A 223954-nucleotide genomic window follows, 5' to 3' on the forward strand; every position below is an offset into this window, starting at 1 on the left:
AGTATTTAGCAATGCTTGTGTCACTGATACCCAGGCCTCTGCCCAAAAACAACTTGCAAGCATTAACAACAATACTCAAGTACTGCATTAAATCTGACAGGGCACCATAACCCAGAACACATCTTTCAAAGCCATACTGTGCATATGACATCACAAATGGCCGTGCAAAATATATTTATTAAACATAAACACAACAACCTGAAGCAGGTGGAAGAGCCAGTCTGCTCATCAACATGACAGTTGTCAAAAGAATCACCAATTTGACTACAAACCCTCAGTCGTTCGTAGGTTAAAATATTTAACTATCAAGACACAAAAATGTGCTGCTAAAACCAGGATAAATAGCTGTTTTTGTATTATATAAGAGTCATAAAGTAATAAGGCTGGCAAGCGCAACAAGGGGCTAAGCTAGTTAGCACTGCAACAGCAGCCTGAAACAAGCTCAAATATTACCGACACATATCCTCTAAACGCGCTGTTTTCACTCTTACAAAGCTAATCAAGAGGTAAAACAGAAATATATGACATCCCCTGGTGTGTTGTGGTATGTTTGGGTTTATAAACTTACCTTTTTGTGAAGGTAAGCTGTTTTGCCGTATCGGATATTTTTCTATGGAGCGGCTTCACGTCCGGGTTAAATGAATGACGGAGGACGGGAGTGCGCGCGTACTCGGGTGCGCGCACTGTGCTATGGTTGCAAAATCAGTGTAAATTTCAGTTTACATGCGACATGCGAGTATGATTATTATTTTAAAGCACAGAATCATATAATTCGAATCTAATCTCATGGTATTGTCCCTGTCATCTATCATCTGTCGATTTCGGTTAAATTTATGAGAGCAAGGCTTTGTCTATGAAATGTCATTTCATATATTTTCATAGACTCAAATAAGTCTATTTTATCTAACTTTTATTTGTTATACAAGCCTAATATCACCATATTTGTATTGTATTCTTACTATTCATCTGCAACTAAACTAACCCTACATGTTATTGCATGTAAAACAATTAGGCTATGACAATAATAATATATTTGTAAAGTTGAATTTAGGCTAATTGAAATGTGGTCCCCTCTATCATGGCAATAACTGCATGATTTCTTAAAAAAAAAAAAACAACACTCTTTTCCCTATTGTTTATATTAATAATAATAATCTGTTTATTGTTGATGTTTGGATGAACATCTGAATTTCTTTAAATTAACAGATTTCTCTTGTTACAGTTGGCAGTGTGTTTATGAGGGGAAAGATTTATTGCTGCTTGATTGAATGCGATAATTATCGCAAATGAATAAACAAGCAATCTCTCTCTCTCTCTCTCTCTCTCTCTCTCTCTTTCTCTCTCTCTCTCTCTCTCTCTCTTCTCTCTCTTCTCACTCTCTCTTACTCTTCTCTTCTCTCTCTACTCTCTCTCTCATCTCTCTCTCTCTCTCTCTCTCTCTCTCTCTCCTCTCTCTCCTCTTCTCTCTCTCTCTCTCTCTCTCTCTCTCTCTCTCTCTCTCTCTCTCTCTCTCTCTCACCATAGTTTATCATTCTTTCTATCACACCTATTCTGTCATTATTTGAAGGTCATTGGTGTGTTTGGCTACAGGTTATGTTTTTCCCCTAATCCAGTGAAGTTTATTGTGGTGTTTGGGTGTTTCATGTGTTCTTCTTCCAATCTAGGCTCTGAAGGGAGACATGAATCAGCACCAGCAGATGTTCATGAAAAAATTACTCTGTAAAAAAATAAAAATATGAAAAAAAGAGTTGGAAGGAAGAAAAACCGGAATAATATTTAAAAACACAAGGGAAATTGAATAAAAAAATATGCACAGCTTCACAAACCATGAACATCACTGTTTGTTAAACCTAAACGGCCAGCTAAAAGTCACTATAACTTTTTCCTTTTTACTATTATTTTTTTATTCCTAAAAACTGTGTATAAAATGTGCTATATAAATAAACATTCCTTGCCTGTGGAAATATTGCAATAATATTTATATATTGCAATACTCAAACTATCCATTTTTGATGTTGAAAAAATCTAGACATTCTGTGTGTGAAATTGTATTAAATTATATGATTGTATAAAAGAAATATCACAAGAGCAAAAAAATAAAAAAAAATAAAAAATATGGCTGGGTTTCGGCCTTGGCCTCGAGGTATAGGTAATCACAGCCATGCTGATATTTGTAATTAAATTTTTCTGAACGGCAACTCAACTCTTTGTCTGTCTTACCGGATGGCAACAAGTCGGCCTACCCTTATGATCCCATTAACCATGGTAATTGTGTTGAACTAGAGTTCTTGATATCTGAATCCTGTTTAGAGTTCTCTGTTGTTAATATGTGACACCAATTAAAGCGTGCAGGGCCAGTGTATCCCATCCACAAATGACACAGTGTTGACAGTACTTGACACTCTCGCAGGATTACCTGAGGGGGTTTGAAGAGAGTGAAAATCACATGTGAATGCAGAGATCAAACATAAAGTACACAGCTGAAATGTTCATGCTATTAAAATGAATGTGATAATGTTTTGATATTCATAATATTTCATCATCAAGCATCTCTTTGAATCAACGTGAATCAAACTGATCTCTGTTTACTTTCTTAATATAAATTCCTGCCCCCTGGTCTTATTGTGAGCAAATCATCGGTGCATATTATTCCAAAGAAAACAATATCTGTCTTCTTAACATTTCATCAAAATATAATAACTTGCTTTGTTTTTCAAATGACTTTACTTTTCGGCTGACATCACCAAGGAGGTCTATAATACTTAGAGAAAGCTATCCGTTGGCATTCCCATTCATCTCAATGGCAGTTCCTTGGCTGTCTGCCATATTTGCTCATAGGCACTCAATTCTGGCGACTTTTTTTTTTGCCTATCACCTGACTTATAAATGTCACACGACTAATCACATTTTTACTTCACTTTTTTACATTTAAATGACTTCCTGTCATGCTACTCTGATTGGCTGATGGCATCACAAGAATGAGCACGGTCCCAAAATCATCAATATGACTTTCTTGAGCTGTGACATCAAGGGCAGCAAGGACAGTAAACATATAAACCCATTTCAAGGGTTGGTTCACCCAAAAATGAAAATTTTCAAAAGACAAATTGAAGATCTTTTTAATGAAATCTGAGAGCTTTCTGTCCCTCCATTGACAGTCTACGCAACTACCGCTTTCAAGCCCTTTCATGTGACTCCAGTGGTTTAACCTCTTTTTTGAAGCGACGTGAGTGATTTATTTGCGCAAAAAATAAAAAAAAGTACCACTTTATTTACAAAATATTTATCTCCAACGTGCATTCACAAGAGTACCACGACGCATGCGTGTTATTGACGTAAGAGCAGACAATGTTGAGTGAACGCAGAGGTAATTTTTTTTTTTTTTTTTTTGCAAACAAACCACTTGCGTCGCTTCAAAAAATGAGGTTAAACCACTGGTCACATGGATTACTTTAATGATGTCTTTACTTTCAGGGGCTTAAAAGTGGTAATTGTGTAGCTCTCTGATTTCATTAAAAAGATCTTCATTTGTGCTCTGAAGATGAACGTCTTCAGGTTTAGGTTTTGACATTCGGGAATGTCTTATGGGTTTGGAACAACATGAGGGTGAGTAATTAATGACAGAATTTTCATTTTTGAGTGGACTAACCCTAAGTTAAACCCTACGTTTTTTCAGAGCCTTTTGTTTTGCTGACAAAAATAAAATAAAATCGGAATACAAAGCCAATTCTGAATGAACGTCAATGCAAAAAGATGTTATTTGCCCCAATATAGTGCAGTCATGGCATTATGCAAAAACAGACCACTTTTTCCATTATGGCATGTACTATTCATGATCCAATAATAAAAAGGGGGGAAAAAATGGGATTCGATCAATTCCCAGTGGACAAAATCAAGTCCCGCCCTACATTTTTTCTCATTGAATATTCTGTTTCACTCAGAAATATAATCACATTATGGAATGATTGGTTGCAAATCCAGTTTCATGCTGACTGCAAACAACAAGGTTCTTTCTTATTCTCAGTTGGTCACCAGTCCCAGCCACACCATTAAAAGTGACCTTTTGGAACAATGTTATCCATTACTATGTGTGTGTGTGTGCGTGTGCGTGTGTGTGTGCGTGTGCGTGTGCATTGTTATCAGTGTGTCAACAATTCAGTGTTGTAATGTAATCAGACATAAATAAGCATGAGGAAGTCACAGCTCAACGGGGGATGGAGGAGAGAAAATAAAGGCAGTGTAATTAAAGCAGCAGTACCCTCACTCATATTAACCAGGGAATATGTGACTGAGTGTATGATTTACAAACACCCACCATTTCCAACCCACGTGTCTGTGTATCACTTACCATTCCATTGCCCCATGCAAAATAATTAAGCATCTTCAGAGAGGAATTGGGTTACCTCCACATTACATTGAGAGATGTAAGGCTAGCTCACACTGGGGACCTGGAGCAATGAACACTGGGCGAGAGATGAAGAAATTATGGGAAGAGAGGGAGGTAGAGATGAGAAAGATGGCTCATCTCTGATGCACGGTCCCACCTGTGCATATTAGCACCATCTAGCACCATCACCTATTTATTTTGATGTAAATGACAACAAGGCTGTTATTGTCACAGTTTAAAGAGTCCAAAGACGAAGATGAGTCAAAAGTTCCAATCCAAAGGCATATAATAAAAGAATAAAGTTGGATAATACAACATAGTGCAACAGTGTGTTTACACACAAGCAATAGCCGACACTGAACAGAGGAAACCAAGGAACTTAAGTATACATTGATAATAGAATAAACTTGGATAAACAGCATATAGAGGGTCTAACAAAAAAACTAAGAGTAAAGTTGGGTTTCTATTATAGAAACAAAGGCTGTTTCTCTTTTAGTACGAGAAAAACACTTATACAAACAACATTTATGTCAATGCTGGATTATGGTGATATTTTATATATGCATGCAAACAAATCTTCTTTGAAAATGCTGGATTCAGTATATCATGCAGCACTAAGATTTGTGACTAATTCCAATTTTCGTACTCATCATTGCAACTTGTATGAGAGTGTTGGTTGGCCATCTCTGCACAATCGCAGGCTGGAACACTGGTATATTTTTCTTTTTAAGGCCATACTTTGTAAACTGCCTCCTTACTTATATTCTCTGCTGTCTCTTAAAGTCTACCAGGAAATGTAATCTTAGATCATATGGGCAAATCATGTATGATATCCTACGAACGCGAACTGTCTTCGGTGAAAGTGCTTTTAAAGTTTTTGCACCTTTTTCCTGGTATAAATTGTAAAAGTATATGTATTTTTAAAATGGAACTATTATTCTGCCGTCTTGGCCAGGACTCCCTTGAAAAAGAGATTCTGAATCTCAATGGGATTATTTCCTGGTAAAATAAAGGTAAATAAATAATAAATAAATAAAAGACTAACAGGTGTGATGATCAAATGAAATGCCATGGTAACTGATAAGATTGGGAAACTTGAACAAAGGAAACAGGTGACTGATGATCATTTAACTTAAAGGCTTCATCCGAAATCGCATTCAGTACTTCCCTACAAGTAGGCGTAAAACAGTAGGCCTATGTGACAAAAGTAGTATGTCCAAATTCACAGTACTCATAAAAGAGTAGCCAAAAAATACCCGGATGACCTCCTTCTTCCTGCGAGATTCTGAAGTGTGCATATGATGGACACTTGACTATCCCGAGAGGCCACCGGAGAAGATTTGTGAATCAGTGAATCGACGCAACTGACGCTGGTCACGTGATAATGACAACATGGCGAATGTAGTACGTCCAGAATACATTTATAATAAACACATTCATACTATATAGAATACTTTTAGCGGTCATAAAATAAGTACCTATTTAAGAGAGTATGTGATTTCGGATGCAGCCTATGTCCATGAAAATGAAACTAAACCAATATACTGTATATGTGACAGGCTGTTACATCGCACTTGCATGGTTGTTTTGCCATATACAATTAAAATTTGAGTTTTGTGGCTTCTAGTCCATCACTGCATCTGAAAACGCATACTGTATCTGTACTACATTTGGTTTGAAAGTATTTTCTATATTGTATGAATGAAAATGAAATTCAGATGTACTACATTCGCCATGTTGTCACTGTCATATGACTTACGGCATCAGTTGCGTCGCTTCACAGACATTCATAAAAATCCTCTCCCGTGGCCTCATGGGATAGTAAAGTGTCCATCGAATGCGCACCTCAGAATCTCGATAGGTCACCCAGGTACTTTTCACGTACCATTTTTCGAATACTGTATTCGGACATAGGCTACTACTCTGTTTAAGATGTCTTATATGACCCTGAAGAGGTTATTTTGTGAAAATGACCAAATGACTGTACATTTTGGCTACATATTAAAGAATTAAATAAATAGACATGAAATACTGATTTGAGTTGATATTATTTAGTAAATTTACCTGTATATGACCGTAAAGTTTCCACTATGAAAACAATATGACAATGTACAAATGGGCCTAGCATCAAGACAAACATTGCAACAATATTACAGTGATATTACTCACCATGAAATCAAAATGGGCAATTCTTATTTTGCTATGCAATACTGCAATGTCTATTGTAATATGATTTATCCGTGCACAATTCTTTTTTTTTTTTTTTTTCTTTTTTTTTACAATTGGTGTGTATTCGTATCAAAATAGCTTCCCCTCCCTTTTGCAGCAACATTTCTTCTCTTCTCTTATGACGTGTTTACTGGCGTGAGAGCAGGGCAACCTGTCACTCACATGACATCACAGTAATAAACTACAACCATCCAATCAATTCCTGATCTTCTCCTGAATTCAAAATCATGTCTCACTCTACAATTTTTCTTGTTTGAGAAGTCGTTCACTCGGATATACATCATCATAGGGAATAAAAAACTATCACAACTTCTGTTTTATGCTGACTTTAATACTGAAGTCTATTTTCAGTACCACTAACTAAGACACAATATAATGCTATAGTTGTGTTTGTATGAAACGAGAGAGCGAGTCTGCGATGTTATACGAGAAACATGGAAGTAGTCTTGTGTCGTGAGAAATCGGGTCTCCATCAACTGTCAGTTAACATTACAAAAAAAAAATTTGCTTACTTTATAGCATTGCTATGGACGACAGCAAATATTACAAAATATCTGACCACTGAATTCTGCAGTCGACCAATCAGAATAGAGTATACAAGAGAGCCATGTAATAAGCAATCGACCCGATTTGATAATATGAGACGACCCGCTCCATGTAGAATAAAACCGATTTTTCTATTGTGAGTCTACATGACTTAAAAATACTATAAAAATACTATTCATTTATTTATGTATAAAACTTTTTAATGAGGAAAACTTACAGAGTGCATCTTTAACAACAGCAAAGGAGAGCGGAACAACCAATTATATCCAAATAAATGGAATATGTTTCTTGGAGGGTTAGCTGATTTATAATGGTTTGTCTGCTTTGGTCACAAGATGACCATGATGTCTTCTCCACCTGCTAGTAAAAGTCTGCAGGACAAGACAAAGCAATCAAACCATGAAGAGGACATCATCCTTGAGAAAATGTTCTCAAAATTTGTCTCACTGGAACCAAACCTTCTCAAGAAGAAATTTACAGTTGTTTATAATGAATCATGTTGGATATAAAGGGGACGAACTCAATGTCAGGTGTTTGTTTTATCTCTTCTGCCCCTTTGTGAGTGATTTTATAGCAACAATTACTCTTAGAGAAAGGATGAGAGATAAATAAAGGAAGTGACATGGTAAATACAATGGATTATGAACACACTTTTAGAGAGGATTTGCCTGTGAGCGTGTGATAACTGCCGCTTGTTTTTTGTTTTTTTCCATTTAGCCACTCCGTATTAAAAGAAGGGCCGTCGAAGGGCAAGCTTTTTTTAAAAACAGTAAATCAGATGATGTGGCGGAAGGGGGAAGGAGAATAAATAAAAGCGCGAAAGAAAAAACTAATTTGATTACTTGGCTGCACTTTAAAACACAATGGCAGATAATATGAATAATTAATTGTAACAGGTTCTTCTGACGAGGCGCTTGCAGTTTAATTACCAAATGTGTTGTTTGCACAAGGGCGCCGTAGATTAGTGCATTTCAAAGAGAAGAGCTGAAGAGAAAGAGAAAGAGAGAGAGAACAGAGTGAAACAGTGGAAAAGAGGGCTGAAAAACTCTTTGAAAACTAAACTCAATTGGTTCCACTGTCAGGGTTCTAAGGATGTTGAAAGGAATCTGTTGCGGCTCTTGTTGACGCGTCTTTATCAACCCTGCTCCAAATGTCAACATGAGTCCAAATGTCAAAGATGGCAAGTTCAGTTGAGGTGGAAACTCAAATGTCTTTGTGCATGCAGGATCAACAGCAGCATGTACGTGTGTGCAGTGCTGTTATAATGTGCAAATATGCCTTGTGGTCCACAGAGAGCTGGATGTTCACAGAAAATCTGCATAATAATTAGTTAGGGAATAGACAGCAGCCCCTTATCAGTTCTAAGTAAGAGGAACTCAGAAATAAACACACACATACAGCGACACCAATACATGCAAACACACAATAACACATATAAAAACATTCACACAGTGCTAGAGAAGTATTTTCTTAAGTGTCTTTCACCCACACAATGTATATTAAGTGAAGAATGTGGGCATACCAGCAGAGAGTGAGATGTTTCTTCATATGTATGCTGACACTTGTGCACTCTCTTCCCCTCTCACTTGACTCTGCTTCTCCGCCCTCCTACCAGATACATGACTGGGCTCTAAATCTTTTAAAGGGGTCATTTAATATTTAATAAAGGTGTTTTTTGTTTTGTTTTTGTTTTTGTTTAGTTTTTTGCTGTGCCTTTAAGACTTATTTGCAAACTCCTTCTTGGTTGCACATAAACTCAGTCAAATCCCACATATTGTGAGAAAAAGAAAATCAGTAGAAAAAAACAGATAATGTCCAGGCAGAAAATTACCTATTAAGTTTGTGACAATTCCTTCAAGCCTAAAACAACAAAATGCAATGCATAATTTAAAATATAAGTAAAACAACTGTGAAAACTCAATCCAGATAATTCCTATTATAGCACACCTATTATGCTATTTTCAAAGGTTCCTAATTTTTTTTGGGAGGTTTCCTACAATAGGTTTACATGCATCCAAAGTAAAAAAATGCTTTTTCAATGCAGTATCACCTCTTCTCTCACAGTCTCTGAAACAATAGGATCAAATGATTTTATTCCTTGGTCCATTTATGTACATAAATAAAGAGTGTAAATTAAAATCACATCTTAGTAAGATGTGTCAACATTTGAACTGCTTTAAAGTTTTTTACATTTTTATTGTTTGCTATTCAAGTAAGTTAAAACCCAATACTTACATTTAAAAATGTAATTCTGCATTTTCTCTATAAAAAAATAAAAGTGCAATAAATCTTGGGATTGGCTAGGCTGCAAAGGATCCACTCGTTCCATTCTTCGTAGCCCGGGAAACAAAGGCCACATTTGTTGGCCACGTTCGAAGGAGCTTTCAAAATGGGACAGCCTTCGTCACACCGCTGTTACGCATTCGGACTTTGAAGGATGCAGCCTCTGGATTGGGGCACAGCTACAGTAAACAGTAACAATGGTGTCTGTTTTCCCGTATCAATTCGAGCCAGAGTCCTCATCTTTTGGAAGTGCGTGCAAATTGGATTCGCTTTCACAGCGCAGAAAATGGCATCTTCTCGACATGTCGACAACACAAACCAAACTCTTCCAGGCATCAGCTACAACTACAGTGTTTGAGGGCAGGTCAAAGTAGACATTGTTCGTGGGCAGCCAATGAAGACCATAGGCAGGCATAATGCAAATTTGATACAAACCTTAGGTTCATGCAGGAAGTAAAACTGGAATTACTAACGACTCGTTTCAGGAAGTTTAGAATCTTTTCTTTCTTTTGAAAGACAATAACTCCATTTGTTGTGCACTTTGATCTTTGAAACTTTGCAGACCTGTTATATTCACAAAAAGTTATATTATACACTATATGAAAAATAATATCCCAAAAAAAGTATAATATAGGGGTACTTTAACATGGTACATTGAGCCCTATCTTTACCGAAATTTCTTAGAGTGCATTTTACTTTTATTTACTTTTATTTAGGAGTAACAGGATCTATACTGCTCCCTCTGATTAGATGGGTCAATCTACTGACTACCAAATAGGCATCTTTGATGTGTTAATGAGAGTGGTCATGTGTTTATCTGATGGCAGAAAGAATCCAATGTTCAGAATAAGCCATTTTTGCAGCTAGGTTTTTGTTTCACTGATGTTCGGAGTTCTGAAAGTTCTAGTATTTTTCCATACAATGAACTAGTTCAAAAAGATCAAGGAAAAGTAGATTCCTTGTAATGTGTCCCCTTTAATTTGTTTCTCTCTTCATCTATTGTTAACATTTATGATTGTGGTTAGCTGAATAGTCCATGGCCATCCCTGAAGCCCTGATGAAATTGCAATTACACAAACAGGCACATACACACAAACACACACAATAATCACAGCAGATTATTTAGCTTGAGCTGACATCTCCTCTGGGAGCAGCCAGAAGACCTCAGTGAACAAATCAAACTGCTAAACAAATGAACAGGAAAAACAGAGAATGAGGGAAAACAAATGAATGGGAAAGAAAGAGTATCATTCAAGGTGGAACAAACAAAAACTTTTGGTTATGTTTAAACGCATCATCAGGCCATATGGTGCCAGGACTGCATCTCTGTGGTATTCTAAAAAGATAAGAGCAGTGACATAGAAATACAATTTGTGTGTGCTAGAGATGACCAGTTAAATGCTCTTCTGCGGGGGCAAATTAGTAAAATATTTACTCTTTTCTGCTTCTACTATTGCCTCACTCTTAATCTACTGCCTTAAAAGGCCTCCTCTAACTATTCTCTTCACAAGACAGTTCTGACCCACACCGAGATGAATTCAAACAAATGAATATGAATATACACACAGTTTCCTACCAATTAGAGGCAACCATTGGAAAACAGTCTTATGATCTTCAAATGTTGTTTATATAGCTCGTTCTCCATTTTACCCCATGGAGAGAAAATGCAAGTGCCATGTGTGCACGACGTCCCTTTCTAATGACAGGCTTAAAAGAGCTTGAAATGTTCTCGCATATGCACTTCACTCGCATATGCAATCACAAATGAGATCTCTGTCATATCTCAATGGTTTCTCCACAGCAGCAATGAGTATTTAAGGAGAGCATATGTGACCCTGGATCATATGTTGCACGGGTATATTTGTGGCAATAGCCAATAAAACATTGTATGGGTCAAAATTATAGATTTTTCTTTTATGCCAAAAATCATTAGGATATTAAGTAAAGATCATGTTCCATGAAGATATTTTGTAAATTTCCCACCTTAAATATATAAAACATTTATTTTTGTGAATGGATGCAGCACTATCGCCAATATAAATGGACAACTTTAAAGGCGATTTTCTCAGTATTTAGATTTTTATGTACCCTCAGATTCCAGATTTTCAAATAGTTGTATCACGGCCAAATATTGTCCTATCCTAACAAACCATACATCAATGGAAAGATTATGTATTCAGCTTTCAGATGATGTATAAATCTCAATTTAAAAAAAAATGACCAATAAGACTGGTTTTGTGGTCCAGGGTCACATATGGAAAAAAATACATTTAAGGAGAAACATCTGAGATCAATTTAAAATGTTAAATTTAAATGAAATATTACAGAGCCCCTAACCTGAAGGGACATCGTGGTGGAAAAAAATATGAGATGGGAGGAAAAAAATAATAAGTCAATGCTTTTGCGTTCTCTCACATATTGTTTGAGTTCCCCCAATAAACTTTGTGTTCGCTCACGAAAAAAAAATGTGTGTTCTCTGTGAATGCTCGCAAAGCTTCTTAGGGAACGTAAAATATTTTCATTGCCAAATAATTTTTTAGGGGCTCCGTAGAAATTTAACTGAGAACTCCATTAAAAGGATATTACATCTAAAATGAAATATATATATATATATACTAGGGATGTGCAAAGCAGCCGGTATTTGTATCTGTATTTGTATTTGTTGAGGGGGGAAAAGTATTTGTATTTGTATTCGAGTAAAATTCTAAATAGGTGTAAAAATCCAGTTTTTTTGTGTTACACTTCTAATTTATGTTATAGTGTAAGTATTCTTTAATTATATCCATTATAATAATTATGGATATGCAATATTGGTTGATGTTTTTCCTTAAATCCAGCAATGAACATGTAACAACAAATGTCATTGAAAAAAAAAAACATAACTGCTTTTCTGAAGGACTGATATTAATAACATAATGACGGCTTTTTATTTCACTTCTCATCTCCATAAATATAAAGCTAATGCAAGGGCTAGAAATCAATAAATTCTTTGCTGATACTTCCTCGTCATCATGGAGAGCGCAGTTCGCACCGCTTTCTCCTTTCCACAAGCGCTTGCTCTCTCGTGGCGTCTGTCGTTGCTATGCAACCGCGCCGCTCATTTGAAATCTGCACGCGCAAAAAACGCGCTATGTGAACAACGTATGACAACGTGACATTAGCCTAATCCAAAATATTTCCATATGTGGCTCTTTCCTCCTTTCTTATCAACAAGTGGATTTACAGCCACCACATCAGCAGCACCGCTGGTCAGGAAACGCAGCTTTTTGAAATAAAGTTTTTCTTGTTCCCGAATACAATTTTGAAGTATTTGTTCGAAATAAGTATTCGTAAAAAACTAATTATTTGTGTCTTTCCGAATACCGTATTCGGGTTCGGCTCCACCCCTAATATATACACATACAGTGGGTACGGAAAGTATTCAGACCCCCTTAAATTTTTCAGTCTTTGTTAAATTGCAGCCATTTGCAGTTCATTTTTTTTCCTCATTATTGTACACACAGCACCCCATATTGACAGAAAAACACAGAATTGTTGACATTTTTGCACATTTATTAAAAAAGAAAAACTGTAATATCACATGGTCCTAAGTATTCAGACCCTTTGCTCAGTATTTAGTAGAAGCACCCTTTTTGATCTAATACAGCCATGAGTCTTTTGGGGAAGTTTTTCACACCTGGATTTGGGTATCCTCTGCCATTCCTCCTTGCAGATCCTCTCCAGTTCTGTCAGGTTGGATGGTAAACGTTGGTGGACAGCCATTTTCAGGTCTCTCCAGAGATGCTCAATTGGGTTTAAGTCAGGGCTCTGGCTGGGCCATTCAAGAACAGTCACGGAATTGTTGTGAAGCCACTCCTTCGTTATTTTAGCTGTGTGCTTAGGGTCATTGTCTTGTTGGAAGGTGAACCTTCGGCCCAGTCCGAGGTCCAGAGCACTCTGGAGAAGGTTTTCGTCCAGGATATCCCTGTACTTGGCCGCATTCATCTTTCCCTCGATTGCAACCAGTCGTCCTGTCCCTGCAGCTGAAAAACACCCCCACAGCATGATGCTGCCACCACCATGCTTCACTGTTGAGACTGTATTGGACAGGTGATGAGCAGTGCCTGGTTTTCTCCACACATACCGCTTAGAATTAAGGCCAAAAAGTTCTATCTTGGTCTCATCAGACCAAGATCCTTCAGGTGTTTTTTAGCAAACTCCATGCGGGCTTTCATGTGTCTTGCACTGAGGAGAGGCTTCCGTTGGGCCACTCTGCCATAAAGCCCCAACTGGTGGATGGCTGCAGTGATGGTTGACTTACTACAACTTTCTCCCATCTCCCGACTGCATCTCTGGAGCTCAGCCACAGTGATCTTTGGGTTCTTCTTTACCTCTCTCACCAAGGCTCTTCTCCCCCGATAGCTCAGTTTGGCCGGACGGCCAGCTCTAGGAAGGGTTCTGGTCGTCCCAAACGTCTTCCATTTAAGGATTATGGAGGCCACTGTGCTCTTAGGAACCTTAAGTGCAGCAGAATTTTTTTGTAACCTTGGCCAGATCTGTGCCTTGCCACAATTCTGTCTCTGAACTCTTCAGGCAGTTCCTTTGACCTCATGATTCTCATTTGCTCTGACATGCACTGTGAGCTGTAAGGTCTTATATAGACAGGTGTGTGGCTTTCCTAATCAAGTCCAATCAGTATAATCAAACACAGCTGGACTCAAATGAAGGTGTAGAACCATCTCAAGGATGATCAGAAGAAATGGACAGCACCTGAGTTAAATATATGAGTGTCACAGCAAAGGGTCTGAATACTTTGGACCATGTGATACTTCAGTTTTTCTTTTTTAATAAATGTGCAAAAATGTCAACAATTCTGTGTTTTTCTGTCAATATGGGGTGCTGTGTGTACAATAATGAGGAAAAAAATGAACTTAAATGATTTTAGCAAATGGCTGCAATATAACAAAGAGTGAAAAATTTAAGGGGGTCTGAATACTTTCCGTACCCACTGTGTATATATATATATATATATATATATATATATATATATATAGAACTCCTGACATTCTGCGATATATCGGGAGTAGAACAACATAGGGTTTTAGGAGAACTGTTCAAGTTGTACTATCCCAATATTGCTTAACTACACAAGAGAAACACTTGCCACTCAGAAGTATTGGCATTCTGAACAGTCTGAGATAAATATGTTACAACAGCCTCCAGTACTTACCAGATGAATGCCCTGTTTGCTATTTCAGAGTTTCCAGCCTGTGTCGAGTCTCAGAAGTGTCAATTATTAATATCTTAATTAGCCAGTGAAACATGAAACGTGTGTTTGAGGTATTTGATCTGAAAGCTGCTTGGAAGGATGCAGGCTGTTTCCAGAGTCTCACTCGTGGAATTCTAATCGCTGTGCTGATGGAATACTGATTTTCAGGGCAGAAGAGCACAACAGACAGGGGATGGGTTCCTCTATTCAGCAGAACATTACAGAATTTACAGAATTTACAGCTCACATGAACACATGTATTGATGGTATTTTTTGTCATTTTTGGAGATTGACAGCCACTATGAATGAACACTCTTTTAAGCCAAGAGTAGCGAATTAACTTTTAAATATACGGTTGCGTTCTACTCAAAAATAAAAAGCAGCATTCAAATGACATGGATGCAAAAAAACAGCTCTCAACTCTTCCTTTAACATACTTAAACCAGCCAAATAACCTTCTCAAGTTCTTTGGCATTCTTGTCCATACTATGGAAGTCCATAACATTTCCAACTCTAAGTAAAAAAAAAAAAAAATAATATTTTCCCACAATTTCAACTTTATTTATCATAACTATTTCTCAGTATTTCATTGTTGTTTTGTCAAGAAACCCCAAATTTTTTATTTGATGTTGTGTATTTTACTGTGTTCACTGTTCTCAACAATGAGTGTAAAAGGAAAATTTTCCATAAGCTGAAGCATCTGAGACAAAGTTAGAATCTTAAACTTAAATGAAAGTTTTCTGGCCTGTGCAAACACATAAGTTCTACCTATTAGTAGAGATGAGTAAACTACCACACAAACAGCTCAACACTGGACTCATTAAAGATACCATCGAATTTTTAATTAAACCTCATTAGAGCCCAATGTGCATGCGGTGCTACCATAGCACTTGTGTGTGGGTGATTGAGAGATCGAAATATTATCAGTATGCAAACTCTAACACAACACTGCTTTCTATCTCTATTTCTATTTCTATGCAGACTGCCTTTCTATTTATCTCTCTCTTTCTACCATCAGCTCACTCTGTCTATAGCGTCTTTGGTCTGTTCATAAGACACTCAACATTTCACACAAAGCTGTGTCCTACACTTTATCAGCAAAAAAGAAAAGCCCACAGCCTGTTTCAGAACAATATATTAATCCATTACATTCAAATCTGACAAAAACAAAAAAAACATGCTGTGATGAAAATGGGGATGGAACAGTTTTGAGATGAAAAAGGGACGTATCAAAAAGCTGAGCAGGAAAGAGAGAGATGGAAAGAGGAAGAGAGAGAGAGAGAGGTTAGCAATGCATGGCCTGGATTTGATGGTCTTAGATCGGAGCCGTTTCTGCCTTCAAACACAAATGGGGTTTCAATCCCTCTCATTCCATCTGTAGAGGAGGTCCACTGAGTGTGCACACACACACACACACACACACACACACACACACACACACACACACACACACACACACACACACAGCGTCGAGCAGGTTGTGGTGACCTCCAAGCTCAAATACAAACCCTAAATCTTTTGAAGCTCACATTAATTTCTGCACACAGACAGGGCAAGCAGTACATTTCACCAATTGTGATACACACACACAAAACACACATCTACACGAAAACACATAAATATTAGAAATATTTAAAAAATAACTAAATAAAAATGTCCAATATAACAGATCACATTGCATTTGTCATGTTTAGCATTTGTGTTTTAAAAATAATGTCAGCACTGGAAGGCAAAAACAAAGACACCATCCATAAAAGCACAGCCATCGTATTTTTATAGTTGGTGTCTTTGGTTTTGCCTTCCAGCACTGACATTTATATAGATGTGACTCTAGCAAATATTAATTTATTTACCTCAGGAAGTTAAGCTATGAGCTTTCTTTTCAGATGAATTTATAAAATTATAATTTTTGTACAGCTTCATAAATGCTAGGGAGAATACATAACTCTTGATTATAGGTCATTTTTTTTTCATTTATTATTTGAATTACACCTTCCACAGTTTTTTTAAACTATTATGTTGCTGTCCCGATCGCAGTGAATAAAGTCCACAGAAGAAGATCAGATGAAGATGAATTCAAAAATAAAACTATTTAATCAAACAAACTCAGATAATCCCCAGGTTACGTAACAGCATGTGATACACAAACAATAACCGACAATCAAGGCAGAGAAACGAGGAACTTAAATACACACTGATAACAAACTAAAAGACTAACAGGTGTGATGATCAGATGAATTGCCATAATAATAGTGGGAAACCTGAACATAGACAACTGTGAATAATGAGAAGCAAACTAAAAGTCCATGATAATGAAACTAAACAAGCAAATAACTGAATATCCCTGACAGTAGCCATGTATGTATCTGGATAATTAATTTTTATTTTTAATTATTTATTTAATAATTAATTATTATCAGTAGTTATTACAGACATAACACAAATAAGAAGATCCCCACAAAACATAAATAAAAAAGACTTCAATTAATATTCATTTTAGCATTAATGTTAATTTAATTCATTTTGGAATTAATATTAATTTAACTATTTTATATTTATCCTTCTGGGGAGAAATTCTTGTGATTACATATAAGAAGAAATCTATAAATTAAAATAGAAAACGTATCTGAAATGTTTACAATTAAGATCCAATCCTTTTTTTTCAGCCGTAAATGCCCTCCAAGACACATTGGACTAGTGAAAGTGTTTCTATTATGTTTACACTGAATGCTTTTATTTAAAAAATTGTATGATATGTCCCTTTAAATGCAAATTAACTGCAGTTAATAAAACGTCTTCACCCTTTCAGGTCCTGGCATCAATCTCACCACCAGACTTGTGAATTAAAATCAAAGGTCAAGCATTCGGACTGACTTATCACAGTGTTTGATCTTCATGGACAGACAATAATCTCCAGTCACACGGCAGAAAGTAGCATTAGCCGGCTGGAGAAATGCAGGCTGATGAGCTTGGCCACTTGCGCATGTTGCTGTGGTAACTCTATTATAGGGAAGGTAATAGAGAGCGACGTTTGTTTGTAAGCTTGGAATTTGTTTAATTACGGAACTGCGAGCAGAGCTGGCTCTCATTTGCATATGTAAATCCAAAGCAGGATTGGATGGAATTCTTTTGGCACAGATAGGGATATCTCAAATAAACATTTTATATATTTATTGTAGGAAATTTACAAAATATCTTCGTGGAACATGATCTGTACTTAATATCCTAATGATTTTTGGCATAAAAGAAAAATTGATCATTTTGACCCATACAATGTATTGTTGGCTACTGCCACAAATACCCGTGCGACTTGTGACTGATTTTGTGATTCCGGGTCACATTATCTATATACATATATACACTCTCTGTGTGAACTGGCCTGAAAGCCTGTTTGAAAACAACTGTTATCATTCTATTTGATGTCACTAGTAGGCAGATGGGTCAACACTTTTTCTTTCATGAGTTCACTTGCCCATTCAGTCTTAAAGGGTAACTCTCGCCAAAATGCAGCCTAGGGTCTTTTTGTTAATCTACCTGAGGCAAACTTTCGTTTAAAAGCATAATTAGAATGGAAACGTCACTTTTAAGTTTAAACATTTTCGGTCAAATTGCCTTTTGAATGGGAGTGCTTGGGGCACTTCTATTGGCGCTTTTCCACTGCATGGTACGGTACGGCTCGGTTCGGTACGGCACGCTTTGGCGCTTTTCCACTGCATGGTACGGTACGGCTCGGTTCAGTACTGCTCACTTATGACGCATTTCCACTGCATGGTACGGTACGGTACGGCTCGCTTCGGCTCGCTTTAAATGGTACCACCTCTGTTGAGGTTCCAAGCGTACCGTACCGATACTAAAATGTGACGTGAAGACACTGCAGATCACTGATTGGTCAGACAGAATCATCACTACCAGCGTCATTGTATTTACAACACGAGACACTAAACCCGCTAGATTTAAATAGCCAGTAGACAACAGCCAACACCGTAGTGCCTGTTTTAAAAGTATTTGCTTAAAAAAAAGAGTATAAACTTAAAAAAAAGAAATGGCTGAATCGTGGTCAGTGGACGAGGTGCAGACGTCCACTCGTTGGTTGCCGAGGAGCGGATGGGGAAACACGGAATGAAAAATTCGCATTTAATATGATGATGTCATGGCAGTAGAGACGGCAACTATAACGATCAGTCCCACCCACTTTGAAGCGGTACTAACTGCAGTGGAAAAGCAACCGAGCTAAAACGAACCGAACCGTGCCGTACCGAGCCGAGTGGTACCACGCAGTGGAAAAGCGAAGCGAGCCGAACCGTTCCGCGCCGAGTCGAACCGTACCGAGCCGAACCGATCCGTACCATGCAGTGGAAAAGCGCCATATGATAGCATCAAAAATCGCTATTTTTAAAACACTAAGAAGGCTCGACACAACATGAAACTTTGCTCGAAGTATCACCAGGGGCTCTCCACATGAACTCGAGCATTGACAACATTGTTTGTGTACACACAGAGTTTACTTAAAAGAAAGATTTTGAACAACTCACTGTAGCTGTGTCCGCCGGCATTTTGACAGTCAAAAATAGTCGATCTCCGAATGCAAAAGAACTGACTCTGAATTTAAGTATTGTTTCTTATAATGAGGATCCTTTTTCAAATACAAGGTCAATATTGATTTTCACTGACGACAAAACAACAAATTATCCATGAATTTATATGGAACTAAAGCTTTAGGAGCTTTCCATCTTTACTCTCCTCCCTGTTACGTTGCATTCGGAGATCGACTGTTTTTGACTGTCAAAATGCTGGCGGACACAGCTACAGTGAGTTGTTCAAAATCTTTCTTTTAAGTAAACTCTGTGTACACAAACAATGTTCTAAAATGTTCGAGTTCATGTGGAGAGCCCCTGGTGATACTTCGAGCAAAGTTTCATGTTGTGTCGAGCATTAGTGTTTTAAAACAGCGATTTTTGACGCTCTCATAGAAATGCCCCTAGCAGTCCCATCCAAAAGGCAATTTGACCGAAAACGAAAATACAGTCAAACTTTAAAGCGCCGTTTCCATTCTAATTATGGTTTAAAACAAAAGTTTGCCTCGGGTAGATTAACAAAAAGACCCTAGGTTGCATTTTGGCGAGAGTTACCCTTTAATAGTTAATAGTAAACAAACTTGGCTTGATGTCCTCGAAGGAGGCTCGAACCCCAGCTAAACCCCCCTATAACAGTACTTTGCAGAGGAATAATAAGGGAAATCAAGTAGGAGATGGGGAGGAGGAGGGATGCCGGAAGAATTGTTGCTGGGATGGTGCAGTGTCTGCTGCTTATATAAGCTCGTAATGATGATTGAAAGGACTGAATGTTTACGCTCCTCCCGGACCTACTTTTGAATCTTAATTTAAGTTGGCATGAAACCGAAGTTGCGATCGTCACTTCTTCCTTATAGTGACGTATAGCCGAATGAAACAGCATCTTGATTTTGTCCATGGGGAATCGACTGGATGGTTGTGGTTTGCCATTGCTGTGATCTCATGTGAGTGACAGGTTGTCCCACCCTCATGCCAATAAACACGTCATCAGAGAGGAGAAGTAATGCTGGTGAATGTGGGAGAGGAAGTATTTGGATTAAAGAATACTAGAGCACATGAATTTAAAAGCACCAAAAAATCATTTAAAGACTGCAATATTCCATATAAAATACGAATCGCCAATTTTGATTTCAAAATGACTTTAAATGCACCTCAAATTTTTTTTCATGATTTACAAACAACATATCCACAATCCTGCTGACAGTGGAGAAAACCTCAACCCTTTAATTGCATCTTGCACTTTGACTTCTTCACTCTTTCTCCATCTGTCTCTCTCTGTATGTGGTTTATATGGAGGATTCATCAACAGTAATTAGCCATCTTGAGAGGTTGACACTCAGCACTGTTCCTCAGGGAGGTTTTTCCGCACTAGGTTGAAGGGCCTAAATGTGTCAGCACGCAGGTGTGCACAGGCTTTACCCACGTGTGTGTTTGTGTGTGTATGTGTGTGTTTCTGATTAGTCACATTAGCAGCGCTGCATGTTACTAATTCACAAGGACAGACGAGATGCGACAGCAGCTCCCTGAGGGCAGTGAGCAGGGTTCAGAACTCAGGTTGTGTTTGCGACATTTTAGGTCGTGAGGCAAAGCTCCACTCCTACTTAAGCGTTAACCACACCATTGACAGACGTGATCCATCTCTGCAAATATGCCCAGCGGCAGAACTAAACAAACACGCACAGAAGCACAAGCATGAAAATGGTTAAGAATCTATTCTGAAAATAATGTTTACACGGTCTATAGATATTGAAATATTCCTTTATACCTGTTCTGGGGGGGAAATCAATACAATACAATAGCACTCGAAAGTGTAACAAACTGCAAAATAGGATTCTTACAAATAGACCTTTAAATAACATGAGAGTAAAAGAATCAAGTCACTGACAAAACATGTCCCATAACTTTACCTGCCATTAGTTTTAAAAGACATATCCACTTTGAAATTCATCAGAGATAAAGATCCCATAGAATTTGACTTGCACTTTATTTTATCATATAGATTAAATTATATATTAAATATGTAAGACTGTCTGGACCAAGAGCTCCATAGAAACATAGAAACACTTTCACTAGTCCAATGTGTCTTGGAGGGCATTTCTGGTTGAAAAAAAAGGATTGGATCTTAATTGTAAACATTTCAGATACGTTCTCTATTTTAATTTATAGATTTCTTCTTATATGTAAACACAAGAATTTATTCCCAAAAGGATAAAACACTTAAATTAATATTAATTCAAAAATGAATAAAATTAACATTAATGCTGAAATTTATATTTTTTATTTATTCTTTGTGGGGAACTTCTTATTTGTGTTATGTCTGTAATAACTATACTGATAAGGGCTACTCTCTCTAAAAAAAAAAAAAGAAAAGAAAAAGAAATTAACATTTGAACTCTCTCTTGCAAAATTAGCATCCCCATCCGAGACGCAATCACCTCAGTTGATCACAGCTCAGTATAATCTTAATTTACATTTCTTTCACTTCACCCCCTCTTCCCCATCACTTCTCACCAAATGCGGAGATCACCTGAAATTAACCCAAAAATCTATATGGTTTATTATGAACAATTATCATACAACGCTATACTTGTTTGGTATCATTTGAAATGTCTCAGTGCGACTAATACAATCGTCTCATCCCCACAGGGGATTTTCTTTGAATTGATTATGTAATTGGCAGATACATTTACCTGACTGATAATAAATTGGGTAACGCTTTAGATTACAGCCCGCAAAGTACTGCGTAAATTAATTTTTTTTTTTTTTTTTTTTTAACACAAGTGCACTGATTAAGTTTGTTCTTCTGTGTTTAAAGGCTAGTAAAACTAAAACAATTGCAACTTTTGTTTAAATACTGGGGAAATATACTCTTGTTGCATGTAGTTACGGGGTAAGTATGACATTGCGGGCTGTAAATTAAAGTGGTGCTTGTTACCCTCTTGTTCCATGTAGTTACAGGGTAAGTGTGACATCTGTGGGCTGTAAATAGTTCTGCATTTTCTTTTAATACATAACACAGAATAGCAAGAGACAAGGATTCCTTCTTAAGATTCATCAGTGGGAAGAATGAAAAGGGAGAAGAGGAACAAGAGGACGAAGAAGCCAAGCAAGAAAAACAAAAACGGGACAAAATGTGCTACTTTCTGTCAAGACTTAAGTATCTGAAATAAAAATAAATGTTTTAGATGAATAAAAAGTGTTGTAAATCTGTTTTGAAATAAGTTGTTTTTCAAATATATTTTTTAGTGTCAGTGATATAAAATTTTGTGTATGTATTTTTTACTGTACTTACCCTGTAACTACATGGAACAAGTAACAAGCACCACTTTAATTTGCTGGCCACAGATGTCACACTTAGCTTGTAACTACATGAAACAAGAGGCTAACAAGCTTAACGAGTATATTTCCCCAGTATTAAAAAAAACAAAACAAAATTGCAATAGTTTTAGTTTTGGGCCTTGAAACACGTAACTCAGAACTAAGACAGCAGCACTTTTGCTATAAAAAAAAACTAAAAAAAAACACCTGTATGAAAGGACAGTATATACCCCGTAATAAAAAAAAAAAGCCTAGGCCTATGTATTGGTACACTATTATTACAAAAAGGTAATACCCTTTTACGTATGTTCTCGCTATTTGGGTAACACTTTATTTTACAGTGTCCTTGATACACGTTACATGTAGTTACTGTAGTAATAACTATAAATTACACGCAACTAACCCTAAACCAAACCCTAATCCTAACCCTAAGTACATGTAGTTAATTATTAATACTCAGTACTTAAATACATAATTACACTGTAACACAGACACCTTAAAATAAAGTGTGACCATAATTTATTAATTTTCCTTTTTTCCCAAACATATTGTTCCCTTATACTTACATACATACTTTATAGGTAGACTATAATTGTATCCCCGCAATGCTTTGTATCCTGACTTCTAGCGTTTTCCATATGAATGTGAATCACACACGAATACACTCTAACCAAAATAGACACGCAACAGACTGGCCGCTTGTTTGATGTGAGCAGTAAAATCTCACTTGGTCAAGACCACACAAATACACTTACACACACAATCCATTAACAAGCATCCATTTGTGGCCCCAGGTCTTTTCCTCGTGCTTGTGTTCCTATCGTTCCTATCTCCCCAACAGATGTACTGATTCGTAGCATCACCAGAAGTACCCCCCACCTCTCCCATGTCTTTCCCTCCACACTGAACACCAGCACTGGGCTGAGACTACAGCTACACATCATCAATTAATCTCCACAGAGGACGTGTCCAAGACCAGATGGTCCTGTCTTGCTTATATGAGAGTGTGTGCGGGTGTACGTGTACATGTTTTATTGCATTATTAACAGCTTTCCTATGACCTTGCTGCACTTTGCTATTTTTTCCCCCACCCCGTCTTCTCTATCTGATAGACTCGTGTATGTCTGTAAATCCTCTTGTGGGTGAGCTGCGTGTTCGCTTCTTGATGCTTGTGTTGAGTGACCTGAAATCACCAGGGTCAAAAAGCATCCTCCTTCGATTTCTCTCCATTTCTTGCTCTTGCTCATTCACTCTCTTGATTTCTAAACCACGCAATGTTTGGAACGGAATAATGTAGAGCTAAAGTTTAAAAAATAGGAGGATGTAAATCACTCCGATTTGGGCACTGTGCTACAGCAAGAAAAAGAAAAAGAAGAAGAATATATCTAGGGATAGATCACTCAAAAATAACATTTCTTTTCATCATTTATTCACCCTCATTTTGTTCCAAACTTGTATGACTTTCTTTCGCTTTGTGTGTAATACAAAATAAGATATTTTGTAAAGTGTCTCCGTGTTTTTTTGTGCATACAGTTAAAGTCAGTGGGGTCCAATGTTGTTTGACTTTCATTAAATGGACAAAAACAGATGAAACATACTTCAAAATATCTTATTTTGTGTTCTGCATAAGAAAAAAGTCACTTGGGTTTGGAACGACATGGGGGTGAGTAAATTATGACAGAATTTTCATTTTTGGGTGAACTAATCTTTTAAGCTATAAAGACATGAACACAACAGCAGAACGAGACTTGGTGCTCTGGTGTAAAGGATGACAGGTTACAGGAGAAGGTGATTTCAGAAAGCCCACTCTTTCTCTCTCCTCGTTTCATTTTCTGACACATGGCACGGAGTGCCACAATTCCTAAAATCAATGACCCAATATGTTCAGGCACAGATAACAGATGATCAGAAGATAGGCATAATGGTCCCCACGCAATCGGTGAATGTCCATCACCAGCGTGAATATTAGATGTGAATCAGATGGGGAAGGTGAGCAGGCTGAGAAGGAATCTCATGGGAATGTCAATTGCCGTTAAAGTAACGACAATGTGGAAGACAAATGAAGGCAATATCTGGAAATGGAATTAAACTTGTATAAAACGTGGATATGGGAGAATTTGAACATTTGTCACGACTATTGCGCCAGATGCGCCAAAGTTCTTATTTGAGAACATGAGGATAAAACTCCTAAAAATGGCACGCCTTGGATTCATTTTAGGGATAACTTCCTGATAGGAGGGGCAAACCCATTCAATACCTTTTTTATTATAAGGTGCAATATTCCTTGAAATCTATGGGGCTACAAAAGACTTAAATAATAATAAAAAATGAATTAATATATAGTACACAAGCTAGAGCAAAAAAGAAGAGAAAGACACATACCCAGATACACACACACATATATACACATATAAAAAAAGATCCGCATTTCACCCCTGTTATAGGTTGTGTACTATTCGCTTTAAACCTGGCTATGTTTACTATGAATATTTTTGGCTCATATGGCAAATTACCTGTGATGTACATAATTTTTAGGCTGCTTTTGATAAAATTGTCTGCTAAATGTAAATGTAAACTTGCAGGTTAACCATCATTGTTGAAACAAATCAGCACTAACCAGCATGGGAAAAACTGAAAATTCACAATGGACAGGGCTGGTCTTTTTCATCAGTCATCAAAGAGCTCAGGGAACTGTATGATTTTAAAATAAGATCCTAAATCTTGTTTTCCGCTGATGTTTAAATGAAATCTCGCCTTATTCGCCCCTGCGCTTGAGATGAATGATGAGGGATTCCTTCTAGCCACTAGAAAAGCTTGAAATAGCTTAGAACGGCTATTGATATTCAGACCACAACGTTTCACTACAAATCCTGAGTGGAAAGTCAGAGGTTCTGTGGTAATCGCCTCGGTTACTGGGCCAGGGCCATTTCCAGGCTCTGATTGTGAGTTTAGTTCCTGTTCTCACAGGTATCTCCTATCCCATTACAAGCTGTCGAGGTGGAAAATGAACATTTTTCCCTCAACGATACTTTTTCCCACCTGCAACACTTTCTTAACGTATCTTTCAACACAAAAACCCTTTACCTCAAATAATACAACAGCCTAAACCATTTACGTCTTCATTCCATTTCTGTGTTTTACGCATTCGGGAAGAAATCCATCTACCTGACCACATTTTCAAATGGCTACGAAACATGACTGGTATCATTAAACAATGTGGTCAGTGTAATGTTCACTTCTATTGAAAGTTTGATCTTGTATCTAATCTTTTTAAAGATTAAGACCACATTAATGTGTCTGGTCCGTCACTATCTTTCCAAGTGATTTGTAGCAAGGGATCTCTCATACAACCATCATTAACATTATTTTATCGCTTTAACATAAGTAACACATGCTTTTTTGCATATCGGAGACAAGTAAGCAAAAGGCAAACGCTCAAACTCTGTATTCCCCTGGCGCCCACCCAGCATGCACCTGGACTCAGATGTCTTGGAAAATGTTATGTATAAACACAGCGAGCCTGTAATTCCAATACGAAAGCGTGGGTAATTGCCAAGACTATCTAATATTTATCTTAACACGGATCCTCACCTCGGTGACAGAAAAACAGGAAAGAGAGAATTGGTAAGTTTTAATATGACACGATCGGGGGAGCTTTTAAAATGCTTGTTATTACTGCCTCAAAACTTGGGCTTAATGACTTGTCTGCTCCAATGCTAAGGTTTCACGTAATTGTCTCTTATACACAAATATGAACAGTGTCGTCTCATTATATCCGGCTGGTGTTCTTAAGTTTCAGGCCTGAATGAATTATTCCTCGCCTCTCATGACCGTCTTTCTGCACACCCCACACTGATAAGAAATTAGTACCAGCAATATTTCTTGTTTTTTGTTTTTTTTTAATGGAACAATATTTCCATTTGTTAAACACACTGAAGACCTGTAAGTAAAAAATGTACAATGAAAATGTACAACAATAAATGAGTTACTAAATTAAAATAGACAATTTCAGAATAGCTTTACAAATAGAATATTACCCTCTTAAATTAACAATACACTATACAACCAATTTGTTGTCATAAAATATGCCTTTATATATAAACAATGTACTTAAATACGTACAGTATATAATAAAAGTTGCTGCCTTAAATTTTAGTACAATCAACTTGGATGTTTAAGTCATTTAAACTTAAATTATAAATAAACTGACAAAAATTTATTTAATCTTGTATAACATAAAAAAAATGAAATTTGCTTAACTTATTTTGATGAGTTAAAGTAATGTAAAAACATATGTTGTCATAACTTATTGATCATAATTCTTTTACAGTGCACAATGTGCTGCTATAATTTGCGGGTAATATACTGTCTTTTGTTTGAACTAGTCTGCATTGTCAAGTTCTTGCAATCATCCTTTCAATGCACAGTAAACCCTGTTTAAAATGAGGAGGGACAATTGAAGATTATCTCCAATACCCTTATCTAGAAACATGGTGCCTTGACCGCCATACAGACCATATTTCTACATGGGAATGAAGCAGTCAAGCCTCTGATGACTGTTTGCAACACAGAAGCAAGATTGTAATGGATAATTGGCAACACAAAGACTAATCAAGCACGGGTGATTGCCTGTTTTTTTAAATTCTCGTCCAGTCCTTGTATCAATTTACAACTAAATGGAAAAGGCCTGTTCATTGGAATCAGTAATGTGGGCTTTCTCTCCTTCTGCCTCTCTCTATCCCTCTCTCTCTCTCTTTCTGTCTTTCTCTATGGGTCAGTGGCAATCTCAGGTCCAGGGCTGGTTCCAGCGTGGAGACTGAGGGGGTGGTAGTGTATAAAAATATAAAAGGCCTTTTGCTTTGATTCCTGCGAGGACCAGTCAAGAATAACAATGCATTACACCCCACAACCTCGCAAAAGACGCTGGAAGTAGCCTCAATGTCCCATTGGAGGCCTTGAAGACTCCCTGCTCAGTGTAATAGCGCCCTCTATGGGTTTTAATATTAAATGCAATCAAATCCCAAACAATCCCATGAACTCTGACACCAGAAAAACAGTGGAACAAGTGATGATGGCGATATCCACACTCATTAAACAGACCTGAAGGACTGATGGAGTTGCAGAAAGAGATAAAGAAAGTTTGTCCACAGCATCAGCACAGGTGTTTGGTGTCACGGCAGCTGGTGGGGTGGGTCCACCTGTCTTCCACCCATCCCGCAAACCCCCACCCTCTCTGCTGTCTCCATGGTGACAGATGGAGTCCCGAGGTTCTGATGTATTCTCACCGCTCCTCCCCGCGGTCTGTCCCTGCGGGCCATTCTGGCCTGCTCATTTGGACCCTTCACAGTAGCACAGGTTAACTGCTTACAGAGAGGGTCAAGACCGAATGAATGACAACAGAGATCCTCCCGTGAGCAATTAAGAAGCGTAAAATTGATTTGTAGTCACAAATAGCACAAGGAAGTGAAATCCTAAAAATCTAACGGCCTTAAAATGGAAAAGACGAACCCCAGAGGCAGCCAATAAAAATCATGGATAAACGGATTATTTAAAGGAATAGTTCACACAAAAATGAAAGCTATGTTCGTCCAAACATGACTTTCTTTCTGGTGTGGAACACAAAAGGAGACGAGAAAGTAAATGATGTCTGAGGCTTTTATCTCCTTTTGTGTTACATGGAAGAATAGTAAGTTGTTCAGGTATGAAAAACATGAGGGTGAGTAAATGATAGCAAAAGTTTCAACTATCCCTTTAATATTTAAATGGCTTTTTAGATATTAAATGGGGAGTAAATGCTTCTCTTGAGGAAAATACACATATGTCTCTTTGACTGTTTAATGTCTTAAACTGGGCTCAGATTTCCCAAGATATCAAAGTCAATCATAAGTCAGATTTTAATATAAACTCAAATAGGTCTCATCAAATTTTAGATCAACCAAATTGTCAACTGAGAACTTTTTTTGATTTTTTTCATTGTTTTTTATACATTCAAAAGTTTGTTTAGCAATATTTTTTTTACATGTTTTGCAATTGAAAGCCTCTAATGCTCATCAAGGCTGTAATTATTTGAATGATAATATAATAAAAACAGTAATAATTGTGAAAAAGTATCACAATTTAAAAGAACTGTTTTCTATTTGAATGTATTTTCAAATGTAATTTATTCCTGTGATGTCAAAGCTGTATTTTCAGCATCATTACTCCAGTCTTCATGATCCTTCTGAAATCATTCTAATATGATGATTTGATGCTCAAGAAACATTTCTGATTATCAATGTTGAAAACAGTTGTGCTGCTTAAAATATTTGTGGAAACCATGATACATTTTTTTCAGGATTTTTTGATGAATAGAAAATTCTAAATAACAAACAAGAGATCATTTGTAACATTTCAAATGTCTTTACTGACACTTTTGATCAATTGAATGCATCCTTTCTGATAAAAAGTATTAATGACCCCAAACTTTATATAAAAGATTTTACATTCACATTCATTACCTTTGTTCACAACTATTGTCTGTATTGTCAATATCCTGGAATGTGAAACTCTAGCTGGGGTTTTGATCTAAACGTGAAGCAAATCATTTTCGCAAAAAAAGGAAAATAGGTGCTTTTCTATCAAGTTGTTCAAGTGGATTACGGTGGTATTGGTAACCTTGAAACCAACAGTAAATAAAACACCATCAGCGGAAACAGCCGATTAGTCACACGGGTTTAATGTTCGCTATACGCAAATTCCATCTCCCGTTATTCGCATTGGGCTAACTCTTTTTCGTAATCACCTCAAGTGAGCGTCATATTTTTATTTATATTTTATTAAGGGACTCTATTTTTTATTTGGCCTTTTTCCATCACTTGTTTCGGATGCGATACTTCAAAGTGCGCATAAAAACAGGGTGATGGAAACATAGCTAATGAGTAAGAGAATTAAAAAAGAGCAACCAATGAGCAATATTCCAACTGGACAAGCAACAAAACAAATGTAAATTTCTCTGTGTTAGTATATATTAAAAAAAGCAGCCCAGACAGCAACATAGTGTCGGACCAGATCCGGCCCACATCTGGTACGCGTGGAACACTGTTGCTGTCTGGGAGCCATCATGTAATGCTCAATGTATCTAAGCTCGGTGCTCTGTGTGTGTTTTGCACTGCAGTAATTTCTACAACAATTTCTACAACAACCACTACACTAGAGTTGATTAGATAGTGCCTGTATTGCTCATCATGTGGGTGACTGGTCCAATTCCAGTAAATGACTCTAATCCATAAGAATGGATCTGTCCTAGAGGACCTAATGATGTTAATTTGTTGAACTTACTGCAAACCAAACCGCATGTTGATTTTCACCGGTCGTGTTCATGTCGACTATACCGCACATGTGAGGAAAGGCGTTCAACAGCAGCCAAATGAACATCAATGACTGCTGCCTCTATGGGGACAAAACAAGCACCCACACAGGAGGCAATATAAAGCCCTTAATAAACACGAAAATAAATAAATAACTAACTATGCAGCTCTAAAGGGTCCATGAGACCTACATCTGTCTCATTTCCTGTCAGGGAGTATCTCAGTTCAGAACTGTTCCAGTTTTATTTTATCACACGTGTTCGTAAGCACGCGCTCGTTACCAGTATGTCTGAGTTATTTCCGACTAAAGGTTGATCTTCTGCAACAGCCACAGAACTGCATTGATTCGCCTCGCGTCCGTCAACATGGCTCCCACCGGATCCACAATGGCACATTAAGCAATCCTCACCCGTCCCATAAAATAGACAGACTGCAGTTCTGGCTGCAACAGTAGACACTTTATTCATAAGCGCTGTGGGTTTGCAGCCAAGAGCAGAAAACCCTCAACCCCTTTATGACGATAAAACCAGATAGTCAGCCATTTTGGATAAAATGGACTCACGATTCTCGAGCATGGACTGATTCAGCCAGCTCGAAGTCTCCCGCTGTGTGGAATGACAGACTGCAAGACTCAGATTGACCACTGGCTTCGGCAGTAGGGCCATATCACCATGACAACAGTCAAAGGAATTGCAAGGCATGATGGGAGGTCAGCACCAGACTTCTTCCCAGGGGTCCAGAGAAACAGTTGGAGACCAGGCTTTCACGTACCACAGTGCAAAATTAATCCTGTAAAATCTAGATTTAAAAATGTATTTTCAGGGGGTTCTTTTGTTTTAAATTCACTACATATTGATTTGAAAACTGCAATTAACACTTACACCATAAGGCAAAAAGTATAGACACATGAACATCCATTTGTGCTCGCTGAACATTTCATATGTCAAAATCTTTATTTTATTGTATTATATTATTATTATGTTAGCATTGTTATTGTTATTATAATGAATAATTTAATGCATATTTTAGTCATTTTTTTGCCGTTAAGGATTAATGTGGAGGAGAAATGTATCAGGCTTTTTGTCATGCTTTGGAAAAAAGCGTTTTCATTTATTTTTTAAAAATCAAAATCATGACGTTTCTCACCAACCCTTAAATTCCATTCTCCTCATTTACCTTCAAATGTCAAACAGATCAGTCATCCTATTGACAAACCGTTCTCACAAACAATATCACACCAACCTATCTGATATAGAAAGAAAAAATGATGCCATAATTACAAAGCCTGCAAAGACATCTCTCTTTTTTCCTTCTTTCCTCTCTGTGGAATGAGTCGGGGGACTCTCCATCATCAGTGAGTGTGTAATGAATCCATAGAGACACGTTTGGGCAAATAATTGAACCGTTATCATTCACGACTTAATTACACGCTCAGGGAGTAACTATGAAGTCGGCGTGAACGCCAGCCAGCACAGAGAGAGTAGAGGGACGCAGAAAGAACAGGAAAAGCAATATAGCGTCTTCAAGTTAAGGGATAAGTTCAGCCAATAAATAAAAATTCAGTCATCATTTACTCACACGCACATCATTCTAAACCTGTAAGACTTTATTTTCTTCTGTGGAACACAAAAAGTGGAGAATATTCTGGTCGCTGTTTTCAAAGTGAATGAGGGGTGAATGTGCTCCAAAAGAGCACCATAAGAGGCCATTCATGCTTCATAGAAAAACACTGGAAAAGCCCTTTGTATGCTATATTCCAGGACTATAGCTTTGTGTCAATTTATGCTCTGTTTAGCTTTAGTTTCATTTTCATTGACTTTTAGTTTGTTTGTCTTCAGTTACCTGTTTCCTTTGTTCTAGTTTCCTGCCACTAATCAGTTGTCATGGACATTCATTTAACGAGCACACCAGTCTATATTCAGTTCATTATCTTCAGTGTATTTAAGATCCTCTTTAGTTCATATTCATAGGCTGCATCCGAAAACTAAAAAATGCTGCGTTCGGATTTGGAGGACACATTCCAAGGTAGGAAGGCATCAAGGTACGTCCAAATCCAATGTTAGCTTCACTTCCTGTCTCCTGAGATACCTTCATCTGATCGAATTTTGAAGGCAGCATAGATGTATCCTTCGCTGCCTTGGATATCCTACAATTCTTTGCGATCCATTCGGTGACAGTTAAGCTAGAAAAGAAAGTTGCGGTTTCTGGTCCGTTTGTGTGTAAATGTACGTTTTGAACCAACATTTTCCACTTCTGATGTCATTTCTAACGAGAAATACGATTAAATATTTGTTTCTCACCAAAGCTCGTTCTATTTTGCTGTAGATCATTAAACTGTTACGCTGCCTCAGAAGTCTGACTGAAATCAGTTTTTTTGAGGTTCCTTCATTCGCAAACGCTGCCTGCAGAGTCATTGCCTGTAAGGCAGAGAGGAAACAAGTCAGCTGCCTATAGTTTCCGGATGCAGCCATTGTCCGGTATTGTTCGTGTGTTTGTGCTTGCACTAAGTGAAAATACAATTACAGATATCAAGGATGATAGTTTTTACTATTTGAAATTCAATTGTTGATATCAATAATTAGCATTTTAACTAGTGAAAATAGTATTACAGATATCAAGAATTTTTTTTCAGGTTTAATTTTTACAGGTAAGAATAGCTATGGTAATGAGTTTATGAATATTAATGAGAACTGGATTTCCCATACTCCTCTTTTAGCGCCAGTATAGGCCAAAAATGGAGGAAGAACATCCAGTCAGAGAAACGCCCCCTTGTTTATTTATTTATTAGTTTGTTTATTTTTGTGTTGTCAGTTTCCACAAATCCCTTCACTCGATTGGGATGTTGTTTTTTATTCTGGACGGCAAGGGCAGTGACTGTAACATCAAGCGTATTTTGCAGTATTAAACACGTATTTATACAGATTTCATCAGGCTCCGAAAATTCTTCAAAAAGAACACAAAGAATGGCCTTCTCAGCCATAGTTGCAACTCTTGCGTCATCAGAACAGGGTGTTCAACGCACCATCGTTTCCGTTTAAAATACGTTTTGAAACTTTTTGTCGGGGCTAAACACAGCTCAGGTCAGATAATTTGTGTTCTCGTTTTTGTCTTCAAAACAAACATTTTTGTTTTCTTCACACTTTGTTCTAATGCATCAAATGAAAACAAATTACAACCAAAACGAAAAATAAAACATTTTTGTAAACATTATCTACCATATGTACAGCTTTTAACATCCTTCTGTGTACCCCCTCTCTGCAGTCACACCTTTTTCAGTAAGGGGCAATATTTGCCCCCTTAAATCGATTTTTCCAGTGCATTTTTTAACCTTTACAAAATCCTTTATAATATAAAAAAATTTCAATAGAGAAATATGCAATGATGGTAATAAACGATCGCTTTTAAATATTAAATAAAAACCGCCATTAGGTGGTGGCAAGTCACTTTCTTTATGAGTGAGTCATTGAGTCATTCATTCATTCAGTAACAAAGCAACAGGCTGTAATTATGAATGAATCATTGAAGCATTGACTCTCACGATTTGTGGAGCTATTATTTTACGGACACCAACGTCTCCGGCACAGACACCGGCACGGACACCACCGTCTCCGGCATGGACACCCACGTCTCCGGCACGGACACCACCCACCATCTCCAGCACGGACACCAACGTCTCCGGAATGGACACCACCATCTCCGGCACGGACACCACCCACTGTCTCTGGCACGGACACCACCGTCTCCCGCACGGCCACCACCGTCTCCGGCACGAACACCAAAGTCTCCGGAGGGGACACCAACGTCTCCGGCATGGACACCACCGTCTCCAGCACGGACACCAGCATCTCCGGCACAGACACCACCCACCGTCTCCGGCACGAACACCAAAGTCTCCGGAACGGACACCAACGTCTCCGGCACGGACACCACCCACCATCTCCAGCACGGACACCAACGTCTCCGGCACGGACACCACCCACCATCTCCAGCACGGACACCATCGTCTCTGGCACGGACACCATCGTCTCCGGCACGGACACCAGCATCTCCGGCACGGACACCAGCATATCCGGCACAGACACCACCCACCGTCTCCGGAACGGACACCAACATCTCCGGAATGGACACCACCGTCTCCAGCACGGACAAAACCATCTCCGGCACGGACACCAACCTCTCCGGCAAGGACACCAATGACTCCGGCATGGATGTATTATTTAAAATTACTTTTAACATTTAAAAACACAAGTTTTCAAATTCCAAAGCTTGTAGAAGGTTCCTATTGGCAATGCTGACTTGTAGCCTTGAGTAAATTAACTTATCTAAGAAAATGATTCATAAAGCACATAAATATCAGTTGAGCCTATGTTTACTTTCATCACTGACACAGAGGAAAATAAAAAGACTTTCAGTCAAAGTTCAACTTTAGGAGGGGAAGAAATAGGGCAGGATAAGGAGACTGAGAGAGAAAGAAAGACGAAGATGAGGAGAGAACAGGTATTGACAAATAATCGAATGCCCACTGACATGGTTTTAAAGCCATTTCTTATCCATTTTTTGGCCTTCAAAAGTCTTAAATTGCACATGTAGGTCAGAGAAATCCAAATTTTCCATTAATCCTCTTCATCTTTGGACTGTAAACGTGACACTTTGAACAAAGACGAGCAGAAAATTAAGTATTTATGTAGTAGTACATCTTGATATCTGTAAGGAAAGACAGAGACGAATGATTCGTTCAAGAATCAAATTGATTCATTTCCCAAGTCAATGACTCAATGATAGTAAGCTAGAGTGAAACAGAGACTATCATGGTCAATAAATATAGCGTATGACACATGTTCAGGCCACCTTAACATCACAAATACTCTGCAATATCTATCTGAGATGAGCAGTGAGTTTGTTAGCATGCACCGTGTTCAGGTGAGCGCTAATCAGCTGCTGGCAGCACTGGCCAAACGGGTGGTCTGGGTCTGGCACGGCGGTACCACTGCTCGGTTTGAAGTTTAATGATGCCAGCTGCCGGCTCTGCCAGCCTGGAGGCACTAACGATCTGGCGCTGCCAGCACAGAGGCACCTGGACGCTCGGCACGCCGCAGCACGGACAGGGAGGTGGGGCTGCCACGAGCCCATGGTGGGGCCGTGTGCCGCGGAGGGGCTCGAGCTCTCTTTGAAGAGTAACCCCCCCATTTCCATATTTCATTACACACAGCTGAGCGACAGAGCCCCAGCCAGATGTTCTATTTTGAGCTATTTAAATTTTGACCTGCTTTTTCCTGCTTCTGTCTGTGAAGAAGAAGAAAAAGATGGAGGGGTTTCAATCAACAAAAACAGCACAGATGCCAACTTAGTTGGAAGGATGCTGGTGTGGATTATTGTACCTTTTGTCCACACAGTCAGTTGATTTTAATCTGGGAACAGACTGACAAAATGCAGAGAAATTTAACCCTGTTTAACTTGTCAGTCGGTCCAGATGTCTGTGGAGAGGTGTTTCCACACGCATACAAGCATCTTATTCCACAGAGCTATTCACAGAAATTGTTTGATAAATGTGTTTGTTCACTCATGCCCTATTATTTTAATTAGTTTATTGCGTTTTGTTTATTCATATTCAATTTTAAACCTGTTTAGTTTGTTGCTTGCCCACACCTTCATGGATCATTGAACAGCATATTTCTTCAGTAATTAACATTATTTGCCCAGTAGTATTGCTCAGAGTTTGCTCTTTCATAGCTCCAGAGACTTAATGGAGCTCTAAATTAGGCATCAATTGTGTCTCAGATATTTCTACTAAAATCCCGTAGGAGAAATAAGAATAAACACAAGTTGTTGACAAAAAAAAAAAGTAAGAGGTAGGAGTTATAAAATGAATGAGGATAGGGTAGCTCTGATAATTTGGAGAGTTTGATGAAAAAAGTGAGTTCATATTGAAATCTAATATTTGCAGAATCATGACGAATCTGAGCAAAGTGAGACATCTCTTCTGAATCTCTAGACAAAGACACATGAGAGATCACTGGGCTCTGATGCCACATTCTGTCAAGGAGAAACAATTGTAATATAATAAATGTATGTAATTTGTGACCTTCAGTGGGACACAAGGATTAATTCTCCAATTAACATAAATATCAGTGTTAAATATTAAAAGATATTACTGTTCATTGGTTTGACCAATATTTTTGTCATGCATCTACACTGAATGGGGTTCCGCACCATTCAGAGTTGACTGAGAATGCTTTGAATCAAGGTCGCAAACAGGAAATAGAATTTAAATTTGAATATAAGGAAGTAAAATAAAAATAAAAATAACCCCAATAAATGTCATTTTCAATTTTAAAAAAAATCATGCCAAAACTTGTTGACTTGTTTGAACTGCAAATAAATAATTCCTCTTCCTGTCATTCCAATTTGCACTCCAACTCAACTTCCTGTGGAGTGTAATCAATTCATAAATCAAGTTCATATTTCAGCCAATTTGTCAATTCTGAATTTTGCACAATGACATGATTTCTAATTTCTGGAGCCCCTAAGAGGAAATTAAATTTCAACGCTTTTTCACTCGTTCATAAAATGATAATTTATTAACAATGTTTGGGAGGAACACATTTATGTTCCTTGACAGTTTTAACCGATAAACTGCATGCCTCCACAGAACCGTCTCCTCACTCTCGACTGGTTCCTATCCCAGCCAGGGATACAGGGGAAAAACTCTGGGTGCGGGCCAATTCCCCTCGGACAGTATGCCAAATACGCATACACTTTTACTCTATAAGATTATTTGTAAGTGTAAACTCATGAAACTTTTGTGTTTGCAGAGAAACTTTGCATTCATCCCACCGACTGGTGATGGGAAAAATATGAGGTTGGAGAGAAAACTATATTTCATTGCTTTTGGGGCTGAAAGCAAAGCCGAAAAAAATATAAAAGTTTGGGAGCGAAGGCAAAATCATCTAAAATAGAATTTTTCCTTCCATTTCCCTTCGTTTTCGGGAAACAGTCGTGACTAGCTAGTTAGTTTCTCCACTGATGCATTGGTGGTTAAGCAGCGAGTTATAGGAAATGTACCCCAGGTTTATATAACACGCCACCATTAGCATTAAACCACTGTGTGTTCAACAGGAAACAATTGTGTTCACTAGTTCATTGATTAGGGTTTCAAGCGTGTAGCGCTGAAACCCTATTGTAATTGTTAATTTCCAAGGCTCAGCATTGTCCCCTAAAAGTGATTGGTCAGACCAAACCGTAATTCGTAGAGACTTGAAACTTTGAGGGCTGGTAGTACTCACACCATCTACAACGTCACCAAGGCTCGCCCCGGTCGGCCTGACGGGGGCGCTACAGAGGTGAAAAGTATGAAATTGCTCATAACTAAGAAAATCAAAGAAATCAGCCACTAGGTGGTGTTAACGAGTTTTACGCCTCTGTAATCATGTGGTGTTCCACATATCCACACAATATTAATATAATTTGATAGATCTCCTCATACTGAACAACTTTGCCTCAAGAACCACTGTTGTCAATCAAATCGTTCATTAAATATTTGCAGTTATCTAAAAACCTACTTTTGCAAGCTAGTCCTAGGTTATTTCGCTCAACCTCGATAAAACCACAGTTGAACAAAAGTTTAACTTTACCCTTTGGGTAGCTATAACAGGGTCATTTAGAAAATGGGCGTTGCCAAATGCATACAAAAGCCTATAACTCCTAAACGAAAACTCGGAACTTCACGAAAATAGGTGAGCACATGCGACATATGATTCTAAACAAGCATGCAAACTTTTATGGAGATCGGACCATAGGTGGCACTATAACTTTCCTTAAGTTGCCAGTATTGGCTATAAATAGTATTTTCCATCTATAATCTAAGTGGTTACATGCTTGCTAAATAACACATAATACCTTTTTATGCACTGGCTTAAAGGCCTTAAAGCTCTTGAACCCTGATAATTGCTGCTTGCGGCTATACTTTAATATGTTGTTTCCCTATTTTTCATAACATTTATTAATGCTTACGTGAGATGTTACAGAAATGCTTGACTTATGGCGCTATATAAACAATAATGATTATTATTAAAATATTCTAAATGATTTTCATTATAGTTGAATCATTTTTTAGTTATCATTGAGTCAGTAAAAAAAATGGTCCTGCAAATCACTTATTAGACTCTTAAAACATTCAATCTGATAACAAAAACAATATTGTTCAATCTCTAGTTACAAAAACTCAGAATCTCTGTTTTGCGGTGCCCTGTTTTTTCTCGCTCACAGTGCCTTCACACACACACTGAACTCTGATATCATTCTCAGGCTAATGTCTGCAGGCTAATGTACTGCACCACCTCACAGCTATTAATATGGATTTGATCCTGAGATCACGCAGCACCCAATACAGCTCTAAACTGCAGGGACACAGATGACCTTTGTAGGAGTGTATGTGAAAGATGGAGGGAGGGGGACAAAGAGAATCTCATTTCCATGAAATACTGTTGTCCACGTTCAGCAAAGAAGTACTGTCCCTCAAAATATCACATCAGACATGCCATCTCCTCATTTTCTAATATGTCTGACATCTGACGTTCTTTTCTACATGTGATCTAGACATACACATAGGCAGAATACTTTGTGCCTGAAACAGAGATAGGTGCTGTCAACATTTTGAGGCCATCCATCACTGTAACCCAATCAACTTTAAGTGCTCGCTTTAATCCAATCAGTCACAAGCACACTCGGCTCATAATCCAATCAGAACAGGGCCATTCCCAGATGACAATCTACTCCACCTGTCAGCACCACTGAGCATGTGTCAGGCAGGCAATGTATCTGATTGGCCTTAGTAGTATAAGGCTGCTGGACAGCAGGTTTGGTCCTGAAAGGGCATGTCAAAAGCAATGACATAAAATTAAATTCAGACTCACAGTGACAAACTACAACAAGGAGAAAAGCATACACATCTTTTAACCAGCATGTGGCTAACTGTTATGTAAAAATACTGGCAATATTCTTTGGTATCTATACAAATCCTGTATTTGAATTTATGTCTGAGAAATAGATCTTTAAAGAAATATTTCAGGATTCCCACACCTATTTTACCAACGAATTTCCATGACTTGTCATTTGTGATTACTGAAAATATATATATTTTTAATATCGCACTCACAAACAGGAAGTTCTAACTTAGTCATATTTTAAATATTTTAAACCTTATTAAATATTTTAAATTTAAATTACTTATTTTTTTTCCAAAACTATTCTTACTTTTATTGATTTACATAAAGGCCTTGAAATCAAATTTTTTTTTACATCCCCTGATATTTCCAAGTCTTCCATGATGAAAGGCTGATATTTTGCAAATGGTTCATGCAATCGTTTTTCTCTTGAAACACTGATGTGATGAGTGTATAAATAAATCAATTTGTTCTTGTTAATTATAAATATACTGCCAATCATCAGAACGTTGGAGAGGAACTTGTCCCAAGACTCTTTTGTGTTAAAATGACAAAACCCAATAAAATGTCTCTTTCAGGAACAGATGTTTTTACATCCTTTAACTAAAGGGAAATTGTGTTGATTATATAACTTTATATATTATTGTGGATTATCCCGCATAAGTATGCCTTAATTAAATGCACATCGAGAATGGATAAAAGATAATATCATCATTTCACAACTAATTATGGGTAGTAAACATAGTTGATGCTGATGTTTGTTTAATGAACTGCGCCTCACAAGCTTGAGGGCATTTGGTGGATACAAAGACTATTAAACCTGTCATTTGATCAATCAGATTTAAAAAATATATATTAATAACAACTTTAGCTACACTTATAGCTGACATTTGTTCTAAGATAACATTCCAGGCAATATAATAAAAGTTATTTTGTGAGTTGAGAAAGCGAAAGCAATTACACACACATTCTCTGAGATACAATATTTACCCATCAATCCTCCCTTATCTCATCAAGACAATCAGAATCAACTCACCCTAAGCTCAATAAATATACAAGTACAGACTAAAATAAAAAGTTAAGGAAGACAATGGCATAAAACTTCCAGGGAAAATGGTAAGCAAACAGAGACATGAGACTGATGTGTTCCTTCTAAAAATGACAGTGTGCAGTTGATCACTGAATGTAATAGCTGTAGGCTTATTCTGAGAGTACAATTCAAAATGACTCAATATGAAAGGCACCAATTTCTTAAATGCATGCTAATGTTGACATTTATAGATTATTAAAATATGATTTAAAGTCTCAAGGTAAAGTCTTCAATTTTCACATAGGTAAATAATCATACCATATTCATCAATGACTAACATTTTATGATATCACTGGTCAAAAACTGTCTGTCTAAGCAGTAAATAATATTTCGATTTTTACACTCTCTGAAGAATATGTGAAGAATGCTTACCTGTGCAAAATGTGACGCATTTATACTGAAGGGTGGTTGCCAGTGTGATGGTAAGCCGTTGCTAGGGTATTCTGAAAGGGTGCTAGGTAGCCAGGTCAAAAGAGCTATATTATATGTGATATGTAATATTCTGGATTGTAGATATGGCTTAGGTTCCTTCCTCAGAGCAAGTCTATATTTTTTTCCCCATCTGATTCATCATCTGCAAAGCAAAAATGCGGAAAAAAAGTTTCGCTAACTAAATGGCTTGTCTCCCATTTAAGTTAAAGTATGGAAGTATACCGTATGAACACACCTTGGTTCCTCTAAATGCCTTCCATTTCTTCCATTTTCAGATATTGCAAATTGCAGACAGCACTTCTGTTGATAGAGGCTAGTGTGTGTGGCACCATGAAAGTCATTTAAGAGAAGTTTTGACAGAGAGCTAATATTTCTCTCTCATTGTGTGTGACTGTTTCTGTTGCAGACCACGCTGATCCCTCGTCTGACCTGCAGTAGATCTTCTTCAGCACTCGGACACTTTCTCCCCTCACACACTCATTATATTCTACCTGCAGTTCGATCTGACACAAAGGCCCACATCCACGGGGAGGTCAGAGGTCAGGAAGATGGATGACTGATTTGTGAGACTGACCCCTGGGGTGACGGACAGCCTGATCCACCAAACATCAGTCTGTTTTATAGTCATCGCTCCTGAATACAGCACTGCTGTCACTCAAACATGACCAATCATGTCTCTGCAGGAAATAGGCACTGGAATAGCATGGAGAGAAGCTTCAATGATTTAAAATACTTTTGCAGACTGACTTCTTTTTCTCAAAATACAGTTTAAATCTCTGTTAATTCTGTTACATTCAGGAGGGGTCACAATAAAATAAAATAAAGATTGACAAAGTTAGGCTACTCCTAATGAACGTCTGAGTTTGAAGAAACTTTTAATGTTGTATCTCAACTAATCATCTCAAAAAGTCACAATACAGCACATAATGTGTCAAACCTTTTGCGCGATTGGGTCGGTGGAAGTTAGAAAAACTGGACTGGCTTGGTGAATGTCATTTTACCAAGTATCACCAAGATCATCATCTTTGTTGCTCTTGGAACAACATTCCAATCAGATCTGAGGTACAAGTTTACAGTTTATGTCAAGTTTAGGCTTACAACAAGGGTTAGGTGCTTCTACATCAATGTTATTAACCTATTAACATTCCTTCTGATTTTAGGGATAAGTTATGGGTAGGGTTAGGTTTAGAGATAGGGTTAAGACTACTTTTTCAGACAAGCCTATGTTGTTCCAGGATCAGCAAAATATGTTGATCCAGGAACGTATCTTGGCAAAATCAAGGTGACCGAAATGGCTTACGCCTACAGCTCTTTTAACTTTTCTGATTTTCAGCTCGTCTTTAAAATCACTAGGTGGGAACATTCTCATATCTCAACAGCCATCGTAACAATTCTTTCATTATCAGCGAAAATGTGAAATAACCTTTGCAAAGGCGGGTGAAGTTTTAAAGCCGCTGGCACGCGAAGGTCTCCTTGACATTTTGCCGCTCATCTTCTTCAACGCTTCCTCCTGTCTGAGGGAAGAGATGTACGCGCGCCCCAGTGACATTTACCAAAGTCATCAAGCACTGAAAAAATCATATTAGCAAGAAAGAAGCAGCTAAAAGCAGCTTGTTCCGTTCCGTTCAGGGTACCGGATTTATAAGAACAAACTGTATGCAACTGAACAGCAAAGCTTGCATTTGAAACTAAAGATAGGCTACACCGGATGAGGTAGGCTATGCAGTGGTGTAGTCTAGTTTTTTGTAGTGAGTATACTCTAATATAACACCCCCAGCTCCTCCCCCCCCCCCCCCCCGCCGCATACTCACCCAGCCCAGAGCGTCACCCCATAAGCACCACCACACTCACTAATGCATACAGTATGCATCGACATGTAATTGAGAGCATTATGAAATACTAAGTGTTATCAACTTATTTATTTGTTATATGAATATGGTCCCTGAAGCACAGGTTTTATCAGTTGACAATTATCAACAATTTAAAAAAAAATAACCATTATAGGCACAAATACAAATTTACTTTTAGAAATGGTGTTTTTGAAAAAATTTTTATTTTAAAATACATTTTACTGTGCAATTCCTTTCTAATTAATTTGAGTTAGACCGAACTTTTATTTTGGTGGGTTGTAGACATTTGAGTTTCTGTGTGTTTTAATAAACTATTATTATTATTATTATTATTAGGCCTGAAGTATACTCTGTGCAATAGTAATATATTTCTGTTATAATTTCTTCAAGTTATACAGAACTTTTATTTTGACAGGTTGTCGTAAAGACATTACAGTTTCTGTGTGTATATGAAACGAATGAATGACGATAGTTTTATCAAATGAAATGGTGAAATTCTCGTGAAGTGACTCTCATAGCAGCTCTGCGATGAAATGCACATGTGTAGCCTACATCATGTCTCAATACAGTGAAACGCTGAAAACACCACGAGCGTGAGTCACGCGTGCTTCTGTCTGTGTGTGTGTGTGTGTGTGTGTGTGTGTGTGTGTGTAGTGGAGCATACACTGAGCGCTCATTCCCAGAGACGCGTATAACAATTGCAGTCTCTTTTAGCTTTAATATTCATAGACACTAGTCCATATCGAGATTTGATTCATTGTACAGCAGCTACTTTTGATTTATTAATTCAAAAATAGCCTAATTCCGTGACGTTCTGCTTTATATAGCAAGTTCCATTTGTGACTGGATTCCGCGATTCGATCCGTCGCTTCGCGAACACAGACGGGGTGAATTTATGAATGGAAGTGTGAAAGTTCTGACACAAAACGAAGTTGATACGTATCCTCACGCTTTTTTTAAGTGGGTATACGCAAATCCTTGGCCTTTTCTAGTGGGTATACGGCGTATACCTGCGTATCACGTAGACTACACCACTGAGGCTATGTGATGGAAATAATAGGCTACTCTCGCTCTCTAGATAGGCTATATAAGTTAGTCTATATAGTGTGGAATTAAAATATATCCCAAAAGGACATAACTCTCAACTGGTTCCTTTATAAAACGAAAGAGTTTGTAAATCTAAACTAAGACACATTTCCTGGAGCAAATAACGAATAGGCCTATCTCAAAACTATAAACAAATACAGTAAACATATGTTAAATTAACAATGTTGAAAGAAATAATTTAAAATGTAGGCTATCTATTGTTAAACATGTTTCCCAAATATTCAGCAAATTAATGCAAGAGGGAAATAAATGTGTTCTTTCGCTTGTCGGGTCAGTCCATAAACATAGGATATGAGTAGGTTGAAGGTAGTAGCCCTGTAGGCTATGCAGCTGTATACTATTGCACAATCCACCTATATTGAGGTTTTCCCACTCGCATAACTTACTGCTCGCATGAAGGAAAACATGGATAGCAAAATCATAGATCTCATCAGAGACTTTCTCTTACATGTGTGGAACTCTGACTGGAACATCCTTTTCAATCCAAAGCCATTCCAAAAATACCCAATACTAGTTAGCAGTTGTCGTCTTCCTTTCATCTGCTAGAGGGCACTACCGTGCCGAGGCGATGTTTTGCCATCAGTCAGGATGGAAAACCGAGGAGTGTTGATTACTCACCATCGTTCAAGCGTAGTGAGGAGAGGAGTAAGTCTTGATTTTCACTATTAGCTGTTGTAGAATCACACAGGACCTCCGAGATTAATTCTGGAGGAGTTTAATGGCATTCTGTTCTGGAAATTTGATTGTGGAATCACTTTTATCTATATGTGGAAGAGTCTCAGTAACAGTGATACAAACACCAACATAATCATGACATGAAGCAGCAACCAAGTTCATTCAAGCAGGAAAACAGTAGTGAGACTATTTCTTTTTAAAAACATCACGAAATCAAAATAGACTATTCTTATTGTTTTATGGAATATAGCATTGCAATGTTTATTAGGCTATACATGATTTATGATATACCCTCATTATCTTTAATCGAAATAAGTCACCAATATGCACCATATAGAATACAACTGAAATTATTAGGTGAAGCACAATGTAATGACACTGTTCAAACATGCAAAAAGAATTCAAAAAAAATATTTCTGGCTCAAATCAGTTTTATCATCTTTGCGCTGATGTATGCGCCTCACGAGGTTAGTAAAAGGATCTGATAACATGATGGACAAGGACAAAGGCAACATTTCTTCATGTTAACATCTCACTACTCTCAGCTGTGGAAGAAAACATCTTGTGCGCTACTAGAGCAAACATATAGTAGTGGCTCCCTGCCTTAGAGGGCCCCGGACCCCTGGATGAGAATCACTGTGCTACATGGTTGCTCTAAGAAGTGTTGATTTTATTTAAATAATTATTATATTTAAATAATCCAACTTGAGTAAAATGCTTTTAAAAAAAAATTGTTCTTCCTTTTTCCCCTCAATAACTATTACATATATTGAAGAGCACAGTCCTTAAACCTTCTGGAATCACAAAATCAATCATGGTTAAAGTTGGCATGAAATGAAAATGTACCTAATTTCTTGCATTTATCTGCCACTAATTTTAAGTGCAACGGCCCATTTCAAAATCCAATCACCATCTGATGTATAGAACAAAGTCCTCACCCTACATTTGTTCTTTTTCAGTAATCCGTTACACTCAGATGTACGTCACAAGAAGGAAGAAAAGCTGTTGCTACTCTAATCACTGATATAGTGGATATTGACTACAGTGACTGAACAAACAGACCGGATTGAATCTCTTGCAAAATAGAAATATGGACAGCGAATCAAAGATCAGATGTCAAAGTTAAATCAGTTTTGTGTGCAGTGTGAACAACCTTCAGGTGCGGTCAAATTAGTGAAATTTCATGTGCAAAAAAAAAGTCCATTACCCATTATCAACAGCATAGAAATGTATGGACAGCTCGGACAGAAGCTGGCTTTCTGTTGGTCAGCACGGAGAAGCTTGTTCTAAATTTCATACAAGCACCAACATAATCATGACTCATCAACTGTTTTTTCAATGTATGTGGGAGAAAACCCTTTATTAATCGTTTCGGACTACAAAGAATGGGAAGAAAATACAAGAGACATCATAGACGTTAAAAAGGGATCCAGATAAGCAAAAACAACAAATGTGCAATTTTGTCTTTTTGCATAAATTAATATAGGAACAAGGGCCGTTGAGGAAAAGTGCGGACTTGTTCTTTAATTTGATTTGATTTGATTTGATTTGAAGCCTTTGGTCCAGCACTGGGCATGTTTAGTAGTCAGGACGGTCCTTCTTCAGCTTGCTGTAGTCCATGTTCACTGCGTAGAACTTGAAATGGGAAAACAGAAAAGTGAGGATACAAAATAAGCAGGTTAACATTATGCACTCAGCAAAATCCATTAACTCAGCTGCCTGTGTATGTATTGAACTTGAACTCTACTCCACATCAAATACACATTAAGACACAAGCTTGATTAGATTTGTACTAACTAACAGCACACATAAAATGAGCTTATGAAGCGCTTAATGAATTAAACTCATTAAGATCTTAGATTAGGTCCTGATACGGTCCTTCAGTCACATCTTTTAATAGGATTCCCTTAGGCGCTCCAACAACAATGGCGTGTTTAAGTGTTTTACTAACACCACATATGCTGGTCAGTTAGATTTCAAACTCAAAATTACTGTTGCTTACTGGATGCTAAACATCTCAAAAAGTGCTTTATCATCAGATTAAATAGAATGTTCTGAGTCAAAACAACAGATACAACATTACCACAGATTACAACTTAGACTTGTCCCCTCAGCTCATTAAAACTAAGCCAAAATTGTGCTCAGGGTAATGCGGTTATAAAGCAAGTCTATTCCAGAAGCTCTAAATGTAGAAATGCACAGTTCAATGTTGTTAAAGCAAATATAATAATTCTTCAGTACAAAAAAGTGCTGTTTGAGCTGTAAAGCTCCAAAACATATTTAGCAGGTTCACCCTTGTAAAAAGTTATCGTGATGCTAGTGTCATGTTAAAATGGTTGAGTTTCTAATGTTTATCCTAATGTAATGCAGGGCTCTACAGTGGGACTGTGAAAATATTTAGATGCAACGATGTGACCTGATCGAATAGTTGTATACAGGTTCCAAAATTAATACTCTGTAAGAACCAAATCCAAGTAAAAATAGCAAAGGCTGCTATTTGATGTAATGCACTAATCCAAGTAAAAATAGCAAAGGCTGCTATTTGATGTAATGCACTATATAATGTATATTTAATTATTATACTATTATAGCATAGTAATATTGAATGGATTTTCATAAAAACAACAGTCATGGCTCACACTATGTTACTGAATTGTCTTTATTGATAAGCTCAGTTTTCTCATGCCTACTTGTGAATGTTATATTGTGGCACATAAATATTACGGTCACTGTAAAAATATATATATAAGTTGAGCCCTGCAGTGGCTCATTTCATAGGCTTCCATTCAAAGCGCTTTACTGTGAATGCAACCGTTTCAAACTGAAGTACAAATCATCATTTGTTATCATACCTTGTACTGATCAGTGGGCTCCATTTTATTCCAGGGCTCTGGGTTGTTCTTTCTGTCCCAGCTGTGGATATGAAGCATATGAGTGCACAAATAAACAAGGCATGCATGATAAAACTAAACAAAAGAGTTGACATGAACATCTGATCAGCACTGTTGTTCTCTCACAATTGATTGTGTCAAGGTACGAAGAATCACAAGTTATTGTTGCATTGCGCAGCATCAGCTTAAGGCGGTCTACACTCGACAAAGCAACTGTTGCAAATCCATTTGTTCTTAGTGTCAGAAGTAGCGCGAGTGCTTGAAGTACGTCAGAAATAGATGGGGGCATCTGTTTATTGTTGAGAATCTGTCGTGACGCATCAAGTGTAGACAGAATCACTTATTATAATGGGTTCTATTTGCTTTTGTTGTGTTGCGCCACTCACGTCTGGTGTAGACACGGTGTTCAATCTTAACAGCAATTGCTCTTCAATTAAAAAAAGGAATGAGGCCTTTCAGTTATGTTTTTGTATCCATTGTGAGAGACAGGTGATTAATGGACTTGTATCTTCTGTAGAACAGACGCTTACCAGACATCTGGGTTACGCAAGGCCAGGCGAGCCAGATATGTCAGAGACATGGTGCATCCACCGCCAATGAAAATGAAAAGTGGGATCAACTATGGTGAGAGATGAACAAAAAACAAAACAAAAAATATATAAAGCAACTGTGACTTGAAGCCAAATGACTTGAAGGTGATGCATTAAACTTTGAAATTATGAATGATGACCATCTAGTGTCTGGTGTCTCAACTGGGTTTGGCTTCAGGGTGCCAATTTTACATTATATATCAGTAACCAACCCAATAATTCACTTATTGTAAAATGTACAAAGCCATATTATAGACCTCCAGGTGAGAACCACAGATCTAGATTAGGCTATACAGTAATGACTGACATTAATGTTAAATAAAAATTCACAAATGTTGCTTCATGGCAATACATAAGCCTTAAATAAATAACACAAATAATACATTAGAGTTTCTCTGCTTCAAAACTTTACAAGCAAATGCCTTCTCAGTCTTCAGAAACTGTAAGTGGTTAGGAGATCCTTCCCAGCCAAGATTTAAAAACATCAGTCATTAAATTATAATATAGGGTTGACTAACAAAAAAATAACAATACAAACAATACTAAGTAAATGGCTCTAATAGTTTAAAAGAGAAAGTGTTTTTAGGCCACACTTGTCAGTCTGTCCTCAGTTTAACACGCTCGTCCTTGAGCGGTCATGTGACACGCAGGCCTCCTGTGACACATAAAACTAAACTCGCTTCAATGGCATTTCATTTCAAGCTAATTTAAGGTTCATCTAATTACTCACATAAAGACTCGCAATAAACATGCGGCTACTCCATTACAATGGGAAAGTGTGTTTACTTGTGACGGTCGTGACTGTTTGACACGTTTGTGTAGTTGTTGCAACTCAACATGAACATTTTGTGAGCTTTACAATATATTTATTTTAGTGTATATTTTATAACCGATTGAAAACTTATTCTGACCTTAATGTTATTAATTGAAAAATGTTCAATATCTGTAATTGTACTAAAGTGCATGTACAATATTAATTCAAATAATAATAATAATAATAATAATTAAAAAAAAACTCATTGACCTTTTGGATTTCCATAGTTACTGGCAGTCGTTTTTATTTATTTAAATGATTGAGATTGCACCAAAAAACTAAACATTTAAGTTATATCCGATCAAATATTTTAGAACTGACATTTCCATGAACTTTTATTGTTTTAATAATTTCCATTACTTTTCCAGACCTGGGAACCACACTTTATAAATTCCTGATATTTCCAGGATTTGCCGTGTAATATAAAAACATATTTAAGGGTTAATTTGTGTTTCTTCTGCGGTGTAAATATCTAAACTGGTGGCACGTCCCTAGCATTCCGCAGCAGGGACGCTAACAGGCTAGCGACAACGTTTGCACAACTCGCTCTTACCATCGTCTTTAACAGAATAACTTGTCCTGAAATCATAATTCACTTACGGCAGGGTGGCTTCTGAGTTGCCGGCTGACCGTGCTCAGCATTATGACTGATGAGATGATTTAAATTCTCCCAAAAATGTACAGAAATAAAGGAAATGAACGTGGCCCGTTCGAGAGCTCTATTAGGACCCTATGATCAGGACAGCTTCAACACTGAGAGAATAGGACACACACGGGGGTCTTATTGAGTGTGCCTGATTTGTTATTTTATAGTTAGACAAACGTTGTCATCTCGTTTCAGTTAATAAATACGTATTACAGTGAAATAATTTAAAATGTTAACCAAATAATGATAATAAAATGATAAATAAATGATAATATGATTATATGCGAAGGTATTTTGTAAAGGCGATGCTGTGGATACCCATTCGAAGGCGCGGTACTGGGTTCTTACTGGTCGCTGAATCTGATCTGATCTAGGGTCAGTTTGCGAGTTCGCACGAACACTGTTGATTTTAGATATCTGATCCCACATCAGAAAGAACATTTAAGGACTTAGACTAGAAGGTCGTTCTAGGTCGTAATTGTGTTTAACATTGTTACTAATGAGAAATATAATTTTAAATGGGCAAATATAAATCGCGCATACATTTTTCTCTTTGTCATACAGATAGGATATTATCTGTAGTTTATAGTTTTATTATCTATAGTTTTTCACCTGGTTTTCTGAGCACTTTTAAATGATCTTTCACCCGAGTTGCTCTTTTAAGACAATAAATGAGTTGTGTTGTTGTGTCATATTTCACCTCAAAGATTAAAGATAATAAATCAATAAAAATTAAGGTTATTGATTAAACGAGTTTAAATAAATAAAATAAATAAAGCTTAGCCTATTTTGCGTTGTGGCATTATTATTTTCATGACAATTAAGCACATTCGTCCCTATTTTGCCTATTAATACTACTATTTTGCCTGTAAATATAATACACAGACAACATAGCCTACTCTACTGACTGCAAATTATAGGCACTTACTAAATTGATTTTAACAAATATAGATTTGTAAACGTAAATCCTCTATCAATATAAAAATAAAAAAAATATGCTACTATGTTTGTTTTTTTAATGTAAAGTTTATTTATTGCATAAACCGAAATAGGTTTGTGTATTGCATTAACACAATATAATTATCTTACATTGCACAAATCTATTTTAATTGCAATTCTAAACAAGTCAACTATAGATGCTGACCTTCCAAAATACTCTGTTAGTTTACATGATGGATACGTTTATGATAGCACACATCTATGGACTGGTACTAGAGACTTTTCCTGAAAAGGCAGCACTGTCACAGATTTCTGTGCCTTCCTCTGAACTAGCACAACTTCCAGAAGCATATCATCCTGCTTTCGCTTCTTTATATTCACGGCGTTAACAAAACTACCTTTAAAATTCCCATTTAACATAGCCTAAAAGTGCTCATCTTAAAAACGAGCATGAGAGTAAAATAACAGAGAGAAAGAGAAAAGGGAGAAAAGCTCTTCATCATCGTTTTAGCCAGGACAGCCTCAGGGCAGCTTGTTCAAACGGTGAGTGTGGAAATGTAGTTTAGCTGCGCTGCCAGTTCTCCTCTGCGGGCTCTTTTAATCAGATTGCCTTCTTGACATCCGGCCGTGTTTGTTTCCCTCCAATTTCATTTTCTGCTTTGAATTGCACATTAACCTTTCCTCAGAGTTCCTGCTAAGCAAACGGCGACTGTTCTCCATTGCGATCACGATTATGAGAGGTGGATGGCTGACTCTCGTCAGGTACATTTCATCCAGTTTAACTGCATCTTCAGCTCCAGTCCATTCAAGTCAATGCGTTCTCGACGCCACTGATGTGTTTTGTACCATCAACCGCAACAAGACGTGCACTTTAAAAGGTGCGATTGAAAACACAAACCCGTTCACGTCCAGGGTGTGTGTTTAATGTCATTTGGATGTTTTTCTCTCCCCAAACAGAGCGAGAACATGATGCTGGCAGACACGAGCAGCGTTTTTGGCAGACGTTCCCCTATGACAGCTGGTCAACAGCATCTTCTTTGCAACCTGATTGAGTTTCCCTTTTATTTAAACACCGTTATGATTACAAACAGCTCCCTTCGTACTAGAGATGCAGAGTAGAATGAATCTATAAAATTCCATTTTTATTCTGACACAAGGATGCATTATAATGCAGATGATTGTTTTGTAAAAAATGTCAACTTTCTAAACATTTCCTTTGCTGACTTCAAAACAAGACATGAGACACATGAATATAAATATGACATCTGGTATGAAAAAGCCATGTTTTGACAAATAATTCATCTTTACATGTGTTTGTGCATTACATACACAAAGTAAAACACCACACATACACACACACACACACACACTTCCTGGGGAATGCAATGACAATAATCAGACGTTTAACAGAATTCACCACCTAAATTAAGGCAGAACCCAGCTGTCTGAATCCACATTTCTCAAACGACTTGGAGATGTATATATAAATGTGTCAAAAGTACGAATCGGGGTAGCTAAAAAATTCTGTGGTTGCCCCGCTGGAGGAAGTCTTCCAGGAAGTACAATCAGCATGTGCATTTTTTTAGACTACAGTTTTAAACACCTTTAACCTTTCTCTTTTTGATTTCGCCCTATGAGCATGACAGATTATGATTAGGCACAGACACATATTTGCACTGTACCTCTGTTACCATGGATTCCATTTTGAGAGATGATGGGTTAAATATATCCCATTATTAAATGTTCAGAACATCAACAATATTGTGAGTGCTAAAAACATCATCTCTGAAGTACACCAATCATGGAATTAGTGTTGTAAAGTGTTTAGAGAATAAATGTCTATGTCTCAAGGGTTCAGATGCAGGCATACATGTACGCATGTCCGCGCACACACTCACTCACACACACACACACACGCACAGGGTTCCAGTCTTTAGTGTGTCGTCTTCTTAGGAGACTTTCCAAATTTGGCATCCAGTCCAAGGCCTGAAAGACAGAGCAGAGTCATGGTTGAGCTTATTATATATCTGCTCATTATGGCCATCCAGCTCTGGACCGATTATTAGTACTGTTAAACACAGAACTCAACTTTAACAAGCTTAGATGTACCCGACCAGTCAAAAAGTCTAGGCAACTGTGTTTGATCAAAAACGTTATGCTTAAATTCTTCAAATTAATTCTGTAAACAAATATAAAAATGTACCTATGTTTGAACTTACTTTTTTTTTAATTTTTTTTTATGAACTAAAATACATATTTTGAATTATATACACTACTGTTCAAAAGTTTGGGGTCAGTAAGATTGAAAAAAAATTTATACTTTTATTCAGCAAGGACGCATTAAACTGATCAAAAGTGACAGACTTTTGATCAAAGACTGTTACGTTGTTACAAACGATTTCTATTTCAAACAAACGCTGTTCTTCTCAACTTTATATTCATCAAAAAATCCTGAAAAAATGTATCTGTTTCCACAAAAATATTAAGCAGCCCAATTGTTTCCAACATTGATAATAAGAAATGTTTCTTAAGCATCAAATCATATTAGAATGATTTCTGAAGGATCATGTGACACTGAAGACTGGAGTAATGATGCTGGAGTAAAAATGCAGCTTTACAATCACATGAATAAATAGCATTTTAAAATATAAAAATGTTCACAATATGACTGTTTTTACTTTATTTTTAATTAGTGCTGGGCAACGATTAATCGTGATTAATCGCATCCAAGATAAAAGTTTGTGTTTACATCAAATATGTGTGTGTACTGTGCATAATTATTTTGTGTGTATATATATATACATATATACACACACAAAATAATATGTTTTCTTAAATATATACATGCATGTGTGTGTATTTATATATACAAAATAATTATACACAGTACACACACAAATATTAAGTAAACACAAACTTTTATTTTGGATGCGATTAATTGTTGCCCAGCACTATTTTTAATAAAATAAATGCAGTTAGATCCGCACAATTCTGAATAAATTGAGAATCACCATTTTTTTGTTTTCAAATAGAGATTGTGATTCTGAACAGATAACAAAATAACATGTAGGATAATTTACTAGAGGTTGACAAAATGTTCATTGCTGCAGTCTATTTAAAAATGTTTAAATAATTTGAATCCAAATTATTTATTTATTTTTAATATTTTTTTACTGTTTAAAGCCACACTAAGTAGAAATTGTGTTTTTGTCAAACAGCGACCCCTAGAGTCGCTGTGGAATACTTGCACTGTCGTAAATTATATTATAAAACTTTTACATGTTTGCAGCTAAATCACAAGTAAATAGTCTATAATCTAGGCCTACTGTATCATTTAATTTGTGTTGTTTTTATTGGAATGTAAACATTACAAAATGCCAGATAACATCAATTAAGTTAAATGTACGTCGCATTATTTCATAACATTGGCCGTTATGATGTCATTAGACATGATTATTGCAATTTATCATAATAGTTTGCAAATTGTGCTCGTTTACACTATTTACAACCTCTACGTTAGGCTTATTTATGATAATTATGTGAGATATTGAAAGCTGTTCTCATGATAATCGCAGGAATCAACGTGATAAATACACCTCACAACACCTGAGTTCAGCTGGCAAACTAATTCGTGAGGCATAGCTATCTGATTTATCAAAACGATTCCATTTACACCTGGTCACATAAATGTATTTTTGCGAAACGGATTTAAATTCGATCTTCAATTCTCGCGCTATATGCAGATTTAATGGAGTGCACGTCACCGAGATATGAGCTGCATTTTATAGATCATCAGCTAAAATTTCAAAATCAAAGACCGCAATAAGAGAGAGCAGTAACAGCCCTGGTAAGATCATTTCGTTTCTTTACTTTTAATGATGAAGATTGTGTGTTAAGCGTCTGCGACTTACTTTCACTTTGATTTGCGATAGTTTGCACGTTGGCTTGATGCAGTTGCTCATCTGCGGTGATGCGTGATCCAGCGCGTCGTCATATCTGGATATAACATAATAGCCTATACAACGCTCTCACACGTTTTTTTTTTTTTTTTTTAGCATTTTTGGGAGGAGTACAATTTACATATGTGGTTTCAACAACCATATGCATTTACACTTGTCCAGTTTCGTCTGGAATGCGTATCAGATCTCCTCCTTAAGTGGTTTGAGGGATCGGATTCAAATACGTCTCAAATGCGTTTCGGAGGGCATTTAAACCTGGACTTTTCACGATCGGATAGCTATCCGATCTGAGAAAATGCATGAAGTGGCCAGGTGTAAACAACCCCCATGACAAAAACATACGCACGAAAGCCGAAAACAAACGCTGGTTGGCCTATCACGTCCAAATTTGACGAAGTGGTGGGGGAAGTGACGTATGCCGTAAAGCAGTCGAATTTTGTAGTTCTTTTTGTGCTCTTGTTACTACCCGAACACCGAAGTTACATAGTGCCAGTAAAAGCGATACAGACCCTGTCAGGCTATGGCAGACGTGTCATTCAACCTATTGTAAGTCGATGTACCATCACAAGGATCTTGGAAATATATTATGAAGGTTGAAAAGTTACATAGTGTCGCTTTAAATGAATGATTCAATGACTCACTCAAATAATTCACTTGTTTGATTACTGTATGAATCCGCATTTTTGAAAGAGTCTTGAATGAATGATTCAATGACAAATAAATTTAACAGTCACTTGTCGCCACATGGTGGCGTAACGATGTAATCAATACAATCGTTATTTGACATGTCAAATTCCATTAAAAAGGTGATTTACTCTTTTGATCACTACCATAGACATCAGTGTTTATATCCAAACTATAAACTCTTATCCCAGTCCTTCTGTAATAATTTGAGTATTTGTAACAGAAATAATGATACTGTGTGGTTGAAAAGAGCACTTTTTGAAGCGGTTTCATACCTATTCCTGACAACTGCTCTCTGTCATTAAAGAATAAGATCGCGTGGGTGTTTGAATCGAGATCGTGATCTTTTAACAATTAATCGTGCAGCTTTAAAATGCAGCCAGTGAGCATTAGAGACTTCTTTCAAAAACATACTTTTAAACGGTAGTTATTGATAAAAGAGTTTCACTCACCAAGGAAGACAAGGATGGTGCCAAACCACTGCAGAGTGCTGATGACGTTCCCAAAGAGCAGCACTGATCCCAGGATGGTGAAGAACTTCCGTGTCGTAGTGATGATGGAACATGTGAGCGGTCCAAAATACACCACAGTCATGAAGATGAATGTCTAGGTGAAGAAAGAGGAGAATACATGTTTAAACCCTGGATTATCAACTATTATTTACTATTACTATTTTTGTGTGTGAATGAATGAATAAATGATGGTGCTGTTCTTTTGTATGTAAACCCACCTGTCCAAGAGCGCTAGTGATACCAAACAGGAGGATATTATAGATGATGGCAGGATGGCGGTCAGTAAATGTCAAAAACTCCCACACCTCCCCGCTCCACAGCACAGCTATGCAGAAAGAAAGAGTGAGCAAGAGATGTTGTTTATTTAGTAGATTTTATGTATATATATGTGTGTGTGTGTGTGTGTGTGTGTGTGTGTGTGTGTGTGTGTGTGTGTGTGTGTGTGTGTGTGTGTGTGTGTGTGTGTGTGTGTGTGTGTGTGTGTGTGTGTGTGTGTATATATTAGGGCTGTCAACGAATATTCTAAATTCGAATATATATTCGAATAGTTTTAAAAAACAGAAATTCGAACGTGAAAATTAATATTCGAATGTGAATTTCGAATATGGAAAAACACGCCCGCGGAAGCAGAGGCGCGGCTGTCTGCTTTGCGAGTGGGCGCGCGCGCTGCCTGAAGCCTTGTTTATACTTTCGCCTGTCTCCACAGCGCGAGTCTCCGCAGACTGCGCGCGCACCTCCCCAAACGGACGAGGCGTTTATACTCGACGCGCTCGCCGTTGTACTATTCTTTGAAACGATAGGGTGCGATTCGCGCTCGTGCGGACGCGTCGAGTATAATTTATAAACAAGACTTGAGGGACAGGTCACGAGTCGCACTGTCTAGCACAGCGTCACTGCTGAAAGTTGACAGTGCACTAAAAGACAATGGAATAAATTGCAGTCAGTTTTTCCTTTTTTTAATACAAGCACCAATAATGTAAGTAGCCTTTTTCTTTTTTAATAGCACTTTATTTTTTATGAACCTCAGGGTAAAAGTTCTTTGTTGTCACATTTCTCGGAATTGTGTGCCTCATTTTATTTAAAGTTAAACAGAAAAGTTCCATGTTTACCACAGCACAGCTCGCTCGGAGCTTTCAATGTCGGTTCTATACTGTAAAACTTCAATTAATGTTAATAAATTTGTTTCAATCACTGAATGAAGCCTGCTATATTTGGGACAAGAGTCGCGACCTTAAATTGCTTGCACAAAACTCTTGATCAGCACTCAACATGTGCTTATTGTTGTTCATTTAAACCGTTATGAGCAGAGAGAGCGTGAGCGCGAGGGCGCGAGAGAGAGAGAGAGAGAGAGTGCCTGCGAGTGAGCGAGACTGAGGTCTGCGGTCTTGGCCATTAGTTTATTTACTTGGTTTTGTGTTGGTAATACATTGTCAAATATGTTTAAACTTAAATTAACTACCTATACAAGTTATGTATGTCTCTTTGTATTAATTTGTCCTGTTATTGACGTAATGCGCGTCATTGAAAAAATGCGCAACCAGATGTTCGAATAGTTCGAATATTCGTGTGTTTTTTAGAGGGAATATTCGAACGTCATTTTTGAGCAATTTTGACAGCCCTAATATATATATATATATATATAAAATATAGCCATAATGAGGTTGGCAAATAACTTTACTCTCCAAAGCCCATTTTTACTTGCATTTGGGCTTGATGGGTGTTAATTCTGGACTCTGTATCATTTTGCATTTGCCTAGTTAAAAGAGAAACTTGACAATAACTTCAGAGAGCACCACAGGACAGCTCTGGATTCATAATGAGTGGTTTGGAAGGAAGGAAGTTTGCTGCATGTGTGATGAGATTAAAGATTAAAAGTGAGGAACAGATGCCTTTCAGAGCTGAGGCAGACCGACTGAACAGCTGCTGGAGATCAGCAGGGTTGCTTCTGTCAACCCTGAAATAATAACACCACCAAGACTAATAGAGCCAGAGCTCCCCCTGCTGGAGGAAGATGTACTGACAATGAGCTCTGGTCTGATGGAAATACTAGTATACGATTTATAAACCATGAAGACATCCACTTACTACAAAAAACTAGGAGGGAAAAAAGGAAGGGTACTAAAATCATTTGCTCTGAAAGGGTGATTGAGGCAACAAAATTTCAACTAAACAATCAATGTTGCCAACTTAAGTCGATTCTAAATGTTTAAGCCAAGACGTAAAATACAGTCAGAAAAACATACCGAATACCATAATGATATTTCATCTTTCTCATTTATAAGAACCAACATGACAAAATGGTAATAAACAGCAATATTTACTTACACAATCATTCAAAACTGGGGGGGGTCAGTTAGTTTTTTAATCTCTTATGCTCACCAAAGCTGCATTTATTTGATCAGAAATGCAGTAAAAGATTACCCTGGTAAACCAGAGTTCTTACGAGAGCACAAGTTGAATTTGCTCAGCGAGTTACTCTGGTGTCGAGTAACAATGCTCATTAAATATGCCCCTCGATCTGAGCTGCACCAATCACATCAGGTTATCTGATATAGTTTAGCCAGAGGTGAGCTAAACAGATGACGACAGCGCTGTGACGTCGAAGTCATTAGTAAACATTGCAAGATGCCTATGGATGAACACCAGTCGTTTGAAACGGCTTTGGCCGCTACAATGAACGAGTTAGACTTGGCTTTTTATCTAAAAAAGGAACAGAAGACGCCGCTCGAATCGTTCCTTTGCAAGAAGGACGTTTTTGCTGTTTTGCCGACCAGATACGGTAAGAGTATAATCTACCAGTTGCTAAGCGTATGGGGTTTATTGTTGTGATTGGTCGTAGTGTTATCCTATTGCGTGCAGTGAGATTTTCAAATGCATGATTGGTGCCGCCCCTCGAGCTGGCCGATTTTCATTAGTCGATGCCAGACCATTAATCTTTTAGATTTAGGTCTGGATTTCCAGGCTAGTAAAAGATAAATATTGTTATTACAATTTAAAGTAAATATTTTCGATTAATATATTTTAAAATGTAATTTATTCCTGTGATGTCCAATCATTACTCCAGTCTTCAGTGTCACATGATCCTCCAGAATCATTCTAATATGTTGATTTGCTGCTCAAGAAACTTTTATTTTTTATGTTGAAAACGGTTGTGCTGCTTAATATTTTTCCCAAGATTATTTGATAACAAACAGTTCAAAAGAACATAATTTATTAGAAATCAAAATCTTTTGTACCATTTCAAATGCCTTTACTGTCATTTTGATCAATTGAATTCAATTAATACAAATATTAGTTTCATAAGAAATTCTTACTGACCCCAAACTTCCATAAACAATTTTGAGTGATGACACAAATTAATAAATAAATAAATTTTAAATTGATTTACTGAATCATGACTCAAATTTAGATGTTCAAACCTCATTAGCAAAAATGGATTGTCTTAATCTGATACAAACAAATTATGTGACAAGGATAAATTCATCTGACACACTAAACCTAATGGCCAAAAATGACGTGCATTAAAATCCGCGTAATATTCACATTTTATTGCCAGCAAAACAATCACAATATATTGTGAACGTTCAAATATATCTCCCAGACCGAGGGGTCAGTATTATTAACATGTTCCTATAAATCCAAGTGACAAATATTTATTCTATTGTCTTTTATCTTTAATAAGTAGTACCTTCACTAACAAAGTACCGATGTTCCTATAATTTATCAGGACCCTCTTTTTAACAACTCACCTACTCCCAGGACCAGTGTGGACCACATGTTAACATTCAGCATCATGTGATTGGCTCCCGTCTGGAAGCGCGCCCTCATGTGGTCCTGAGATACACCTGTCAGCCCGTCCAGAGTCAGAGAGAGCAGCTACGACCAAAGAAACACGCATCAGATCATCTTCACACAGAGCACTAGAAATACTATACAGAACAGATTAAAACAGAGCCCAACCAGCAGCATCTCTCCAAAGCCAAATGTGTGATCATCTGATTCGCTGGAGCCTTTGTTGGGTTTGTAGAGGAAGAGGGCGACCCCGGCGACGATTAGAAACACACACAGATACTTCGCCATGGGATATTTCTTCCTAAGGATTGTGACACCCAGTATCATCACTGTGGAACCAGAGGGACACGAGCACAATGAGTAGACGTGACCAATGCCATCAATCTGCAGAGGTGTCTATTGTGTGGTTAAGAAAAATGTGCATGAAACAAAGAGAATCATTTGCCATATGGCCAACAAACATAAGCCAAAAAAATATGGCCATATAGGAATATATAAGCTTTCTTTGAGCATGTGAGGCAAGCATAAATTGTGCACTCTAAACAAAAATACATCCAGATGAGATGAAAAATGACAGCTATCTTAGCCCAAAAAGTATTTGGACACTGAAGTCTCTTACCTGGAATTGGTTTACAGGATTTTCCCAACACCTAGAAGAAAGAAAGACTCATGAGCATGATGTTGTGAGGGAGAGAGAGAGCGATACGAGAGTAAAGAGCTGCTGACCTGTGTGGGGTAGTTGACATACTGCAGGGCAGAGTTACTGGACACCATAGCGCTCAGGTAAGACAGAGAACACACGCCATAGAGCCAGCTTCTCGTGTGGTCCTGCTTTGAGCTCTCAAAAACCTGAATTACTACAACCATAACATAGAGAGAATACAGAATTACTTGCAAGTGGAATTCAAACACATGCTGCAACACATACAGGCAAAAAAGTGGTGCCATAATGTGACATAACCCATTTATTCCGTAAAGCAATGTCACACATGATCTCCAAAACACTATCAGAACATGCAAGGGTTTGACTCACAGAGTCTGGCGAAAGCAGCGTTGATGATGCACTGGATGAAGACTAGAGTGGTGGCGTAACGAAACTTCTCCTTCTTCCCCGCGTGAGTGTAGTCCCCTCGCGTGCTGGACGGAAAAAAAGAAGGGAACAGCTGTTTGGAACAAGGATACTTAATGATCACTGGCGGTATAAATAACCAACAGTGGCTGGGGAAGAAACTGTTGTTTACCGCATGCGACTAATTTTAGCGCTTGATAGAAAAAGTTCTTACCCCCGGTTTCACAGACAAGGTTTAAATCTAGTCCCAGACTAAAATGCATCTTTGAGCTGTTTTAACTGAAAGTAACTTGCACTGACAGATCTTAATATGTCAGTGTCATTGCTGTGTCTCAAGATTCACACCAGAAATGTTTTTATTTCTAAGGCATGTTTCTAAAAACTACTTGCCTCATCCTTCCCTTGGGTCATTTTGACCCGAAACTTTTTTTTTTCTTCACAAGAGATCGGCAAAGACACCCAATGTAAGGTATTTTGAGCTGAATTAAAAGGGTTATGTATGAAATTGTGAATTGAATTTAAGTTGAAAGAATGTGAGGAATGTGCTTAAATTTAGGGATGCACTGATACCGATACCAGTATCCATATCGGCCCGATACTGAGCTCAAGTACTCGTACTCATAAAAATACTCCGATACCGAGCAGCGTGTAGTGATTGTGTCCAGACAAAGAAACACTCACAACAGAGAGTATAATGGGGATAAAAAAGAAGGCTGTCTATGAAGTAAATGTATCTTATTAGAGGAATATTAAATGTATTCCTGTGTATATAGCTGTGGTGAGCGAGCTGATAAGAGGAAAAACACACAGTGGATTGCGAGATGGTCGAGCGCATCCTATTCACAGATGTCAGTGGAAAGTTTGTAGTTCAGTCGGATGTCAATGGCAAAGAGAGTAAAATGAGGCATGTAGTTTATTATTAATGTTAACTGACGAGAGAGAGAGCGCACTTCTGTTGAATGCTCTTGATTGCTGATCGTTCACTCAGCACGTGTTATTTGGATTAAAACTAAATCGTAAGTAAAACACGAACTGTTTCCTGATTTATGTATAACGAATGGTTACATTATTACAGGACGTGTGCAGTTCAAGTTCCATGAACGCAAACATCCGAAGCATGCGCCCCGCAAACCAGCGTCTCAGCGCGCGAATACTGAATTAAATTGTCTTTCACGTCTTGCGCTTGTACGGGCAAATTCACACACAATTATGTAAAATGCCTGTCTTGGCAAATGCCTGTCCTGTTCAAATGGGGTCCGTGCGTTCGGTCTTAAAGGGGCAGCAGGTTAAACCTGCTGCCCTTTAAGACCGAACGCATGGACCCCATTTGAATATACTGTCTACGTTCACTTGGTTTATAGGTTTTTATAAACCTGCTGCTGTGTTTTAATGTAAATCAAACAAAGGACAAATAAATTACTCACTGCTCTTGACAAAATAGGCAACCCTTTTCAACTTTACAAAAATATCCATCTATATTTAATTTATACGTTAATGAATATGCAGTGTTTTTTCACATTTGATTACTTTATTCAAATTTCTGTACCTGTTAGATCTACCCGAAAAATTCTAAAAACACAGTTTATTTAATTTGTAGCCTTTCTTTGTGCTATTTGTAATTCTATTATTTGTTCCTATTTTATTACTGACTGCTTACTTGTCTTTAATAATGTTTTAAATTCACATTATATATAATATATCTATGTTATTATATATATATATATTCCTATCAAAATTGGATTAAATAATTGGTATTTCACTGGTGTCTAAACATTTGTACCACTGACCCAATCCTCAGCACTGAGCCCTGCTGGAGCTGCTCTAGTCTAAATATGTGCTGTACTGTTAAATGAAAGATAAAATATGATAGAGCAATAGAATGAACAGTGAAAGTAACAGAAGCTCATGCAATGCATTTTAGCAGGCTTAATTAAGCATGAAAATAACTGAAGGAAATATTTATTTGATGAACAAATTAAGCCAACTAATATGATTTATATTCTTTTGGTTTCTCTACCCATACATTTAAAAATTACAAATGCAGTGAAAATATAGGTATTGGTATTGGCGAGTACCCAAAATGAAAGTATCGGTATCAGACTTGTTCTGAAAAAAGTGGTATCGGTGCATCCCTACTTAAATTACTATTTATTTATTATTATTGATCAAATCTAGTAATTTAAAGGTATAAAATAAAAAATAACCATCTCCAAAAAATTGCAGTAAAAAATATTATTAAAATGAAATAAAATAAGCTTTCTGGACCTAAAAAAAAAGAAGCATAATTTTAGGGCTATACGTTATATGTAAATATGTGTTACAAAGTGCGAGGGAAGGATGAAGGCTAAATGTCCTAATTTAACTAAGGCCTAATCCTGTTGTTATAGGTTCATAAGGACAGTTGTCATTAGAAACACTCAATTATTTTGCTGACAATGGAGGATCAATACTAAATAGACCAAGAATTTCAAATAAACCACTATTAAAAATTTACAATTGACTAAACTAAGATCTAATTTCTCAAATCACATGTAATTAGACTCTTAAATGAATGAGGACTTTAGAATTTTTAGTTTTGTTATATATATCAGATCTTAATTATCTATATCTCGCAGTTTGACATCTTAGATGGTCAATTTATAGAATGGAGGCGGCCTGCACCCATTTAGCCAATCAGAAACCCTATCGATCTGTCAATCAATTTGCACATTTGAGTTTGCTGACATTTTTTGGGCTGCGATATCTGTGGTTCAAACTAGTATATATTCCAATTGTCCCTGATACGCATTTCAGTTTTACTAACCATTATGTACTTGTACTTATCCTTAGTTACTTGTAACTTTTCAAATAGATATTACTATAAGTACATGTAAGATAATTATGTAAGCATTACCGATTTGCCTATGCCTAGTGAGTGTAACTATATTAGTACTTAAACTGGAATTAATATGAGTATGAATAAGCACTAGCAGCTAATGAATAATTACTAGCAACAACAGGAAAAAAACACTAGTCAAAAGTTCCTGATAGAATTCAACCAGTGTCTTAGATTACATACTAGTAATTATTGCATTAATACTATATTAAATAATACTAATAGGCCTAGATACTACTGAGTTTAAAGCAGTGGTTCTCAAGCGGAGGCCAACTCTGAGGCCTCAGCAAACTCCCAGGGGGGACAAAATAAGCCCTGAAAGTAAATGAATTAACGTTACTTATAAATTAAAATGCTAAAAAGATGTACAACATTAAACATCATACTTTTGAGTTTATATGCTTTTATTAGATGCACCAGAAGCACATCAGCTTAGATTAGAAAAGCCTTCAAATATTGTCTTGGACAAAGGTGAGCTTTGTAGTCAAAAAGGTTGAGAGCCAAAGTTAGAAGAGTTTGCCATCGAGAACAGTAAAACAACTGTCTGCCATAAATCAGAGCTCTTTCTCTGAAAGAGGCTGACAAGAGAGCTGTCATCAGGCTTTACCATAGTATACTAGTATTCAGTCATATACTGTAAGAATGCAGAGAGTGTCAACAAGCAAGGTGAAATAGCTAAAGGGTCATTTCCCTACTTTCCCACTCTCTACTTGCTCTTGCAACCACATGGTGCAGTGCAATAATAGCAACTGATGATTAAACGGTGTTATATCCTATGTGATAGTAGGCTCTTCAAATGCAATGCTGTTTCATACTCACATTGTCTCCTGCAGTATTCCATAGTAGAAGTAGCACACGAACACCCCGCAGAAGCAGACGATGAACCGGAGCCGTTCGTTCTGCCAGAGAGACGGTTTGCTCGTCGCCTTCCCGGCGGCCATGCTATCGTCCAGCAGTCTCGGTATGGACACGGACACCGCTCCGCTCCCCGTACCCCGTGCTCCTGCGTCCCGATCCACTCTACCGGCGATCGGTAACGTTAGCCCGACTCTAGATCCCCCTAGTGATCCTCCTCTGTACTGATGATGAGGCTCTCCTTCCTCTGATATTACATCTAACGTTACAGTCTTAAAGCCTCTTACAATAACAACGATATTACACTACCAGTCGTGTTGCTCAGTTTATTTAGGTTTCAGTTTATTAACAGATCAGTAATGTAACTGTCGCGCGCTAGCTGTGTCCAAACAACCGCATCCTGAAAATGACAAGTGAGTGAATGCGGTTAAAAATGCGGCTTTTGTTTCTAGATATTGCCCCAAAAGCTGAATTAATGTTGTACTCGAGGTGTTGAGTTAATGGTCTGTTTTTGACAAGAAGTGATAATTACAGCTAGGGCAGTCTCTAATAAATGTTTTCATTTGACGCGTCAAATGACTCTGCAGGAGAAGGACCCGAGGAAATTCGTGGAATCTGCTGATATTCCTGTAATTACAAATAATTAAAATAGCGTTTTAAGTCAAGTGCATGTCGTTATTTGCTCAACCGCGGTGACTTCCCTCCCATCATGGGGCTTTCCGCTCAATCTCTGTTTTTGTTCATGATTGTACAAAAAGTTGTCTGCTACTTTAATTTAGGCATTATAGACAACTCCCTATAAAAAATCTGTGGGGCCTTTCTTGAAAATAAGCAGTTAGGATTTTACGTAGTGGTATGTGTATTACTTCAATTGGTCCAAATAAGCAAAAGCTGACAACATGCAGCGAATCACAGTACTGGAATCTTTAAGAGGGCGGGGCATAGAGAGTCTACAAGCATTTCGTGTACGTATCATTCATGCAAATATTATATTATTAACTACAATTTTTACTCTAGGTTCAACTGGTATTACATTTTAATGCAAACATAAATGTATATTAAAATGTAATAATTGTAAAAAATTATGCTCAAGAATGCATCAAGTTTTTTATACAAAACAGTAAACACACTTTTTTCTTTGAGTTTGTTTTTCATTTATGGCAGCCAAAACTGAGTAACATAAATGTACAATATATGCAACAAAAAGATTTGTTGTACTGTACTCAACAAAATAACAAGAACAGTAACAATCTGAGAATAATATTATTAAAACAGCACCCTTAAAGAACAAGGTAACGAGCGAGAACTTAGAAAACTGAATGGATGAAGCCAAGACTGAGACACAATCCATGTAAAAAATAAAAATATGGGATAATAACAGTGCAGTGTCAGCAAACAATAACTTGCTGGAAGTTTCGTTCCTTATGATGTGCACAATCACATATTGAACCTGAATGCGGCAAATTTGCTTGTGTCCTGTGTAAAGTGTTTGTATAACCAGCTTGGTGCTCAATGAACTGAACAATGTGACCACTGTGGTAAGAATAGTAGTCAAGTCTGAAGTGAAATTCACTAAAACATACAGCACACTAATCAAGTGTGTAGCAAAATAAACCCTTAATTGGGTCTAGTCGGTATTCTTGTCTGAATTTAAGTGTGAACGGCCCACTATTCATGAAGACCTCTGAATAAACAACAGAATAATGGCCTCTGCCTTCTTTCTCTTATTAAATTAAAACTGTAAACACAGTTACACAGGTTCTGTGAATCTCAAAGAATCCATAAAGAGAATATCCCCATCATATTTCAATCCAAACAAAATAGAAAAATAATGAAGTATATTTTAGGACCTATTTTTATATATATATATATATATATATCTTTTTTTCTTTTTCTTTTTCTATTTTTTTTTTTTTTTACTTTAATACGGTCACAAAAAATAAATTTTCCTTAAAAAATATGACAATGCAACAAAATTAATACAAATAATTTATTTTGATTGGAGGTAGTAACATATGACTGGGACATTTTCTTGAGAAGCTTTGTAAGATTCACCCTTTTACTCTCTCTGAACATTTGACGACATTCATTGAACGCCTACAGTTCAGAGCTCATCTTGATGATGTCTAAATGCATTCATTCTTAACTACTAAATAGACACGCTAGAGCATATTTAAAACAAACCCAGCCTTCAAAAACACCTGAAACATCAGTTGTCAAGATAAAATGCCACTACAATAAACAGCTGATGAGAGACTCTCTTAGTGTCTCTTTCATGTTATCTGTAAATGCTGAATTAAGAAACTCATCCACAGCTCTGTAAAATCATCATGGAGTGGGTCAGGCTTGAAACACATATGTTTGATAGTCTGTCCGATAGACAAAATATTATAATGAATGTTCAAAATGACCATTTTCTGTTTTGACAGAGCTGAAAATATATTCTTATACATATGATGAATAGTCATCAATATAGTTTTATAGAAATTAGAGGAAACATACCAATAGGTAATTGCTATAACGTGAAACAAAATGATCACAAGTGCCAAATGGAGTGTCCTCAGGTCAAAAGGTCGCTGGCAAATCACATTGGAGAGAGTCCACTATAGTGGACAAAAAGTTGTCCATTTCATTCTTCCATCATGATTTTTTTTAATCTCTGTGCCGATCAAAACAAATCATTTACCGGGTGGATGGCATGAGCTGTTTCTAGAAAAGCTACTTCTCTTTGAGACGCTTTAATGTCCAAGTCTCTGATGATAGGAACAAAGGCACAGCATTCTTTTATTTTTCTTTCTTTTTGCCATGTATGTCCCCCATTCATAGAGAGGTGGCGGTAGGGTCTGGGAGGGCGCCGCTCAAATAACCACCTACACCATGTCCCGGTGTCTGGCAGGGGGCAGCACTTTGAGCCGAACAGCCAGTGACGGGTGAAACAGACAGGCCACGGAATAACAGGTCCATTGAAGGGAGGAGGGGCTTGAGGAGACTGACAGGGCAGAAGGCGGAGCCACCGTGAGGCGTGAAATTCACCTTGTTGGGGTCAGGGCAGGAAGGCTGAAGAGGGGCATTTCCATGACAGGCCAGGCTGAAAAGAATTGACGTTTTGAAAATGGTTAATATTAGGATCAATTGATCAAATGATTGGTTTAATGAAATTAACTGCATGATATGCAGATTGATTAACAGTGTCTTCAGGGTTTTTAAAATCCAATTTAAGGCTTTTTAAAGGGATACTCCACTTTTTTCGGAAATATGCTCATTTTACAACTCCCCCAGAGTTAAACAGTTGAGTTTTACCGTTTTAGAATCCATTCAGCCGAACTCCGGGTCTAAGCTATGCTAAAAGTGGTACCGTCAGACCCGGAGTTCGGCTGAATGGATTCTAAAACGGTAAAACTCAACTGTTTAACTCTGGGGGAGTTGTAAAAAAAAGTGGAGTATCCCTTTAAGACCTTTTTTTTAAACTATGCACAAATAAACTTAATACCGTATGAACTGGGTAGAGCTAGATCTATAGTAACATCAAAACCATAACATGATTTAAACAACTACAGTTACAGGTAATAATACAGGTTTTGATGAAAACAAAAAAGTTTTATAAAATGGTAGACCTCACATTTCAGCCTTTAAACTATTTTTTAAAATTATAAGTCAAATTCTAAATCATTATATTTTAAATGATTAAAATATAACTCTTATCGTAATTGTTTTGATTTTTGGAATCAGCACATTAGCTTCTTTTCGATCCACAGGCTGAATAACATTGCAATTTCACTCTCTGACAGTAGGTGGAGCTTATGGAACAGCAGAAATATAGCGGTAACCCCTGTATATGCAGCTGCTTCATAAATGTGACGAATTTGCAGGTATGATATAAAACCAGAAGGTAAACAATGTAAATTCATCAACAGTAGATCAACAAGCAATCGCTTGTCATAAATGAGCGATATTCACTGATTGTGAATTGCTCTGAAAGCACAAGCCAGTAGAACGCACGACAGTGCCGCATTTAAAAGATTAACACAGTAAGCCATATCGCGATTCATGTTTTCTGTCACCAAATTTAAGACCTTAAAAGTAAATGATTACTTTTCTTTTACAGTTTAAGGTATTTATGACTTCTTATGGCATTAAATTTGAAACAACTGAATTTAAGACTTTAAGCACCCGCGAGGACCCTGATTAAATAAATGTTAATTTAATATTCTACCCAGATTAGGGGTTGAAAAGACCAGTCGAGTAGTCGCTGCCACGTGCAATTCACACGCAATCGCTCCCTCTCACACTAATGCATTTCAAAAAAAATTATGTTACTGTGTTACTTTATCTATACCTGATTTAGAATGAGCAGAAATCTGTGAGAAATATAATGACCCAAAGACAAAAGAACTGACAAAAATAAGCTGTTATGTAGGAGCGCTGTGTCATATGCCATAGCTGTGCACAAGGCAACCCGCGTTCGAGTCTCAGCTCGTGGTTCAGGTTTATTTGTTCATCAATGACGTCATCACCAACTATTCAACGTCGACTCGACTATCATCACATAAATGTTGACTTAAAAAAAATTCTGAAGTCGTTCAACCCCTAACCCAGATTATACACTTTTGCTGAGAAGAGCCCCTAAATCAAGATAATGTCATTTAAATGATTGTGGCAGACAGGAATATTGATTATCACTAACCCTATTAATAACACTATATTAATGTGTTCAATTGACATGCCTAGTTCATGTTTTTGAACACATACAGTAGTTTGTGTTTGTGCTGAACTTACATGGCCTCTTCAGACACACGTACTCTCTCGCAGCCCTCTGGAGGTTCTCTCTGGAACACGTATGTCTTGTTGGGACGAGGAGATGAGGATGGCGGCTCAGACATGCATGGAGGAGAGGAAGGCGGACAGAGCGGCCCGCACACAACCATATCTAAATACAACACACATAGACAGAGAAACAGAATCATCAGCCAAACACATATTACACAATTAACAATTTTACACAGACTTACTGTCATGTGTTGATAAAATATGAATGGCATCACTAAGAGCAAGTTTAGTTTGTGCTTTTTTTTTTATTGTTAGTCTATGAACGCATAGATCCTTGCTGTCTTTTCAATTTCAAATGGAACATTAAAATGGCAAAAACAGACCTATTTATATTGGATATAACATGTACTATATTACTACTGGACACGTCGCTTGTTGAATCAACCATTAAGAGTGACTGACCCGCATCTGTGATGGTGCAGGGAGAGTGTGATGGGGACAGCTGGGCGGGAGAAGGGTCACTCTGTGAAGCGCTGCTGTACCTCTGAGCCGGGACGGGGGCTCTGTGACCATCTGGTACGTCGAGGATCTAAAAACACAGTGGTTACAGATGATTTTGAGATAAAATTGTAGGTCAGAAATACAAGTACATACAAACACACACTGACTTTGTGCTGTTCCTTTGCTGTTTCAGACACAAAGACTCCTTCCAGCTCCAGGTTCAGTCCTTCCACACTGCGTCTCAGTCTGGGGGCCAATCGGCTCAGTGGAATGAGAGGCATCGTCTGCGCACACACACACACGACAATCAGAGAGACCAATGAACCAAAATGTCTACAAGTGACAAAGTTTACAGAAACTCTACAAATTTTAATATGTGTTGGGGTTCTGATGTGAAAGAAAAATGTCTGGTTTTATTTCAACCCAAAATTAATTGTGCGATTCATTTGTTCATTTTTTTAATCTCTTTTGGTTTTGTGGTTAAGCGTAACTTGAACACATGAGATTAACCTGCATGTACGTGTAATGCAAACAGATTTGTGCATATTCTCACCTCTATTTAAATATTCTACTGTACAAAGAGAGCCACTGCTACATAACATAACCAGCTGTGTGTGTGTGTGTGTGTGTGTGTGTGTGTGTGTGTGTGTGTGTGTGTGTGTGTGTGTGTGTGTGTGTTTTCACCATATCAATGGCTGTAGCTCACTGACACCATCTAAGTAAAGCTGCTCTGTTTTTAAATCTCTGTTGCTAGTGAGATGTGGGCCCATTTGAGAGGCTTAGCTCATAATCACAGCTCATAAACAAGCACAACCTTTATAAATGCCCTTAACTCTTTCATTGATGTCACTATTGTGAACGAGCTGTACTAGATACAGTACTGTGCAAAAGTCTTAGGCATGTTAATATATCAGATAAACAGAAAAAAATGAGACAGACTAAATCCAGAAGAACTGCGGGAACGTCTCCAAGATGCTTGAAGAAACCTTCCTGCAAAGCTACCTGAAAAACTATGCGCAAGTGTACCTGGACAAAAGCCGTTTTAAACGCAAAGGGTTGTTACACCATATATTGATTTGAATTAGTTAATATAAGTTAAATCATAAATAAATTCAATTTATGATTTTATTTTTGAAAGCATTCTCACTTTACAGCATTTTAACACAAGTGCCAGTACTTTTCACAGTACTGTAGCTTTGCCAGAAGGTTTCTTCAAGCATTTTGGAGACGTTCCCACAGTTCTTCTGGATTTAGTTTGTCTCCGTTTTTTCTGTTCCTTCATGTAATCACAGACGGACTCGATGATGGTGAGATCAGATCATCCTGGCTGTTGTCAGACTCCTTGTGCATACAGAAATCTCACTGGATTATTACAATTAATGGCAAAAAGAATGTTTGGAAATGTAAACTGATATTTCCTACTGACACACTACAGCAAAAGATAACTGACTTAAAACCATTTTTTATGGCGGGGGGGGGTATTATCATGCCTAAGACTTTTGCACAGTACTGTACATTGTGAAATGTTCAGGTTTATGTGTACATTCATGTTTACCTGTGTACTTCCAGGTGTGTGTGTTTGGCTGTTGTGTATGTGTTGGTGAGTGTGGTCACAGTCCATGGCAGGAGGTGCATGTCTGGAGCGTTTTTGTAAGGACTGTCGAAGTTTAGCAACCTGTGAGGAGAGAAACATGATGTATCAGATGTAAACGTATAACGTGCAGAAGAGAGGTGAAAGCTAACTGCTATGACTACTGCTGAAAATAAATAAATGCAGCCTTGGTGAGGATAAGAGACTTTTTACCAAAAACATTTCACAAAAATCTTACTTACCAAGTGTGTATTTAACTTTTTCACTAGTTCATTTTAAACGGTTTGTATATTATTTAATCATATCATAATGACAGTCTTTGGATAAATGGTACTTCATCTCTTTTAATTATTTTCCTTTTGTTTAATTTTTTTTACTGTATAAGGTTTTATTCAAATAATTTTATAGAGACTGGAAGGGCAAATTTAACAGTATATCCCAGCTACCAATCCTTGGAATTAATGGATTTCAACAATTATACTGGCTCCAATAAGAAAAAATAAAACAATGAAATTTGCATGCAGGCCAATGGACAGTTCTTCTTTCTTTTTGTCTCAAATACCAAACAACATTTTCCACCCATCATCAAGTACTTACCTCTCGAAGGTGTTCAGCGCTACCCCATGATGCCGAGCGCTTGTGACCACCGCCCCCTCTCCGCCCCCGTGTCTCCTCTATCCAGGAACTGGGAGTCTAAGAAAAGAAAGCACTCATTTGACTTTCAAAGTGTTTTAATTTTAAAGTTACTGATTTTCAAATAATCACGCCCACAATGGTTTCTCAGCGAGACATCAAAAAAAGCTTCAGCTCATTCAGGATAATCAAAACTGAACCTCCCTTCACTGAATACCCACTATCCTAAACACCCTGAGACTTTGCATAAAGTATTCCAGACCTTTCCACTGAACACAAGACAGCTTATAATAACACATCCTCTTTTAACAGAGACAAACACAATGCAAAGCGATTCTGTTCTTTCATGCACCAGTTCGAGCGAAAGCATCCGTTCCTGAGAGTGGAGGCGCACCATTCGCCAAGTGTTGACATGTTTTTCTGTTTGTCACAAATGGAACTGAAAGCTGCTTCCGCGCCTCACTAAGTGTATTTGAATACGGGACAGAATGTGTGACACACCTGGAACATACACATACGCCCAACACACAGCTGTGCGGAGACGTGCATGATAGAAACCACTGACTCTGCTGCACCACATTTCATAGATGTGGAAGAAAAAAACAAACGTGTTTGTACTCAAGTGCACTCATACAGACAGACACGTGCATACCGTCATGATATCCTGATGAAGTAAGAGCCAGCCAAGTGCACACTAGCACACTATATCGCCGAACACTGAACGATTTTTCTCCAAGTGACCCAATCACTTAGCTCCATCTCAGAGCCTAACGTAAACCAAAAAAGTGTCCTCCTCCCATGTCAGGTCCCTCTCTTCCTGTGTCTGTCAGAGGTCACGAATATATTGTGCGGTTGGGATGCGAATGTAACAACACGCAGTTGGAGTAACCCATACATATTAAAACATGTCATCACCTCCAGCCCCCAGGGTCCGAGATCAGAACTAAGCACGTCCGCTCAGTGGCTGGAGGTTTCACATGGCTGAGCGGGGGCAGGGATACGAGTCGATTTAAATTTAAATTCAGCCCTGATTCCTTTCTGCCTGGACACCCGCTTGTCTGCCCGCCCACACCAAGCTGCCGTGGGATTACGCCTATAAACGGACATTAAGTTCAAGGGTCTGTATGCACAGCACGCTAGATGCTGGCTAAAGTTTCAGAAGTCCCCGTCTGCACTCAAGTGGGCGTTCGGATCGGGGGTTGGGCAGAGTTGAGTGTCTTAAGACTGTACAATTGTTAACTGTTGCAAGTCCACTAAAAAGTGAGCTGCATTTGTTCGTTAATTAAACATAAAGTGAATATATAAAAGTAGGGTGTGCATGGGGTGTGCATCTGCTTGTGCATTGTGTGTGTGTGGCAGGGGTTGAGGGGGACGGTCACTATGAAGGTCATGTTAAACAAAACCTTTTTTTGGGTGACCGGTTATCAGTGCAAGCATAGCAGATCACCTGCTGAGAGACACAGCCAGACTGGATGCAGCATCTATGAAGGAAGCGACGACCATCCAAACAGACACTGTTCTCAAAAATCAGCAAAGCAATGAGGTGGTCTGATGCAAAGTGTTAGAAATAGCTCTAGTCTTAGAAAAACAAGTACATTTCTAAATCTTTGTAGGATGGTTGCCAGGGTGTTGCTATGCAGTTTCAAAAACAAATGACTCCTATGAGACCGTTTTTTTATTTGAAACAGTCCAAAAAGATGAGTTATCTGTCCTAATGATGAGTCTTCACTGTAGGGCTGCATGATAAATCGTATTTTAATCGTGATCGCGATTAATGCTTCTCACGATTAATTAATCATAATCGTCAAGATATTTGCACACTGGTTGTTCATCCTGAAAGTGTTTTTATCTTGCATTGGTAACAAGCCTCCACAAGCTTTCATGCTTGGGGTTGCCAGGTGTCAAGAGTTTAAATAACCCAATCTGAGCTTTTCTCTTAAATAGATCAATTTTCTGCCCATTGTTTTACTTAATCTTCCCAAACTGGCAACCATGTGTACGTGCTCTCTCTCCATTGAGAAAACACGTTGATGATCTGGAAACACCACCAAACATATACTGTATGTTGGTGTTTGATCTCTGTTGCAATATTCTGCTCAAACGAAAGTGTCAAACAGCCAGTTTGTGTTTGTTCACAAGGACGCTTTGCTGCGACTAAATCTGCGATCAAACATTCTCAGTGAGGAACTGTATTTGAAGTAATATACATTTTTTTAGTAGCTTCTTGTTTTATAATGTAGAGATTGTGTGAATTTTATTTGATTTATATAATTTGACTAAATATAATAAATCAGGAAATTAGAAGAGGTCAAATAAACCATGCATATGAATCTCTTGATTTGTGCTTACATGAAAGAGCAATAATTCTGATGAAATGTAAAAACAAATAACGATTATGCATATAAACTGAGAAAAATAATCCGTATGATCAGTTTAACCATTATCATGCAGCCCTATTTCACTGTATAATTTGCAGAATTTACAAATATATAATTTCTTTCATATGTAAGAAAAATAGATATTAAAATACACTAACATTAAAAGAGGTCTCATATGCTCACCAAGGCTGCATTTATTTGAACAAAACAGTAACCTGTAAAAACAGTAATATTGTGAAATATTATTTCAATTTAAAATAACTGTTTTCTATATAAATATATTTTAAAATGTAATCTATTCCTGTGATGGAATTTCAGCATCATTACTGTCACACAATCCTTCAGAAATCATTCTAATATCCTGATTTGATGCTCAAGAAACATTTTTTATTTAGTTGTGCTGCTTTCAAGATTCAATGATGAATGGGAAGTTAAAATAAACAGCTCTTAAAGTAACATAATAAAAGTTGTTATTGACACGAATAAAAGTATTCATTTCTTTAAAAAAATGTTACTGACCCCAAACTTTTGATCATTAGAGTATGTCCATATGAATCAAAATCTAAACAACTGAAATTGAATCGAATTAGAATCAAACCATAACCAAATAAAATCAAAATGAACAGCCCCAGCAGAGAGACTTTCAGCTTTTGTGTCTGACTGAATATGGCCGACCCCAGCAGGCATGTTGGAGCAGTGCTCCAGGAACCCATATGGAAACCATTTGGAAAAAAACAATATGGCTGCCGTTCCCAGTTGGGTTTTCCTAAACTCCTTCCATTACCAGCCAAACTCTTTCTCCCCAAAGCCAAGATCATTCACTAGCAACCGTGTGACTTCAACTTTCTTATACAAACAGGCCATGCCACGGCCATTTAAGAAATATAATTTGCAAACAACAAAAGTGTTACACATACAGAATTATGTAGTTGTTTTATCACATAGCGCAGATCTAACCAACGGTTTGTTTTACTCCCCACTGAGTAGTAAAGACTTCACTGCACATGGTCAGACAGGACCTCCTTTGTTTGCTATTAATATCACTGACTGGGTTAAAGGAATAGTCCTCCCAAACCAGAGGTTCTCACCTGTGTGGCCTTGTCATTGACACAGGTAACGGGCAGACACTCTGGTTCCCTAGGCCAACTGCCCTGTAGGTACGGTCCCACCAAAGTGTCCAGAGACAATGTGCGTCGCAAGGTTGGCTTCGGCGGACGTCCCTTCGTCTTGCACTCGGCTACACAGACAGGACAGGGGACACAGAATGAGAGAATGAAAACAGTGAGATGCGTTTCTTTTTTTAAATAAACAGAATTCAACAATATTTTTTTTTTTTAAAGCACATTGCATGAAATATTGTCTCCCACAATGCAGCTTGCTGAGACTGACTCTCCATTTGTAGTGTTAACAATAAGCTAGAAGTAAACTCCTTTTTGATTAATTTAATTGCACTGACAAAAGGTAAAGCATTTCAACAAAACAGAATAATTGTATTTTAAATGTATAAAAACTCCAAATATCTTATTTGCATTTCAGTACTATTTTTGCAATAAGGTAATGAAAATCAGGTCAGAAATGCGCTTAATTTGCATGAAAGCAAAAAGTCTGAAAATGTCACAAAAACAGTATGAATGAGATGGTCTACTCATTTCAAAATCAGTTGATTGGACTGACAAAAGGTATAACATTTTAACCGGAAAACTGAATCACTAAAAAAAGCCTGAATTTCCACAGATAGCCAGAAAGGAGGAGAATGAGATCAGCTAGCAGCTGTGCCACAGCTCTGACATTAAAAGTGTTTCTGATGATGCTTGTTTGCGTTTAATAATAATCCTTTCACATTTTCCCCATGAGTTGGCATTTGAGGCACTTGTAAATCACACTGAGACACATTCCCAGCATGAAAGACTCATTATAAATAGACGCTGTTGTTGTAACGGATGCTGAACATCCTGGTGCTTGCTTCATCATCACACTGTAGACAAGGTTGTTATTAGGCTCCGGCCCAAAATACTCCAGAGGATCATTTTCACATGTACACGGGATCGTTTTCTTCTGTGCATTGATCATGTCATAGAAACTAATAATGGTACACCTGATCTCCGACCTTGTCAGGTCCTTCCTTAATCCATTCACCTCTCCCAGCCCCTGGGGTCTTTGCAGTGGCTTCGGGAGACTTTTGATGGTGGAAGTTTACTCATGGGTGTTAAACAAGGCATACTTGTCTTGTACCGAGTGTATTTTGTCAGTTTGAGGGTGTGGAATAAAGCAGGTTGGGTGACTATGTGCAGATGATTGTGACATTGTAAGGTTTGAGATATATGTATGGTTAGTCTAATATTGAGCAAGAATATAAGTATAAGTGAATATCACGAGAATATACATTTGCATAAATAAAACGAAACCTCTTTTTTTGGCAAATTAAGACTTTTTGCATATTAAGCACATTTCCACTTGTTTCTTTATTACCGTAATGCAATAAATAGTAATGTCATACCTATATATACACATGTTTGATACATATACACACGTGTGTGTGTGTGTGTGTGTGTGTGTGTGTGTGTGTGTGTGTGTGTGTGTGTGTGTGTGTGTGTGTGTGTGTGTGTGTGTGTGTGTGTGTGTGTGTGTGTGTGTGTGTGTGTGTGTGTGTGTAGGTAACACTTGACAATAAGGTCTCATTTGTGAACATTAGTTAATATATTAACTAACATGAACTAACAATGAGCAATACATTTGTTACAGTACTTTTTAATCTTTGAAGTATTGTTCATTCTTAGTTCACTAAGATTAAGTCATGAAACCTTATTGTAAAGTGTCACACACACATACATACATATAAATAATAATAATAATATTCATATATTCATATATATATATATATATATATATATATATATATATATATAGTGACTTGTTTTCATTACAAAAAATAATTATAATTACCATAATCCACCTGGATTTAATGCATACAATTTTAAAATCAACAAATTAAAGGCAGTCCAGAAAAATTATACCGTAATGTATAAATATTTGGGGGGGATTTGGGTTTAAACATGACTTGGACATGTTCTTGTCTTGTTTCTTGCGTTTGTGGTTTCTCAATGAGGCTGCACACGGATGAACACGGCCAATGAGCTGCATAGTTTAAAATCATACCCTTCAAGCACAGTGGGCAGGATACAAAAATACACATACTGGCATATGGACTAAATTTACGCCGAACATCATAACACTATGAACACAACCTCTGGCATGCCATGATATTGTGCTAAATTCAATGATGGTTAAAGAAGCTTAATAACATATTTACTTTAATAAACAGATTACACATGAACAGACCAAGAAGAAAACAATCTGACTTTATTCCCCCCACATATTCAGCACTGATTTTTTGGGAAAAACACCTGGATTTTGCACAAAGGAACTTATACTCATATCGGTAGCTAAAAAAAAAAGCTAAACATTTAATGAACACGCAAGCTATGAGGAGGGAGTGTGTAGAACTTCTTGAATGACTGGTGTTCCAGTTCTGTGGAAATCAGTGGAGCTTTTTGCCTCGTACTGTGTGGGCTAGCGCACATGACTCAATAAACAAGAGCACAAATGCTAAGGGACCAGGGGGATTTGTTGTTTACCGCCTTGGTAACAATAAAACAAACGTTATTTTGGTCATTCTATCTCTGTCTGTAGATTGTTTTGTGGAAGACCTACTGCTCTCCACAATGCTTGTGCATTGTGAAGATCTGGTTGCACTCAGAATCAAAGACCCTTTGTGATTCACACATTGTCCTAAAACTAAAGACAAGACTTTCAAAGTATTCTCACCTAGTTGATGTAAAATACCTGAGACAGCCTGACACCTACGGAAAATGTCGCACTAAGACCAAAGTTTACTAAAAACATAGACCTTTTGTTCAATATAGCAGTTATGTCAATCATATAAGACCCATATCTTCAACACTGGTCTAACAATTGTTTCTAAACTACTTAACTAAAACTAATTTTGGTGATAAAAAAAAAACAAGTTAACTTCAACCAATCCTAAGGTTAAATGGCTATTTATCACATTAAAATCTAAACTCTATTTTAAATTTTTTAAAAACAATGTACAAGTATACACCTCTGTAAATTAAAGGTGGCTGGAGGCTATATTGTAAAACACGCATGTTATTATAGGCCAGGTTTAACATGCAACACTCAATTTTACACAAAATGTAACAGGGAGTCCTTGCTCCGTCTCTCTATCCACCAAGAGGGCCTGAAAAAGTTTGAAGACACTGATATATGATACTAAAGCTACAGTTAAACTGCATTAAGTCAAATGCTTGAGCAACACAAAACAATGCAAGAATCGTTTCCAAATTTGACATCCAGGTGTGTAACAGCAGATCACAGGAATGTGACAGTTGTAATTTGTTTTTCCTGATGCTGACTGCAGATATTTAAGGTGAAGAAAAACAGACCGGACACACACGGTTTATGCGCTGAACATGTCCAAAACAGTGATCAGAGTTTATAAAATATTGCAGGCAAACAATAACATCCAAGACAGACCTGCTTTGTTTATTCAAGCCCATGCCATGCTTTGTGACCATCTTGGCCACAAAACATGTAGGGAATAAGGTGGGGGGTCGTTCAGTGCACTGAGAAACTTCTTGAACATTGTTGCACTGAAGCCAAGAAAGAGCAACTAAACCACAAGACCTCTGCAGATTATCCATTCACATTATTATTGTTATCGTTATTTTTTATTATTATAGGCTACCTACCAAAGGAGCAGAGTTAGAGTGGATAGGACAGTTGGGAGTATTACTAAATAAACAGGGTAGATTTATAAAGCGCCTTTGAGTGTTTTTTTTTTTTTTTTACCTGTTTTGGTGTCTTTGCAGCAGCGGTTCGGTGCTGTCCGGTTCTGCAGCTGAAACGGGACCGTGGCTCGGAGGGGCTGCAGTCCTTGATTACCCACCCGGGCCACTCCACTCCGACACGACATTCCCACAGGCGCTTTAGTGCTTTAAAGTCTTTCAAAAGTTCACGAATCTCGCAAACCCCAGCGTTTACCTAAAGCTGATACTCCAGCAAAGGTTTTCGTCCAACTTAGCCGTCAAAATTTTTTGTTTTTATGGAAATATTTTAATTTAGCACACTCGCTAGCTAGTCAGCTAACGTTACTTTCTTTTGTGATGATAGTGAAGTTTTTCTAAACTAATTAACGTTACTTCAACAAAAGCCGTTATTTTTCAGTGTGAAAAAACACATAAACTTTTATGCACCGTCCTAAACGGTTTATTCCACTTGGCCTAATAAACTTATAGTTGAGGAGCAGAACTACATTGTATGGGCTGCTGCCAATTCTTCTTCAGTGCAAAATCTGACAACAGCCAACCTACACGCTCGTGTCGGGTTCAGAGCGCTGCACAGCGTCTAAACACATGTTTACACTCTGATTGGCTGCTGAAAAATACTACTCACACCTTATTGGTCGTTGGCAGCATCGATCTATTAGGGGTGGGTCTCAAAGTCGATTCTCCCCGCCCACTTCATTAAGATTCATATTTTTCAGAGTTCTACCTCCAGCAGTGAGAGGAGAGGCTGCTCACTGCAGAGCCAATGGGTGGAGCTTGACGTCAAGCTCCCCTCGCTGGGGGTAGTGGGTGGAGCTAGACGGTTAAACCACACCCCAATCCTACCATAATCCTATCGCTAAACATAACTCCACCCATTAGGTCCACGGAGGTGGAGATGGGCTAGGTCTAGCTCCACCCTTTAAGTCCAGAGAGGGGGATCTGGACGTAATTTGGGCTCTGCACAATGAGTGGCAATTCAGAAATTCAATGTGTAAATAAATTACTTATAGTGTTGGTAAAATAAATAAACAAACAAAAACAACGAGTAGTAGGTTAACACATCTCCTTGCTAACTGAAAGAAAATGGGTTTATTGAAGCAAAAAGGATTTTTTGATGAGACATAAGCCCCCGGTTTCACAGACGAGTTTTAAATCTAGTCTAGTCCCAGACTAAAATGCATGTTTGAGCTATTTTAACTGAAAGCAACTTGCACTGACAGATCTTAAAATATGTCAGTGCCATTGTTTTTTCTCAAGATGCACACCAGTAATGTTTTTTTTATTTCTAAGGCATGTTTAGAAAAGCTACTTAAATGTCCTAAATGAACTATCGCCTAATCCTGGCTTAATCTAAGCCCTGTCTGTGAAACCAGCTGGGGCCCGTTGCATAAACTGCTTAGACTAGTCTTAAAGGTTAGGCACAATTTTTTTTTTTTTTTTAAGACTGTTCATAACTGTTTTTAGTCAATTACATAACAATGAAGACTGGTGTAATTTGATACTAAAAAGTAAGACTGCCCCTGGCCTTGACTAACTGCTAGTTTGCCATACTGGTAAGACACAGTCTTAACATAATGGCTATGTTTATATGCAACTGGCCCCTGGCCTTAGGGTGTCGAAGTGTTGTTAATGGGAATGTATAGTATAAGAGTGATCGACCAATATAGTTTTTTTTTAAATGCTAGATAGATTATAGATGCTTCTGACTGATTTAGAGGTAAAAGCTGCCCATAACTGCTGGTCTTTATTTCCATAATAATATAATATGGATTTTTACAACTTGTTTAGAAGCGTTGAGCAATGTAGCCAATCACAAACATATCTGTTGATTTCTTGAACGCAATGGCCAATCAGAGGTGTTCAAGTTAGCACTGGACAATAGTGGATCGATAAACTAAGATGAGTGACAACTTTTTAGCAATTATGAAGGAAGCGCTCTCTGCATGCTTTCTGCCGTGCCAAATGTGTAGGTTGTACGGTGACACGTAACCTGAAATCGATTTAAATGTTTTTTAATGGGGAAATGCATCTACTTACTAAGTAGATGTACCATGTGTTTGTCTCCTGCTTTGCAAAGCCATTACAAGCAATTTCCACTAAATGTAGAGTTCTCCCGGGAAGTGCTGATATTGTTGTGCTATTTGCCCTGAAGCATTCTGGGATAAGAATTTGAGATTGATGTGCTTTTTGCAATATTCAGAGAAACAAGTCTGAGTTAAGATAACATAAGAATCATTTATTACAATTCAAAACTGCAGAGCACTGCCACCACCACATAACAAAATAGGCAATTATATATACAGAAACTGGAAAAGAAAAAACACACCAATAAGATAAATATGACAAAATATTTGAATTTAGCTGACAACACTTGAAATGCTTGCTGTCACATTGTATAACTGTCAAAGGCACAAATACAATGAGTAAGCCAAGGCATTTACAGCCTCAATAAAGCGCATTTCACATGCAGATGCAGGAAGCAGATTCTGCCTTCTCCCTCCCTTGGTCTCTCTCTTTTATTTCCTCATATCTTTTGTTTTTAGTTGATAAGCATAGGAAGGACGTAATATGTCTAAATAAGAGATTGACTGTGGTTAACATATGACCAGATGTGTTCATGTTAATTTTAAATGCATTTATGTATAATGAATAAGTCTTGAGTTTTGTGTATCACTTTGATTTGTTTATGCCTTTGGTGCTGAGACGCTGCTGTGCCCTTGGGCTCCTAATATCTGGCTCAGAAAATGTTACAGACATTCGAACATTCTGATGAAGACTTTACTGAAGGGTGGAAGATAAGAGTGAATAATAAATTGGAAAGTAAAGGTAGGAAAGTAAGAGGGTGCAGGAGGGTTCGTCATTCATGGATTCAATTCATGTCATTCACTTCACAAATACCAAATTCAGATTAAACACCTTCTTCACCCATAAAACAATCAATTCACTCTGTTTTGTTTCAGATCCTTGGGAACGTTGGAGGATGTTTGTTGCACAATTGTGATGTCTCTTAGGGAAAGTAAATTGAGACAGAGAGTGTCTTGTTGTGGACTTTGGCGCCCCCTAGCTGGGAGACAGGGCAGGACTTGGCTCTCTGCTGATGTTGACCAAATACTCACTGGACTTGAGACTTGCCAGAGACTTGCAGCTGGGTAGAGAAGCCAAAGAACCACAAAGACCGAGCATAGAGGGAGTGTTGTCTTTAGCTGAAGAGAAGAGAAGAGAAGAGAAGAGAAGAGAAGAGAAGAGAAGAGAAGAGAAGAGAAGAGAAGAGAAGAGAAGAGAAGAGAAGAGAAGAGAAGAGAAGAGAAACAAGATTAATTATTAATCAGTACTCAGACAGACTTGTAATATATGTTAATCTGTGTGGGGTTTTTACCTGCTGACCAGGCGTTGTCTCCATTCTGATTGCCGTCTTCCTTCTGAGAGTCAGAGTTCAAACTCACATCAGCTGAGAGGTCCAAACTGTGAAAACTTCTCCTAAACCCAAACACATGAATGCATGACTAGATTGACTAGACTGAGTGGTGCTCTCCTGTGCAAAACTTGATGCTACAGGTGACTTCCAGGATATTGCTATGCAGTTGTTGAGGTGTTCTGAGTGGTGATGGTCTTGACATTTTGACTCAGTGCTTACCGACGGAACAGCTTTACGTTTCCTTGGTTGTTGGCGGCTTGTGCAGTTGTCCATTGGTTAATGAGTGGTATAGATAAGCCTTTTACTAAATGAGAGGACTCACAAGGAATGATGCCAGTGCTGCAAAACATACCAGAATAAAGCTAAAAAGACTTCTTGTTGGCACAAATGCAGAATGTGTAATAGTGTGTGTGTGTGTGTGTGTGTGTGTGTGTGTGTGTGTGTGTGTGTGTGTGTGTGTGTGTGTGTGTGTGTGTGTGTGTGTGTGTGTGTGCATACAGTTGTGCTTGTAGTTCCAGGATAATGGCCTCCAGTTCTTTCTTCTCTTGTTGACTCTGGACCTGTAGATCCTCTAATTTAGCATCTAGCCTCTTGTTCTCCGTTTCAAAATTTTTCAGCTGGGACTCCCTCAAGCGCACCAATTCCTCTAAATAACCCTAAAATTACACATATTCATGGATTAGGATATGAATGCACTATTTCTATTTGAATGCACTATTTCTGTTAACACAAATGAAACCTTATTGTAAAGAGTTAGCATTTCATTTTAATCCACTGCTGACAGCTGTGTTTTGGAACATGGCAGCTGTTTTTATTTTAATTGATTAATTTCTACAGCTAAAAACTTAATTTGAACAAGGTCAACCAAATCACCCAGTGGCTGAAACAAAAAAAATTCCAGTACCTTTTGGGCATAGACAATCTTGAATCTTTGCTCCATCTTTCTGCACTTGTTGCTCCAGGTCTCTTCGTCCGTGACCAGAGGAATATAAGGATGCTCAGCTACACTCTCATCGCTGGCACTGCTGTCCACACTGCGGCGGTCTTCTTCATCACTCAAATAGTCGTAGCTGCAGGGCCACAGCAATAGCAGTAATGACATATTAAGGGGTACTATAAGGTTTAGGCTTTGTGTTTGGTCCGCAAATTTAATGTATTAAAACCTCCTACCTCTGGGTGAACTTAAGGTAAGGTGTGTAGTCAATCACTGCAGGTGTCTTTCCATCCAAAACCTCTCCTTTCAGGCAGAAACTAATGGTAGCAAAAAAAGAAACACAGTCAGTATTATCATATCACTCGTTGGTGCCGCTGGTGGCAAAGAAATTTCACATTGTCATTTATGCAAGTTGTTTTTACCTAAAGTCAATGGCACTGAGTCCAATTAGCATACCCGTCAGAACAGTAGCCTCTTCCCTTAGCATAATGGCGCCATCATCATAAAATCTCCTGCAGTGCAAATATACATTTACAAATGCTTTAAATTACTTCGAAATGATGAAGACAGCTGTAAAACACATTGTATAGACAAGTGCAGAATTGTGACCTGGTAGTCCGAGTGTCTCTTAATGCAGTGGCTACATATTCAGACAAACGCTTCTCCATCAAAGCTACACGTATCCAGGCTCGCCCCTGTATGACAACAAGAAAATTAACAGTTAAAGAAAAAGCTTTGCAACCTAGCTAGCCTATGTTCACACTGTCAGTTTTTGGGATTGACAATTGCATTTACTTATAGGTGTGAGTCTCGAAATGTCCCGTTCAAACAGCAACTTACAGTAGCATCTATTGAGCGTGCAATGGGAGTCAAGCCCATATTCTCTTATCAGTAATCACAGCAACAGTCCATCCATTTTCCTAGCGTTATTCCCGCTCATTTGCAGGGTCCGCTTCACACACACATTTGATTTGGCACAGGTTTTACGCCGGATGCCCTTCCTGACACAACTGAGAGTGCTGGGACACATTCACACTCACAATTTGGAATGTCCAATCCACTTTTGACTGTGGGGGAAACCGGAGCACCTGGAGGAAACCCACGCTGACAGGTGGAGAGCATGCAAACTCCACACAGAAAGGACTCCAGGCTCATCACTCAAGTAGTCAATCGAGCCGCGAGTTAATGCGTCAAACCTTCATTAACCGACAGCAGCTTTTATAATGAGAGGAGCATTTGAGTGTTGAACACAAAACTGTGGGCTCGAATTGGGGACCTTCTTGCTGTGAGGCGACAGTGCTATCCACAGAGCCACTGTGCCACCATGCCACCCTAACCACTTCAACACCCTAACCAGTGATATCATAGAAATATCATAGATGGCAAAGTCAATTCGAGCCACGAAAGAATGCATCAAACCTTCATTAAAGGAACACTCCACCGTTTTTTCATATTAAACGATGTTATTCCCTTAACTAAGACGAGTTGATACATACCTCTCTCGTCTCAGTGAGTGCAATCAATCGCTCTGCCGCGCGGTGACACTTTGATAGCACTTAGCTTAGCCCAGTTCATTCATTAGGATCCAAACAGAGATGAAGTTAGAAGCGACCAAACACCTCCACGTTTTCCCTATTTAAATACAGTTACACGAGTAGTTACACAACCAAGTAAGGAATAGCACTTGGGAGCACTTCGACTCGGCGCAGTAAAAAGTTACCTTTGGTTCTAATGACAGAAGTGAGAGGGAGAGGGGAAGAGGATTTTTCAGGAGTGATGATATTACTGCGCAGAGTCGAAGTGCTCCCAAGTGCTATTCCGCCATACATTATAGTAATCCTTTTTACCCGCTTAGAAAAGCGCCACGTTTTATTTTGTGTCACCATACTTGGTCGTGTAACTACTCGTGTAACTGTATTTAAATAGGGAAAATGTGGAGGTATTTGGTCGCTTCCAGCTTCATCTCTGTTTGGATCCTAATGAATGAACTGGGCTAAGCTAAGTGCTATCAAAGTGTCGCCGTGCGCCAGAGCGATTGAGTGCACGCACTGAGACGAGAGAGGTATGTATCAACTCGACTTAGTTAAGGGAATAACATAGTTTAATATGAAAAAACGGTGGAGTGTTCCTTTAACTGACAGCAGCTTTTATATCTGGGTGGAGAGAGGAGTATTTGAGTCACGTGTTGAACACAAAACTGTCTCCAGTGGAGAACAGTGACTGGATCTAAAACCTTCAGATGACACGCTGCACATTTCTCCGTCACTGTAAGTTACCGAAAGCAAAACAACATAGGAAAACCTGCAACACACGGTAGATATGCATTTGTGCAACGCTGCTCTCTCGTACTGTATGATGTGACAGTTAGATTAGTTGTCCAGTCCGATTCCGTTCACACAGTGAGGTTTTCCGAGAATGCGGTTGTGAGTCCTGAAAATTTACAGTTGTGAGTTCGGTTATAGAATATTGTTGTGTACAGGACTCACAGGGTGAAGATAGAGTGCTTGAAGCTGAAAGGTTGAAAGTGTCTTGCCTTTGCTCGTGACGTGCTAATGTTCTCAATGCTCTCAATGCTACTGATGCAGTTGTTGTGGACTTTACTGCAGGCCAGACGGATATAGTCCCAAAAACTCCTCTGGCCATCTGAACTGAACCAACCACCTGGACCTGATAAAAAAAGATTATTCATGAGTACTGACACACATTGGGCATTGACAGAAAAAGTTGTGTAAATGTATACCTTTGAAACGGTGACTGAGGATGTGCTCCAAAATTGCTGCAAAGTTGATGAACTCCTCCGATGAGTCATCAATAGGCTCAGCAGTGTACTTTTCCAACAACGTCTTCACAGAAAACCTGAGAGAGAGAAAGAGTAACAGAGAGAAATGCAGTAAAATTGAGTTACACTAGATATGCTACGTAACAGATCCGATTTGGAAACTCCAAATTCATCAAAAACACAGAGCCACACAGTGATGAAACACCACGCTTCGCTAACAGTATGATCAGCATCTCACAGATACAAAAACTAGCATTGGTGCAGGCCCCACTCAATGCAGCCATTCTGACTGATGTAAAGACGGGCGGTTTCGGGAGCGGTGCCATAGTGGACAGCTGAGGTCAATCCCAATTGTCCTGTGTGCTAGACAATGCCCTTTTGATGCCATGTTCACGTTATCACTCCTGCCATCACAATTGGAGTCCTTGTGCCCTGGCCAACAGCGTTATGCTACTTGTCGGCGTGGCGACTTTTGTCCTTTCGCCTGGGTTCCATTCAAACCTCTGCGGCTTTTGTTTTTTTAAAGGAACACTATAGTGAGCGAATCTCCCTCGTATACTAACACACTTATTTTCTCCACCCACCCACTTGCTGAAATGGTGGTGTGATCTATTTAGGGCTGTCCCGATACTGTGTACAGTTTTCTTCTAGCACAGTCAAACCTGCAAGGCGCTGGTATGCTAAGACTCTAGCCCACTCAAAGGGAAGAGGAAACAGAGAGAGAACTGAGAGTTCGAAGACCTGATGACCTACATGCCTTCATGGGGAACACCAGTATTACAGAAGGGAAGACTGCCCTGTCTGTAGGCGGCTCTTCAATAGCCCGGGGCAAGACTTCCATCACCATGGGCAAGTCCAACATCACCCGTGGGGTCACCACAACCTCTATGGGAGACTCTACCATAACCAGAGGCAAGACCACCATATCCCTGGGCACAGCCAGCTTCAGCCGAGGCAAAACTACAACCTCCTTCCGCAAGGCCCTCATGCCCAAGCGCCGGACCAAGTAGATGGAAAGGAGATCCGCAAACGCTGAAACAAAGACCAAGACTTCAACAGCAAGAAAGAGCACTGAGAAGGACAAGACAACAGATATACAGGAAGAGGACGACTCAAAAGCTTCAAAAGGAAAGGCTTTTCTTTTATTGAGAAAGACTTGCTTTACAAAAGGGAAAATCAAACTGATGAAAAGCAAGAAGGCCATGTCATGGGGGAAGACAGTTCTTTCGAGGAGCAAGACCAAACTGAGGAAGGGAGAGACTGCGTTTGTGGTGGGTACAACTACAATCACTCATGGAGAGACTACTAGTTCTTTGAGCAAGGCCACTTTAAGTCAAGGGGAGAAGTCTGTCACTGTAGTTAAGACTTCCCTCAAAAGAGGCAAGGAAACGCAATGGAATCTCTACTGGGATTTTCATCTGTGACATAAAGACACAAATATAACTGCAAACAGATTATGTACAGTATATGTGTATGTTACCATAAAGACTGACTTTGAAGTAGAGCGTTCAAGCAGGTTGGATGTCTTGTGAGATGCAAGTGTTTGCCAGCTTGCTCTAGAATTGCACAAATGCATTCTAGAGGCAAAATGAAGTGCAAGTGTACCTTAAATTAGCTTGGAACTGAGCATGACGTCTTTGTCCCTGAAAGAGAATAGAGATGATTTTAAGATAAAGATTTGTTTGAGAGAACATGTTCAGAGATCAGGCGCAAATCTGGTTTCCATGAAGAGAACATGCATGCATGCATGTGTGAGGGTGTGCACTTCCACAACCGGAATGGCTTTTATTGTTGTTCACATGCAGAAGGGTCTAAGTTGGATAATGATCAGGAATCCAGATCTGACATTGTTTTACAAGTGGAATTGTATCAGTTAATTAATACTAACCAAGTCATAGTAAAAAGTTTTAACTTCAATCATAGCCTTACAAATAAAATGTGCATTGTTAGTTCTTCGACTTCTTAATCTTACATTAATGTAGCATAAATCAACATTATTATAATGGATTAAATCAGAATTGTCAATAAATAGACCTTTAAAATGGTTAAAACATTGTTTTAATGTGTCTGTCTTTAAAATATTTCAGAGGGTTTATTTTAATTTACCTTAAGTTAGGCACACACTGTTGCTTGCCAGACTATACAATGTGATCACAATCATATCTTAGGTAAAATCCACCTTTCTTTTGTCAGACTGTACAGTTGTATTCAAGACTTTTGTCCCACTCGTCCCATTGACAGCTAGTAGTAAATGTTTTACAGTGCCATAACTTTGTTAGTGGCTTGGATTTATTTTAAAAAAGAGGCCAAAAATACAATGTGAACCTGGCTTTACCTTTTAGCAAGCATCTCAAAAACTGGCTATATGAAACAATGCTTCGGTAATAACTCATTTGAATGCACATTTAGGGGTTTGATATAACAAAATCATTAAAGTAGACCACACCGTTGAGTCTCAAAGTCTTGGGCTCAGTCAACACGACACCTTTTTCAGAAACCATGTACAGTATATGTCAAGACATTTCTAGCAGTTCTAGGGAGGCACAATGCCACGGAACTGAGTGATGTCACCCCCGATTGTGTTGCCCAACAATGTGTTCTTCAGTGCCTCGCTTTAGCGACGATACAATGTGGTCTACTGTCCACTCTGCCCCCATATAGAACTAAGGCCTCCTACGGCAGCCTCTGTCCATTCACGGCACACAGGGGAGGTATGTGGCCTTGCGAAGCCCACGTTATGCTGCTCAACAAGTGCTTTATGCTGTTGCATGGGGGTTGCTCTCACCACGCTTAGCATTCTTGTCCCATCCCGACACTAGCTGTTTGGACTGTCACACCCAGCCAGGCACTGTCTGTGTGCGTTGGGATGCGTTGCTGCCAGGACACGAGATGAGCCATCTTAACCTCATCCTGTAGAACCAGGAGAGCATTCCCAAGGGAAAGTAGAGAAAATTTAAACGTGAACGTGCTCCAGGTAAGATCGTCTAGGCTGGCTGCTGGAGGAGACTTCCTGGAGCTTCTCCACCACCACCTTTGGTTCCACCATGGGTAATACCAGTATCACAGAGGGCAAGACGGCCCTCAACCTGGGGAGCACATCAATCAAGAGAGACAAGACCAAGATCTTGATGGGAAACTCTTCTATCTCCCGCGGGAAGAGCACAACATCCCTGGGCTCCTCCACCATCACCAGTGGCAAGACAAAGATCTCCATGGGTGGCGCCTCTTTCAGCAGAGGCACCAAGTCTACGTCCTTCCGAAAAGCTTTAATGCCCAAGAGGAAAACTCTTTAATGGCGAGTAAGTCAAAATCTATGGGGAGGGTGCAGGGTGCTGGTAGTGGTATGGGGGGACAGTTTCACCAAGCTGGAAACAAAGAAAACATAAGCAAATATCACCAACAGCTGAGGAAACATCATCATCACAGCGTACCTTCTGTGGAGATAATTTATTGCATCTTGCAAAAAAAATTGCCATTCAAAAAAAAAATCCCTTTTGGACCAAGTCTCTTTTTTGTTTTCATTTCTCTGGAATACATCCCAGATACAGGTTAGTAACTAATGATCCAGCTCCAAAGGATGATGGTTATGCCATGGACTATTATTTGCAGGAATAATAGATTTACTTATTCAACACAGTAATTTCTTAAATGATTATAATTAATAACCTCACATTATGTAATATTGATATTTCAAGGTTCTACAAGGATCACTGATCTTACCAGCATGGATTTCAGTTTAGTCACCTGTAGTTGTTTGATCGTCGCTGTTTCATTGCTTCATTATTTGACCTGAGCAAAATTTGTCACTCTGTAATGACAGCTCAGTTATATTTGAATGCCCTAAACATCATAAACATTCTTGAGTCTAGATTTTCTTCTTGGCTCTATGGCTCACCCAAGAGGTGTTCCACAGAGGTGGTCCACAAGGGCAGGTAAATCCCACACTCCGAGAACAATGCTAATCATTGCAGTAGGACAACTCCCAACACCAGCCAACCAAATAATTGGATTGCACACTATGCCTGGTCACATTTGAAGATGTGCAGGTCTCTGAAGGTTCTCAGGGTGAGGGCTGAAGGGTGAGGGATGAAATGCTAATAGAGAAATGTGGCAGCAAGACTGTCTTGGTACGATTTGACACTGAAAAACAAACGTGCAGCCACTTAACAAATGGCTTTTGTGTTCTTGGTCTCACCCACTTTGGTAACAGGCCAAAAACCAGACCCTTCTAAGAAATATTACTTCATAGCACTCGCTCTTAAGATTGTTGTTAGTTTTTTCAAGGTACATTTGACTACACGCGGAATTACCTCTGAATTACCTCTAATTCTATCAGGGTTCTGGATTGTTCTCAGTTTTTAAAGCTTACAGGCTATGATTATAAGTCTAGATTTTCTTTGTACCTCCTACTTTCTTGTTATGCTTTGGTCCCTCTCTCCCATACCCTTTCTATCAATCATCCCTATTTCCATGTTCTGGCCCTCCTCTCCCAAGCTTGACCAGTCATTCTTTTGCTACGTCTCCCTCCCACTCTCAGTTTTGAACTTTTTAATATACTTCTTCACCCCCCTTCCCTCACCCTTATTGTAGGCAGTACCAGCACTGTCTGCTAATTCTCGATATGCAACCCCCCCCCCCCCCCCCCCCCCCCATATTTAAATGTGGCACATCTTACAGATAACAAAAAAAATTATAATTGCTTCTTAGAACTGGAGGATAGGATAGTTAAATGGTTTAGGTATGTGTAGACTGAGAAGATAAGTAAGTGAAACCGATTAATTGTGTAATTGTGCATTCAGCCTGATTGCTATAGTTATAAGTTTAAGTTTACCATGAAAGACCAGTCAGAGGTCGCTGAGCTGGTGCCAAGACATGTTTGGTAACAAATGTGATTTTGACATGTTCCTATGAAATCAGATAGTCAGGGAACTGCATTTCAAGGATGAAGATTGAACTAAAAATATGCCAATTGATACCCAATTCCCTCCCTTTTAAAAACATATCTGCATAATATTGATCTCCAAAACCTTTAAGGGAAATTTAAAAAAACATTTAAGTAGAAAATTAACACCATCAACAACATCCAAAACATTATCAAGAGAACTATGTTCCATTCGATACGTTCTAAATCCCATAAGCCATCATCCAGTGACTTCTTGTATATCATTCAGATGACAAGTCACACACAAAACTAAAGCTGTTGATTGTACTGATACAAAGACTGACACTGAATTCAAATGCTCATCCTTGCAGAGTTCTTGAATCATCGGAGTCCACAGCTTTACATTACTAGCTTCAACTGTCTGGAAAACTTTTTCAAGGAGAAAAGCAAAACGGGCCATTCCCTTTTATTGGAAATTCAAGACATGGGGACATCAACAAGAGCCATTCTTTGACCGCTGGAACTCTTACCTTTCGACTTTGACCTGGGAGGCAGTCATCATGCCTTATTTTACACTTCATAAACTTCATAAAATCCTCACAATGGTGATGTTACTGCCATACACTGTTACAAATCTTATGGTCTGAAGTAATGAGCAATTGCCATGTATATGATAACAATGTTTGGAAGGAACTTTTATCCAAAACAACTTACAGTGCATTCAATGTATTTCATTAGTAAAAACCAACCAACAAACATGTAAACGTATCATGAGTGCCCTTATAATGAAACCTTTATGTAGCCCCTCTGAAACTGACATTTGTTTAGTGTGAGTGTAAAAACTGAAAAAGTAGAAAACTGAAACTGTGTTACTGTCTATAGTTATGTCAGTGATCCAGACTGTATATGTGTAACCATTGTAAAATAGGCAGCAAAAATGCAACATCACTAATGCTTTTGATCTTAGCACAGAAGGAGCTCAGCTTTGAGATAAGTGGGTGGGTTATGGGGAGTGAAACTAATCATGTGTCTGTTGGTCAAAACTCTTCTCCACTATGTCAACAGCTCTCAGTTTCAGCAAAGATGCTTCAGATTAATTATTCATTTACCATGAAGACTAGTGATTTAGGGGCCAAAAGCAAACATTTCCAACCTGGATTTCAACCTGGTATAAAGTTAGCTAAAGTCTAAGCAACAAATTTCATAAATGGGCATTGCATTGTTCGACTGAGAGACACGACACTGGAGGTAAGGGTTTGATGATTGAGAGTGAAGGAAATGAAATGTCTCCTGATCTCAATGTACCAGAGAAATACAACACTCATGATAGAGACACGGTAGGTTTTAGCTACTCTGAGCTACGTGTCTCTAAGAGAATCAAGTAATCTGAGCTAATCACGATTCAATTTAATTAAGCACTGTTTGAGATTTTTTTGCTAGCAGCCATTAATTAAGATTCAAAAATCTTTTTTTCTTTTCTTGTCAAGTTCTTCGTCCTGTGTGTCTTGTTGTTCAATGTTACAAACAACTCTGGAGTGGCCATACGAGGGATGTGGGTAGCAGAGAAAGGCCTCTGCCCTTTTCAACAAAAGCGTCTTTGTGTTTATAATAATCTGTGAGGTCTGAAGTCCATTTTTGTAATTCTTTCTTGTTCGTTTTTTCACCATGCATTAGCATAGCATGTGTTTCATGTGTTTAACAGTTCCTACATTATGCCATTCAGATGGTAGAACCTTGGGAAGTTTGGTTCTAACCACAGTGCTGTATGCTTAATAAATATGAGCTGACATTAATGAAGATTGTTTTTCTTATAGATCTAGGTTTAGATTTAGGTTTAGGACTAGAACCTATATTCCTATTTCCTGCAGCCAAACAGATGGGGATGATGATGTCACAACAGCTTGCCACATCACAATCATCTCTTTGACTGCATTTACATTATGACAACACAATGGTGCTGCTGTCCCAACAGGAGTGACAGTGTTCTGTGTCTATTCAGCAACTGTACATGGCCTATGCCTGGGGCACCCCCAAACATGAATTATTCAACATCCACTTAATGTGTTGTACCAAGCGACCGGTGAAGTGCAGCTCTGGTGCAGTCCCACACAGCCCTGCAGAACAGAATGCAGTGGTGGAATTCTATGTGCCTTATAAGCTTCGGTCATGACTCACCAATGCATGTTGCACAGTGTGATGGGACAAAATGTGCACATACAGGGCTGAGACTCTCCAATCTATGGATGCAATGACTTATGTGCCATTAAGTCAAGACCTTTATGATGTGAATCTCCCGATCTCCCGGTTAAAACAGAATAACTTTTAATACCTGATTTGATAAAACATCTGTAAATGACTACTAATAACTAAGGTTCAAACAGCAATATTAATTTAGTAAACTGACTTATTCACTGGCATGATGAAGGAATTAGGCAATCAAAACAAAGTTGACATTGCATTAATTCTAATGAGATTTGGTGATCAATCAGATAATAGAGAAACATGTATATACTATTTGAAAAGTGTAACTCAATGTGAGATGCATTTGACATATTCATAAACAGTAAATGTAAGGGGATCAATTTAATATCTTTTTGGCTAACAGTAACACCATCATGACCTAAGTTACATCAGCAGAAAGTTGTTTCAGATAAAGAGATAAAGTTATTCGATTTTGATTATAGACTATGAATAACATTCTATGCACCAATTGTTCACAAAAACACCAGGAACATGCATTAAGAAATTAAATGAGATCAATTTTGATTTCATGTTGACTCTGATAGAAATATAAATAGTATAATGTACTGCTAATTTAAATTTATGATTTTATTTATTTTTGTAGCCCTTATTTAAGAAACCCTATCAACAACACGACCAAATTCATCTCTTTTACCAAACTCATTCTTGAATAAATATCACAGAATCATTTGAAACATCTTTGTGAAAGGCTCTGTGAGGGTGAAAGTCATAGTGTGGTTTAAGCATGTCGCGTCCACGGCAGGAAAATCGTCGGATGGATGTAATGACGTCATGGATGCTGGAATGAAATAAGGGACCAACGTCCTTAAGGGCCTCATCTAAAATATTAAGCGTTTACGCAAGAATGTAAATCAGAAAAGATGCAATGTTATATGACGTATGTCCTAGTTAATACAATATATAATAATAATAAAGGCTAATAGGTAGGCTAACGAGAGATTATCTAAATGAAAACACGATTGGTGTCGTGAAGAACAGTTCGATGTGTCATGCAATAAACTCGCTACCTGCAGACGGTGATGAGATTCTTGCGCTCCACGCCGACGTTTCTAGAAGACGATTTTTTCGACGTTAAACCCATAGCCATTGCGGTCTGGAGACAGCCTGACTTCATGAATCAGCGGAGGCTGCACCGAGCCTCAGTTTCCCGGCTGCGCGGCTCAAACCCCTCCCTAGCTTCTTCCGCCGAGCTGCTGCTGGATGGAGGTAGCCTATGCCCACTCCAGGGCTGGGGGACGACAAAAATACAACATCTTGCTCTTATAAACTTCCAGTTTTTCCTAAAAATGAGCGAAACAGATTAGAAATATTGAAAATAGGATGTGACTCATCTCATCTGGAATCTTCCCACTTTGAAAGGGTGGGATGGTTGAAAGTTGAGGATCGAGTGTCTCAGATGCAGCTGGGTATGGTACATAAAATTGTTTATGGAGATGTTCCCAAATATTTTAGAAATTATTTTAATAGAGTAAACGAAGTTCACAGGTACTCCAGTAGGGGTAGCTCAACCGATTTTGTACCTGCCAGATTTAACACTAATCTGGGCAAACAGTCTTTTCTTTATGCTGGAACTACTTTGGAATCGGTTACCTGGTAACTAAAGATAGTAAGAAGCATAGGCAGTTTTAAACAGGGTTTGAAAGTATGGCTTAGGTGCCAATCCTAGTCATTATTATATTATAGTATGTTTTTATTGTAAATTTTTCTGTATAATATGGAAGAATTTTTTTAAAGGGACCCTATTATGGATTTTTGAAAATGACCTTTCATGTAGTGTGTAACATAGCTCTAAGTGGATGAAAACATCCACTTAGTTTTAAAGTTTTTAAAGTTTTTAATCTGAAAGTGTACGTATATAAAGTTATTGTCTTTCAAAAGTAAGAGTTGACTCTGAGTCAATTAAATGAATTGTTTTGACGTCAAGACGAAACATTAGCATATTGCCCGCCCACTTATTGCACATAGACACCAGGGAAAACTTGAACCTCAAACCAGCAGCTGATTCCTGTGGATACTGCAGCATCATGTCGAGAAGACGGCGCTGTGCTCTACAATGTGAAGGTAAAGCCAGTTTTTTTTGTTTTTTTTCACTGCCCAAGGACGAGCATGTGAAGAATCAGTGGTTAAAATTAATCTTTACCACGATATCACAGCAGTATAATCCTAAACTTTTGCTGTGTTCCCTTTATTTTACTGACGACTGCTAAATGCAGCTTAATGCAGATTGTCTGTCATTCTCAATACTTTGAGGAAATATTTGTTTTGCCAACGTTTATGTTACATCAGATCATTCACTCTAGAGCTCAGCTAATGTACATTGCATACCTGCACTGTTATTGATACAGTTTCCACGTATTCACCGCAATATATTAGAAAAATACTCTGTAAATAAATTAGTAAGTAAAATAATTGTTTTGTTGATGGACATGCACTTGTTAATGCTGATGGTGAGGAATTACAGTTGCAACATCTCATAATGTACCTCGTACTGAGTAGTATATCACTGAGAAACACTGAGTCCTGCTCGAGTCGTCCTTGCGATGGAGGTTCGGGTTTAATGAATAGTTCTTCCAAATTTTTCATCATCGGACTCTTGCTCGCATTGATATGGTCCAATTTACGTCATTGTTCGTTACTGTGTTTAGTTTACAGCGTAGGGAAGCCTCAGGACAGCTGATGTTATGGCAATGGGCGTTTTTGTTTTCGACGTGTAGGCCAATCACAACAGACTGAGCTGTCTGGCCAATCAGAGCAGAGTAGCTTGCGGAAAGGAGGAATTTAGAGAGATTGATTCATCTCACGAGTCGTTTGAGAATCATTGAAAATGTGATGATGTGCAATGTATATTATGGGGAAATTAAACAATTTTTTTTTTACCTTTGATGCATGTAAACATGTTGTAGGAGACTCCACTCCACAACAACATTAGGAAACTTTAAAATAGCATAATAGGGGCCCTTTAATGTATGACAAATGATTGATGTGTGATTTGCTGCCACTTGTCCTCTCCCCCTGCCCTTAGGGACCACAATGGAAATAAGTCTTTGGGCTTTATTGTGTTATCCCTGACTATTTATGTATTTTTAATGTATGACACAGAGTTTCATATTTTTATATTTAAGTGGTCAAATAAAATCAATCAATATATAAATGTTAGCTAATAGAGATTGTGTAAATATTTATAAGATTGTGCCTGGCTCACATCATGAATGAAAGAGGGTCAGTGGGTCAATTAGGAATTCAATTCATAGAATAGCTGAAAGTATTATATAATTTTCAATGGCTGCATGATAATTTGCTAAAAAATAACTTCGGTCCCCAACGGTCATGAATGTGGAGAACAAAAGACATCAGACAACTTCCTACAATAGAATATTGTGCAACTGTTCAAATTAATCATATAAACAAATCATACCTATTAATAATACAAAGTACAACCCCATTTCCAGAAAAGTTGGGACATTTTGCAAAATGTTATAAAATCATGAATTTCTGTTTAACCTTTATTTAACTGACAAAAGTACAAAGAAAAGATTTTTAGTGGTTGTACTGACCAAATTAGGCTAATTGTATTTTAATTGTAAATATAAACTATTTTGATGGCTGCAACACACTCCAAAAAGTTGGGACAGAGGCACGTTTACCACTGTCACATCACTTTTCCTTTTAATTATGCTTTTTAATAATTTGGGAATTACTAATTGTAATTACTAGCCTAATTGGGGAAACTAATTATTATTATTATTATTATTTAATATTTTTATTTGTGAAAAAGTTTTGCGAGTGGATTTTTCGCCCAATCTCGCCTGATAGAAGACAGATGCTCAACAGTCCATGTCGTCGTCATTGGATTCTCCTTGATGGGCCATACATTTTCAATAAGAGACAGATCTGGGATCTCATTTATAAAACTTTACAGGATCCTTACTAAAAGTTTACCAGCTCCCGAAAGCCAAAAATGGTGTAGGCCTACGGCAAAAAATATTCAGACTTATAAAACCGTGCGTATGCCAGAACCTGCGCAGATTTCATAAAAAAATATTTTAATTTGTGTTCCGAAGATGAACGAAGGTCTTACGGGTTTGGAATTAATGACAATTTTATTTTTTGGGTTCTTTCTAATGTTAAATTTAAAAAAAAATTGTGTTGCTCTTTAACTTGCACCAAAACATGTTATTTATACCATCCAAGCAGCCTATGTAATATTAATAAAACAGCTCGTCTTCTTTAGTGATACAAGCTCAAAAACATTTAGAATCTGTTGATGTTTTTCATGTAGACTATATTGACTTGGTGCCATTATGGATATTTAAACTTTGTTTTTATTTTTTTAATTTTAAACAATATAGATGATTACTTTGTGGTAATGCAATATTTGTGAACACAACTGTGTATGTCATGCCATAAATCTCCAAAAACTATGCATGGGTGCTTGCTTTGGTGTTGCCACCCCTCATAGAACTCATGCCCCCCCTTTGCCACCCTATAAATAATTTTCTAGATCCGCCCCTGGAAGTGACATACTTTGTAAAACAATCACTTGCACAATCACTTGTTGTTTGTACATTCCATAACCTCTCATGACATAATCTTGGAATCTTTTCCAAGAAACGTTCATGTTTGTCCTAAAACCGGTAAAACTAAATAACCGACAAATGAGCAAGCAGTCACCATCCATTTATTTTAGTAAATTATATGAAAATGTAACTCGGATAAAAGTAATAACAAGTAATAAAAAAATAACAATAAAAGTACTTACACAACATTGATGGAGTAAGTCATACTAATATATATATATATATATATATATATATATATATATATAATGTAAAAATATAACATTTTCTTTATATATATATATATATATATATATATATAAAGAAAATGTTATATTTTTACATTTTATATATATATATATATATATATAATTATATAATTTTCTTTATATATTTTTTGTTTTATATTTTAGGATCTCTCCACCCACCTGAAGTGGGCAAGCCACCCTTTTCCGACTGAGAACCATGGCCTCGGATTTGGAGGTGCTGATTCTCATCCCAGCCGCTTCACATTCGGCTGCAAACCGTCCCAGCGCATGCTGAAGGTCCTGGTCTGATGGGGCCAGCACGACAACATCATCCACAAAAAGCAGAGACGAAATTGTGTGATCCCCAAACCTGACACTCTCCGGCCCCTGGCTGCACCTAGAAATTCTGTCCATAAAAATTATGAACAGATCCAGTGACAAACGGCAGCCCTGCCGGAGTCCAACATGCACCAGGAACAAGTCTGACTTACTGCCGGCAATGCGAACCAAGCTCCTGTTCCGGTCGTACAGGGACCGGACAGCCCTTAGCAAAGGGCCCCGGACCCCATACTCCCAGAGCACCCTCCACAGGACGCCGCGAGGGACACAGTTGAATGCCTTCTCCAAATCCACAAAGCACATGTGGATTGGTTGGTAAACTCCCATGAACCCTCCAGCACCCTGGAGAGGGTATAGAGCTGGTCCAGTGTTTCACAACCAGGAAGAAAACCACACTGTTCCTCCTGAATCTGGGGTTCTACTATCGGCCGTATTCTCCTCTCCAGTACCCTGGCATAGACTTTCCTGGGGAGGCTGAGAAGTGTGATCCCCCTGTAGTTAGAACACACCCTCCGGTCCCTCTTCTTATAAAGAGGGACCAACACCCCGGTCTGCCAGCCCAAAGGTACTGTCCCCAACCGCCATGCGATGCTGCAGAGGCTTGTCAGCCAAGACAGCCCCACAACATCCAGAAACTTGAGGTACTCAGGGCGGATCTCATCCACCCACGGTGCCTTGCCACCGAGGAGCTTCTTGACTACCTCTGTGACTTCAGCTTGGGTGATGGACGAGTCCACCTCCGAGCCCTCAGCCTCTGCTTCCTCAGTGGAAGACGTGTCGGTGGGATTGAGGAGGTCCTCGAAGTATTCCTTCCAACGTCAGACGACATCCCTAGTTGAGGTCAATAGCTGCCCACCTCCACTGCTTCCCCCTCCTGAGGCGCCGGACAGTTTGCCAGAATCTCTTCGAGGCCAACCGTAGTCTTTCTCCATGGCCTCACTGAACTCCTCCCAGGCCATTTTTTTTTGCCTCCACAACCACCTAGGCTGCAGTCCGCTTGGCCTGCCGGTACCCGTTAGCTGCCTCAGGAGTCCCACAGGCCAGTCAGGTTTGCATCTCTTCTCTTTATTCCAGAGCATTTGATGTTATTGTATTGATTATACTTGAACTGATTATGAAATTGGCATGATACATTTTCCTGACATAATAAATTGTTACATTTGATTATTCTAACTGACTTTGACATTATTTTCATTAAAGAGTTAAAAAGAATAGTCAAACATTCGCTCACATTTAATGATGCACAGATATCATTAAAACCTTTTCATTTATGGAGTCAGATGAAATAACGAGAAAATACATATGAGAAAATGTATTGCATTTAACCAAAAATACTTTGCCACGAGAAAAGACAGTAACACGTAAAGACCTTCGGCACTGGTCGGATGCCGGACTTTGGGCCGATTGAGTGCGAGTTTACACCTCTCAACCTCACGCACAATCTCAGGCTCCTTCCCCGCCAGCGAGGTGACGTTCCACGTCCCTAGAGCTAGTTTCTGTGTCCAGGGATCGGGTTGTCGAGGAACCCGCCTTCGACTGCCGCCCGATCCACTTTGCAGCGGCCCCTTACGGTCCCTCCTGCCGGTGGTGAGCCCACGGGAGGGCGGCCCCACGTCGCTCTTTCGGGCTGAGCCCGGCCGGGCCCCATGGGGGGAGGCCCGGCCACCAGGCGCTCGCATACGACGGCTGCGCCATGCGGGGCGACGTCACGGTCCTCGTTTTTATTTTCTTCATAAGGGGGTTTATAAATCAGTATATATATATGAAAAAAATAACAATAATTTTCTTTACATGTTTTTGTACTGTTTGTGACTCTTCTTTCATACATCCTCTTTTCCCCTAATAAACTCACTAGAAAAACTTTCATCTTTGAAACACAATATAAGTATGTTCTTTATGGTTAAATATACACTACTGTTCAAATGTGAATTAATACAATTGTTAGAATACTAAATTGATCAGAGGTGAAAGTAAAGACATTTATAATGCTGAAAATTCAGCTTTACCATCACAGAATTTTTTATTTTTTTTTAAGATATTAAACAGTTATTTTAAATAGTAATTATATTTCACAGTATTACTGTATATTTTTGATAAAATAAATTCTGCCTTGGTGAAGAAACCTTTTGAATGATAGTGTTAATAAATATGTATGTCTTTATGATTGATACCAGCACGGAGTTTGTAAAAAAAACATGCATGCAGTTGATTGTACATTTCATTACCTCTCACATACATACTTTTAATGCAATGACATCATCATCATCATCATCTCCAATGGCTTAAGGGAATGCTTTCCAGGAAACTTTCATGTTTGTCCTAAAACCGGTAAAACTAGATAACCGACATTTTGCACAACATTGATGGGGTAAGTCAGTATATATATATATGATTTTTTATATATATAATTTTCTTTATATGTTTTTGTACTGTTTGTGACTCTTCTTTCATACATTCTCTTTTCCCCTAATAAACTCACTAGAAAAACTTTCATCTTTGAAACACAATATAAGTATGTTCTTTATGGTTAAATATACACTACTGTTAAAATGTGAACTAATCAAATTGTTCAAATATTAAATTGATCAGAGGTGAAAGTAGAGACATTTATAATGCTGAAAATTCAGCTTTGCCATCACAGAATCAAATTGCATTTTAAAAGATATTAAACATTTATTTTAAATAATAATTGACAATATTACTGAATATTTTTGATCAAATAAATTCTGCCTGCATGGGTGAAAACTTTTTGAATGGTACTGTAAACTAGATGTACCGCATCGCGGTACAAAATATGACCGCCGCTCAGGCCTGCACTGGCTTTCCACAAAAATAAATGACGTAGAGTAATTTGGCTGTATTGCGTGTATGTATATACCTAAAAAAAGTAATAGTATGTGCATGTCTGTCTGTGTGTGTGTGTGTGTGTGTGTGTGTGTGTGTGTGTGTGTGTGTGTGTGTGTGTGTGTGTGTGTGTGTATGTGTGTGTGTTTGTGTATGTGTGTGTCTGTGTGTGTGTCTGTGCGTGTATGTATGTGTGCGTACATGTGTGCGCGTGTGTGTTTGTGTGTGTGTGTCTGTGCATGTGGATTTGTATGTGTGTGTATGGGTGTGTGTCTGTGCGTGTGGATGTCAGTGTGTGTGCATGCTTGCGTTTGTTTGTATTCCTGCATGTGTGTGTGTGACAGTATCATCCTAAACCAGCAACCCTTCGCTCAACAGCACCATCTACAGGCCGATGAGTGTACAGTCACTAAATGTGCACATAAATGAATTTATTTTATACCCCCCCATGGATGAAATTCTACAAAACTTAGCAGAGGATACCCCCAGAGGTTGTCAAGTTAATCATACACATGAAATATGGTGCAGTTCTGAACATCTCCACTGAAGATAGGGGCGATTAAAGCAGAATAATATTGCATTTTCATTTTTTATGGGAGGGGCGCAAATCACAAATGAGTGATTATGGGCTAGGTTGATGTGGGCCCTTAAGAGCAACATACCATAAAAATTTCTTCATCCTCGGTGCCACGGTTCAGGTAGTTATTTAGGAAAAACTGCATTTTTTTGGGTTTGGGGGGGCCCAGCGCGGGGGGGGAGTGGCCCCCGGGGACCAAACGAAATTTTTCCGTAGAAGTGAAGTGGGGCTACATGCCCACCAAATTTCATGTTCCCCGGTGCTTCGGTGTCCCTGGTATCGTTGACGAAAAATTTACGGGGGCCCCAGCGCGGGGGGGGAAGTGGCCCCCGGGGACCAAACGAAATTTTTCCGTAAAAGTCTAGTAGACCACCATACCATAAAAATTTCTTCATCCTCGGTGCCACGGTTCAGGTAGTTATTTAGGAAAAACTGCATTTTTTTGGTTTTGGGGGGGCCCAGCGTGGGGGGGGGAGTGGCCCCCGGGGACCAAACGAAATTTTTCCGTAGAAGTCTAGTGGGGCTACATGCCCACCAAATTTCATGTTCCCCGGTGCTTCGGTGTCCCTGGTATCGTTGACGAAAAATTTATGGGGGCCCCAGCGCGGGGGGGGGGGGGGGGGGGGGGGGGGGTGGCCCCCTGGGACCAAAGAAATTTTTCCGTAAAAGTCTAGTAGACGAACATACCATAAAAATTTCTTCATCCTCGGTGCCACGGTTCAGGTAGTTATTTAGGAAAAACTGCATTTTTTGGGGTTAAGGGGGGCCCAGCGCGGGGGGGGGGGAGTGGCCCCCGGGGACCAAACGAAATTTTTCCGTAGAAGTCTAGTGGGGCTACATGCCCACCAAATTTCATGTTCCCCGGTGTTTCGGTGTCCTTGGTATCGTTGACGAAAAATTCAGTAAGGTGACAAAAAAAAAAAAAAAAAAAAACTTTGACAATCCCTATATGACCGCTTTCGCTAGCTACGCTAGCGGCGGCCATAATAAATATGCATGTCTTTATGATTGATACCAGCACAAATTAATTTTAAAATGATGAATAAAATAATAAAAGGGGAGGAGATGAAGATTCTAGCAACATGCCAGCACATGATTTACATCTCATTAGAGAGCTGACAGTTGAGCAGAGCAGACAGCAGTCAGAACAAAGCAAGTATGAAGTTTAACACTGCTGTTGTCGGAACAGCTGTTATACTACCGCTGTTATACTTCTCAACATAGCAGGTAAGATCTTACTAAGTCCATAAGTGTAAGCTTAATAATGTTTAAATAGTTTAATAATGACAAGCCAATTGAATTCCTCTTGCTAAGGACCTTTGTAACTCTCCCACCCTGATACCTGAAATGGCTGTAGGCCTACTACAAACACACTTTTGTAACATTATACGCTACCGTTCAAAAGTTTGTGGTCAGTAATACATTTTTTTTTTGGAAAGAAATGAAAGAAATTAACACTTATATTTAGCAAGGATGCATTTAATTGAAGTGACAGTAAAGACATTTACGTAACAAAAGCTTTCTATGCGGTTCTTTTGAACTTTCTGTTCATTAAAGAATCCTGAAAAATGGCCACAACTGTTTTCAACATTGATAATAATGATATTTATTTGGGCAACAAATAAGCATATTAGACTGATGTCTGAAAGATCATGTGATACTGAAGACTGGAGTAATGATGATGAAAATTCAGCTTAGACATCACTGGAATAAATTGCTGGAATATATTCAAATAGAAAAGTTATTTTAAATTGTAAAAATTTGGATCAAATGAATGCAGCCTTGGTGAGCAGAAGAGACTTCTTTTAAAAACATTAAAAATCTTACTAATCTAAAACATTGGGGTTTTCAGGGGCATAGCCATTATTTCTGAAGTGAGGGAGACAGAAATGTCAAATGTAATGCCTACCAGTTTTTTCTGATCTTTGTCTAATTGACAGGTTTTATTTTTTCTTATCTGGCTAAGAAATCAAACACACTGCTGAACAATAACTAATTTGCACTTTTTTTTCCTGTATTGTCTTAATGAAATTTTTTTTAATCACAGAATCAGACTTTTTTATTTATAGTTTCTTGTATACTGTAAAAAAGACTCTGTAAATTAGCATTGAATTGTTTATATATACTTTATTGTTATGAAAATACCCCGAGATAGCTTGAAAAATATATTGTCGCAATCGTGTGTTTATTGTCTTCACGTTTCATCAGTCAAAACATTTCTGCTTTTTATTCAGCTACAGCGATAGCTGGATTGTCCATATAAGACAGGAAATTTCTTATATGTAAACTTTTTTTGTTGTTTTTTTTTTAAGTAGCCTAATGCAATAGTTACTTTCCCTGGTAATTAGTTACTTTTGTAATGATGTAATTCAGTTACTAACGCAGTTACTTTTTGTGAGAAGTAACTAGTAACTATAACTAATTACTTTTTTTAAGTAACTTGCCCAACATTGATTATGTAGAATATTTTTGTACTTCACTTTTATTTGTTCCCATGTTCTAGTGTGGTGACTCTGACATTACTATGAACAAAGTAATTATGCAATTATTAAAATACAAATATATAGGCTATTAAGTGATAAAAGACATCTAACATGGCCACATCTAACGGATTTAAATTGTCTGCTACTTTTTACCAGCCCTCTCTCCTGGCTTTTGCAGACTTTGAGGTGTTCCCTAGCGTTTTAATTAAACATTAAAATTCAGAATAAACTTCGACTATTAGTTCCTGCTCTGCTGAGGAGAAAAACTGAGCCCGCCCATTATGGAGAGAGAATTGTGTCTTTATTACATGCGAGAAAATAAATGATCTGAGAGAAAAAAAAAAGTTTGAGAGAAAAAGTTATCACACTGATAGCAAAAAAGCATTTCATGAGAGGAAAAAAGATAGTTTTACCAATAGCAAAAAATAATAATATTTGAGACTAAAAAAAGTTTTGAGAGAAAGTATTTTTTCATAGAACCTAAAAAATAATTTCTGAGAAAAAAAAAATCTCTCTCAAAATACTTTGAAAAAAACTCTCAAATATATATATTTTGCTATCAGTGTGAAAACATTTTCTCAAAAAAAAAAAAAGTGTTTCTCTCAAAACGCTTTTCTTTGCTCTCGATGCAATTTCTTGCTCTCGTGTCAGATTTTGCTTTCACTGTGAAAATTGTGTCATGGGCGGGGCCACGTTCCTATTGGCCAGTCGGGTGAGCATCGTCTTGTCTTGGGAGTCGAACTGAATCACTACACCATTGTTCGGTTCACCGGCATAGATGCCGCCTCTGCCTTAGTTGAGCACGGACACTCCAATGTTGTGACATCACGGACACACCTTGTGACATCATCGCATCATCGTGTCTGTCAATAGCTTAGTTTCACACGTGCCTCAGACACCGGGTTCAGCTCAGGGAACCGGGTCACATACGTAACAGACATTTTGTATTTATGTTGAAGTGTCAGATTTGGCAGAAGTTCTGCACTTTAAACGCATTGCAAATCAAACCACTTCATATCTGTCTGTGGTCTGCAATGTAACTGTTTGATTTTTATTTGAAATATGTGATCGCTCTGATGAACACTTCTTTTTTTTTTTTTTTTTACCCCTGAAGAGGATGAGGGCACATTAATAAAAAAAAAAAAATGAAGTGCACCAATAAATAATTTATAATAAATACTGACTTATTATATATATAAAAAAAATAAGTGTAAATTTTGATTTCATAGTGACTATATAACTGCATATTTTCAGATGTATAAATGTTGTGTTTATCAATGCAGGGAGACTCTGGAGGTCCATTAGTCAGTAAGAACGGCTCCCAGTGGATTCAGTGTGGCATTGTGAGTTTTGGTCAAGGATGTGCACAACCCAACTCTCCCGGTGTGTACACCAGAGTGTCTCAATACCAGGATTGGATCAACTCTTACATGGACAGCAACCAGACTGGATTTATTAAATTAAATTCCAGTGGATTCAGAAGCTCACCTGACCTGCTTTTATTTTCCATTTCTCTCACATTCTCCATTATTCCTTTCATATTCTCCCTATATCTCTCTTCAGAGATATTGTTTGAATGATTATTCTCAGGGTTTTTTTTTATTAAAAGGGCAATTGTGCTGTACAAGTTCTCAGAAACTCTCAGAAAGAGATATTGTCATTTATTCTTTACCTTTAAAAAATGTATTATTGTTGGAAAGCTACACTTATTGTGTTGTTACATAAAAAGATTGTGCACTAATGAAGTTCGGCAAACATGTGCCCTCAGAGTGTTTGAATAATGAGGGTGCGGTTTATGACATTTGGCCTAAATATGAAACATAATTCCTGAAATTATAATGCATATCTAATTATTTTCCTCACTTTGGGTCAGAACTGATATTTATTAGGGGCTATATGTAAGAACTGTCATGTATTAATTGTTTTTTTATTGTGTGAACAACTTGTAACGAAACGTAAACATTTTGTAAAAAAAAATTTCCCAGACTTCCTAAATTGTCTATGAAAGCCTAGACTGATTTTTATGTGACGGACTCGTGCCGGAATTCGCCAGAAAAATCTAAAGTGATACCTATAAGTGTAAATTATATTCCATTAAGTGTCAAATAAATACAACATTCAGGATAATTCTGAAAGAGCTGTTTTGTACTGTATTGTCAATGTCTCATGATGCAAAGGGATTAATTCAAACTATAGTCTCACATAGCCAATCTATAGTCTCAAATATACTTTATAATCAAACTATCATAAGTGTAATTTTAATTACCTCGTCTGTCGACATGATGCTGCTGAATTGCAGAGCTTGTGCAAACATATCAACATCTCTATGATCAGAAGCTTTAAAACTTTTTTTTCACCGCTGTCATTTTTGTTGTGTTTGTTTTGTTGTTGAGAGCAGGGCCGAATTTACCTAATATTGTGTGACATAGGAAAAATAAATTTTTGGGCCCCCCAAACCCTGCCCCCCTGCCTGCTGTCGGTCAGAAACCTTATATGACCAAAACTGCTCCTTTTTTTTGAGGAAATGGAAAAAACTTTTTATTTTTTTTTATTTTTATTTTTTATAGTTAAACACTGTGTCGGCAAAGATTACATAGGCTACTTGCATCATGTGTCAGACTCATTATTATTAAAATTTTACCAAAATGAAGCTCAATGGTTACCAGGATTTTGACCAGAAAATTTCAGGGAATAACGGACGTACGTGTTATGTCCGTCATTAGAACGGCTGCATCTGAGGCAGTAAATGGATCACAGTTATGTCCGTTTTTACCATAAACAAGCTGAAACATGGACTCATCTGACCACAGCACACATTTACACTAAGTTTTGGATCATCTGTTGCATTTCTTGATGCAGCGTCAGACTGTGTTAAGTGACAACGGTTTTCCAAAGTTCTCCCGAGCCCATGATGGTTTCTCATGCAGTTCCATCTGAGGGCTTGAAGGTGACACACATTCAACAGAGGTGTCCTGCCTTATACTGAGATTTCACTGGATTCCCTGAAATATTTCACAATATTATGTATGGTAGATTCTGAAAGACCTACAATTTTGTGAAATGTGAATTATGTGATTTTGAATTGTTTGTCAATTCTCTCATGAAATTTGGCACAGGGTTGTCTCACAGTTGTGATAATTGGATGTTATAAAAAAAAAAAAAAACTTTATTTTGTCTTTGTTGCTCTATTCTTAAAACTAAAGCTTATAAGCATTGTACCAACTAGTTCCACAAGAGATAGATTTTTTACTTATTTTTTAATCGGGCAACCAAGCCTGGTCTCCTATATAACAGATACAAACATGAATAATCTATAAAGCAAAGAATGTGTTATTAATTACTGATGAGATAAACAGCGTTGTATAGATTTTACATGAACATTAGATGATTCAGCTACTAAAATCAATCAGCTGCTTTTATTACTCTAGTCTAGTCTAGACTACTAGATTATAAAATGGCCACCAGGAGGCGCCATTTACTGTACTTCTCAGACCTCCACAGACGCTCCTGTACCAATCCCTCCTTCACAACATGAGAAGAGGAACGCCTGCTGAACTAGATTGATGTGGTACCCATGGAAAATGAGTAAACAATATGGTTGTATGAATATATCTATATATATATATATATATATATATATATATATATATATATATATATTTCCCTTCTATACCCTTTCATATGGACATTAATGAAGGAACTTTTTTAAAAAAAAATTTACATTTTGCACGGACACTTAGAACAGAGACTTTTATTTTGACACGGGATCGCGCTTACGGGCTATCTCTGCAGCCTCCGCTCATATCATACAGAGGAGCTGGCAGAGAACAGACGTGATTCCCGACTCTCTTCTTCCTTTCCTGTATTTTCAGGTAAATAGTACAAATTTTCGGGGTAAACTTGATCAAATAGGGTAACATCCATTTAATTGCAATGTACGGTGAGGGCTGGTTGTGAGAATTTGATAACTTAGTTACATGTGATTTCTAAACGTGTTGTGTGGGACATACTGTGGTAAAAACTGCTGTAAATACTTCTGTGAATGCAATATTTGAGTCTAACATGTTTATTCAGTGTCTCAGATCAAAATGTTCCATTGGGTTATGTGTAAAAGTTAATTGGTTTTGTTATATGTTGTGTGCAAAGCTCACTCTGAACTCGCGCTTGGCGCGCTTGATGGTCACGTGACCAGCTCATGCAGAAGTGTGTAATGGCCTGAATAGCTGTTAATACTTTGAAATGTTGATTTTTGACAAACTAACGGTGAAACAAATGTCACAAATGCTTTAAGAGTTGAAACAGACTTAAAATATGCACTTAGGTGAATAATCAAAGTAATAACTTGATAGATTTGACTGTTGACCCATGAGAAAGTATGAAAAAAGGGTTGTTGTATGTTCAAACAGGTTAAATGAGAAAAAGACAAACAATGAAAAGAGATTATAGGAGTTTATTTTGTGGTTTAAGAAACTGCTGAATGTTGGAGATTGATTTGTTGTCAATAAATATCATACAGAGGAGCTGGCAGAGAACAGACGCGATTCCCGACTCTCTTCTTCCTTTCCTGTATTTTCAGTAATTTGTCTGCTGGGTCTCCGGAGGCGGGGCCTGCAACAGATTCTTGGGGGCTCGTCCGGGATCCACTCCATGTGACGCTAGGAGGCGGATCCAAAGATTTCCAGGACCGTGGGACCAGGCGGCGTTGGGGCTAGAGGCCGGCGGCTTCTACATCCACGGACAACGAGGCGACAAGGCGTGTGCCAGGCGATCTGCTGGTGGCTGTCTTCATCCTGAGGTTGAGTCTACAACGGGAGTGCCGACAAAGCGACATAATGGCGGGTTGTGCAAGGAAACAGCCGGTGTGGGACGTAAAGAGAGATTTAATCACTTTACCTGCTGACGAACTGTTCCGCATTGCTAAGGGTATCGGGCCAGTACCTGGACACCACACAAGTGAACTGGATCTGGAGGATAATGAGGTTTGTTTCAAGTATATTGACGATTACATGTCCAGTGAACCTTTGCTTGAGGCTGAGGACCAAGGGATGAGCGAACTGTTGACATTGCAAGATACTGTAAAATCAGCAAAACAGATTGGCGCTGCTGTATCTACATCTGGTGTTGATTTAAACACTCACTTTGCACATGTGTTACATCCATCCACCACTGATGACACTTACATGACTCCACCCCATGTGGCATCCGACTCAGGGGGTGTTAAGGAGGCGGAATCTGAAACAACCACAAACATACATAAAATGCTTGCAGAATATGAAGATATAAGTAGAAAAATCCGCCAGTACATGACACTTACCCTGAACAGTGACTCGACTCACACTGTAGCGCAGGGGAACACCACTACAGCACATGTAAATCGTACTGAGCGACCCAAACATGTAGCTCATGATTTTACTTTTCCTACGGGGTTACAGTATATTCAGCCCCGTGAGTTTAAAATACACGGAGGTCAGATTGGGGACCACTCGTCAGACATAACGTACAACAACGTGTGCAGGCAAATAGACTGCCGTCTGAAAGAGAACTTCAGCAATGCCGACATTGTCAGAGGGGTGCTGCGAATTATCAAGCCAGGCATTTTTAAAGATATGCTGATGAACAAGGACGATATGACTGTAGCTGAGTTGAAAGGTTTCCTACAATCACACTTGGGGGACCGAAATAGCACAGAGCTGTTCCAAGAACTAATGTGCACCAAACAGAGTGAGCATGAAACCCCTCAGCAATTCCTGTACAGAGTAATGGGGCTGAAACAGAAGATACTTTTCGCAGCAAGACAAGCTGATTCAGAGAGAAAGTATAATGCAGCCACCGTGCAGGACGTGTTTTTACATACGGTGTACCAGGGCCTGAGTCACCGATGTAAAGACATTCGCAGCGAACTGAAGCCGCTGCTTGCTGACAGTAACGTGACTGATGATGCCATCCTCCGACATGTAATGAAAGTCACAAGCGACGAAAATGAGAGGCTGCGATGGTTGGGGCCACCAACCAGAACAAAACAGTCCACAGCGAGTAGTGCCCAAGTCCATAGTGAACCTGGCAGTGATGTGGGAGGAAGGACAGAGGCTGCTGTAAAGAAAAGCCAGAACGACCCAATCAAACAACTGACTGCGAGGATCGACGCTCTAACCAACATGGTCGATACACTACAACACTCCATGGCAGCACAGGTCGAGAGGGGCTGCCACTGCTACACCAGTCATCCAGTCTCCCACAGAGTGAGCCGGTCACGTTGCTGTCCACAGTGTACAAGAGAAGGGCGACAGGACTGTCCACATTGCTTCATTTGTGGTGAGGAAGGGCACCGGGCAGCTGGGTGTTTGAGACGACCTCAGCGGCAGGGAAACGAGAACCGGCCACTGTAGAGGGGCAACCAGTGACCGTGGAGCGAATGTCCCACACTTATGCAACCTGCTCAGAGCTGGGCTGGCCCGGACACAACAATCAAAGACAAAAAGACAAATCAACAGACACAAAAGTGGTGCATAGGAGCCCAGGAGCCAATGTTCTGGATCCCTGCCAGAAAAAGAATGACACAATAATTAAGCTAATTGGGAGCAAAGCATTAACCCAGTGCAACTTAAATGGACTCACTGTGAGGGCACTACTTGATACAGGTGCACAGGTCAGCATAGTGGATCGCATGTGGAAGGATAAATACCTACCCAATATTGAGGTGAGGCCACTGCGAGACTTACTGGGGTGTGAAAATGACCTGGAGGTCTATGCTGTGAATGGGAATCCAATTCCATTCGACGGATGGACAATCATTACAGTTAACTTGCTAGGAAATGAGGACCCCAACCTGTCCATCAATGTCCCATTCTTAGTGAGCAGGATGCCGATTGAGAGACCACTTCTGGGCTTCAATGTAGTAGAGGAACTGATTCAGGGACAGCCTGAACGACTCATGCCAACACTTACCATGCTAGCTGGAGCCATTAATGTTCCTAGCGAGAAGGCACAGACCCTAGTCGAGGTGATACGGACAGCAGATGAAGATGAGGAAGGGGGCCGTTTAAAGGTCGGCCATAGAGGAGTCATCATTCCGGCAGGACAGGTCGCCTGGGTTCAATGTCGAGTTTCACCAAAGTAAGCGCAGATGGACTCTGTAGTCTTGTTTGAACCACAAGAGGATAGTGCCCGCTTAAGACATTTGGATATTGGGGAGGGACTCTTGGAGGTACCAAAACAATGTAATTCATGCGTCTCCATACCCATAGGGAATAACACAGGATGTGACGTAACTCTAGAGCAGGGTACACTCCTCGGAACACTGCAGCGGGTAGAGGAAATAGTTGATTCTGGACGAACAAGTGGAGCAAGGCAGATGGCGAGTGTCCAGACTGCAGCGACACAGAGGGAGGGATGAACACAGCTGTGTGGTATCCTCCTGTTGACTTAGGACATCTGAGTGAGAGCCAACGTGAAGTCGTACAGAAGATGTTATATGAGGAGTCCGGCGCCTTCAGTAAGGGCGACGACGACATTGGACGTATCCCCAGTCTGCAGATATCAATAATCCTTCAGGATGACATCCCTGTTCAGAGGGCGTATTCGGCAGTACCAAAACCCCTGTTCAGTGAAGTAAAAAGCTATATACAAGATCTCCTGGCTAAAGGATGGATTGTCAAGTCCAAGTCGCCATACGCAGCTCCAGTGGTTTGTGTTAGGAAAAAGGACGGCAAACTCCGGCTTTGCGCGGACTACCGTCTCCTGAATAAGAAGACTATACCTGACCGACACCCGTTACCCAGGATACAGGAGTTAATTGACACACTGGGGGGATATTCCTGATTCAGCATCTTAGACCAGGGTAAGGCATACCACCAGGGCTTTATCGCTGAAGGTTGCAGACATATGACAGCATTCACTACACCTTGGGGGCTGTATGAGTGGGTCCGTATCCCTTTCGGCCTGTCAAACGCACCTGCTGCTTTTCAATGTAGTATGGAGGAGATGCTTGACTCATTAAGGGATGAGTGCTGCATACCATACCCAGATGATGTCTTATGTTATGCAAAGTCCTTTGAGGAACATGTCGAGAGCCTAAGGAGAGTATTAAAAGCCCTTCAGCGCCACGGGGTCAAGTTAAAACCTGAAAAATGTGAGCTGTTCCGTAAAGAGGTCAGGTACGTGGGGCGTCTGGTGTCGGCTGAAGGGGTGCGGGTAGATCCAAAGGACCTGGAAGCTGTCCGGTCTCTCACACGCAGGATTCCTCAGACGGTGGGGGATATACGAAGGTTATTGGGGTTTCTCAGCTACTATCGGACATTCATCCAACCCATAACCCCTGTATGAATTGCTGCAGAGGAAGCCAGGGACTGAGCAGGATGTACACAGCCGAAGAAAAACTAAAGGGCCGCAAGTTCCCTCAAAGACTCCAGTGGAATGGAATCGAGACCATCAGCAGACTCTAGAGAGACTAATTAATATGCTTGAGGAACCACCAGTTCTGGCATATCCAGACTTCAATCAACCATTTACACTCCATACCGACGCATCGGAAGAGGGTTTGGGGGCTATCCTGTACCAGAGACAGGAGGGAAAGTTGAGGGTCATCGGGTATGGGTCCAGGACACTGACGATAACTGAGAAGAACTATCGATTACACAGCGGAAAACTCGAGTTCCTGGCGTTGAAGTGGGCGGTATGTGAGAAATTCCGGGACTACCTATTCTACGCCTCACACTTCACAGTGTATACTGACAACAACCCACTGACGTACGTGATGGGCACAGCGAAGCTATCCGACTTCCGGTTTGACATCAAATACCGGCCAGGCAGGGTTAACATCGATGCAGACACTCTGTCTCGTCTCCCCCTAGACATTGAAGCATTTGAGTCAGAGTGTACAAAACAGTTGCCTACCAGTGTAGTACGAGCAGCCTGGGAGGGTAGTCGCGTATCAGTAGATAAGGATGTGGCCTGGATCGCTGCATTGTACCTGTCTACGGGGGGAGAGGAACTACAGCCATTTACCACTTGGTTGCCGACAATTGGACTGGAAGAGCTGGTTACCGCCCAAAAAGAGGACCCAGTGATTTCACAAGTAAGACAGTGGAAAGTCGATGGGGTCATACCAACTGAGGAAATGAGACGAAGCATGACAGGGACCAGCAGAAAGCTCATGTACGAGTGGAAAAATCTGTATCTGGAACGGGGACTTCTCTACCGAAGGGCAAGGGAAAGAACGCAACTAGTTCTACCAAACATGTATAATAAGTTGGCCCTCGAGCACCTCCACGACCGGATGGGACATGTGGGTACGGAGAGAGTACTCAGCTTGGCAAGGGATCGATTCTACTGGCCGTACATGAAGAATGAGATAGAGGGGTACGTGACCAGGAGGTGCCCATGCATAAAACAGAAGAAACCCACCGCACACGTCCGAGCGCCTATGGGCAGTATCACAACGCACTCACCTATGGAGCTGGTGTGTATAGACTACCTCCACTTGGAGCCGAGCCGAGGAGGATATGAGTATATCCTAGTGGTCATGGACCATTTCACCAGGTTAGCCCAAGCCTACCCAACAAAAAACAAGTCAGGGCGGACTGCAGCAGAACGCTTGTTCCAGGACTACATCCCACGTTTTGGATACCCGGCCAAATTGCATCACGATCAAGGCGTGTATAGTAGTCGCCTACAATACAAGTCCATTAAGCCTCTTTGGAGTATTACTTACTGGAAAAATAGACCATTTCAACATTTTCGTCGGTTTAAGGAAATTATGTCTTTCCTTGGACTTTTCCGGTTAGTTGTCGAGCGCATTCAAAACAATGGCGGGATAAGCTTGATGATATGAGGTGATGACAGATAATGTCTAGTGATGATCTCAATTCAAGGGACAGTGTTAAAGTGTTATTACAAAATATTCAAAAACTTCACTGTAATTCTCTGTAGGCTATTGTTGCCAAGTTCAGATCACACATCACTGCTGCCCTGCTGGATATATAACAACACTTTGTTTTGGATAAATGTAATACAATTTTATAATTGTACTGTACAGTTGTTAAAGTGGGATTTGGCAGGTGGGGCCGTGGGGGAACCCTCAAATTCTGTGTAGGTGCAACAGGGAAAAATGACTCACGTGGGACAACATATTAAGTATTGTGTAGCAATACTTTTTGGGACAAGAGTGTCACTGTGGCACCAAGTATCACAATACGTATTCACTTGATATTTTAATGGTTTTATTTTTGTCCATCTACTACATCTACACTGATATGATGACGATACTATGTTCAAATTGCTGAGCACCTCAATATGGAACACAACCTTGTTTTTCACAATATAAATTCAAACATAAAAATGGCTGAAGACAACTATTACTGAAATAAATCACAACCACAATTATGTAAATTTGACATTAGCCTAGCCTACTTCCCCTTTGACTTTTAACTCCACTGCAACATCCACTTGCTCTGGCTAGAACAGCAACTGTCAGGGGCGGACTGGGACAAAAATTCAGCCCTGGCACTGTAGCCACACCAGCCCACATTACCAACAAACACAGAACGTTGGCACAACGTACCCAACCTTCTACGATTTGGCCAAAAGGTTGCTATAACGTTGAGTGGTGAAGGTTGTTACACTGTTGTCACAATGTTGACATTAAACCGCCGTTCAGGGCCATTGCTTTAGGTTGTGCCTAGGGTGTCTGGACAACCACTGGACAACATATGTACTCGTCACTGCCCCGAAGCGCGAAAATCAGCCTTTTAAATTTCAACTGATCGTTGAGCTGTCTCATTCTTCATCAAGCAAGGATATGTGAGAATTGCATTTAATTTACCTCAGCTAAATAAGATACATAATTATTCAAACACAACCTTCAACTTCCTTGTCTAATGCGACATTTATTTGAACATCTTCTGGTCATATGACAAATATTTAACTTTATGCCAAAAGTATGTATGGAGCCAAAATGACTTTAATGATGAGTAGCCTAATTGATTTCATCACTCAATGAATAGGCAGTGACGCGTTGCCTACTTGTTGCAAGTTAATGTTTTTTTTTAAACTTTTTTTTGGAAACGCACAGAGAGAAATTTTTTTTCGTAACTGCTCGCACACCTGTTTATTTTTTCCTTTGATTTGTCGTCTCATTCGTTTCTTTGCCAGATTTAGTCCACGTACTGTTTAACGTTAGTCCACTCCCTGTAGGCTCTAATATGTTTTTTCACAAATGTATGACTTTTGGAAGTGCAATTTGATTGCCATGCAGTTTTAATAAAGTTGAATTAGCTAAACTTCTTTGTCATTTTTACTCTTCAAAGTGTACACTTGCAGGTGTTGATTATAATAAATTTACTGTTAGGCCCATAAATAATAATAATAAACAATATTTAAAAAATATATATAGAGAAGTAGATGGAGAACCGTGACTGAGAACATAACGTCGGGAAGCGTGTTTGTGAAGGCGTTTGTGATATTAGGCTACGTTTTGATTTGATGTGGAAGGACTCCTTCAGAAGGAGCACCAGGCTGGCTGCAGTTTGACGGTGCACGCGACTTTTTTTTTTTTTAACAAGCCTACCATCGCGCTATCATTGATATTAATTAATCTATTTTTCTTAATTTATCTGCGTTCCGGTCCGTTCCGGCCCACATAACCCCTGTGGGTTATCTTTATTTTCGATATCAAGAATTAAATTGTCACTAGTTGAAATGTCTATTCTTGATATAAAAAATGTAATTGCTAGTAACAATGTTATTTTTTCATATCAATAATTCGATGTTCATAATTCGAGACGTTGGTGTCCATGCCGAAGATGATAGTGTCCGTGCCGGTGTCTGTTCCGAAGAAGTTGGTGTCCATTCCGGAGACGTTGGTGTCCGTGCCTGAGACTTGGAGACCAAAGATTTGAATTTTGGTGCAATTGTTTCTCTTTAGTGTTGATATGGCATAGTACATACACTAAGTTTCGTCATGCTAGCACGTGTGGAAGTATTTAAAACAAGGGTGTTACAACTAGCCCCGCGTTAGGTTGTGCCCCACTCTCCCCTATCCCTGGGGGTACACGAGGTGACAGAAAGGAGTACGTGAAAAATGAGTTCATTGCGTTCATTTATTTCTACCCCACCTTAAAATAACATTAAAACTGAGCATGTATTATCTAGCAGGTAAAATGCTGTAAATACATGACATTCAATCAAATGACATCTTTTGCAGTCAAAACTGACTGCATTCACTCAACAATGCTGCCTTGGCTAATCGCGCTATAGCCTACTGCCGTTCTCGACCATGTAGCCTACCTTTGTAAAATTGGGGATTTAGCACTTACTAGCATGACGAACAAATATAGACACAGACCGTGCATAGAGATCGATTTAAGATTCAAACTCTCTTCGATACAAAAACATACCCTGTGTGAGTTCCTGGCTTTAATGTTGATAACATTAATCGAATATCCACACGATTGCAAATGTGAAATTGATTTTATACAACAGTTCATGTTAATTTGAAACACAGTATTGTGAGTATTTTTTTCCTCAAAATAATAGCTCCATGAAAGCCACAGCAGAACAGCAGTACACAGCAGTGTTTGTGAATGAATCTGCGGCTTTGAACAAATCTTGAGAGTCAATGCTTCAATGATTCATTCATAATTAAAGCCACTTGCTTCGTTACTAAATTAATGAATGACTCGATGACTCACTCATAAAGACCCCTTGCCATCTAGTGGTAGTTTTAATTTAATATTTAAAAGCATCACTTCATTCCCTTTCCAGGGAAACTCGCAATGCATCGAGTCATTAATGAATGACTCGATGACTCACTCATAAAGACCCCTTGCCATCTAGTGGTAGTTTTAATTTAATATTTAAAAGCATCACTTCATTCCCTTTCCAGGGAAACTCGCAATGCGTCAATGAAACTTTGGGAACGTCTCTGTGTGATTACGTCTGAAGCACGTATGTCAACTAGTCCAATGGAAAGAATGAGCGTCACGGGCGGGTGACGTCATGACCATATTCACGATTCACTTACAAATGATCAGAGAATAAATAGTTATACGTATTTGGTGTGCTGTCCGGGGGGAGGGCTCCGAGCTCGGAAATTGGGCCCGAACCCAGAGTACTCCCCCCGTATCTCTTGGTTAGGAAGATAACCAGCCAAGTGTGAGGAGATGGGGTGGTGGAGGGATGCTGAAAACTGTCGAGGAATATGGGTGAGTCGACTGTGTGTATTTATAGGCCTTTAATCATGCTGATTGAGTGGACCTGTTGATTACTGATTGCTGACAGCTGGTTGGAATGACTTGATTGTTTGATCATTAGAACGTGTTCCTCCCGAACCTTAATAAAATATAATTTCACGAGTTCACACTTAACAAATGATCAGAGAACAGTTATACGTATTTGGCGTGCTGTCCGGGGGAGGGCTCCGACCTCGGAAATTGGGCCCGAACCAAGAATACTCCCCCAAAAAGCTAAGTGAGCAAAGGACAGCCGCCAGCTTAAAGGGGAAATGAAACGTCCATGTTTTGGCACTGGTAGTAGCTACATATATTAGAAAAATCACCTTGGCAAAACATTTATTTTAAAAAGTTGTTAAAACCACAGATATGACAAAATTATTTTCGTAATTTCTAGCTAGCGAGTCGCCATTTTGGAGTGACGTCACAGCCTACGTAACGGGGTTGGTTGGTTCCGCTGGTGAGTGAAGAGAGTGAAGCGTTACTGGACCGGACTGAATACGCAATTGATTTGAAATGGAGGAAGACGAACTTGAAAGACCTGTTGAGCCCGTGTGTCCCATTGCTTATGCATTTGAGTCGATACGGCGTGGGAACCGAGCAGTGGTACGTCGCTATGTCGAACAGCCGGTGATACATGGCCGTAGCCAGCTATGAGGTCACCGAGGTCCGGACCATTCAAAAATAAAATTTCAAGCTCTCTGAATGATTAATTAGCCGTTTAAACCACCTCATATGAGTGTTTGCAATTCATTTTGCTGCGAGAATCTAGCGCAGTGAACGGGGTTTGAGAGTGCGTTGTGAGGGCGCGGGTGCGATCCAGTGTTGCCAGATCCATATAATGGAAAGGTGGCAGTAGTCTTCTGGACTTGTTTTTCTGATTTAATGTCACACTTTAGGAAGTTATTAAAGTGGAAAGTTGCATGTTAGGGTTCGTGATATATTAATCTTATTTCCAAAACACAAGCTTTGAACTTATTTCGGATTATTATAAAAAATAAAATAAAATAAAAAATGTTGCTTGTTTTTCGTAGCAATATCTGGCAACATTTTACTGTCGGCATTAATAAAAAAAAAGCTTATAGAAAAACTAATTGCTGACAGGAAGATACCACATTCGGTAAGACAAACGCAATGATCATCGTTATTATCTGTAAGAAATGTATAACACTATCAAAAACAATAGCATAATACAGATCTGTATGTTACAGAATCAAAAACAATAGCATAATACAGATCTGTATGTTACAGAATCAAAAACAATAGCATAATACAGATATCTGTATGTTACAGAATGAAGCAGGAAGACGGCTTCTTTATTTTGTCATTTCAGTGAGCCAAGGATTGTCCACACACACACACACACACACACACACACAAGCTATAACGTTAGCAAATAGCCTGTAAATAGTTTGCAACATGTCTGTAAAATGTAAAACATTATATTGAATAAAACAATTTTTCACAAACATGTACAGTGTGCATGTGCAGTTTGTTAACATAACGTTAGACGTCGTCTTTTTGTCTGGTACTAATAAACTTCACTAGCTAAACACTAAGTTAGCGTTATTTAGCTAGTTCATCCTTACAGCTGTAAGCTAACAATGACTGTACCTAACGTTAGTTGTTCGCTGGTTCGACCAGCACATGCAACTTGTTAACGAGCCAGTGTGATGCAAACATGTATGAGAGGTTTGACATGATAATATGATAGCAGATGAATGCTTTTTATGCGTAGTTTAATGTTAAGTTTTATGTCTTTCACTGCGTTTTACTGAACTCAGCCCAGAGCCTTTAAAGCCAACCAACCCTGTGACGTCACATGTTAGAATACTGCACAATGGTGGCGCCCTGGCCGCGAAAGATATAACGGTTTTTCTTTTTTCTTTTATATGTTTACATTTGTCATGTTTCTTATATAATTGTTGATTATAGTGGAAATCCATTTTGTAAATCATGTAAACTTGATTGACTGCTTAATTTCCCCTTTAAACACGGGGCATACAGGACGGGCATGAGCACAGCCGCAGAAGCTGCATATGTGCAAGTACCGACAACGCCACCTGGTGCACTTGCTGATGTTAAAGTTGTTGCAAGGCTATTTGTTGTCAGTAGATGCTCTGGAGCTGAAATTAGCATTGTGGGGATTGACAGTTGCCGGTCTTGGCACGTAGCTGGTGGATTTAACTGGTGCTGTGTCCGGGCAGGGTGGAATGGAGGGGTTAATTTGTGGGCACGATAAAGTAGAATGTGCCACTGACCTGCAGACTGCGCAAGAAATGTTCCTGCAGCCAAGGAATACTCTGCTGTGTAGGTCGGTGTCGAGTGCTCCCCAGTAAGGGCACTGGTTCCACTGGGAAACCCTAACAGCGCACTTTGCTGAGAAGAGTTTGTGATAAGTGTAAAAGAGCCCTCCCCGTAGGACAACGCAAGCTCGGCTATGAGCGCTAAATAGTCGTTCAGTTTGCGCCGCCTATGAGGGAAGGCTGAACAAATGACTTCTGTGACGTGGCTGAAGGCGATAGAAAATTCGGAAAAAGAAAGTAAACGTGACTAATGTGTGTTTTGGTTTTTCAACGTGACTGAAAAATCCCCGCAGTCTAACTGACGGTTAGAATCAGAAGCGGGAAGCAGAGAAAGTAAAAGTGAAAGGTCTATGTCCGCACCTGCCAGGATCTGTGCTCGGATGTTGTGAGCCACAGGGGGCGGTTCCAAGGCGACAGCGTTTGATGGGACGGGCAATGGTGTAGCTGTAAAAAGAGAATAATGTGATTTTATATTTAAGAGAGAGCTGTAGGGGAGATAAGCCGGGGCTGTGACTATTGGCGGAGGCAGCCTCACGCTTAAGTCTGCCTGTGGGGCTTGAGGAGGGAAATTGAGAGAAGCATAAGGGGGAAGAGAAGGGCAGAAATGAGAAGCGTGAGCCTGTGTTGCAAACGGAGGCAGACTCGTGCTTGCTTGTGCTGCAGGCCACTGAAAAGGGGAGGGGTTAACGGTAGTTGCAGGAAGATGATGTAATATCTGGGCTTGCGCCGCTAACGGAGGCAGCTTCACGCTAGCGTCTGCTACGGGAGCTGGAGGCCACTGCAGAGGAAAGAGGTTAGAAACTTCAGGAAGAAGGTGCTGGGAGGTTAAGCTGGGGCCGGTGGGCCCATCTGTGTATGGCGCTACGGCAGGACGAGCCGCGCTGAGCTGAGCTGAAACTGGAGGCGAATGAAGTCTCGCAGCTGTGGAATCCGGGGCGCGGCCTAGGCTTGCCGAAGGCCTGGTGCTGTGGCCCGCTGCACGCCGAAAACCAGATCTTGTACGAGAGGTTGGTGGCGGAGTCGGGCGAGGCGAATCCGGGGCCTCCTGAGTTTTGCCTTGCCTGCTTGCCTTGGAAGCTGGGGTGGACTTAGGAGAGAGGTTTACTGATTGCAAGGTAACATACAGTTTGTATAGTTGTGCCTTGTTCATCCTGCGTGAGGGCTGAACATCAGAATTTATCAGCGCTTGCCTCAAACTTAATACTGTCCACTTTCCAATAGGCGGAATCGTAGGCACGGCTGAACAATAGGAGGATGCCGGGGATGAAGCTGGAGTCCTCGCCGGTGGAGGTGAGGGTAGGCCTCAGCGTCTTGCCGTGCGGTTGCTTGGGCGGACCGGCGTCCACGAGATGAAGCCTGGGGCTCAGTGGCAATATCAGGCGGAGAAGGAGTGGTCCTGGGGCCGGCTGATGGCGATGGAGGAACCGGAGTACAGTCGAACTCGTCGTCGGACGGAGGTAGTTGGACTTGGGACATCGTAGCAGTATGGTAAACCAAATGCTGAAAACTGTCTAGGAATATGGGTGAGTTGACTGTGTGTATTTATAGGCCTTTAATCATGCTGATTGAGTGGACCTGTTGATTACTGATTGCTGACAGCTGGTTGGAATGACTTGATTGTTTGATCATTAGAACGTGTTCCTCCCGAACCTTGTTAATAAAACATCATAAAGGATAAAAGCACATTCGGTGCAACCAGTGCTAGCTTTTGTGCCTCAGCGAAGTGCTCTGTGTCAAACTGTCTGTATATTTATTGTTTGTCTGTCACTGATATCTATATTATGGCAAAACAACTATTCAAGTCGTGTGCTTCTCCCTGCCCTCGTTTCCTTACGGGTGGGCATAGACACGATCTTTGTGTAGTTTGTTTGGGAGTGGAGCATGCTATGTCAGCGTTCGAGGGGGCTGACTGTCAGCATTGTGAGCGTCTCCCGCTCCGCATGCTCTGCTCTCGCCTGTCCATGTTCAATGAGAGTGGTCAGGCTCGCGAACCTCTGGGTGCAGGACCTGCTGTTGCCGAGGCAGCACGGAGAATGCATTCCTGGGGTTCGCAAATAGATCTCTCGGCGGGGTTGGAGATGGGCTCTACATTACATGTAGAGACAGTACATCCCAAGTACTCTACATTACTCTACAGTACATCCCGAGCAGGCTCTGGTAATGGAGCAAGAAGTAGAGTCTCTATTAGCAAAGGGAGCTATAGAGCAGGTGTTCTTGCCTGACAGAGAATCAGGGTTTTACAGCCGCTACTTTATTGTTCCAAAAAAGGATGGGGGGTTGCGTCCCATTTTAGATCTTCGTCTGTTGAATCGTGCAGTCATGAAACTCAAGTTCAAGATGCTCACACTCAAACAGATCGTGACCCAATCAGATCCGAGGACTGGTTTGTCACGATAGATTTAAAAGACGCTTACCGTATTTTCCGGACTATAAGTCGCACTTTTTTTCATAGTTTGGCTGGTCCTGCGACTTATATTCAGGTGCGACTTATATATCAAAATTAATTCAGACTGAGATGAACCAAGAGAAAACATTACCGTCTACAGCCGCGAGAGGGCGCTCTAGTTGGCGGAGTTGTTCAAAAGCGACACCAAGGATGAAGAAAATGATGTGGAATGAGATCGCGGGAGCTTGGTGAACTTGTTTACTGGTAACTTGCTTGTTGGACTCGCTGGCTTATGTTAATTTAGCCTATTCAGCCTCCCAGGTATGTTCTTTATGCTATTGTGTAGCTGAATAACTGTTAATGTGTTGCGTTAACATACCGGACACCTATTCAGCCTGTTGTTCTGTGTAGTTGAATAACTTTCCTTTCAAGATTAAATGTCTGTTCTTGGTCTTGAATTTTGTGAAATAAATGTCTAAATATATGCCACTTATAGTCCAGTGCGACTTATATATGTTTTTTTCCTCTTCATGACGCATTTTTTGACTGATGCGACTTATACTCCGAAGCGACTTATAGTCCGGAAAATACGGTACTTCCATGTCTCCATCCTCCCTCAACACAGGAAGTTCCTGAGGTTTTCTTTCGTATGTAGTGTAGTTGTCCTTCATGGTCAATATTTTCACATATTTTAAGAGTCACATGTGCTGATATAGCCACCTGACATGGCAACACAGTATGTCTCCACCACTTACAAACTTTGTCCTTACATGACATTCACTTTTATGGTGTTCTCCCCCCTCCAAATTCAACATTGAATTCAACCAAAAGTAATGTAGAAAGTCATTGTTGATGTGAACACTTTTATTTGTATTATCTTTCTGATGGTTCATAGAATACCACTGGGATTATACATAAAAGTTGTAATTAATTCCTTGTGGATAGAGTAATATTTCAATATCACCTCTTTATTATTTTGTTGTTGTTGATCCTCTCTGAGGAAAGTTGTTCTTAGATTATCATAAACCCTTTAACTGACTGTTTTGTCAAGTACTTTTTACTTTACTATTATTTAATTTTATTGAAGTGACGATAAAATAAAAATTTAAGTAAAACAAATTTGTGTGTTTCAATGAAAATATTTTTTTCAGTTCAGTTTTTTCAGGTGTTTTCAGTCAGGACTACTTTGGGTAAACAAACATATTTAAGCAATTTAAAGCTTCAATAATTTTTTGAGCAAGTACATAACCAGCCAGTGTTCAAAACAATCTGCTTGACTTAGCTCGATTCAAAATGGTAAGCTTGTAATAATGTTTTTAATTCCAGTGGTACTGGTGGATTTCCACGGGAAATTCGAGCATGTCTTTGCGTCATTACGTCACATCTGTACACATAAAGAAGGTGTCTCGGCTAGTAGGCTATTGCGTGTGAGGATGTTGGTGGTGGAGTGACAACTGGAGATTCGCGTTGTATAACGCAAAAGACTTCGGACTTGGGAGCAAAAAAGAGACTGCAACCGGGCCCATGTGAAAACAAGGACAAATATCAGAAGGGCATTAAATGTAGTCATGCAATGCTGATGTTGCTAACATTAACAATTTGAGAATAAAGTATAATTTGCACGGTTTGACGTGATATGATAAGCGATCGTTAGATTTAATCGGCGCGATTTACTGCAATGCTTTTTTCCCCTTAGTTGGGCAGAACAAAAGTGGATGTTACTTACTTGTTCAGACGACATTTTCCGGTGAAAATTCTTGTGTTGGTCATACTTACAAAAAGTAGAATCTGTGATTCCGAATGACAGTATCCACAGCTCCAGCGCGGTGATTGATAGCCGTACATTCTCCTCAAAACATTGGATTCATCCGCGCTGTGCCATGCCGAGGCGCAACGCATGTAAAGTTGATAATTCCGCAAATAACTGCAATTGCAGATTTCGAACAGAGATGGCGACAAGAGGAAAAACTGCGGACTGTAGCTACAATTACAATTATTTAATTATTGTATTATTTTATACAATTATTTACTATTACAATTATTTAATATTTATTCATTGCATAATGTAATTGGTTAACACGCATAACTGTTAGTGGTTTATTAAATATTAGTCCTTGTCATTTTTACCGATGTAAATAGTGCAAAAGATTGTACCATGCTTGCTGCATTGGACTATCACCAGACAAGCTACCTGGAAAAGATGCCCAATGGTTGTGCTCACTGTAGTTGGAGCCAAACGCCACTTTTAAGGCACTCATTGAAATATTTGGAAATTCAAAATTTTAACCTCAGAAAGCTAATGGACATTTAAACAAAAAAAAATGTTCTCAATTTTTTTCATCTTTGCATTGCAAATCAAGGTCAATGAAGTTACCATATATGAGCACTTGCCTGTCTAGGGTAAAATAAATTACCGATTTATTTAATTTATTTAAAATTAATTAATTTAAAAAAAATATGACACAAACACACACAAACTGCAAGGAACATTTATTTATTATAGGCACAAACTGCAAGGAATATTTATTTAGAGACATCTTTGTCTTGAGGTACTGATACTGGCATCTTGTGGAGGGTGCTCTGGGAGTATGGGTCCGGTCCCTGTAGGAGCAGGAGCTTGGTTCGCATTGCCGGCAGTAAGTCAGAATTGTTCCCGGTGCATGTTGGACTCCGGCAGGGTTGCCCTTTGTCGCTGGTTCTGTTCCTAATTTTCCTAAGGGTTTCAGAAAAGTTAGTTCATGCATTCATGACCTCGAGACTGGATTACTGTAATGCCTTATTAGCTGGTTGTCCTGCATCCTCAATAAACAAGCTACAGTTAGTCCAAAATGCCGCCGCTAGAGTTCTTACGAGATCAAGAAAATATGATCATATAACACCGATTTTATCATCACTGCATTGGTTACCTATAAAGTTCCGTATTAATTACAAGGTATTGCTACTGACTTATAAAGCCCTAAACGGCTTAGCTCCAGTCTATTTAACGGATCTTCTATCGCCCTATAATCCATCGCGCTCTTTAAGATCACTAAATTCAAGGCTTTTGGTCATACCTAGGATATTCAGAACCACCAAAGGAGGGAGAGCATTTTCACATTTGGCTCCAAAACTCTGGAATAGTCTTCCTGATACTGGTACTAATAAACTTCACTAGCTAAACACTAAGTTAGCGTTATTTAGCTAGTTCATCCTTACAGCTGTAAGCTAACAATGACTGTACCTAACGTTAGTTGTTCGCTGGTTCGACCAGCACATGCAACTTGTTAACGAGCCAGTGTGATGCAAACATGTATGAGAGGTTTGACATGATAATATGATAGCAGATGAATGCTTTTTATGCGTAGTTTAATGTTAAGTTTTATGTCTTTCACTGCGTTTTACTGAACTCAGCCCAGAGCCTTTAAAGCCAACCAACCCTGTGACGTCACATGTTAGAATACTGCACAATGGTGGCGCCCTGGCCGCGAAAGATATAACGGTTTTTCTTTTTTCTTTTATATGTTTACATTTGTCATGTTTCTTATATAATTGTTGATTATAGTGGAAATCCATTTTGTAAATCATGTAAACTTGATTGACTGCTTAATTTCCCCTTTAAACACGGGGCATACAGGACGGGCATGAGCACAGCCGCAGAAGCTGCATATGTGCAAGTACCGACAACGCCACCTGGTGCACTTGCTGATGTTAAAGTTGTTGCAAGGCTATTTGTTGTCAGTAGATGCTCTGGAGCTGAAATTAGCATTGTGGGGATTGACAGTTGCCGGTCTTGGCACGTAGCTGGTGGATTTAACTGGTGCTGTGTCCGGGCAGGGTGGAATGGAGGGGTTAATTTGTGGGCACGATAAAGTAGAATGTGCCACTGACCTGCAGACTGCGCAAGAAATGTTCCTGCAGCCAAGGAATACTCTGCTGTGTAGGTCGGTGTCGAGTGCTCCCCAGTAAGGGCACTGGTTCCACTGGGAAACCCTAACAGCGCACTTTGCTGAGAAGAGTTTGTGATAAGTGTAAAAGAGCCCTCCCCGTAGGACAACGCAAGCTCGGCTATGAGCGCTAAATAGTCGTTCAGTTTGCGCCGCCTATGAGGGAAGGCTGAACAAATGACTTCTGTGACGTGGCTGAAGGCGATAGAAAATTCGGAAAAAGAAAGTAAACGTGACTAATGTGTGTTTTGGTTTTTCAACGTGACTGAAAAATCCCCGCAGTCTAACTGACGGTTAGAATCAGAAGCGGGAAGCAGAGAAAGTAAAAGTGAAAGGTCTATGTCCGCACCTGCCAGGATCTGTGCTCGGATGTTGTGAGCCACAGGGGGCGGTTCCAAGGCGACAGCGTTTGATGGGACGGGCAATGGTGTAGCTGTAAAAAGAGAATAATGTGATTTTATATTTAAGAGAGAGCTGTAGGGGAGATAAGCCGGGGCTGTGACTATTGGCGGAGGCAGCCTCACGCTTAAGTCTGCCTGTGGGGCTTGAGGAGGGAAATTGAGAGAAGCATAAGGGGGAAGAGAAGGGCAGAAATGAGAAGCGTGAGCCTGTGTTGCAAACGGAGGCAGACTCGTGCTTGCTTGTGCTGCAGGCCACTGAAAAGGGGAGGGGTTAACGGTAGTTGCAGGAAGATGATGTAATATCTGGGCTTGCGCCGCTAACGGAGGCAGCTTCACGCTAGCGTCTGCTACGGGAGCTGGAGGCCACTGCAGAGGAAAGAGGTTAGAAACTTCAGGAAGAAGGTGCTGGGAGGTTAAGCTGGGGCCGGTGGGCCCATCTGTGTATGGCGCTACGGCAGGACGAGCCGCGCTGAGCTGAGCTGAAACTGGAGGCGAATGAATTCTCGCAGCTGTGGAATCCGGGGCGCGGCCTAGGCTTGCCGAAGGCCTGGTGCTGTGGCCCGCTGCACGCCGAAAACCAGATCTTGTACGAGAGGTTGGTGGCGGAGTCGGGCGAGGCGAATCCGGGGCCTCCTGAGTTTTGCCTTGCCTGCTTGCCTTGGAAGCTGGGGTGGACTTAGGAGAGAGGTTTACTGATTGCAAGGTAACATACAGTTTGTATAGTTGTGCCTTGTTCATCCTGCGTGAGGGCTGAACATCAGAATTTATCAGCGCTTGCCTCAAACTTAATACTGTCCACTTTCCAATAGGCGGAATCGTAGGCACGGCTGAACAATAGGAGGATGCCGGGGATGAAGCTGGAGTCCTCGCCGGTGGAGGTGAGGGTAGGCCTCAGCGTCTTGCCGTGCGGTTGCTTGGGCGGACCGGCGTCCACGAGATGAAGCCTGGGGCTCAGTGGCAATATCAGGCGGAGAAGGAGTGGTCCTGGGGCCGGCTGATGGCGATGGAGGAACCGGAGTACAGTCGAACTCGTCGTCGGACGGAGGTAGTTGGACTTGGGACATCGTAGCAGTATGGTAAACCAAATGCTGAAAACTGTCTAGGAATATGGGTGAGTTGACTGTGTGTATTTATAGGCCTTTAATCATGCTGATTGAGTGGACCTGTTGATTACTGATTGCTGACAGCTGGTTGGAATGACTTGATTGTTTGATCATTAGAACGTGTTCCTCCCGAACCTTGTTAATAAAACATCATAAAGGATAAAAGCACATTCGGTGCAACCAGTGCTAGCTTTTGTGCCTCAGCGAAGTGCTCTGTGTCAAACTGTCTGTATATTTATTGTTTGTCTGTCACTGATATCTATATTATGGCAAAACAACTATTCAAGTCGTGTGCTTCTCCCTGCCCTCGTTTCCTTACGGGTGGGCATAGACACGATCTTTGTGTAGTTTGTTTGGGAGTGGAGCATGCTATGTCAGCGTTCGAGGGGGCTGACTGTCAGCATTGTGAGCGTCTCCCGCTCCGCATGCTCTGCTCTCGCCTGTCCATGTTCAATGAGAGTGGTCAGGCTCGCGAACCTCTGGGTGCAGGACCTGCTGTTGCCGAGGCAGCACGGAGAATGCATTCCTGGGGTTCGCAAATAGATCTCTCGGCGGGGTTGGAGATGGGCTCTACATTACATGTAGAGACAGTACATCCCAAGTACTCTACATTACTCTACAGTACATCCCGAGCAGGCTCTGGTAATGGAGCAAGAAGTAGAGTCTCTATTAGCAAAGGGAGCTATAGAGCAGGTGTTCTTGCCTGACAGAGAATCAGGGTTTTACAGCCGCTACTTTATTGTTCCAAAAAAGGATGGGGGGTTGCGTCCCATTTTAGATCTTCGTCTGTTGAATCGTGCAGTCATGAAACTCAAGTTCAAGATGCTCACACTCAAACAGATCGTGACCCAATCAGATCCGAGGACTGGTTTGTCACGATAGATTTAAAAGACGCTTACCGTATTTTCCGGACTATAAGTCGCACTTTTTTTCATAGTTTGGCTGGTCCTGCGACTTATATTCAGGTGCGACTTATATATCAAAATTAATTCAGACTGAGATGAACCAAGAGAAAACATTACCGTCTACAGCCGCGAGAGGGCGCTCTAGTTGGCGGAGTTGTTCAAAAGCGACACCAAGGATGAAGAAAATGATGTGGAATGAGATCGCGGGAGCTTGGTGAACTTGTTTACTGGTAACTTGCTTGTTGGACTCGCTGGCTTATGTTAATTTAGCCTATTCAGCCTCCCAGGTATGTTCTTTATGCTATTGTGTAGCTGAATAACTGTTAATGTGTTGCGTTAACATACCGGACACCTATTCAGCCTGTTGTTCTGTGTAGTTGAATAACTTTCCTTTCAAGATTAAATGTCTGTTCTTGGTCTTGAATTTTGTGAAATAAATGTCTAAATATATGCCACTTATAGTCCAGTGCGACTTATATATGTTTTTTTCCTCTTCATGACGCATTTTTTGACTGATGCGACTTATACTCCGAAGCGACTTATAGTCCGGAAAATACGGTACTTCCATGTCTCCATCCTCCCTCAACACAGGAAGTTCCTGAGGTTTTCTTTCGTATGTAGTGTAGTTGTCCTTCATGGTCAATATTTTCACATATTTTAAGAGTCACATGTGCTGATATAGCCACCTGACATGGCAACACAGTATGTCTCCACCACTTACAAACTTTGTCCTTACATGACATTCACTTTTATGGTGTTCTCCCCCCTCCAAATTCAACATTGAATTCAACCAAAAGTAATGTAGAAAGTCATTGTTGATGTGAACACTTTTATTTGTATTATCTTTCTGATGGTTCATAGAATACCACTGGGATTATACATAAAAGTTGTAATTAATTCCTTGTGGATAGAGTAATATTTCAATATCACCTCTTTATTATTTTGTTGTTGTTGATCCTCTCTGAGGAAAGTTGTTCTTAGATTATCATAAACCCTTTAACTGACTGTTTTGTCAAGTACTTTTTACTTTACTATTATTTAATTTTATTGAAGTGACGATAAAATAAAAATTTAAGTAAAACAAATTTGTGTGTTTCAATGAAAATATTTTTTTCAGTTCAGTTTTTTCAGGTGTTTTCAGTCAGGACTACTTTGGGTAAACAAACATATTTAAGCAATTTAAAGCTTCAATAATTTTTTGAGCAAGTACATAACCAGCCAGTGTTCAAAACAATCTGCTTGACTTAGCTCGATTCAAAATGGTAAGCTTGTAATAATGTTTTTAATTCCAGTGGTACTGGTGGATTTCCACGGGAAATTCGAGCATGTCTTTGCGTCATTACGTCACATCTGTACACATAAAGAAGGTGTCTCGGCTAGTAGGCTATTGCGTGTGAGGATGTTGGTGGTGGAGTGACAACTGGAGATTCGCGTTGTATAACGCAAAAGACTTCGGACTTGGGAGCAAAAAAGAGACTGCAACCGGGCCCATGTGAAAACAAGGACAAATATCAGAAGGGCATTAAATGTAGTCATGCAATGCTGATGTTGCTAACATTAACAATTTGAGAATAAAGTATAATTTGCACGGTTTGACGTGATATGATAAGCGATCGTTAGATTTAATCGGCGCGATTTACTGCAATGCTTTTTTCCCCTTAGTTGGGCAGAACAAAAGTGGATGTTACTTACTTGTTCAGACGACATTTTCCGGTGAAAATTCTTGTGTTGGTCATACTTACAAAAAGTAGAATCTGTGATTCCGAATGACAGTATCCACAGCTCCAGCGCGGTGATTGATAGCCGTACATTCTCCTCAAAACATTGGATTCATCCGCGCTGTGCCATGCCGAGGCGCAACGCATGTAAAGTTGATAATTCCGCAAATAACTGCAATTGCAGATTTCGAACAGAGATGGCGACAAGAGGAAAAACTGCGGACTGTAGCTACAATTACAATTATTTAATTATTGTATTATTTTATACAATTATTTACTATTACAATTATTTAATATTTATTCATTGCATAATGTAATTGGTTAACACGCATAACTGTTAGTGGTTTATTAAATATTAGTCCTTGTCATTTTTACCGATGTAAATAGTGCAAAAGATTGTACCATGCTTGCTGCATTGGACTATCACCAGACAAGCTACCTGGAAAAGATGCCCAATGGTTGTGCTCACTGTAGTTGGAGCCAAACGCCACTTTTAAGGCACTCATTGAAATATTTGGAAATTCAAAATTTTAACCTCAGAAAGCTAATGGACATTTAAACAAAAAAAAATGTTCTCAATTTTTTTCATCTTTGCATTGCAAATCAAGGTCAATGAAGTTACCATATATGAGCACTTGCCTGTCTAGGGTAAAATAAATTACCGATTTATTTAATTTATTTAAAATTAATTAATTTAAAAAAAATATGACACAAACACACACAAACTGCAAGGAACATTTATTTATTATAGGCACAAACTGCAAGGAATATTTATTTAGAGACATCTTTGTCTTGAGGTACTGATACTGGCATCTTGTGGAGGGTGCTCTGGGAGTATGGGTCCGGTCCCTGTAGGAGCAGGAGCTTGGTTCGCATTGCCGGCAGTAAGTCAGAATTGTTCCCGGTGCATGTTGGACTCCGGCAGGGTTGCCCTTTGTCGCTGGTTCTGTTCCTAATTTTCCTAAGGGTTTCAGAAAAGTTAGTTCATGCATTCATGACCTCGAGACTGGATTACTGTAATGCCTTATTAGCTGGTTGTCCTGCATCCTCAATAAACAAGCTACAGTTAGTCCAAAATGCCGCCGCTAGAGTTCTTACGAGATCAAGAAAATATGATCATATAACACCGATTTTATCATCACTGCATTGGTTACCTATAAAGTTCCGTATTAATTACAAGGTATTGCTACTGACTTATAAAGCCCTAAACGGCTTAGCTCCAGTCTATTTAACGGATCTTCTATCGCCCTATAATCCATCGCGCTCTTTAAGATCACTAAATTCAAGGCTTTTGGTCATACCTAGGATATCCAGAACCACCAAAGGAGGGAGAGCATTTTCACATTTGGCTCCAAAACTCTGGAATAGTCTTCCTGATACTGTTCGTTGCTCAGACTCGCTCTCCCAGTTTAAAACTAGATTAAAGTCGCATCTCTTCAGCCAGGCATTCATATAATCCCACAGTTCAAACTACAATCCGGCCTCTAGCTCATAAATGCCAGAGGAGAACTGGCCCCCGACTGAGCCTGGGTTCTCCCAAGGTTTTTTTTTTTCTCCATTAGGTCACCTGATGGAGTTTTAGGACACCATTAGGTCACTTGATGGAGTTTTTCGGTTCCATGCCACTGTTGCCTTTGGCTTGCTCAGTTGGGGATATTTTGGGGATATTTAATTAAATTTTATCAATCAATAAATTCCTCTTGAAACAAACTTTGTTGTATTATTTAAATTTAATACTGTGAAGCTGCTTTGATACAATCTGTATTGTGAAAAGCGCTATACAAATAAACTTGACTTGACTTGACTTGACTTTCAGGTTTGGGGACCACACGATTTCATCTCTGCTCTTTGCGGATGATGTTGTCGTGCTGGCCCCATCAGACCAGGACCTTCAGCATGCACTGGGACGGTTTTCAGCCGAGTGTGAAGCGGCTGGGATGGGAATCAGCACCTCCAAATCCGAGGCCATGGTTCTCAGTCGGAAAAGGGTGGCTTGCTCACTTCAGGTTGGTGGAGAGTTCCTGCCTCAAGTGGAGGAGTTCAAGTATCTTGGGGTCTTGTTCACGAGTGAGGGAAGGCTAGAACGGGAGATTGAAGACGGATTGGTGCAGCTTCTGCAGTAATGCGGTTGATGTACCGGTCTGTCGTGGTGAAGAAGGAGCTGCCAGGTGAAGCTCTCGATTTTACGGTCGATTTTACGTTCCTACTCTCACCTATGGTCATGAGCTTATATTTGCTCATAATTGTGTTTTATCACAAAACAATATTCAGTAAATAAAATCAATTCACACAGTACTAGGCCTCACACGAACAATAAGCACCTGTGTATGCCATTTAACTATAATAAAAAAAAAAAACATACATTCATAAGGTATATGTCTAAAAATGGACACTTGCTAGTCTTAGGTAAAAGGGGCATATGATCAAATATGGTGCATTTAGTTTTCAGCCAATCATTAAGCTAATTTTTACAAATGCTATGCAAATAACAACAATCTTAATCTTTAACACAACTATTCAACTAAATAATTTGTGAGTTACATCAACTTGCCATGTTTAGTTATGATGTTATTATTATAGCTGTGGGAGAAGCCAGGTTCAAAAAAGCAATATTTTTGATTTCTGCAAGATGGCTGTGTTTGAGGTGCTCCAGGCCACTGCTGATTGGTCAGATACCCTAATGTCTATAGGTGTGTTCGACATCGGCTGCGGCTGGATGTAACCGATCGGCGAGAGTAGCCGCGTGCAGGCGGGGAGGAGCTGCAAACGGAGACGTGAAGTCGGACACTTTCTGGTTCCCGTAGTGACCGCTCACGTGGTGTTTGCATACTTTACCACAGCTGAAGTGAAATAAATGCAATATTTGCCAAATAATACACAGATGTTTCAGAGACATTTTCATTCAATACTTTATGTACTGCTTCATACAGCGTCTGTTTGAACAAGAATAAAGTTCAACATAAGCTACTATCAATGAAGTGGAGTCTACGTTTTTTAAGCAGTTTTAATTTGATAAACATGACACAATATAACATGACAACGACATGAAAAGAGTGTTCACTGTTATAATAAACTGATTTGAGAGCTTAGAGGAACTAAAGGTGTTCGGATAAACGCGAAACACACGTGATCGTTGTCATGCGGTGAATCCGGCCAATCGTGGAACAGCTGTGTCGTCATCAGCCCTCCTGCAGCCCAGTGCAGCCGCTCTTGAGAAGCTGCGCTGGCTGAGTTCTCCGGCTACTCTCGAATTGCTCTCGCGGTACTTTGATGGCATACGTCACAGTCACGTGGCGTCGGCGCTGTATCAAGTCGGACAAAATTTCTAACCGGCATGCACTGCTTTAAGTCAGCCACCGATCGGTCTGCACAGAGCTGCATGAAGTCGAACAAGCCTAATATCTGTCAGATAGCTTGATCTCCCCTGATTGGCTGAGAGCAAACCACATGACTCTAGAACTCCAAATGGAATGTGAATGTGTGCGGAAGTGACTAAATATGGTTACTTGCCCCATAAAGTTAAGAATACTTGATAAGTTGGCTAAACTTTGCTGCAAATCTGCAGAAACTTCTGCTTTATTGTCCTTGTTGCAATATAGATTACTAGCCTGACTACATCAGACTTCGTACTTCCGCTCAATTTCAGTTCGCTTCTGTACTCAGTCTGAGATGGCGACCTATCTCTCAGTTTTCCTCCGGCCTCAAAACAGCCGGCCAATCAACGAAAAGAGGGCGGGCTGAGAGCCGTGACGTAGACGCTGATTGTACCGTGGATGCGTAGATTTACTTCACATAATCTGCAAAAGTCGTTCACAGCCATGTTCACTCCGATATTTCGCTCGATGGTTTTGTTTTCGCATCATACATGTGTTTACAGTGGAAGTTAGATGCGGCTGAGCCAGCGCATAACACACGTCATAACCAAACGTTATGTGATTGGCTTACGGATAACCAATGATTTTAAACTTCAGACAAGCGCCCAGGCTAATAGACTACCACTGTATATCTGTATTTTGGGACTTTGGGACAGTTAAAGTCCCAAGGACCAGATATGATTAATTAAGACCATCATTGATTGAATTGCAATCAATTTAAGACAAGAGTCAGAATTATAATAAATTAAAGAAAATTTTCCTGAAGATAGTGTAAGGCCCGATATATTGGTCCAACGCCGGTTCGCCAATACACGGGGAAGATTATCACGTGTTCTGTCCTCACTCATGCAAAGTATTGGTTGGTTAAATTTGTAATACATTAATCATATGTATTTACTCGTTACTTCATCTGACTCCATAAATTAAAGGTTTTAATAACATCTGTGCCTCACTAAAGGTGAGCGAATGTATGACTATTCCTTTTAACCATTAAATGAACAATGTCAAAATCAGTTAGAATAATCACATGTAACAATTTAATATTTCAGATATCAGAGATCAATTCCACAATCAATTCAAATATCTAGAGCATGGTTATACATTGGTTACACCAAATAATCTTACCCAGCTTGCACCAGAGAGAGAGAGAGAGAGAGAGAGAGAGAGCGAGCGAGCGAGCACCTATTCCATTCGTGTCCAGCAAAGAAGAGACCAGAGAGAGGGCGAACACCTTCCTTTATCCTGTTTGACCAGGTGACATGGGGGATGGGGGAGACCACACTCAAATGGCTTCTATCCAACAGAAGGGGGTTTGCCTTATCTGGCCGTATCTCTGAACCAGTTTTCTCTAAACTTCTATAAACCTTATTTCCTTTTATTTCATCTATCTGGATATGAGATATCTGTACCACTCACTTTGAGACATTTCAAATGACACCAAAAACATAACAGTCAATGATAAACATTCACATTAAACCATGTTCTTGTGTGAGTTCTTGGTTGTTTCTGAGAGGAAGTGAGGTTGTATGGGGGAGGTCAAATGTTAATTAGCCAGCAGGGCCCTTTTGTCTCATAAATCAGGCCTCAACCCGTATTTTCAGTCTTACAATAGTTTACAGTTTCATCGGGCAGAAGTCAGCTTCAAGACTCACAAAGAGTTTTTAGGCCGCCCTGCTTACAGTTACAAAGACCATCGCAATTATACCCTTCACCAAGGTCTAAGCTAGGTCCTTGCTTCAGGTTGAATGATTCTGACTGGCTAATAAATAGATAAACAAATATTTTCCACACATAAACACATAGACTGAAGCATATCTCCATCGATTATACAGCTGACACTCAGACCCTGAATTTTGGGTTCTTTATGGTTAACACTAGAACTCCCAAGGGTGGTAATTTTGACCGTTTTTTTATTTTTTATTTTACAGTGTAATAACTTTGTTAAAATAAAATAAATGTGGCTATAGGACTCTGACTTTTCCTAAATATGTGTATATTTTACTCTGACACTGTTATTTTATTAAAATCACAAAACACAAAACAGTTCTGACTATTTCTACCTAGAATGACCATGACGGTTATTTTGACCGCACGCATTATAGATATCATAAGTCCGTTACATTGCAAGTTTCGCGGAGGGACTTCATCACGCGACTGGCGAGCGAACTTCGCTCCGACCACATGGAATCAAAAGCCATTCAACTGGAGGAACTGCAAACAAAATAGAACCAAGGAGACAAGTGCCAAATGTCACACAGTGGTGTGTGGGAGCTGCACACGAAAGGCGGTGTTTACCTGTGTGGAAAGTGCGTAAGCGTCAATAATGTGGGGTGTTTGCGCCGTTCAAATGGGCATTTAACCTGATTTTGTTCGTTAATATTTTTTGTTCACTGAAACTTAATCGTTCAAAAGCAGTTTGTTTTCTTGTTTAGCTAATGTTCATGTTTTTTCTTAGCCTGTGTGTGTAGCTACTGTATTGTGCTGCATACGTGTCCGTGAAAGTTTTTACAATGTATTCAAATGTATCAGTGTTTTTGTTATTGTATAGGCTATATGTTATAAGTTATTGTATCATAAGATTTGTTTTTATTCTACAAAGAAAAAAAGAAAATATTTATCAATTAGGCTGGAAAATACATTTTCACATTCATTTGAATTAACATTTTGTGTCCTGTTTATTACCTATCATAACATTGTAGATCCATTTCTTTTTAGATTTTTTTATTGATTATTGACCTTATTTACAAACAGGGCTGTACTAAACGGTATCAAGCTTTGACGTTTCCTAACTTTTGTGCATGTCTATTCACGTGGTGAGTGCGGTGAAAAAAATATAATTTTGAGCAAAACATTCCTCACATAGAGGCAGCACCTGTCGGGGCAATCTTTCTTTTGTGCTTGTTTTAAGGGCTATGACGACAGGAATTAAAAGCTTCATTGGAAAAGAGAAGGTTAACATGTACAATAGATATGACATGACGAAAATGACGTTCAGTACGGCCATTTGAATGTCAAAGTATGAACGGTCAGAATGACCGCTATGGTCGTTCTAGTAGTTATGGAATTCCGGTAGTTCTAGTGTTAAAGGGATAGTTCACCCAAAAATGAAATTAGCCCAAAGTTTACTCAATATTTTTCTTACACAAAGGCATCGCTTCGCTTCAGAAGGCCTTTATTAACCCCCCGGAGCCGTGTGAAACACTTTTATCATGGATGGATGCACTTTGATGGACTTCAAAACAGAAACAGCAATTCACTGCCATTATAAAATTTGGAAGAGCCAGGACACCTATATGGCTTGAGGGTGAGTAAATCATGGGCTAATTTTCATTTTTGGGTGAAAAATCCCTTTAAATATACACTACTGTTCAAATGTGAATTAAAGGGACATGATTTAGATTTTCTCCCATCTAGCGGTGAAATTGTATTTTGCATTCAAACGAATAGTGCTCTCCAGCGCCTCGCTTTTTCAAATGCGTGTTGCATCTACGGTAGCCGTTATGTACCAAAAAGCTATGACAGGATGTCTTATAATAGCACTTCATCGAGATTTCCTTCGGGTGAACTGGTTTGTTATTTCAAACAAACTGCAACTTGACACAACGAACAAACGAATGTTACAGTTTTGAGCAAACAAAACTTACAACCTTGTTTTTAGGGCCTTCTCTACTTTACTCAATAGCTGCTTTTCATCAAAGAGCCTGTTTAACTTTTAACTATAAATGTTCTACTGTCTATATAATAAAGTACACAACCAAGCAATGAAAAAAAGCTTGTAATTAAGACCGTAACATTGACTTACCCGTCGAGAAGAAAGCAGGCAACTTCAGCGTCTCTTTTGAAAGCTTTCTCCTGCATTAGCTATCCCGACATTAACCCTTGTTTTTTGTAATCTCTGGTCACGTTTCCTTTTACGGTCTTTTTTGGACTTTTTCGACGACGAGGACTCCTTATCCTGTGACTCAGCATTTGTATGGTCCGTGCAGTGCGCCTCCGTTTCTGCTGGTTTCAGTCACGTGGCGCTGGCTCTGAACGAAAACGCGTTGTGGAAACGCGTTGGCCTAGTACTTTTTGTCCCTCTCTGCTATTATAGTTTTTCAAGATGGCGGAACTACATGGAAGCCTCCGTGGACCTACCCATCCCATGTATATAAAGATAATAAATTCTTCGTTTACGAGGATAAGTCAGATCATTGGCAGAGGTATTTGTACACCATTGAGGACATATTTATGAATAAAAATATTGATTTTAGATAATAAAATACCTAAAAAACTACACATTGTCCCTTTAAAGGAATAGTTCACTTCAAAATGAAAATTCTGTCATCATTTACTCACCCTCAAGTTGTTTCAAATCTGTATTCATTTATTTCTTCTGTTGAACACAAGGGAAGATATTTTGAAGAAGGTTGGTAACCAAACAGTTGATGGGCCCAACCACAGTATTTTTTTTTTCCAACTATGGAAGTCAATGGGGCCCATCAACTGTTTGAATGATAGTGTAAATAAATATGTATGTCTTTATGATTGATACCAGCACGGAGTTTTGGAAAAAAATCACATGCATGTAGTTAATAATAATAATAATAAGTTTAATTTATATAGCGCCTTTCCCAAGCTCAAGGACGCTTCACAATGACAGTAAATAACAAGCAGTTTACAAATAAACGGACAATGGACATTTGCCCAGTCCAAGTAATGGGCGATTGCAGTTGCAAATCGCATTACATTTGCAATACAAACATAAAACAGAGGCAACAAACATTAATCACAGACAGCATGGTGGGCAGTTGGAGTAAAGATGCAATAGATTATTGGTACCTAGGTTAACATTGTGACTGTGTTATGTCAAATTAACATTTTCATGACTGATAATACTGATTAAACAAATGGGTTTTGAGTTTATGCTTAAATTCATGCAACGTGGTTGTTGTCCTGAGAGCCAACGGAAGAGAGTTCCATAGCTTAGGGGCTATAACAGAGAAAGACCTGCCACCCATAGACGACAGACGAAATCTCCGCTCACAGAGGAGTTCACAGCCAGAAGATCGGAGAGTTCGAGGGGGAATATAAGGAGAAAGTAAGTCAGAGAGATAGGCTGGAGCAAGACCATTGAGTGACTTAAAGGTAAGCAGAAGAATTTTATAAGTGATTCGGGATGACACGGGTAGCCAGTGCAGTTTAAACAGAATTGGAGTGATATGGGCAGATTTATATAGTTGATTGTACATTTCATTACCTCTCACATAGGCTACTTTTAATGCCATGACATCATCATCATCTCCTATGGCTCAAGGGCATGGTTTCCAAGAAACGTTCGTGTTTGTCCTAAAACCGGTAAAACTAGATAATCAACAAAGATAAGTAAGGGATAATGTATTGCGAGGCGGTTGTTATAGCGAATACAACGCCGACAGGCTGATCAGGAACCCGACGCGAAGCGGAGGGGTCTTGAATCAGCCTGAAGGGTTTGTATTCGCTATAACAACTGCCTCGCTCTACATTATCCCGCTTATCACATGGCTACCTACCAAATAAATCAATAATTTGACACAAAATATTGATTTAAAAAGGAGTTTATTGATTTAAAAACGATTGTATTGTTTCCGCTAAAGAAAATAGTCCGTTCCGTCTCTACGGTTAGAATCCAGCGTCCTGTTTTCTGTTAATCCTGTTTTTCATGGCAACAGTGTGTTATACTTAGCAGCGGTCTGTTATCAAGAAATAACAGGCCGCATTCTACATTAGAATTCAACCAAGCCATGTAATAACTAACAATAAAAGTACTCATTTTACACAACATTGAAGTCAGTATATGAAATATTTTTTAAATAATTTTATTTACATGTTTTTGTACTGTTTGTGACTCTTCTTTCATACATCCTCTTTCCCCCTAAAAAACGCGCTAGAAACTAACTTTCATCTTTGAAACACAAGGGCGGGGGGGGGGGGGGTCTGAGAGCTAAATAAATATGACAGCACCTGATTTACATCTCATTAGAGAGCTGACAGTTGAGCAGACAACAATTAGAACACGCAACAGAGCAAGTATGAAGTTTAACACCGCTGTTGTTGGAACCATACTTCTCAACATAGCAGGTAAGATCTTACTAAAGTCCATAAGTGTAAGCTTATAGCCTAATAATGTTTAAATGGTTTAATAATGACAAGCCAATTGAATTCCTCTTGCTAAGGACCTTTGTAACTCTCCCACCCTGATACCTGAAATGGCTGTAGGCCTACTACAAACACACTTTTGTAACATTATACGCTACCATTCAAAAGTTTGTGGTCAGTAATAAATTTTGTTTTTGGAAAGAAATGAAAGAAATTATCACTTATATTCAGCAAGGATGCATTTAATTGAAGTGACAGTAAAGACATGTAGCAAAAGCTTTCTATTTCAGATAAATGCGTTTCTTATGAACTTTCTATTCTTTAAAGAATCCTGAAAAATGGCCACAACTGTTTTCAACATTGATAATAATGATATTTATTTGGGCAGCAAATCAGCATATTAGACTGAAGAGTTGGGGTACTCGAAATCGAGTCCAATTTTGAATGAACTCGGACTTGTCACGCACTCGGGTGAATTTGAACTCGGACTTGACACGGACTCGGACATTTTAGACTCGGAAAATTTGCAGAGTACAGTCGAGTCACAGGACACAATATTTTATTATTCAAAAACGAAACAAAACTAATTACATTGTGTTGTTTCAGCGCTGAGCATTGTAGCCAATCACAGACATGTATATTACACGCATGAACGCAGTGGCAAATCAGAAGCGTTTTAGTACGGAGCCCGATAAGTCACCTGTGGGAGATGGATTGTGAAAGCGTGGGCACGGTTTATGAATTTGTGGGTACAGATTGCAAAAACTGAAGGCACGGTTTACAAATCTGAGAGCGCGGATTAGTAACTCGTGGGTACGGTTTATTAATCCGTGGGCACGATTTGTTAAACTGAGCGGACGAATTGCAAAATCGTCGCCACGGATTTTTTTTTTTTTTTTTTTTTTTTTTTCACAGGTGACTTCCCGGGCTCCGTATTTTAGAGTCACCATGCGGAGAATTCACTCAAAATGTATGTTCAGAATCAGCGCGAGCTGATGGCTTAAAGGGAGCGCTATTGACAATCTAAATAATAGGGTTTTTTTTCATGCTTCTAGAGGACCAGTGGTTACGTTCACACTGTAAAATTTAATAAGTGATAACTGCATTTAATGTGGGAGTGAATCCGCTAAATTATAGTCCTGTGAGTCATGAAATTGCGATGATTTGACATAGTATAACCATATAGCTTTTGTTACAATTACACTTTAGTCATAAGTTTACATACACCTTGCAGAACTTCGAAAATGTTATTTTTATTTATTCTTTAATAATAAGGATCATAAAAACTTCTTTTTTTTACTGCCCTGAAAAAGCTTTTTCACATTACAGATGTTTAAGTATAGCCTAGTCCCCAAGACAAAATACAAACACAAAATACAAGACAAATTACATAAGCTTGATTTTTAATATTGTGTGTCATTACCTGAATGATCTACAACTGTTTGTTTTTTTGTTTTTTTGTTTTTTTTAATGGTTGTTCATTAGTCCCTTGTTTGTCCCGACCAGTTAAACTGCTCGATGGTCTTTAGAAAAATCCTCCAGCTCCTGCACATTCTTTGCTTTTCCAGCATCTTCTGCATATTTGACTTTTTACTAGCAGTGATTGTATGATTTTGAGATCCATCTTTTCACACTGGTGACAACTGAAAGACTCATACACAACTATTACAAACACTGCAAACATTCAGTGATGCTCAAGAGGGAAACATCCATTTAGAGCCAGGGCGTGTAAATTGGTGTAAATTGTTCTTATTTTGTTTAGAAATTCATTAATTAATTTAGTACTGCCCTTCAGAGGCTAAATAAGATATGAACATTTAAAAGAAAATAAGAAAAATTTACACATCACCATCTTCTTGCTCAAACGTTTACCCCTGGCTCTTAATGCATCGTGTTGCATTCTTGAGCATTACCTTGCAGATTCTAAAAGCTGTGACCAATCATAATGCAGATATCCTCCATTTTTGTCTGACAAACAAACCAAACCAAAACCAAAAGGTGTGTACTGACATCTTTTTGAAGTTCTAATGTTCATTCATGTTTATTTCGTGCTATAACTAAAATAGATGATCAGTTCACATGTTGCTTGAACTAAGGCGCTATACATTAAAGCGCCACAAAATGGTATTTGGGGAAATGACGTGACGTGTCATTTTTTGTCAAAAGGCCTTAATAATAATAATAATAAAACAAATTTATAACATCCAAAGTATGTAAGGTAGTACAACTTGATCTCTTTTACTGAATCCAAAAGGTTTTAATTATATTTGACTACATATAAAGGTATTTTAAAGATTTTGAAGTGTCAAAAGGTCATTCGGTTTAAAGCCACACTAAGTAGAAATTGTGTTTTTGTCAAACAGCGACCCCTAGAGTCGCTGTGGAATACTTGCACTGTCGTAAATTATATTATAACATTTTTACATGATTGCAGCAAAATCACAAGTAAATAGTCTATAATCTAGGCCTACTGTATCATTTAATTTGTGTTGTTTTTATTGGAATGTAAACATTACAAAATGCCAGATAACATCAATTAAGTTAAATGTACGTCGCATTATTTCATAACATTGGCCGTTATGATGTCATTAGACATGATTATTGCAATTTATCATAATAGTTTGCAAATTGTGCTCGTTTACACTATTTACAACCTCTACGTTAGGCTTATTTATGATAATTATGTGAGATATTGAAAGCTGTTCTCATGATAATCGCAGGAATCAACGTGATAAATACACCTCACAACACCTGAGTTCAGCTGGCAAACTAATTCGTGAGGCATAGCTATCTGATTTATCAAAACGATTCCATTTACACCTGGTCACATAAATGTATTTTTGCGAAACGGATTTAAATTCGATCTTCAATTCTCGCGCTATATGCAGATTTAATGGAGTGCACGTCACCGAGATATGAGCTGCATTTTATAGATCATCAGCTAAAATTTCAAAATCAAAGACCGCAATAAGAGAGAGCAGTAACAGCCCTGGTAAGATCATTTCGTTTCTTTACTTTTAATGATGAAGATTGTGTGTTAAGCGTCTGCGACTTACTTTCACTTTGATTTGCGATAGTTTGCACGTTGGCTTGATGCAGTTGCTCATCTGCGGTGATGCGTGTTCCAGCGCGTCGTCATATCTGGATATAACATAATAGCCTATACAACGCTCTCACACGTTTTTTTTTTTTTTTTTAGCATTTTTGGGAGGAGTACAATTTACATATGTGGTTTCAACAACCATATGCATTTACACTTGTCCAGTTTCGTCTGGAATGCGTCTCAGATCTCCTCCTTAAGTGGTTTGAGGGATCGGATTCAAATACGTCTCAAATGCGTTTCGGAGGGCATTTAAACCTGGACTTTTCACGATCGGATAGCTATCCGATCTGAGAAAATGCATGAAGTGGCCAGGTGTAAACAACCCCCATGACAAAAACATACGCACGAAAGCCGAAAACAAACGCTGGTTGGCCTCTCACGTCCAAATTTGACGAAGTGGTGGGGGAAGTGACGTATGCCGTAAAGCAGTCGAATTTTGTAGTTCTTTTTGTGCTCTTGTTACTACCCGAACACCGAAGTTACATAGTGCCAGTAAAAGCGATACAGACCCTGTCAGGCTATGGCAGACGTGTCATTCAACCTATTGTAAGTCGATGTACCATCACAAGGATCTTGGAAATATATTATGAAGGTTGAAAAGTTACATAGTGTCGCTTTAACCGTCCGAAGGCCAATACAGCAATTTCATTTGTGATTAAAATATCTTAAAATTTTATAAATTTATATATTTTTTATTCTGGCATGATTTTATAACATTATATATCAGCATAGTGCAAAATGGTATTAAAATTCTGTGTAGCCCTGTTGAAATTATCTATATTACTTTCTTCAAAATATATCTTTGTTGTTTTGTTTATTTGATTTATATCTGTATTTCTCACGTGTATTGAAAACGATTTTATATTGTTAGAAGTGTATAAAGTTTGTTTAATGCTCTAATTGGGTATTTCACATGTCAGTTTGGTTTGGAGAGCATTGTGATAGGCCAGAGGGGGCGGGAGGAGAGAGTGAGAAGAAAGGGGATGAAGAAGAGGAGATAGAAGGAAAAAATAACCACGGCCCTGTCCCAAATGGCGCACTTCATGCGGACTTTCGGTCTCGTGGACTTGAATTGCGCGTGCTCGCTGAGTCTACGAGTCCGTAGGCCGTCCCATTCAGCATTTTACCGCTCTGAAGTGTAGCGCCCCCTTTGTACCCTTGAAGCGGTCTTCCACGAAGCCCGCATAGAAGCAGGCTCCACGCACTTTAACTACCCAGGAATCCTTGCGAAAGGCCAATCAGACAACAGATGGGAGGAGATTTCACTCACGGATAATTGTTGACATGGCTGAGAAGAAAATATTACGGTTTTTATGACCTAAATGTACATTTTTCCAGTTGTTAACTACAGTTTATACAAACATTATGGTCATCGAGCAGTGGTTGATGTCTCAAACATAATAATAGCGTGTTTAATAATACGATCGCATTATGATTCATTAAATAAATAGAACCGAATGGCAGGGCTTTATGTAAACATATGTAAACATAGTATGAATATTGAAACCTGTAAATTGAAAAAATTATGTTTAAATGATGTTTTAAAATTGTAATCTTATTTCAAATGGAACATTATGTATTATTATGTACAACTGTATACATCATTTAAATAAGCATGATTTATCTATTGTCTAATGCCCAGGTGATATGCACAATATCAAAATATAGAACTGTAAAATTAGGCTGTGTAGTTGACATGGAGATAAGACGTCGGAGCGCAAAAATGTGATTGCTCCTTTCCAACAACAACCAGAACGTTATTTCCGGCATGCCGATCGAGTCTGTCCCAAAAATACCTCTCAATGCGCCCTCGTGGACTCGCGCCAAGGGCCCTACAGGTCTGCACTACATGACGTCACCAAAGTGTGGACTCTGAGGAAGTCCACAAGTCCGGAGTGTGCCATTTGGGACAGGGCCCACGTCGACACATGCCCTGTCCCAAATGGAACCCTAAGCACTCGCGGTCTTCTTCTGAGTCCGCACTTTCGTGACGTAATGCCGCTTTGACTGTCGGGAAGAAGTCTGCTGCGGAGTCCGCATCAGCGCGGGCTCGGCAAAAGTGCGCATCAAGGGCGCAAATCGACCACATGGGGGCGCTCGCGAGCACCCTTCTGAGACCTAAAAATTAGAAATGGGACACCCTACGGTCTCACGGACTTAACGGACAATCGCACGCGGCGGCCATTGTAAGTCCACAAGACCGAGGGTGCTTCTCAATATCCATCCTCGTCTCCTCTCTCCTCCGTCCTCCATCCTATGACCCGGAAACCGATCGAGCACAGCCATCTTGAAGGACATCTCAATTCTCTAATTGCACCGCGAGGAGTCGAGGATCGAGGAGTTAGGAGGCTTCCAGAGGAGTCATGAGCGAGGATACACAGGTGTATCCTATGCGGAAGAGTTTTATCAACTTAAACGTGACGCACGTCTAAATTCTCCTCCCCCTTCACATCGGTCACAATAATTTTGATTTATACTTTACTTTTGCAGTTTCTATAAACCACACACCTCACATATTTCAACAGGGTATCTTTCTTTATTATTATTTATTATGAATTTCTTAAATAAACAAATTTCAACAACATAAGGGCAGATCCTCTGAGCGCTGCTGATGACGCGATGAAGTGACGCTCGAGTGATCAAGGATTCCAATGTATAAAAAAAGCTTTCATTCGATTCCTCCGTCCTCGCGTCTTTTCCTTGCAGCCTTCCCTCGCATCCTACAGGGGGCGGAGCTGAGACGCGAGGAAAGGAAGCGAGGAGAGGAAACGAGGATACACAAATAAGAATTGAGAAGCACCCCGAAAGTGCACATGAAGTGTGCCATTTCCAGAGTGTGACGCAGTTACAATTTGAGTATTATTTTGTTCTACTAATAGTAGTGAGTCTATATAATTTCGTACAGAAGTTAAAGTGTTGATCTCCTACTTTAGTTCATCATGAGTGCATGTAGTACACACTCGCGAATGTGACGCACTTGTTATTCACGAGTGATTTGGATGAACCGGAGACTGAGCTCCTCCGGCTACGTTGGATTTCATCACCAGGTAGCGCTTCAGGTACCCGGGATTGCCTGTAAGTTCCCCTGGCCTCGTTGGATTCCCTGATCTGGACCGCACGGCGAGTGTTGAACGTTTTGCTCGGTGCAGCAGTCTTTCTCTCCTTCCTGACGCTCTCTATGTTGCTCCATTGGTTGTGGGACTATGATGATGTGAGCAGGACGATCGTGAGTAGTAACGTTATTTTACATTATTGTTGGCTCTATCGAGTGAAGTGGCGATTTGCATTTTTTTCCGCCCCACCGCACACGAGCGTCGTTCAGGCCTGCAACTCATCTTATTTGTTTACATTATTGGGACTATTTTTGTCAGTTTTTTTTTTTTTTTTTTTTTTAAACTCTGGGCCCAGTGAAAATTAATAACTGTCTGAAAAGAAATGTAAAGTGATGTGAAAGTGTTGAATATAGCCTTCTCCATCCATTTCATTTTGAATAATGTAAAGTTATTATTTACTGTGTTTGATAACTGGTTTTGGAGATTCATTTCACAACTTTAGTTAATCTTCAAGTAAAAGGGAAACAATTTAGTATTTCAAATTTAGTATTTATTCATGTTTTCTTATTACATTTACATTCTGTGATTTTGAAAGCTTTTATTCACTTTCCCTACAGTATACTACAAATACTTCAGTAACGAACCCAGAGCACTCTAGCTATTGGAACATAACCTATAGAACAGGGGTCGGCAAGTAACTTTGGCCGCGGGCCAATATTTTTTTTAGCCAGTAGATGGCGGGCCAGCTACACGGAGTAGGCCTATGGATACAAATTAAAAACTCTTATATAGGCCTATAATTGTGGAATATGATGTGTCCGTCACCGTCCGTGGATCATTCATTCAATCTTTTTTTTTCAAATTAAAACCAAAAATAAAAAGATGAAAAATGACTTGTTTTTCCATTATTTATTTCCTGAACTGAAATGAAAAAAACCAATAAGGACGGGTTTTCTGATTTTCTGATTGTGCTCAGATCAAAAATAGAAAAAATGAATTACTGGATTAGACAAATTTTAATTTTGATTTTTAATTTTTAATTTAACACCATATGCATATATCAAGGAAATCATTTTAAACAGATCAAGTACTATTGTGGTAACAGATTACAGCCATTTTAATAAAGGTGTGAATAGCAATCATGCCTCATTCCGTACTAGGGCTGTAGCTATCGAATATTTTAGTAATCGAGTATTCTACCGAAAATTCCATCGATTAATCGAGTAATCGGATCAAATGTAATTTTGCTTAATTAATGAGCAATAGTAAATATACAAAAGAAAATAAGACGGGTCTCTTAAAATGAACAACTAATAGGTATCCTTTTATAGAAAAATCAAGTTTTATTTTTTAAATGCATAGTATGTGTATGCATACAACAATATTTGAGTTATTACCCATTGTTTCTCTGTCTGTACTTGTACTGTGAACAATGACAAAGTTGAGTTTAATTGAATGCATTTAGGTGCCATACATTCTGGGTTTTAAAGAAAGCATTTTCTGAGATGCAAAAACAAATAAAAAGAAATTACTTTCAAATTACTCTTTTTTTTTTTTTTTTTTTTATCAAAACTAAAGCATACATTACAATAAATAATAATAATACAAAAACACTGCCTTTAAATCGTGCAACTTAACTTTCAGAACAAAAAGTTTCAAAATGTACAGCTCAGGCATAACATAAGCCTTTACGGTCTTCTTCTTGGGATGCTTTGTGGCATTCAGAAGGCAAAAACACATGGACAGGAACAAGAGTCCATGCATGCATAGTTTCACACTTTTCACTATTTTTTTTCTGAGTGCTTTAAGCCAATACATTCATGAGAATAGGCTAAACCTCTTTAAATCTCTCTCTCTATGATTGTTTGTGAAAGTCTTTAAAGGAGCACGTGATTGCAATGAAGAAAGGTAAGCATATCAACATGCTCAGAACTGAGGCTTGCCCTGCGCTTTGAAGCAATGTTTCCTGCTGCTGAAAACAGACGCTCTGATGGCGTGGATGTGGCCGGAATACACAGCAAGGTCTTTGCCAGCTTTGCCAGTGTTGGATAGCGTGCTGCATTCATTTTCCACCATGACAGTGGATTCTCCTTCTTGGACAGGGGATGTTCTCCGAAATACATCAAGATCTGTGGAATAGTTGTGACAACGAAATAATTAAAAATGCATTTTTTTGTTGTTTTTTTTCTTTTGCCAGTCATTTTCTGTTTCTGTATTACATTTTTTTCTATTATGTGTAAAGCGTTATTGTGGAAATTTTTAAAAAGGACAAAATTTTTTTTTTGCCTACCTCCCTCTGCACAGCTTGGTTTAGCTGCTGCTCCTCATCTTCTTCTTCTTCACTGGTGCTGGAGTCTGATCCCAGTATGTCAAGGAACGATGTGACCCTCTTGACATGCGCTTTTGGGGAGTTGTGTGCTGTGCTGGATGCTCTATCTTCACTTGCAGTGGGCTGCCTCGCTTGCTTTTTGGCAGCAACAGCAAGTGCCATGGTTTGTACTGTGCTTTGGACCTTGAATACTTGGTCAGCAGGCAAGAACTTCAGTTTTCGAAACCTGGGATCCAGAGCAGCAGCAAGCAGGGTGATGTTTGTAGATTCAGGTGTAAACTCCGTCAGTCCTTGCCATCTTGCTGTGATCTGTTCTGTCGCATGAGCCTGGAATGACCTCCCTGGTGCAGTCTCAAGATCTGGACTCTGTATGTTGTTCTTAAGTTTTTGCACTAGCTGTGGAAGTGCAGAGAGTGTAACATATTGCTGTCCACTCAGAAACACTGTAGCTGCTTCAAAGGGCTCAAGGACCTGGCTCAGCTCCTCAATCAGAATCCACTGTTAAGGCTTGAGATCAAGGTAGTGTTTCCCTCTCTGTGTCACTGCTGGGTCAGAGAGTGTAGCAGTCACCGGCCATCTTTGTTCTAGCAGCCTGGACAACATCTGATAGGTGCTGTTCCAGCGTGTACATACATCTTGCACCAACATGTTTGTCTCGGTGCCCATTTGCTTCTGCTTCTCCTTCAACTTGGTGCATGCCAGTTCACTCTTCTTAAAATGTTCAACAAGGCATCTCACAGCAGCCACACACTTGGAGATAGCTTGGTGGATTTTTAGAGAACTTTGTACAACCAAGTTGAGGGTGTGCCCTGCACATCGCACTGATGCCCATCCATGCCTTTCTCGCAAAATCTTTGCTGCTGCTACGACATTAGCACCGTTGTCATGAACAACAGCATTTATTTTCTCTGGTGGAATGTCAAATTTGACAATAACATCCTCAATCCACTCTGCAATATTTGCAGCGGTGTGTCTCTCTTCAAGGGGCATCGTTGTCAGGCAGTGGGACAACATTTCCCAATCCTCCCCAAGATAGTTGACACGTCACCCCTAGATAAGCCTCTGTTGCAACACTCGTCCAAATATCAGTTGTGAGTGCAATGCTGTCAGTCTCCTGCAGGGCTTTCTTCAACTTGCCTTTGATGCCTTCATACTTTTTCTCCATCTTTTTCATGAAGAAGGGTCTTGAAGGAAGCTCGTACTTGGGATTGAAAGTGGAAATCATCGCTTTAAAGCCTTCATCCTCCACCATGGACAGTGGGCGCATGTCTGTGACAATCATGTTTAAAATGCTGTCTGAAAACTCAGCTGCTTGCTCAGTGGAACATGATGTAGCTGTCCGCACATATCTGTCCATACGAAGTTGTGATGATTTACTAAGAGGTAAAAAAAAATTATTGATGATATTACTAAGGCAAAATATCATTAACATACATTAAGTTCATGGCTGTGCATTTATAAATCCTATTCATTGCAATCAAACTAAAATTAACACACCTGCTTTGTTGGAGCACATAAGGCTCCAACATAGGGATATGATTGCAATAATGTAAGTTATTCAACATTCAGTATTCAAACGAATGTATCAACCGTATTCATCCAAGCCATGGTATAAAGTAAGTATCTAGTTTCATCGTAAAAGCCATTCACAACTATTTTTGACAGTAAATTAATTCCTTTAGTAAGTAGACGTTTTATAAGCTGTAAAATAATGTAAGTTACATTAATTATGTAAGGGATAAACCACGACGGACCAGTGCAATTCTATGAAAAATGTACCGCACCTCCGCTGCGCATCGGGACCGCGTCACACGTCGTGCTGTATATTTTCATTGAAATGTACTGGCCGTCGTGGTTTATCACTTTCAAAATGAACGTACATTATTTAACAGCCTTCCTCTCGACTAGCAATCACATTGATTTAACGCTACACTGAATTTACCTTGTTTCGGGTGACGGTCCTCCGGTCTCTGAGTAGAGTGGATGTTTTCTGTTGAGATGCTGCAGCATGGACGACGTGCTGTTGTGGTATGCTAGCTCGATCTTGCAATGGACACACACCACGGCGTTCTCTTTACTTTTCAATTTGAAATGATCCCAAACCTTGGACATTTTCTGTCGTTTTCTCTTGTTTGTTTCTTCTCTTTGCTCATTGCCATTGTTACCGCTCCCTTCTTCCATTTTGCAGCTCGCATGCGCCCGCGCCTTCAAATCAAAACACAGCTAACTTTTTTTTTTCTTTTTTTTTTGTCACAGCTAACTCCTTGCGTCTCCTTCCGATTTGTGGGTGACGTAAGCGCGTTGTCACACTAAAAATAATAATTGAGAAATAACGTGACGTGAACTTTAAAATTATTTAAAAGAGGCTTCGAGGCAGAGGAATTTGCCTCGAAAATTTTTCGTAATCGAGTTACTCGAGTTATTCGAGGAATCGTTTCAGCCCTATTCCGTACAGTCCGACTTTTGAACTTTATTCCTTTTTTATTATTATTATTTATTCGGGGACACACACATACACACCTAAGGTTTAAGGAGGTCTGCGCGGGACTGTTTTTTTCCCTGTCCCGCTCCCACAAGGTTCTATTCAGCAACCGCTTAAAATATACTCGGTGTTCACCCGCTTTATTTCCCGACCTGACGGGTCCACAAAATTTTGATCTCGTTTCCATAATCTCACATTCAAATGTCTCTAACGGAAAGAAGGAGATTAAGTAGCCTATAATAATTATAAATGCTATACAAAAATTGTGTTCGTGTCAATATAAATATTAGGCTATTTTAACATTGTACTGTCAGCAGAGAAAAAAAATGCCACAGAAAAAAAGAAAGAAATATAAATAACATAAATTAAATAGGACAAAGCCTATCACTCAAATTTCTAAGCAACATAAACGAAAATCATATTGCCCTACTGACGAAATGAAGTAGGCTATTTTCTGCCGAACTATTTCAAACATCCTTGCAAATAAAGAATGTTGTTGACTGACAATGGTTTCAGTACCAAACAGCTCCTCAGAGCTAGGTGTACAGGCGGTCAGAATTAAATAAAGGGCTCCATTTTGGAGCAAGTCATGTGGTCAATATTATGTGACATCATTCAGACACCTGCAAAGGACCGCATGGTTGTGATGAAGCATAGTAAGTAACTCTCTCTTAACTATTAGAAAAATGCATGTTTTCACTTGCTCATACACATGTCCCCAAATATCAGGTAATTCGGTACAACCGCTATAAACATGGATAATGTTGTAATATTTTAAAAACTTTTACTAAATATAAAATGTTTGATTGTCCTTTTGGTAGCTAGCTAGCTAACTAACAAGCTAGGCAGCTAGATATCAGCCTGTTAGCACTGAGTGAAGATTTTGTCATTCGTTATTGTAACGGTCACCAGCTGGAGTGCCCTTGAGAGCCACCAGAGGGCACTCCACATCAGACACTCACGTTCACTCTCAGACTACATTTCCCATACTCACTGCCCGGACTCATCATCTCTGATCACTCATCACAGTCACCTGTACCTCATTATCACTGATTGCATTCACCTGTGTCCCATCACCCTGTTAGTCTCAGTCTATTTATACCATGTTCATTCATTCACTCACCGCGAAGTCTTGTTTAAGTGTTACACTGCAATTCCGAGCGTTTTCCCTGGTTTCTTGTCTTTTGGTTTATTTAGATTTCTTGCCCTGTTCCCTGGTTTACTCTTTTGCCTCTGGTCCCTGCCTGTTTTGTTTGTTCCTTTGTTGGTTTGTTTGGACTGCCTACCTGTGTTTTGACCTCTTGCCTGTACCTTGGATTACGCCTCTGGATTGCCCTCAAATAAAGCTGCACTTGGATCTAAACCTTCGTGTCTCGGAGCAGTCCGTAACAGTTATAACCAAAAGAGGCATTCGGTTCAACCGAAATTTTGGTTATAACGAATGACTTACTGGTTGTATCGAATGACAGCAATGCATGTTGGTCATATTTGTACATATCTGGAATAAATAAATACAACATTTTATTAATAGAAAATGTGCAGAGTATATTATTATATAATTTTGACTGAATTTTACCTTTGCAGATGCCTTTATCAAATAAGGAAAAAGCCGCTCACTTCTGGGCAAGGATCAATTTTACTAATTTTACTCAGGCAACCAATCAGTCTCTCAGGATCATTGTGAAGCTATCAAGCCACACCCTAGCAACGCCCTAGCAACCATTAAGAGCACCCTAGCAACCCAAACACAGAGGGATATCTTCATTCTTCAATTAAATGGTTCAATGTTTTAAGGACTTTTTATATAATTAATATAATAATAATAATAATACGATTTGTATGTAATGTTTGTTCCAATAACAATGAGATGTCTTAATGTTTGACGTTATTTTTCATGAATTTATAGCCTAGCAGCTCATCGTTTAACAATTTAAACACTTGTTCCAAGACCAATTAAATGCTTCAATGTTTTAATTAATATCATTTGCGATACGAGTTATATGTTCATTCCAATATCAAAATATTTTAATGTTTGAAGTACTTTTTACATTAATAGCCTATTATATTAACAATAAAATGTGCTTTTGAAGCTATTTGTGTCTGTTTATTGTCTTAAATATTCATAATGTCAAGGGCAGCAGACATGGTAATTCGGTATAACCGGCCTTGGTCATTCGGTAAAAATGATATAGTAAAAAAAAAATCACGAAAATCACCTTCCTGTTCTTATAAAATTTAGGTTACTGAAATAGTAACAAATTGTAAGCTTTGTAGCTTTAGAGCGTAACGCTTCAGGGACTTTGAAGTGTTGAGCAAACAGAAGCAATCAGGGATATTCATTCGATTCACATGACGTCACTGTAGCTTTGCGCCGCCATCTTTGCGACCGCCGGTCTCAGTAATGCCTGCAATATGTTGTGCAGTTGGCTGCAACAACAGCCGAAAGAGGAACCCTGAACTGGTATTTTATTCTATACCAAAAGAAGAGAGAAGAGAGAATCATTTATTTAAAAGACTTGAAGTCTCATGTTGGTTTGTGGTTAATTATATTTCCATTATACTCTCAGTGGCCAACATTATACAGACAGATATCGACAGATAATGTTTTGTCTTCATTTTATTGTTGGATCTGTTTAAATGCACTTTATCATGGTAAGTTAGTAAGATTTGGGGTTGTTTTGAATATAACTGTCTGTCTGTTAGTTAATAACGTTACCTACCTAAATCTAATAAATATTTTTCTGAAGTTCATAAAGATATTGTCTTCGTCACATGTGCTTTAGATGTTATTTTGTGTAAGTAACGTTAACGTTAGCTCTGCAGACGATGCATAATCTCAGCCTTGAAATGCATATTAAAGGACTAGTTCTTCCAAAAATGATAATTCTGCCGTCATTTACTCACCTTCATGTGCAAACCCTTAAGTTTACTTTCCGTGGAAGACAAAGGGACATTTTTGAATATGTAGCTTAATGGAGACTCTTCTTGTCGATGTAATGAAAGTGAATGAGTAACGTTAGCCTACTGGGGGCTGTCACGCAAAAAATAATAATAATAAAAGACAAAAAAAAACATCACAAAAGTATCATAAAAGTGATCTAATACGACTCCTCCGTTATATTAATATCGTTATTTATTCATATGATAGCTTTATGTGACGAACAAACTGCAATTTAAGTCGTTATATTATAATCACTGATGAGCTTTACCTCTTGATAGCTTTTAATCGCAGCCGAATCATTCAAAAAGATTCGACTCGAAAGATTCTTTCATTTCGATATTTCTGTGTATTAAACCTTCTCTATAATTGAACATCTGTTCTTTCGGGCAGATATGGCAGTCTTTTATGATATTTGACTGATATGTCTCTGGCTGTGCTGCTGTTCGGATTAGATAGATTCATTCATGCCAGCCGAACAGCTGCTGATTCATAGATTCATTCATGACATCGCCTCGACTCTCATGAACGCGCGCCATGAAGCTCTATGACTTAAGTATTTCTATATCATGAAAGGCCAATTGGGGCAAGCCTGGGGCAGATAATAATGGACTAAAGAAAACTGGGGGTAACAAATAAGGATCGGAGCCTAAAATAGATTTTTTTCTCCAGGTATCTCTGTCTCTCTCTCTCATTCAAATGGGCAGTTTGGGCGGCCATACCGGGCGAGTCGGTCGCAAATATGGCGGCGTTCTATTTGTAGTGACGTAGGTGGCATCTATGAATATGGTTTAAATAAATGAAACTACAAATACAGAATATTACAATTCACACGAGTATGCAATACACAGAATACGAACACATAAACAAAACAAGAAAACGGATAACGGCTGAGAGAGAGAGAGAGAGAGAGAGAGAGAGAGAGAGAGAGAGAGAGAGAGAGAGAGAGAGAGAGAGAGAGAATGATCATAGAATAATCACAGTTATAGCAAGTTTCCAAAACAACTAACTCTGAGAGACACCAAGATTAGAATACCCAAAAGGGGAGTAACACAGCCTTAGATTTCAAATGAAGGTGATACTTGTATTAAAGTCTTGGTGTGACTGTGAAAGCAGCGTGCGTGTGTCCTTTTTGGAGTTCTTTTGAAGCTCGCAAAGCCAGGAGAAGATCCTGTGTCGTGTTGTCTGTTAACACTCAAGGTGCCATAAAAGTTGTCACCAAGACCATCTATTGCAGACAGGCTGGAACCTAACGCATGATTTGCATTCATGAGTTCAGAGGCTAAAAGCTTTGGATTTCAGAAGGAATGTGCATTATTTGCTATAACGAACAAATCATGATTTCTTAGTCCATAGTCAATACACTATAAGTCCCCCTTTTTGTCAGATGATGCCCCTGTGTGGACATCATCGGACGGCAATCACAATGATCGGATGGCAGGTGGATCATGATAGTCGTTTAGCAGGTGTTTCCTACTTGTCCTCAGCCTTGAGTTCCTGGGGCTGAGGGTCCATCTCGATGAGGTCTGACACGATCTCTGCCTTGGTACCTTTGTTCCGCAGTTTCCGTTTGAAACCTTGAGAAAAAGTGTCCCGGGGCTTAGTCATAACCGCTTGCGTTTCGTTGATCTTTTTAAACAGGAAGAGGGCTACTCCCAATGTTGGGGTGTAGCCTACTACTGTAGAGAGGCAAAGTGCCGTGTCGGCGGCAGTCAGGTGTGATGGTCACTGTGGCAAAATGACCGATGGCGGAGTCAGGGAAGATGCAAGTTTTCTAGAAAGCCTCTTGTTTATTTTTTTCTTTATATTTTCAAAACGTGCAAATATTTACAGTGTCAGGATAGTAAAAAAAAATGCAAAACAAAAACTGTTCATAAAGAAAATAAATAGGCATTAAGTTGCCAGGCTACGTCTCTCAAGACCCTGCACACTTTACCAACCAGCATTACTATGCCACAGATATTTCTCTCTGCACAGCCCTTCTGCCACTGAGGCCATGGGGCCTAATACAGCCTTAAACTAGCCGTAGCCCCACCCACTAGATTGCCCCAATTAGGGCTGTGACGGTATGGGATTTTTTCTTACCGCCGTAAAGAAGCAACAAATCTCGCGGTTTGGCGGTTAACCGACAAAATGACATACAAACATCTTTTCCTATTCTATTTTGCCAGGAAACGCTTCCAACAGGCTTGCGTGAAAAATAGGCGTCGGTTCTATTTCTAGCATGCACGCGTTTCCCGCGCGGCTCGTGCCGCAACTGAGACGCGCGTCTCACGCAGGCAGTGTGCAAGCTCTAACCTGTTCAAATGGGAGCTGAAATAAAAACGGACACGCCACGCAGCCAGTGTGTTGCCGACCTAAGGTAGGTGTGCTGCACTTAAGTCCAGCAAACGCCACAGGATTGTTCATTTTTCTAAGATGTGGTCTTAAGTTAGTGGTATTTCCTCGCGAGACGGATACTTTTGTGCGACAAATACGGCATATTGCCGTGTCCAAATTCACCGGCTTCCCCTTAATTGTCACCTGCCTCAAAGGCGACACAGTATTTGGCTTAGACACTAGATTCGTGGCTATTTTTTTAATAATGTCATTCGGCTAGCGCCGTCAACTGTTATTGCCTATACCACATAAGAGAGATCGCTACTTGCAATTAAAATCTAACTCCAACTGTTTACGTTATGCTTGTCTTTTATGCCTGTGTTTGTTTGTATTTAATTGAACATTATCTGTAAACATCACAATTACTGAAACCTAGCAGTTAATTAACAATAATCAGACACACACAAAAAAATAAATCCCCCATATGTTTAACGGACTGTCCCTTGCGCAGGAAGCATTTTTTTTCTTCTCCAGAAGCCCTTGAACATGGGACTCGCAGAATACAGTAAATTATAAGCAAATATGAATGTGTTTATAGTTCATATCACACACCATATGCACTCCTGGAACTTTAAGCAAAAAAAAAAGAAAAAAGTGCAGTGATGACCTCACACCACGGTAGGCATCTCATTAACGCGATATTGCGGTGATGCGGTTATCGTCACACCCCTAGCCCCATTGCTAACAAAACAATCATCCATGTAGTCACATTAAAATATTTAAATAATAAATCAAACAAGCAAACAACAAATAAACAAACACATACCAAACGTTTCTCCCCACCAAAATCACATTTGTAGAGAAAAACCCATACAAGTAATAAACACAAAAACACCCCTGCAATAATGGTTTCTCCCAACCATCACCCGCGAAACCCCTCTATTTCAACCCAGTGGCACATCCCCTCGGCTTCCCCCCGCGAAACCAGGAAGTTGAACCGGAGATCGGAAATGGGTTAAGTGTGTACAGTGTTGTAATTACAAAGCTTTAACTAAATAAGTAAGAAGTTTGACAGCCAGTGTGTATATTTTCATTACTTGATACCAAAAGACGTTAATTCAGATGGCGATAAAATGACAATGTATAGTTCGTGTAATATATGCTTGGGATCATGCACAAACATTTGCTATTTAAGAATGCCGGTAGGCCTTTCCCTGCACCTTAAACAACATTGCATGCTAGCTGGCATTTATGGCAAACTGTGGTAAAATGACATTGTAAATAGTGCACCAGTAATAGAACAGCAAACGGCAATGACAGTGATATGACACGGAGAATAGCAGCAAGACAGCTTGAATGTTAGCGCCGGCGTTTGGCTGGCTGCCCGCTTCGTGAGCACGTCACGGCTCAGTTCGTGACAGTCACCTTTTCCAATTGGTTGAGCATGTGCTCGATGTCGGCTTCAACATGAGTGAGGGAGTCCTCTGTCCATCGGGCACCTGCCCAGCTGTATTGGGCTACTGCGCTGGGGTAGTGTGCTCGGTAGATGTTGCAAGGATCAGTGGTGGAATGTAACGAAGTACAAATACTTCGTTACTTTACTTAAGTAAATTTTTCACGTATCTGTACTTTACTTAAGTAGAATCAATAGTGCATACTTTTGACTTTTACTTTGTTACTTTTTGCAGCAATTATTATACTTTCTACTCCACTAAGTTTCTACAACGTTTCGTTACATTTTCGGATCAGTTTTTCCCCCTGCCAAAACAGGGATTGAAAAAAAATCTCCATGTTTTCGGTGCTGACGCGTTCATGGTGGCGCTGCCAATAAAGCACCTAAAAGCTGTCACAAAGAACCAGCAAAAGTAATGAATATGTCAAATATAGCAAGGAGACATTTTAATTGTTTATTAATAAACAAGTGTTTTCTGTGTCGGCTGCAAAGATGAGGTTGACGATAGGCCTACAGATACGCGATCTTCGCAGTAGCCTAGTGAACGCGCCAGAGAGAAATGCGCATTTCATACGGATAATAAGCAGAGAGCAGTCGGTTTTCTTTCGTTTTGAATTGTTCTGTTTAAAAGTACACATTTAAAGCTGTCTAAAGATATATTTATCAGGTCTGTTAGGCAAGTAGGATACCTTATACGCTGAGTTTCAGTTAATTTATGAGACGCGCTTCAGTTCACTCGCCGGCGCCTACGTGTCGTGATTATCTATTTTCTACTATATTTAATTATTTATTAAATCCTGGCAATTGTTTGATGAAACATTGATTAAAATTAAGATACAATTAATACAAAACGAAATTCACTTTAAAAAAGGCTTTGTGCTTTCTGTTTGAGGTCTCTATGAAAGTTTTAAAGCAGTCTTTTAGTGCCTTTCAGAGCGGTCACGTCTGTAACATTGTTTTTTCCTCATAAATGGGAACACGAAAAATAAAATAAAAATGAATATTTTATGTTCTGTGGAGAGCCAACCCTTCATCCGGTGGGTAGCCTATTACTTTTTTGTTTTGCGCAGTGTAATTCACATATTTTTCTACAAAAATATTTTTCTACCTAAAAGTTAAAGATTTTTTGTGTCCCGTAACGCATGTGTAGCCTAGGCTATTTCCCATTAAATATAAAACGCATACTGATATTTTTCAATATGTATTAAATGCATTTTCTGAGAATTTATATTTCAAGTAATTTATCCTCAACTAGTTTTGTGGTGTAGGTCTACTAGCCTAATGTTAACTTCAAAAAAGTGGTGTGTCGCGATTCTGCCTTCTCACACCGCGACACAGGTTCGTAGATCTGAGTGTAGCGATTTCAGATTCATATTGTTACAGGCACAGCCCTAATTATTAGAATATAGACATTAAGAGAATAAATTGTTATGCAAGTACTTTTACTTTTAATACTTAAAGTACATTTAAAATCAAGTACTTTTTACTTAAGTAGGGTTTTCATTGTGGTACTTCTACTTTTACTAAAGTAAATATGTCTCTGGTTATTTTTACTTTTACTTAAGTACTGAGATTCAGTACTTCCTCCACCACTGGCGAGGATCGAGTCGAACGTACACTTTCTGAGTGTGGGTCTGGCAATTGGTGATTAGGAGTCCTGGTTGTTCCCTCAGGACGATGCCGGATGGTGGGCCTGGTGAGATGAAGTCTGTTTGCAGATGCACTCCGGTTGACTGGAGGCACAGGATGGTGAACCACAGCAGCATCCTGGTAAAGGCAAGAGGGAGCGAGAGAGAGAAATGGAACGGGGGAGAGAGAGAGCAGGCTAGCAAGGTGTGTCCTTGGTTGGACAGGACAGTCTTTTCGCTTCGAGGACGGCAATTAAGTTTAGCTTGCATTGGCTCATATTCTGCCACATCTTGCTGCATGCCGGGCCGGCATGTTGCTTGCTTCAGTGTCTCATCAGTGGCTCTGGTGCTGCGGTGTGCAGCACATGATGTGTCATGGGCATATATTGGCATTACTCCCCTTTTGCGCCGTGGCACCACAAGCCTTGGCGCTGTGATGTCAGACGGTGCACAACCCAGAATGTTGTTCTGTGCACGCAGCATGTGCTTGGTGTCATGCAGTGGTCTGAGGCACTGGTTGTCAGTGAGTTTAGACGGCGTGCGAGGGTGGTTGGAGGGGTTTGAGAGGTGGTTAAGCAAAATGTTTATGGAGGTGTCAGAAGCCTGCATGTCCGCTATGTTGGTCTTTGCAAACAGCGGAGCCAGCGTAAGCGGCTCTGAGGTAGGCAGTGTAGCTGGTAAATTTCTTATGCTGTGTGTAATCACTGCAACCTTGAGGGCGGGTGGGTGGGTTGGATGTGACCACAGCTTGCCGTTTAGTGCGCCAGGCTTGGCGAGGGCATAAGTTTGGTCATGTAGCTGCAGGTCAGTCATGACCTTGGGGCAGCAGGTGTCAAAGTCTTTGGTGAGCTGGAAGGTGCAGGGTAGCGAAGTCGAACCTTGACCTGGTGCTGAGTCTGTGTCCCCATGGCTGGCTGTGGGAGTTCTGGGAACCTCTGTGACCTGGCCGTCTGACCCTGCGGGAGTTCCCGTGACCCTTGTGATCTGACAGTCTGGGTCGGGTGAACTGCGTGATTGTAGGGAGAGCGGTTCACACACTTGAGCCCAAATTTTCAGCTGTCTGAAGTCCATTAAAGGCTCGAAGCGGTCTAGCAGGTCTTTGCCGAGGAGGAGGGGGCAAGTGTCTATTTGTGAGATGTACACGGGGTGGACTAGACTCATAGGACCAATCGTCAGGTGAATGGGAGCTACCTGTTCGAGCCGGATGTAATTTTGGCTGTATGACTGCACGTTCAGCTCACAAGTTTGAGGTGTAAGAGTTCGATCTTGTCTCTTGGCTTTAAGTCTGAGTTTTTCAAAAAGTTGAGCTGATACCACAGTGAGGTCTGCTCCTGTGTCTATCAGGGCTTCAAGTATCACCTCCTTTTCCAAAGTGAGGGCTAGGTAGAGTTTCCGGGCCACCCCCTTTTCGATCAGGTTCCCCAGCTTGTGTGGTGATCGAGAGGCGGTTAGGGCCGGTCTCGTGTGGCTCGCTGCGGAGGCAGATAGCCAAAACAGCATTTTCTGGTCCTTTGGGATTTTGGTCCCAGGTGTGGGAAATTGTGCTGTCTTGTTCTGGATGTGCAGCTGTCAGTTTTGGTGATTGGGCGGGGCTGTCACTTTGTGATGTGACAGTTAGCTCTGTAGCCTGTGGCTGACGAGCAGTGTTCTGGGTGCTTGGTTCAGATCTTATGCTTAGACATAAGATGTCAGGCTCGTCCTTCTTGTCTCTCTTGTGAAGAAGCCATTTCAGCACCCTCAGGATCTCTGCTGTCTCAGACGTGGCTGCACTGTTTCTCTCTGAGGTGGAATCAGTGTCTGGTTTCTGGGCTTGGTGTCCTGGGCGATGGAGATCGGCTTTTTCTAGGTCGCCGGCTGGCTTCCCATGTGGATCCATCCTTTGGGTGGTTGGATGGGTGTTGCCGGTCCCAGAATCTTTCAGAGCGCTCGCTCTGGTGCTTTGGACGAGCACCACCACGATTGTGCTGCCCTCTGCTGGCTTGGAACGGTCTTGACTCTCTGTAAAAAGGTCTGTGACTGTGGTGTTGTTGGGCGCCCTCTAGAGTCAGCTTTGAACAGGAAGTTCAAAACAAAAAAATAAACACAAATGTGATGTCTATCTAATTTTTTTTTGTTGATTTATTAGTATTGTTGAATTCGATCATCGAAGGTCATCAGCAATGACATTGGTTAATTGGATTAAATATATTTGTGTTATTATTTTATTGCAGGAAGAGCTATAATAACCATCTACAATAACCTAGAACTACAATAACCATCATGTTTACACAGCACACACAACACAACTGCCCCTTACTCACGATTTCTCTCAACATGAGGACAGGAGATGTGTCAGTCAACAAATGGGAAAACAAAGTAAACTGTGTTACTTATTTGAAAAAGTAACTCAGATATTTTGTTGTCAATTTTAAAATAATGTGTTACTTTACTAGTTAGTTGAAAAAAAGTAATCTGATTACCTGTAATGCTTTATACCCAACACTGATTTAATAGCTATCAATTTTGATTTCATAGTGACTATATAACTGTATATTTTCAGATGTATAAATGTTGTGTTTATCAATGCAGGGAGACTCTGGAGGTCCATTAGTCAGTAAGAACGGCTCCCAGTGGATTCAGTGTGGCATTGTGAGTTTTGGTCAAGGATGTGCACAACCCAACTCTCCCGGTGTGTACACCAGAGTGTCTCAATACCAGGATTGGATCAAATCTTACATGAGCAGCAACCAGCCTGGATTTATTCAATTAAGTTCCAGTGGATTCAGAAGCTCACCTGACCTGCTTTTATTTTCCATTTCTCTCTCATTCTCCATTATTCCTTTTATATGCTCCCTATATCTCTCTTCAGAGAAATTGTTTGAATGATTATTCTCAGGGTTTTTTTATTAAAAGGGCAATTGGGCAATCGGAAACTCTCAGAAATAGATATTTGTCATTTATTCTTTACCTTTAAAATTGTTATTATTGTTGGAAAGCTACACTTATTGTGTTGTTACAAAAGATTGTGCACTAATGAAGTTCGGCAAACATGTGCCCTCAGAGTGTTTGAATAATGAGGGTGCGGTTTATGACATTTGGCCTAAATATGAAACATAAATAATGCCTGAAATTATAATGCATATCTAATTATTTTCCTCAGTTTTGGTCAGAACTGATATTTATTAGGGGCTATATGTAAGAACTGTCATCTATTAATTGTTTTTTTTTTATTGTGTGAACAGCTTGTAATGAAACTTAAAAAATTAATAAAATAATAATTCCTCGACTTCCTAAATTGTCTATGAAAGCCTAGACTGATTTTTATGTGACGGACTCGTGCCGGAATTCGCCAGTAAAATCTAAAGTGATGCCTATAAGCGTGAATTATATTCCATTAAGTGTCAAATGAATACAATATTCAGGATAATTCTGAAAGAGCTGTTTTGTACTGTATTGTCAATGTCTCATGATGCAAAGGGATTAATTCAAACTATAGTCTCACATAACCAATCTATAGTCTCAAATATACTTTATAATCCCTACAATTTTGTGTAGGTGCAACAGGGAAAAATGACTCACCGTGGGACAACATATTAAGTATTGTGTAGCAATACTTTTTGGGACAAGAGTGTCACTGTGGCACCAAGTACCACAATACTTATTAACTTGATATTTTAATGGTTTTATTTTTGTCCATCTACTACATCTACACTGATATTATGACAATACTATGTTCAAATTGCTGAGCACCACAATATGGAACACAACCTTGTTTTTCACAATGTAAATTCAAACATAAAAATGGCTGAAGACAACTATTACAGAAATAAATCACAACCACAATTATGTAAATTTGACATTAGTTTAGCCTACTTCCCCTTTGACTTTTAACTCCACTGCAACATCCACTTGCTCTGGCTAGAACAGCAACTGTCAGGGGCGGACTGGGACAAAAATTCAGCCCTGGCACTGTAGCCACACCAGCCCACATTACCAACAAACACAGAACGTTGGCACAACGTACCCAAACTTCTAACAACGATTTAACAACATGGCCGAAAGGTTGCTATAACGTTGAGAGGTGAAGGTTGTTACACCGTTGTCACAATGTTGACATTAAACCGCCGTTCAGGGCCATTGCTTTAGGTTGTGCCTAGGGTGTCTGGACAACCACTGGACAACATATGTACTCGTCACTGCCCCGAAGCGCGAAAATCAGCCTTTTAAATTTCAACTGATCGTTGAGCCGTCTCATTCTTCATCAAGCAAGGACACGTGAGAATTGCGTTTAATTTACCTCAGCTAAATAAGATACATAATTATTCAAACACAACCTTCAACTTCCTTGTCTAATGTGACATTTATTTGAACATCTTCTGGTCAGGTATGACAAATATTTAACTTTATGCCAAAAGTATGTATGGAGCCAAAATGACTTTAATGATGAGTAGCCTAATTGATTTCAGCACTCAATGAATAGGCAGTGTTGAATAGCACAACTTGAATGAACAAGTTGCCTACTTGTTGCAAGTTAATGTTTTTTTTTACTTTTTGGGGGGAAACGCACAGAGAGAAAAAAATGTTTGTAACTGCTTGCACACCTGTTTATTTTTTCCTTTGATTTGTCGTCTCATTCGTTTCTTTGCCAGATTTAGTCTGTTTAACTGTTTAACGGTAGTCCACTCCCTGTAGGCTCTAATATGTTTTAATTTTTTTTTTTTTTTTTACAAATATATGACTTTTGGAAGTGCAATTTGATTACCATGCAGTTTTAATAAAGTTGAATTAGCTAAACTTCTATGTCATTTTTACTCTTCAAAGTGTACACTTGCAGGTGTTGATTATAATAAATTTACTGTTAGGCCCATAAATAACAATAAGAATAAACAATATTTAAAAAGTATATAGAGAAGTATATGGAGAACCGTGAACATAACGTCGGGAAGCGTGTTTGTGAAGGTGTTTGTGATATTAGGCTACGTTTTGATCTGATGTGGAAGGACTCCTTCAGAAGGAGCACCAGGCTGGCTGCAGTTTGACGGTGCACGCGACATTTTTTTTTTTTAACAATAGCCTACCATTGCGCTATCATTGATATTAATTTATCTATTTTTCTTAATTTATCTGAGGCAACCTCCTCATTTTGTATTTTTTTCATAAAATAGGCGTTTTTCCAGTTATTACTTTGTTTTTTATCAACACCGTCAGACACAATAAAAAGCAAATAATATATATTTTTTTGGTCTAATATGTATTTAGAGTTTTTAAATCATTATCTGGCATTCTTAGTACACATATTTGCTGTTAAGTGTTAAATATTCACTTTTGTTCATGTTTTATACTGTTTCACGTGTACTCCTTTAAAAGATCTATCATCATACAACGTTTACTTTAAGCCTAAATAGAAAAAGTTATGTTTTTTTATTTAACAAACATATTTTTGTATTAAAAGATACCATTACTTTAATAACTCAACAGCACTGAAGAAACTAATTGTAAGCATATTCATTTAAAACAAATAAAACTCCCTCTGACGGTGGTGACTTCAGAACTGAGGGTGGTGACACTAATCTGACGGTGGTGACAGTGGCCTCATTACAACATACAATTAATGAATAATACATAAAACAGGTTAATGAAACATTACAGGTCATATGGGTATTTATTGTGATCAACAATTATATTCTAGCCTTCGTTGAGGACCATTTGGAGGTTTTTGTCACCACCGTCAGACAGAAAACCTGACAGTGGTGACGTATGACGGTGGTGACATAAACCTACTCTTTCACATGATATGCATGAATTGTTCACATTAGCCATCTTGTTTCCCCTCTGTTGCTAGCTACTTCAGACCTCTTCTTAAAAAGTATACATTTATGTCATAATCTAATCTAATATTTTTTATACAAAAGAGACGGTGTTGACATGTTATGGTTGTGACAGTAGCAGTGTCCAAAAATATGAACAAGTCTAAGAGAAATTAGCACACTTACAGGAGCTTGAGTGATCTTGAAGCATGCAGAAGAGCTGAAGGTTTGAAACTGGGGTCCCCAGGAATTAAGTTGACCTTGTATTTGCCTGATTTTATTGCTTTTTATAAATATCTGACGGTGGTGACGAATATGTGGGACACATTTTGAGCAAACACAAAATAATTGTAATATGTATTAAAAACTACAAACAGTGAGTTTTGAACAATATTTACTATGTACTTTTTCATGTGGTAAAGATATTATTCAATTTAATTATTACGTTTTGTTTTTTTAATCAAGTTGAAATGATTATCTCCTATCCGAGGACAACTGATTTTGTAGGCAATGGGCCAGCATATAATCATTAAATTAATACAAATTAAAAATAAACCTATAAAATAACCTAACATATGTGCAAAGGACCCTCTGATTATAACCTTGATTCTTTTTATTCATGAAAATGTTATTAATTTCCAACAGAATTAGCACTTTTCTTAGTGGGACATGTTTTATCCAAATTCCCAAGAATCAGTGCTCTACAGTACATCCCGAGCAGGCTCTGATAATGGAGCAAGAAGTAGAGTCTCTATTAGCGAAGCGAGCTATAGAGCAGGTGTACTTGCCCGACAGAGAATCGGGTTTTACAGCCTCTACTTTATTGTTCCAAAAAAGGATGGGGGGTCGCGTCCCATTTTAGATCTTCGTCTGTTGAATCGTGCAGTCATGAAACTCAAGTTCAAGATGCTCACCCTCAAACAGATTGTGACCCAAATCAGATCCGAGGACTGGTTTGTTACGATAGATTTAAAAGACGCTTACTTCCATGTCTCCATCCTCCCTCAACACAGGAAGTTCCTGAGGTTTTCTTTCGGGGGCAAAGAATACCAATATCGGGTGCTTCAACTCTTTATGAAGTTGACCTTGGTTATATGGAGGAAACACTGGTTCCTATCCCAGGGTCCGGTGTTGGAGCTTTTTGCCATCGAGTTGCTATCTCGACAGATGCTTCCCTCACTGGCTGGGGAGTGGTAATGGAAGGCCGCTCAGCCCAGGGTCTGTGGAGGAGTCATCATCTTTCTTGGCACATAAACTGCCTGGAGATGATGGCAGTCTTCAATGCGTTGTGACATTTCCTCCCAGACCTAAGGGACCATCATGTGCTTGTCCGTACAGACAACACATCGGTGGTCTCTTACATAAATCGTCAGGGGGGTCTGCGTTCGCGTCCACTCTGCAAACTGGCAAACCAGATCCTCCTGTGGTCCCTAGGGAAGATATTTTCCCTGAGGGCAGTGTATATCCCAGGGTACCAGAATATAGGAGCAGACACCCTGTCGAGGCAGGGGCTGAGGCCAGGGGATTGGAGACTCCACCCCGAGGCGGTGGAGCAGATATGGGAATTCTACGGCCAAGCAGAAGTGGATCTCCCTCTGGGGCTGGACGCTATGGTGCAGACGTTGCCGAGGCTACGTCTGTACGCTTTTGCCCCTGTTGCTCTGCTCCCAGGCGTTCTGGAGAAAGTCCGCCAGGACGGAATAAGTCTACTGCCAGTAGCACCATGCTGGCCGAGTCGAATTTGGTTTGTGGACCTAGTTCATCTCCTCGACGGCCCTCCCTTGGAGATCCCGATCAGGAGAGACCTTCTGTCTCAGGCAGGGGGCACAATATTTCACCCTCGGCCAGAGATTTGGAAACTATGGGTTTGGCCTCTGAGGGGGCCCAACTTATAGAGAGTGGTCTCTCAACGGAGGATGTTGAGACCATTCTTAGCTCCAAAGCTCCAGCTACGAGGAAATTATATACACTAAAGTGGAGAGTTTTCACGTCTTGGTGTCAGCAGCATCAGTGGGATCCAGTTAACTGTTCAGTTAGTACAGTATTAGAGTTTCTCCAAGTTCGTTTTACATCAGGTTTATGTCCATCTACCTTAAAGGTCTACGTGGCGGCCATTGCGGCTTTCCACGCCCCGGTGGGTGCTACATCTTTGGGTCGAGACCCCCTGATCATACGTTTCCTTCGTGGCACCTTGAGGCTGTTATGGAAATTTAATATTTTACTCTTTCCCATTTACTTCTCAGATATTGTGTGGGTTTTTTCCTTTGATTTAGCTTGTGATTCTCTCTCAGTGTGCATGTATGTCACCTGGCATGAACGAGTTCCTATTCAGGAAAGACAGAGAGGGTTGAAGAACCATTGTCTCAATCTGGTTTTACGGGGGGAGCAGGAAAATAAACTAGCTCGATCTGGTTTTACGGGGGGAGCAGGAAAATTACAGGAGAAGAGACTGTATAAAAGACTGTCTGGTTTCTGTGTGATTAGGTCTTGTTCCTATCACGAGGTAGCTGTCGTGGTATTTTTTTGTGAACAAACCTCTTAAAGAGAATAAAACTTCTTCTCTTTAATACAAATTGACTTTGAATGTTTCTTATGCCTGATGCTGTTTTGTTAGTTATTGTTTTTGCTATAACAATTGGCGACGAGGAAGGGATTTCATGAGGTTTCTTCTGGTCCTGAGAAAGCGGATTGACGGACTGATCACCCTAAAGCACAAAAGGCTTTAGTCTTACCTCGCTGAAATTGAGAGAGAAGAGCCAAAACTGCTATATCAGGGCCAGGAGGAACCCACTGAAATCAGAAAAGAACTCAGCAGCAGTAAAAGCATCTCGGGTAAGAGACAGTAAAATTATTTTAATTTGTGTGGTGTAATTTGATATAACTGTGGGTGAACCATAGTGGCTGGAACTATCTCTTTGGTACGGGCAGAGAAGGTTTTCGAGGGGGAGATTATCAAATCAAGTCAAGTCAAGTATATTTGTATAGCGCTTTTCACAATACAGATTGTATCAAAGCAGCTTCACAATATTAAATCAAAATAATACTAGATTAATAGATTAAATAATAGATTGTAACCTGTAACAAGCCAATTTTATGCCAGAATATATTTATTAAGCTTTGTGAAAACACAAACACAAAAGTCAAGTCAATTTTATGCCGAAAACTTGCTCGTAAAAGTGGACGGAAGAGCCACACGGACGGAAGAGCCACACCTGATTAATTAGGTTTACTCAAAATCTCTGTAACCTTAGGAAGTCTCGCAAAAGTGGACGAAAGAGCCACAAGTGGACGGAAGAGCCACACCTGACTAATTAGGTGAACCAGAATCAGTCGAGCGCTGGAAAGTATTTTATTTGATGTATGCCTTCTAACAACTGGCTGGGGACTACAGCTGGAAAAGGGATTGTCCACGTCATTATAAACTAATAAACTAAACTAAACTAAAGTGCTCACGGGAAAATTTAGTAAACTGTAATTACAGGAATCCTATTTGCTAAACCTTGCCGATTTGAGGTGACAAAATCGGATCTGTCAGAGATGTCTCACAGATTATTAGACGCGTGTCGAAGGAAAATCCAGGAGAGAGAGTGTCAGCCAATATGGGGTCATCTAACAGTAGGCCTAAACCAGATCATTTTTACACACCAGTTTTCGATCAAATGAAAAAGAATTACGGCCAGAAATGCATGCAAGAAATTGGGAAACGGATAATTGTTTAACAAAAGGGTTGTTGTAGTTGTGTTCAGCATGAGTGTAAAACTGTGAACAGACAGTAGTTTGTTGAACTGAAGAAGAAGATAGAAGAAAACGAAAATAAATGCAGAAAGAACTAGCATTTAGGGAAAGATATTTTTATGATTAACAGGGATTAATATGATAAGGAATCATGTACGCAAATGTAAGCAAAACGGATAAATAAATTCTATATTTTAGAGATAAAATAATTATTGAAATGATGTTTATTTTGACAACCATTGTCTTTTGAACCTAAAGGGTCCAGCTATGCTGGGAGTATAGCAACAGCGCTTGCTTGTTCAACCCAGCTTCCGGATGTTAATATATACGTGATTTGTAATCAGTGTTGTTGATGATAACACAATTAGATAGATGTAAAGACAGCTATGTCCAAAGATTTTGAAAATCAATAATGTACAAAGTCAGATATTTTGTTGAAATTAAGTCATTGAAAGACAAGGACATTGTCTGTTTTATAAAGGAAATTATGGGTTGGAGATCATTTCCCTAGACACGTGTGACAAAAGTTAATCAGAAACTTTGTGAAACCCGCTTAGAATATTTTGATTTTCCATGTCGCATATGAAAATTAATGTTCTGCCAATAATAATGATGTGAATGTGCTTTATTGTATTAATGTTATGAAAACAAGGTTATTTAAGAATAGATTGCCATATTTTTATAACAAGAGTTGAAGGTGCAAGTGGCTAGGATAGCTGTCTGTGTAATTTAGAGACTGAGAACAAGATTTGAGGAATCTTGTGATTTCTGTGAAACAGTAGAGATAAGTGGGACTGAGGAATAATGATAATACAATCTTGTGATTTTAAGTTGAATCTGCAGACCAACCATTTGATAGAAGAATAAGCTATCAAACCAGTGTTAATGAAATTGATGACATGCTAAATTTCTTTATACTATATGAAGAGTAACTGAATAGTCCTGATACAAAAGAGAGCAAATGCTGTAAGCAGCTCTGCTCTGAAGCTCTCAGTTTAAAGAGATTTGCAGATTATGTTTTTGTAAAAGTTTGATTCTGATTGGAAAGATAAACAATAGTTTGACTGGCTCCAAACAAAGAAAGTGCCAAAATAACACAAATTTAAAGAAAAGTCTGTGTTAATATGGGTTAGAAAGTAAATCAATGTTAATATGATGAAGATTATGATTCGGCTATTGTAATTGAATATGCAGCTGGGACAGTGGGGGAAAATGCAGAGAACTTATCAGGGGCTCTGTTTGCATTTCCTGAATAGGACACACTGCTTCAGGGGTGTGAAGTAAGCTGGAGCTGTTAGAAAGATCAGAGTGATAAGACTGTAGGCAGAATTACAGGGAGTGTTTTATTGCGGTCAGCGGGGTCATTCAGTGACTGTAAAATGCCCACTGTATGACTGTAAAAGTAAATGAGGGAGAAAAGAAAGTTGAAAGATAAACTTTTGAAAGTTGTAAAGAAGATTGAAAGATATTAAGTGTAAGGAATTCCGTTTGAAAGGAAAGAACTATAAAAAGTACCGGTTGACGTAAAATTACAGATGAGCTAAATGAGTTGCAAAATATTTTAAAAGTACCGGTCACTAAAAGGATGATTGTGTTTTGAATGAAACGCTTTGATAAGGTTTTAGATGATATAGAGAGACAAATCTAACGAATGATTTATAATGATAATCAAAAAATGTATCACAAGCAGAGAGCGCAGCCTCAAAAGTTAGTATGAATCATAGAAGCAGATTGATAAACTCCTAGAGAAAACATTGAAGTCGGGTATTAAATTATGGTAATGGAAATCCTGACAACTAAAATTGAAATGAAATTTGAAACGTTATTAACCCTCTGAGGTCTGAGGGTTTTTTGGGGTCCTTGAGATGTTCTGACATGCCCTGACATTTGTGCTTTTTTCAGTTGCTTATAAACATATTAATGGCAAAGGTATAATTACACTCTATTTAGCACAAACAGGGCTACCATAATATGTGAGCAACATGCATGTACATGTTTGTATTTTTGAGAGAATAATGTTTATGCATGGTTATTGAAAAAACTAAAAACTAAAGTTTCTGAAATAAGGCCACAAAACACATACCATACTAAATACGTGTCAATAAGACTTTTGACTTATTGATGTCTTTGCCTAGAGTTTTTTCTTCAAAATGATGTGAAAATCATCCTGCCCTTATCATTCACATAACACAATACATTGATTTAAATCTTGTAAAACACTTTTTGTTTGTAAAGGCAATATGCGCAAGGGGCGTCAACCATTCAACAGCATCATGCATATGTAGTGGTTCACACCTTAGGAGACAATGGGGCCCGCATACTTAATGAGCCATTCATTCAGGTGTGTCATCTATAGCCACAAGAAAGAATGCAAGAGCAATATATATACAGTATATATATATATATATATATATATATATATATATAGATATATATATTCTACCAAATTGGTTCACAGTTGGAAGCATGTCAATTTTTTTTTTTTTTTTTTACAAATTTTGCTTGCAAATTGTATAGGAAAACATGTCTATTAATTGTGCAGTTAATTCTCATACTGTATTTTCAGTTTTGGAATATGTATCCTCTCCCCAAATTTGTCAATAATAAAACACAATAAAAATTATTTAAAGAAAATGCTTATATTTACCTTTTAAAATGTGTTTACATCTACCTTGTAAATATATATTTTTTTATTAAAAAGGTTACAATTACAACAACAATTGAAGTGTAATCTTTCTTTGTAAAAACTAAAGTATACATTTTATCATACATATTTCAAACTTCGGATATAGCCTACATTGACAAAACATACTATATTTAACATATTAGCAAAAATTGGCAAACAAAAGCTTATTTGAGGTGGCAGATATTTTACAGTAAAAATGTGTAATCTATCCAAAACTAATCAACGAAATGTTGTCTTTCATATGTCTGTAACATAGGTCTTTCGTTTTTATTATAAGGAATATAAATGTTAATTTGCAGTTTAATACGTTGCTTATACAAATACATTTTATTTCAACATATTTCAATCGATTTTACTCAGTATAGAAAAATTGTTTGCTAAAAGCAGATCATTTATTCACACACAGAAACGAAATTCAAATTTAAACCGTCTTTTTGCGAGTTGTGGTAAACAGCGCATCTCTGCGTTTATTCATTCACACAGAAACGCGATTTACTTGAGAATGAAAAAAAAAACTTACTACATTATTCCATCCGTTGCTCCTCGAAATACCAGCACTTCTGAGGTAAGTTTTCCATTATTATTATTCCTCACAGCGCTGCGAGACAGTGTAAACAAGTACACTGATCATCTGAATAAACTTGATGTGTTTTCTCGAGCTGATATGTGGGCGTTCACAGTTTGTATGGGATCGTCTCAGTCATTTGCGTTTGAATAGCGCGCTCTCCGTGGGCGTGGCCGATTATAACGTAATGAGATGAGATGAGATCGACTGGAATCGCTCTCTTTTAATACAGATTTCACAAGATGAGAATATTTGTTTTTTATATAAATTACTTCATTTAAAAGAAGAGAATTCAAGCTTCATGCCTGTGTGTCTGTATGCCTGTTTGACTGAGTATTCGCTCAGTTATTGTTCATTTTCGGAAGCGTTTCAGAATGGACTTCACTGGCAGAGAGAAGGCAGAACTCGCTTCGTGTTTATTTTTCTTTATTTGGCAAAAAGCACAACACTTTGTTTTTATTGTGAGTATACACAAAAATAATACACATTTAACAGAATCGATTGATGTATGAAACTCCTATGGAAAATCAAAGTCAACAGAGTATTTATGAGTTTCTTTTACATTGATAAAAAAAAAGCGAGCTGGTATCGCCGGCGATACCGTAGACCTCAGGGGGTTAAGAACTAGAATAATTGTTATTTCTTTAAGATAAAATAAGCAGAAGCAGTGTTACAGGATTAACAGTTGCAAAATGTAAAATGTGTAAAAAAAAAAGGGCATTTGATTAAACAAAAGCTTGTTGTTGACTATGAAAAAGCTAACAGCTGATGTTTTGGGTTCAAAAGAAGATTGTGAATTGGCCAAAACAGGTTTGCTTATCTGAATTTGGTATGTGCTGTAACTAAAACTGCCACAGTTTCAGTGCAACAGAGACTAATTCTGGGTGGAAATTTGTAATGTTTAAATTACAATACATGTAATTTATGGAAAAGATGCCTTAAGATGGGCTAGAGTAGATAAAAGATGGTAGATAAAGTCTGAAGTTAAAAGTTTATGAGAATGCAGTGTATCAGTCCTGAATGCCTCAAGAGTCTCTCTCTCATTCAATGTCAGCTGAAAGCTGTTGTCTGAGCCTGTGTAAAGCACAGTGTTTCAGTTGAAAATCATAGACACAGAGATGTTAAAGGAAATCATTGCCATTCAAAGGGCAATATGTTCTTAAAATGTTTTAAAAGTAAAACTGAATGACTTTAAAGAAGTCTTTAAAATAATACTGTTTTGAACTTGTTTATTTTGGGACCACTTGATATTAGTCTGATGTCTGATATTAGCCTCCACCATGAAACAGGGCCGATGGCTCCGGCTACAGAAGTAACAGTACACTGAATGTCAATATTGAATGTTCCAAGTGGATATGATGGTTCTTGGTTACCTCGTATAAAAAAAATAAAAATAAAAACATTTCATTATCACAAACTATGATAATTTTGCTCAAGTGAAGTAGAGCCATAATTCAGTGTGCAGGAGGCGTAGATCCCGAAGACGGGTAAGATTCTCTGATGACCATAAGGGAACAACCTAAGCCAGGGGCTATCGCCGCCACTGGGGCACCATGCCCACCAGGTTCGGGAGGTGTTATCTACGAAAAGGGAGTGGTTGTGATGCTACTTGGGGCCAAGAGCATCAAAGAGGGGTCTATAGCGGTTCCCTACAACTTCCACTCCAATATATATCAAAATGTTCCTTCACTTAAAAGAGCTTAATTATCATATAGAGACAATTACATCCAATCTCAGTAATATGTAAATAGTATCACAGAGCGCAACCAACAACCATCTTGATTACAGGGACTTCGAATAGTTTGTCACCTTAAACATTTGACCGTTCTGTTTTAACAGAAGATCAAAGATGTGACATAAGGAACATGATGTTGGTTGCCTTATGGGCAAGGAAAAATGTTTGATATTGAACTAGTTTTTAACTCCTGAAGGTCGTTAGACATGGTGGTGGCTAAAAGATGAGAACAGCTTGTGATGAGTCAAGAGAAATTTCTGAAAAACTAAGGTTAGGTGAATTGAGTATTTAAACTAAAGATAACCTTAGAAAAGATCATAGCATAATGTATTTTAGATTGTTGTAATGGTTCTAATTTGAGTCAAACATTTGTATTTTGACATTTGTGAACTATTAAGGATTGACTATGACTATGATTATTTTAGTTACAGTCCTAGGAGGCTGTTGAAAAGATTATTTGCTTATAGTGAGAGAGAAAGAGACTGCTTGAGTGGAGGAAGGGATGGTACTCTGTCTGTCTTTCTGTTATCAGTCAGCCAAAGAAAGCAAAGTAAGATAATGAACCAAAACAATCCAGCTGACTTTTCTAAAATCAAATGAATAATGAACAGACATGCTTTGAAACTGGTTAAGAGGCCATAAATAAAAACATTAGATAAAAGATACAGGAAAATGTAAGGTTAAAATGTCATTTAAAATTTAAATCTTTTTAGAGAAAAGATATAAATAAGAAATATGAGCGGTTCATAGTCAGGGATGAGTGTGAGTGTTAATTCATGTTTTGTACAGTATGTGTTAGTTAAGGACAACTATCCTGTCTGAATATAGTGTGTATAAATTTGTCATTAACCTCTGGAAAGAGTGTTTTAGCATTATAGATGGGTTAAGGCAAATGACAAATTTGAAAGTAAGCTGAGGATTGTGAGTCAATCTGATGAGAAGGCAACACAGAACATAGGACGAGCTTTAAGTTGATTGATCATCGAGCTCTGTCTGTTAATTGTTATTTTGGTCATTTATGATGTGCAGTAAATTTGAATTACTTTCTGGACAGGTTTAAGTATCGATGTGTAAATTAGAATTATGAAGTCGTAGATAGCCTTCAGTCATGTGTTGAGAAAATGTTATAGATTTGACAGCAACCAACACGTAGGCTAAGTAAATATCAGATTATCCAGAGAGCCCTTAACAGTTATGTATTGTAAAAAGGGGGAGATTGTTATTCGACTGACGTTGACGAAGTGTGGAAACCACAACCTGATCTGACCAATTGATGACCTGGAGAATGTTTGTAGATGACTGAATTGCGAGACCAACAACAGGCCTGAAAAGCAGGATACGCTGTGAGACTCTGGGCCGTTGCCTTAAAACAATTTGATAAGAAGATGAAATTGTGGCTTTAAGTAATATTTTTGTTTAAGAAGCAAAGAAAGATGTCTAAAGGAAATTTGGCTGAAGGACAATGTTTGAGTTAGCAAACTTTATCCAAACAAATGATACCAAATAAATATGAACAAATATTGCAGTTTTCCTTTAGCTCAAACATTAGAGTTTGACACCTGTAACGCCAAGGTCATGGGTTTGATTTCCGAGGGAAAGCAAGAACTGATAAGAAAGTAAATGTGTATCTTGAAATGTAAGTCGCTTTGGATAAAAGCGTCTGATAAATGTAAGAGAATCTTATTATGTTAAATTGATGCACAAGATGAGATCTCGTGCATCAAGAGGAGGATGATAACAGTTGCCAGATATGGTTTACTAAGGGGTTCACATTTGTTGAAAGCATTCGCACAGGTGGGAAGATAAATGTTGGAAGGACACTGGGTTTAATTGGGTAAAAGCCCTGCAAGAAGTCATTTTTCCCCCGAACAAAATTGCTGTGTGCATTGTTTGTATTTTTAAGTGTGCTAATAACAAGAATTGTTTCGACAGGAAATGCCAGGGCAGATGCGGTAGATGCGGCAGCACAGCAGACAAAAGAAAACTATGTGACAATAACCTCAACATTTGTTTTTCTTTACAGAAGATGCAGACTTTTGCGCACATGGCATGAGCAAAGACACACACACACACACACACACACACACATGAACAAATGGTCAGATAAGAGCCTTTCAACTCTTCAGAGGGGTCAGAAGGACAGGAAAGCCCAGGGGGTCAAAAGGTCCATTTGCATTTAGGAAAGCCCCAGGGGGTTAGAAGGACCTTTTGTCTAAAACCAGCTGATCTTGTCATACAGGAGTGAACGGGCAGGGCAGACTGTGCCCAGTGAAAACAATGGCTATAGATGAATTTGACTAGTAATCCGGGCCTGGGTCATTATTGTGGCAGAAAGATGCCACACCTTGCGCAGCGCATAACTTAACATTTTTATTTTTCAGGATGTCAGAACGGATTGCATCAAACAGAACTGATTCTGTTCCAAATGTATACATATTGTCTGGCTAACATGAGCAAAGTGAAGAAACAGTGCCTAACACTGTGCAATGCCTAACTTAAAATTTTCATTTTGCAGGATTTCAGGATGTTTTGAACCAAACAGAACTGATTCTGTATTGTTTTGTTAACATGAGCAACGTGGTTTGAGTGTTTTTCAGGGGAAAAGGACCCTGAGTGCTATTCAGTGAGAAAGAAATTATCCAGTGATATGTTTCAGGTTGAAAATTCCACAGGTCACATCAAAAGGGACGACAAGACAAGCGGTCACTAACAAAATCACTTAAGGTCTGCATTCACAGGTGACAGCAGACAGTAAAAGACTCATTCCAGTGGGGGTGCGATCATGATCTAAGGGAAAATCTTGTAAGGATTTGAAAATCAACCAACCAACATCAGCAACCCCACACGCCAACGCGAAGAATAAAGCAAGAGATCAAGGATATGTGCTAGAAACATTCCTCTCCTGGCAACGATGGAAAGACCATTTCAACGGCGCGCAAAGTGTCAAAATGGTGAAGATGGAACGTCCATGGGGCAACGAGATGATCAACACATCTGGAGAAAGATGTGGACCAACTGATGGTTTAAGTTTAGCAGAAGAATATGTTTTTGGTGATGATTTTGATAATTGTATTTGATTGAATCAAACTAGGTATTGACTTGTTAGGTGCAAATGTAGAAAATCTATTAACTGATGTGTAATAAGCTATGAAAGACAGTCCGCAATGGAAGTATTAGAGGGAATTTTGAACAACTACATTGGTTAGAAGGATGCAGGGTCTGAAATGAGGTTCTGGTTCTCAACAAAAAATATTTGATCAAAACTAATGTTAATGAAACTAAATCGTTTATCAGAGAATGATAAAGAGGAGGAATTGTTATGGAAATGTAATATTTTACTCTTTCCCATTTACTTCTCAGATATTGTGTGGGTTTTTTCCTTTGATTTAGCTTGTGATTCTCTCTCAGTGTGCATGTATGTCACCTGGCATGAACGAGTTCCTATTCAGGAAAGACAGAGAGGGTTGAAGAACCATTGTCTCGATCTGGTTTTACGGGGGGAGCAGGAAAATAAACTAGCTCGATCTGGTTTTACGGGGGGAGCAGGAAAATTACAGGAGAAGAGACTGTATAAAAGACTGTCTGGTTTCTGTGTGATTAGGTCTTGTTCCTATCACGAGGTAGCTGTCGTGGTATTTTTTTGTGAACAAACCTCTTAAAGAGAATAAAACTTCTTCTCTTTAATACAAATTGACTTTGAATGTTTCTTATGCCTGATGCTGTTTTGTTAGTTATTGTTTTTGCTATAACAAGGCTGAGGCCTGCAACTCGCACTAGGGTACCAGTTTGGGACCTGTCAATAGTTTTGGAAGTCCTTTCTAGGGCTCCCTTCGAGCCCCTAGATTCGGTTTCAGAGAAATTTCGGACATTCAAGACCATCTTTCTTCTAGCTATTTTGTCCCTAAAAAGAGTCGGAGACCTTCAGGCCCTCTCGGTTTCTCCCACCTGCCTTGAATTTCCACCTGGGATTGTCAAGGCATTCTTATACCCTAAGCATGGATATGTCCCTAAGGTGCCAACCAATATTCTGAGGCCTATTGTGCTGCAGGTTTTCTTTCCTCTTCTTCGGACCAGGAAAAACTGAATCTTTTGTGTCCAGTGTGAGCATTAGACACTTATGTCCACAGGGCTGCCCCGTGGAGAAGATCGGATCAATTATTTGTCTGCTTTGGATCACCTAAGAAAGGTCTTCCAGCCTCTAAGCAAACAATAAGTAAGTGGATAGTTGAGGCTATCTCTCTTGCATATGAGTTCTCTGGCCAGCCGTGCCCTTTGGTGGTCAGAGCTCATTCTACTAGGGGTATGGCGGCCTCCAAAGCCTTATTATCTGGGGTTTCTCTTCAGGAGGTTTGTGATGCGGCAGGTTGATCCTCGCCGCTCACAATCGTGAGGTTTTATAGTCTGGACCTGGACTCTGCCCCAGGTTCTCAGGTGCTTTATACTTAGATTGCCGACAGTTTCACAGTCAGGTAGGGGTGTAACGATACGCGTATTCGTATTGAACCGTTCGGTACGAGGCTTTCGGTTTGGTTTTCGGTACGCATTTTCAAACCGAACCTTTTTTCTGCCGACCAAAATTTAGTTATTTTAAATGTAGGCGTGTTGCGCGTGGCAAGCACGTGGCAAGCGCGCTCATAATGTAAGAGACGCCGGCGCGACCACAACATTGCCCAACATCAAATGGCAAACGTAATGCAAGCGTTGGAGGGCCAGACCCGCACAGGGAATGGGACCAAGACCTTGCAAAGGTGGGTCTGGACCATGAAACGGAATAGGGTCTGGAGACTGCGGCAATACGGGAGACCAGGCCAGAGCAGGCAAAGCAGGCGACCAGGGTAGTTATTGAAACTTTAAGGTACAGGTAGGATCAATGTAGGACCTTCAGTAGTACCACATAAATGGACAGCGCCATGTCACACAAACATAGTCAAGTTTTCCTAAAAAGTAAAGTTGCCAAGCGGGGTAAAGTTAGTTTTAGGTTTGATATTTGCTGCATATTCACCTAGGTTGCTTTAGGAACCTTAGACGGTTCTTCTGTACGTACAGTACACCAAAATGTTTAATGTAAAATTGACAGTTATTCACCAAAGGAATTTTTTTCATGTTCCAATGTTTTTAGTATGTTCATAGTGACCATACTGAATTATTACAAGTGAAATTTTGCCAATACCTCGCTTACTGTAAGTACAGTACCAAATATTTTTATTAAAAAATTACTGTAGTTCACCCTAAAGTGTTTTTTTCATGTTCCAAAGGTTGTACTACTTTCCCAGTGAACAGACTGACTTACTACAGGTGAACATTTTACAATACCTCCCTTGCTGTACATACAGTACACAGATATGTTCATAATCAAATTGCAAAAATAAACCAAAATGGGTTTTCCATCTTCCAAATGTTGTAGTGTTCATAGTGACCACATTGACTTATTACAGGTGAAATGTTGCCAATACCTCGCTTACTGTACATACAGTACACAAATATTCATGTGAAAAAAAATCACTGTAATTCACCTACGTATTTTTTCAAGTTCCAAAGGGTGTAGTACTTTCCTAGTGACCTGACTGACTTACTACACGTGAAATTTTGACAATACCTAATAATACTGTATTACATAATATCATACTGTAATTCACTAAAATGGGTTTTGTTTGTTTTAGTTTGTAGTACATTAATAGGGGCTGCATTGTTAATAACAGCAGTGAGTGAACCTGTTCGCATTGGTGCAGCAAATCTGACAGATATTGAACAGCAAGATCATGGAGGCATTCAAGATAATGTACAGTGCAGAATTTTATGACCAACATGTAGGCCTGTCACGATTATGAAATTTGGCTGACGATTAATTGTCTAAAAAATAATTGCGGTTATGCCGATTAATTGTCAGTTTTAGGGCTTTGACGATTAATTGTCTGTGTTAGGGCTTTGGCAATTATGCTGATTAATTGTCTGTTTTAGGGCTTTGTGCTTCATTCATTAAATAATTGTGATGAATTTAATCCTTTGTAAGTTATCATTTTGCAGTGTAAGTTTACAGTTAACACCTTTAAATATTAAATAAATAGGCTATATTCAATAGCTATGACAATTTGTTTATTAAACTTAGTGAGTGTATAAATCAGCAGCAAAAAGTAATTTTTGAAAACATCTGCACAGTAATTTAATAAAATCTAAACATGTTAATAAAAACAAATGTGCACAAACCATGAAAATATGATACGCTACAAAACAGAGCGGAACAAAGCGCGTATGCGCATCTCGGGTGCAGAATGATGTGCTTAATGCAACATGGAGTCGCAGCGATGCACAAGTGCGCATTTAAAAGTTCACGGCACAAAGCGAAGAAATGTCGAGGGCACAAATCCTAGTGTATATCAGTCCAACAGTTTATTGATCATTTGTTTCTTCACAGTTTTAAACTCCAGTTATTGTGCGTCTGATGCCAATTCATAGTCCTTGTGCTGTGTAGGCACACGGTAGCGAGCGAGTCATTTAGAAACAGCAAAAAACTCCAGCAAAATAAAGTCATTTTATGCAAATCCACAGCCCTTTATCTACAGATCAAGCATTATAACGTCAATGTCACATTGGAGAAAGTTTTACCGTGTATCCTGTCGTAACCGGACGACGCGCGCTGTTTGAATGCTGAACGGAATGATTGACAGCTGCAGAGTTTGAATGCTGAACGGAATGATTGACAGCTGCAGACGAGTTTGTGAACTTTAATTTAACAATGTAAATATACTACTGTCCCTCACATTAAGCTATGGAATGGCTTCAGATGACTTTGAATATATTGCTAGAAAACGTAATTAGTGCTTGACTGCTTGTCTATTTATTTTGGTTCATGACTCCCCCTTGTGCCGTAGGTCTATAAAAGAGCGCAATAATCCCAATAAGATCAAATAATCGCGATCAGACGGTTATTTAATTATCGCGACAGGCCTACCAACATGTAATATTTGCTTCTTGTACAGCAGGAATGATGGGTCTGATTGCAGAAGCCGATACACATGTCCGGTATTACTTTGTATGCAAGGTTATTCAAAATAATAGTTTATTGAGAGGATGCTGCAAGTTGGCTGTTGGCATCATCTTTTCTGACACTGACTCTCCTGTCAATGTAGTTGTCCTTCATGATCAATATTTTCACATATTTTAAGAGTCACATGTAGCGGGTGACATAAATTATATGATTCAAAATTAAGTGTCTGTATTAGTTAGCAGACTCTAATAACAAAACAGCATTTAAATTATTTACACTTTGGGCTATATATTTATATATAAACTGACAAATTGCGCACCAGAAAAATCACAGGAACGGCTACTGGAGATAGTGGATATTCACTGAAGAACACAGGAGCCAATAATGCGGTAAGTACTTTAGGCTACTTTGAATAATTTCCCCAAATAAAAGTAGGCCTTTTCAAAATAAAACAATTAAATCAACAATAGGAAAATAAAAACAACAAATAAATCACATTATTTCAATGTAAAAATAAATAAATATATATATATATATATACCCAGCTAGAAATGTTACGTTCCCAGGACGTTCTCAGAACGTCCCCACTGGTGTCAAGGACGTCGCCTAGTAACGTTCCGGGAACGTTCTGAGACGGTCGTGATGTGGAGTTCTTTAAAGGGTCGGAGGACGTTATTTTGCGGACCTTCACGGAACATTCGGGACGTTCTCGGGACGTTTAGGGGACCATGTTTTATTTGGAAATGTAATGTTTCCAGGACGTTCTCAGAACGTCCCCACTGGTGTCAAGGACGTCGCCTAGTAACGTTCCGGGAACGTTCGGAGACGGTCGTGATGTGGAGTTCTTTAAAGGGTCGGAGGACGTTATTTTGCGGACCTCCACGGAACATTCGTGACGTTATCAGAACGTTTAGGGGACCATGTTTTATTTGGAAATGTGATGTTCCCAGAACGTTCTCAGAACGTCCCCACTGGTGTCCAAACTAGAATACACTTGTTCTTGCAGAACCTTAATCAGGAATAAGCATGCACCTTTAACACATTCAAAGATAAAACACAAAGCAGGGATCCGTCATTTATTTATTTATTTTGTGTGAACAAAAACAGATTATAAATAAATTATATATATATATATATATATTTATTATTTATATATATATTAATATATAAATTATAAATTATTAATATATATATTTATAATTATAAATTAATATTAATGTGGTCATGCATAGGAAGCATATAGGCCAGTAGGTTACAGTCCAGCTTTCGTTTGGTTCTGTCTTGACCATCACCCCAAAATGGACTCAGGAGCTGAAATTAGAAGAATACACACCACAAAGGGATATAACTACAGACACTGAATTCAATCTTAAATGCATAAATAATAGTGGTAATAAATCGCGCGTATATTCTGTGTATAGTGAGCAGTGGTGCTGAGCACATTCATACAAGAAGTGACGACACCCAACATCACTTAGAGCACCTTTAAAAGTATAACATTTAAAGCCCCTTAAATTAACGAAATGACTTGAAAAAAAGATTTGTTCATTTTGATGAACGAGAACAAACAAGAGAGTCAGTAAAATTATCCGGACTTCCCATCACTAAGACTAAGCTGCACAGGTTGTTGCTGGGATCCTCTTCCACTCCTCCATAATGACATCACAGATCTGCTGGCTGTTAGACACATGGCGCTTCTCCACCTTCTGCTTCTGGAAGCCCCACAGTTGCTCATTAGGGTTCAGATCTGGAGACATACTGGCCACTCCATCACCTACACCTTTATCAAGGCAGTTGTCATCTTGGCGGTGTGTTTGGTGTCGTTATCATGCCGTTAATACCAATACTGTATGTTTGACATTAGTTGAAAGTTTTACTTACAAGTCATAGGGTTCACAGCGCCATAGAGATGTTGATCTGCTCCAACTCTGCTATTGTGCAGGCCATCAGCATGGAAGGATCTAGGAACACAACAAACCGCTTGCCAGGTTTATTTAAAGGCAAGGAAAATAGAAAGAATAACATACAGAAAATAATTTCTTAAATTAGCATAACAGAATTTATGTTTTTAGGTTTACTTATTCATATTGCTCCAACAGTGTCACTTACGTTTGGATGTCAAAACCTTCTTAAAATAAATTAAACAAATAAAATAAATAAGAAAACAGATGCATGGTGATATAACGTTAGGTGAAAAACATTGTGAGAAAATGGATTTAAAGTTATTTAATGGGCTTTCTCAGTTTACCTGTGTCTTTCTCTGGCAGCAGCTTTCTTCAGCAATGTTGCAATAGTAGAGCTTCCCCTCTGTTGTTATTTTGTTGCTGCTGAAATCACAGATCATTTGTTTATCAATATTTGTTTACCATTGAGCTAGTTTCAGCCAATTTTAGCGCTCCATGTAAGTGACGTCACCGATTAACAGCACATATGTTTCTGTTAAATAATACATACGTTTATGTTAAATAAATGAGCTCACTTCCAAGCAAAACCCTTAACAAAACTATTAAAAACATCTAATCTACATATAAGATGTGATTAAAACCGCAAACTTTCATAAACAAAAGCTCAAGAAAGTTAGCCTAACGTTACGTTACCTTTTCTGAAAACGGTTGAGATGCTAACGGATTTTTTTTCAAAGACAATAAAGCATTTCTATAAGTAAAAATTCAACAGAAGCGTGTCAATTACAAATAAGATAAATGTCAAGCACACTTGTGTGTATTATTCGTGTGATTTAAGAAACTAAACTCACCTGAAAGCAATAAAAACACCACGAGAGAGGGTTTAGCTGCTCGTCAGTTGCAGTGGTGGCCCGCCGTTTCCATGGCGACTCTATGCCCTCCAGTGTTTGAAAAAGCGTCTGGGACGTTCACGAGCATTAAAACACGTCAAAGTCACGCACGCAGCATTTACAAACATAAACATCTAGAATTAGAACATTACATAAATACAATTCGTATAAAAAAATAAATAATAATATTATTATTATTATAAAAAAAAATTGAATTATTTAATTGGAAGAGTAATTATAACAACATAAATTGATTTTGCACTAAATCCTAATTGTAATCGTATTGCCCATATAAAAGAGTTGTTTTTAATTTTCTATACTGATACTACCTCGTTCAAACTCCTTTTTTGGTTCTGGTAAAGTCCCGAATGTCCTCTTTGTAACGTTGTTGTGTGACCATATAATAACCAATATCGAACGTCCCCCTAAAGCAATAAAGGGAACGTTATTATATGACCAACAGAGGACCATGCGAGAACGTTCTGTTAACGTCCCGAATGTCCTCTTTGTAACGTTGTTGTGTGACCATATAATAACCAATATCGAACGTCCCCCTAAAGTAATAACGGGAACGTTATTATATGACCAACTGAGAACCGTACGGGAACGTTCTGTTAACGTCCCGAATATACTCTTTGTAACGTTGTTGTATGACCATATATTAACCAATATGGAACGTTCCCCTAAAGTCACATTGGGAACGTTATTATATGACCAACAGAGGACCATGCGAGAACGTTCTGTTAACGTCCCGAATGTCCTCTTTGTAACGTTTGTTATGTGACCATAAAATACCCCAAATAGAACGCCCCCCTAAAGTCATATAAGGAACCTTGAACTGCAGCACTTTCATAACCAAAAGAGGACGTTCTATGAACGTCCCTAATGTTCTGTAAAGGTTCGGAACTTTCGTTACCTTTAGACAACTTTTAGGGAACGTTCCACAAGGTCGCGAGAACGTCCCCTCCTACGTGGGTAGTCAGTTATCACTGGTTTACAGTCACCTGTTACCATCACAGTGAATTAACCCTAGTAACACCAGATTCACTGTGTATAAGATAACCCTCTCCTCAAAGAAGACTAATCACAGTTCAGTTCAATCAGTCACTGATATCAGATTTCGTTCAGTCTTATCTCGAATCCAACGATGCATCTGTTAATTCACAGTTCCATTCAGAAAAAAAAACTAAAAACATCCTTCCTGAAGAAAAGAATGAAAAACAAACTTGATGTTGTCCTCTATTGGCGTTCGATTGGGTGGCTCGCCATCAACGGAACTTTCCGATGAATTTAAAAAAAACCTGACCTATTAAAAAGCCAGAGATCGCAACAACACAAATCTGTGTTCAATTTCCCTAAGGTAAGTAATTTCCTTATATTACAATCAATATTCGCATAATACAATATTTACAATAATTTTGCATTAACTTCTCTCTCTTTTTCAGGCTCACGTTAAAGCCACGTGAACTAACAGCTCCGTGTGAGACTAATTAACTAAAAAACGATTAAACTTTTACACAGCAAAATCACATACAAATAACACAAACATCTTACTTTTTCAATAAACATTTGTAATCACAATTGTCTTGTGCTTATTTCAAAATAAACAGCAATCGAACAATAACTCACCACATCCAGTATTTCCACACGATAATAGGCTAAAGATTGACATCCACACGAACATAAAATTAACTGGATTCTTTCAACACAACTGTCTCTTCATGAAATCCAAACCGTTTTTTAGACAAAATCAACAGTTTACACCTATTTCTTTCTTTTTAGAGAATATATACTTGCTCTAGCTTATTGCTCTCCTCTCGGTTGCTTAGATCGCGCTGCTCGGGCGGAGTTTTTTAGTCTTCTCTCATTGGTGATAATGGTCAATTCTATTCTCAAGTCTTATTCGAATTATTCCTCTTCCACATTTATTTATTTTTTCCCCTTCCATTATATTTCAGTTAACAATCATATAACTATACGTTATAATTGATTTAAATATACAATTCTTATTATTAATCCTGAAATTAAGTCAGGGTTACACACGTGCTGATATAGCCACCTGACATGGCAACACAGTATGTCTCCACCACTTACAAACTTTGTCCTTACATGACATTCACTTTTATGGTCTTTCTCCCCCCTCCAAATTCAACATCGAATTCAATCAAAAGTAATGTAGAAAGTCATTGTTGATGTGAACACTGTTTTATTTGTATTATCTTTCTGATGGTTAATGGAATACCACTGGCATTATGCATAAAAGTTGTAATTAATTCCTCGTGGATAGAGTAATATTTCATATCACCTCTTCATTATTTTGTTGTTGTTGATCCTCTCTGAGGAAAGTTGTTCTTATATTATCATAAACCCTTTAACTGATTGTTTTGTCAAGTACTTTTTACTTTACTATTATTTTATTTTATTGAAGTGACGATAAAATAAAAATTTAAGTAAAACAAATGTGTGTGTTTCAATGAAAATATTTTTTTTCAGTTCAGTTTTTTCAAGTGTTTTCAGTCAGGACTACTTTGGGTAAACAAACATATTAAATATATTACAATTATTTTATATTTATTCATTGCATAATGTAATTGGTTAACACACATAACTGTTAGTGGTTTATTACATAATTAGTCCTTGTCATTTTTACCGATGTAAATAGTGAAAAAGATTGTACCATGCTCGCTGCATTGGACTATCACCAGACAAGCTACCTGGAAAAGATGCCCAATGGTTGTGCTCACTGTGTACCTAGTTAAACAGTGGAGCCAAACGCCACTTTGAAAATTGTAATGTCTTATATTAAGAATACTTGTTAAGTTGGCTAAACTTTGCTGCAAATCTGCAGAAACTTCTGCTTTATTGTCCTTGTTGCACTATAGATTACCACTGTATATCTGTATTTTGGGACTTACAGTTAAAGACCCAAGGACCAGATATGATTAATTAAGACCAGGAGTTAGAATTGCTATCAATTTAAGACAGAATTTAAGTCAGAATTATAATAAATGAAAGAAACTTTTACTGAAGATAGTTTACAGTTTCTTCAGGCAGAAGTCAGCTTCAAGACTCACAAGGAGTTTTTAGGCCGCCCTGCTTACAGTTATGTAAGAAAAAATGATGTGGACGTCGAAGATCTCAAAAATGAAGTTTATTACAGCATAGCAGTGGCAAGGTACACAAAGCACCTTTGCACCAGAATGAACCCAGAACATCCAAATCTTAAACCTTTTATCCTGTTCTTAATGTAAATTAAGTTGCTCTTGTTGCAACAGCTGTGGTCTGTATGTTAATGAAGTTGTGACACCCCATTGTCTGAGAAAGTTCTCTGTGTCCCACACCCAGTCCCATTCTACAATTGACTACCATTTGTTCAGGATGTGATCAACCCAAATGGTGAAGAAACAATATAACTTGACTTTCTTTCATCTCTATGCTAATTAAGCCATTTTGGGTATGAGCTCATTCTAAAATATATTTTGGAGTGGAATCTGGGTCGAGGCAGACTACAATTTCTTACAGTTACAAACAGCATCGCAATTATACCCTTCACCAAGGTCTAAGCTAGGTCCTTGCTTCAGATTGAATGATTCTGATTGGCTAATAAATAGATAAACAAACATTTTCCACACATAAACACATAGACTGAAGCATATCTCCATCGATTATGCAGCTGACACTCGGACACTGAATTTTGGGTTCTTTATGGTTAAAGGGATAGTTCTCCCAAAAATGAAAATTAGCCCAAGATTTACCCAATATTTTTATTACACAAAGGCATCGCTTCGCTTCAGAAGGCCTTTATTAACCCCCCGGAGCCGTGTGTGAAACACTTTTATCATGGATGGATGCACTTTGATGGACTTCAAAACAGAAACAGAAATTCACTGCCATTATAAAATTTGGAAGAGCCAGGACACCTATATGGCTTGAGGGTGAGTAAATCATTGTCACGATCTCACACACAGGAAATAGGGCGAAGATCCAATCGCAGTAAGTATGTTTATTATAGGGTAATCCAAATCGTTGTCATACAGGCAGGGGTCAAACTCCATATAATCAATCCAATAAACAAGAAACAAGAACAGGCTAGGATAGAGCTGAAACAGACCTCAAAGTGGTGGACAATATACAAGGACTCTGTGACACATACTAAAACAGACAGGGTTATATACACAGGGAAATGACAATGCTAATGGGGAACAGGCTGAGTGCAATGATCAGTGATAAGGGACAGCTGAGTGCAATGAAAAGACAGGGATCATGGGGAATGTAGTTCAAGAGTGTGATGGACACCGTGGGGAAGGAGGACATCTAGTGGTGACCCAAGGAACATAAACCAGACACTGTGACATAACCCCCCCTCTACGGAGAGGCTACCAGACGCTCCAAGACGTGCCAGACAAACAAGAGTCCAGGCGGGAGGTGGACTGGTGGAGGATCAGGGGAAGGGATGGGGGGCCAGGTCCATGGAGGGAAACGGGGACAGGGAGTGACAGTTCATCTGGCGGCCAGGGCGGAGACGACAGTCCATCGGGCGGCCAGGGCAGAGCAGACAGTCCCTCGGGCGGCCAGGGCAGAGCAGACAGTCCATCGGGCGGCCACGGCGGAGACTTTCCCTCGGGCGGCCAGGGCGGAGACTTTCCCTCGGGCGGCCAGGGCGGAGACTTTCCCTCGGGCGGCCAAGGCACAGGAACAGGCACCACCGGCTCAGGAACAGACACCACCGGCTCAGGAACAGACACCACCGGCTCAGGAACAGGAACAGACACCACCGGCTCAGGAACAGGAACAGACACCACCGGCTCAGGAACAGGAACAGACACCACCGGCTCAGGAACAGACACCACCGGCTCAGGAGCCACAGGTTCGGCGTCGGTCATCCTCTCCAAAAGCACAGGCTCGGCAGACGTGACGTGAACAGGCTCTGCGGTGGCCATCCTGTCCGAAGACACAAGCTCGGCAGGCGTGACGTGAACAGGCTCGGCGGCGGCCATCTTGTCCGAAGACACAGGCTCGGCGGCGGCCCTCTTGTCCGAAAACCCAGGCTCGGCTGGCATGACGTGAACAGGCTCGGCGGAGGCCATCCTGTCCGAAGACACAGGCTCTGGATCGGCAGACGTGCCAGGTCGCTGGGGTGGCGCCGGCAGGGCGAGCAGCTTGGGCGGGGCCGGTAGGGCGAGCAGCTTGGGCGGGACTGGCAGAGCGAGCAGCTCGGGCGAGACCGGCAGGGCAGGGTACCAGGGCGACGCGTCAGGGATGGCAGTCACCTCCGGGATGGCCTCCGGGTTAGGAGCCACCGGACAGGTCATTGAGGGGGCCTTTCTCCTCCTCCTCCGTCTCCGGACCTCCGGACCACCGGAACTGGGACCACCGGAACAGTTACGGAGGGAGCCTTTCCCCTCCTCCTGTGTCTTGGAGCCACCGGACTCTGGACCACCGGCACAGGGACCACCGAACTCGGGACCACTGGGCTAAACCCTAGCTCAGATCTGGAACCGCTGGACAGTTCGGGCTCGGGGCTGAAAAAAAACCGAAGCGGAGAGTGGTGTTGGGGTCCATATCCACCACCTCCTCCCCTGCGGCCTCCACGGGTCCCACGAAAAATGACTAGACGGGTTCCCTTAAACAAATCTATCCTCTCCCGTTCGGTGGCTGGGGAAGAGAAGTCTGAAAACATACTGCTGGATCTTTGTGGTGACGGAGTCCTTCTGTCACGATCTCACACACAGGAAATAGGGTGAAGATCCAATCGCAGTAAGTATGTTTATTATAGGGTAATCCAAATCGTTGTCATACAGGCAGGGGTCAAACTCCATATAATCAATCCAAGAAACAAGAAACAAGAAACAAGAAACAAGAAACAAGAAACAAGAAACAAGAAACAAGAAAAGGCTAGGATAGAGCTGAAACAGACCTCAAAGTGGTGTACAATATACAAGGACTCTGTGACACATACTAAAACAGACAGGGTTATATACACAGGGAAATGACAATGCTAATGGGGAACAGGCTGAGTGCAATGATCAGTGATAAGGGACAGCTGAGTGCAATGAAAAGACAGGGATCATGGGGAATGTAGTTCAAGAGTGTGATGGACACCGTGGGGAAGGAGGACATCTAGTGGTGACCCAAGGAACATAAACCAGACACTGTGACAATCATGGGCTAATTTTCATTTTTGGGTGAACAATCCCTTTAAATATACACTACTGTTCAAATGTGAATTAAAGGAATAGTTCACTTCAAAATGAAAATTCTGTCATCATTTACTCACCCTCAAGTTGTTTCAAACCTGTATTCATTTATTTCTTCTGTTGAACACAAAGGAAGATATTTTGAAGAATGTTGGTAACCAAACAGTTGATGGGCCCAACCACAGTATATATTTCAATGGGGGCCATCAACTGTTTGAATGATAGTGTAAAATAAATATGTCTTTATGATTGATACCAGCACGGTAAAATAATAATAATTGCATCACAATAAGTGTATTGTGATTGTCACTAACATTTTAATAACTAAACTGAATTTTATTAGGTTTAGTGACAAGTGACAACATGTTACAATGTTTACATGGTACAATTTCTGGTAAGCTACGCTTTTTTTATTATTTCAATTCAATTAAATTATTGTGATTTGATTTAATATTGACTCATTTGGATAAATATTAGGTACACAAGATAGCCGTTAATTTTTCTCAAGAAAAAAACAACTCACCTAATGCTGTAAACATACAGAGAGCCCTATCAGCTGGCAGTATTATTTAAGGTTAAAAAGAACTCAAATTAAATATAATGCGTTTTAAAAAAAATGATAATAACAACTTTATTTAATGATATACGTAAAAATATAATAAATATGTAATATAGTACACATATTTAGCTAAATACTCTCTATAGCTCTTTTTTTTCTAGCCAACTAACCTGTATAACCTATTATGGTCATTAAATGGCTTTTCTGAGGTAATTGTTATGTGATGTAATTGTTCTCCAGCTGTTTTACTGACCCCTTTGTTTGATTGATTGGACGATATAATGTATGAGGAATATACATTTCGGTAAGTTGTAGGCTACTGTATCTTTCAACAGAGTTCATTCGTGTTACTATTAACTAGTAGGCTAGAGATGATCGGGTCACGTGCCGCAAGGGATCTGTCACGTAACATTTACAAGCGCCAAAACGGTATTGTTTGAATTTCGTAATAAAATTGACAGAATCTGAGAGTTGAGATTCTTTTATATCATAAAGTAACCTGCTCTGTCTGTCTAGTCTGTCGGTCTCTGTGTCCTCTTTGCTTCGCGATTTTTCTGTGCGTGAGAAAAAGGAAGTGTGGCTTGAGAGCGTGTGAAAAGTGTCAATTGCGTGAGTCTCACGGTGAATGCGTGAGGGTTGACAGCTCTGTGATTGTACATTTCATTACCTCTCACATACATACTTTTAATGCCATGACATCGTCATCATCTCCTATGGCTCAAGGTCATGCTTTCCAAGAAACGTTCATGTTTGTCCTAAAACCGGTAAATCTAGATAATCAACAAAGATAACTAACAATAAAAGTAGGCCAACTCATTTTACACAACATTGATGGAGCAAGTCAGTATATCTATGAAATATTTTTTTTGATAATTTTCATGTTTTTATACTGTTTGGGACTCTTCTTTCATACATCCTCTATTCCCCCAATAAACTCACTAGACACTAACTTTCATCTTTGAACACAATATAAGTACGTTCCTTATGGTTAAATATACACTACTGTTCAAATGTGAATTAATAAAATAGTTAAAATACTACATTTAAACACAGCTTTGCCATTACATTTTAAAAGATATTAAACATTTAATTTAAATAATAATATTTTACAATATTACTGATATTTTTGATCAAATTAATTCTGCCTGGTTGAAAACCTTTTGAACGGTACTGTAAAAAAATATGATTGATACCAGCACAAATTAATTTCAAAATGATAAAAGGGGAGGAGATGAAGATTCTTAGACTCTCTGGTTAAGTTGATTGTTTATTTCATGTGTCAGGAAGAGACAGAGGCAGACAGAGAGGTTTAATAGAGAACAACTAGCAAAGAAAATGGAAGACTTTTGTGAATTTATGACATTGTAGATCTACTCCATCCAGAATGCTGTTATTTGTTCCTAAACTGAAGCAACATCATGGAAATCAAAGTAGAGACACCTGAAATGACAGGTGACTGGGGCGTGTACTGTAAATACTGAGAATAAGGCCTTTGAAAAAAGATGGGGGTGGCTGAGAACTAAATAAATATGACAGCACCTGATTTACATCTCATTAGAGAGCTGAGAGATGAGCAGACAGCAGACAGCAGTCAGAACAGAGCAAGTATGAAGTTTAACACTGCTGTTGTCGGAACAATACTTCTCAACATAGCAGGTAAGATCTTACTAAGTCCATAAGTGTAAGCTTAATGTTTAAATGGTTTAATAATGACAAGCCAATTGAATTCCTCTTGCTAAGGACCTTTGTAACTCTCCCACCCTGATACCTGAAATGGCTGTAGGCCTACTACAAACACACTTTTGTAACATTATACGCTACCGTTCAAAAGTTTGTGTTCAGTAATAAATTTTGTTTTTGTAAAGAAATTAAAGAAATTATCACTTATATTCAGCAAGGATGCATTTAATTGAAGTGACAGTAAAGACATGTAGGCCTACGTAGCAAAAGCTTTCTATTTCAGATAAATTCGGTTCTTTTCAACTTTCTATTCATTAAAGAATCCTGAAAAATGGCCACAACTGTTTTCAACATTGATAATAATTATATTTATTTGGGCAACAAATAAGCATATTAGACTGTAGTGTTGGGGTACTCGTGTAGTTTAATTTAATTAGTTTAATTTTAAAAATAATGTGTTACTTTACTAGTTAGTTGAAAAAAAAGTAATCTGATTACCTGTAATGCGTTACACCCAACACTGATTTTAACAACATGGCTATAATTCATGTGAAAGTATTATCTTGATTCATGCCAATGTTATGTGCCAACACATTTATGTAAAAGGTGAAACAGTGAGGTTGTGGGTAACACAAACCAGTTCATCAGCTTTGTAAGTGTTTATCTAAATATATGGTCTCTGTCTCCCTCATAGGTTCTCTCTGCCAGTTAGATGGTAAGTTGTCATAGTCTTAATGACCATAACAATCTTGTTCCACATATTTTGTATGCTTTTGGGCATTTTAGTTGAGAATTCCCTCACTTCCTTTCCTATAATCAGTATGTGGTCAAGCTCCCCTCAACACCAAGATTGTTGGAGGACAGGCTGCAGCGGCAGGGTCTTGGCCGTGGCAAGTCAGCCTTCAAAGTGCCAGCTTCGGTGGCCATTTCTGTGGCGGGAGTCTAATCAATAAAGACTGGGTTTTGTCTGCAGCTCACTGCTTCCAAAGGTATGAACTTGACGCTTAAATACAATACAACTCAAGACACAATTATACATTTATCATAGTGGAATTAAAACTGAGTTTGCCTATTCACAGCTCCTCCTTGGGTACCATTAATATCTACCTAGGACGTCTGAGCCAGTCAGGCTCAAACTCTTATGAGCAATCCAGGACAGCGAGTCAAGTCATTACCCATCCTAACTATAACAATCCAAGCAATGACAACGATATAGCACTGCTCCAGCTCTCCTCTTCTGTGACTTTCTCTGATTATATTCAGCCAGTCTGTCTGGCTGCTGCTGGTAGTGTAATTGCTGCAGGTACAGAGAGCTGGGTCACTGGATGGGGCGTGTTACAAGAAGGGAGTGAGTAAATATTTACTTGCAAATACTGTAAAGCTCAGCAACTGGCCATTAAAATGGTCCTCTGATCTGTCACAGGCAACCAGATTCCTGACATACTGCAGGAGGTGATGATACCAATTGTGAGCAACAGTGACTGTAATAATGATTATGGTGGCATCACAAGCAATATGATTTGTGCAGGATTAACTCAGGGAGGGAAAGATTCATGTCAGGTAAGACTTTTTTAATTTACAAAAATATGAACATTTAACATTTTTTGGGGGGTCCCCTGCACTGAACTGTACATTACCTATCAAGGTTGCGAGATCTGAGTAACAAAATTAGCCCAATGATTCAGTCCAAACATCAAAACTCAAAATATGCCACTCTCACATCTGTCTCTCATCTCTCAGTCACTGATATACATTACATTACACATAATTTAACCACTGAATATGCTAGTAGTATCCTTTGATTTCATAAAGGAGCTCACACCATTTGCATACTTTGCATACCCTTTGTCAGCTTAAAGTTGGAATAAAACAGAAGTAGTGATCATCTTTTCTTCCCTATTGTGGCATATATCCGAGTGAAACGGCTTCTCAAATAGAAAAAATCGAGTTTTTTTTAATTATTATTTATATTATTTATCTCTATTATTTTATTTACCTCTATATTACTGGGATTTTAACAATAATATAAATTAGCACATTCTTCACATTCTCTTGAGTCTTGCTTAAATACAAAATAACTGCAGTGCATGCAAATACAATTAAAACATTACAATAGAATCCATTGGGTGTCTCTGCTGACCTCTTGTGGAAACATAATAATATAACATGACATTTCATGACTATTGCCACTAGATAGCCTTAAAGGGATAGTTCAACAAAAAAATTAAATTAGCCCATGATTTGAAGAGTTCAGATGCAAAAACCTCTAAGTGCCATCTGAAATTTTCTTCTAGAATGATCATTTTTATCAAGCTCGTATATTTAAGTTCAGTAATTTCACTTAAATGGCAATAAATAGGTTCCATTGCCATTTAAGTGAAATTACTGAACTTAAATATATGAACTTGATAAAAATGATCATTCTAGAAGAAAATTTCAGATGGCACTTAGAGGCTTTTGCATCTGAACTCTTCATTTACTCCACTAAAGTACTACCCTCAAGCCATCCTAGGTGTAAATGACTTTCCTCTTTCAGACGAATACAATTGGAGTTATAGGCTATTAAAAATGTTTTATAGGCTATTTATCTGAAGCGAAGCAATGTGTTTATGTTAGAAAAATATCCATATTTAAAACTTTATAAACTAAAATAACTAGCTTCCGACAGACGGCCGTACGCATCGAATTATGATGAAAGAGTAACCCATACCCTCAGGGCCTTTTCTATTGCTCTAACACTAGTGGCTGGGAGAACGAAACTGGGACCGGGACTGGCGGATTAATGCGTGCATGAAATACAGGTTTAATCTTTGACACATGAAAGGCGGAATGAATTCTCCTGTACGCAGGAGGAAGTTTGAGTCGGACTGCCACCGGACTAATGATCTTGGTGACAGGAAATGGGCCGATGAATTTGGGAGCAAGTTTATTAGAAACGGAGCGGAGAGGAATGTTCTTGGTTGAAAGCCACACTTTTTGACCAACAACGTATACGGGAGGCTTCGACCGGTGGCGATCGGCCTTAGCCTTGGTGCACGCCCCCACTTGGAGAAGAGTCTCACGGGCTCTAGTCCAAGTGTGGCGACACCTCTGGACGAAGGCGTGAGCGGAGGGAACCGCGACTTCGGATTCCGTACTAGCAAAAACTGGTGGCTGGTAACCTAAACTACATTCAAACGGAGTAAGGCCCGTGGATGACACTGGTAATGAATTGTGGGCGTACTCCACCATGGAAAGTTGTTGGCTCCAGGAGGAAGGATTCTTGGAAACCAAACATCGCAACACTCTCTCCAGATCTTGGTTGGCTCTCTCCGTTTGACCATTGCTTTGGGGATGGAACCCCGAAGAGAGACTGACAGTCGCCCCCAGTAACTTACAAAATTCTTGCCAAAATTTGGACACAAATTGGGGTCCCCTGTCGGAAACCACGTCCATCGGGAGGCCATGTAAGCGAAAGACGTGATCTACGACAGTTACCGCTGTCTCCTTGGCTGAGGGTAATTTGAGAGGGTCAAATTTGGCTGAGGGTCGCCTTCGAGAACCGGTCTACGACAGTCAAAACGACCGTCTTGCCCTGGGAGGGCGGGAGGGCGGTAATGAAATCTAGCGCAATGTGGGACCAGGGTCTCGAAGGGACAGACAGCGGTTGGAGTAACCCATCCGAGGGTCGATTGGAAGTCTTACCAGTGGCACAAACCGAGCAAGCCAAAACAAAACTGCGGATGTCGCGAGCCATTAATGGCCACCAGAATCGTTGCTTCACCAAAAAACTGGTGCGATTTACTCCTGGATGACACGCTATGCTGGAACAATGACCCCACTGAATGACGTCGGACCGACACCCCTCTGGCACAAACAAACGATTCGGTGGGCAATCGGGCGGAGGCGTTACCCCTTCTAAGGCCTTCATGACCCTCGATTCGACCTCCCATCTGAGAGTGGAGACCACTAATGTCTCGGGTAAAATACACTCGGGAGTAGACGGGCGTTCGGATTGGTCAAAAATACGAGATAAGGAATCGGGTTTGATGTTCTTGGAACCCGGGCGGTACGAAAGAGAAAAGTCAAAACGTCCGGAAAAAAAGTGCCCACCGAGCCTGCCTAGAGTTGAGTCTTTTGGCGGTTCTGATATATTCTAGGTTCTTATGATCGGTCCATACAATAAAAGGTACCCCTGACCCTTCTAACCAGTGACGCCACTCCTCCAGCGCTAACTTGACTGCCAACAATTCTCTGTTACCAATGTCATAGTTACGCTCGGCAGGTGATAAACGATGAGACAAAAACGCGCAAGGATGCATCTTGTCGTCTGTGGAAGAACGTTGGGAAAGAACCGCTCTTACCCCCACCTCTGACGCGTCGACCTCCACCACGAACTGACGTGATGGATCAGGGGCAACGAGGATGGGAGCCGAAACAAAGCGACTCTTGAGTTTGGCGAATACAGCCTCCGCTGTATCGGACCACCTGAACGTCGTTCTGGGGGAGGTCAAGGCAGTCAGAGGTGCGGCTAGTTGGCTGAAATTGCGAATAAAACGCCGATAGAAATTGGCAAACCCCAGAAACCTCTGTAGGGCCTTACGGGAATCTGGACTTGGCCAATCAATCACAGCCTTAACCTTGTCAGGATCCATACGCACTCCCTCAGACGAGATGATGTACCCTAGAAAAGGAACAGACTGTGCATGAAAAACGCATTTCTCCGCCTTGACAAAAAGCCCATTCTCTAGCAACCTCTGAAGCACTCGTCTGACGTGCTGAACGTGTTCCTGGAGAGAAGATGAAAAAATCAATATGTCGTCCAGGTAGACATATATGAACTGGTCAACCATATCTCTCAGCACGTCATTGACGAGTGCCTGGAAGACCGCTGGGGAGTTGGACAGCCCGAACGGCATGACCAAATATTCAAAGTGCCCCCTGGGGGTATTGAACGCGGTCTTCCATTCATCACCCTTCCTTATGCGAACCAAATGATAAGTGTTACGTAAATCCAATTTTGTGAAGATGGATGCTCCCTGTAACCGCTCGAAGGCTGAAGACATCAACGGCAAAGGATAAGTATTCTTTACCGTGATGTTGTTCAACCCTCGGTAATCAATGCACGGTCGCAGAGATCCATCCTTCTTCCCCACAAAAAAGAACCCCGCCCCCGCTGGAGCTGAGGAAGGTCTAATGAATTTGGATGCTAGAGAATCAGAAATATATTTCTCCATAGCCTCCCTCTCTGGAACAGAAAGTGAATATAACTTGCCTTTAGGCGGAGACTCACCTGGCACTAAGTCTATGGCACAGTCATAGGGACGATGTGGAGGAAGAGAAGCAGCACGAGACTTACTGAACACTTCTCTCAGGTCCTGGTACTCCCCGGGCACGTTAGACAAATTCACAGCCTCCTCCTGGAATACAGACACAGGTACAGACGAACACGCAGACACTAGACATGACTCATGACACGTATTACTCCACATGGAAACAGAGTTGTGACCCCAATCGATTCTGGGATTGTGTTATGTAAGCCAGGGATGACCGAGTACAACATGTGCGAGGGGTGAGTTCATGAGGAGGAATGATATTGTCTCAGTGTGGTTGCCAGAAGTGATGAGAGTGATAGGTTCAGTAGTGTGTGAAATGTTAGGAAGTTGTTGTCCATTTAGAGCCTTGACAGAAATCTTGTACGGAAGAGGGGAAACCGGGATGTGAAGACGGTGAGCCAGTTCTGAGTCCATAAAATTACCTTCTGCCCCCGAATCCAGTAAAGCCTTGGTGTCGTGTGTGTGGGTTGCCCACCTTAGTCTTACCGGAAGGAGAGTAGATGATGATGGTGATGATGAGGTCTTCTCGGCGGAGATCCCACCCGATAGTAGCCTCATTGTTACTACCGGGCTTGATCTTTTAACGGGCACGAATGGATGAAGTGGCCCGCCTTCCCGCAATATAGGCACAGTCCTTGGGATCTCCGCCGTTCTCTCTCCTCCCGGGAAAGCCGAGCTCTACCCACCTGCATGGGCTCGGGATCACAAACGGAATTGACCGTGTCCAGATTCTCAGAGCGCAGGGTCTCCGTGCCACGAAACGGAGGGTTCTGTTGGAAGCGACCCATTCTGCTCAGCCGAGCATCAACTCGTAACGCCAACTCAATAAGTCCATTTAGACTGCGAGGAAGGTCCAGCATATAAATCTCCCTCTGGACACGGTCAGCCAACCCATGCAGGAATCTATCCCACTGCGCCTCCTCGTTCCATCGGCACTCTGCGGCCAGGGTGCGGAACCGGATGGAATATTCCGACACCGAGCCGTTACCTTGGCGGAGATCGGCGAGTAGTCTGGCCGCCTCCCTACCCGCCACCGCACGATCGAAGACCCTTCTCATCTCCTCGGAGAGTGCCTGGAACGAGGCGCAGCATGGGTCCTTATTCTCCCACACCGCCATTCCCCAGAGAGCCGCTTTGCCGGACAGCAACGTCAGTACAAATGCCACCTTGGTCTGTTCTTGACTGAACGTCAGTGGCTGTAATGAAAAGTGCATAGAACATCGGGTCAAAAATGCTCTGCAAAACTCCGGTTCACCTGCATATCCCTCTGGTGTTGGTAGTCTCGGTTCACGCTGCTGGGGCGGCTCCGGTGGATTGGGCTGAACGGGCGGTGTGGGCGGCGCAGTGGGAACTCTTAGCTGTTGGAGTTGTTGGGTGAGCTCGGACACCTGCGTCACAAGCGCTTGAACCGCCCGTCCTGTGTTGGAGATGCTCTCCTCTTGGGTGTCCATTCTCGCGATGCTTCGAGCTGCAAACTCGTCCCAAGTCGTGGCGCCTGCTACATCCATAATATGGTCAGATCGTTCTGTAACGGATGACAGAACAGGATGTAAATGCAATAACGCTCTTTATTGGAAAACACACAATGGTCAGGATACAGAGCACAGATGGTCGCCAACACAGCGGGACAGGCGGGCGGACACAAACGCTGATGGGATGGTGACGCAGGGACCTCGGTGGGCAACAGGTGCTGGTGCTGTAGTCCTGTGATGATCCCTCGTGACGGTGCTCTGGTGCAGTGAATGATTCCTCGTGGTGGTGCTCGGTAATCCAGTGCAGAGTGCAGGTAATCCAGCGAAGACACGACACGGGAACTCAATACAACATGGGGAACACATGAACAGGCTCGGGAAACACACCGGGAAACCACAACGATCTGACAACATGAGACACCAGTTACTGAACATATAAAGGGACAAACAATTGGATCCAGCTGGCGCTACTGATCACTGATGATCAGTGACCACGCCCACAGACACACACACACACACACAACAGCACGTCAGACGAGAGAGAGACAGTGAATTCATAAACCGTGACAAGGTTATGCTCCTTGTCATTGCCCCGGCCTAATATACAACCATCTGTAAGCGTTCTGCTTCTGTAAAACTTCGATCAGCGTTGAGTTCCCTTCTAAAGGAAATGTCTACGTTATGTATGTAACCCTGTATTCCCTGAGAAGGGAACGAGATGCTGTGCAGCCATACTTCGAGGATGCCTGCGTGTCTTCCTTTAGACAATAGGAATCTGATCACGTGTACTACACCTTGTGACATCATCGCACTGTGTCTGTCAATAGCTTAGTTTCACACGTGCCTCAGACACCGGGTTCAGCGGAGACGCGTCCCCATAGCATCATCAACGCAGCATCTCGTTCCCATCTCAGGGAACCGGGTCACATACGTAACAGACATTTATACAATAAAAAAAATAAGTGTCAATTTTGATTTCATAGTGACTATATAACTGTATATTTTCAGATGTATAAATGTTGTGTTTATCAATGCAGGGAGACTCTGGAGGTCCATTGGTAAGTAAGAACAGCCGCCAGTGGATTCAGTGTGGCATTGTGAGTTTTGGTCAAGGATGTGCACAACCCAACTCTCCCGGTGTGTACACCAGAGTGTCTCAATATCAGGATTGGATCAACTCTTACATGGACAGCAACCAGACTGGATTTATTAAATTAAGTTCCAGTGGATTCAGAAGCTCACCTGACCTGCTTTTATTTTCCATTTCTCTCACATTCTCCATTATTCCTTTCATATGCTCCCTATATCTCTCTTCAGAGAAATTGTTTTAATGATTATTCTCAGGGTTTTATGATTAAGAGGACAATTGTGCTGTACAAGTTCTCGGAAACTCTCAGAAAGAGATATTGTCATTTATTCTTTACCTTAATTTTTTTTATTATTGTTGGAAAGCTACACTTATTGTGTTGTTACAAAAGATTGTGCACTAATGAAGTTCGGCAAACATGTGCCCTCAGAGTGTTTGAATAATGAGGGTGCGGTTTATGACATTTAGCCTAAAAAATGAAACATACATAATGCCTGCAATTATAATGCATATCTAATTATTTTCCTAACTTTGGGTCAGAACTGATATTTATTAGGGGCTATATGTAAGAACTGTCATGTATTAATAGTTTTTTTTTATTGTGTGAACAGCTTGTAACTAAACTTAAAAAAAATTAAATAATAATAATTCCTCGACTTCCTAAATTGTCTATGAAAGCCTATGCTGATTTTTCTGTGACGGACTCGTGCCGGATTCGCCAGGAAAATCCAAAGTGATGCATATAAGCGTGAATTATATTCCATTAAGTGTCAAATGAATACAATATTCAGGATAATTCTGAAAGAGCTGTTTTGTACTGTATTGTCAATGTCCCATGATACAAAGGGATTAATTCAAACTATAGTCTCACATAGCCAATCTATAGTCTCAAATACATTCAACAGAGGTGTCCTGCCTTATACTGAGATTTCACCGGATTCCCTGAAATATTTCACAATATTATGTATGGTAGATTCTGAAAGACCTAACATTTTGTCAATCTAGCATTGAGAAATGTGATTTTTAATTGTTTGACAATTCTCTCATGAAATTTGGCACAGGGTTGTAGGCCATGAGTCATGCTTGCAAAAATAGAGCCTTTGGCTGATGCTCCATTTATACCCAAACATGATACCCTCACCAATTACCAGTTCACCTGCTTATTGTAGACTGTTTCAAACCCATTCATCTTGGATGTTCTGTAAACTTATCATCTTTATTTTACAAAATGTCCCAACTTCTATGGAAATGTAGTATATCAGGTATAAATGTGTGATAATTGGATGTTATTAAAAAATAAACTTTATTTTCTCTTTGTTGCTCTATTCTTAAAACTAAACCTTATAAACATTGTACCAACTAGTTAGTTCCACAAGAGATATATTTTGTATTTATTTTTTAATCGGGCAACCAAGCCTGGTCTCCTATATAACAGATAAAAACCTATGAATATCTATAAAGCAAATATTGAATGAATAATTACTGATGAGATAAGCAGTGTTGTATACATTTTACATGAACATTAGATGATTCAGCTACTAAAATCAATCAGCTGCTTTTATTACTCTAGTCTAGTCTAGACTACTAGATTATAAAATGGCCACCAGGAGGCGCCATTTACTGTACTTCTCAGACCTTCACAGACGCTCCTGTACCAATCCCTCCTTCACAACATGAGAAGAGGAACGCCTGCTGAACTAGAGTGATTTAAAATCAAACACAAATATAGATTCCGTTTTAGCAGTAGTCGCCTAGAATACAAGTCCATTAAAGGCACACTATGTAGTTTCCGTTTTTCCCAAACACCCTAGAGTCGCTGTGGAGTAGGCCTACTTGTATTTAACGTTACTGTCGTAAATACCACTCACGCAGAGCCGTCTCCCGTCTCTGCACTCTTACTTTTGGAAGTATGACCAACATAAGAATTTTCACCGGAAAATGTCATCTGAACATGTAACATCCACTTTTGTTCTGACCAACTAAGGGAAAAAAGCATTGCTGTAAATCGAGCTGATTAAATCTAACGATCGCTTATCATTATACTTTGTTCTCAAATTGTTAATGTTAACAACATCAGCATTGCGTGACTACATTTAATACCCTTTCGATTTGTATCCTTGTTTTCGCATGGGTCGGTTGCAGTCTCTTTTTTTCTGTAGCCACTCCGAAGTCCAAAGTCTTTTGCATTTTACAAGGGTGAATCTCCAGTTGTCACTGATTGCCGTTTGAACCTTTCTGGATCCGCCATCAAATTGATAAGTTTAATTACATCAAGTGCTGTGAGAAAAGGCTATAAATCTCCACCTCCAGCATCCTCACACTCATAGCCTAGCCGAGACACTTTCTTTATGTGTACAGATGTGACGTAATGACGCAAATACATGCTCCAATTTCCCGTGGAAATCCACCAGTACCACTGGAATTAAAAACATTATTACAAGTTTACCGTTTTGAATCAAGCGAGCTAAGGCAAGCAGATAGTTTTGAACTAGTTTGAGCACTGGATAAGTACGTGCTAAAAAAAATATTTTGGATAATTTTTAAGCCCAAAAAAGTTACGGACTGGAGCTTTAAATAAAAAAACAACTGAACGAATGATACACAGATTAAAAAAGCCAAGTTTTTATTTCCGTTTTTTTTTTTTTTCAGTCAGTTGACAAATGCAGTAACAGTATAATGTATACTTGAATGGTGTGTTGTGTAACCGCTAACTGCAGTAGTTTACAAAAGGTAACGGTAAACATTTTTTCATCACTTTATTCCTTACATTAAATTAATTCCAACATTTCCTTATGTATTATACAATATTAGCATTATTTTTTAAATATTGTGCATTAACCAGATTAAGTTAAATAATTGTGTTTCTACTTTTGTCTTCAATAGGGAAGCCATCATCTGTAATTTTAGACGCTTAAGACTGCTACACATTTTTACCAATTCCAAACCACATTAATCTTAATAAATACTATTCATTTTGTATTTAATCATATGTAAGTGATGTATAATTGTTCATGAAGGCTGGAAATTAAAACGCCTTTTATTCAGGTGTGCATAATTAGGCAAATTTTCTTTTACAGATAAATAAAGCCAAAAAAGAGATTTAACTCAGACTGAAAAGTAAAAAATTATTAAACTCCCATGAGAAGGATGCAATACTTGGAATTGCAGTGGCATGTCCATTGGACAGTGAAATGCTCATTGGGTCAGCAGGGTCAGACAAAAACAGGTGGAGAAGAAATGACACACGTTAACTGCAAAATAATTAAGAATTAAGGTGAAGAATTAAGCGTGAAACCATCAGGAACCTTTTAGTCTTCAGCGCCACTGTTTTCCAGAACTGCGACCTACCTGGAGTCTCCAGAATTGCAAGGTGTCAGGATCTCAGAGACTGGTAGAGAATCCTAAAAAATGACCCCCACTTAATAAGAATCACAAGCTGAAGTGTAGTAAAAAAACTAGGGGTCATTTTTTAGGATTCTTTACCTCTCTTTTTTGGCTTATTTTATCTGTAAAAGAAAACGTGCCTAATAATTACGCATAAAAAAAACCCTGAAAATTTACAATTTACACGGCCTACAAACTGTACTGTTTTCAATATGTAACTTTTATTAAGTTATGTAATGCCGTTCTTTCCTTTTCTTATTTTTAGTTAGTGTTTGTTTCTGCTTTGAGTTATGGTATTGGTTGTTCATATTTTCTTTATTCTCTCTCTCTATTGGTGTTCGTAATAATTGTTATGTTCTAATTTTGTTGTACCATAGTGTAAACTGAATGTTCAAATATAGCATTAAAAAGATTGGCTACAGAGGAGCGGCTGCTTCCCCAACTCTTTTGCGCTGCTGTTTACATCATATACAGTTGCTGAGACAGGTATGATATCTCAAAGACACACTTTTCAGAAAAATGTGTGCTTGGGTGGGATTTTTTTTTACAGCACATTTAACATAACTAAAGAGAATTTTGGAATAAGTGAACCAAGAGTCACTGGCCTGGTACTTGAAGACTAAGACATAATTAGGCAATTTTCATTGAACCATCGTGTGCAATGATCTCTTTCTCTCACACACACAATTACACACGCCAAGCAGGTGACACGGAGCCTTTGTTTCAGTATAAAAGGAGGTCAAACAAAGCATCAGCACAGCAGGAGAGAGCAAGAGTATATTTCAGCTGAGAGAACTAGAAATACAGAACAGTCTTCAGGCAACTAGATAAACAGAAGCCCACTCAAAAGAACATTTAGATGTGTATTCATATGTACATTCAAACTTGGCCAAATAAATACATAAATATGAATAAATTAACAATAAGTATAATTACATAAAAAACAAAGTCAGAAAATACAGTCATTCCTAGCTCAAAATATTTTAACCAGTTCCCTAACCAGTATACTTTGCTATAGTTGAAAATACTGGCCCTATTCATGCCCAGCACTTCACAGTCCCTTTGAGTTAGTGATGTGTGATGCAATCAAGTGTAAAACAATCCTGCAGTATTTTGTGTAAAGAGCATGTTAAAAGCATAAATTCTACGGCTACATTGATGCCTTTGAGCACACACACTAACTGTAAAGCAGAAAAATAAAACCCATTCTAATGAGTAACAGAACATGACTAGCCTATACGCTTTCATTTATAGTGGTTCAGAACAAAATCCCAAACTTTGATTTAAGAAGAGCCATCATATATGCAGTGCTTTTAAAAGTGTTAAAGTATCTCACAGACTTGGATGTTTCTTTAGCACCCCTCCTTGTGATAATTGAGTGAAAGTTTCACTCCTTGAATCCAACTTGTGTTCCATCCTCTAACTTCCACCCCTAATAATACTGTTTGGCATCAAACTGGCAGTTCTGTTTGTGAGTATCGCAAAACAAGCAGGCCTAAGGGAGGCGTGTGACTACGTTATTACACTGATGACACTTTTACCATAAAAGTAAGGACTAATTGGTGACACGTCATCAGTGGACCACCTAAATTTCTGGATAGAAACAAAGGCTGACAGCTTGAGAAGTGGATAAACATCTTGTCAGAGTGGAGAAAGAACAGCTGTTACACATTTCATGTGCAGATTACAATCAATGGTAGTATAGACTTCATATTGCGGCGTGGATCTACTAAGAGGTTGGCGAAGGCCATTTTGCTGGCAGTCTAAACCCCTCATAAAACTGTACGAAAAGTACAAATCGATTGGCTCAGGTTTGTCCGAGTGCCTTGCCAACTTCAGCCTGTTTTTCAAGTGCAGCCTTTTAATGGCCAGTTCGGTCCCTTCCCCCTCCGTCCGACATCTGGATCTTAAAAGGATTGGAGTACTGCAGCAGAGATATGCTAATGCATTAGCTCAGCCTCATCCAAATCCTTTAAATTACCCCCCTTCTTCTTTATAACTGCTGATTCACTAACTAACTGGATGCAGCCGTTGCCATCTTGTTTTTAGCTGTATGAGAACCAGGAAAGGGGAAAACAGAGAGATGGATAACTGGTAATGGACTATGCATCCGTTTTCTGTTTTCAGTCTTTTAGTAGTGAGCGGCTTTGCTTTAAACTCATCCGCCCTTAATGAGGAATAGAACTAAATAAATAACGAACCGATTCAACAAAAATCTAAAATAAATTCAAAATCTATGATAAAATTGTATGTACAAATTGACAGAGAAATCTCAGTTTCCTTTTTTGTATCCTCTATGCAAATATAACAAACAAAGAGACAGAGATACTCAAGAGAGGAGAACGGGAGGTCTCTTTCAATCCTTCCAACCATCCATCACTCATTTTAAATACTGTTGCTGCTTCGTCCCATCAGTCCCTTTTTCTGAAGCTTATGACCATGGTACTTTACAAATGATGCACTAACCCTGCAAAGCAGACATTTCCCCAACCTAATGCTCTGACACAGAGGGTGTGCATGTTATAGAAAAAACTTATCTGTTTGGTTCGGTCTGAAGTCTTATTTTTCTTCTCAAAGAGAGGATTGTGGTGAATATAGAGGTTACACAGCTTCAGTTTCTTTGCCTGCTGACCGACGCTGCAGGGTCAAAAAAGATCCACCCATTGAACTCAGTCAATCTGCTTTCTGTTTCCTATTTGGCCTAAACCTAACAACCCTGCAACTACATCTCTATTTCTACCTCTCTCTCAGTGCGAGTCAGCCTCTCTTGGGCTGTATCCATTGGCAGAGGGCAGGAGTGAGGTTTTCGGCTCAGAGTCAGTGCTGCTAACAGCCGCTTTGTGCCGTGAGGCTCTGGTGAAGAGACGAAAGGCACCCCTGCAGATGAGGGAAAACCAGTAAACCTGCGGGGCCATGAGCAAAGCTGCACCTGCGTTATACTGCCAGGGCACGGACAGCGGCACCATGTAGAAGGGGATGGATGCGTACCTGTGATATGAGCACAAACAAACATATGCATCAGCTTACAGTGAATAACACAGACAAATTTGGTCTACACTGGACGCAACAAATCGACCGTTGCAAATCCATTTGTTCTTTGTGTCAGAAGTAGCGTGAGTGCTTGAAGTACGTCAGAAATAGAGCAAGGCATCCGTTTAATGTCGGGAACTTGTGTTGCACCACATACAGTGTAGACAGCATCACTGATTATGATGGGTTCTATTTGCTTTTGTGGCGCAGCACCACTCACGTCTGGTGTAAACACAATATAAGGAATTCTATGTATATTCAGTAAAAAAAATTGTTTGGTGATGGTTGCTCTTGAGTCCCTTGTTTGTCCTGAACAGTTAAACAATTAAATCCTCCAGGTCCCGAAAATTCATCAGTTTTCCAGAAAACTTTTGAACAGGATGATGTCGTCCAAATTTTTCTTATTTTGTTTAAATATAAAATAAATTAATTTAGTACTGCCCTTCGGAAGTTTCCACCCCCTGGCTCTTAATGCATTGGGATTCCTTCTGGAGCATTAGTGAATGTCTGAACCTTTTTTAATAGTTGTGTTTGAGTCCCTCAATTGTCCTGTGTGAAAAGATGGATCTCAAAATCATACAGTCACTGCTGGAAAGGATTTTTTTGAAGAACATTGGGCAGTTTAACTGCTCAGGACAAACAAGGCACTCAAGAACAACCATCACAAAACAAAAAAAAACAGTCGTGGATCAACCAGGTAATGGATCAACCAGGTAATGACACAGTATTAAGAATCAAGGGTACATAAACTTTTGAACGGGGTCATTTTTATAAATTGACCATATGTAAACCATATGTAAACATCTTTTATGTAAAATATCTTATTCAGGACAGTACTAAATAAAAAAAATAACATTCATTTTGTATGATCCCTCTTACTGAGTTAAAATTATTCACATTTTCACAGATTCTGCAAATGGGTTCACAAACTTTCAAGCACCACTGTACTTCAGGCATGCAAGACCAACTCAACTTGAATGGGGAAATACCGAAAACTGAAAAAGAAGTGCATATTTCAGGTTGGTCCAGCCATTCCGCATGTGCAGTCCCAAGCATGCATCTCAGGACACTGACTGTTCCAGTGGGAACCAGAGTTTCTAATGGCAGCTGCAGTGATGCGATGACTACCAATTGGCAAATGGCTCTATTATTCCAGAGGCGGGACTTATTGCGCATTGCACTTTGTCTCATTTCTAGTAATATGAGTGAATCAGCCTGGTATACATTATATACACTGTTAGGATATTGCAAGTAACTAACATCAAACTATACAGAATCTGAACTTGATGTTTCATATGTTTTGATCAAAGAAACTGGATGACTTTTCAGACTTGTCGGAAATCTCAAAAAATACTTTTTTGACTTGTCATTTGATATGCAAAAATGTACTCTCAAAAAACAATTTCTTGCCGAGATATTTTCCATGCTTTGTTCAGTTTTGGAAATTACTAGGGATGCACCGATATGAAAATTTTGGCCTATGCCGATAACCGATAATTCTTTATGTTTGAAAGCCGATAACCCATATATATATATTTATTTATTTATTTATTTTTTGAGAGCCTGATTACAAAACCAAAAGTCTCACCATTAAATCCATCTGCCAAACACACAATTATAATGTTCTCATTATAATTTTATGTAGCCTACATTAAAGACTTGCAGTGCTTACTGCGCACGTTGCACTTAACTGTATTTTCCTATTTTGAAGTGATTCCAATCATATTTCAAGCAATTCAAAACCATCATGGCGAACAGTACGCATCTGAGGTGTCTCAGCTGAAGGAAATAATCCAATATTTATCGGCTTTAATATTTGGGCCAATTTTCTTATCAGGCCGATAACGATAACATAAAAAAATGAACAAATATATATCGGTCGATACCGATATGGTGGCCGATATATTGTGCATCCCTAGAAATTACATTGAAAAAAGGTTTTCCATGGAAGCCCTGCTGCAAGCAAATTCAACTTCTTAGCCAGTAAAGACCACACTCAGACATGTAACTATTTCTAATATGCTCAAGTTTCCAGTCTAATGAATAATACATCAGTGCTGCAATTTTAAAACTAGAACATGTCATCCAGATTGATGATGATTGTCCTTGTATTATGATCAATTCAAAACAACACATGATCTTTGGTGGTTATTACAATCGTTTAGGAGGAATGTGTAAATGTCTCACCATGTCTCATGACAGATTATGATGCATATTTATTTCTGACCAAAAAAGAAAACTTCGAAATTTAAGATTTTTGATGTTAATATTAGAGGCACTGTCACTCAGTGGAGAAAGAGAGGATAAAAGAAAGAAGGAATAGATGAGCAATAGAAATATAAGACCTAGTAAAAGACTGAATGATTGAGAGTGTTAAAAAGTGATCATACCTGCCGTAGGCGTAGTAGAGGTAGGGGAAGAGAAGAACTCTGCAGATGAAGAAAGTGACCAGCATAAGAGCTCCATTGACTTTATGTAGGAGAGTGTGCTGTTGCTTGTACTGAGGCAAAGAAACAAAGAAGAGCAGGAAGTAGAGAAAGAGAGTGTTTAACAGATAGAAAAATATTAATAGGTAGAGCAATGAACCCTGAGAACCATGATTCAATATTCCCCAGTAGACATTTAACACTCAAGGAGTGAAGGAGACATGTACAAGAGAGTTGTAAACATGTCTGTGAAAGATCACTGTCATTCAATCAGATGTTGTAAGATTAGTATGTCTGGTAGAAATTACCCATACACTATAAAGAAAAGAAAGAGAAATCTGAAAAAATCTGCTTGTCTAGGTCTTTAAAAAGAAAGACATAAGAAAAGAAAGTTAGAAAGAGATGGTGAATGAGTGATTGTGTTTAGTACCTGGATGAGTATTTTTCCCAGACAGACAGATGGGGTGCTGAGTTCTGCCAGGAACATCACACCCTGGAAATAATCCCCTTTGCCCTGTCTCCAGAACTAGAAAGAGAGGAAAAGAAAAGAAAATAGGGAAAGGAAACAAAGGAAAATTAAAGGGAAGGATGAGAAAATGAAGGGGAAGGGGAAACGGACAGGAGGGGGAAGGGTGGGAATGAAAAGTGAAAGGGAAGGGAGAGGAAAAGACAAGAAGGAAATTAGGGAAGAAAAGAAAAAAGAAATGAAGGGAATGGGAAATGGAAATGGAAGGGGAGGAGGAAATGGAAATGAGATGAGAGGAAAGGAAGAAATGAAGATTATTACAGAAAAGGAAATAAAATTCAAAGGAAGGGAAAGGGGAGGAAAACAGAAAAGAAAGTGGGAAGGGGAAAGGGAAACAAAAAGGAGAGGAAAAGAAAATAAGGTAAGGTAAGGGAAAAGGAAGAGAAAGTTAAAGTTAAAGGGAAGGGAAAAGAATGGAAAAGGGAATGGGACGAGGATACAGAAATGGAAGGGAAAGGGAAAGGGAAAGGAGAGAAAGGGAATGAAGAAGAGAAGGAAGAAAAGATAAAGGAAAAGAAGGGACGTAGACAGAGAAGGGGATAAAAAAACAGAAAGAAAAGGAAGAGATAGTCAAACTTGTGTTGTGTCAGATGTAGAAAAGCTTAGTGTGGTTTTATCAGAGGGAAGTGCTGCAGAGGTTTTCCTGTCTTATCAGTCCATAACACTTATTGCCATTTAAGTGCAGCCAATGCCAGGGTGCGGGCTGCTACACCGCTGCCGACAGCAATAGTCTCCATGGATACAGATGGAGAGTGATGGAGAGCATAATCACAGGGTGAAAGTACACATGCCCATTCAGGACAAGTTAGACTCAGCCACACTTCAAGCCACCCACATAGCATGACCCCATCAAATCACTCTTCAAACAGTCATGAAGCCAAAGCTGTGTTACTACACTCCAAACATATGGCTCTGATGGGCATCCATAATCATATTCCAAAAAGATGTACTTTAAATGTGTGTTTATGAAAAAACGTATGTTAATGTCACACAACCCTCATTCCACTCACCACAGAGACAGGGAAACAGACAGTAACCATGACGACATGGTGCAAGACCATAAGGAACTCTCTGCGCAGATAGCCGCTGATGGCTGACCTCATCGGTTTGGCCTCGCTATCCTCCTCGTGATCTTTGACCTGAAGTTTGTACCAGTGGCACAAGAACATGGCATAGATGTCATAGATGAAGTAGGGGACCGCAAAAAGGATATAGCTGCTGGTAAGCCAATGCCTGGACAGAGGGAGCAGAGAGAAAGAGATATGGAATGAAGGAACAAGAGTGAGAAACCCCCAAATGTACTTTAGGGTTACTTTGTGGAAACCATCAGTTATATATTGACAATATATCAGCTATTTTGACAATAATGACTTTATGTTGAGTTATTTTCAGAGGACAGTAAATATATACTGCTATACAAGCAGAACATTGACTACTCTAAAATATATCCAAGTTTCATTTCTATAGTATTGTCCCTTGAGTAAATATACTAAATGTTTGCTGAAATGTGAGGGGTGTACTCACTTTTGTGAGATACTCTATATACAAGGGGCGTAATGGTACACAGAAGTCACGGTTCAGTATGTACCTCGATGTTGGGGTCATGGTTCGATTCAAGTTCTGTACAACAGGAAAAGGCAACAAATCCCCCAATGCTATGTTTCTTTTAATTTATTTTGAACAGACAGTAGTGCAAATGACAGTTTGTTCCACCTAGCGGCATTTAGTTGGTACAGTCTCCTTTAGTGTATTAGGCACTAAGCAGTGAACAGAATGCATTTTTGCATAGGTCCTTTTTTTTGTAGGGCTGATAAAAAAACGAAAAGAAGGTATTTGGTCACAATCAGCTACAAAACTGAAAAGCATCTCTTGTGTTATAAAAGTACAAAATAAATGGGATAATGAAAAATAAATCTATTGAAAAATAAATTTGTGCAGAGATTAGATTTCTTTCTGTTTTCCGTAAAGGTAGGGGGAAGTGAAAAAAAAATCAAATAAAAAAAAAATCAACGAAACTCAGCGTACAAGCTACTAGTAAGCTCTTGCGGTGCCGCACATCTGAACTGCTGTTTTTCCTGTTGTGGCAGTTGGCAAACAGTGTTGCTATTGGATTGGAGTGTGGATCACTTGTGACTGACTGTATTCGACTGACTGTGACCGTAACCGTGAAGGTTCGGGACTAATACATGTACCGTAACACCCCTAATATATACACATACATGTTATATACAGTACTGTGCAAAAGTCTTAGGCATGTTAACATCTATGAAGGTTTCTTCAAGCATCTTAGAGACGTTCCCGCAGTTCATCTGGATTTAGTTTGTCTCAGTTTTTTCTGTTTCTTCATGTAATCAGACGGACTCGATGATGGTGAGATAAGATCATACCGGCTGTTGTCAGACTCCTTGTGCATACAGAAATCTCACTTGATTATTACAATTAATGGCAAAAAGAATGTTTGGAAATGTAAACTGATATTTCCTACTGACACACTACAGCAAAATATATAAATAACTGACTTAAAACCAAGTGTGTGTGGGGGGGTATATTAACATGCCTAAGACTTTTGCACAGTACTGTATATATAGATCACTTTTCCATGATTTTTTCCCAGTCGTCCTTTATTTTTGATAAGGATTTAAAAAAATTATGCAGCACAGCGCCGCAATATAAAGTTTAGAAAACTAAACAACCGAGAGAAATATATGTCTACTACCTCAGATTTAACGTTTTATTTGTACATCAACATCGGGGAATAACATTATAATCTCATTCATGGTAGAGAAAGCTGCTTAAATGTGCAAAACTAATTGTTAACACAGCTTTTGTGTCTTTATCAGCTTTTCCTATATGTACTGGCCCTGATCATCATCACAAATACTTACCGCTTGCTCCATTTTTGTAAATCTGTTTTTATGAATGAATGAGTCTCTCACCCATTGCTCTAGTTTTCTTCGTCAACAGCCGCTTGCACCCCCTGCTGGTGAGGCCGACTAACAGCTATTATCAATCGGCAATCTACAGTTATTCCTGCCGTTCCCTGATGTCAAATGTTGAATTTCTGTCGAATTTGAACCACTGAATTTGTGGAAGCGAATTTGTTAAGCGAAATAAAATGGACCGAAAATTGCCTGTCGAATATTATAGGTTGTATTTTTAAACAGAATGAATATTTTGGAAGTGAAATCTGAAAGGTATGGATTATTGAATTTATTAATGAAGACATGTGTAAAATGTTTTGAATTGAAATATTCACAGCCTAAATATACAACCATGTTGAATTTCAGCCCATAAAAATGCAAGCAGGATTAATGCAATGCATATTTTTTCAAGTAGTGCAATTCAACAAGCTTTATTGTTTCAAAAACATTTGTCATTATTTTACTTCCATAAACTTTCTATTCATCAAAGAATCCACAAAAATACAGTAGTCAACATTTGAAGTGGATCAAAACCTTTAAAAGTTATCCATTCATTTTAAACAATACCCATTCTTGTCTTAGGACAACTTTGATTAACTTTTTTGATCCACTACAAATGTTGACTACTGTATGAAGCAGCACAACTGTTATTAAAATTAATAAATGTTTCTTGAGCACCAAATCTGCATATTAGAATGATTTCAGAAGGATCATGCGACACTTAAGACTGGAGAAATTATGCTGAATAATGCACTCAATTGGTCTCAATCATTAATAATTGCATGGATTATTTCGTATTTGTATGCACAGGAGAACTTCTCAAGAAAAATCTCCTAATTCAAAACACGTTCGTACACATAAATTTGTTCTTGAATTTGAGCGGCCATGTGCACAAGGTTAGTCATTTGCATAAAACACGCCAAAACCACCTCCATATAAGGGCTTTCCACACATTCATTACAGCCTTTCTTCACACTCGTCAAACTTGACAATGTTTGCAGACGCGCTCTCGCCCGATCCTCGAGCAATGCAAAGTGTCACTCACACCATTTCTCATTAGCCAGCTGTACATACAAGTATATCTGCGTTATTCAGAGAAACCTTGCAGCTGAAGCTATAATGCAGCTTTTCTTACTCTTTAACTCTATATGATGGAATGTGTTTAAGATTAAATTTAATTGAATTATTTAATAATTTTATTATATAATTTTATATATGGATTATACAATTAATGCAATATACTTCAATATAATTACCGTATAGTCGTGTTAGGATGAAATATAACTAGGGTTGGATACCGTTCACATTTGAACTGGTACCGGTACCTGAAATTCGGTGCCAGTACCTTTTTTCTGTACTTTAGACATGCTTACCTCAATAACTGTAAAGAAACAAAGTCATTTGTAGAAGTGTTATTGACATTATGCCAGAGCTGCCTTGGTTGCTGTCTGCCATTGTCTGTGATGCTTGAATATTAATACAAAAATAAAAAAAATTCTATGAAATGTTTTGTTTTCCACAAATTCTGTGTTGTGAATTTTCTAGAAATCAACTGAAGACATAAAACATTAATTTAATTGATCTTTTATATGAAATTAAACTGTCAAACAACATACGGCACAACTGAGCTTTATACTGTTAAAATTATAACAAATTATGCTTCTGTGATTGTGAGTAGGGTGACCACCCGTCCCGCTTTGCGTTGTACCGCACAGCATTTTCACCCCTTGTCCCGCACGTCGCATATTGAGAAAATGTCCCGCATTTTCATCAGTCTGTTGGTTTTTAATTATCATATTTAGAAACATGCATGCGTTCTTTTGCCTTTTAAGAAAGCATTTTATTTATTATTTTTGCGGCATAGTTTTTCCCCTATATTTAACAGCGCTTCGTCAGAAGTACAAATACAACAGCCGTTTTCTAAATCCCATCCAATGGTTGAAAAGAAAGGAGTAAACACGGTCACTAGAAGGTTGTGACGGCTGTCAATCAAAATGTGGAGCGGTGATTCGTTCCATGTGTTCCCTGTCAGAAAACAAATGGATAATTCGGTTAAGTAAAATTAAAATTTAACAGAATTTATCAACTTGTTGCCTTCTGTGGTTGTTTTAATTAACATCCTTTCTAAAAAATATGAATGTTTTTGGTTTAATATATTCTTAATATATAAGACTGTCACTGATCTAATTTTATGTTGTTTTGTATTTTATTTGTTCATTATTAATTTTGTTGGATTTTAAGTTGGACTTGGTCAGAACTTTTTCAAAAACAGTTATCTGCATGATGCCTGCTGCCTTTGGGCTCAGTGATGTTGAATTTAAATGACATGTAAAATAAAGACATGTTATGTTACATTGTTATGTAATGGTGTTTTCTGGAAGGGACTAAAGACCATAGAATTTTTATCAGCTGAAAGGCAGAATACAAATGTTTTAAGTTAGATAAACATTAGGCTATATAACAGTTTCAGGTTATGTTGTAGTGTCGGTAACATGTCCCACATTGTCCCACACAAACTTATAATCGTCCCACATTTGGGTTGTTTGATGGTGGTCAGCCTATGTGTGAGAGAAGGTGATGTAAAGGAAACAGCACGTCTGCGCCACTCATTCACACAGAGACATGCAGAACTTGTATTTAAATAGTCTTACTCTCGCGCCTAGATGCATTCTAAGGTACCAAAATTTGGCACCGATTGATTTAATGTGAATCGGTACTCTGTAGTACCGACGTAATTCGGTCCGTACCATTAAAAGTACAGAGTTCGGTACCCAAGCCTAAATATAACTTCTTATTAACACGATTATAAGGGCGTACAGAATAAGTGCTTTTTGCGTACGTGTGGTTTCAGTTGTTCCTATATTTTTTTCCGTACATTTTATTAAAAAAAATTTGGTGAATTTATTTCTTTGCGATTTGTTTCTAAAATCGTCCGTACACAGAGTTCATACACAAACTTGTGTGTATACATGCTTAGTGAAGGAGACCCAATGACTGGCTGTCTAACTGGTGTCCGCAGAATAATATAGCAGGTTTCATAGACAATTTGGACAATCCATAGACTTCCGGAGCTCCTCCATGACACACGACACCAGTGTGGCGCACAGGCTATTTCTATAATTCACATCCATTAAAGGATTGTTAGGCTGCATAAATTGGGTGTTATTGGAATTGTTCCCAGTTCCGGTTGACCTAATGTACTGGTTACATCATAAGAAGAAGAATGGCATCTACGCTAATATTAGTCTCTCTGTTTATCCCGAGGCTACCATAGTCAGCCATATCCGGTCCGTATCCAGATCAGATGGTGGACCTGCACCTAGACACGACCACAACGCATCCCTGAATGTCAGCAGAGTTCCTGTCAACTAGACAATCCCCTGTGAAGGCTTCTTCGACCGTTGGGGACCCTTAATATTCAATATTATTGATTTGACAGCACTGACACTATAGGATGAGAAGTGAACTGAGCTGGAAGTCGACATCACTGTTTTTCTGCAGAACTGCTTTTTAGATGAAATGAACTAGTTTAATAATTGATGATCTTTTCAACGGAACTGAATCAACACTGAACTGACTTCAGCTGAATGAACAATGACACTATTTTCTTTTAGAGCTGCTGTACAGCCGAAATGAACTGTTTGCATCATTGCATAATTTTTCTGTTATCAATGTAAAGCTGCTTTGAAACAAACTGTGTTGTATAAAGCGCTATATAAATAACAGTGACTTGACTTGCAGCTGCCAATGCAGCTGCCAATCACTGGAATAAATTACATCTTAAAATATATCAAAATAGAAAACAGTAATTTTAAACTGTAATAATATTTCACAATATTGTCATAATATGTCCAGTAGATTTGAAGTGTGGATCCGTGCACACTCTAATGGCTATATTGCCCACAAACCATTGCACTTTGGAGAAGGATTTGGTTCTTATATTTCATCTGCAACAACAATGTGAACTTTTATAAAGATCCATTTGGCCATTCACTTTTAAAGCCATCATTATGGAAAAATATGAGGAGAGTTCTAGCCATGAAAAAACTCACGTCTGGAAGATCAACGTGCTACTTATTATCTCTCTGATACAGTAGGAAATGAAATGAAATGTGGAGGATATTAACTGTGACAAGATGATTGACAGCATAACTATGCAACAAAGCGTCCGTTAAAGATGCAATTTTATGACATGGTAGTATGTCTCAAAGCTGGTCTAGTCTTCTGCTACACATTTCTCCACGAAAAGAGAATATACTTTTAGGACTAAGGTTGCGCCGATAGATGATGCCATCGTCCATCGCGATGGCTGACAGACATCAGGATGATGAGCCGGCATCGCGATCCCACCCAACTAGTGGAAAATGAGAATGTTATTTTTAAGTTTCTAGTTAGTTTCCACTTCCTGATGTCATCGTCCATCGCAATGTTTCACTGTAGACATCGTCTGATGCCAAATTGGTAGACATCGCCCAACCCTATTTAGGACGTAGTATAAGTAATTGGGACACAGCATTAGTCTAATTCCCAGGCTTCCTGTTCCCTTGATGTTGCATTTACAACACATACCCAGAGTAATAGAGTTTACCTGGCTTAAATCATTTATGAAGCATGATTGCTCTGACCCATTTGAGCTGCCATTCTTAATTAACTTGTGGGCCTTCGGGTCAAGGCACAAAATAAACAGATAAACAGTTCAAAATAAGTTAAATTCGATTAGGTGAGGTAAATCAAATTAGAGCAAACCGTTTTCGACAATCCATCAGCGTGAAAACATCGAATGGGTTTCAAAGAGTGTTAAGATGCAGCTTTAAACCATCAACTGAAACCGCTGACTAAAGCCGTCATAAAAACTCACTATCAAGTTTTTTTTTTGCCCATCTACTCTCTCTTGCTCCCTTTCCCCTGGCTTGGTGTGCCACTATGGATTTACAGATAGAAACTAATTAGGTTAAGAGCCTAATTAGATTATTCTGACATAAGGTGTGCATTGGAGGAATAGCACATTCTTAGAAACACTCAGAGTGAAGGGAATACTTTTGCACTCCTACACGTCTGGGAACAATTCCATAGAAATTAGAGAATTCTCAGCTGTATACACAAATAAAACACAAATGAAATAAGACGAGAGAGACACATGCACATGGGAAAACACACAAACACCAAAGTAAAGCAGTGTTGTGTGTAGTAAAACAGTCCTCCTGCTTATAAAATCAAACCGGAATTACCCAAAAAAGATTTTCTCTTTTATATATCTAGCTACAATGCACATCTTCAGCTGATACTCACTGGTCCTCAATGATGTCTTTACAAGAACAGGCGATGATGTATCCGGCAGAGGACGCCATAATGGCTTGAACGGAGGACACCAGCCTGAGAAAGAGTGAAGAAAAAATGTATAAATAAATAAATAAAATAAATCACATGCATGAAAGAAAGCCAAAGCAGAGAGCAAAACAGACTGCAAAACATCCTTAGATAAGAGATATTGGAAAGTAGATTCTGATGACACCAGTTAAGGGAAGGGTAATTTAAGCAGGATATTACACAGTAACTTTCCTAGCTAAGCAGAAAAGCTCATCAATGCATCAGACAGTGCACTGCAACCAAACATAACCTTACATGCAACGTCTTTACTCTGCAGATCTTAATCTGACACATTTCTTGCAAAAAGGCGTTCGAAACAGGATAATAATCTCTGCCATAAACTTACAGCAACACATTTTCTGATAGACCAGCAAAACATACCAATATTTGGCTCATATAAAATTATCTACCCCTCAGTTTCAGCAACCATTTTCGGTTTTCAATTTTTTTTGACTTTTACAAATATTTAAGTTATCATCTCAGCAAGTGTACATTTTATTTATGCGGTTTTATACACACTCACCAGCCCCTTTATTAGGTATACCTTGCAAGCACCGGGATGGACTGCCTTTTGCCTTCATAACTGAATTACTTATTTGTGGCATGAATTCAACAAGGTGTTGGAAACATCCCTTAGAGATTTTGATCAATTTAAACATGATAGCATCACGCAGTTGCTGCTGATTCGTCGGCTGCACATCCATGATGTGAATCTCTCATTCCACTACATCCCAAAGGTGCTCTATTGGATTGAGATCTGGTGACTGTGGAGGCCATTTACATAAAACAAACCCACACACAATGTGCGTAGATCTCAAGAGTGACATAATATGTTGCTTGGCTAAAGATATAGACTTCATGGATCGATCGCATTGTGATAATAACGCAGTGTTTTCCAATGACAAATGTGTCTGAAACCGTCACCTATGCCATTAAATAGGGCACTATTCGAGGGGACAGCCGTAGTCGTGTCTGAAACCATACTGGACATTATCAAGTCTACTCATTTAATCCCATAATACACTGCAATAATAAGTGTAAAACTGATGTACACTCACTCCGTTTTCATTCACTCCTTCAAGGGAACTATATTAGTGGACAAATGTAGGGAATAATCAATGAGGGTATAGGGGGCGATTTCGAGCACAGCTTAAATCGGACACTGTTTTAAAGCTGGAGTGTGCTTAGATTGACATGTCTTGATTTACCATGCACTCATCAACCAGGATCTTATTACTTGTTTATTCTATGTACTGTTGCAGCAGAAATTGAGACTCATCAGACAAGGCAACATTTTTCCAATCTTCTGTTGTTCATTTTTGGTGAGCCTGTGTGAATTGTAGCTTCAGTTTCCTGTTCTTAGCTGACAGGAGTGGCTATCTTATCTCTTAATCTCAGTTAAGAGTGTGATCTTCTGCTGCTGTAGCCCTTTTGCTTCAAGGTTTGATGGTTGTGCATTCAGAGATGCTCTTCTGTAGACCTCAGTTGTAACAAGTGGTTATTTGAGTTATTGTAGCCTTTCTATCAGCTCGAACCAGTAAGGCAATTCTCCTGTCATCAACAAGGCATTTTCACCCACAGAACTGCCGCTCACTGGAAATGTTGTCTTTTTCAGACCGTTCTCTGTAAATCCTAGAGATGGTTGTGTGTTAAAATCCCAGTAGATCAGCAGTTTCTGAAATACTTAGACCAGCCCGAACCAACAACCATGCCACGTTCAAAATCACTTAAATCACCATTCTTCCCCATTCTGATGCTCAATTTGCACTTCAGCAGATCGTCTTCTTGACCATGTCTACATAGTTGCTGCCATGTGATCGGCTGATTTGATATTTCCATTAACAAGAAGTTGAACAGGTGTACCTAATAAAGTGGCCAGTAAGTGTGTATAAATATCATTCACTAGTCACATTCACTGATGCAGATATTAATCCTTTATCAATTTATAATTTTTTTACTGAATCTTAATAATCACACAAAAAAAATACAATTATGAAGCCAATGCCACGACTTTCATGTTCATAAACAAAAAGAGGATATGATATGTTCTTTACTGGCATACATATTCTGAGAAGAACCACAAGTAAAATAAAAGCAGGTAGTTTGAGCCTGACAGTACCTCTCAACACATCTCATTTTCTCTTCCCCTTTTCTTACCTGGACGAGACAATGACAGCATCCTTCTCGCTCCATTTGAGCCCAGGACCATGTTTCAGGATTCGCTTAGACAGCAGGAAAAGGCCAGGGAAGAATATGGAGCCAGCTGCAAGGATGCTCAGCATAATCTCGGGAAATGTTGCTCAATGGCACTGTCTGTCTATAGGGGATAAAAATCACATATTTTAGGGTTTTGCTTTAATGAGCATCTTAAAATATCCATATTTATTTATATAATAGGAATGTATACAAGAACAACCTTGAAACTCGTGAAAAATCAAACATGAATTTTTTTTTTATGTCCGTTTAGTTAGTGACAGACATTTTGCTTCCATCATTTCAAAGATTAGCATATTATGAAGTTCAAACTCAGCATTATAACTTGATTCTCACCAAAAATCTGTTCACTGAAAGAAAGGAATGAGAAGGGCAAGGCAAAGAGAGAAGAATGAAACAAATGGGGAGAGTAAAAAAGGAAAATTAGACCACAAAAATCCACGTTAGAAGTCAAAACAACAAAACACAAATACTTTTGTAAATGCCAATTACACAAACATTAACTTTAACTACCACTAAACTCAACCGTCAAGTCCAGACTACAAAATGTACACATTGCAATGGCACAACACGGATAGATTCCCCAGATATCTTCAGGAGAATTCCAATGCAACTGCATCCCTTCACTAGTCTCATTACTGCATTGTAAGGAGTCCTTAAATTATTCCGGACGACTGCCATATATAGGCCTATATATTGAAGCAGAAGAAGCTGGGGTGGTGGGGGTGTCCGTACTAAAATAGGCGTGGAAAGGATTAGCAGGCCAGAGATTTAGAAAGATTACTGCAGGGAGAGGGAGGGGAGCGAGACGAGGGGAGGCCAAGAAGAAAGAAAAAGGGTATGTGGGAGGGTGGAGGTCGTAATTATGTGGTACAGTGAGGGAAACCTTGTGGGAGGAGGTGAAAGGGAGTGTATTATTCCTGTTATTGCTACATTGGGTGCATGTCTGCAGCAATCAAATCACAAGAGCTAAAAAGACGTCACAGAAATCTAAATCTATAGCAGCCAAATCAAGAAGTGCGTTACAGACATGACAGCGAATGTGCATTAGTTCATTATTATAAAGCTTGTACTAACGAATCTGTTCATGCAACACGCAAATAACTCAAGAGAGTGAACAGTACGCACAAATCCAATTATGAAAACACATAGTCCCGCAGCACATGATGCTTTTGCATTTCAAAAAAACTCTAAATCTCCCGCAAACTATATTATAAAACCCTCCGCCGTTCCCTACATCATCTTGGGTCACGCTCTGATTTTCTCCATTCATGTAAGCAACAGCAAAGCAGCGCGAGCAGCTCGCATATTCACAACGCTACCTTCAGAGCTAGCAGGCTAGCGGCATCCATCCTATTGTTTGTGTCATCGCCAGCAGGACACGAGTCAGGGGGAGTCTCCAGTCTCGTCAAGACCTCTAGCTAACAGGTTGTAGGCGACAGGCTGTGAGTATGCTTACAGCAGCCAGTAATGAATCACTTTCCTCCCCACATGGTTGATGAAAAAAAAAAAAAGATTGCTAAAACGGGGATGCACCCCCGGAGCCCCAGGTACGATATGGTTATTGTACAACAGTGTTCAATCAGTGCCATGCAACTCTTTTGCTGTAACCCATTCAGACCCAGACATTAAAAAAAACACCAGCATATCTTATTTATACACTACATGAGCCATACATTATAATCAATTACAAGATTGTTTATGACTTAAAAATAATATTTCTGACATCCATCATTTTTATATATATATATATTTAATAATATTATATGCCACTGAAAAGCCAATGTAGATTAAAGATTTTTATAAATATACATATATACACAACTAAAATTAAAATAACTATTTTAGTGTTTTGTTAAATGTTATATGTAGCCTAATAACTATAGTAATAACTAAATAATAATACATAAAACATTTTTATAAATTTTGAATTTCATTGTTGGAAGAATACTATTTCAAAATATAACAACACATAACAGCTTAAACAAAGAAACAAGTCATATAATGTTATTGGTGGAACAAGTATCCCTATGAAGGGCCATATTCCTCTGCGGGGCTCAAACCTGCAACCTTTCAATGACCAGCTCAGGTATTTTCTTATATTAGCCTACTATGCCACATCACCCAAAGCTTTATCAAATCACCAAGTTGACATGTCAAACTTGGTATCTGATATCTGACATGAGCCTTGGTCAGATATCTATTGCTGTTGCAGGCATATGATCAGAGCAAATGATTCATTCTACAACTTTGGTTAGGCATGGTCTTTTTGGTGAAGATGGCACAAAATTTGTAGGAATTATTACTGAAACCATATCAAGCAGTATTATGCATAAAACCAACAGAAAAGTGATACAAGTTAGAATGTACATGGAGTCTGAATGAGTTAAAACATTCATAAATGATGCTGTAGAAAAGCAGCAGGACAGGATCATATTAGGACAAGAGCAAGAGAAGCAAGCCAAAAAAAAAAAGGCAGAAGATTACTTTAAGGTTGAGCAGCGTCGGTTATGGGGCAGGACAATCCTGTCACAGACTTGCAGAAACCGGATCACAAGGTCCATGAGGCATCTGTGAGACGGTCGACATGATGTTGTCGAATGTATCCTAAGCTCCTGATCGCAGAAAGTTTCACCGTTTTGGTTTAACAGCACCTGCTGGGAGAATACACGTGTTAACATATAACAACAATGAGAAAGACACAATAATAGTGTTTAAGGACGAACGGAATTAAAGCAAAGTTTGTCTGAGCTGTCTGCCCTCATCCACCTGTCCAGGAGGCGAGTGCATCCCTACATATAAGAGAGCTGATCCGGGTCCATCTCATCTTCACAAAGCTCTTAACTCAAGCGGAGTCAGCAGATCAAAAACTGCAGGGGTCAGGCATGACCACACTCAAACATTAGCCTTGCAAATGATTAATTTAAATGAAAATGTAGGCTATCCGTGGAAGAGAGCGGATACCTGCGCCAGATGGACGAGAGAGAAGCAGGTCTCCAGGCAACCACTTTGGTCCCCGGTTCTGCCTCTCTGACCACCTCACCTCACTTGGATTAGACAAAACAAGTGGGCACCGGGGAAGGGAGGGACGGTGGAATGGCTCATATTTGACTACAAAACATGTGCAAATCCTGAACCAAATACCTAAGGTTATCTAAATAATGGCGTTATTCTAATTCCCCTGTATGCAAAGTAGAGAAAGAGTCACGCTAGCTTCCATGCTAGCGCTGGGCTAACATGACTCAGACTAGCCTCGCTGAGTGGATAATTACAGCCCTGGTCTCCGTTGTCTTTTTACACAACCTTTGACTAAAATCACCGGAGAAGTCAGTAAATATTACACGGACACGGGGGGGAAAAAGTCGGTTTAACTTACTGTGCATCGCTCTCGGTTCAGAAATCACGTCTTTTCGACTAACCCCAGTCCTAAATGTGTTGACAAGAGATTAATTTTACTTTTAAATCTGCACCGCGACTCTTAGCAACTTACCGCTGATTGGCTAAACGAGACGAACGCGACATATATTCCCTTCATTTATTGGTTTAAGGTTTGATTGACAGTACATCTGACCAATGGCCAGTAAAAACAAAGTGACCTGATAGTGCACGACCGCATTAACTATTTATGGTCAGATTTTCATTGTTTCAGCACTCCGAAATACAGAAAATACTAGAAATACAGAATTGTCAATATTTTGCTCACATAAAAAATAATAATATTTGCCCAATACACGCGGACAGAGTGTAAGTTTGTTTATAGATTTTTATAAAACGGGGGTGATAATGTACAGTATAGCTGCCTATGAGTTTATATGGATAGTTTACACAAACATTAAAATTTTGTCATTATTTACCCTCAAATTGATCCAAACCTGTATGAGTTTCTTTCTTCTGTTGAACACAAAATAAGATATTTTGAAGAATGTTGGTAACCAGATAGTTGACGGCACCCATTGACTTCAATGGTTGGACAAAAAAATAATAACAACATTTGGTTAAAAACATTCTTCAAAATAACTTATTTTGTTTATATGTGTGTGTGTGTATATATATATTGTGTATAGGCCTATATATATATATATATATATATATATATATATATATATATATATATACACACACACACACATATAATATATGATTATATGTGTGATGATAAAACATCAAACATCTCTGTTTTTAGGCCTAAGTTAAGATCTTACATTGATAGACGCATTGGGGAATTAGGATTGAATCCTATTCCTAGATATCCACAGATTTGGCCTTGAATCTTGATATACTACAGAAATATACTCAGTCAATTTAAATTGATAAGATTGCTGTTTTTCTTGCAACGAAGTACTTGCTTATTTGCCTTTTCCTCATTTGCATATTGCTGCTGCTCTCTAAGAAAATATTAATAGATCTGCCATTTTTTCCTGCAAAAAAGAACTAGCTTAACTAAAAATGGGGAACTGCTGTGGTAAAAAAAAAATGAAAAAAATGAAAAAGAAAAAAAGAGAAAACTGAGATCCAGGGACCGCTTAAAGAATTGATTCGAAAATGGAATTTGCAAGAGGAGCAAATTGCTCAGATTCAACTGTGGTCAAAATTCACAAAGACAGTTTGCTGATTGTGGGACTTTAAGTGTGTACATTTTAGGGGAGACGAGACGTCTACTTAAAAATTTGCCCCCAAATAAACAGAGATGGATTGACTGGACTCTCTTCAAAAGATGGGAACAGGAGACTGAGACACGTTACGAGAAGCAGAGAGAAGGTGAGAAGGCTGCAGATGCTTTCATTGCTTTGTTGACAAAAAAAGAGGAGGCAGGAATTGAAGGATATGCAGGCAACCACCAGAAAGCTTCGCCCCTACAGCATGGATGCTGCTGCAGCTGTGAAAGGGGAAATTGAGCATGTGCCAGTAGCTGGAAGCTCTGCAGGGCCACTCCATTAGAAAGAGGAAGTGGAAACAGAGGGTGAGAGCTCAGACGAGAATGAGAGTGACTCAGGCGGAGTCTACAGTGAGGTGAGAAAGCTGTTAGATGAAGAAACCACT

General features: G+C 39.1%; 6 protein-coding genes and 4 long non-coding RNA genes across 16 annotated transcripts; 3 read left to right on the forward strand and 7 right to left on the reverse strand.

Annotated features, from left to right (window-relative positions):
• Window positions 1–38414: 38414 nt before the first annotated feature.
• Window positions 38415–41266, reverse strand: LOC309509714. Its single transcript, XR_014210020.1, has 3 exons — window positions 40628–41266; window positions 40333–40534; window positions 38415–38791 (listed from the first exon to the last, which is right to left on the reverse strand). It is a non-coding gene; the product is annotated as an uncharacterized lncRNA (long non-coding RNA).
• Window positions 41267–45352: 4086 nt separating this feature from the next.
• ndufa4a (NDUFA4 mitochondrial complex associated a) lies at window positions 45353–49081 on the reverse strand. The gene is made up of 4 exons (XM_082184409.1): window positions 48920–49081; window positions 47446–47534; window positions 46877–46937; window positions 45353–45659 (listed from the first exon to the last, which is right to left on the reverse strand). Exons 1-4 carry the CDS (start codon window positions 48959–48961, stop codon window positions 45603–45605), a joined length of 249 nt encoding a protein of 82 aa, XP_082040535.1. The 5' UTR covers window positions 48962–49081; the 3' UTR covers window positions 45353–45602.
• Window positions 49082–51025: 1944 nt separating this feature from the next.
• slc35b1 (solute carrier family 35 member B1) lies at window positions 51026–64230 on the reverse strand. The gene is made up of 9 exons (XM_082184191.1): window positions 63615–64230; window positions 59885–59988; window positions 59578–59708; window positions 59471–59501; window positions 59020–59180; window positions 58809–58935; window positions 55278–55384; window positions 55000–55153; window positions 51026–51890 (listed from the first exon to the last, which is right to left on the reverse strand). Exons 1-9 carry the CDS (start codon window positions 63734–63736, stop codon window positions 51838–51840), a joined length of 990 nt encoding a protein of 329 aa, XP_082040317.1. The 5' UTR covers window positions 63737–64230; the 3' UTR covers window positions 51026–51837.
• A 1396-nt stretch (window positions 64231–65626) lies between these two features.
• fam117aa (family with sequence similarity 117 member Aa) lies at window positions 65627–78897 on the reverse strand. The gene is made up of 8 exons (XM_082184113.1): window positions 78390–78897; window positions 74609–74757; window positions 71107–71202; window positions 70474–70593; window positions 69086–69202; window positions 68880–69006; window positions 68427–68577; window positions 65627–66738 (listed from the first exon to the last, which is right to left on the reverse strand). The coding sequence occupies exons 1-8, from the start codon at window positions 78511–78513 to the stop codon at window positions 66471–66473; spliced, it is 1152 nt and encodes a 383-aa protein (XP_082040239.1). The 5' UTR covers window positions 78514–78897; the 3' UTR covers window positions 65627–66470.
• LOC309509692 lies at window positions 75618–77614 on the forward strand. Its single transcript, XR_014210003.1, has 2 exons — window positions 75618–76096; window positions 76175–77614. It is a non-coding gene; the product is annotated as an uncharacterized lncRNA (long non-coding RNA).
• A 1695-nt stretch (window positions 78898–80592) lies between the features above and the next one.
• On the reverse strand, window positions 80593–94047 carry rundc3aa (RUN domain containing 3Aa). Its single transcript, XM_082184058.1, has 11 exons — window positions 93647–94047; window positions 85457–85572; window positions 85250–85383; window positions 83326–83411; window positions 83139–83228; window positions 82953–83033; window positions 82687–82852; window positions 82281–82438; window positions 82002–82121; window positions 81744–81844; window positions 80593–81570 (listed from the first exon to the last, which is right to left on the reverse strand). The coding sequence occupies exons 1-11, from the start codon at window positions 93751–93753 to the stop codon at window positions 81428–81430; spliced, it is 1302 nt and encodes a 433-aa protein (XP_082040184.1). The 5' UTR covers window positions 93754–94047; the 3' UTR covers window positions 80593–81427.
• An 8291-nt stretch (window positions 94048–102338) lies between these two features.
• On the forward strand, window positions 102339–200361 carry LOC309509441 (trypsin-like). Of its 3 annotated transcripts, XM_082184165.1 has the most exons (7): window positions 102339–102354; window positions 139072–139127; window positions 191867–191887; window positions 191993–192161; window positions 192252–192520; window positions 192596–192732; window positions 198997–200361. In XM_082184165.1, the coding sequence occupies exons 2-7, from the start codon at window positions 139079–139081 to the stop codon at window positions 199288–199290; spliced, it is 939 nt and encodes a 312-aa protein (XP_082040291.1). In that variant the 5' UTR covers window positions 102339–102354; window positions 139072–139078; the 3' UTR covers window positions 199291–200361. The 3 variants fall into 3 exon arrangements, with proteins under 3 accessions (XP_082040291.1, XP_082040290.1, XP_082040289.1); XM_082184164.1 differs by lacking the exon at window positions 102339–102354 and having other exon boundaries at window positions 138994–139127; XM_082184163.1 differs by lacking the exons at window positions 102339–102354; window positions 139072–139127 and adding an exon at window positions 191006–191148.
• Window positions 106533–200361, forward strand: LOC309509689. Its single transcript, XR_014209997.1, has 2 exons — window positions 106533–106653; window positions 199954–200361. It is a non-coding gene; the product is annotated as an uncharacterized lncRNA (long non-coding RNA).
• Window positions 181340–182779, reverse strand: LOC309509664. 2 transcript variants are annotated; one of them, XR_014209985.1, is made up of 3 exons: window positions 182698–182779; window positions 182191–182269; window positions 181340–181903 (listed from the first exon to the last, which is right to left on the reverse strand). It is a non-coding gene; the product is annotated as an uncharacterized lncRNA (long non-coding RNA). The 2 variants fall into 2 exon arrangements; XR_014209986.1 differs by having other exon boundaries at window positions 182540–182761.
• A 2832-nt stretch (window positions 200362–203193) lies between the features above and the next one.
• On the reverse strand, window positions 203194–222409 carry tlcd3ba (TLC domain containing 3Ba). 4 transcript variants are annotated; one of them, XM_082184235.1, is made up of 9 exons: window positions 222291–222409; window positions 221402–221571; window positions 220237–220392; window positions 218858–219017; window positions 216623–216706; window positions 209423–209645; window positions 208317–208412; window positions 207851–207960; window positions 203194–205418 (listed from the first exon to the last, which is right to left on the reverse strand). In XM_082184235.1, exons 4-9 carry the CDS (start codon window positions 218980–218982, stop codon window positions 205178–205180), a joined length of 879 nt encoding a protein of 292 aa, XP_082040361.1. In that variant the 5' UTR covers window positions 218983–219017; window positions 220237–220392; window positions 221402–221571; window positions 222291–222409; the 3' UTR covers window positions 203194–205177. The 4 variants fall into 4 exon arrangements, with proteins under 4 accessions (XP_082040361.1, XP_082040360.1, XP_082040359.1 ...); XM_082184234.1 differs by having other exon boundaries at window positions 220237–220397; XM_082184233.1 differs by lacking the exon at window positions 220237–220392.
• Between the last annotated feature and the right edge of the window lie 1545 nt (window positions 222410–223954).

The sequence above is a fragment of the Leuciscus leuciscus genome, assembly GCF_965113295.1.
Source record: "Leuciscus leuciscus genome assembly, chromosome: 1".
In the NCBI taxonomy this organism is placed as follows: domain Eukaryota; kingdom Metazoa; phylum Chordata; class Actinopteri; order Cypriniformes; family Leuciscidae; genus Leuciscus; species Leuciscus leuciscus.

What these genes read in the sequence shown, in the direction of transcription:
- ndufa4a (XM_082184409.1), bottom strand. Translation starts at nt 48,961, where the DNA reads ATGCTGAGCACGGTCAGCCGGCAACTCAGAAGCCACCCTGCC. An exon ending in AACTCAGAAGCCACCCTGCC is followed by an intron (nt 47,535 to 48,919) that starts GTAAGTGAATTA and finishes CTCTCACCATAG; the next exon opens with TTGATCCCACTTTTCATTTT. An exon ending in AGCCCACTGATCAGTACAAG is followed by an intron (nt 45,660 to 46,876) that starts GTATGATAACAA and finishes TCCCATTTCAAG; the next exon opens with TTCTACGCAGTGAACATGGA.
- slc35b1 (XM_082184191.1), bottom strand. Translation starts at nt 63,736, where the DNA reads ATGGCCGCCGGGAAGGCGACGAGCAAACCGTCTCTCTGGCAGAACGAA. An exon ending in CGCTGCTTTCGCCAGACTCT is followed by an intron (nt 59,709 to 59,884) that starts GTGAGTCAAACC and finishes TTATGGTTGTAG; the next exon opens with TAATTCAGGTTTTTGAGAGC. An exon ending in CACACTGGTCCTGGGAGTAG is followed by an intron (nt 55,385 to 58,808) that starts GTGAGTTGTTAA and finishes CTTTCTGCATAG; the next exon opens with CTGTGCTGTGGAGCGGGGAG.
- fam117aa (XM_082184113.1), bottom strand. Translation starts at nt 78,513, where the DNA reads ATGTCGTGTCGGAGTGGAGTGGCCCGGGTGGGTAATCAAGGACTGCAG. An exon ending in TCAATGACAAGGCCACACAG is followed by an intron (nt 71,203 to 74,608) that starts GTGAGAACCTCT and finishes TTCTTTTCTTAG; the next exon opens with ACTCCCAGTTCCTGGATAGA. An exon ending in CGTGTGTCTGAAGAGGCCAT is followed by an intron (nt 66,739 to 68,426) that starts GTAAGTTCAGCA and finishes AATTCTTTTCAG; the next exon opens with CCTGGCCTGTCATGGAAATG.
- rundc3aa (XM_082184058.1), bottom strand. Translation starts at nt 93,753, where the DNA reads ATGAAGTCAGGCTGTCTCCAGACCGCAATGGCTATGGGTTTAACGTCG. An exon ending in TTAGCACGTCACGAGCAAAG is followed by an intron (nt 83,412 to 85,249) that starts GCAAGACACTTT and finishes GTTGTCATACAG; the next exon opens with GGGCGAGCCTGGATACGTGT. An exon ending in CTCAGTGCCATTGACTTTAG is followed by an intron (nt 83,034 to 83,138) that starts GTAAAAACAACT and finishes TGCTACCATTAG; the next exon opens with TTTCTGCCTGAAAGGAGAGG.
- LOC309509441 (XM_082184164.1), top strand. Translation starts at nt 139,001, where the DNA reads ATGACAGCACCTGATTTACATCTCATTAGAGAGCTGACAGTTGAGCAG. An exon ending in GCAGCTCACTGCTTCCAAAG is followed by an intron (nt 192,162 to 192,251) that starts GTATGAACTTGA and finishes GCCTATTCACAG; the next exon opens with CTCCTCCTTGGGTACCATTA. An exon ending in GGGCGTGTTACAAGAAGGGA is followed by an intron (nt 192,521 to 192,595) that starts GTGAGTAAATAT and finishes GATCTGTCACAG; the next exon opens with GCAACCAGATTCCTGACATA.
- tlcd3ba (XM_082184233.1), bottom strand. Translation starts at nt 218,982, where the DNA reads ATGCTGAGCATCCTTGCAGCTGGCTCCATATTCTTCCCTGGCCTTTTC. An exon ending in GCTGTCATTGTCTCGTCCAG is followed by an intron (nt 216,707 to 218,857) that starts GTAAGAAAAGGG and finishes ACTCTTTCTCAG; the next exon opens with GCTGGTGTCCTCCGTTCAAG. An exon ending in AAAGACATCATTGAGGACCA is followed by an intron (nt 209,646 to 216,622) that starts GTGAGTATCAGC and finishes CCCTCTGTCCAG; the next exon opens with GCATTGGCTTACCAGCAGCT.